Source organism: Hypanus sabinus, chromosome X1 (genome assembly GCF_030144855.1).
Source record: "Hypanus sabinus isolate sHypSab1 chromosome X1, sHypSab1.hap1, whole genome shotgun sequence".
In the NCBI taxonomy this organism is placed as follows: domain Eukaryota; kingdom Metazoa; phylum Chordata; class Chondrichthyes; order Myliobatiformes; family Dasyatidae; genus Hypanus; species Hypanus sabinus.
In genome coordinates, this window is record NC_082738.1 from 12059689 (window position 1) to 12330228 (window position 270540).

The 270540-nt window shown below is 42.4% G+C and overlaps 4 protein-coding genes across 14 annotated transcripts; 3 read left to right on the forward strand and 1 right to left on the reverse strand.

The window, feature by feature from the left end:
• The first annotated feature begins 404 nt into the window (after positions 1-404).
• LOC132384582 (parathyroid hormone/parathyroid hormone-related peptide receptor-like) lies at positions 405-61694 on the forward strand. Of its 5 annotated transcripts, none has more exons than XM_059955787.1 (14): positions 405-418; positions 754-1029; positions 23702-23807; positions 30473-30583; positions 35315-35436; positions 36536-36630; positions 40512-40692; positions 41222-41375; positions 41805-41865; positions 49985-50051; positions 50544-50638; positions 50941-51082; positions 58522-58563; positions 61288-61694. In XM_059955787.1, exons 2-14 carry the CDS (start codon positions 967-969, stop codon positions 61645-61647), a joined length of 1599 nt encoding a protein of 532 aa, XP_059811770.1. In that variant the 5' UTR covers positions 405-418; positions 754-966; the 3' UTR covers positions 61648-61694. The 5 variants fall into 5 exon arrangements, with proteins under 5 accessions (XP_059811770.1, XP_059811768.1, XP_059811773.1 ...); XM_059955785.1 differs by lacking the exon at positions 405-418 and adding an exon at positions 549-632 and having other exon boundaries at positions 751-1029; XM_059955788.1 differs by lacking the exon at positions 405-418 and adding an exon at positions 557-592 and having other exon boundaries at positions 751-1029.
• A 12324-nt stretch (positions 61695-74018) lies between these two features.
• ddx42 (DEAD (Asp-Glu-Ala-Asp) box helicase 42) lies at positions 74019-145323 on the reverse strand. The gene is made up of 19 exons (XM_059955784.1): positions 145170-145323; positions 143395-143622; positions 129970-130129; positions 126271-126332; positions 123492-123528; positions 117285-117431; positions 115323-115427; positions 105627-105746; positions 99380-99556; positions 97982-98110; positions 97254-97353; positions 96531-96578; positions 93027-93124; positions 88754-89030; positions 79034-79135; positions 78032-78156; positions 76546-76656; positions 75734-75832; positions 74019-75328 (listed from the first exon to the last, which is right to left on the reverse strand). The coding sequence occupies exons 2-19, from the start codon at positions 143613-143615 to the stop codon at positions 74567-74569; spliced, it is 2880 nt and encodes a 959-aa protein (XP_059811767.1). The 5' UTR covers positions 143616-143622; positions 145170-145323; the 3' UTR covers positions 74019-74566.
• On the forward strand, positions 144844-195238 carry strada (STE20 related adaptor alpha). Of its 6 annotated transcripts, none has more exons than XM_059955791.1 (13): positions 144844-144932; positions 154393-154448; positions 156046-156103; positions 161764-161792; positions 167855-167957; positions 170065-170186; positions 174547-174655; positions 176671-176794; positions 177942-178113; positions 180248-180352; positions 190596-190837; positions 193997-194039; positions 194587-195238. In XM_059955791.1, the coding sequence occupies exons 2-13, from the start codon at positions 154437-154439 to the stop codon at positions 194737-194739; spliced, it is 1272 nt and encodes a 423-aa protein (XP_059811774.1). In that variant the 5' UTR covers positions 144844-144932; positions 154393-154436; the 3' UTR covers positions 194740-195238. The 6 variants fall into 6 exon arrangements, with proteins under 6 accessions (XP_059811774.1, XP_059811777.1, XP_059811775.1 ...); XM_059955792.1 differs by lacking the exon at positions 144844-144932 and adding an exon at positions 145797-145889; XM_059955796.1 differs by lacking the exons at positions 144844-144932; positions 161764-161792 and adding exons at positions 145849-145889; positions 169711-169795.
• Positions 195239-215753: 20515 nt separating this feature from the next.
• On the forward strand, positions 215754-229197 carry LOC132384448 (myosin light chain 4-like). 2 transcript variants are annotated; one of them, XM_059955603.1, is made up of 7 exons: positions 215754-215842; positions 221467-221494; positions 222404-222553; positions 222941-223114; positions 226707-226784; positions 227682-227724; positions 228975-229197. In XM_059955603.1, the coding sequence occupies exons 1-6, from the start codon at positions 215825-215827 to the stop codon at positions 227708-227710; spliced, it is 477 nt and encodes a 158-aa protein (XP_059811586.1). In that variant the 5' UTR covers positions 215754-215824; the 3' UTR covers positions 227711-227724; positions 228975-229197. The 2 variants fall into 2 exon arrangements, with proteins under 2 accessions (XP_059811586.1, XP_059811585.1); XM_059955602.1 differs by lacking the exon at positions 215754-215842 and adding an exon at positions 217846-218014.
• Positions 229198-270540: the final 41343 nt, after the last annotated feature.

Consider the following 270540-nt stretch of genomic DNA (forward strand, 5'->3'; position numbering starts at 1 on the left):
ACTCTAGTGATTCAGGTTATATTGGTGGGTTCAAGAACCAAATAGTTGAATGACAGTAGTGGCGAGAGATGCGCCCGTAATGTATTGGACAGTCTATTACTCTATAATTTCTTATTGTACATTCCCATGGATTGGAGCTGCCGTACCGCATCTTGATGCAAGCAGGACACTTAGAATTGCACATCTGTAGAAGTTTGTTAGAATGTCAGCTGACAAGCCGAACCTCCTGAGAAAGAAATGTCACTGATATGCTTTCTTTGTGATCGCATCTCCGAATTATCTCTGAACGGCGCCGGCTCACACCCAGACTTTCTGCTCGCGTGTCAGCCACACGGAGTGTGTGAGCTATCCGTTCAATCAGCTTCAGCCCGAGCCGGGACATTGTCCCAGAATCTCAGCACCGCCAGCATCCCAGTCAGTGGGTACTCGCGGGCGAGGGGATAAAAAAGGAGGCTGAGAGGAAGAAGAGGGGAGGGAGGGAGTGGGGACGGCGTGGGAGGAGTGGGGATGGAGGGAGGGAAGGGGAGGAGGGATTGGAGTGGGTGGGAGGGAGGTAGGATCGGGGAAGGGGAAAGGAGGAGAGGAAGCAGAGGTATGGGGAGCAGTCAATGTGCTGTAAATCCGGTGCGGAGGTGGGAACAATGACCCTGGAATATGTCATACATTTACTTTCGTTTAAATGTTTCGTTTGACTGTTAGTTTTACTTTATTCATTTGATGTAATTTGTTTGACATTCTCTTATTTCGCAGCAGTTTCCATTAACCCGCTGACACGAGCGCTTTCAATGGTCTCCGCTGTGTCCCGTTTACTTTGTCCGGGGCGGTCAGTGGGGAGTTCACACGCCGCCGCTGTCAACTGCGTCTCACTCTGAAGAAGTGACTCATCACCTCCGGGGGACCGGGCGCGTCCGGCGCAGGTGGAAGGGGTCCCAGTGAAGACAGGCTCCGATCGGTGGAATTGCGGAGATGGCCGTCCGCTGCCTTGGGCTCCTGCTGTGCTGTGTCCTGCTCGGCTCTGCCCGTACCCTGGTGAGTAGCGAACCCAACCACTGATGTTACCGGCAGATCAACACTTCAGCATCCTCCCTGCCAGCGGTTGGGCAGAGGTGGGAATAGGGTATCTGTGCCAGACGGGGCAGGTTGTGCCTCCAAGGACAGTGATGGTGACAGGTGCTTAGCAGGATAGCTTCCCAGTCAGCCCTCTTGGGCTTCGTTTTATCGGAGAGGCGCTCAGATTTTGGTTTTATGGCTCCCGGTTGTGTGAATCGCCTTAGATGTGGTGAACATCTGGATTGGGAAGAGTCAGGACGGTGTCTGTAACTGACGCCATATATCGGTGTTTGAGAAAAGATTAGTAACTGGTCCTCTTGGAAATTACTCTTAAAATCGAAAGGATCCTTAGCACCAAATGTCAAAGTTAGCAAACAGTAAGAAGAATTAATCAACATAACCTAATCTTCCAAGGTGGTTGGAAGACCTAAAGTCAACAAAGTTCTGAAATCACAGAAGGATGGAAGGAGTCCGTTCAGCCCATCAAATCTGGACTGTCTCTGTGATGTGCATTCCGGTTGGTCTCAATACTTCACACTACTATACCCTCATCTCTGTAAACAGGGAGAACAACCTCGACATCTCCAGAGCATTCGCACAACTAAAGAGTCTCATCTCTGGGATCCACTGCACTCTTCCCCGAAGTCCACTGTGGAGAACAGGACACAGTCCTCCTGCTGTGACCATTCTATAAACTTCACAGTGGTGTCCTTGCTCCTCTCACTTTATTTTAAAAGACTGCAGACTTTTGAATCATCCATCCATATTCCAGGGGCCAGTTTTAATATCTTTTCACAAACAATTCAATCTGACAGTCCAACCATTCCTGCATTAACCCTACAACCAGAAGCAAGAGTGGGAATACCACCATGGTAGTTAGATAAATAGTTTAAATAAATTAAATTGAATTGCAGGGGCCCTGGCAGATATATTTAAAGTGCTAGTATCTACGGGTGAGGTGCTGGAGGATTGGAGGATAGCTCATGTTGTTCTGTTGTTTAAAAAAGGCTCTAAAACTAATCCAGGAAATTATAGACCGGTAAGTTTGACATCGGTAGTAGGTAAATTATTGGAAGGAGTACAAAGAGATAGGATCTACAAGTATTTAGATAGACAGGGTCTTGTTTGGGAGAGTCAACACAGCTTTGTGCGTGGTAGGTCATGTTTAACAAATCTATTAGAGTTTTTCGAGGAGGTTACCAGGAAACTGGATGAAGGGAAGGCAGTGGATGTTGTCTACATGGACTTCAGTAAGACTTTTGACAAGGTCCCGCATGGGAGGTTAGTTAGGAAGATTCAGTCGCTAGGTTTACATGGTGAGGTAGTAAATTGGATTAGACATTGGCTCAATGGGAGAAGTCAGAGAGTGGAAGTGGAGGATTGCTTCTCTGAGTGGAGGCCTGTGACTAGTGGTGTGCCACAGGGATCAGTGCTGGGTCCGTTGTTATTTGTCATCTATATCAATGATCTGGATGATAATGTGGTAAATTGGATCAGCAAATCTGCTGATGATACAAAGATTGGAGGTGTAGTGGACAGTGAGGAAGGTTTTCAAAGCTTGCAGAGGGATTTGGACTAGTTGGAGGAATGGGCTGAAAAATGGCAGATGGAGTTTAATGCGGACAAGTGTGAGGTATTGCACTTCGGAAGGTCAAACCAAGGTAGAACGTATAAGGTAAATGGTAGGACATTGAGGAGTGCAGTAGAACAGAGGGATCTGGGAATACAGATACATAATTCCCTAAAAGTGGCATCACAAGTAGATAGGGTCGTAAAGAGAGCTTTTGGTACATTGGCCTTTATAAATCAAAGTATTGAGTGTAAGAGTTGGATTATAATGGTGAGGTTGTATAAGACATTTGGTGAGACCAAATTTGGAGTATTGTGTGCAGTTTTGGTCACCTAATTACAGGAAGGATATTAATAAGGTTGAAAGAGTGCAGAGAAGGTTTACAAGGATGTTGCCGGGACTTGAGAAACTGAGTTACAGAGAAAGGTTGAATAGGTTAGGACTTTATTCCCTGGAGCGTAGAAGAATGAGGGAGATTTAATAGAGGTATATTAAATTATGATGGGTATAGATAGAGTGATGCAAGCAGGCTTTTTCCACTGAGACTAGGGGAGAAAAAACCAGAGGACATGGGTTAAGGGTGAAGGGGGAAAAGTTTAAAGGGAATATTGGGGGGGGAGTGGTGGGAGTGTGGAATGAGCTGCCAGATGAAGTGGTAAATGTGGGCTCACTTTTAACATTTAAGAAAAACTTGGACAGGTACATGGATGAGAGGTGTATGGAGGGATATGGGCCAGGTGCAGGTCAGTGGGACAAGGCAGGAAAATGGATTGGCACAGCCAAAAAGGGCCAAAAGGCCTGTTTCTGTGCTGTAATGTTCTATGGTTCTAAATAAAATATGGGAATTCATTGTTAAAAAGATCGATCACCAAGGTACTACCAGATTGTTGTAAAAACCCATTTTGTTCACACGCCCTATTGGAAGGAAATGTGCCATCCTTGCCAGTTCTGCTCAATACCAGAGTCCAGACACACCAATGCTCTCCTTGGTTTTGGGAATCAGGACTGGTCAATCAACCCTGCCTTGCCAGTGACATTCCAAATCCATGAGGGCAATGAGCACGAATGTCTGTTTATTGATTTTAAATAGCTTGAATTGTAAATACATAACAAACCCTTTCCTCATTATGCAGTTGAACATATCAAACATTTATTAACTAGATCGTAGAAGTATAATGGTAATTCTAATTATGGTGGACCATTTAATTTGAATTTTAATTTAGACTTCTGTAACCTACTTTATCTCACATTTGGTGCCTGTGTGATTGTCCTATTCTATTTGTTTAATTAACTGTATTTCAAGAAGTTAGTTTCTGTGTGGAACAGTCAAAGCTTTGAACAATAAGTTTCATCAGCAGCCATGCAGTACCACAAAGAGTGATTTCACCACTGCAGGTACAAGATGACTATAATGGTTGAGACACTGTATCTTGATCTTCAATTCTATGCACCACTAATTAATTGGTCCTGGTTCTACTTTATACCCTGGCTCACATTTTCTCATTCAATTTATTCATTCCTTTATCACACTATTGTATTCAGGAGTCATGCAAAAACTTTACCATCTAATAAATATTAGATCAGGTTCTGCATTACCCTTGTAAAATCATTTGTAAAAGATTGGATGTTTAGTTACCTTCAACAGAACTATGTCCTCTGCCTAGCTTCAAGCTGCACTGGCTTGTTGGTGTGAGAGGGCTCTTCACTGATCTTCAACTTGTATTAGGAAATTCTTTTATTGGAACAACACTCCATCCACCAGAAGAAGCGGGATATCCCAGTGGCACACGCATTTTAATTCCACTTCCCATTCCGATATGTCAATCCATGGCCTCCTCTACTGTTATGATGAGGCCACATTTCGGTTGGAAGAACAACACCTCATATTCCATCTGGGTAGCCTCCAACCTGATGGCATGAACAACGATTTCTCAACCTTCCATTAATGCACCCCTTCACCAATTCCCAGCCCCTTTCCCCTTTCTCACCTTAACTCCTTGCCTGCCCACCACCTCCTTCTGGTGCTTCTCCCCCCCCCCCCCCCCACATTTCTTTCTTCCATGGACTTCTGTCCTTTTCTATTACAAGGGGTGATTGACAAGTTCATGGCCTAAGGTAGAAGGAGTCAATTTTAGAAAACCAAGCACATTTATTTTTCAACATAGTCTCCTCCTACATTTACACACTTAGTCCAGCGGTCATGGAGCATATTGATCTTGGACCTCCAGAAAGTGTCCACAGCATGGGTGATTGATAAGTTCGTGGCCTAAGGTAGAAGGAGATAGTTATACAGCTCTTGTTACAAGCACATCCAGTTCAACTCTTTGAGTGATTATGCAGAAAGTTTGAAGTTAATAAATCATCTCCTTCTACCTTAGGCCACAAACTTATCACCCCTGATGATTGATTAAACATTTTCATAGAGTCAACATATCCTTCAACTTCTTTTACCAGGGAAAAAGACCTTGGCAATTGTGGGGAAGACTTACAGTCCATTGAAAAGCTTGAGCATATAGACATTAAGAAAGAGGAGGTGCTGGGGCTTTCGGAAAGCATCGAGTTGGATAAGTTTCCAGGACCAGACAAAATGTACTCCAGGCTACTGTGGGAAGTGAGGGAGGAGATTGCTGAGCCTCTGGCAATGATCTTTGTATCATCAATAGGGACAGGAGAAGTACTGGAGGGTTGCAAATGTTGTTCCCTTGTTCAAGAAAGGGAGTAGAGATAACCCAGGAAATTATAGACCAGTGAGTCTGACTTCAATGGTGAACAAGTTGTGGAGAAGATCCTGAAAGTCAGGATTTATGAACATTTGGAGAGACATAATCTGATTAAGGATAGTCAGCATGACTTTGTCAAGGGCAGGTCATGCCTTACGACCCTGATTGAATTTTCTGAGGATGTAACAAAACACATTGATGAAGGTAGAGCAGTGGATGTGGTGTATATGGATTTCAGTAAGGCATTTGATAAGGTACCCCTTGCAAAGCTCCTTCAGAAAGTAAGGAGGCATGGGATCCAAGGAGACTTTGCTTCATGAATCCAGAATTAGTTTGCTCACAGAAGGCAAAGGGTAGTTGTAGCTGGTTTGTATTCTGCATGGAGATTGGTGACCAGCGGTGTGCCTCAGGGATCTGTTCTGTGACCCCTCCTCTTTGTGATTTTTATAAATGACCTAGTTGAAGAAGAAGGCTGGTCTAGTAAGTTTGCTGATGATGCAAAAGTTGGGGGTGCTATGGATAGTTTGGAGGGTTGTCAGAGGTTACAGTGGGACATTGATAGGATGCAGAACTGGGCTGAGAAGTGGCAGATGGAGTTCAACCCAGATAAGTGTGAGGTGGTTCACTTTGGTAAGTCAAATATGATGGCAGTATATAGTATTGATGGTAAGACTCTTGGCAGTGTGGAGGATCAGAGGGATCTTGGGGTCCGAGTCCATAGGACATTCAAAGCTACTACACAGGTTGAGAGTGTTGTTAAGAAGATGCATGGTGTGTTGACATTTATCAACCATGGGATTGAGTTCAAGAGCTGTGAGGTAATGTTACAGCTATACAAGACCTTGGTCAGACCCCACTTGGAGTACTGTGTTCAGTTCTGGTCACCTTAGTACAGGAAGGATGTGGAAGTCATAGAAAGGGTGCAGAGGAGATTTACAAAGATGTTGCCTGGATTGGGGAGCATCCCTTATGGTAATAGGTTGAGTGAACTTGGCCTTTTCTCTTTGGAGCGGTGGAGGATGAGAGGTGACCTGATAGAGGTGTAGAAGATGATGAGGGCCATTGATTGTGTGGATAGCCAGAGGTGTCTTCCCCAGGGCTGAAATGGCTAACACAAGGGGGCATAATTTTAAGGTGCTCAGAAATAGGTACTGAGGAGATGTCAGGGGTAAGTTTTTCCACACAGAGAGTGGTGGGTGCTTGGATTGCACTGTCAGTGCCGGTGGTGGAAGCAGATACAATAGGGTCTTTTAAGAGCCTCTTAGATAGGTACATGGAGCTTTAAAATAGGTTACGTGCTGGGGGAATTCTAGGTAGCCTCTAGAGCAGGTTACATGGTTGGCACAACATTGTGGGCTGAAGGGCCTGTAATGTGCTGTAATTTTCTCTGTTCTATGTTCTTTCTGTATTATCTACTTAAACTGCTTTGCAATCAATGTTCTCAAACACTACTTATGGCAACAAGCTCTACGTTCTTAGCTCCCTTGGAGAAAAGATATTTCTGCATAATTCTGTACTCAGATAATAAGGGGACTGTCTTCAATCCTAATTTTGGTCTCTCTAATTTTGGAGATATTTTCTTCAAGTTAGCTGACCAAAAACTTCCTTGATTTTAGTAACCTCAATTAGATCATGTCCCTGCTTTCTCCTTTCCAAAGAAAAATATCTATGCTAATCACTAGTTCCAGATATATCCACCTTCTCAATCGAAGTATCATTTTTTGATTTTGTACACATACCCCAGTGTTTCTATATTCTTATGTTATGAGTTCAAAACCCTAAGTCATCTAAAGTTCAGCATGTTTAAACCTAACTTTTCTGCTTTTTAACTCAGACTTGCTAACCTGAACCCAGTGCTAACTTTCATGGCAGAGTTAACCTGTGTCATTACTGGACATCATACAGTTGTAGAATGGGCCAGCACAGAGGCAGCTGTCCTCTCCCAAGTTACCCTCTCCAAACCTCTCCCTCAAATATTTCATGATTTAAATATTGTTTCTTTTTATGGTACTGAAACACATCTCATAGCTAGTCAATTACTCAAGGTCTTCCACATTCAAAAGGGAAAGTCTTCAAGCCACACATTTACGTCGAGTCACGCGTGCATCAGATTACATGCTTGCATCTCTTGGCCACTGAATGTACAATGATACCAGATGTCTCCGGAGTTCTCCTCAGCATTACATACTGTATTTCACGTTCCTTTCCTCAACCAGCACCTAAACAACTCTAACAATACTGAATATTCGTATAACAAAGATTGAAACACTTGTAACATTCAAACATGCTAAAGTTTAGGGAAAAGAATGTACATGTTGACAAGCCCCAGCAAATTTCAAAAACTGCAGTCATGCAAAACAATCACAACCAGAAGTCATGGTACATATAGGTACCAACAACATAGGTAGGAAAAGCATGGGGGTCCTGAAGAGAGATAAGGAGAGCTAGGTAGGAAACTGAAAAGCACGACCTCCAAGGTATTAATTTCTGGATTGGTGCCTGTGCCATGCACCAGTGAGGGTAGGAATAGGATGATTTGGCAGATGAATGCCTGCTGAGGAACTGGTGCAGGGGGCAAGGCTTCAGATTTCAAGATCACTGGGATCTCTTCTGGGGAAGTTATGACCTGTACAAAAAGGAATTTTCAGGATTAAATTCATTTTGCCATTACCCTGGCCAATTTTCTGGTTGATCAATGTCACAATGTAGTCTTAAACAATCCTCCTCTCTGTCAACAATACCGCAATTTTTTTTAATGCCTCCTGAAAATTTACTAAGCATGCTTCCTACATTCACATCAGAACCAGTAATACACAGTATATAAAACAAGGTGGAGGACACAGGTAGCAACCCTCTGCGATCACCCTCTGTCTCCCATTACCAGCTGGGACCTTGTCAAAGGTCCATGTAGACCACCTGCACTACATTTTCTCTGTATCTGTTACACTTTATTCTGCATTCTGTTATTGTTCTACTTTGTGCTGCCACAATGGACTGTGTAATGAATTGATCTGTATATGTAATGGGTAATCACTTTCAAGGGCCCAAGAAGCTTATAGCTAACCTCAGCTCTCTAGCACAGCAGCATGGCCTTTCCAAAGGGTCAGATTTGCCTGCGACAAAGTTAAACTTCTAACAAATATTCCTTGCTCAGGATTCTGTTCTAAACAAGAACCAGTCTTCAATTCTTAGTGAAAATTACAAACATCCTGTCTGAAGTTAAAAGGACAGCTTTGCAAACAAAAAGCACTGTCAGCACAGGCTGCTGGCCCATAATGGGTGGTTCAAGAGATTTGGTTTACAAAGTGAAGTGACCACGAGGCATTCTGGTGTGCATAAGCTAAATGGAAGACAATGGAGTTATGTTAATTGCTCTACACCAAATCAGGTAACTACAGCTAAGTTATTTGCATCATTGTGATAGAGATCAAGGAAGGTTCCAGGCCAGATTTATTTTGTCATTTAGCACATCAAATATAACCACAGGTATGATCAATCAATAGTTGGGATATTTGTGTACAGGGAGAGTTAGCCCACACAGTATTAAGTTTGGGTGTCTGGGATCTCTGTCCCCAGAAGCTTTTTCACATCTGTGTGAATTACTTTGTCACAGCAAAGGTTATCTGAGAAACATTTTGTGTTAATAATGTCAACTAGTAGCAAAACAGTATAAATACTAGAAACATGTGGATTGTCAGGAATGAGAAGGAGAATGATAGAAAGAAGAACTAGAATTCATTCCTCATCCTTCTGGTTTTGTGACAAACAACTTGTTCATCTGCAATTTGTTGGTATATTCTTCTAGTTCATAAGAATTGTCCCTGTGTTTAGAAATCCTTTGTAGTTTATAAATCTTTTGCAATTTGAAAATATTTTATGAATTAGAAATCCTCTGAGTGTTAAATGTGTTAAGCACTATTTGTCTAAATTTAAACATGTGTCATTAAAAGTAAAATAAACTGTGTTTAAACTACTTTGTCAGCTGGACATACCTCCTCCTTAGTGGGGTGGGGGGGGTCACCACTCGAATAGTGGGTATTGGAAGTTAGACCTCACCACAAAGACTAGACAGGGATGTAAACTACTCTTTGAAGAGTAGGTTGCCACAATATAACATGTTTATACAGTATACAGATACCTATATCAGATATGGTTTAAAATGTCCTTTCGAGTTTAGGACAACACACACAAAATGCTGGAAGAACTCAGCAGGTCAGGCAGCTTCTATAGAAATGAATAAACAGTTGAAATCTCAGGCCAAAACCCTCATCAGGACTGGGAAGGAAGGGGGAAGATACCAAAATAAGGTGGTGGGGAAGCACCAGGGGGATGTAAAAGGCAGGTGAGAAGAGTTAAGAGGCCAGAGTGGGGAATTGAAGAAGAGGGAAAGGGGAGGGAGAGAACTATTGGAAATCGGCGAATTCGATGTTCATGCCATCAGGTTGGAGGCTACCTAGTCAGAATATGAGCTCTTGCTCCTCTAGCCTGAGGTTGGCCTCATCATGGCAAAAGAGGCAGTCATGGACCGACACATCTGAACAGGAATGGGAATTGGAATTAAAATGTTTGGCCACAGGGAAATCCCACTTTTTGCAGATGGAGCAGAGGCGCTCGAAAAAACGGTCCCCAATCTACATTGTATCTCACCAATGTAGAGAAGGCTGTATCAGGAGTACCGAACACAATAGACGTCCCCAACAGATTCACAGATGAGGTGTTGCCTCACCTGGAAGGACTGTTTGGGGCCCTGAATGGAGGTGAGGGAGGAGGTGAAAGGACAGCTGTAGTACTTTGGTCACTTGATGGGATAAGTGCTGGGAGGGAGAGTAGTGTGGAGGGATGAATGAACAAGGGAATCATGGAAGGAGTGATCCCTATGGAAAACAGGGAGTTGGGGGGTGGTAAAGATTGAGTTTAGTACTTTGCAAACAGTGAACTCAAAATTATCACATATGAACAGGATTCAAGTATAGCTTTTTTCTGTACCTTGTGACAATAATAAACCAATTTGAACTCACCATGCTACCCTCATCAATATATTAAGTTACCTCTTCAAAAAACTTCATTAAATTATTCAGATTTGATCTCCCACCTACAACCCCCAATTAAGCCCGGACTTTCTAAGTGTAGATACTGTATGTACATCATTTTTTCTAATAATTTCCCTTAATAACCTCAGTTATCTCTGTTCTCTTCTAGAATAAAACAGTCATTTGGCATCTTACCTCTACATAGTGAAAATTTAACTATCTCCTTACAGCCCAGCGGCCTCCTCCTTTGCTCTCCCGAAGCAGCCTGGAATACCTCTCACCAGGCCCTAGGGATTTATCTACCCCTATGCTCACTAATACATCCAATGCATCCTTTTTTAAATTTAATGTCCTCTTGGATTTCACTGTCCCAATTGCAATCTCCCAACTTTGCTCTCTTCTTTCTGGGCATTTGCAAATGAGAAGTTCCTCTCGAGCCCTGAAGTGCTGCCCACAATTTCAGTGCTTCAGCCTTACATATACTTTTGCATAATTAAACAACAGTGTGGAGGTGGTCAGAGTGCTCTTTCTCAATTGATGACTCTGCCTCCCTCAACTACAATCCCACTTTTTCCATATGTATTAGTCTTGCACCATGCCCTAATATCAGCTCAGTACATTGGTTTGAGGACCCCAGTTGATGGAGAGACTCTGATTCCTACCACCTGTTTTGAGAAGAACTACTTCTCGGTCTTAAGTCCGAATTATGTTAATCTCATTTTGTGCTCGTTTTTCTTGAATTCTCCGCCCAGGAAAAGTGACCCTCATGACCCTCTCCTATGGAGAGATACAGCATGGTGAAGGCTCTTCAAACCTCCAAGTCTGTGGTGACCATCAATCACCTAACTACACCAATTCTACATTAATCCTCTTATCAACTTCCAATTCTTTTCTGTTCTATGTTCTAATTTCTCCCCAGATTCTATCCCTCACCAGCACAGAAGGGGCAGTTAATCCACTGACCCATGCATCTTTGGAATGTGGAGAAAATCCACACAGTCACAGGGAGAACATGCAAACTCCATGTTGGCAGCACTGGAGGTCAGGATTGGGCCATATAGCTGTGAGGCAGTGGCCCTAGCAGCTGCACTCTGCCATCCATAAATCTCTCTATGCTGAAACATTTTGTCACATCACCTCTCAATTTTCCAAATTCACCTGTACAAACCAAGTTACTACATCCTTTGGCAACACGAGTGAATCTGCAGATGCTGGAAATAAATAAAAAACACAAAATGCTGGCAGAACTCAGCAGGCCAGCATTTTGTGTTTTTTATTTACTACATCCTTTATTTTGTTGCTCTTTAGCCCTGCAGTTGTACAGGTGACTCTCCACAGTGGTATATTAGACCAAAGCTCCACACGTCCTTTCCTAAGTGTAAAGTACACTGAACAATCTGCTGATACTTTAGTCACACTGAATATTTAATAAAAGTGTCATCCACCAGATGTTAGTCTCTTCAAACCCCTCTTTAGTTTATGTAGCTGCCTTGATGCTTTTGCTTGTTACGTGTTACTGATTGTTACTCATCGTTCAGCTTGTCAGTTTAATATGAAGAAATGTTACAGGCTTGTGTAAGCTACATACAACGCATGGGAGACTGATTATACACAGAGTGCACTAGCCATAAATGTGCCACTTGTCAAATGAGTCAGACTGCTACTGGAGAAACAGGAACAGCCATGTATTTCTTTATAGTTATCTCAGCAGTACCTTAATACTGGAACTCATGTGCACTTGAATCAGTCTGAGTCCTTGGGTGAGTTAATATCACTGTCACCTTAATCTCACCAACTGCACTGCCAAATCCTGATAGTCATCAGATAGAACAAAGTAAAGAAGCTCTTTGGCTCATGATATCTGTGCTGACTGTGATGCTAAATTAACCAAACCTATCTGCCTACACATGATCCATATCCCTACATTCCTCACTTGCTCAAGTAACTGTCAAAAAACCTTTTTAATTGGATCTGCCTCCACCATTTCCCCTGGCAGCTCATTATATGCACTTACCACTCTCCATGTATCAAAACTTACCCAACACATCCCCCTCTTCCCATGCTCTCCGGTATTTGACATTTCCATCCTGGGAAAAAGACTTTGATTATCAACTCCATCTCTATCTCTCACAATTTTATAAACCTCTATTAAATCTCCCCCCCCCCCCTCCAGCTTAAGACTCTCAGGGTAAACTACCCATGTTTGTCAACCTCTCCTTATAGCTAAGGCAGCATCCTGGTGAAACTCTTCTGCATCCTCTTCAAAGCCTCCACCATCCTTCCTGTAATGAACTGACCCGAACTGAACGCAATATTCTAAAGAGGGCTAATCAAACATGATTTTGTGACTAATTCTCAATACCTGAACAATGAAGGCAAGCATGCTGTACACCTCTTTACCATGCTATCCATTTATGTTGCTACTTTCATGGAACTGTGGGCTTGCACCCCAAAATCCCTCAGTGCTTTTAAGAGCCCTGTTACGTACTGTATACTTTCCACTTATATTTGACCTCTCAAAGTTCATCACTTCACACTGGCTTGAATTAAACTCCATTTGTTATTCCTCCACCCATCTCTGCAACTGATTTATATCCTGCTGAACCTTTTGAGGACCTTCTTCACTGTCCACAACTCTACCAATTTTAGGTGTTGTTAAGAAACTTACTAATAAGCTCCTTTACATTTTTATCGAAGTCAGATACATAAAAAGCACTGATCCCTGCAGAACATCACTGGTCACTCTTTCAGCACTAGCCTCTGTCTTCTATGGCCAAGCCAATTTTGAATCCAATCCACTAAAATCCCATGCATCTTTATTATTTAGACTAGCCTACCACAAGGAACTTGTGAAATGCCTTGCTAAAGTCCACATAGAAAACATCCACTGTCAAAGTCTCATAAACTAACTTCATCACCTCAAGTTTGTAAGACATGACCTTCCCCACACAAAGGCATGCTGACTATCCTGAATAGGAACATGCTTTTCCAAATGTGAGTAGATCCTATCACTAAGAGTCCTCCCCAGTCTATTATTTACTGGATTATCCCAAATGTCTTCTTGAACAACAAAACAACAATGTCTACATGCTAACCTTCTGGGACCTCATGTGCAGCTAGAGAGAATACAAAGATTTTTGTCATTGTCTATTTACAATTGTCTCACTGTGAGCATAGGAATACATTCCTGTATTCCACTCTGTTGTTTTGCTTTTGGATGGCTGTATAACACGACAGAGCCACAAGAGATTCTGCAATCCTGCTGATGCTGCAAATCTGGACCAACACACAAAAAGCTTGAGGAACTCAAAAGGTCAGGCAGCATCTATGGAGGGAAAAGAGAATAATGTGAGAAGCTAAAAGTTTAACCTTTTTCCCTCTTCCACCTATCACCTCCCAGATTCTCATATTATTCTTTCCTCCACCACCACCCTCATGCCTTCACCCCTCATCTGGATTCACCTATCACCTGCCAGCATGTGAGCCCCCCTCCCACTTCCTCTACCCTTTTATTCTGGCTTCTGCCCCCTTCCTTTCTGGGGCTGATGCACAGTCTTAGCTCAAAACAGCGACCGTTAATTTTCCTCCATAGATGCTACCTGACCTGCTGTGTTCCTCCAGTGTTTTGTGTGTGCTGAGGCAATATATTACAAGTCCATTCTTGTGCAAGTGATCAAAGTGATCGTACTGTTGCTAAACTGTACTGGTGATTAGGGTTTGCCAGTTGATTCAAGAACCAGATGGTTGAATGATAGCTGTTCCTTAACCTGATGGTGTGGGACTTCAGTCTCCTGTACAGAAAATTGAAAAATAAAATGTGCCATTGAGAGGGAGGGAAAGAGGGAGAAGGAGAGGGGGGAGCGGGGAGAGAGAGAGAGATTTAGGGACAGAGAGGGGGAGAGACAGACTGACTAAGGGATTTAAAGCAGGATTTCCAGAGTTTACATTGACAGGTGGAGGCAGTGCAGGTTAGCAAGTGTGGGTCTGATAGAGAATTGTGACCCAGAGGAAATTAGAAAATTAGTGACCATGGTACAGTGAGGAAGGAATAGAGAGAAATACTAGTGACAGATGATTAAAAAAAAACACAAAATTGTTGCAGCAGCTGCCATCTGAACGGACAGTGTCAGAGTGGTGATCTTGAGTCTTTAGCTCTTTGAAGCTTCACTCAGAGATAGCAAAGAAAAAACTCAACCTCAGCTAGGACAGTAGAGATGCCAGGCAGGATAATGAAATGGTCTTCTCGCAGGATGTAGGAAGGCAAAGAAACCTCCAGTGCCCCTGACCGCTACAACTATGGGAAGTGCATCCAGCTGCAGCTTCTAACAATCTGTGTTAAGGTGTTGGAGGTGAAACTGGATGAACTCTGGATCATCAAGAGGCTGAGGGGGTAACAGACAGGATATAGAGAGAGGTAGTTACACCCAAGGTGCAGGACACAGGAAACTCGGTGACAGTCAGGAAGGGGAAAGGGATTAAACAACCAGTGCAGAGTACCCCTGTGGCCATCCCCCTCAACAACAGATATATCACTTTGGATACTGTCGGAGGGTGGGGGGAGGAGATGACTAACAGAGGAAAGGCACAGTGGTCAGGTCTCTGGCACTGAGTCTTCCTCTGTAACTCAGAAGGAAAGGGGGAAGAAGAGGCAAGTTGTAGTGATAGGGGATTTGTTAGAGGAATAAATAGGAGGCTCTGTGGGCAAGAATGAGATTCCCAGATACTATGTTGCCTCCTGGGTGCCAGGGTCCAGTCTTCAGCATTCTTAGGTGCAAGGGTGAACAGCCTGAAGTCGTGGTCCGCGTAGCTACCAATGACATGGGTAGGATGAGTGATGAGGCTCTGCGTAGGGAGTTCAGGGAGTTAGGTGCTAAGTTAAAGAGTAGGACTCCAGGGTTGTGATCTCAGGATTGCTAACTGTGTCACGTGCTAGACAGGCTAGAACTAGGAAGGTTATACAGTTTAATACGCGGCTAAGGAGTTGGTGTAGGAGGGAGGGCATAAAATTTTTGGATCATTGGGCTCTCTTCCAGGGATACCTTCTGTACAGAAGGGATGGTTTCCACCTGAACTAGAAGGGGACTAATATCCTAGCAGGAAGGTTTGTTAGAGTTGCGTAGTGGTGTTTAAACTGGAGTTGCAGGGGATTGGGAACCAGAGTGCCAGAACAGTTAGTGGAGAGGTTGTGGAGGCAGATGTTGGTAAGAACTCTGACAAAGTTAGGGATCAAAAGGTTGTGACAAACTCAAAAAGGGTGAATACAGGATTGAAGATGTTGTATCTGAATGCACGTAGTTAACGGAATAAGGTAAATGAACTTGAAGCACAGTTACAGATTGGGATGTATGAGGTTGTAGGCATCACTGAATCATGGCTGAAAGATTATAGCTGGGAGCTCAATGTCCAAGAATACACATTGTATCGAAAGGCAGAGGGGGCGGCGTTGCTCTGTTGGTAAAAAATGAAATCAAATCATTAGAAAGAGGATCATAGGATCAGAAGTTGTTAAATCATTGTGGATAGAGCTAAGGAACTGCAAGGGTAAAAAGACCCTGATGTGAGTTGTATACAGACACCCTCCCCAAAACAGTATTAAGGATGTGGGTCTACAAATTACTATGGGAGATAGAAAGTGCATGCCAAAAGGGCAACGTTACAATATTCATGAGGGACTTCAATATACAGATCGATTGGGAAAAACAAGTTGGTGCTGGATTCCAGGAGGAGGATTTTCTAGACTGCCTATGAGATGGCTTTTTTAGAGCAGCTCATGGTTGAGCCCACTAAGGGATCAACTATTCTGGATTGGATGTTGTGCAATGAGCCAGAATTGATTAGAGAGTTTAAGATAAAAGAACCCTTAGGAGAAAGTGATCATAATATGACCGAATTCACCCTGAAATTTGAGAAGGAGAAGCTGAAGTCAGATATATCAATATTCCAGTGGAATAAAGGGAATTACAGAGGCATGAGAGAGGAGTTGGCCAGAATTGACTGGAAAAGAACACTGGCAGGGATGATGGTGGAGCAGCAATGGCTGGAATTTCTGGAAGCAATCCAGAAGGCACAGAATATATACATCCCAAAGAGGAAGAAGTATTCTAAAGGAAAGATGACACAACCATGGCTAACAAAAGAAGTCAAAGCTTTGGCCAACATAAAAGTCAAAGAGAGGACATATAACAGACCAAAGATTATTGCAAAGTTAGAGGATTGGGAAGTTTTAGAAACTAACTGGTTGATGTTGTGTACTTGCGTTTGCAGAAGGCCTTTAACAAGGTGCCACACATGAGGCTGCTTATCAAGTTATGAGCCCATGGTATTACAGGAAAGATTCTAGCATGGATAAAGCAGTGGCGGATTGGCAGGAAGCAAAGAGTAGGAATAAAGGGAGCCTTTTCTGGTTGGCTGCCGGTGCCTCGTGGTGTTCCACGGGGTCTGTGTTGGGACCATCCTTTTTACGTTTTATTTCAATGATGTGGATGATGGAATTGATGGCTTTGTTGCAAAGGCTGCAGATGATATGAAGAGGGGCAGGTAGGTTTGAGGAAGTAGAGAGGCTACAGAAGGACTTAGATTAGGAAAATGGACAAAGAAATGGCAGATGGAATACAATGTTGGGAAGTATATGGTTATACACTTTGGTAGAAGAAATGAAAGGGTTGACTATTTTCTAAATGGAGAGAAAATACAAAAACAGGGGCACAAAGGGACATAGGAGTCCTTGTGTAGGATTCCCTAGAGGCTAATTTGCAGGTTGAGTCTGTGGTGCGGAAGGCAAATGCAACATTAGCAATCATTTCAAGAGGACTAGAATATAAAAGCAAGGATTAATGTTGAGATTTTATAAAGCACAGATGAGGCCTCACTTGGAGTATTGTGAGCACGTTTGGGCCACTTACCTTAGAAAGGATGTGCTGAAACTGGAGAGGGTTCAATGGAGGTTCACAAAAATTATTTCAGGATTGACTGGCTCTGGGCTTGTATTCACTAGAACTCAGAAGAACGAGGGGGACTTCATTGAAACCTATTGAATGGTGGAAGGCCTTGATAGAGTGGACGTGGAGAGGATGTTTCCCATGGTGAAAGAGTCTAAAACCAGAGGACACAGCTTTAGAATAGAAGGGTGTCCTTTTAGAACAGAGGTGAGGACAAATGTCTTTAGACAGAGAGTGGTCAATCTGTGGGAATTCTTTGCCACAGGCAGCTGTGGAGGCCAAGTCTTCATGTATATTTAAGGTAGAGGTTGATATATTCTTGATTGAACAGGGTATGAAGGGATACGGGGAAGAAAGGAGCCTGGCAGAACAGACTCAATGGGCCAAATGCCCTAATTGTGCTCCTATATCATATGATCTTATGGTTTAATACTGCAAACTAACATTATAAATGTTGGCAACACTCAGTAGATGAGGCAGTATCTGTGCAGAGAGAAACCAAGTTAATGATTCAGGTTGTTGAATCTTTCACTAGTGGTGAGGTAAAACTGGGTTTGTACCACTCAAGTGGAATGTCTGATACCCAGCTCCCACTATGAAATTGCTTCAGAATGTTTCTGTTCTGTTTGAGATCTGTTGTGTGTTTTCAATATCCCAATGGCTATTGGACCAAGCAGGCAGATCTCCTTCTCGTCACGTATTTGGGTCCTTTGTGTAGCTGATGAGTTTTGGACCCTAAACTGGACCTCCCTTATATTACAGCCCTGCCAGGGTTCTGCTAGTAGGTGCACTTCTGCCTGAATTAAATGTGTTACAGCTCCAGCCCAGAGACAGATGCAAGAATTCACTCCATATTACTATTCCAGTAACACCACAACTATGCTGTGTCATGTGCTACAGATATCCCTCAGGATTAAATAGGTGTGCATTGATCACAGTAAGGTGTTATGTACAAAAGCTGTGACAGGCAGTTAAATCAGTGGGCAGACAACACTGCCTGTGTTCAGATCTATTCATTCCCACTCCTCAGTCCTTATTGATGGGCAGCCTTCTGAGTTTAACTAGACTGTGAAATATCTGCCTGCATAGTTCACAGCTAAGTTTTGTTTGGTGAGGAACTGTTACATGACTGAAAGTGACTGGTGCAGATTGAAGTGTGGGGCAGAGTCATAGTGTTTGCTGACCCAGTCATTGTCCGACATGTGCTGTGTGCCTCGGCTCCTTTGTTTGTCTGTGGGTTTCTCTCACTCGTGTTACTTCTAGAATTATCACTGCAGCAAATGTGGGAAATCCTGAAGGAAGGTTGAGTCACAGCGTGAAATTTTAACCTGTCTTGGATTTCAGACGGGAATGTTGATAAAATAATTATAAAAAGCAAATAGGATTAATTGTTGAGAGCATCGGTGATGCTGAAGCCGGAGAATAAACTGATTCAACAGTCTCCTCTCTCCTGTTTGTGAGCCTCTTTTTTTTAATCTGCAGAATGCGTGAGATGGGTAGTTGTAGATCAGTGTCTGCGATCATGGTCTGAGAGATACTGTGTGCATGTATGTATGCACATACTGGAGTGTGAGCATGCACAAGTGTGAGTGTGCACTTGTATATGAGTGTGATTATGTGACCATGAGTGTTTGTGAATGATTACCAGAATGACTAGGAGATCCAGGAACTTCTTGGTTGGAAACTCCACTCTGAATAAAGGGAAGGGAAACTGCTTTACAGGTTATTGAAGATTGAGGTCCAATAAGAAGCCAATAATGTAAAGAACAGGCTTTGGGTAGAAAAGGTTCAGGAGGTACAGCAGCTCACTGATAGCCATAGCACATGCAGATTCTCCAGCACAGTCAAGACCATCTCCAGATCAAACATCCAAGCCCCCTTGTCTATGAGAACACAAAACGGGGATGAACTTATAGAGGAGAGGGAAGTAGTTAGTGACTGCTGAAAGGAAGATCGCCACCAAGATCCCACCCTTGAGACTTTCCAGTCAAGTTTCTGTGGTGAACTACATATATCTGTCTGGACACTCTCCTGTGGCTCCTCCCACAGACCCCGGTATAAAGGCGATTGAGGCCTGAGCCCGGCCTCTCAGTCTCCGGGATGTAGTATGGTGGTCAACTACTGCTTGTTCTTTCTTCCAGTCAATAAAAGCTGATATCTCAACTTCACGTCTCAGAGAGAGTTATTGATGGTGCATCTGTTTCGACAACTCCACAAGCCAAAAATGAGCTAAGAAAGCCACAGGTTGACTGAAAGGCAAGGGTTCTGGGGCAGATTGTATTGCTGCTGATATCCAAAACTTTCTGAAGGGAAATTTCAGATATTAATTCACAGCCTCACCTCCCACACCTGGGAAGAGGTACTCGGAGACAGCATAATCATGACCAGCCTCAAGAAAGGAGACATCTGACTGTGGTGACTACAGAGGGGCTTCTCTGCTGTCTTCCCCAAGGAAGATCATTGCAAGAGCTTTCCTTCGGTGTCTCCATCAGAGGGTGAAGTGTAGGGGATCACAGTGTGGACTGTGTCCTTCTGAAGGCATAGTAGGCATGATTCTCTCTTAATGAGGTATGGTCATCAGACACCAGTACCACACAGAATTGACGGTGCAGTGGCGAAGGGATGGAAGTCAAGGCCAAGAAATGCAGGGAGCAGCACTGACCTCTGTGATTAGACTTCCTTGACATCGCCAAAGCCTTTACCTCAGATTTGGTTGCTGCAGAAATTCATTTCCATTCCTTGTGAAGATGACATGTAGGAAATTACCTTAACCAATCTCAGTGCAGAAGGCATCAAGTGGAGCTGTGTAACACACACAAAATGCTGATCAGTCCTGATGAAGTGTCTCGACCCAAAATGTTGACTCTACTCTTTTCCACAGATGCTGCCTGGCCTGCTGAGATCCTCCAGCATTTTGAATTTCTCCAGCACGTTCCTTGGATTTCCAGCATCTGCAGATTTTCTCTTGTGAGGGTGTGTCATTGTACCAACACTTTCCTCATTGTTTCTACAGTGCTGCACTTTACCTACACACTTCCCACAGGATTCGAAGTCATCTTCAGGTTAAACAGAAATTCCTCTTCAGAATTAGGTCACCAACTTCTGTGCCGTCACAAACTGCATTTTGCAGATAATGCTCATGAATAGACAGATTTAGAGGCCAAGCTCCAAATCATTGCTGGTTCCTTTACTGACTAAATATCTAGACAGTTAAACATCACACAATAAGCATCTACCATTCGTTAAGATAATGGCCGATCTTCTACCTTATTGCCTAGGCTGTGTAACGATAAGATGTATAACGCTACCGAGATGCATCCTAGGATGTGCTGGGACACATTATCAGTGTGAGGCCCCATGTGCCACCTAGGAACTAAGGATTCAGACGACGACATCATCAATGATGTAACCTGGTGACATCAGGTTTTTTGGGTCTTTCAACATCAGACACCTTCACCTAGGCAACCCAGCCATGGCTGATCAGGCCCTGGCTTGTGTCCCAGCAATATAGGTCCATTCATCACACCTTTGGATCCGTAGCCATCTGGAGGCTTGCTCAACAGCCTCTTTAATAATTCTGATGGTTCATTTCTTTGCAGCCCCTGGAATTCCAAGGAGAGAGTAGGTTCTTTCACAGTGAACAGCCTGCAAAACCTCTGCACCCCGTAGAAGCTAAGATAATGCCTATGTTAAAACGAAAGCTTCCACCAGAAACTTTGGAAGGTGCAGTGAGTGTAGGCTTGAAGTTAAAAGGAAAAAGGGAGAGCTAAGAAGGGAATGAAAAAAAATACTGACAGGAAAAATCAAAGCCAATCCAAAGATGGTTGATAACTGATTAGAGAGCAAGGGGATAAACAAAGGAGGGAGTGTGACCCATGATGGACCTGAGCAGGGATGTGGGTCAGGTTCAAAATGAATATTATAATTTCTCACCACAAAAGTGTGTTACAGTTGAGGTGGATGAGTGTGAAATAAGGCAAAGAGGAAGAATTACAGGGTTCATCATCTTTGAAAGTGGACAGACAAGGGAAGGAGCTTTACTGGACTTTATTTTGGGTGATGTAAATGATCAAGCAGAGGGAGTATCAATAGTGGAGCATATTGGATACAGTGACTGTAACTCCATATATTTTAAAGCTCTTATGGAAAATGGTAAGGATGAACCAGTTAGAAAGTTCTGAAATTGTGGTAAGAACCTGGCAGAGGTAGACTGGGAGCACCTACTTGCAGGCAAGTACACATCTGCCCAGCAGCAAGCAAAGGAGAAATAGCAGGAGATCAAGGCCAAAATACTCCCGTACAGGGGAAAAACCAGGGGTAACACGTACAAGGAATACTGAACGTCAAGAGATGAATAAAGAAATGAAAGGAAACATATGACAGGTATCCGGAAGTAAAAACAAAGGAGGCATGTCAAGAGTATAAGAAGCATAGGGAGATACTTAAAAAGAAATTAAGAAGGCAAAGAGGGGTGACATGGTTAATGTAAATTCAAAGGGGTTTTATAAGGGATAACAGACAATTGTGCATGGAGCCAGAAGGTTAAGGTAAGGTCCTAAATGAAATCTGTGGTATTCACAAAGGAAATAGACTTGTAATTGGAGAACTCAGTGAAAGTGAAGGTGACGGTCAAATGCGGGTCTCATAAATAAATGGATACTTGATGCCTTAGTGGGCTTAAAGGTGGATAACTTCCCAGGACCAGAGGGGATTTACCTCAGGCTACTACAGAAGGCAAGGAAAAGATTGTTGAGGTTCCAGCTGAGATTTTTAAACCTTGACTGACCACAACTGCAAGAAAGGTAACAGGAAGAAGCCTGGAAACTCGACCTCTGAGGGTATGGAAACAACTCTGAGGGAGAGGGAAGCCAAGGACTAATCAGTGACAGCTAAAGTGGCTTTGACAAGGACAGATCCTGTCTGACAAATCTGATGAGCAAAAAAATATATCATGAAGGCAGGAAAATAGATGTGATGTAAAGCCTTTGACAAGGTTCTATAGGTTAGGAGTGAAGGGATGCAAAGCAAATTGATAAACTGGATCCAAAATGGCTTGGAAATAGAAGACATGATAATGGTAGAGGTCTTTTTGTGTGATGGGATCCCTGTGGTTAGTGACGTCCCACAGGATTAGTGCTGGGACCCTTGTTGTTTGTGAATGACTTAGACATGGATATGGGAGGCATATTCCATAAGTTTGCAGATGACACAATAATTGGAAGTGTTATTGAAGTATGAAGGCTACAGAAAGATATCCATGTATCGGTGAAATGCACTGGAAGTGGCAGATGGGCTTTAGTGTGAGTTGGTACATTCGGAAGCACTGATGAACCTAGGACACATATCACTTTACAATCATCTTCAAAATGCTGTGAGACACAACATGCAGGAAACGTTTGGGCGAAAGTCAGCACTCTACTGATGTGTGAAAACTTTAGGGGATTACAAACCAAACAGTGTGCCTGTGAAACTGTTAGCTTATGAAGCAGGTATTCAACATGACAATTCTGTACCATGGCATTGCCATATAAACACACACTCAGAGAAATCATTATGGTCCACATATGTACATTCTAAACATTATCTTAATTTTAATGTTAATGGTAAATGATATTGTTGACAAATAAATAAATAACGAATGCCTTTAGGAACAGGGCAGTGAGAGGTAAGTGGGCAAAGAGCTTCTGATGTCTAGGCACCTACTGTCAATTGGTCCAACGCGGTATTATGTTCCCTCTCTCTGTGAAGTTATTGTGCTGATTCCATCCGTGTAGGTTACCTGGCCTGGTACAGGCAGAATTGGTCAGTGTGACTACAAGGGTCCTTCACTGTTATGTTCAGTGCTGTCTTTCCCTTGTGGTTTAAGCAATAGACAAAAGGGAAAGAGAGTAAATGGTATGATCAGGGACACAGACGAAGTGTAAGATCAGGAGAAAACATTGCGACCATGATCAGACAGTTTTCTCCAAACCCTATCTTAGTAAATGGACTTATCTCATTGGGCCACTTTCTTGCCAATCTCCAGTGGAGAACAGGGAAAGGGATGCTAAGCTCAGGGCAGTCAAATGGTGTAAAGGTGGGCTGGTGTCAGAAGGCGTGATCTTGTGGTGGGATTAAAGATACAAGACTGGGATGGAGTCACAATGAGAAATTATACAGGTTACGAAAATGCTTGGGAAAATAGGTATATGGCAGTGATTGGACTAAGGAGAGAGAAGCAAAGGACTTAGAGATCAAGGACAAGGGTCAGTGCAAGGACAGGGGAGTGTGGAGTAATTACCATCAATAGGTCAAGGGGGTCATGGATTTGCAGAGACACCTTGGGTGCCAGGTCAATGGAACTGTGCATACCTTACTTGGTTCAAAGTGCCAGCTCATACTTATTATTGACAGGTGGATCCTGATGATGTCATCACGAAGGAGGAGCAGATCTATCTGTTGTTTGAAGCAAAGGAGGATTGTGAAAAAAATCTGAGAGCAAGAGCGGCACAGACAGAAGGTAATGTTCCACTGGCTTCAAATGTGGAAAATCAGCCACTATCAACAAATGCAGAATTAGATTAAACCAATACATTGCGGATCTAACTAGAAAACAGGATCCATCATGATAGAATTCTTCATCATGGCAGTAATGGGGTTTTAAATCTAAACAAATTAAACTTTGAAGGTATGAGGAATTTGTTGATTGTGGTAGATTGGGGAGATTCACAGAAAGGTGCTTTGGTGGGTGGATAAAAGCCAGAAAAGTAACTAATGCAAGAATGGAGCAAAACCCAATGAAGCAAGTGACCCATCCGTGGCTAATAACAGAAGGGCAGGCGTAGAAAGGTGCCAGACGGTCCACCAACAGCCTTGATTCGATCCTAACCTCCAGACCTGTATGTTTGGAGTTAGCACATTAAAAAGGGATTGTTGTAGGATTGGTGTAAATGGGCATTGGATGACCAGTAGACTCAGTGGTCCGGTTTCTGTGGCCCTTCAGCCCATCATGTCCATGCTGACCATTTAGTGTCCGTCTACACTAATCCTGTTTAAAAGCTCTTGATCAGTAACCTTCTATATCCTAGAGATCCAAGTGCTTGTGCAGATCCTCCTTAGATGTAATGAGCGTCTCTGCCTCCACCACACCTCAGACAGTGTGTTCCAGACTGCAAATGATGAGAGGCTCAATAACGCGGAGGGTTTCCCAGGCTTGGGGAGTCTGGAACCAGAGAGGAAAGGCAGGTAAGATTATGTGAGAGTAATGGCACTTGGAATAGTTCACGGATAGGAAAGGGTTAAAGCAAGGGATATGAGCCAAATTCAGGCAAATGGGACGAGCTAGCAAAGCAGCTTGGTCAGCCAGTTTCCGTGCTGTGTAACTTTATGACTCTATGGCTAACTTCTCAGAAATACACAGATAGCAGAGGACAAATAAAATGTGGAGTTAAAGGAAGTTTATATTAGTGAAAAAAAATACACAGGAGAAATGAAAGGGACTGTAAATGTCCAGTACCTGGAAATCTGCTCCCAAGGGATTAAAAGCATTGGTGTAGTTGTGGTGCTTTTCAAAGGTCTGGAGGATATGCAAGGTGTAGAGTGGTGCATATATGTCCAGACTACACAATAAAAAGAGAAAAAACACTGCTAACAAACTGATTGGTCCAACATCAGCAGAGGGAAAATGCTGTGTACAGAAGATTATGGTACAGGTCACTTTGAAAACATATCAGTAAGTTTGTACAAAGTTCCAAGTGCCCCCGTCATGTTTTGTCACCATGTAACCTTATCCTTCAATCTCTCTGAATCATGGAGAACAACATGTGTATAAATGTCTCTCTCCAGCAGTCTTCATCATGACTCCAGTACCACTATTTTTTAATGTTTCTTAACTGTACGTATGATTTTTTTTTTCTGTTCTATCTCTGAGCAGCAGTGAACCATCTGATTAGCCTATCAGAGTTCTCTTTGGGAACTAGTTGACTTGATCAGCATTTCTGATCTGGCTATTGTTCATGATTGCACTTAATAAAAAAAATTGTGGGGAAATTGCATTTAACAAGTTCACTGGAGTTTTTTGAAGATGTAACCAATAGAAAAGATAAGGCAACCAATGGACATGTTTTGCTTGGATTTCACAAGGCCAATAAAGTTCCATATAGGAGGTTAAGTGAGCAAAGTACAAGCACATGGGATTAGGGGTAATATACTAGTCTAGACTGAAAGTGGTTCATTGATGAAAACAGTGTAAATAAGTCTATTTCAGGTTGGCAGGCAGTACTATAGCAACTTGTGCTTGGACGCCACCTACTGGTAATATACAGTATGTCAATAACTTGGATGAGGGAAACACACATTTCTCAGCCTGCTGATGACATGAAACAAAAGTGGGATTGTAAACAGTTAGGAGCAGGCAAAGAATCTCCAAAGTAGTTAGGCAAGTTGAGTGGGTGGGCAGACACATGGCAGATGCAGTATTACATGGATAAATGTAAAGTTATTCAGTTTGGTCGGAACCACAGAAAGGCAGGGTATTGTGGAACTGATGATAGAGTGTTGAACTGATGATAGGTTTTTGATATACAGAGACCTAGGTCTCCATAGACACCAGTTGCTGAAAGCAAATATGTGGGTGTAGACAGTAGGCAGGGCAAATGATATGTTGTCCCTCATTGCAAGAGGACTGGACTGCAGGAGCAATTGGCACAAGTCACACAGGGCTTTAGGGACAGCACTCCTGTGGGTATTTCTGTTTTCCTTACGGAGCAAGGGTGTGCTCACCAGATTGATTCCTGAGATGGCAGGAATTATTGTACAAGGAAACACTGCTTGGCTGAGGGCTGGAGATTTCAGTTAAGAGTACAAAATCCCGACAGGGTTTGATGGTCTGGATATGGGGAGGTTCTATCCCCTGGCTGAGAGGTAGAGAGTCAGGGAGCATAGTCTCTGGATATGGGGTAAGACTGAGGTAAGCAAAAGTTCTTCACCCAGAGGTTGGAGAAGATGGAATTTTCTATCACAGAGAGCTGTGGAGGCGAGTCAGTGGATATCGGTGCGACTAGAGAGCTAGATTTCTAAACACAAAGAGCTGAAATTTTACATTGAGATGGAAGATCAGTAGATTGCAGAGCTGGTTCAAAAGACTAAATAGTGGTTCACAGTAAATAACAGGGCCCTGGGAGTGTTGTATAACAGAGAAACCTGGGAGTTCAGGTACATGGCTTCCCAAAAGTACCATCACAGGTAACAGGGTGATGAAGAAGGCTTATAGTACACTTGCCTATATGGGAAAGGGCATTGAGTATAGCAGTTGGGATGTTATGTTACAGCTGTACAAAAAGTTGGTGAGAGTGCATCTGGAATACTGTGCATACAGGTTTCCCCCGCTATCCAAAGGTAGAGCGTTCCTATGAAACCATTTGTAAGCTGAAATGGCGTAAAGCGAAGAAGCAATTACCATTAATTTATATGGGAAAAATTTTGAGCGTTCCCAGACCCAAAAAATAACCTACCAAATCGTACCAAATAACACATAAAACCTAAAATAACACTAACATATAGTAAAAGCAGGAATGATATGATAAATACACAGCCTATATAAAGTAGAAATAATGTATGTACAGTGTAGTTTCACTTACCAGAATTGAGAAGACAGTGAGCACACAGGAAGGTTCATGCATTTTTCTATCATACAGTTCTTTGTAAGCACTCAAACCATCCTGCAAACCTGCTCTAAAGCTATGTGCCCTTTCAAAATTAAAGTCATACTTTTCTGCAGTCATTGCAGCACTGAGATGCTGCAATCAGATGCTGAGTGTAACTCCCGGGGAAGGAACTTGGCGACACCACTCTCGCTGCTCAGGGTGCGCGCTGCCTCTATAACAGCTCGCTGCAAAACAAATGCTGAACGCTATTTTCACTTTTCGCCACTCGCTGCTCAGGGTGCACGCTGCCTCTATAACAGCTCACTGCAAAACAAATGCTGAACACTATTTTCACTTTTCGCCACTCGCTGCTCAGGGTGCGCGCTGCCTCTATAACAGCTTGCTGCAAAACAAACGCTGAATGCTATTTTCGTTTTTCGCCTTTTTTCCTAAAAGCGAAAATCCTCTGCGGATTTATTTCAGTTAGCGAAAACAGGTACTAATGTAGGTCTTTTGTGAAAGCGAAGTGGCGTAAAGTGAACTTTCGTAAAGTGGGGGATACCTGTAATTCTGATCAGAACGTGATTAAGGTAGAGAGGGTACAGAAAAGATTCACAAGGGTGTTGCTAGCAATAGAGATCTTGAGTTACAAAGTGAAGCTGGATAGGTCAGGACTGGACCAAAGGAGGTTGAGGGGTGCCCTTATAAAGATATATAAAATCATCACGAGTATAGATAAGGTGGACGGTCACTGATCACAGTAGTCTTCTCAGGGTAGAGGAGTATAAAACTATAGGGCATGGGTTTAAGGTGAGAGGGGCAAGATTTAAAAAGGATCTGGGACAACTTTTCACAAGCTGGATGGTGAGTATGTGAAATAAGCTACCAGAGAAAGTGGTAGAAGCAGGTACAATTACATGTAAAGGACATTTAGACATTTCGTGGATGGGAAAGGCTTAGAGCAATATGGGCCAATCACAGGGAAATGGGATTAGCTCGGGAAAGCACCTTGGTCAGGATGAATGAGTTGTTTCAGTGCTGAATAACTATTTTTTTAAAAAAAAGGATTCAAAAGATAATCAGGTAAGATGAACATGAAAAAAAAACATTGAATACAACCTTGCACAAACAATAGCAAAGATTCAGGATCATTATACTGTAATGGGGATAATGGATGGGCAATAATTGTCAGTAATTACTGGAAAAATTAAATCCAGACCATCACAAAAATCTAGAACCAGTGATTATTGAAAATAGTTGAAGCTTTGGCGAGTGTGTAGATGAAGAGCAGAGTAACAATGGTGCATGAAGATATAGGGACAGAAGGTGGGGAGAGTTAGGACAGACAGTGTCAGTGAATCAAGGAGGTTATGAGTGGAAAGCTGACTGAAATTGAGAGATGCTTAGTGGGAACAGGATGAGTAAATTCAGGTGATTAGTGTATGTTGTATTTATGAATTAGGGAGATAATTAGCAGAGAAAGTGCATGTGTATTGTTGATGTGGTTAACGGCAGGTGTGTCCGTCACCATGTGTGATAGTTTGTATAGTGTACAGTGAGTTGTGGAGATGGTTGGTGGTGAAAGTCCTGCTGATTTGCTTAGTAGTCTCTGAGTGTTTCCTAAAGTCTTCATACCTGGAGCTCGTCAGTGCAGGGGTATAGGAGAGAATTTGGGTGTTGTGAATTCTGAAGATTATCAGTGGTGGGATTCTCCACGGACAGGAGAGATGGTTAGTGGAGAAATGTTCAGTGCATATAATCCTGGGAACATACACCATAAGACCATAAGATATAGGAGCAGAAGTAGGTCATTTGGCCCATCGAGTCTGCTCTGCCATTCAATCATGGGTGATCCAATTCTTCCAGTCATCCCCACTCCCCTGCCTTCTCCCCATACCCTTTGATACCCTGGCTAATCAAGAACCCATCTATCTCTGCCTTAAATACACCCAATGACTTGGCCTCCACAGCCACTTGTGGAACAAATTCCGCAGATTTATCACCCTCTGACTAAAGTAATTTCTCTGCATCGCTGTTCTAAATGGGCATTCTTCAATCCTGAAGTCGTGTCTTCTTGTCCTGGACTCCCCTACCATGGAAAATAACTTTGCCAATCTAATCTGTTCAGGCATTGCATCAGGTCCAGGAAATTTATCCACTCTCAGTCCATTAAGTTTCCTGAGCACCTTCTCAGTTGTAATTTTCACTGCACTAACTTCACTTCTCTGATGCTCTTGAATGTCCAGTATACTGCAGATGACTTCCACTGTGAAGACTGATGCAAAATATGTATTCAGTTCCTCTGCTATCTCTGCATCTCTCATTACAGTATCTCCAGCATCATTTTCTATTGGTCCTATATCTACCCTCAACTCTCTTTTACCCTTTATATACTTTAAAAAGCTTTTTGTATCTTCTTTGATATTTGTTGGCAGCTTCCTTTCATAATTCATCTTTTCCTTCCTAAAGACCTTCTTAGTTTCCTTCTGCAAGTTTTTAACAGCTTCCCAATCCTTTATCTTCCCACTAGCTTTGGCTTCCATGTATGCCCTCTCTTTTGCTTTTACTTTGGCTCTGACTTCACTTGTTAGCCACAGTAGTGTCCTTTTTCCATTCGAAAATTTCTTCTTATTTGGAACATATCTGTCTTGCACTTCCCTCATTTTTCACAGAGATTCCAGCCATTGCTGCTCTGCTGTCCTTCCTGCTTGTGTCCCTTTCCAGTCAGCCTTGGCCAGTTCCCCTCTCATGCCATTGTAATTTCCTTTATTCCACTGAAATTCCGACACATTGGAATTTAGTTTTTCCTTCTCAAATTTCAATTGTGATCACTGTTTCCTAAGGGTTCCTTAACCTTAAGCTCTCTTATCACCTACGGATCATTGCACAACACCCAATCCAGCACAGCCGATCCCCTAGTGGACTCAACAACAAGCTGTTCTTAGACATTCTACAAATTCTCTCAGGTAATCCACTCCAGACCCAGCACATCTTCCCTTAGACATGGGGCCGAAAATTGTTCACAAAATTGCTCCTTGAGTTTGCTAAATGTCAGGGAGTTGTGGTCATCATCTCACCGAGAGGTCTTCACTTGACCACACTTCACTTGACCTAAGGCTAGATCCAGTGTAGCCTCTCCTCCAGCAAACTTATCCACATACTGTGTCAGGAACCCTTCCGAGACTCACCTAACTGATACTTCTGCACTAAGGAAGTGCCAAGCAATATTAGGGAATTTGAAGATGCCCGTGACGACAACCCTGGTATTTTTGTAACTTGCTAAATATCTGTCTACTCATCCACTCCTCTATGCCTATGTTGTAGCTGGGGAAGGGCGGTGGGAACGAAAGAATACTCCCCAACAGAGTGATTGCTCCCTTCCTGTTTCTGACTCCCAGCCACACTGACTCATATCAGTGAGCACGGAGGTACAGAGGAGGTGAAGCTCCTCGGTACCTCTCACTCAATCCGCTCTGTCCTGTGGTTGCCTTTTGCTGGATTGTGCACATCTCTGATTGCTCTCTCCTTGGTGTCTCTGCAGGTGCTGTCTGCCAGCCTGAGTGGGATGGCATTGTGTGTTGGCCCTCTGCCCAGGCCAACCACAGTGTCTCTGTCTCCTGCCCCCACTACATCCATGACTTTAACCACAAAGGTAACCACTCCTGCTTGCACTCTGACGGAGACATTGCTCACACTGGGTGCACTGGCACTGTATTCAATACCCACAGTGGTCTCACACCTCGTATACACCAGCCATCCTCAGATGGTGCTGTTCCTGACAGCACACTCAGTGCTAATTTTCCTTGTGCTCACACCACACCCATGCTCGGACTGAACCTGCTCACAATACACTCACACTTGCTCTGATCGCACACGATGTCACTCACACCATGCTTGCTGTACTCATGCCAATGCCCTCACAGGCTCTGCTTATAGAAAAATAGAAAACCTACAGCACAATACAGGCTCTTCAGCCCACAATGCTGTGCTGAACATGTACTTACCTGAGAGATTACCTAGGGTTACCCATAGCCCTCTATTTTTCTGAGCTCCATGTACCTATCCAGAAGTCTCTCAAAAGACCCTATCGTATCCACCTCCACCACTGTCACCAGTAGCCCATTCCACACACTCACCACTCACTGTGTAAAAAACTTACCCCCCCCCCCCAACATCTCCTCTGTGCCTCCTTCCAAGTACCTTAAAACTGCCCTCTCATGCTAGCCATTTCAGCCCTGGGAAAACGCCTCTGACTATCCACACGATCAATGCCTCTTATCATCTTGTACACCTCTATCAGGTCATCTCTCGTCCTCCATCACTCCAAGGAGAAAAGGCTGAGTTCACTCAACCTATTCTCATAAGGCATGCTCCCCAATCCAGGCAACATCCATGTAAATCTCCTCTGCACCCTATCTATAGTTTTCACATCCTTCCTGTAGTGAGGCGACCAGAACTGAGCACAGTACTGAAGTGGGATCTGACCAGGGTCCGCTATAGCTGTAACATCACCTCTCGGCTTTGAACTCAATCCCATGTTTGATGAAGACCAATGCACAGTATGCTTTCTTAACCACACAGTCAACCTGCGTAGCTGCTTTGAGTGTCCTGTGGACTCGGACCTCAAGATCCCTCTGATCCTCCACACTGCCAAGTGTCTTTCCATTAATACTATATTCTAACATCATATTTGACCTACCAAAATGAACCAATTCACACTTATCTGGGTTGAACTCCATCTGCCACTTCTCAGACCAGTTCTGCATCCTATCAATGCCTTACTGTAACCTCTGACAACCCTCCACACTATCCATAACACCCCCAACCTTTGTGTCGACAGCAAATTTACTAACCCATCCCTCCACTTCCTCATCCAGGTCATTTATAAAAATCACAAAGAGTAGGGGTCCCAGAACAGATCCCTGAGACACACCATTGGTCACTGACCTCCATGCAGAATATGACCTGTCTACAACCACTCTTTGCCTTCTGTGGGCAAGCCAGTTCTGGATCCATAAAGCAATGTCTCCTTGGATCCCATGTCTCCTTACTTTCTCAATAAGCCTTGCATGGGGTACCTTATCAAATGCCTTGCTGAAATCCATATACACTATGTCCATTGCTCTACCTTCATCAATGTGTTTAGTCACATCCTCAAAAAATTCAATCAGGGTCATAAGGAAAGACCTGCTGTTGACAAAGCCATGCTGACTAATCCTAATCATATTTTGCCTATCCAAACTTCATAAATCCTGCCTCTCAGGATCTTATCCATCAACTTAACAATTATAGACTCACTGGTCTGTAATTCCTGGGCTATTTCTACTCCCTTTCTCAAATAAGGGAACAACATCTGCAACCCTCCAATCCTCTGGAACCTCTCCCATCCCCATTGATGATGCAAAGATCATCGCCAGAGGCTCAGCAATCTCCTCCCACACCTCTCACCGTAGCCTGGGGTACACCTCATCTAGTCCCAGTGACTTGTCCAGCTTTCCGAAAGCTCCAGCACATCCTCTTTCTTAATGTCTATATGCTCAAGCTTTTCACTCTGCTATAAATCATCCCTATAATCACCAAGGTCCTTTTCCATAGTGAATACTGAAGCAAAATATTCATTAAGTACCTCTGCTATCTCCGGTTCAATACACACTTTCCCACTGTCACACTTGATTGGTCCTATTCTCTCATGTCTTATCCTCTTGCTCTTCACATACTTGTAGAATGCCTTGGGTTTTCCTTAATCCTGTTCACCAACCCCTTTTCATGACCCCTTCTGGATCTCCTAATTTCGTTCTTAAACTCCTTCCTGCTAGCCTTATAATGTTCTAGATCTCTATCATTACCTAGTTTTTTGACCCTTTCATAAGTTTTTCTTTTCTTCTTGAATAGATTTTCAACAACCTGCACCCTACCATCCTTTCCGTCCCATTGGAACGTACCTATGCAGAACCCCATGCAAATATCCCCAGAACATTTGCCACATTTCTGCCGTACATTTCTCTGAGAACATCTGTTCCCAATTTATGCTTCCAAGTTCCTGCCTGATAGCTTCATATTTCCCCTTACTCCAATTAAACACCTTCCTAACTTGTCTGTTCCTATCCCTCTCCAATGCTATGGTAAAGGAGATCGAACTGTGATCACTATCTTCAAAATGCTCCCCCACTGAGAGACCCAACACCTGACCAAGTTCATTTCCCAATACCAGATCAAGTACAGCCTCTCCTCTTGTAGGCTTATCTACATATTGTGTTAGGAAATCTTCCTGAACACACCTAACAAACTCCACGCCATCTAAACTCTTTGCTCTAGGGAGATGCCAATCAATATTTGGGAAATTAAAACCTCCCACCATGTCAAGCCTGTTATTATTATACCTTTCCAGAATCTGTCTCCCTAGCTGTTCCTTGATGTCCCTGTTACTATTGGGTACTCGAGAAAAACACCCAGTAGAGTTATTGACCCCCTTCCTGTTTCTAACTTCCACCCACAGAGACTCCGTAGACAATCCCTCCATGACTTCCTCCTTTTCTGCAGCTGTGACACTATCTCTGATCAGCAATGCCACGCCCCCACCTCTTTTGCCTCCCTCCCTGTCCTTTCTGAAATATCTAAAGCCTGGCACTCGAAGTAGCCATTCCTGCCCCTCAGCCATCTCTGTAATGGCCACAACATTATAGCTCCAAGTACTGATCCACACTCTAAACTCATCTGCTTTGTTCATGATACTCCTTGCATTGAAATAGACACATCTCAAACCTTCGGTCTGAGTGTGTCCCTTCTCCATCACCTGCCTATCTTCCCTTTCATACTGTCTCCAAGTTTTCTCTATTTGTGAGCCAACCACCCACCCTTCCTCAGTCTCTTCAGTTTAGTTCCCACCCCCAGCAATTCTATTTTAAACTCTCCCCAATAGCCTTAGCAAACCTCCCCACCAGGATATTGGTCCCCCTTGGATTCAAGTGCAACCCGTCCTTTTTGTACAGGTCATACCTGCCCCAAAAGAGGTCCCAATGATCCAGAAATCTGAATTCCTGCCCCCTGCTCCAATCCCTCAGCCACGCATTTATCCTCCGCCTCACTCTATTCCTGTATTCCTATACTCATTGTCACGTGGCACAGGCAATAATCCTAAAATTACTACCTTTGCGGTCGTGCTTCTCAACTTCCTTCCTAACTCCCTGTAATCTGCTTTCAGTATCTCCTCCCTTTTCCTACTTATGTCGTTGGTGCCAATATGTACCACGACCTCTGGCTGTTCTCCTTCCCACTTCAGGATATCGTGGACGCGATCAGAAACATCCCGGACCCTGGCACCTAGGAGGCAAACTACCATCTGAGTTTCTTTCCTGTGTCCACAGAAATGCCTGTCTGATCCCTGTGGTGAACTATGTGCCTGTCGGGACACGCCCCTGCTGACTGCTCCTGTGGCTCCTCCCACAGGCCCCTGTATAAAGGCGATCTGCGGCCTGACGCTCGGCCTCAGTCTCCAAGACATTGTATGATAGACACTCACTCCTGGTTCCTTCTTCCAGTCAATAAAAGCCGATATCTCGCCTTACGTCTCAGTGTGAGTTATTGATGGTGCATCAATCCCCTAACTATAGAGTCCCCTATCACTGCTGCCATCCTCTTCCTTTCCCTACCCCTCTGAGCCATAGGGCCAGACTCAGTGCTAGAGATGCGGCCCCTGTTGCTTCCCCCAGGTAGGCCGGCCCCCCTAACAGTACTCAAGCAGGAGTACTTATTGTTGAGGGGAACATCCACAGAGGTACTTTCTAGTATCTCTTAGTATCTTTCCTTACCTCTTAGTATCTTCTAAGAGAAAAGATCCTCTTAGTATCTTTCCTTTCAGTTAGTCCTGACGAAGGGTCTCGGCCCGAAACGTTGACAGTGCTTCTCCCTATAGACGCTGCCAGGCCTGCTGCATTCCACCAGCATTTTGTTTGTGTTGTTCAAATTTCCAGCATCTGCAGATTTCCTCATGTTTGAGGTACTTTCTAGTATCCGATTCTTGCCCTTCCCTCTCCTGACTGTTATCCACTTATCTGTGTCCCAAGGCCCTGGTGTGACTACTTGTCTATAGCTCCTCTCTATTACTTTCCCTGTCACACTCACACGGAGCTCACAAGTCACACATCTTGGCTCACTCTCAGATGGTTCTCACTCTGTACCTTCTAATCACACTCCTACTCACTCCATACACTGTGTACTTTGTGTTAACTTTCTTTTCACCATCCGCAGACTTTGTGTTAACTCTCTTCTCACGCTCTGTACACTGTGGCCACTCTTTACAGTCCGTATTCACTCTATATCTGTGCTGACTTAGTTACTACCTCGATGATCCTGTCCAATAACTGTCTCATTACCCCTTTGACAGGGCATGCCTATCGCAGGTGCAGTGCTCACGGTGACTGGGAGCTGGTTTCCAGCAGGAACAGAACATGGGCAAACTACACTGAATGCATCCAGCTCCAGAGGGCAGACTTGTGGCACCAAAAGGTAGACAACTCCTCACCAACCGATCAAGGGTCAGATGAACCTAGAGTTAAAGTTTAAAGTTCAAAGTAAATTTGTTATCAAAGTACATATATGTCACCATATACAACCCTGAGATTTATTTTCTTGCGGGCACACTCAATAAATCCATAATAAAATAATAACCATAATATTGAAAGACCACACAAACTTGGGTGTTCAACCAGTGTGCAAAAGACGACAAACTGTGCAAATATAAAAACAAATAAATAATAATAAATAAATAAGCAATAAGTATTGAGAACATTGTATGAAGAGTCCTTGAAAGTGAGTCAATTGGTTGTGGCAACAGTTCAGTGATGGGGCAAGTGAAGTTGAGTGACGTTATCCCCTCTGGTTCAAGAGCCTGATGGTTGAGGAGAATAACTGTTCCTGAACCTGGTGGTGTGAATCCTAAAGCTCTTGCACCTTTTTCCTGATGGCAGCAGCAAGAAGAGAGCCTGGCCTGAATGGTGGGGGTCCTTGATGATGGATGCTGCTTTCCTGCGACAGCACTCCATGTAGATGTGCTCAATGGTGGGGAGGGCTTTACCATTAATGGACTGGACTGTATCCACTACATTTTGTAGGATTTTCTGTTCAAGGGCATTGGTGTTTCCACACCAGGCTGTGATTCAGCCAGGCAATATACTCTCCACCGCACATTTATAAAAGTTTATCAAAATTTTAAGATGTCATGCCAAATCTTTGCAAACTCCCAAGGAAGTAGAGGTACTGCCGTGCTTCCTTTGTAATTGCACTTACGTGCTGGGTCTAGTAGAGGTCCTCTGAAGTATTAACACCAAATAATTTAAAGTTGCTGACTCTCTCCACCTCTGATCCTTCAATGAGGACTCCCTCCTATATACTAATTTGTCAACACCTTTGATCAGGTTAATCTAAACTAACACAGCAGTTACAGTCAGAACCAGACCTTTGGATTACCTTCCACTCCAAGGATGGGCCTGGCTGTCATTGGGTTGGGGGTAGGAATGGTGATCTCTACCCTAGCAAAAGGAGAGTGCTGAGGGGGAAAGTACTGTGGCCACAGTGGTGACTGCTTGTTTCTTTGTGACTTCTGCAGGAAGTGTTTGACCGTCTGCACCTGATGTATACAGTGGGTTATTCTATTTCTCTGGCCTCCCTGCTGGGCGCTGTTGCCATACTCAGCTATTTCAAGTAAGCACCTTTCGATAGGACCCTGACCTTTTAACCGCCTGACAAAGTCAATGTGTCGTGAGGGTGTGATTACAACAGAAAAGTGTCATCATTGTACCTATTCCTCAGCTGATAAATGACACTGAACCTTGGGCGCTTGGGAAAAGGGGTGAGCTCACTATTGGCTGAGAACCCATACACTGGCTGAGGCTTTTCACTCCCACCTCCCATTCTGGGACCCACCCAATCCCACACTTCTCCTCATCTCTGACCACTTGTCACTTCTGTACCTCCTCACCTCTGACCTTTCATCACCTCAGACTTCCTCACCTAGGGACACCTCCCTTTAACTCTGCCCCTCCTCCACCACTCAGACCACTTTCTGTTCATCTTAGACCCATCCCCTCCTCAGTGTCCTAGTCATACAGAAGCACAGCAAATGCTGTACTGGCCATTTGGCCCACCTAATCTATGTTGACCTTTTTGCCCATCTATAGTAATCCATTTGCCTGATTTAGGCCCATATTCTTATTTTGCTTGCCTATATAAGTGTCTGTTTAAATGTCTCTTAAATATAGTGATTGCATCTGACTCCACCACTTCCTCTAGATATCACAACTTTCCATGTCAGATCCCCTTTAATATTCTTTCTTCTCCTTCCTTAAACATTTGACCTCTTGTTTTTGATACCTCTGACACAGGAAAAGCTTTTTTTTTACTGTCTACCCAATCTTTGCCTCTCATAATGTACTATACTTCTATCATTGTCACTCCTTGGCCTCCCTCCCTCTAGAAAACAGCTTATCCACTCTGTCCCAATAACTTAAGTCCATTAACTAGCAGCATCCTGATGAATCCCCTCTTCATCTTCTCCAGTGTGATTACATCCTACCTATAGTGTGGCATCTGAATTGCGTAATGTGGCCAGAGTGTCATGAGTAGCAACATGATATCTTGATGCTTACATTCTGTGCCCCAGCCTATGAATGTAATTAAGCCATGTGCCTTCATCGCCACCCTAGAAACCTGCGTTGCCACTTTAGAACAATTATGGACTTGAACCCCCAAGTCCCTCTGTTCACGAGCCCTTTGTGCCCTCAAATTTACTATACATGTCCCACCCCTACATGACTTTCCAAAATGCATCAATGGACATTCATCAGAATTAAATTCCATCTGTCATTCTCTGCCCAACTTTCCCCCTGGTCTATATCCTGCTGTAGACATTGACAACCTTCCTCTCTATCCACAACACCACAAATTTTCATGTCATCTGAAAACTCACTAATTATGTCTCTTACATTCACTTCCAAGTAATCACAAACACGGTCCCAGCATTAATCCCGGTAGTACACCACAGACCTCCACCACCGTTCTCTGCCTCCAATCACCAAGGCAACCTTGGATCCAATTAACTGGCTCACCATGTCCCTAAACCTTTGGACCAGCTTACGATGCAGGACCTTGTCAAATATCTTACGAACATCCATGAGACAATATCCACCTCCCGGCTTTCATCAGTCTTTTGAGTTGCCTCGTTAAACAACACAAATCTGTGAAATCGGGCTTTTCCCTTACAAAGCAATGCTGACTATCCTTGACTATTCCCTGCCTTTCCAAACCTTATCCCTTAGAATTCCACCCAATAATTTCCCTGCCACTGAGTCTTAAATAATTGATTATCCTCCAGTCTTCTGTTAACTCACTGATGGCTAACAAAAACGCAGAAATCTCTGACAGGACCCAGCAATCTCCTCCCTTGCTTCCTATATTACCTTGTCTGACCCTGGAGATTTATAATATCTTTGTAATATGAAGTGTTCCAGATTATCCACATCCTTTCCCTGAACTATTTTCTGTGCCCCTCACTTTGGTGAAATACAGTCAAGAAATATTCACCAGTCCTAGAGAGACGGAGCATGAAAGCAGGTCCTTTGCTCCACATCAGTCCATTTACACCAATCCTGTATCAATCCCATTTTTCATTCTCCTCTACTCCTACCACTCACTCAGACACTTGGAAGAATATACTGTGCCCAATTAACCTTTGGGATGTGGGAGGAAGCCCATACAGTCACAGGAGAATGTGCAAATTCCGAATAAACAGCACCCAAAGTCAGGATTGAGACGCAGTCTCGGGTGCTGTAAGGAGCAGCTGAATTAGCCCACATCCCCTAGCTCCACCCTTTGGTCATCAATTCTTTCCCCAGCTATCCTCTTGCACCTTACTCTTACCTGAAGGATATTTCATGGCCCTTCTTTGCCCTCCTAACTCACTGGTTTTCTCCTACATACCCCTTACGCTTCAAGATAGTCACCTGATTCCAGTTGCCTTTGCCTGCGACGTGCTTCCTTTTCTTGCTGGATTGTTCCCCAGTCTTGCCATTTTTCCAGGATTGAAGAAGAATCTTATGGAATGTCAACTCCATAGATGCTGTCTGACCCACTGAGCTCCTCCAGCATTTTGTGTGTTTTTCTCCTTTATTAATCCTAACTTTCACCCATATCTCTTCACTGGACAATCTCTCTAGGATATCCTTTCTCAGTACCGCTACGATGCTCTCTCTAATCGGTAATGCGTCTCCCTCTCCAGTTTTGCATCCCTCTCTGTCATGTCCGAAACTTCTACACCCTGGAAAATGAAGCCAACAATCCTCTCCTTCCCTCAATCATTTCTCTGTGATTTTAATAACAAATGCTGAACTGTGCTTTCCCATCTCATTTACCTATGAGGCTGCTTGCATTAAAATAAATACAGTTGAGCCCACCAATCCTCCCACACCTCTGTCTGCTCTGCACACTGGACTCGACATATCCCTTGCACTTTTCTATCCTCCTGCTGCTGTGTTACCCACCAGTTTATTGAACCCCTTACAGCTTATGAGCAACCTCCCCTTGTACAGACCCTAACTACACCAGAAGTGATCCCAATGATTCAAGTGTCTAAAGCCCTCAGTCCTCTGCCAACTCTTCAGCCACACGTCCATCTGTCCAATCCTCCTATTATTATCCTCTTGAGTACATGGCACAACGAGTAATCCGGGACTATTACTCGAGCGGTCCTGCTTTAATCTTCTGTCTAACTCCCGAAGCACACTCTGCAGGTTCCATGTTGCGAATACCAGTATGTACGACTGCTGCTGGCTGGTCTCTGTCCTCTTTCAGACATATCTTAGACAACATCCCTGATCCTAGGAAGGCAACAGACCAATCTGGAGTCTTGCTCTCAGCCATAGGAGTGGCTGCCTGTTTCTGTCACTAATGAATCCACACTAGTTGACCTCTCCACCCCTTCTGTACGTAACTCAGAGAGATCAACCCCTGCTACCCACCCCCCACCCTCAGTATCTGATATGGTGTACCTGTTTGAGACCTGCACCTAATGCCCTTCTTGGAGCTCCTTTCCTTCTGTACCCATGGCACGACCAACTCACCAAGTCTACTGTCTACCACATTCTCCGCTTTCCAAGTACTCCATACTCCAACAGCTCCATGCAGTCTGACGGAAGCTGCAGCTGGACACACATCCTACAGGTGTGGTCACCATGAACACTGGATACGTCCCTGATCTCCCACGTCCTGTAGCACTGCGCTACCCTCAACATCATTTCTCCCCAGTCCCTTACCCACTGTCCCTCCTCACCAAGCCCACATTTTGACTCAAGACAGCTGCTCCCAGCTGACCTGCCTGCTCTGTATACTTCCTGTACACTGGTGCTGTGCTCCTCCTGCTGTCTTTGGACCTTACTCGGAGGATCCCTCTCCTCGCCACCCCCATGACGTTTCGCTGCATAAGGGAGCTGGCTTCCAACAGAGGGGATAGTGGAATGGAGCCAGCAGAATGGGGAATGTTTCTGGGGTGCTGCCCGTTTGATGCTGTGGTCTCTCCCCTCTCACCACAGACGGCTGCACTGCACCAGGAACTACATCCACATGCACCTTTTCACTTCCTTCATGTGCCGGGCCATCAGCATCTTTGTCAAGGACGCTGTGGTCTATTCGGACTCGGAGCTGGACGGGCTGGAGGTCCGCACGGAAGATTTAGTGGGTGATGTGACACTACTCCCCAGCAACAAGCAGTTTGTAAGTACACACGCACCTCGTGCTGGGTATCAGAAGGACAGCCTTTAGGCTGGTCAGTGCTTTGCACTCATGGCCAAGACATTGTACCTGAGGCGTAACCCAAGGGTTGATAGTAGGCCTCTGCTGAGGACCAGTTAACACGAGGGAGCCAGTTCTGACCAACAGCAGGGAGGTCACGTCTGTCTCGACCTGGCCAAGGCAAGATCCCGTCACAGAGCTTTTCTCTGGAGACACGAGCCGAGGGTGGGCAGCCGGCCAGAAATGGGCAGAGCCCAGGTCCGGAATTGCTGTAGGAAGCTACTTCCACAGCTGCCTGTCCAGGAGGGAGGGAGAGGTAGCCAGCGAACTCCGTATCAACTTCCCGCAACAATACTTCTGGTTTGAGGAGAGAGCAGGTTTCTGGGCTCCCATTTTGGGACTCGATAGGAAATGCTCCGGTGGCTGGTTATGGGTCAGTGGCTACTGAGATGTTAGGACAGTGTGGTAACCATTGCTTTTGTTGCCTGGTAACTGAGCTGTATGTTTGCAGGTTGGCTGTAAGGTGGCAGTGATCTCATTTCTGTATTTCCTTGCTACCAATCACTACTGGATTCTGGTGGAGGGCCTTTACCTGCACAGTCTGATCTTCATGGCTTTCTTATCGGACAAGAAGTATCTCTGGGCACTGACTCTGATTGGCTGGGGTAAGGCTGCTGATCACTGCATAATCATTATTTGCTGCCCACTGATTGCCCCATCTCCAGCACGTGAGTTTGACATTCCCACTCACAGGGTCCTGGGGTACTCCTCTTAGGCAACGAAAACATACAAGAGACTGTAACCACTGCAGGCACAAGCATGTGGTCTGCTCCCTTTAGAAGTGAACGGAGAGCCCATGGGAGGACAGAGCGTGGGGAAATCCCAAAGAGCAGTACAGAGTCTAGGGTGGGGGAATCATCTACTGTATCTCATGAAGGCTGGAAGTTGGCCCTGTTAGTCTCATTGCCAGTTGGAGAGTTGGGATCTTCGTGTTGAGTTTGGGGGATGCTGATGGGGTGAGGGTTATGGAAGGTGAGGAAACGTGAACACAGTAAGGCTTGCAATGACGACCGTGCTTCTGTCCTCTTCTGTAGGAGTCCCTGCGGTGGTGGTGGCTGCATGGGGAAGCACCAGAGCGTTGCTGGCAGATACACAGTACGTACATCCTTGGGCACAACAGTGGCAGAACTGGCCGAGCTATCAGAAGGTGCTGGGTGGGACCCGACATCACCCAGTGGGTGGGGAAATGGGGTGACCTTTGGGTGGAATCCAAGTAACCTATGGGTGGGGAATGGAACAACCCATAGTGGGACTTGTTATACACTGGGTGGAAAATGAGGTAATGTGTGGGTGGGATGTAGATAAGATTCCAGGAACTGCAGGAGAGGGGGGCTGCTGATATTAAGCAGCCTGCAACCTGTAATGTCAAAGTTCTGGTCATCAATAACCCACCGATACTCAGTTTGGGCTTGGCCAGGACCTCTAAAGGAAGTGAGTGGGCAAAGATGAAGAATGTGGGAAATGTCACAGGAAAGAAGTATATTATGTAAATAGTGAGGGACTGCAGAGTTCTGAGATGCAGGGAGACCTACACCCTAGTGGCTGGAGGAACACACCAGGTCAGGCAGCATCACCCACTAACCGATTCTCAACAGATTGATCGTTGTTCCCGATTTCAGCATCTGCAGTCTCTTGTATGTCCACTCTGGTATCACCAACGCCAGCATGCAAGAAGTTATTGTTTAATGCTAGGGGAATTTTATACATAATGGGAGGTTTTAAAGGGTGTTGGTGAAGCCACACCTGGGGTACTGCGAACAAAACTGGCTTCCTTAAAAATGATAATACTGTACATCACCAGCAATTGAGAAGTTCACTGGACCAATGCCTGGGGTGGGATAGGGAAAGATTGGACAAGTTTAGCTCATCTATGACCAGGGTTTTAAAGAATGAATGAAGTTATGATTGGAACCTATGAGATCTCGAGGAGTCTGATCTGGCTGGATGTGGGAAGGATAGCTTTTTTCATGAGAGAACATGGAACTGAGGACACTATTTGAGATTAGATGAGGAAATATCTTTTCTCTCAAAGGAACTCTCCTGCTCAAAAGGCAGTAGATGTGGGGTCTTTGAATGCTTTAAGAGAGATGGATTATTGACAAGTAAGGGGGTAAATTGTTACTGGGGTTGGAGGGGTGGATGAGTGAGTTATTGTCCTATTCCCTTAAATTGTATGCTTGTTTATAAGTCGCCCTGGTAAACTTGACATCACTGGGAAGACACTCCAACGGTGAAAGGAAGACAGTGTGGTTGCTGGTCAGTATTATAGAGGTGGGTTCTTCAACAAAGTCTCCATGGCCCAACCATTTTCAGCAGCTTCATCAATGACCTTATTGTCATCATGTGGGCAGAAGTGTGGATTTTCCCTGATGATTGTTTCATATTTGATTTTCTTCACAGCCCCATATCCCATTCCTGCATGCAGCTAGACCCAGACAGTTCAGGGATGAGCTGATACATGACAAGTAATGACTTTCTCCAGTAAGTGTGAGTCTGACATTCAAATCAAATTCCCCAGCATTACCATTGATTAGAAACTTAGCTGGACCAGCACATAATCACCATGACTACAAAAATAGGACAGAGGTCAGGTGTCCTCTGGTGGGTCACTCACCTCCTGATACCTTAAGGCCTTTCCACCATCTACAAGGCAGAGGTCAGGTGAGTAATCTCCACTTGCACCCCAAGAACTCTTAAGAAGGTCATGTTACACAGGGCATAACTGTCTGCATGACTGACAATTCAGTCACTGCCTCAAGATATTAATTTCCTGCACCATCAGCACAGAGTATACCACCTTCAAAGCTCTACCCACCCACTCCTCAAGGTCATTTAAAAGCAGCTCTACCAGCAAGAAGACAAAGGTCACCAGGATTATGGGACATTCTCCTTTCATGGCTTATACCAACCTAGGATATATCCTGACATTTCTTCAGTGCCACTGGGTCAAAATCCTGGAAGTGGAAGATTAACAGCATAGTTAAATTTACTTTATCAGAATCAGACTTATTATCATCAGCATGTGACATAATATTTGTTAACTTACCAGCAGCAGTTCAAAGCAATACATAATCTAGCAGAGAGAAAAAAATAACAATAAATAACATAAAATAATAATAAATAAACAAGTAAATCAATTATGTATATTGAATAAAAAATTTTAAAGTGCATAAACAGAAATATTGTATATTTTTTTAAAAAGCGAGGTAGTGTCCAAAGATTCAAAGTCCATTTAGGAATCAGATGACAGAGGGAAAGAAGCTGTTCCTGAATCGCTGAATGTGTGCCTTCAGGCTTCTCTACCTCCTTCCTGATGGTAACAGTGAGAAAAGGGCATGCCCTTAATAATGGACGCTGCCTTTCTGAGACACCACTCCCTAAAGAAGTCCTGGGTACTTTGTAGGCTAGTAACCAAGATGGAGTTGACTAGATTTACAACCTTCTGCAGATTCTTTCTGCCCCCATACCAGACAGTGATGCAGCCTGTCAGAATGCTCTCCACGGTACATCTATAGAAGTTTTTGAATGTATTTGTTGACATGCCAAATCTCTTCAAACTCCTAATAAAGTACAGCCACTGTCTTGTCTTCTTTACAACTATATTGATATGTTGGGACCTGGTTAGATCCTCAGAGATCTTGACACCCAGGAACTTGAAACTGCTCACTCTCTCCACTTTTGATCCCTCTATGAGGATTGGTATGTGTTCCTTCATCTTACCCTTCCTGAAGTCCACATTCAGCTTTCCACCACCTCTCTAAAAAATTAATGATGGGCATTAAATGCTGACCCCTGACAGCAGTGCCTCACTCTCAATTAAATAATACAACTAGCTCCTTACTCACCTTTCATATTCTGTTTTTTTTTTTGTGGAAGAAAGCCTCTTGGCCCAGGAAATAAAATTTAATGAAACAGAAAGCATTAGTTTACAGGTACAAGTCACTATCTATAATCTGGCAGAATACAAAACCTCAACCAGGAAGGTGAAGTAAAGAGTATTAGAAAGGTGAGCAGGATACCTAAAACAAAACTCAAAAAACTTCTATAAAAATGAAACAATTCAAGGATAGCTGCACAACTTCTGGACCAAAAAGAAACTGGTAGAGACAGAAGTTATGTCACAAGTAACAAATGTTTACTTTGCATCCACATGAATACAAATGAGAATAATGTTCTGGTGGAGCAGATTCAGAACAGAAGAACACCAAAGAGGAGGTGGATTAAAAGTAGGATCTAGAGATACTGGTGTCACTCCGCTGGTGCAGTGTGATATACCCTGGTAAGTGAAGGAAGCTGGCTGGAGATACCAGAAGTTCTGACCCCACCCTCCCATTCAACCTTGGGGATGGAAGAGGGCTAGAGGAAAAGAAACACATAAGTGAATGAATGTAATAATTCAGGCAAATCTGGTTACTGCCAGCAATGGAAACATGACTAGAGATCATGGCCAAGGAGAAAGTACATGCTTGCTCAGAGACATATATGGTAATATGCAAAAGCCAGCTGGATTTCTTGTAAAGATGCCCAACGTACTAGTATGTAATTCAGAAGCAGGAATAAGGCCAGTCAGTCCCTTGAGCCTACTTCATTCAATATGATCATGGTTGATCTGTTTGTAACTATACTTATATTCTCACCTCCTTACTTAACAAATACACTCTGCCTTTAAAATACTCAAACATTTATACAAAGTCTTGAGTTGATACAAGTAGCATTTTCAATGTAAAGGTGAATTTCCTAAAGGTGATTCAGCAAGTAGAAGCAGATGGTGGTAAGGGATATTGTGAAGTGGATAACTGAAAGGCTCAGAGGCTCCTCGGAGAGAGGTGGTGATCAGATGTTTTCCTGATTGGAGGGGTTGTTGGTGGGCATTGCTTTTTCTTGTTACCTAAATGGCCAGGGCTCTGGTACAAGAAACATGGCCAGCAGTGGGTCAAATGACCATCCTGCTAGCTCAACTAATTAATTATGGCTGAATTTTAACATCAGCCCATTTATAAAAAATCACCAACAAATCATGCCTTCAGAAGAAATACCTTATACTATGGTTGAGAAGACATTCTTCAATCCACTCTGAAGGAGGATAAGTCAGCTCTGAGGGAAATGGAATAGAATGTCCTATAGAATGGATGACAGGTTTAGAGGGATATGGGAAAAACATAGGAAAACAGGACTAGCTCAAACCATGGTGTTACGTACCCCGTAACTGGGTGTCAGACCAGCAGAGAAAGAAGAATCCGTTGGAGTCTGGTGATACTATATTTAAAGGTGTTTATTAATAAAAGTAAGCAAAACCATATCAATAATGCAAATATACATATAACACAAAGTAGCAGTAATAAACCTAAAAGTGTAGGAATAATAATAATAATAAGCAATAATAAAGAAGCTCTATCGATGTCTAGGGGTAAATAAATTGTCATAGAATATAAAGTTCAGTTCAGTTCGTGAGTGCTGAGGTAGTTATGCTTGTTGAGGGGAGGGAGAGGGAGAGAGGGAGAGAGGGAGAGAGGGAGAGAGGGAGAGAGGGGGGAGGGGGAGGGGGAGGGGGAGGGGGAGGGGGAGGGGGAGGGGGAGGGGGAGGGGAGAGAGAGGGAGAGAGAGAGAGAGAGAGAGAGAGAGAGAGAGAGAGAGAGAGAGAGAGAGAGAGAGAGAGAGAGAGAGAGAGAGAGAGAGAGAGAGAGAGAGAGAGAGAGAGAGAGAGAGAGAGAGAGATATATATATATATATATATATATATAACAGCTACAGCAGCCAAACCTTCCTTTGCTTTCTTAATCCGTCGTATCGTTGTGGTCATTCAGTTATGACCTCTCCGTCCTTCTGCTAGACTGTTCTTCTGTGGTGGACTCGTCACTCTGCCATGAGTAGACACACACACACACACACAAGTCCCCACCGGCCCTGCTGTAACACTGTGAGCTTTACTGACTGATCTCCTGGTTCGGTCTTCGAACCCCCCACCTTTCTTGTGGGTTCTAATACTCAATCAGTGTCCACTGGCATGTCTGGAGGGTGTCTCTCCAGACCTGTCTTTTTATCCCTACTCACGGGGATCAGTCAGCTATCCATCAATTCTGAATGACTGTGTCCATCAAATCAGGCCACTCCTTCAGTCCACTGAGGAATGTTAATGAGCAAACTATTGTCCTTGCAGCGAAACAGTAAATAATTCAAAAAGGAGTCACAATACAGTTATTCAGCAAACTCCATCTCTCTCTTATCTGTCGCAGATGTTCTTGCCTGTTTTTCATCTCTCTTTCTCATGGTCAGCATAGCAACAGTAATAGTTTGTGGGGGGGGGGGATGGTTAACTCTTTACCCCATTGTCCATCAGGTCTGTTTCATCACTCATAACAATGGTTAACATGAACAAAATGAGTTGAAGGGTTTTTTTTACATGTTTTATTAATTTAGAGATACAGTGCAGAACAGGTCCTTCTGACCCAACTAGCTGAGCTGCACTACCCCAGCAACCCCAGGCTAGGGGAGAAAAAAACCAGAGGACATGGGTTAAGGGTGAAAGGGGGAAAAGTTTAAAGGGAACATTAGGGGGGGCTTCTTCACACAGAGAGTGGTGGGAGTGTGGAATGAGCTGCCAGATGAAGTGGTGAATGCGGGCTCACTTTTAACGTTTAAGAAAAACTTGGACAGGTAAATGGATAAGAGGTGTATGGAGGGATATGGGCCAGGTGCAGGTCAGTGGGACTAGGCAGAAAAATGGTTCGGCACAGCCAAGAAGGGCCAAAAGGCCTGTTTCTGTGCTGTAACGTTCTATGGTTCTAACCCACCTATTTAATACTAGCCTAATCACAGGACAATTTACAATGGCCAATTAACCTATTAACCAATATGTCTTTGGACTGTGGGAGGAAACTGGAGCAGCTAGAGGAAACCCAAGCGATTCATGGGGAGAAACGTACAGATAGTGACAGAATTGAAATGTGAACTCTGGAATGTCCTGAGATGTAACATAATGTTGACAACATAAGGAGAGAGGAGAACAGAAATGCCAAAGAATAAATTGAATGGCCTGTTGTTATGTTAAAGAAAAACTATCTGCACATTTTATCACGTTATCTACCATATTCCACCCCCCCCCCCCCCACAACCATCATCTACAAGGACGTGTCTATGTGTACATCTTCCATTCACTTAGTTTTCTATCTCACACTGTTTAGGTGTGCTGACCTTCCACCTGCTGTCTGTTGTATTATCCTCTTCATTGTGAAGTCGATAAACGCCCTCACCTTCCAGTTGTACTTTGTTATATTCCTGTCACTGCTCACCACCTCCCAGATCAAGTCACATATCAAAATTAGAGAGTATGATAGATCCAAAGCTGATTCTTGGGAAATATCTCCTCATATAGAAGAGATCCAACCAACACCAGCTTCCAGTCACTAAATGAACCTGACATCCGTAGGACTACTTCCTCCTTCATTTCATATTCATCCCACTTCTGAAACCTCCCTTGTGATATTTTGTTCAAAGTTCCCCAAATGTTCATGTATAAAGCATGCACCACATTTACCTGATCAACCTTTTGCATTGCACTATTAAAGAATTCTGCTGTTGTTCACAATTTGTCTTTCACATTTTCATGCTAGCTCTCTGTGACAGCAACATACATACACACTGCTGAAGGAACTCAGTTGGTCAGGCAGCATCAATGGAAATGAATAAACACTCAACATTTCGGACCGAGACACTTCTTCAAGACTGGAAAGGAAGGGGAGAAGATGCCAGAATAAAAAGGTGGGGGGAAGATAAGGAGATAAGCCAGAAGGTGATAGATGAAGCCTGGTGGGTGGGAAAGGTAAAAGCTGGAGAGTGGTTTCCAAGTAAAAATATACTTTTCACAGTAATGCAGTTGGTGGAACCACTGCCGCACAACTTCAGAGATCCAGGTACAATCCTGACCTCTGTTGCTATCTGTGTGGAGTTTGCACCTTCTCCCTGTGACCATGTTGGGTTTCCTCCTGGTGCTCAAGTTTCCAAAGTCATGCAGATTGGGAGGTTAATCAGCCACTGCAAATTGTCTCTGGTGTGAGGGTGGGTGGTAGAACCTACAGAGAGTTGATGGGAATATGGAAGTATTACATGGGATTACAGGATCTTTGATGGTCAGCACAGACTTAGTGGCCCGAAGGGACTGTGTCATTTATTTTATTCAGCACAGTAACTGCAAATGAACTCATGCCACCCAATTGCACCCATGTGACTAATTAACCCACTAACTTGTACATCTTTCAAATGTAGGAGGAAACCAGAGCACCCAGAGGAAACCTGCACAGTCATGGGGAGAATATGCAAACTCCTTGCAGATAGCAGCAGGAATTGAACCTGGGTCACTGACACAGTAATATCATTATGATAAGCGCTATGCTAACATACTGACCCAAATGTCTCTGAGTCTAAAATATTGACTTCTATAAACATCATACTGGCCTGAACAGTAATGTAGTTGTTAGTGTAATGCTTTACAGCAGCCAGCTGTAAGATTTGGGTTCGATTTTTGCCACAATCAATAAGGCGTTTGTACATTCTCACTGTGACCGTGTGGGTTTCTTCCAGCTGATCTGGTTTCCTCCCACTTCCAAAGAATTCTGGTTAGAATTAGACAGGCTACGTGGTGGCAGAAGTGTGGCAACACTTGCAGGCTGCCCAGCACAACGTACGCTGATTTCATTTGATGCAAAACAACACATTTGACTGTACATTTCAATGTAAATGTGACAAATAAAGCTAATCTTTCTCTCACTAATGCTCGTTCATGCTCCTGTTCTTGTGTATCAGCATAACATTAGAAACCTTCCCGTGCTCCTGTACCATTCTACATCTAATCAGATCTGAAATGATTTGTAGAATGTGGGCTTCTGTCATTGTGGGTACTTTGGTCACATCCCAATCCATAATTAATACCAGTTTTAAAAAATGACCTGGCTTTTCTCTCCTCACTGCTTGTAGGATCTAGCATTGCCAGCTTTCTTATGTGGATGTAATTGTACTGTACAAGAGCAAGTGGAATCATAGAACTCACCATAGATGCTGCCTGACCAGTTGAGTTCCTCCAGCTCCTGTGTGTATCCCAGGGTAGATTATTTGTGCCCAGTTGCTGATACTAATCGTGCCACTGGGAGTCTCAGTCTTGCTGCACTCTGGAACACCTGTAATACATCAACACATTCTCCCTTTCTCTTCTCCCCATCAGGTGCTGGGACCTCAGTGCTGGAAACGTGAAGTGGATTTACCAAGTTCCCATTCTTGCTGCTGTTGTGGTAAGTGAGGGGTGTCATCACTGGGCTGGGGTGGGCAGCTCTGGGGAGCAAGAGTCACACCAGGTTAACCAGCAGGAACAGGGCATCACTGTGCAGTGAGGGTGGGGAGCTCAGCAGAATCTTCCACTGGATAGAAAGTTACTCAGACCCCTGCTTTATTGTGGCTTTCAGCACCTATCTCACACTCCGACTCAAAGTGATAACCTTTGCCGGGATAAGAATCTACTGCAGGGATTCTCAACCTGGGGTCCACGGACCCCTCTGTTAATGGTAGAGGTCCATGGCATATAAAGGTTGGGAACCGCTGATCTACAGGAGTGACTGTCTACTAGAGTAGAACACTACAAGAACTGACTCCTGTTGGGATAGGGATCCACTGGTGCTGACCCTGATGGGTCAGGGTCCCCTGATTCTGGGATTTTTGCCAATGCAAACTCCAGGACCAGAAAATTAAACTTGTATATTTACAATATTTGATGTTGTATTTTTTAGGTAAATTTCTTTCTCTTTATCAACATTGTCCGTGTTTTGGCATCAAAACTGTGGGAGACAAATACAGGAAAGCTGAACCCTCGGCAACAGTACAGGTGAGCCACAGTCAGAGTCAGACAGCACAGAGACCACTACCTCCATGTTGACAAATGACCATTATCAACAAAAGCCACAACTGGTCACTGGGACCATCATCCCACCACTGACAAAGGACAGTGACCACAATTTATGACTGACCACTGGACCGTGAGCTGAGATCACTGACTGAAATCTTGAACCTTGATCATTGACCAAGACTATCAAGTGATCTTTGACCAAGGAGTAATGTGAACTCTGCAGTCTGCATTCTGTGACCCTGGATCATTCTGACAGTGATTTTGTTTTGTGTTCCTTATAGAAAACTGTTGAAGTCCACACTTGTCCTTATGCCTCTTTTTGGTGTCCATTATGTGGTTTTTATGGCCATACCATACACTGATGTCTCCGGGATCCTCTGGCAGATCCAGATGCATTATGAGATGCTCTTCAATTCCTCTCAGGTATGGCTGGCACCTCCAGATCTGGAAACAGGGCTTTGACCCTTAGTCTCAGGCCTCTTGAGTCATGCACACACACATGCCAAAAACACACAATCACACACACTCATAAACAGACACACACATCAACACAACACACGTACTCAGATTGACACACTCATTTATATGTATTTGTACACACTCATTCATACTCATATACTTATGCAAAATCTCAGTCACACACTCAAGCATTCCCTCACATACATACACACACTCACATATTGATTTATACGTGGATAATTAAATAGGGATTAAGGTAATGTGGATGATATTTGATAAGATCCCATATGGAAGATTAATCCAAAATACGAGACCCCATATGGTCAGACAAGTTACTGAATTGAATCTAAAATTGGTTTGGTGTTAAGAGGCAGGGGGTGATGTGAGGGATGTTTTAGTGATTGAAAGTCTCTGACCAGTGGTGTACCACAGAGATTGTTGCTGGGGCCTTTGCTTTTTGTCTGGAAGTGAATGGAGGAGGTACAAATAGTGAGATGATGAAGGCAAAGAGGATACATGTCTTTATTGCTGGGGTTTAAAGTATAAGAGCAGGGAGATTTCGGTTACAACTTTATAAAACATTAGTTTGGCACAGCTGGAGTATTCTGTGCAATTCTAATCACCGCCTTATAATAATAATCTGCTGGCCTGAGGAACCAGATTAACTTCAAAGTAACTTTATTATCAAACTACGTATACATGTGTCACTGTGAGATTAATTTTCTTGCAGGCATTCACAGTAGAACAAAGAAATACAACCAAATCACTGAAAAACTACACACAATGACATACTGTGAAGTATAAACAGCAGTGCAGTGCAATGGCTGCAAAATAGAGGCATTCATTAATAGAAACACTAAACTTAGTAATGAAATGAGGACACTGAAATGGCAGAAGAGATCAAGAGACAAAAGTGAACCCATAAGAGCAGAAATAGCCCACTTGATAGAGTATAAAACGGATAACCAAGCAAGAAAATTAAGAGAAAAGCTAAGGAAATACCAAGAAGATAGTATTACAGCATATAATATAGTATTATATAGTATATAGGCAGAATATAGTATTAATGGTAAGACTCTTGGCAGTGTAGAGGATCAGAGGGATCTTGGGGTCCGAGTCCATAGGACGCTCAAAGCAGCTGTGTAGGTTGACTCTTTGGTTAAGAAGTCATATGGTGCATTGGCCTTCATCAACCGTGAGACTGAGTTTAAGAGCCGAGAGGTAATGTTGTAGTTATATAGGACCCTGGTCAGACCCTACTTGGAATACTGTGCTCAGTTCTGGTCTCCTCACTACAGGAAGGATGTGGAAACCATAGAAAGGGTGTAGAAGAGATTTACAAGGATGTTGCCTGGATTGGGGAGCATGCCTTATGAGAATAGGTTGAGTGAACTCGACCTTTTCTCCTTGGAGTGACGGAGGATGAGAGGTGACCTGATAGAGGCGTATAAGATGATGAGAGGCATTGATCGTGTGGATAGTCAGAGGCTTTTTCCCAGGGCTGAAGTGGTTGCCACAAGAGGACACAGGTTTAAGGTGCTGGGGAGTAAGTACAGAGGAGATGTCAGGGGTAAGTTTTTTTTTAACACGGAGAGTGGAGAGTGCGCGGAATGGGCTGCCGGCAACGGTGGTGGATGTGGATACAATAGAGTCTTTTAAGAGACTTTTGGATAGGTACATGGAGCTTAGAAAAATAGAGGGCAACGGGTAACCCTAGTAATTTCTAAGGTAGGGACATTTTCGGCACAACTTTGTGGGCCAAAGGGCCTGTATTGTGCTGTAGGTTTTCTATGTTTCTAAGATACAAGGTCCACACAAGATATGATCAACCTAACAAAAGCACTGTCAAATTTATAGATACACTAAAGCAAAAGCTTGGTGCGTACAAAGCCATACTAAATAGGTACACCAAAGAAAACAGAATTATCAGTTCAAGAACAATGAAAATGGTTTCTACAGAACATTGAAACTAAATATGACTGACCAAAATTTCACCAACCCCAGCACAGAATTACCAGCAAACAGAGAAAAAGAACTCTTGGTCTAATATCTGTCAAACATGGTGACACTCAATGAAGAAGCAAGGGAGGAAAAAGAATGTACTCACACAATTAAAAACATGCAAATACCTCAAGTTACAATGGATATGCTAAAAATGGTTATAAAAATGTATTTACCTTTATCCTTACCTATTAATACATAGCAACAATTTTCTTAAAAATCCTGAAAAAGTGCCCTAATTTTTGAGAGAATGTAAAACATATCTTTCAGATATCACAAATGACCCATCAAAATATCAACATATAAAATTTTATATATAAAATTGTAACATCATGCATCTCGCAACTAATCACCACTTACTTAGATAACCACAATATACTTACAGAAGAGCAAAAAGATTTTGTAAATGTATGAAAGGATGTAAAGAACAACTGATAATAGATTCGGTAATTCTAAATCAAGCTTGGCAGTAAAGTAGAAATCTTTCATGTTCAATTCTGTCCCACACTCATGGTTAATAGAAGCTCTTAATATCTATAAACTCCACCCAATACTTGTGAAATTCCAACAATATCTGATGAAGCATTGGCATACTATAATCACCCTATTAACAACCAAAAAACAACCACCACCATTATCAAAATAAACCGAGCATTTTCCAGGGCGATTCCCTAATCCCACAATGGTTTTGTCTAGCTTTAAACACACTCTCTATCCTGATTTCATTCCCCATTTTCATCTGATTCAGCAAGTTAGAGAGCGGGTATAAGTATCTGGGATACCAATAAGCAAAGAAAATAGTTCATAGTGCGATTAAGGGAAATCTTCTGACAGAATTTATGTGATAAAGGGAACTCTTTTGACAGAATTTACTTCAAGGCTTAAGAAAATCTACCAAAAAGAGCTCAACAGTGAAAATATAAAAAAGTTAATAAACACTTTCACTATATCCATATTAATATATTCTTTTGGTATAATATCTTGGTACTAAGCTGATCTGGAAAATTTATGAAGAAAAATAACAACTGAAATGACAAATTTTAGAAAAGACCATGTACACTCAAATGTACTTAGATTAACACTACCTAAGACAGAAGGAGGAAGAGGAATAACAGACAAAAAAATTACACAACAGTCAGATAAAACTTAAGGATATATTTTCATCAAAAACACGAGAAAGTCTACAGATGCTGGAAATCCAAAGCAACACATACAACATGCTGGAGGAACTCAGCAAGTCAGACAGCATCTATGGAAGTGGATAAATGCTTGATGTTTTAGGCCGAGACCCTTCTTCAGGACTGGAAAGGAAGGGGGATGAGGGGTAGGGGGTAGGAGGATAGCTAGAAGGTGATAGGTGAAGCCAGGTTTGTTAGAAAAATAAACAGCTGATAAAGGAATCTGATAGGAGTGGAGAGTGGACCATCAGAGAAAGGGAGAAGGGGAGGGGTAATGGGGGAGGTGATAGGCAAATGGGAAGAGGAAAGAGGCCAGAGCAGAGAAGAGGGAAGGGTTTTTTTTTATATGTGAAGGAGAAATCGATATTCATGTCATCAGGTTGGAGGCTATCCTGACAGAATATAAGGCATTGCTCCTCCACCCTGAGGTTGGCCTGAACTTGGCACAAGAGGAGGCCATGGACCAAAACATTGGAACAGGAACAGGAATCAGAATTAAATTGTTTGGCTACTGGGAAGTTCTACTTTTGGCAGATGGAGCAGAGGTGTTCAACAAAGCAGTCCCCCAATTTACAATGGGTCTCACTCATGTAAGGAGGGCACATCAGGAGCACCAGACACAATAGATAGCTCCAGCAGATTCACAGATAAAGTGTTGCTTCACCTGGAAGGACTGTGTGGGGCCCTGAAGGGAGGTGAGGGAGGAGATAAATGGGCAGGTGTAATTTCATCAATGAAACCAGGATTCAGCACTCCATGCAAGGAGATGCAATTCTGATAAGATGTACACACCACTAAACTTAAATGAAAGCTCAACCCAGAAAAATTAAGAAATCATCACTACAGAAGAAAAAGTTAAACAATGAAGAGTGTGAACCTCGATGGAAGATATCCCCACAATCTGAGCCGGCTAGATGTTGTCACAGAAGCGTCAAACACCTGGCTCAGAGTTGGAGACCTCTTCCCAGAAACACAGGGGATCATTGTGGCAATACAGGACCAGGTGGTTAACATAAAAATGATCAAAAATACATAATAAATGTATTCAAGATGATATTCAAGATGATAAATTCAAGATGATAAATGCAGAAAATACCAAGGGAAACCATAAACAATCCAACACTTTACAGGATCCTGTAGTAGTTCAATTCAATCTGATTTACTTACACAGACACAATCAAGAGGCAAACATCATTCACCAAAACCTTGCTTTAAAATACAGACTCATAATAGACACCCAACCTTGCTATAAATACAATCCTGATACTGTTTTAGAGTCAGAGTCGCACAAATTATGTTACAGTTCACCCATTATTACAGATAGGACAATCCATAATAACCATCCGGATATTACAGCATAAGCAAGAAAGAACAACTTATTCAATAGGTATAGCGCACAACATACAGAAATCAATTTAAGTGAAAAACACCAGAACTATGCTGAATCAAAAGAAGAAATTGAAAGATTATGGAACATGAACAGGGTATACATTGCCCCTATAGTAATATCTGCAACTGATATCATCCCAAACACTACACAATAGCATTAAACAATTAGGGCTACAGAGCAATATTTATGAAAATCTCCAGAAAACCACAATATTAAACACAGCTAGAATAGTCTGAAAGTTCCTAGCAATTGAGAAATGAGTGTGCTTGGCTATGCCTGTACTTCAGGTTTTACCAGCATGAGATAAGAAAAAATAAAAATAACAATAATAAAAATAAAATAATAAAAAATAATGGTTGCAGCTATATAGGACCCTGGTCAGACACCACTTGAAGGATGTGGAAACCATAGAAAGGATGCAGAGGAGATTTACAAGGTTATTGCCTGGATTGGGGAGCATGCCTTATGAGAATAGGTTGAGTGAACTCGACCTTCTCTCCTTGGAGCGAAGGAGGATGAGAGGTGACCTGATAGAGGTGTATAAGATGATGAGAGGCATTGATCGTGTGGATAGTCAGAGGCTTTTTCCCAGGGCTGAAATGGCTGCCACAAGAGGGCACAGGTTTAAGGTGCTTGGAAGTAGGTACAGAGGAGATGTCAGGGGTAAGTTTTTTTATGCATAGAGTGATGAGTGCGTGGAATGGGCTGCTGGCAACGGTGTTAGAAGTGGATACAATAGGGTCTTTTAAGAGACTTTTGGATAGGTACATGGAGCTTAAAAAAATAGAGGGCTATGGGTAACTAGTAATTTCTAAGGTAGGGACGTGTTCTGCTCAACTTTGTGGGCCAAAGGGCCTGTATTGTGCTGTAGGTTTTCTATGTTTTCTATAACAACTTATTTATAGAATTATAAATTATAGGAAGGATGAGACTGAAATGGTGAGAGCCCAGAGAAAATGTTGCATGTGATTCAACTTTTTGTTTACAAGGAAAGACTGGATATGCTGTGTTTGTTTTCCTTACAGCAAACCATGTTTATAGGGAACCTGATAGAGATAAAAAGTTATAAGTGGAATGGACAGGTTTAGAAGTAGAAAAACTTTCTCCATCACAGATGTATCTAAAACCAGCTGATATAGTTTAAGGTAAGGGGTATAAAGTTTAGAGAGGATCCAAGGAAGAAATTTATCAGTAGAGGGTTGTTGGAATTTGGATGTGCTGCCTGAAGGGGTGATGGAGGCAGAGGCTCTCATATGTAGCGTGTAAATGGTAATTAGATGAACACTTGAACCACCGAAGTAGAAGAGGCTACAGACGAAGTGGCTGGTACATGGGATTACCACAGATTATCAGCATGGAAGTGATGGACCAAAAGGCCTGTTTCTGTCATCTATAACTCTGTGATTCTATGGTTTCAGATGTGGGATTCTTGTTTGGGAAGCCATGATATGGCACTGCAGACAGAATCACGAGCATTTCTAGTATTTATTAATATACTGTAGTCGGTACCAGCTCATCCAAACTCAACTTTAAATGCAGAGGTGATCCCTCTGATTTGTTGGGAAGGCCATTGATTGGATGTCTCCAACAGTTCTGTGAGTTGGCTGGGTGAGCTCAGCAGCATGAATTTCTAGTTGTAGGTGGGCTCTTAGGACAGAGTGTCAGTCAGTGTCACAGGGTGCTGCTAAATCAAAGTGCAGCCTTCTGGTGTCACCAGTGATCTGTAGAGACAGAAAGGCCTGGCAGAGAGGAAACAGGTCTTGTTAACTCAGTCCAACATCCCCTCCTTCCAAGTGGCGACTAATTTACTCTCCTTTTTGATGGCAAACTGAGTCGTGCTGACATCAGCTATTTCTACTCACAATCATTATGGTATTGAAGGCTCAGGTCTCTGAGGAACTGGGAACTGTTGAGACTCTGTTCCTCTTCCATGGACAAGAACACAGTGCCAAGGTCAGAACTGTTGCCATCACCAAATTGGCCCAGCTCCACAAGAGACTGGAGGAGGCCTTTCACTACCAGATATTCCTTGGACAGTGTGGGCGTTGGCTAACCCTTGGATGAATGAGTTTCCATAATACTTCATGTAGATGCTGCCACATGGTAGGTTACATGGCCATCACAACTACGTGGGGTATAGAGGCTCATTATTGCCTCAGTTATCGCCTTCCCTTGGACATCCCAGATATAAAGCATGCCTGGGCAACATGTCTGCTTTACCCAGTCCTTATTCCTTCTCCACCTGCCACACTGGAGGATTTCCTCAGCAGTGGCAGTGATGTTTGGAGTTGAGGGTGATCCTGACCACAGGCCCACAGATGGGTCTGAGCTGATATGGGAGTGTCAAACTGAAACCACAAACCTCCTGCTGATAGTCCCGATGAAGACACACAATAGTTAATCCTACAATGTCTTCCATACCAGCATCTGGATCATGTACCATAATTGAACAATGGAATCGTGCCATCAGCCAGGATCCCAAATTCCTTTATCAATCTTGCTGTCCTACTGGTACCAGACAGTACAGGCATCAAAGTGTTGAGGCAGTGGTGTAGAAATGGGAGAGTATTCTACAAATCTGCAATATCATTTCTCAACCCCCGGAAGCTCATAGTATCAGGTCAAACATGAAGAGGGAACCCTGCTTCTGATTGCCACCTGCCATTCTCCTTCAACAGTGGCCTAGGCCCAATCAGCTTCATCAATAACCTTCCACTGCTAGAAGATGATGTTTACAGGCTTCAGTTCCCTAATGGGAAGTACACTTGTTGCGTGGCTTTTTGCTCTTGTATTTCTATGATTAAACTAATTTGATTTTTTTTACCCCCAAACAGGGCTTTTTTGTTGCATTTATCTACTGCTTCTGCAATGGTGAGGTAAGTTTTACGAGGCCAGAAGTAAGGAGAAACTTTACTTCAGAAACAGAAAAACATCATGCTCTAAAAAACCCAGACCTGAAAAAGTTTTATTTTTCCTTTCAAGTGCCCTCACAACACCACTCTCCTGATTTTTCTACTTCTCTCTAGCTCTGAAACCCTTTACTTTGCAATCTCTCATCATCTGAATTTAATCTTTGCTTCAGCTGTCTGCAACTTACCAGCTGCTATTCCCTCCTTGAATATTTCTGCCACTCCATGCCTCCCTCTTCCTCCTTGTATGAGATTTCTAATCATCTGAAGATGCTTTCTGACCCATTGAGTTCCTCCAGCAGATTAATTTTTGCTCCAAGTTCCAGCAACTACAGTCTCTTGTCTCCTGATCATCTGTTATGTTCCTCTGAGAAAGTGTTAAAATTTTGTCTGAATTTCTCTCTAGATATCCCCGAGATATTTTAACCATGTAAAACATGCTCTATAGCCACTGGCTGTGACATGAAAACACTTTTCACAGTAAACATTTCATTGTAGAGATGATGCCGACTGCTAAACAAATTATTTTTGTTGATTTTTATTGAAAATATTCAGTTTTTCCTTACATTTTTGTTCATTGAGCTAAGATTCAACTTTCTTCTTCTATATAACTTTCTTGGTGATCCTTTGCTGATTTTAAAAACCTAATTAATCTTTAGGCTTAATGTACATGTTGGCGATGCCATATCCCTAGTTACCCTTAAATATAAACCCAGACTCTAGAACAACATCATGACTATAATTTACTGAATTATCCTTGTTGCTCTTCATAAACAGGAGAACAACATTGGCTACTCTCCAGTCTTTTGCTACCTTGCCCATGGCAAAAGAGGATACCAAGATCTCTGTCAAGACCCCACCAATTTCCCTCTTTGCTTCCCTCAGTATCCTGGGCTTTGTACAAGTTATTTTCTGTTTTTATATTCATCAAGGGTGTCTCTCTAAGCAGCAATATAACTCCCCCACACCTGATTAAAACTTAGGTCACAATGATATCATAAACACAATTACCCACAGCATCAAAAGCCCAGTCAACTAATCATGGCACCATAAATATGACCATTCCTTCACAATGATGTAATCAAAGCTTCAAAATTGTGTGGAGTGACAGAGCATCATAATCACAATGTGCTCTTCACTATGCTACGCATCTTCATTTCAATCACCTCTTCCTGTTGACTTTAAGAACTCAAGTTATGACACAATTCTATTCAGCACTTAACAATTATATGACACTAATCACCCTATCAGAATGCATTTTACCTCAAACTCCACTTTACAATGACATCATAGCACCGATCAGCACCTTAGAGACACCATAGATCCAGTAACCCCTTCACAATAACGTCATCCTCCAATCAGTTCCTCAATGACACTGTAGCACCAGCTTCCCATCGTGGTTACATCATTACTAAAATCACCCCTTCACAATTATATCAGAATCCCAGTTTCTGACCACCTCTGCAGATGATATCAGAACCTCACTCAACCCCTACCAGTGACATCATGATCTCAATCTCCCATGACAAAGACATCATTATTCCAATCCACCTTTTAAAATATCATAACCTCAGTCCCCTCTCACAATGGTCTATGATGCCATTGTGAGAGGCTGATCTAAGGTATTCCAATGACATAACATACTGTTTCCCCTTTGTAGTGTCACCACCATCACTTTTCACAGAAACCCTGTAAACTTCTTCACAATGTCAACATCACCCAAATGAGCTGTTTATACCGTAACAGGGTCCACATGTCTCTCTCTCAAAGTAGCATTATTCCATTCCACCTTTTCTATTTCCTTCATACTGTAAGTATGATACCTCTTCCAAACTGATATCATGACCACTCCAGAATCTCTTCACGTTAATCCCTCTCACTGCGTCCCAATGTTATCAGAATCAGGTTTATTATTATTGATATATGTCATGACAGTTGTTATTTAGCAGTAGCAATAGAGTGCAATACATAACAATTGCTTTAAATTACAAAAGTGTAAAAGATGAATAATGATCCCCCTAGTCTCTTGATGCACCATCAATAACTCACACTGAGACGTAAGGCGAGATATCAGCTTTTATTGACTGGAAGAAGGAACCAGGAGTGAGTGTCCATCATACTATGACCTGGAGACTGAGGCCGATCGTCAGGCCTCAGATCGCCTTTATACAGGGGCCTGTGGGAGGAGCCACAGGAGCAGTCAGCAGGGGGCGTGTCCAGGCAGGCACATAGTTCACCACATCTCTTCAACAAAATGACCTGCCTGCTCTTCACAATGGCATCAGATCCCAGTCAGCACCTCCTAATGAGTTCATAACCCACCTCTTTCTCAGTGACACCTTAACACATCTCCTCTTCACAATGACTTCATTAGGCAAATCATTCTTTCAAAATGACATCATAACAACCAGCACTCCTTCACAGTGACAAAGCCCATTTTGCTCCTTCAGAATTACGTCAAAAATCCCAGTCAACCCTTTGCATCATATCACAGCCCCTATTATCCCATTGTAATGACATCATCACTCAAGTCTCCTCTTCAACGACATCAACCCATCACAATCTGCACTGGCTCTAATGCCCAGAAACATAACCATTCTTTCCCAACAGATGCTGTCTATCTAACCTGCTGAATATTTCCAGCATTTGCAATCCTCACTCTCTCAGATTTTTATTCTATGCTCTCTGCAGGTTCAGGCAGAAATAAAGAAGTCCTGGTTGAGGCGGAACATACGCCTGAATTTTCAGCAACAGGCACGGGCAGGCAGTAGCTGCCCTTATGGAGCTGTGACCTCTCATGCCACCAACAGCATTAGCAGCACCATCGCCACACGAGGCTTGTCCACAACACACAGCAATGCCCGGCCCTGTACACTGCCTCTGCATTCCATCATCAAGCTGCCTGGCAACACTCCAAACACACCCCCCTCAGACAAATGCCTGGCTAGCACAGAGAGACATGCAGAGGGCATGGAGAGACATGTAGAGGGCACGGAGCAGGAGCAGCATCTCCAGCCTTCTTTCCATCATCAATGGGAAACAGTGATGTGAACAAGCTGAAGTGCTTTATCCCTGTAACCTTCAATCTGCTGAATAAAAGAAACAGTATACAGAACAACTAAAAGTTGGTGTCGACTCATTTATTACCAGGCAGGAGAGACTGAACTTGAGAGACAAGTCCCAAGGCCAGGCATTCACAACCTGGGATCCACAGATCCCTCAGTTAATGGTAGAGGTCCATGGCATAAAAATAGTTGGGAACCCCTGCCCTAAGGCAACAGAGTCTGTGGCCTGCAGTAGTTTGAGCATCTCCCATGTTAGACATTTTATAATAGGCCGATAGCATCTAGAGAAGGGCAGACCAAGTAACACAACACAATGCATGCCAGGTACACTTATCAACAGATGGATTAAGGGGAAGGTCAATGTTAGGAAGTTTGAAAAGAAGGACTGGTTGGTGAACAGAGAGACAGGTGGGATGAATGTGTTTATTTCAATGTTACAGGTCCAGCAGATTAACTTAGAGTCCAGATGAGTACATGGAACTATGAGATTTAGTTTTGTGGGAGGGATAGGACTGGCAGCTCAACATTCCAGGGTTTTGATGTCTTAACAAGATAGGGTGGTAAAAGCGATGGAGGAGCTGCACTGTAATCAGGGAGAATGTTACAACTGCATTCAGTGGGGACACACTGAAGGGCTCATCTACTGAGTCAATATGGGTCGAAACAAAAAATAAGAAAGATACAATCAGTCTGATGGGATTATACTATTGACCTCCCAATAGTCTTTGGGAGAGAGAGGAACAGAAATATAGGCAAATTATGGAACAATATTAAAGCAATAGAATTATCATAATGGATGGTTTTAACTTCCCATTATTGACTGGGACATCCTTAATGCATGAGGCTTAAATATCTTTGTAGAATTACTTTGGTAAATCCAAGAGTTTTAAAGTTAGGATTAGAGTTTCTTGAAACAATACATGGGTAATCCAACTTGAATGGGGACTATACTGGACTTTATTTTGAAAGATGAGCCCAGCCAGCAGATTGACCTTTCATTGGGAAAGCTTTTGAGAACAGTGATAACAACTCTAAGCTTTAAGATAGATATGAATAAGTTTGGAGCTTGTAGGAAAGAACTAAATTGTGGGCAGGCATATTACAACATTATTGCACAGGAGCTGGGGGAGTTAATTGGGAGCAGCTATTGTTAGGCAAGTCCACATTTGATACGTGGGAGTTGTTTAAAGACTGGCTGACCATAGTTCACGACCAGTAAGTTTTGGAAAGAAAGAAGGACATGGATGGCAAGATAAGGAAACTTTGTATGGCAAGAGAGGTTATGAACTTAGTCAAAAAGAAAAAGGAAGCAGGTGTAAGGTTTAGAAATCTAACTTTAGCTTTCAGGCAGCACGATAGCATAGTGATGAGCATAATGCTATTACAGTGCCAGTGACCTGGATTCAATTCCTACTGCTATCTGTAAGGAGATTGCAAATTTTCCTCATGACCGCATAGGTTTCTTCTGGGTGCTCCGGTTTCCTCCCACATTCCAAAGATGTACGGGTTAAGTAGGTTAAATGGTCACATGGGTGTAACTGGGACAGATTTGTTCTGCAGGAAAGGGCTGTTACCGTGCTGAATCTCTAAATAAAAAATATAAAATTTAGACAAGGTCCTTAAGGAATATAAAGATAGCAGGATAGAACTCAAGCATGGAACTAGGGGAGTCAAAAACGGACTATGACATTTCCTTAACAAGTAGAATTAAATAAGGAGACAGAGGTTAGTGAGAACAGTGTGGAACACGCTAATGTGCTAGGGCACTTTGAGATCAAAGAGGTGGTGCTGGGTCTTTTGAAGAGCATCGAGGGTGGATAAAGCCTCAAGGCTGATGAGATATATCCTAGGTTACCGAAAGAGGCTGGAGTCTTGACCAAGTTCTTTGTATCCTGGTTAGCAACAGATGAGGACCTGGAGGACTGGAGAGTAGCCAATGTTGTTCCTTTATTCAAGAAGGAAAATAGGGATAATCTAGGAAATTATAGGCCAGTGAGCCTCATGTCAGTGGTAGGGGCCCTATTGGAGAGGATTTTTAGGGATAGGATTTACATGGATTCAGAAAGATATGGTCTGATTAGGGGCAGTCAGTATGGCTTTGTATGGGCAGGTTATGTCTTACAGACAATTGAGTTTTTTTGAAGTGGTGATGAAAGTGATTAACGAGGGTAGAACAATGGATGTTGTCTACATGGATTATAGTAAGGCATTTAACAAGATCCCTCATGGTAGCTCATTCAGAAGATTAAAATGCATGGGAATCACAGGACAGTGGGTAGTGATATATGGGAGTTATTCTGGCTGGAGGACTGTGACCAGTGGTGTTCTGTAGGGATCAGTGCTGGGATCTCTGTTGTTTGTGAGATATGTAAATAACTTGGAAGAAAATGTAGAATGGTGCATTAGTAGATTTGCAGATGGCACCAAGATTGGAGGAATTGTGGATAGTGTAGAAAGTTGTCTAAGGATACAGCAGGATATAGATAGGTTACAGATATAGGTAGACAAACGGCAGACACAGTTAAATCCAGCAAACTGAGGTATTGCACTTGGAAAATCAAATTTAAAGGGGAAGCATACAGCTAATGGCAGGACTCCTAACAGCATTGACGTACAGAGAGATCTTTGGGTCCAAATCCATAACTCCCTGAAAGTGGCCATACAAGTAAATAGGGTGGTAAGGAAGATGTATGTCATGTTTGCTTTCATTGATCAAGGCATTGAGTATAAGTCAGGAAGTCATGTTGCAACTGTATAAAACCATGATTAGGCCACATTTGAAGCATAGTATAGTTCTGGCTTCTGCATTACAGAAAAGTTGACTGATACTAAATACCCTAACCAATGAATGCTTTGGAGAGGCTGCAGAAAAGATGTATCAGGATGCAGCCTAGATTATAGGGTATGATTCATAAGGAGAGGTAGGACAAACCTGGGTTTCTCTTTGAAACATTGGAGGCTGAGGGGGGACCTGACAGATGATTATAAAATTATGAGGCACAGATATGGTAGACAATCTTTTTTCCCAAGCAGTCAACCTGAATTTAAGTCAAGGGAGTAAAGTTTAAAGAGGTGTGTTAGTCCAGTTGAGTTTCTGGTTAGTGGTCATCCTCAGGTAGATAATGGTGGGCACAATGCCATTGGTGGTCAAGATTCAGAAGTTAGACTTCCCCTCCCCCTTGTTGGAGATGGTTATTGCTTGGCACTTTTGTAGGATGAATATTATTAACATTTATCAGCCCCTGTTGAGGTCTTGCTACCTGCAGTTATAAGTTACTTCATTTGCTGAGAAGTTAGAAATGGAATTGAACACTATACAATCATCAGTGAACAGCCCAGACTCTAACCTTAGATGGAAGGAAGGCCACTGATGAAGCAGTAGAAGATGGCTAGGCCCAGGATACTGCCCAAGGAACTCCTGCAGTAATGACCTGGAGCTGGAGTAATTTATCTCCAACAACCACACCCATCTTCCTTTGTGTGAGGTCTGTCTCCAACCACTGGAATGTTTTTTACCATGACACAATTGGACTCTTTTGATTTTGTGTTTTAGCACATGGGGCGGGGTGTTGATGTTTTTCTTTGAATGGATTTCACGGTTTTCTTTGTTTTGTGGCTGTCTGTGGAAAGACAAATCTCAGAGTTGAATACTGCATACCTATTTTAATAATAAATACTTTGAATCTTTGGATACACCCCTCTACTAGTGGAGCTAGTCAGTGAGGGGATTACTTGAAAACACCACTCTACTAGTGGAACTTGTCAATGAGGTATCATTTGAACATACTCCTCTATTAGTGGAACGAGTTAGTGAGGGGATTATCTGAAAAAATAAATTCTCTATTAGTGGAACTAGTCAGTGAGTGGATCACCTGAATACAGTCCTTTACTAGCAGGGGATGTAAGGGGACAAAGCTGAGCACTGATCTTATGGCAGTGAAAGGGGAAGTTTGGAGAGGATAGAGGAAACACAGCACTAGGTAAAACTGGGGAAAGGAAAGGGATTGGAGGAAAGAAAACGGAATGAAAGACTGGGGATGGAAATTGGAATTCAGAAGCTGTTGCATTTGCATCTGAGACATCTAAAGGGAAGGCCAAAGATGATTTTCTGGTGCACTGAAGGCAGCAGAGGACGAAGTGGAACTGTGAACCATGGCAGCTTTGAGGCAGAGTGAGTTTTGTTGCAGAGAGAGATCTACCACATGGCATCAAGCATGGATCTCAAGATGTGATGACATAATAGATGGAGAAACACTGGATAGCTTGAACATAACCGTGATCCTGGATGTATCAGAATGATGAAGTGAGGAATCCACATGGACTGAATTGATAACGAAAAATGATGTTGTAACAACTATCTCACACTCAATGTCAGTAAGACCAAGGACCTGATTGTGCACTTAAAGAAGAGAAAGTCTGGAGAACACACATCAGTCTTTATTAAGGTGTCAACAGTGGAAAAGGTAAGCATCTTCAATTTCTTGGGCGTTAATATTTCTGAGTATCTATCCTGGCCACAGGATACAAGCATGATGAAGGTATGCCAGTGGCTCCGCTTCATTAGGAGCTTGAGGAGATATGGTATGTCACAAAAAACTCTTACAAATTTCCATAGATGTGGAGAGAATTCTGACTGGTATCACAACCTGGTATGAATCCTCCAATGCATAGGATTACAAGATGCTGTAGAGGTTGGTAGATCTTCAGTGCCTCAAGCAGTCTGCATCCGTCACTAATGACCCTCACCATCCGGACATGCCCTCTTCTCATTACTAACATCAAGAAGGGTACAGAAGCCTGAAGACCCACACGCAATGATTTAGAAACAGTACTTCCCCTCTACTATTAGATTTCTGAATGACCTGTGAACAATATTTCATTTTTCCTTTTTTTTTGCACCATTTATTTTTTTATGTCTTTGCATTGTACTACTGTGATAAAAACAAAAGAAAATCATGTCATATGTCAGTGATAATAGATCTGATTCTAAAATCTTCTGAGATGTGGCATTGGAGGGAGGATTTGGTCAACACCATATTGAAGACAACAAGGGAAACAGGAAAAACAGAGGGTGAGCAAGGTTTAACAAAAACAGAAGATCTGCTGGAGCATGGAGCCAACTTCACATTTGGTATTCATGGAAGACAAGTGACAATGAATTAAGCAATGAGTGAAAATTATAAACTGTAGGAAATCTGAAAACAGAAAATGGTGGAAACATACAGCAGATTGGGCAGTACCAAGAGAAAAAGAAACAAAGTTTATGCTTCAGTTCAAAAACCCTTTGTCAGACGAAAGAAATGAAATTAAAGTTGCAAAGAGGGTGAAGAGTTCCTGCAGCCTTACAGTCCTGATCTTTTCAGTGGTGGAAAGGTTTCCTGGACCCTCGAGTGTGACTCATCAGCTGACCAGAACCTGTGCAAGCTCACTTTCACCCTACAGGTAGTCTTGGTGATTTCATCAAGGTGTGCTTATCTATAAGCAGTACTGAGCACCTAAAAGAATATTAATCCCTCCCAAAGCAGGTAAGTCTGTTCCTGGGACTTGGTGAACAGGCTCTGAATGAACCCACACTCACTATGTGCCTTCTTGTGAGCCACAATCAAATCTCCACTGCTGTGCTTTCTTTCTCACTAAGATGAGGGAATGTTACCAACATGGTGTTACTTAACACAATGTGCTGGTGCACCATGGATTATTATCAGTTTAGGGACAGTTTTACTGCACTGCACCCCAGAATGCACTTTGCCAGGGCAGGCTTCAACCTGCCTTGCATTTAATGTAGGATACCACACTGACCTCAGACTAATCTGAACCCAAGGTAGACTACTGGCCCTTTCCATCTCAGGCTGAAGTACTTGAAAATCTGACTGAACAGGATCAGAATTACACAAGAGTAGATTTCCACATCAAGCAGAGAAAGAGCACGATCACAATATTACAATGAGTATAACTGATTTAAAATCAACAATTGCATTTTCCACCAAATTTATATTAAACTCTTCCCCCTCAGACTACGGGAAAAATTCTAATTCAGAATTCGAGTGTTAAATGTTCAAGGGCATAAACTATCTGAAAGGATTTTCAAGCTTTAAGCTGCTGTGCTGTCAGAGCCTGAGCCACATTGAAGTGAATAATCACAATAAAGCTGTATACTTTGACATTTTCCATAACAGATCTCCAGCTCTGTTCCCATTAATGCAAGAAGTCCATAGTGCCTGTGGCAAATTGACCTTGATTACAATCTCAGTTGACGCACCAGAGGCAATTTGCTGTGTTTCAGCCTTACATTCTGGTTTTGATCTGCAATTATGCTTGGTATTAAAAATGATAAGCAGACTAGAAGGGGAAAAAAACATTATCAAAATAGTCCATACACATGAAAGACATGATGGCTGAGTGAGCAATTTGCTATGTAAACAAACATCTTCCTTTCTCCATTTTATTTACAGCACTTTTCTTCCAAAAGTTGAAACAAACCAAAAAATGCACCAAGAACCCCCAACACCAAACACCAGAGGTGTGGGTATAGACTGATGTTTTCCTTATGCCTCACCGTGGAGCTCAGTGGTAATGCAGGGTGACTGTGCGGGTGTACGCATATACTTAGTCAGCTGGTTGTTCTCAGGGAATTTCAAAAGGCCCAAAAGCATCATTTGATGCCTTACATAGCCACATATCATGCTTTAAATCATGATTCAAGTTATTAGAGAATGCTTTTGAGGATCTAACCATTCTGCCACTACCTGATCCCTGACCACTCCTAACCGACTAGTACCTGACCTTTGACCAACTCCAGTATCTGATCCCTGACCAATCACAGCCCTCCAGTGAATGATCCTTGACCAACTCTGTCCCTCCAGTAACCAACCTGATCTAACTCAACACATTACATCGCAAAACCTCAGTGTAGAAAATTACTGATCTTGAAATTTTACAACAGAATAATCTTGAAACAACAGCCAACACCCATTAATCATAAGAACATAAAATGTAGAAGCAGGAATCAGTCACACAACCCATGTAAGCTGTTCCACTATTAAATTAGAACATTGCTGATTTTATCATTGGCCTAGGGGCACTTTCCTTCCTATTCCTCATTGCCTTGTTGTTCTAGAGATTTATTTACCTGGACTTAGAATATATTTTGTGACTCTGCCTCCACAGCTATATGGGATAGAGAAAAACAAAGTTTCACAACCCTCAAAAGTAATCACTTGTCATTGAACTCTCCACAAAGCAATCTCCAGGCTAGGGAGAGCTGTACAGCTAAATACACTGAGGGAGATTCAGCAACTTCCATCACATCTAATAGGAAGTGATGAGTGACCTAGGGACCAGTTGCCTCTCAACCTTCAGTGTAAGTACACAAGAAAGACGTGATGGCTCCAAGTGAGCAATTTTCTATGTAAACAAACATTTTCTTTTCTCCATTTTATTTACCGCACTTTTCTTCCAAAAGTTGAAACAAACCCAGAACTGTATCAAGATCCCCCCAATACCAAACACCAGAGGTGTGGTTGGCTCTCAACCATCTGTACGTTTGTTTCAACTTATGTGATGCCCATCCCAAACAATGATCCATACTTACTACAGCAGCCATGAGCCCCACACGTCAGTGGTGAGTGATTGCATGGCTCACCCAACATCATACTGAGGCCAAGGATTTAACCCAAATACTATGCACCCAGGTTCCCAGCAGTGTCAATAACATGTTCCTTTATAGTGGTATAAAGTTCTCTTTAAGCATTGATTCCATTAGTGCTCTTTTCTGAGAACACATCCTGAGCATTATGTGAGATTCCAGTGTTCAGCACAATGTAACATGATATCTTTCTGGTAGAAAAAGCAAAGAACAGCAGGTTGGAATAAACCGCACAGTTCCAAATGGTGTGCAAGGACAGAGAGTGACTTCTGTTGTTATATGCATATGTTTTCTGCTATTGCTAGGCATGTTGAGAGTGTGGTTAATAAAGTACGTGACACAGACTCTAACAGTGAAGAGGTTACTACACACAGTTCTGGCTATCGTACTTTGGGGAAGATTGTGAAGGTGCAGGGGAGACTGACATGGATCCCGTTTAAGGGATTTCAGCTGCAAGGTTAGAATGAAGGAGCAAAGAAGGTAGACAGAAGATCAGATAGAGACACACAGGATTATATAAACAGACAGATGTTGTTCCCATAGTGAAACCAGGAGACACAGATCTAACCTGATGGGCATGTCAACCCACAGGTCTGTGAGGAATTTTTTTTATGCAGAGTAGTCTGGAACTCACTGTCTCCAAGGGTGGTGGAAGCAGTCAATTAGATCTTTCCAAAACAAATGGGTAACTGCTTGTAGGGAAATGATCTGCAGGGCTTTGTGGATGGAATGGGGACTACAATTCTGGATACGCAGCTAGCATAACCCTGAATGGCCTCCTCCCATGCAATAGCAATTCTGATTCCATGACTTCATGAACACAGGAATAAGATTAAGAGGTCACTTAACCCTTCATATATCTTCAATATTTCAAAGGTACCTTTAATGTCAGAGAAATGTATACAATATACATCCTGAAATACTTTTTCTTCTTAAGTATTTCTTCACATACTTTAATCCCATTTTAGGAATCAATGGTATAATTCTGTAACAGATAAAGGAAAAGGATCAAAGGAGCTTAAGCATCAATTCTTGGGATCATTAATTATATCCAGTGCTCCTGATACAGATTCCTCAATATCAGCGAGACCTGACGCAGACTGGGGAACTGCTTTTTCAAGCACCATCACCCTGTATGCTGCAAAAGGCATGATCTCCAGTGGCCATTCATTTCTATTCGACTTAACATTCTCATACTGATATGTAAACACAAAGCACACTGCAGATGCTGTGGTCAAATCAACATATACAACAAGCTGGAGGAACTCAGCAGGTCGGGCAGCATCCGCTGAAACAAGCAGTCAACGTTTCGGGCCGACCTGCTGAGTTCCTCTAGCTTGTTGTACATGTTGATCTCATACTGATATGTCTGTCCATGGCTTCTTCTACTGCCACAATGAGGCCATACTCAGATTGGAGGAGCAACACCTCACTTTCCATCTAGGTACCCTTCAACTTGATGTGGTGAACTTCGAGTTCTCTAACTTCTGGTGATTTCAACTACTGTTGACCCCAATTGCAACTTCCAGTTACCCCATCACCCACCATTTTTGGGGAGGATTCTAGATTTCTAATGTCCATTGTGTGAAGAACTGCTTTTTAATTTTATTCTTAAAATACTAATTTTAAGAATTCTTTTTAGTTGACTTTGTAACTGACTACATAATAAGAGCATAGAATATAATAGAAAGAGTAAGTTAGAGGGCTCTTCAAACCTGCTCCACCAGTCAGCAAGATCATGGCTGATCTTCTATCTCAATGTCATTTTCTCTACCATCCCTTAATATTCGGATATTTATCAATCTCCATTTTGAACAACCTCACTGACTGAGCTTTCTAAGCTTCAGAATTCCAAACATTCTCCATTCTGAGAAATTCCTTCATATCTCCTTCCTTTATCCACCCTTTCAAACCCTGTAAAGATCTTGTAGATTTCAATGCCACCTCTCATTTTTCTACCACCTGAGTATATAGGCCCAGTCTTCTCCATTTCTCCTCACACAGAAAACTGCCATCCCTATGAAGCATGTCCAGTGAATCATTGCTAAACTCTCTCCATGGCAAGTATACTTGTTCCCGAGTACACAATGTTTCAGATGCTATCTCACTAAGGCCCTATATAGTTGCAGTCAGACATCTTCTGTAGTCAAATTCTCTTGGAATAAAGATTAATGCACTATTTTCTTCCCCCCCCCCCCCCCAAAGCTGCTTACTTCTCATTTATATTTGCTTATAGTGATTTTGTACTTTGTATATCTACTTCCTTTTGAACATTAGCACTTTTCAATCTCTCATAATGCAAAAAATGCTTTTCTAAATAATATAACAAAGTGGATAATTTTGTGTCTTTACATATATTACTCTAGCCATGTACCTACCCAGTTACTCAATTTGTCCACATCCACACTGAAGCTTCTTCATATCCTCCTGCATATTCATCGCGTTGCGTGGAAAAATTCCAGAAGGCTGTGATAGAAAAGGTAAGCAGCTTCATGTCCCTGAGGGTCAACGACTTGGAGGATTTTTCTCGAGCCCAACACATTGATACAATCATGAAGAAGGCACACCAGTGGCTCTACTTCATTACAAGTTTGAAGAGATTTGGGATGTAGAGTCCTGCTTGTCTTCCTATAGGACTTGATCATATGTCTCAATTGCTCTACTTGCTGACCTACTGCTCTTGCTCCCATCCCATCATTTTAGTTTAAACCTTCCAAGTAACACATGACAACCTCCTATGACGATATTGGAGCCCCTTCAGTTCAGCAGTAACAGCTTTTCTTGTACAAATCCTAACTGACCTGGAAAGGAGGCCAATAATCCATGTATCTGAAAGTCTCTTCCGTGCACCAGCTCTTTAGCCATGCATTCAACTGTATTTTATTTTTATTTCTTGCCTCAGTAGTATGTGGCACAGGAAGTAATAAAACTACAACCTTAAAAGTTCTACTTCGAGCTTTCTACCTAACTCCCTAAATTCCCTTTGAACAACCTCATCCCTCTTCCTGCCTATACTGTTCATATCAACATGGATCATCACTTCTGGCTGCTCATCCTCTTAAAACTGTGTTTTAAGACCATCTTCTATTATGTCTATAACAAAGAAAAAAAAATTGGTTTAACATGATAGGGATTTTTTTTTTCTTCCTGTTGGCTATCTAATTTCTCACACTATTCACTACCAGATAGAAATCACAGTTTGGATTAATGATTAGTTATGGGGTTACAGCTTAGTTAATAGCATGCTTATTTCACACAAAAATTGTGCTATATACAATTTGTATAATTCATTCGTTCATACTAGACTTAGCAGTAAGGCATACTTTTATAGGTATGATACTGTATCAAACCCTTCTACTTTTACTCAACTGGCTTGGTTCCCTGGCTTAATAGTAATGCTGGATTGAGGGTGGCCGTGAGGTTGCAGACTGTTACAATTCTACTTCTGATACTCCTCTTTGATGCACAGGTTTGAACTATCGGGCCAGTTCTGAATCTTTCCTAGTTAGAACCCAACACAACAGAGTATGCGCTGAATGTGAAGTTCAGACTTTGTCCCTAAAAGCTCTGTAGAGCAATCAACACTTCTATACAGACACTCTGCAACCAAGACCATAGAGAACACTGATCAGTAAGTTTGCAGAGACAAACAACGGTGGTGATATTCACAATGATGAGAGTAATCATGACAACAGAACAAGATTGGTCTGATTGCAACAGAGCAGAACAATGGTAGTTCGAATTTAATCCTGGTAAGTGTGAGGTGATGTATTTTGGGTGTTTAATAAAAGGGCATGTACTATGAACTGTGGGGCCTGGGAATATTGAGGCACAAAATGATCTTGGTGCACAGGTAGATAAAGTTGTGAAGATAAACATGGTGCTTGCTTTCATTAGCAGACCATAGAATACAAGAACATGGATGACTTGGTACAATTTTATAAAATATTGGTTATCTTACAGCAAGAGTCACAACACTATAGGAAGGATGTGATTGTACTGGAGAAAGTGCAGAAAAAATTCATCAGGATGCTGCCTGAGATGAAATGCTTTAGTACAACAGTCTGAGATGTTTTCCTTGGAGTAGTAGTGGTTGAAGGGAGATCTGATAGAAGAGTACAAAATTATGAGAGGCACAGCCAGGGTACATAATTTTAAAAATGGTAGTTGAAAATTTCCCATCGGATAGAGATATCTAAGACCAGGCAGCATACATGTCAGCTGAGATAAGATTTAGAAGGAAAATTCACAAGCCCCTACAAAATGTGAAACACTATTTTAATGTTGAAAATATGAAATAAATGTAGTAGCCATGTCTTAACAGACTAGGAAGCAACAGCGATGAGAGTATTTCAGGTTGGCAAGCTCTCCAAGTGAATCACATGTCCTGATCCAAGTTTCTGTAGCAAGAAAATGACCAATATTTGAAGAGCAAGAATGGAATGAAACAACTCATGGGCCCCAATTTAGTTTCTGCAAGCCGCATAATCTGTTAATTGCTATGCAATGCTCCTGGGTACCACATTGTTGTATTAAAAGTGAAGTTCAAATGTAACCTCAGACCAAACCCTACCACGTTTCCACACATTGATTAGCATACTTCGACTTGGCTGAGTAAAAAAAGGCAACACATCAGCAAACCTGCAGTGTGCTGCAACACACACACACACACACACACATTCATGTGTGAATCAGTTCAAATCAATTAAATATTTCATGTTTAAAAGTGTCTTTATTTGAATATAAAAGGAGCCAACTTTTCAAACACAAGTGAGGAATTTGATGATGAAGCTCAAACCAGAGTGAAGACAGCTGGCTGCTGATCTCAGCTTTTAGAAACGGCCAAGGAATGTTTCCTTTTCATGATTTACTCCTGTCAAAACAGCAACCTCAACCCAAATGCAGTTGGGTATCACAACACAAATCAGCAAAAAGAAAATAAGTCAGAGGTTACAATTTCAGATATCTTTGAGATGACTTTACTGTTTCACAAAGAGTGCAGAGCAAAAGGCAAAAACAAATATACTGAAAGTATCTGACAACCTGAAAAATTCCAGCTAACTGAATCTTACAGAGTTTCCCATTTCAAATACCAGCACTAATGTACAAGATGCACTACTCTAAATGAAATTCCATTCAGTAATGTCCCTTTTTGTTTCAATGGTTATGCAGATAAAACTATACACCAAGATTCTAACAGGGCTTTGATGTGTAAGCATGTTTGTCTGCAGGAGAATATGGGGCAGACAACCTCTGGAATTTAATTGTCCCACCGGCTCCTCTTCTTTCTGGGGGGTGGCTCTGGCACAGCAAAGCCATCATTCTCAGTAGAAGTGGTCCGACTGCTGCTTCTACTGTCTCCATTCCTGCTCTCGCTGCTATTCCCACTCCCACCACCATTCCCAGTTTCATCAGCACGTCCAGTCTCCCCACTGCTCCGGATTAGGCCACTGTTTCTGGCCTCACCATGCCAGTTGTCACTGCGACCCTCTGCATGCCTATTGCTGTGCCGACTATCACTTCGCCGATCGCCATGTCGGTCACTGCGGTCAACGTATCTCTCGCCACTACGCTCACTGTGCCTGTCACTACTCCGTTCACCATGCCTGCCGTCACTACCCCGATCACTGTACTTACTGACAGAATGACGACTACTAGATTCGCTGTGGCGACTGCTGCTGTCACCATGGCGACCAAAACTGTCCCCGTGGCGACCCAAACTATCACTATGACGACCAAAGCTATCCCCATGCCGACCACTAACTTCAGAACGACTAGGGCTATTATCAATTGGGCGATTGATTTTGACCTCGGCCGATCGATTGTTGTTGTCTTTGTTCCGCCCAGTAGCTCCACTGTTGCTGTTGAGGACTGAGGGTTGGTTGGTGACCTGATTGCCCACAGGACATGTAGGGATGATGCTGAGACTCCCAGCACTTGTCCAGTTGCTAGTACCAGCAGCAGAGCCTGTGATCTTTGGAGCACTTCCAGTAGCTGCAACAAAGTGTGACTTGTATTGTGACTGGTGGAATAAAACAAACACAGTGTTAGTGCTCAGTGGTTCACATTTCTAAGCATCAGCCTGTAGGTACTGTAGGTACTGAACGTATAACAACAATTTTGGGTGCTGTTTCACATGACTAAATGTTAATTACAATGAATAATATCAGTATATTGGAAGGATGTTGTGGTTTTTGCACTGAAGGACAGCATTATTTAGATGGCCTTGGAACAATTCAATACATGGTTGATACTCTGTTATTTCAAGGAAGCTGCCAAACTGATTCAAATTGCTGCTGCTTGATCACATTCATAACAATACCTCAATTGTAATTTTTGTAGCTTTGGGAGAAGCTAAACTGAGAACAAGTTGAGAGGCAGCTAAACCCATTAACCCAAAACTAGAGTTTCATCAAAGGAGCTGTACCTGGAATGCTGCTTTCATGGCTGACATTCGATCCCCCATTGCACCAGTGGATGGCTTATATGCTTCATAATTAGACAGCACATTGTTCGTTGATCTGTCCTGGGAGAGACAACCCACCACCAATTTCATTATTATGCCTCAGGCAAAAGATTAACAATCAGCACAAAGGCAATATCTGCAGACGAAAGTCATGCAACAGAAGTTCACAAGATTCAGCAGTGCCATTACCCCTTATACCAATTGGATATCATTGTAGGTCAGAAGGTTCTTTGGTCCACTGTGCCAGCTTAATAAGATCTTTTACCTCTTTATCACTTTTCTGTATTTACTCCATCCCCCTTAATATCCATATTTATCAATTCCTTTTTTTTTAAAAACAAAACCAATTAACGCTGCTTAACAGGATGGTCATTGCTGCTGTTCAACTTGATTACATCCTACAGCAGATCTTCTCACAATAACTGGATTCCAGATTTATGAAGAAGGCTGGATTCACCAAAACACTGACCTTCAATGTGATAATGATTCAACAGTGGATCACCCCTAACAAGATTCAACAGCAACATATCCATTGCAATTTAAAATGTTTTATTTTATATAGTGTGACTATCAAAGCTTCTCTAATGTGAATGGAGTAGTTCATTTTTATCAGAATACAAAGGTAATGTCATTTTCAAGACAAGTTATTTTTCAGATTTGTACACTGCAGAGAAGAATGAACAGACCTACAAAGCAAATGATTTACTGGGGTACACCACTTTCAATTGGAAATATTTACTGATGTTGATCATCCCAAACCGCCATTTACTCACTGAATTATCCGAGCCAAGTCCTGGACGCTCTCTGTAGCCTAATCCTCCTCCTCCAATATTCATTCTTTTCCCTTTCCCAGCTTTATAACGGGACTTTCGGAACCATGGGTTCTGACAAAAGAAGTTAGTCAACACATAGTTAAATTTTCATAGTAAGAATAGTATTAAACTAGAGTTAATATGCGGTTTACAGGGATTTCTACCACAGGATACTACAGAGCAGTTTGAATATGCTGCTGCTTTCATCCCCGGTTACATGGAATCTGAAATCAGTAATAAAACTGAAAATACTGAAATATACAGCAAGCCCATCAAAATCAGAAAAGTTTTTTTTTTAATTTACTCCTTTTTCCCCGAATCCTGGTTTCACTGGCTACCACTTAACACAAATCCCTAACTGCTTTATGAGTATTTAGTTTGCATCAGTGGGATGTGTTGTTACCTATAGGTCAGTACGAGGAAGGACAGCAGATTTCCTCTGCTGAAGGGCATTGTGGGTTCAAAAGAGCTTTTAGAGAGTTTGGTGCAGGTCACTTGTTACCTTCACTGCACAAGGTAAAATGGTTTGGTAAGTTGAATTAACACACATAGCAACAGTCAGTAGCATCTGCAAGTAAACATTAATGATTTGTTCAATTTACTTAGCTTTCATTGACTTTTATTCTGATGCTCAGATGATAACTTTTGAAGGATTGGTACTTTTGCACTTGGCAAACTGTTTAAAATTTAGACTTTGTGATTTCTATCTTCAGGAAATTAACCTAAAAGGTTTATAGTGAGGACAAAGGATCAATTATCAGTCCCCTGTAACCTAGCTGAAGCTACTAATGAAGTTAAACAATTCAGCGAAGAAAGTTTCAGCTAGAGTGCCCACTAAAGGTTAATGCCATGCAATTTTTGCTGGAAAGTAAATGTTTAGACCTTTTAGGAGAAAAAAAAATGGTCAATTGACATTCAGTGTTTAAAATCTTAAATAAAGATTGTCTTTTGGGTAAGGTTGTAGATGTTCAGCTAACAGTATAACATGACAAGACTGAGCCCCTTCAGGATAGAGGTAAGGAGAGAACAGCTAACAAACATTCAAAGATTGAAACACAGAGATGAAAATCAGATCCGATTACAATGTTTTATTTATTGGATGCATCAAGAGGTACAAAACATTGTAAGCAGTGTACAGGACAACCATGATAGGAGTCTGCAAGTTCCTTGTCCAAAGATTACTAAGATAATAAAAAGAACAAAAATGTTTTGTTTTCTAACAGACCAGGGAAATTGCGTGGTTTGTATATTGAATGATATTTAAAACAGATGAAATGAGACTTGCAAGACCTAATCTAAGGTAATCGCACATGGGCATTGAATGGAACAGGATGATGGGTTACACAGCCTTTGAATTTTGTTATGAGAAATCTTGAAAGTTGAGTTAATCAAGCATAAACATCTATAATTGCTTTCAGATGTAGTCAAGTTTGCCTCTCATATATACCTGCATTGCCAGGTCCAACAGTTCTTTGGAAACATACTGATTGGCTCCTTCCAAATTGCGAACAAGATCTCCAGCAAAATTGCTGTCTTTATTGGTCATTAATGTATATGCCATTCCTTTCTCTCCTGGAAAGGGAAAATCAGAACAAACCATGAAAAAGCTAACAATGCTGATAAAGGGGCAAGGAATCTTAGGAAGGATATGTAGCTTTGCCCAGATATGTAAATTAGAGGTTCTTAGGACTTCCAAAGTCATTTTCAGTTAATCATGTACAATAAAATTAAACAAATAAAGTATTCCATCTGTGCAAAAACCCATAGAAACAGTAAGCCACAAGTTAATATATTTTTATTGCAGAATAAATAGCCAGAAATAACATGAATAGGACTTAAAAAGAGCCTTTGTAATCTTTAACTTGGCTTAGAACCATTAGCCTTGACTCAATATTTTTTTTAGCACTCCTTATCTACCTACTTATCACCTTAGATGACATGGTAAGGTTTTGAATGGAACATTCAATGCTATACTTTACATTTATCTCATTGCTATCTACTACGGTTGTCATCCACGTTCAGCAGTAGTATTCTCTCTCTATACAGAGGTATGAGAGTTTTTAAGTCTCATACCCAAGGGTTCAGCAGAAAATTTAGACAACTCTAACTAGAATGCGCAGAAACTATTCCATAACTCAAGAGCAGTTTAAGTAGGATCATGTTTCAGCCAGTTTATTAATCAAATTTGCAAAACTAATTAGATGCCATATTAAAAGAAAAGGAGCAAATCAAAACCTGCAGAAATCAGAGCAATGATATCAAACTGATAGAGATTATTGCTAATTAGCAGACAAAGCAGAATGACAAAATCGTATTGTTAAAAGGGAGTATATACAAAAATGTAATGAATTAAGTTAACCATTGACTGTTCCTTTATAATATGCATAAGTATTACCATGTGGAGCTTTTGCTAGATATTTTGTAGGTCAGCGAAATTAACACCCCTTACCTGCTCGGCCAGTTCGTCCAATTCTGTGAGTGTGTGTATCAATATCACGAGCCACATCGTAGTTAATCACGGTCTTAATGGATGGAATATCCAAACCACGAGCTGTAATAAAATCAACAAAGCTATTATTGCAAAGTCCACTTCTCAGTGGCCACTTTATTAGGTACACCTGCTTGTTAATGCAAATATCTAATCAGCCAATCATGTGGCAGCAGCTCATTGCATAAAAGCATACTGACATGGTCAAGAGGTTCAGCTGTTGTTCAGACCAAACATCAAAATGGGGAAGAAATGTGATCCAAGTGACTTTTCCTATGGAATGACTGCTGGTGCCAGATGGGGTGGCTTGAAACTGCTGAGCTCCTGGGATTTTCATGCACAACAGTCTCTTGAGTTTACAGAGAACGGTGCAATAAACAAATCCAGTGAGCAGCAGTTCTGTGGGTGAAAATGCCATGTTAACGTGAGAGGTCAGAGGAGAATAGCCAGACTGGTTCAAGCTGACAGGAAGGCAACAATAATAACAGTGATGTGCAAAAGAGCACCTCTGAATGCACATTGAACCTTGAAGTGGATGGGCTACAGCACCAGAAATCCATCAATAGACACTCAATGGCCACTTTATTAGGTACAGGAGGATAACTAATAAAGTGGCCACTGAGTGTATATGAACAATTGAAGATGAAACTTACATTTTAACCGACACTATGCTTGTGCACTGGACAATTTAAAGATCTTCGCCTTCTTTTAAAAAGAGGTGGCACATCTCAATACAGCAGTTATGACTCTGATCACCAAATTGCCAAATCAGCTCAATTTCATGGCCTGCCAATTTTTCTTCTCAATTTCTGAAGGCATTAATTCATTCTAGGATTAAGTTTTGCAAGCAATTGACTCTCAGTTCACTGCAAAGTTTCTGCAGTTATCTCTCTACTTAACCTTACTGTCACCTTCACTTTTGATGCTCTAGTTCCTAGAATCAGCCCTAGATCAGCTAGCAATACTGCTAACCAAACATGGACAATTGCTATACCTCCTCCCACATCACCATTCAGGAACTTAAACAACCCTTCTAGGTGAGGTAACACTTAACCTGTGAGTTTGCCAGGGTCACCCTCAACATTGGTGAGACCCAACACAGACTAAGGAACCACTTTGTTGAGCATCTTCACTCTGTACACTGCAAAAAGCAGGATCGCCCGGTGGCTACCCATTTGAATTTAACTTCCCATTCCCATTCTAACATGCCTGTCCATGTCCCCCTCTACTGCCACTATGAGGCCAAAATCAGGTTGGAGGAGCAACACCTCATATTATGTCTAGGTAGTCTCCAACCTGATGGCATGGACATTAATTTCCCTAACTTCCAGTAATTACTACCCACTCCCCCTTATTTGTTTTTCCAATCTGCATTATTTTCCCCCTCTCACATATTTTCCCAATTATCTCCCTCTCATTACCCCTCAATTTCCTGCCTATTTACATTCTCATTTAAATTCTTCTTAAATATTAATGCCATATCCTGATCCACCACCTGTCCTGCGAATCTCTTAAAAATCACTCCCCACTAGTATGAGGCACTTCCACCTTGAGGAAAAAGACTTGACTATTTACCCTATGTGTATGGGCCTTTCAGGATTTTAAATATTTCTATCAGTTCGCCACTCATCCCCACAGAGAAAATAGTCCAAATTTGTCCAACCGTTACTTATCGCCAATATTCTCTTATCCAGGCAACGTCTTATTGACAAACACAATAAAATCTGCAGATGCTAGAAATCCAAAGCAACACACACAAAATGCTAGAAGGACTCAGCAGGTCAGGAAGCATCTATAGAAAAGAGTATACAATTAACGTTTTGGGCCGAGACCCTTCTTCAGGGCTCCTGTTGAACCACTTCAGCCTTCCTGCCTGTTCTCTGAAGCCTTCACATCCATTCTAATAGCGTAATGAACAACACAGAATACTCCTAATGCAGCCTAACCAAATTCTTATACAGCTACAACATGACTTTTATACTCAATACCCTCAGTAATGAAGGCAAGCATACCACATACCTTTTTTACCACCCTTTCTACATGTGTTGCCACTTTCAAGAAGCTATGGACTTGCACCCCAAGGTCCATTTGTACATCAACGCTCTTAAGAGTCCTGCCATTTACTGTCTACTTTCCTCTTATAGTTGATCTCCAAAGGCAACACCTCACAATCATCCAGATTAAACTCCATCTACCCTTTCTCTGCCCATAATTCCAACTGATCTATATCCTGCTGTATCCATTGACAACCTTCACTTCCATAACTCCACCAATATTTGTGTCATCTGCAAACGTTCTAATCAATCTACCTACATTTTCATCCATATCATATATATCACAAACCACAGAAATCCAGCACTACTCCTTGTAGAACAGGGCTGCTCATAGACCTCCAGCTGGAGAAGTACACTTCCACCACTACCCACTGTCTTCCTTGACCCAGCCAATTTTGAATATAATCTACTAAATTACCGTAAATATTTCTTAATGTCTTGGAACATTCTATCACGAGTGAACTTGCTAAATACTTTATTAGAGTCCACGTATATAACATTAACTGTTCTATTCTTAATTATCTTCAGCATCTTAAAAATATCAAGTTGTAAGATACCTTTTTACAGTTTGTACAGTTGAAAGCCCTAGACAGAGGAGATGTGGAAAGGATGTTTCCCATGGTGGGAGAGTCCAGGACAAGAGGGCACAGCCCCTGGATAGAAGGGTGCCCTTTCAAAACAGAGATGTGGAGAAATTTCTTTAGCCAAAGGGTGGTGAATTTGTGGAATTTTGTTGCCACATCCAGCTGTAGAGGCCAGGTCGTTGGGTGTATTTAAGACAGAGATTGATAGGACAAGGCATCAAAGGTTATGGGGAGAATACCAGGAACTGGAGCTGGAGTTGAGGAGAAGACAGAAAAAAGGATCAGTCATGATTGAATGGTGGAGCAGACTCGATGGGCTAGATGGCCTAATTCTGTTCCTATGTCTTATGGTCAGATACTCTGCACAAACCCATGCTGACCATATGTATATAAGCATATGTTAGTTTATACTTTTCCAGAGGTGACTGAATCCTATCCCCAAGACATGAAAAAATTTGCAGATGCTGGAAATCCAAAGCAACACACATAAAATGCTGGAGGGACATATCCAGCCAGGAAACATCTATGGAAAAGAGTATACAGTCCACGTTTCAGACCAAGACCCATCATTAGGATACTAGCCCTAAGAATCTTTTCAATAATTTCCCCACCACTAATATAAGGCTTACTACCTACCTATGATTTCCTGGTCTGTGTCTATTGCCCTTCTTAAATAAAGGAACAACTATGGCTATTCTCCATTCCTCTGGGTTCTTGATGTTGGCTATAGAAGATACAAAGCTTTGTCAAGGCACCAGCAACATTGGTTTTCTGCATTATTACTATCAACAAGCTAGGAAAATTATCACTGACAAGAACTTAACTGGACCAGCAAGATAAAATGTTGTGGCTACAAGAACAGGTCAAAGGTTGGGCATCCTGCAGCAAATTACTTGCCTCCTGACACTGCAAAAGCTTTTCTACCAAACACAGGGCACAGCCAGAAACATGATAAAATACCCTCCGCATGCCTGGAGCATACAGCCCTATCAATATATAACCATATAACAATTACAGCACAGAAATAGGCCATCTTGGCCCTTCTAGTCCATGCCGAACGCTTACTCTCACCTAGTCCCACTGGCCCGCATTCAGCCCATAACCCTCCATTCCTTTCCTGTCCATATACCTATCCAATTTTACATTAAATGACAATACCGAACCTGCCTCTACCACTTCTACTGGAAGCTCGTTCCACACAGCTACCACTCTCTGAGTAAAGAAATTCCCCCTCGTGTTACCCTTATAACTCTCAACCCATGTCCTCTTGTCTGAAACTCCCCTACTCTCAACGGAAAAGGCCTATCCATGTCAACTCTATCTATCCCCCTCATTATTTTAAATACTTCTATCAAGTCCCCCCTGAACCTTCTACGCTCCAAAGAATAAAGACCTAACTTGTTCAACCTTTCATCTTCTCTGTACTCTCTCTATTTTGTTGACATCTTTCCTATAATTCGGTGACCAGAACTGTACACAATACTCCAAATTCGGCCTTACCAATGCCTTGTATAATTTTAACATTACATCCCAACTCCTATACTCAATGCTCTGATTTATAAAGGCCAGCATACCGAAAGCTTTCTTCACCACCCTATCCACATGAGATTCCACCTTCAGGGAACTATGCACCATTATTCCTAGATCACTCTGTTCTACTGCATTCTTCAAAGCCCTACCATTTACCATGTATGTCCCATTTGGATTATTCCTACCAAAATGTTGCACCTCACACTTATCAGCATTAAACTCCATCTGCCATCGTTCAGCCCACTCTTCTAACTGGCCTAAATCTTTCTGCAAGCTTTGAAAACCTACTTCTTTATCCATAACGCCACCTACCTTAGTATCATCTGCATACTTACTAATCCTATTTACCACCCCATCATCCAGATCATTAATATATATGACAAACAACACTGGATCCAGTACAGATCCCTGAGGCACACCACTAGTCACCAGCCTCCAACATGACAAACAGTTATCCACTACTCTCAGGCATCTCCCATCCAGCCACTGTTGAATTCATTTTACTACTTCAATATTAATACCTAACGATTGAACCTTCCTAACTAACCTTCCGTGTGGAACCTTGTCAAAGGCCTTACTGAAGTCCATAAAGACTACATCCACTACTTTACCCTCGTCAACTTTCCTCGTAACCTCTTCAAAAAATTCAATAAGATTTGTCAAACATGACCTTCCATGCACAGATCCATGTTGACTGTTCCTAATCAGACCCTGTCTATCCAGATAATTATATATACCATCTCTAAGAATACTTTCCATTAAATTACCCACCACTGACATCAAACTGACAGGCCTATAATTGCTAGGTTTACTCTTGGAACCCTTTTTAAACAATGGAACCACATGAGCAAAAAGCCAATCCTCTGACACCATCCCCGTTTCTAATGACATTTGAAATATTTCTGTCAGGGCCCTTGCTATTTCTACACTAACTTCTCTCAAGGTCCTAGGGAATATCCTGTCAGGACCCGGAGACTTATCCACTTTTATATTCTTTAAAACTGTCAGTACTTCCGCTTCTTTAATCATCATAGTTTCCATAACTTCCCTACTTGTTTCCCTTACTTTACACAATTCAATATCCTTCTCCTTAGTGAATACCAAAGAAAAGAAATTGTTCAAAATCTCCCCCATCTCTTTCGGCTCCACACATAGCTGTCCACTCTGATTCTCTAAGGGACCAATTTTATCCCTCACTATCCTTTTGCTATAACTGTAGAACCCCTTCGGATTTATTTTCACCTTACTTGCCAAAGCAACCTCGTATCTTCTTTTAGCTTTTCTAATTTCTTCCTTAAGATTCTTTTTACATTCTTTATATTCCTCGAGCACCTCATTTACTCCATGCTGCCTATATTTATTGTAGATATCTCTCTTTTTCCTAACCAAGTTTCCAATATCCCTTGAAAACCACAGCCCTCTCAAACTTTTAACCTTTCCTTTCAACCCAACAGGAACATAAAGATTCTGTACCCTCAAAATTTCACCTTTAAAACTCCATTTCTCTGTTACATCCTTCCCATAAACAAATTGTCCCAATCCACTCCTTTTAAATCCTTTCGCATCTCCTCAAAGTTAACCTGGGTCCAGTCCTATCCTTCTCCATAATTATATTGAAACGAATGGCATTGTGATCACTGGACCCTAAGTGCTCCCCAACACATACCTCCGTCACCTGACCTATTTCATTCCCTAACAGAAGATCCAACACTGCCCCTTCTCTAGTTGGTACCTCTATGTATTGCTGCAAAAAACTACCCTGCACATATTTTACAAACTGCAAACCATCCATCCCTTTTACAGTATGGGCTTCCCAGTCTATGTGTGGAAAATTAAAATCTCCCACAATCACAGCCCTGTGCTTACTACAAATATCTGCTATCTCCTTGCAAATTTGCTCCTCCAATTCTCACTCCCCATTAGGTGGTCTATAATACACCCCTATAAGTGTTACTACACCTTTCCTATTCCTCAATTCCATCCAAATAGCCTTCCAAGACGAGCCCTCTAATCTATCCTGCCAGAGCACCGCTGTAATATTTTCTCTGACAAGCAACGCAACACCTCCTCCTCTTGTCCCTTCGATTCTCACACCTGAAGCAACGAAATCCAGGAATATTTAGTTGCCAATTACACCCCTCCTGCAACCATGTTTCACTAATAGCTACAACTTCATATTTCTAGATATTAATCCATGCTCTAAGCTCATCCACCTTTCTTACAATGCTCCTAGTATTAAAATAAATGCATTTAAGAAATTCTCCACCTCTTCCTCTCTGTTTATCTCTAAAAGTACAAAGAACTTTACTGTCTTCTTTTTCTTCCTTCTCCCATACATCTGTTTCTACACTCTGGTTCCCCTCCCCCCTCGTATCTAGTTTAAACCCACTGGAGCCTCTCTAGCAAACCTACCTGCAAGAATATTTGTCCCCCTCCAGTTCAGATGTAAACCATCCCACCGGAACAGGTCCCACCTTCCCTGGAAAACTGCCCAATTATCTATAAATCTGAAGCCCTCCCTCCTGCACCATGTTTTCAACCACATGTTGATCTGCACTATCGTACTATTTCTAAACCCACCTGCACGTGGCACTTGTAGCAATCCTGAGATTGCTATCCTGGAGGTCCTGTCCTTTAACTTGGCACCTAGCTCCCTAAACTCACCTTTCAGGACCTCCTCACTCTTCCTACCCACGTCATTGGTCCCTACATGGACCATGACATCTGGCTGCTCACCCTCCCTCTTGAGAATACAGAGAACTCAATCCGAGATATTGTGGACCCTGGCACCAGGGAGGCAACAGACCATCTGGGATTCTCGATTTCTTTCCACAGAAACTCCTATCTGTCCCCCTAACTATTGAATCCCCTATCACTATTGCTCTCCTCTTTTCCCTCCTTCCCTTCTGAGCTGAGGGTCCAGTCTCGGTGCCAGAGACGCAACCACTACAACTTGTCCCTGGTAGGTCGTCCCCACCAACAGTATCCAAAACGGTATACTTACTGTTGATGGGAATGGCCACAGGGGTGCTCTGCTCTTCCTGTCTATTCCCCTTCCCTCTCCTGACAGTCACCCAACTACCTGTCTCCTGACTCCTAGGAGGTGACTATCTCCCTGAAAACTCCTGTCTATTTCTGCCTCTGCCTCCCAAATGATCACCAGTTCATCCAGCTCCAGTTCCCTAACACGGTTTATCAGGAGCTGCAGCTGGATGCACCTTTTGCAGGTGTAGTCATCAGGGACAGCTGTGCTCACCCTGACTTCTCACACACTGCAAACGGAGCACTCAACTGCCCTAACTGCTGCTTATATTACCTACTCCTAAGTTAACTAGATTAATTAAAGGAGCTTACCCGGCCTTACCTCACCTGGAGTGAAGCTCGTACTCAGCCTCTGCTCGCTGTTTAAATTCCCCCGCTGATCTCAGAGGCCGACTTTCACGCGCTTGCACAGTCATGCCCCGTTCAACCTCGCCTCTGCCTGTCCTCGCCGAAGCCTGATTGAGCCAAAGCCGTCCCACTGGCCGCTGTATATGGCAGTCTTTTTTTTAAACCTTTGACGTGCTATGTCACGTGCCTGCGCAGTCTAGCCTCTTTGCCCCGATCAGTTAAAACAAAAGCTTCTTTCCGAGCTTCTTTTACCTCTTCCTTCTCCGCCTCTTGTTGCAATTTAAATAACCGTTGAAAATTCCCTCTCCCTTTTAAACCTTTGGCGCGCTACATCACACGTCTGTGCAGTCTAGCCTCTTTGCCCCGAAGTTAAAAAAACCAGCTTCTCTCCGAGCTTCTTTTACCTCTTCCTTCTCCGCCTCTTGCTTCGATTTAAATATCATGCAAGAAAATTAGCTCAGTTGATTGACATCCCATTCATAACCCTACACATTCGCTCCTTCCAGAATTCTATGGCTGCCATTGTTTTCTTAGGTTACTCTGATTGCACCTCCTAAACCTGCAACAGCACCATGGTTCCTTTTCTTGTCTTAGCTCACCCTCTAGGTATCGTATCATTCTGGACGCTTGAGATTTGGCAGTTACACCTTTTTTTCTAAATCTCTTTCTTGAACATCTCCAACTGCCTGACTGATTTACCTTCAAGTAGCTATTTCCAGTTCACTTATTCCTACATTACTTCAGTCCAGTAAAACTGTGTTTTCCCAATTATTGTCATTTCCAAAAACGACACCAATTCAAACTGAATTATGATATTACATACTTCCTCTCCTACTGACACAGTCCTTCCATCTCCCCAGCTTCAATGGTTGGACTTGCTACATAATGACTAAAAATACTCCTAAAGGCAACTGACTAAGCCTGTATACCCTCTATAATTCTAACACTGGCTGCATATTACACTATAATGAATTCCTCAACATTATTGTTTGAACTATTTTACAGTTGTCAGAAATTTACTTATAAATTTGCTCTATTCCTCTCAGACTCTTTGGTGGTTCATTGTACACTTCAAAGAGATTACCCTGCTTTTTGTTCTTCAGAAAAATCATTTTCCATCCTTCTGCCATCTGCCCTTCCCACAGCAGCATTTATCTTTACCCAATATTGTTATTCCCATTCCTCTTTTATCCCCAAGTCTAACTCACCCAAAGTTCCTGTAACTGAGACCCTAACCCACCAAATTTGCCCTGCTTTCATCTACATTCGGTAATAGCTAACACCGTAATTTTACAAGACATCAGTGTCTTCAGCTCACCTGCCTCATTCACTAAACCCGTCTCACATTAAACAGAACCAGATTCCTCAATTTTCCAAACCTCACTTATCTATTTCCAATCTCTCCAGTTCTCCATGAAGACATCATTCCTCTTCCTTGTCTACCCAGAGAGTGAAACTACTGACTGTCTGGTTCTTACAGTTAGCCATCTCCTGACTGTTGTACCTCCATCTGCAATGATCCTGATGTCAAAGTATCTGAGCTTCCAAGATATGATAGTGAAGTAGTGTTCAGATCAGTCACTGTTGGTATTATTCATGAGGGTGCTAACATTCCATATCCCAAATTTTGTACCGTGGACTGGAAGTTGCCTTTGCAAGATTTAGTTTAACATGAACAACCACTGCACACCAGCTAACAGAGTAAGGTCTTGATCTAGTAGTGAAGGGGCCAAAGACCACTAGAGACTAGGCTGCTACATGGTAATAATACTCACTTCTATATGTGGGAAAAGCATAGGTGCCACCTGCATATGCACTCACATGCCAACACATATGTACATGTGCACTTAAGCACAGGAACCCTTGCCCACTGCCTCCCTCTCTTCTCATCTGCCCTCATGCTCATGCTCCAGACTCCAGCTTCAAAGCCCAGCCACACACCAGGCCATGGTGCTGTCACTGGCCATATTTCCCATTTCAGCTCAAGCACAACTGCAGCTACACACCTAACCACTTCCTCTACCCAAGCCCCAAATTTCTAGTGCTTCAATATGCATCTTAGTCCTTCATTTCCTAAAATCTGTGGAATGGCTGTTCCTACATGGGAATGAAGAGATGCTCACCTGCGACATCTGTAGCCACTAGAATAGGAATCGACTTTTTTTTGAAGTCAGAGATTACTTTGTTTCGTTCACTCTGATCCATATCTCCATGCAACAGTCCAACAGAATAACCCTCCTGGTTTAAATTAGCAGCAAGCTCATCACTATTAGCCTTCTTGGTCACAAAGATGAGCACACTGCCTCTGGATGTCAGCTCCACAAGTCGTCTTGTGAGCCAAACCCACTTATCAGGACCAGATGCAAGAATCTCCACGATCTGAGTTACATCCTCGTTTGCCTAAAACAAAATAAATGTTAATGAGGATTAATGCTGATACAAAGGGCATACTATCCAACACTGCTGAGAATGGAGGGTCAGCACTTCCAGAGCTGAAATATCAATGATCCCAGAGATGGTAAAACACTAGTTCACAGAAAGAGCAGAATAGGAATGTGGTAGAGATGTTTTTTGGAACTGATAAGATTAAGAATATTTAGTTAAATAAAATTATGAGAAGCATGACAAGAAGGGAGAAGAAAGACGTTTCTTGGTAACTCGGGGCATAGATTATGTAATGAATTAGAGGAGACAGTAAAGAACAACATTTTTATCCAGGAGTTGTACAGCACAGAAATATTTTTTTTAAATGTTCCCCAACTGAAATTTGGTACACTGCACTTATGTCATGTCCAATAACCAGATTCAGCAAGGTCTACTTCTCACTGGACCCAAAACATACTGTCCTAGAAAATTAGTGTGGACAAAAATTGTGCATCCTTCTTTGCCCTGAAAACTATTGCTATACTAACTTACAGGGGAATAATTAAAGATCCCCTATTATAATCACCATCTTTGTTCATATAATTTTGGCAAGTTCCCTGCACATTTACACCTCCAAATCTCTCCCATTACAAGCTGAGAAAATACTCTTAATTCAAGGTCATGATGGTCATGATTGCATTGGAGAAGATGCCAAGGAAATTCATCTGGAGATGGAGCAATTCAGTTGGATAGGCTGGATTTGTTTTGCTTGAAGTGATGGAGGCTGAAAAGAGTTTTGATAGAGGTATACAAACTTATGAAGGAAGAAATAGTAGAAAACTTCAAGTTTTCAAAAAGAGGTGTCTAAAACTAGAGGGCAAAGGTTTAGGATAAGGGAAATTGAAGGTGGTTGCAGTCTGGAATGCACTGACTGATGAAGGCAGCTACTATTCACTATATTTTCATACCATCTAGACAAGCACTTGAATCACAAAGGCATAGAAGTGCTGGCAAATGGATACATACTTGGTCAAAGATGTGATGGATGAAGTACCTGGTTCTGTGCTGTGTGACTCTGACTCTCAGCAAATCCCCAGGTCCAGATGGTCTGCACCCTAGGGTACTAAAGGAGGTGGCCCTGGAAATTGCGGATGCATTGGTAATCATTTTCCAATGTTCCTTAGATTCAGGATCAGTTCCTGAGGATTGGAGAATGGCTAATGTTATCCCACTTTTTAAAAAAGGAGGGAGAGAGAAAACAGAGAACTATCAACCTGTCAGCCTGACATCGGTGGTGGGAAAGATGCTAGAGTCCATTATTAAGGATGAAATAGTGGCATATTTAGATAGCAGCAATAGGATTGGGCCGAGCCAGCATGGATTTACCAAGGGCAAATCATGCTCGACTACCAGGTAATCTATTGGAGTTTTTCGAGGATGTAACCAGGAAGTTAGACGGGGTAGATCCAGTGGATGTAGTGTACCTCGATTTACAGAAGGCATTTGATAAGGTCCCACATAGAAGATTGGTGGGTAAAATCAAAGCTCATGGCATTGGGGGGAAGATATTGACATGGATAGAAAACTGGTTGGCAGATAGAAAGCAAAGGGTAGCGGTGAATGGGTGTTTCTCGGAACGGCAGGTGGTGACTAGTGGGGTGCCACAGGGCTCGGTATTGGGACCACAGCTGTTTACCATTTACGTTAACGATTTGGATGAAGGCATAAAAAATAACATCAGCAAATTTGCTGATGATACTAAGCTGGGTGGCAGTGTGACATGTGATGAGGATGTCAGGAGAATTCAGGGTGACTTGGATAGGCTGGGTGAGTGGGCAGATACTTGGCAGATGGCGTTTAATGTGAATAAGTGTGAGGTTATCCACTTTGGGAGTAAGAACAGGAAGGCAGATTATTATCTGAATGGTGTAGAGTTGGGTAAGGGAGAAATACAAAGAGATCCCGGAGTCCTTGTTCATCAGTCACTGAAGGTGAATGAGCAAGTGCAGCAGGCAGTGAAGAAGGCTAATGAAATGTTGGCCTTTATTACAAAGGGAATTGAGTACAAGAGCAAGGAAATCCTCTTGCATTTGTACAGAGCCCTGGTGAGACCACACCTGAAGTATTGTGTACAGTTTTGGTCTCCAGGGTTAAGGAAGGACATCCTGGCTGTAGAGGAAGTGCAGCATAGATTCACGAGGTTAATTCCTGGTGTGTCTGGACTGTCTTACGCAGAGAGGTTGGAGAGACTGGGCTTGTACACGCTGGAATTAAGGAGATTTGAGAGGGGATCTGATTGAAACATATAAGATTATTAAGGGATTCGACAAGATAGAGGCAGGAAATATGTTCCAGATGCTGGGAGAGTACCAGAGGGCATGGTTTGAGAATAAGGGGTAGGTCATTTAGGACACAGTTAAGGAAGAACTTCTTCTCCCAAAGAGTTGTGGGGGTCTGGAATGCACTGCCTCGGAAGGTAGTGGAGGCCAATTCTCTGGATGCTTTCAAGGAGGAGCTAGATAGGTATCTTATGGATAGGGGAATCAAGGGATATGGGGACAAGGCAGGAACCGGGTATTGATAGTAATTGATCAGCCATGATCTCAAAATGGCGGTGCAGGCTCGAAGGGCCGAATGGTCTACTTCTGCACCTATTGTCTATTGTCAATGCTCCATGTCTTTCATCTTTCTTTCCTTTTGCTTTAGCTTTGCAAAGTTCATTCAACTTTCCCCTCCCACTTTCTTTTCTTCCTAACCTTTTCTGTTATCACCATTAAGTCATTTTTCCGCACAGCCATCCATGCCAATAGCTCACCAACCTCCAGATTCACATACATGGAAAACCAAATGTAATTGTTTATCAATTCCCACTTTCACTGATCCTATTAAAATCCTAAGAGCTACTAATATAATGTGAAGTGTCCTTCTGATTTACTTTTGTTTATCTTGCTTTTTAAATTTGATCCTACCATCACATCCCACCCCATTGCTAAATAAGTTTAAATCCTCTCCAGCAGCACCAGCAAACTCTTCCATATATTCCAGACACTGGTTCAGTTCCTGCTGAGGTGTAACTCATCTGGCTTGGAGAAATCCCAGGTCTCCTTGAATATAGAATTTTCCCAAAAGCACATTTCTCCAAGCCATGAATTAATCTGCTTTATCTAAATATTCCTGAAATCCTGAGATTCCTACTTTTAAGGTCCTGGTTATTTAATATACTTACAAACTCCCTAAACTCTGCCTGCAGAACATTATTCCTTTTTCTACCTCTGTCATTGGGACCAATATGCACACAACCTCTGGCTGTTTAGACAGTCCATTCAAGAAGTTCTGCAGTCATTGTTAACCAGTCACATACATATATGTCACAGAATCATTTGACATGTCAATCACTATTACTGTTGCATTTTCCTTCCCTCCTAACCCAAAGCCCAACTTGTTCTAAGATCTCCCACATATGCACACTAATATAGTTCAAATAGCATTTGGAAACATCTCTCTAAAATAAGGTGCTGAATATTGGGATTGGGTTACTCTAAAAAAAAATCATATTCCAGAATCTTATCATGCAGGTCACAAGAGAAGTGGGCATCCACAGCAACTATGCAAAGGAAACACTATAACTTAAAGCTTTTGGTACTAGGCTTAACTCAGCACAACAGCCAGAACTTGATAATAATATGCACCGAGAAAGTATGCAATGAAAAATTCTGTAAAATGTAGGTTTATATGACATCTGATGAAAATACTTGATATTAGCACTGAAGATAGTATGAATACCAACACCACTTGCAGGTTAAGTACAGGGATTATGCTTTGTGGTTTATCATAGCCTTCTATAGAGTAGTTACCCTCTGCCCTGTGGGTTCTTTGTGACAGCCCAGATAACTGTAGAAATCAGCTGGTGGAAGTTCCCAAGCTGTCAACTCATACTGAACATTATTTTAAATTTCTTGTGATTACTGCTGGGAATGACTCATATTTTATGGCCATTAATTGCTAAAATGAGAAATTCTTCAGTCATATTACCTCTCCGATGTCTCCTTGTACAACTCGGATAGGGTCAGAGAGGATGTCTCGGGCCAGTCTCTCTATCTTCTTCCGGAAAGTAGCACTGAATAGCAAAGCTGGAATAGAGATTCCACATGTAAGGTAATTCCTCAATAATTCCTCCAGCACCCAGGGCATGCCCTTTTCTCACTGTTACCATCAGGTAGGAGGCACAGAAGCCTGGAGGCACACACTCAGCAATTCAGAGACAACTTCTTCCCCTCTGCCATCCCATTCCTAAATGGACATTGAACCCTTGGACACTACCTCATTTTTCTTTATACAGAATTTCTGGTTTTTGCACGTTTTTTTAATCTATTCAATATACATATATAATTGATTTACTTATTTTTTTCTGTCTCTCTCTCTGATAGATTATGTATTGCATTGAACTGCTGTTGCTAAGTTAACAAATGTCACTTCACATGCCGGTGATAATAAACCTGATTCTGATAATCAGACTTTAGAGCCTGATGGGCATAAACACAGAAATTGTTGGAAACACTCAGGTAACACCTGTGGATAAAGAAATAGAATAAATGTTTTAAGTCCAAGATCTTTTGTCAGAACTTGCAAAGAGTGAAAACACGTTAGGTTGCAACAGCAGGGAAAGTAGGGGAAAAACTGGTCAACAAAAAAAGGATCATCTCTAGATAGGGTGAGACCAAATGAATAAATGTGACTGTTAGAAATGCAAAGTAAATGTCGATTAGGCTTCCTTGTCTGTATTGTGTTGGTTATAGCAGGGCTGAAGGATATGCACAACTGTACCATTCAAGAAAGAAAAACAGCCAAAATCACAGACAGTAGGCAGAAATGGACTGCTCTGATACAGATAGAAAAAAAACAGTAAGTCAGCTGAAGTTGAAGACTGCAAAGTGCCCAGGTGGAAGATGAAATTTCTTCCTTAAGCATGCACTGGACCTCAATGTAACTTTGCAGGAGGCCGCAGACAAAAAGGTTAGAATGGGAATGTGATGGAAAATTAAAACAGCAAGCAAATAGAAACTTTGGACCACTTTTGTAGATGCATTTGGTTTCTTCAATGTAGAGGAAAATACATTGCGCAAACCAAATGGAGTGCACTAGATTAGAGGAAGTATAAAATTATGAAAGCATATATAGGATACTTGGATCAACCTTTTTCCCAGAATGGAAATGTCAAATACTAAAGTGCATTGGTTTAAGGTGAAAGGGCAGATGTTTATAGAATTGTGAGGCAAATATTATCATACAGAAAGTGGCAAGTGCCTGAAACACACTACCAGGTGGAAACAAGTACAGCAACATTTAAGAAGCATTTAGATACACATGAGTAGACAGGAAATATAGGATTTGGACCTTGTGCAGACAGACAGAATTACTTTATATTGGCATCATAATTGGTGCAGACATTGTGGACCAAAGGGACTTTTCGTACAACATGCTGTTCTATGCTCTAAGTGCTCCACCTGGAAGGAGTGTTTAGGACCCTGGATGGCGGGAAAAAGGAGTCAACCCTATAGGATTTGCTGAGTTGAATAGAAATTAGAAACTCTGTTTGCCAAGAACACAAATTTCAACCATAAATTGCAAAAGCGAATTCAGGACATGCAGAGAAATGAAGGACAATCACACCCAGGGTATGCCCTCTTCTCATTACTACCATTAAGGTGGTGGTACAGGAGCCTGAAGACACACACTCAATAATTTAATAATAATTTTCTTCCACTATGCCATCAGATTCTTGAACACTCCATGAACACTATCTCAAACTACTTTGCTCTATTTATTTTTATATGTTCATATTAAAACTTAACAGTAATTTTTTTAATGTATTGCACTATACTGCTGCTGCAAAACAACAGATTTCATTATATCTATCAGTGATAAGAAAAACCCAATCCTGATTCCTAGCAAAATGTCCAAAAAGAGAACTGAAGGCAAATAGTGAAGACAATTAATCAGATCGACAAAGCTATAAGATATCTGTATTTCACATATGTATTTCTCTTTTCAACAGCGTTTTCTAAATCGTCTTCAAATCTCTTCAAGTTTCATGTTATGGTAAAATTATCTTCTGATATTAAGCAACACCCCCTGCTTGATATCTCTTAACAAATAAAGCTCAGTCGTAACTATCCAGATACTGCAGTTTCCTAATACAACATCTCCAAAAGTGCTTCACAATATTAATATTCACACCTCCCCCAAAGTTTTGTGGTAAAGACCATAATCAACAGATCATCCCAATAAGATTGGACTTTGTTTTCAAACCAGTGTGATTTTGAAAGATCTATAGGACTTGTAGTGTCTTGGAGGATGGCAGAGTGAGTTACGTGGCACCAGGTAAAAATCTGTACTCCTTGGTTTTTATCTCACTGTACACTGTATATCTTCTTGTTTCACTACTCTTAAGTGATACTTTTACTGACTGCAGTGACAAAATTATCAGAAGGCCTATCCCCAGAAAACGATATGATATAAAGTCGATTATATGAATAATTAAATTGATCAAAACAGAGTCAATAACATGTTTTACTTTCTTCAGTTTTCCTGGAACATTGTTTGGCACCATTGATTATCAGAACAATGTACTTGGTTATGATCCAGTGCAGTGATACCTTAGTTTGCTGCATCTAGGCTCTAGGTCCATCATATATGATGATTCAAAATCTATCCTTTTATCACCTTCACTCCTCCACCCTTCACTGTGCATTCAGTAGGCTGACATGTACTGCAGCCACACTTGTAACATCCATCAACAAAAAGGAAGTGAACAAAGATGTTGTGGGAAGAACAACACTTATAAATCAAACACTATCCATCGTCTGGAAAATATTCCAATCCTTCATCAGGGTAGGTTTGCATACTGTAAGCCCCAATTAAAACTAATTTGGGAGCACTACTATGAAGACTTGGATTAAGGAGATCTCCTGCCTCTGAAGATCACTACATTAGCAGGACAATTATGGCTGTTGGTCCTTATTTATGTAGCGATACAGCAGAGTAGGCACTTCGAACCACAGCAACCCCTGACAAATCCGATTAACCCTAATCTAATCATGGAACAATTTACAATGAGTAATTAGTCTACTCAGTATGTCTTTGAACCGTAGGAGGAAACCGGAGCACCCAGGATAATCCCATGCATTCCACGAGAAGAACGTACAGAGACTCCTTACAGATTGTGCCAGAATAAAACTCCTAACTCCAGAATGCCCCTAGCTATAAAAGTGTCATGCTAACTGCTGCTACCGTGGCACTCAATTTGTGTGAACAGCAAATACTTCAAATGAATATTTTTCCTGAGGAGTAAATTTCAAGCCCCTGCAGCATTTTACACAGTTTTAATGCAGTACACATTACCTAGAGGAGCTGAAGCTACTTCATGACCACAGATATATAGTTACACATCTCTTATGATAATAATTGTTATGAATGTCAAACTTTATTTGAATTCACACTGGTTACAAAACTAGAAATAGAACACAGAATACTTACTCTGTCTGTCTGGACGGACATGATTTGCTATTGATCGGACCTGATACTCTGAAAAAGTTGAAGAAACATCAAACTTTAGATCATAACCTTCACCCATCAGTGCGTAGCCAAGTTATGTATCTGTGCATATGTGATTACGCTGAATATCCAAACATAACCGGCAAAAGCAAAAATACACAAAAATAAACAAAATTTGAATAGCATGTACACATTGAGATAAAGCACATGCACATATCTGTCATCGGTGGTGAAGTTGAAAAATCAAGATTGCAAAAGTCAAAGAGCAATACAACAACTGCCTACCTCTATCCAGGTATTTGGATGTTTCTTTCCTGTCCTAAGAACCCTGAATTATATAAAAAATATATGTTTTCAAATCCCCAAGGCTACAATCCTACCAATTCTAGTAATTGTCTCCAGCTGTCCTGAGACATCCATGCTCTTCCAGCTTTGGATCGAAATCAATGGTACATTTAATTGCTCTATCACCCAGTCTTTTCTTCATCTATCAAGACCACAAAGCTCCTATACACATTCTTCAACCTCTCTAAATTCCTTAATTCTCTCTTTGACCAATATTGGAGTAAAACATAGTGTGATGATATTCCTGTCAAGTGCTTTGGTATGCTTTGCTATTTTAGTGATATATGACTAGGATATTTACAACAAGTAATCAAAATACAAAAAAGTTTGACATTTTTATACATGGTGGAGATCTCTTACCAAATCCCATGTCAAACATCCTGTCTGCTTCATCAAATACTAAATAGGTCACTCTCTGTAGGTTAGTGGCTTTCTTCTTCACATGATCTATCAACCTCCCCTAGGAGAGGGAATGTAACAGTGAGCAACCTGAACAAGCTGTTTAGTTATTTACACAGCATAATTCACAACGCTAAAGGACATTTCATAATAAAAATAAGATGTACAAATGCAATCATTTTGCTGTAATTCCTCTAGGAATATTAATATAGATCAGATTTCAAACTGCATAATACAGCAAAATTTAAAGATATTCAATAATTATTAATAAAAATGCCTCATTCCACATTCAACAAGAAAGAGCATACAACCACTAGTGTATAGAAATTAACAGTCAAAAGAACTCTCAATGCCCACCAGCATCATTAGAGTGGCTGCTCAAGCAGTGTCAGCAAATCTCAGGAAAATATGATTTGAAAGTCGAATCCTTCTTTAAAAAAATTCCTTTTAAAATAAAGATATTTTCCTTTGAGTACAATTTCTCAATTTAACAGTGCTCAAATTACAACAACTGCACTTAAAAAGTACTTTACAGATTATAAGCCCCTATGAGATATCTACTACAGAAATACAGGTTATTTCTACTGCACTCTTTAAGTGATTTTTTTTTCATAGTGGCAGCAATTCAAATATTTACCTCCTTGGCTACTCTAAATAGGATAGTGCTTAAATGCATTTTATATACTCACTGGTGTACACACGACGATTTCTGCACCTTCTTGAAGAGCTTTTGCCTGTTCCCACATACTGCCTCCACCATACACAGCCACTGACCTCAGGTTGTAGGCTTTTCCAAACTTCCGACATTCAGAATGAATCTGCATATGACAGGAAGTAAACTAATTTAGCGCCAGCACACATAGGAAAACCTTCAGTATATCACATCATAAAAGCAGCAACAAGGCTATGTTGAGGAACTATTTTAGGGACTGAGTGTAACTGTATCTGCTACACATCTATTACCAACTAGCTTGAAATCAGACCTTCTATTGACAGCATATAAATATGTAATTGGATTAACCCACAAGTACATTTGAATCAATTGAACCCACAAATTTAATCAATGCCTAAAAAACATGACTAGTGGTTTCAAACCAGATACTTTCTTCGTCACTGTAATCATGGAACAATTTACCATAAAGTATGTGACATCCTTGAAGCAAGTGTGTGTACATGTGCCCCATAAGTCTGTATTCAAGTTAAAGTTTAATTGTTATTCAACCATACATGAATACAGCCAAACAAAACAGCATTACTCTAGGGCCAAGGTGCAAAACACAATGCCAACAGTCATTCACAGCACAAGCACATACAAGATAGCAAGCTCATATAAGATATCAAGCATGTATATACTGTATCCTAAGGTATCACGAAGCGATTAGAGAATCACATCCACAGCAAGTTGGTGCACCTCATTGAAGACACAGATTTAAGACAAAGATAAGCACAGATACAGCTTTATCTCCAGCATCTGCAGTACTTTGCTTATGAGTACATCTACACAGTTTGAAGCTCTGTAGTAGTGAAAGGAATATATAGGGAAAAGGATATAGGGTAACTTGTGGGATTGGGGCTACCCTCACACAAAAGAAAAATGCATGTGACAAGTTCAGCTATTACTTGTTGCATATTCTACATAAATAAGTACTCAACTTCTTAACATTCAGAATGGCAAGTCTATAAGTAAATGAAAAATTTATATACAAATTAGATATTAAAAATAAAACAGAAAATTCAACAAACAAAATCATCAACCACATCCGAGGAGAAAAATGAATTACTATTTCAGACTGGGTTTTTTTAAAATCAAAAGCAATTAAACACAAATGATTTTTGATTTGCTTCCACTTATCAGCACAGAACTTCTTTTAAAATAAACTGACCTTTTTCCTTTTCAGGAATTCCATTAATTATTCTTACATGTGATGAAATTCATTTTAAAATTGTCAAAGGCTTAACCCTAAAGATTGAAGATGTAATTTATCAATCAAAAGATTTAACTTCAAGGACTGATACTACAGAACTCATCACATTGACCAGTAAAACATAGATCTCATCTGCTTTCTAGATACTTATCATTACTGTACCTGTTGACAGAGTTCCCTGGTTGGGCAGACGATCACACCAATAGGTCCATCCCCTAGTTCCAGCTCCTTCTGATCCATGATATGAATCAACATCGGCCAGATAAAGGCTGCAGTTTTACCACTACCAGTTTTGGCAATTCCAATCATGTCTCTCCCACTCAGTGCAATAGGAACACCCTGTATCCAAACAAACATATAATTGTGACATTGTGACATTATTTCCTTTAACCACAATTTTTCTTTACAGGAACCTAAGAGGCTAGCACAGGTGATTGTGGTGGACCCATTTCATTTGGCAGAGATGTTTCCACATGAGGACACAGATTTAAGTACAAGGATTTGAGGGGATCCGAGGAAATCTTTTCATTTAAAAAAAGCAGTGAAAATCCAGAATTCATCGTCTGAAAATGTGATGGAGAAAGAACCACTGATCATGATTAAAGAGTAGCTGAAAGAAGCATCTGAGGAGCTACAATTTACAATGCTACAAACTAAGTGCTGGGAAATGGAATAATCCACAAAAAGCCTCCTCTATATTGTAATTTTCCATAATTCTATGAACATTCTGAATCGTTACTTCATGGCCAATCTGAACATTGGCCAGCAAGGACCCCAAGTCATTATCGCATGCTCCATTGTATCCGCCCATCTACACTGCAGCATTGTTATGGTCTTGGGCTGAAGGGCAGCAAAACATTAAGGAGTATCATTCTCAGATGACCCTTGCACTGGAACTTCAAGCATTCCAACTTAACATTTATCAGCATTATATTATTATAGAAGACAAATCTGGTGGCAATCACTAAGTAGGAAGTTAATGAGCAAACTATTCAAATGAAAATAGGCACATAGAACTGTACATATCAGTGCATTTTCTGAGGAAATGTTAGATGCAGTCACAACAGATTGTCCAAGACCACCACAGACTCCTTAGTCAAAACGTTTTGAGGACTTGGAGAAACATGGACCCTGCTCGGAATAATATTGAGGGCTGTGAAACCAAGGTTAATGAAGGAAGATACTGATCAACCTACCACACTGATTGACCACCAGGCTCAAGGGGTCAACAGTGTACTTCCATTCTTATTACACCTGCTCCAAAATTATACTTTCAAAAATCAACATTGTTGGTCAAGCCAGCAATAGCTCAGTTGTAGTGCACAAAAAGAGGCTTCTTTGTAACTTTCTGTAACACAATTAGAGGACCTCAAATTTCAATCAAACCACATGCAACATAAGAAACAACTTTTACTGCTATTTCCTTTTTTTTTGCAAATATCTGATATCGCTGAGTTTAGAAGTGCTAAAGCCAATTGTTCTATAGTTTAAAAAATATTCTGTTGAATGTTGTTTTCAGTTGTTAGACAGGTCTGAAGCTACTGTGGTTGATGCTATTGCGGCTACCATTCATGTAAATCCAGAGGCTTCCCTGTGTTACCTTCACTTTGTTGCAATCTGATCTATTCATTCAATGCTGGTGAATCAGCTACAATGATTGCCCACTTCTACAGTTTTCATCAGTTCTATGAGATACTGGCAGGGAGCAGGAGAAGCAGGGAGGGAGGGGGCAGACACTATGGACATGGGAGAGTGGAGCAAGAGCAAAGGAGGAAGAAGTAGGAGTGGCAAGGATGCAGAACAGATTTTATAGAACACATAGGTGAGAATGGCCCATTGATCAACTACAGATGAGATAACGGTTCCATGGATTTGGACCCAAAGATCCTTCTGTTCTGCCACACTTTTAAGTTCGACCTTCCAAAGTGAATCACTTCACACTTTTCTGGGTGGAACTCCATCTACCACTTCGCAGCTCAGTTCTGCAACAATTTCCTGTTGCAATCTATGACAATCTTCCACACTATCCACAACTCCACCAACCTTTGTGTCGTCTGCAAATTTATTAATCCACCCTTCCGCTTCCGCTTCCTCATTCCACATCATTTTATAAAAATCACAGAGCAGGGAGTCCCAGAACAGATCCCTGCAGAACAGCACTGGTCACTGACTTCCAGACAGAATACACTCCACTCTCTGCCTTCTGTGGGAAAATCAATTCTGAATTCACACAGCCAAGTTTTCCTGGATCCCATGTCTCCTGACCTTCTGAAAGAGCCTACCATAGGGAACCTTTTCGAATACCTTCATCAATTTGTTTTGTCACTTCCTCAAAGAAGTTGAAGTTAATCAGTCTTCTGAGGCACAACCTACCGCAAATGGAGAGCAATTTGGGAATGGTGGGAGTAAAGCCAGCTGTGATCCACACTGAACAAACATTATGAGGAACCAGAAGGAAGTGCAAATGTTATTAGAGCTTAGGTTATTGAAGCTAAAATAATTAAAAGGCAGGATGTCCAAGACACATACAATTTGGTATAGATACACACAGATCAGGCAAATCAGCATGAAGCATTCTCACTACTAACTCGACCAAAGGTATAGACACAAATATCATGTTATACTCTTGATATTTGTGGTGATTTATAAGTTGAAATAAGACTTTCATATGGCACTATATCCTCCTAACCAAATCCAAGACCAATCAGCAAATCCAGTTGGGGAAACATTCAGCTTCAGCGTCCAAGATACATGAATAAATGGCTATGGAGACAGTAGACATATCGTTTGCCATCTTCCAAAATTCCAGACTCTAAAATGATCCCCACTGAAGGCAGGAAATGTGACTCCGTTACTTAGGGAAGGAGGGACAGTAAACTGCAGACCAGTCAGTCAGACAACAAAAATAAGAAAACAGCAGGAGCTTATTAAATAAGTGGCAATAGAACGTTTAGATGATGAACACAGTATTATGCAGTTAATATGGGTATATGTTAATTAGAAAGTTCAGTGAATATTCACCAGATTGAATCCTGGAATACTGAGTTTGTCCTATGAGAAGTTATACAGACTGACTCCGTATACTCAAGTTGTGAATCAGAGTCAGAATCAGGTTTATTATCACTGCCGTGTGATGTGAAATTTGTTAAATTAGCAGCAGCAGTACAATGCAATACATAATCTAGCAGAGAAAAAAATAATAATAATCAAACAAGAAAATCAATTACAGTATTTACATATATTGAATAGATTTTAAAAGTGCAAAAACAGAAATACTGTATATTTAAAAAAAAGTGAGGTAGCGTCCAGATTCAGTGTCCATTTAGGAATCAGATGGCAGAGGAGAAGAAGCTGTTCCTGAATTGCTGAGTGTGTGCCTTCGGCTTCTGTATCTCCTACCTGATGGTAACAGTGAGAAAAGGGCATGCCCTGGTGCTGGATATCCTTAATGATGGACACTGCCTTCCTGAGACACTGTTCCCTGAAGATGTCCTGTGTACTTTGTAGGCTATTGCCCAAGATGGGGCTGACTAAATTTACAACCTTCGGCAGCTGCTTTCAGTCCTGTGCAGTAGCCCCTTCATACCAGACACCGATGCAGCTTGGCAGAATGCTCTACACGATATAACTATTGAAGATTTTGAGTGTATTTGTTGATATGCCAAATCTCTTCAAACTCCTAATGAAGCATAGCTGCTATCTTGCCTTCTTTATAACTATATCGATATGTTGCGACCAAGTTAGATCCTCAGAGATCTTGACACACAGGAACTTGAAACTTCTCACTCTCTCCACTTCTGATCCCTCTATGAGGACTGGTATGTGTTCCTTCGTCTTACTCATGATGAGTGCCAAGTCTTTGCTGCGGCACCACTCCACTAGTTGGCATATCTCACTCCTGTACACCCTCTCGTCACCACCAGAGATTCTACCAACAATGGTTGTATTGTCAGCAAATTTATAGATGGGATTTGAGCTATGCCTAGCCACACAACCATGTGTATATAGACAGCAGAGCAGTGGGCTAAGCACACGCCTCTGAAGTGTGCCAGTGTTGATCGTCAGCAAGGAAAATATGTTATCACCAATCCGCACAGATTGTGGTCTTCTGGTTAGGAAGTCGAGGATCCAATTGCAGAGAGAGGTACAGAGGCCCAGGTTCAGCAACTTCTCAATCAGGATTGTGGGAATGATGGCATTAAATGCTGAGCTATAGTCAATGAACAGCATCCTGACATAGGGGTTTGTGCTGTCCAGGTGGTCTAAAGCCGTGTGAAGAGTCAACAAGATTGCACCTGCCATTGACCTATAGGCAAATTGAGATGGGTCCGGGCCCTTGCTGAGGCAGGAATTCAGTCTAGTCATGACCAACCTCTCAAAGCACTTCATCACTGTCAATGGGAGTACTATCGGGCAATAGTCATTAAGGCAGCCCTTCTTAGGCACTGGTATAATTGTTGCCTTTTAGAAGCAAGTGAGAACTTCCGCCTATAGCAGCGAGAGGTTGAAAATGTCCTTGAATACTCCCGCAATTTGGTCAGCACAGGTTTTCAGAGCCATACCAGGTACTCCATCGGGACTTTCTGCCTTGCAAGGGTTCACTTTCTTTAAAGACAGCCTAATATCAGCCTAATATGTCTTAATGAAGACAGAGATCGCAAGGTCATCGGGTGCAGCTGTAGTTGTGTTCTCCCTTTAAATACATGCACAGAAGGCATTGAGTTCATCTGGTAGTGAAGCATCACTGCCATTCATGCTATTGGGTTTCGCTTCGTAGAAAGTAATGTCTTGCAGACCCTGCCAGAATTGCCAAGCATCTGATGTCGCCTCCAACCTTGTTCGAAATTTGTCTCTTCGCCCTTGAAATAGCCCTATGCAAAGCATACATGGTTTTCTGGTATAGTCCTGGGTCACCAGACTTGAATGCCACAGATCTAGCCTTCAGCAGATGACATTTATCTCCTGGTTCATCCACAGCTTTTAGTTTAGGAATGTACAGTAAGTCTTTGTGGGCACACACTCATCTACACAGGTTTTAATGAAGTCAGTAACAACTGCAGCATACTTATCTAGGTTCAAAGATGAATCCCTGTACACAGTCCAATCCACTGATTCAAAGTAGACCTGTAGGCGCTCCTGTGCTTCCCTTGTCCATACCTTCTTGGTCCTCACTGCTGGTGCTGCAGTCTTCAGTCTCTGCCTGTACTCAGGGAGTAGAAGTACAGCCAGGTGATCAGTCTTCCCAAAGTGAGGGCATTGAATAGCACAGTAGGCATTCTTGATGGTGGTGTAGCAATGACCCAGTGTGTTGTTTCCTCTGGTATTGCAAGTGATCTGTTGATGGTAGTTGCTTAGTAAATTTTTCAGACTGGCCTGGTTAAAATCTCCCAAAACAATGGTGAGGGCGTTAGGGTGAGCTGTTGCTCAGATCTAAAGCCTGCTTGACATTGGCCTGAGGTGGAATGTAAACTGCTACCAAAATGACCCCGGAGAACTCCCGCGGTAGGTAAAAAGTACAGCACTTTACTGCTAGATATTCCGGGTCTGGTGAGCAGAATTGGGACAGTACTGATAGATTTGTGCACCAAGAAGAGTTGATCATGAAGCATACTTCTCCACCTCTGCTTCTGAGACTCTATAGATCTATGCTGACAGTGTATAGTAAACCTGTCGATCTGAATCACTGCATCCGGTACGGAAGGGGTTAACCAGGAATCCGTGAAACAGAGGACACACTCGGTCCTAATGTTCCTCTGATTCAGCACCCTAACTGAGATCATGAGAGTTCTCCAGCAAGATAGTTGGTATAGGGAGTTTAAAATGACACAGACCTCATTGCAATATGAAAATTCTTATGAGGCTTCACAGGAGAATGTGGTCTGGATGTTTTCCTCGACTTGGGTGTTTGGAACCAGAGGCCGGCTGCAATCTAAGGAGTCAGCCATTGAAGACAGAGATGAAGATAAATTTCTTTACCTAGGTGATGAATCTTTGGAATTCCCTACCGAAGAGGATTGTGAAGGCAATGTCATTAAGCATATTTACAAAGATTGTTGATATATTTGTAGATATTAAGGGAATCAGGGCTTATGACATTTGAGCAATAAAGTGTCCTGAGGTTAAAAAGTCAGCCAAAATATTACTGAATGGTGTAGCAGGCACAAGGTGCTGAATAGCCTAATTCTACTTGCATTTATCTTGTCTAATTTCCTCAAAGCTCATTCAGTTATCACATAATCTGCTATTTCATTAATTTACTTGATGTTTCACTTCATTGTTATATTACAATGTTTTAAAGCTGACTAATTTATTGACAAAATGAAAGTGAAAATAAGAATATTATATTGCATTTGTAACACCAGTAGCACTGTAAAGAAGGATGACACAAGTGAGAGAGCCAGTCTCTTACCTGACACTGTATAGGTGTAGGCTGTGTGTACTCTGACTTTCGGATCTGGTGCATCAGCTGCTCATCAAAGCCAAAATGGGCGAAGCTGCTACAAGGTTTGGGAGGGTCAGCACCAGAAACCTACGGAGGAAGACAGCCAATTCTGTTAAATACTCTTAAAATTAAATTCTGCTCTTAAGAAATTCAGATAGAATTTCCCCAGAATCTTGTCATTTCTCAATTTTACACAACTTCTGAAAACAGCACCTCCAATGCAAAGAACTGCAGCAAAAGAAATAAGGTATAATTATGCAACACAAAGGTACATGCAGTTACCAACTTTTTAATCAACAACAAAAATAAAGTTTGAGAAGGTTTAAACTTGTATTGCAGATACACCACAGTGTCAAAACAGCATATACCCAGCTAGTAGTTGCTCTCAATTTCCACAAATATGCTTCATGTGATGTTACATCATATTAGGTTATCGTCAAAAACTACTTGCATGAACTTGGCATTGACTCAGTATGGTGGCGTCAGGTGATAGTAAAAAAAAAACAAGCAGCTCTGGTAGGTTCAATCCCAACCTCAGGTGTTAAGAGTATGGAGCTTCCACATTCTTCCTGTGACTATGAGTTTCCCCAGGTATACCCTGGTTTCTTTTCAAACATGTGCAGTTGACAAGGACAATGTAAATTGTCTCAAGTGCATTGGTGAGTGGTAGAATCTGAGTGGGATTGATAGAAATATGGGGAGAATATGTTACAGGGAAAATTAGTGCAAGGAGGTCACTCTGTGACTTGATGGGATGAACTATTCAAAGAATGGGGTTTCCCTCCCTCTACTATTGATGCTGCCCTCATTCACATCTCCCTCCATTTCCCAAACATCCGCGCTCACTCCATCTTCCTGCCGCATTAAAAGTGATGAGTTCCTCTTGTCTTTATTTACCACTCCATGAGCCTCTGCATCCAACACATCATCAACTTCTACCACCTCCAAAGAGATCCTACCACTAACAATATCTTAACCTCCCCCACCTCTCTCTGCTTGCCACAGTGATCGCTTCCTCTGTGATTTCTTTGTCCATTTGTCCCTTCCCACTAATCTCCTCCTGGTACTTATCCTTGCAACAGCCTGAGTGCCACACCTGCCCATTCACCTCCATTCAGGGCCCCAAACAGTTCTTCCAGGTGAGACAACAGTTCACCTGTGAATCTGCATCGGTCATCTATTGTGTCTGGTGCTCCCGATGCAGTCTCCTCTACGTTGGTGAGACCCGTCGTAAATTGGAAGACCGCTTCATCGAGCACCTCCACTCCAGCTGCTAAAAGCAGAACTTCCTGGCGGCCAAGCATTTTAATTCCAATTCCCATTCTGACAATCAGTCGGTCTATAGCCTCTACTTTTGCCAAGACATGGCCTCCCAGGGTGGAGGAGGAACACCTTGTATTCCGCCTGGGTAGCCTCAAATCTGATGGCATGAATATTAATTTCTCCTTCCAGTTAAAAAAAATTTCCCTCCCCTCCCCTCTTCTTCTATTCCCCACTCTGGCCTCTTACCTCTTCTCACCCCCCCCGGGTCCCCTCCTCCTTCCCTTTCTCCCATGGTCCACTCTCCTCTCCTATCAGATTCCTTCCTCTTCAGCCCTTTATCTTTCCAAGCCACCGCCTATCAATTACTAGCAATTCTCCTTTCTCTCTCTCTACCTTATTTTTCTGGCATCTTCCCTCTTCCTTTTCAGTACTGAAGAAAGGTCTCTGGTCAAAACATCAACCGGCTAATCATTTCCATAAGTGCTGCCTGACCCACTGAGTTCCTCCAGCATTGTGTGTGTGTTGCTCTGAAATGGTCTCTTTCTATGTCAGAAGAAATACAGTATAGTCAAGAACAACAGAGTAAATTGTTAATTGCATTTGAAACAGAGAAAAAATAAACTCGACACTTGCATTATAATTTGAACAATCAGGTTAAACCAGGAGAGTAATCCCATTAGTTTGAGGGAACAACAAATAATCTGCTGGAGGAACTCAGCATCTGGTATAGGATCTTGACTGGAAATGTCAACAATTCCTTCCCTCCCACTGATGCTGTTCAATACGCTACTTCCCCCCAGCATTGTTTGTTGATCTAGATTCCAGCACCTGTAGTCACGTAGCCCCATTAATTCCATTCTCTCTTTCTTTACTTCCCTGTATTCTATTAACTTATTCTTTCATGCAATTCCCCTTTGATCCTTCTTGCCATTAACCTACACTTAAGACTAATTTGTGGTAGCCATTTAACATGTTTTCAGAAAGGAGGAGAAAAAGCCCCCAAGGAAACCCACTCAATCTAGGTAATGTGTAAACTCCACTCAGACAGCACTCAGGTTACTATTGAACCCAGGTCCATGGTCTAGCAAGGCAGCAGCACTAACTGAAGTGCCAACCTGCTGCCTGCAGGGAGAGTTCCATATTGTACTCCACAGCTCGCTCTTTTGTTTCCTGTCATTGAGTGGAATCATGCCAACTGTGACAGGTGTTCAGCTGCTTGCTGTACTATACAGATCACTGCAGGTCCAGGTTATGCTGAGTGACAAAAGCTGATACATCTGTCTTGCCATTCCATCAGTGGTCTCCATACAGATTTCAAAAGCAGAGCCTGACAACGTTGAACAACACTGGGAACTCCCCAGCATTATTCTGGGGAAATTGGTCTCTGATCCAAAACAAAACAAACCCAGGATCTGAAGAATAACAGAGAAAAGATATTCATTTTATTTTTATGTTTTTAATTTTCTTATTGCTTCAATTTTTAAAATTATTTTAAAAACAATCTTGATTGACTTTTTAAAACCAGAAAATGCTGGAAAAAGTCGTAAGATGAAACAATATTTATGGGAGAGAAATGGATCTCTCATTAGAATGATAAAAAGTTAAAGAAAATCAAACTTGTCTGAAGTTGCAAGAAAGGAATGCAGAGTATGAAAGTGTTGACTATGGTAGGGTGGAGAGTAGGAGGGACTGAATGACAGAAATGGCAGTAGTGCTGGCCAAGGGAGGGGGTGAGGGCTTGTTAATTACAGCTGATCTGTCTGGAGTTATGATCAGCAGATGAAAAAAAAAGACCACCGGGAAAATATAAAACACTGGAGATGAGGAAATTGGAAATGAAAGAGAATTCTGGAAGCACTCAGCCGATGAGGCGGTGGAGAAACAAACCAGAATAAAAAGGTGGGGTAGAGGGGAAGGAGGATAGCTAGAAGATAATAGGTGAAGCCAAGTGGGTTGGAAAGATAAAGGGCTGGAGAAGAAGGAATCTTATAGAAGAGGAGAGTGGACCATGGGAGAAAGAGGAGGAGGGGAGCCAGGGGGAGGTGATAGGCAGGTGAGAAGAGGCAAGAGGCCAGAGTGGGGAGGGAGGGGAAGGGAAAACCAGAATTATCATTAGAGGCTGATGAGTTTAATTTAGAATTGCACAGCTTTGACTGCAAACTGGAAAGGCCAGTTCTCTAAAATTGCCAGATTTCATTGTTAGGCCCAGCAGATAATGAATGCACCTCATTCAAAAGGTGAGAATTTGCTCTTTAAACTGGCTTTCACTGGAACTATACAAGAGGCAAAGGAGAAGCAACACACAGCAAGAGTGGAATTGGAGAATTAAATGTTTCACTAAACTGCTGAGTGCTTCTGGTATTTTCTGTTATATATTCAGACTTTAGGTAAATGCATTTTTGCTTTGGCAATTGGAGAAATAAAATGACAGTCAACTGAAGCTCAATATCATTCCTGCCAGTTTAGAGAAAATGTGTTCAGTTTCTTCAGTGTAAAGGAACAACACTGAAGCTGTGATTGCGGTATCTGTTTGTGTCATACCACACTGCCTCTGGCAGCAACAGTTCATGATGTGACCCTGAAAAACTTTGACCACCATGTACCTTTCAGTGACAGCAGGTTAAATTCACCATGGCACCTTCAGGGCATCAGCACATCCTTTGGTCAACTGACGATCAAGACCTCAGTCCTTTTTTTTTATTTTTTTATGCATTTCTACAATTACAATGACAAAAGTCCAACTACAAAATAAAGATTAATACAGTGTAAGATAAACATACAATGATAATAGTTCAAAATAATGATGAAAAAGCACCCAAATTAAAGTCATGTAACGTTAGTAACCTCCCCCCGCCCCCGACACACAGAGAAAAAAAAATCCAGACCAACCACTGCAAGATGTAGGAAATATTAATTGGAGCATTCAAACCCCTAAAACTGTAAATGAAAGTAAGAACAAAAGATAATAATGCCTACTACCAAAGAAAGAAAAAAAATGCTGAAAGTAAGGGACTAAAAAAAAACTTAATCTAAAGAGGAGTTATGAAAATATTCAAGAAAAAGTCCCCACACCGTAATGAAACTTTATGCCTGAATTGAGAAGTGAGTAGTGAATTTTTTCAAGATCTAAACAGGACATAATATCATTAAGCCATTGAGCATGAGTGGGTGGGGCAACATCTCTCCACCTAAGGAGAATTAAACGTCTAGCCAAAAGAGAAGCAAAAGATAATGTTCGACGTTTAGTCGGACTCAAATGTATATCTGTCTCACCCAAGGTACCAAAAGGAGCAATCAAAGGATTAGGTTCTAAGTGGCAATTAAGAATATGGGATAAGGTTAGGAAAACTTCTCTCCAAAATTTCTCTAGACTAGGACAGGCCCAGTACATATGAATAAGAGAAGCCTCGCCACTCTTACACTTATCACAAACAGGACTAATGTTAGGGTAAAATCGGGACAATTTAGATTTGGACATGTGAGCCCTATGTACAATCTTAAACTGTAAAAGACAGTGGCGAGCACAAAGAGAGGTTGAATTAACTGACTTGAGAATCGCATCAGATAAAGAAACATTTAAGTCCTGCTCCTAAGCCATTCTAATTTTATCAAAGGGGCACTAATTTATCACGAACAAAAGATATTAAGCCTTTACCCAGTGGATTAATAGAAAGGAACAGGTCCACAACGTTTTTCTCAGGCATCACAGGAAAGATGGGTAATAAAGGATTAATGAAATGTCTAATTTGAAGGTACCTAAAGAAATAGGCATTAGGTAGATTGAACTTAACAGAAAGTTGTTGAAAAGTTGCAAAACGATTATCAATGAAAAGATCTTCAAAATGCCTAATGCCTTTTCTATACCAATCACGAAATGTTGAATCATGCATAGAGGGTAAAAAAAAAGATGATTGTGCAAGATAGGACTAGAAAGGGAGAAACCATAAAGACCATTAAATTTTCTAAACTGAGCCCATATTCTCAGAGTATGTCTAATAAGAGGATTGACGATTAGTCTAGGCAAGCGACTAGGGGGTGCAGATCCAAGAAGTACAGAAATAGAGAGATCCTTAGTTGAGTTCAACTCCATTGCCACCCAGTTAGGACAATCAGGCTGGCTATGAAAAAAGGACCAGAAAGTAAGACAGCGAATATTAGCTGCCCAGTAGTATAGACGGAAGTTAGGTAAAGCCATGCCATCTTCTTTTCTAGATTTTTGGAGGTAAGCTTTATTAAGTCTAGAATGCTTACCATTAAAGACAAAGTAACTGGAGCATGATCCGAGATCAATATACTCTGATAATCACAAGAGTGAACAAATGAAATAAGTTGATTATCAATTAAAAAATAATCAATTCTAGTAAAAGTATGATGGACATGTGAAAAAAAGAAATAATCTCTCTCAGTAGGATGAAAAAAACGCCACACATCGGAGATACCATAGTTAGCAAGAAAAGAATTAATAGCTAAAGCAGATTTAGTAGGCAATCTAGGAACAGAGGATGATCGATCCAAAGCTGGATCTAACCAACAGTTAAAGTCACTGCCTAGTATAAGAGAATATAGATTCAGATCAGGTAATGAGGGAAAAAAAAGTTCAAAAAAGTTCACATCATCCAAATTGGGAGCATACAAATTAGATAATACTACCTTAGTGTTATATAATTTGCATGAAATAACAATAAAACAGCCATTTGTATCAGATATCTTACTGTGGAGCTCAAAAGGAACATTTGGATTGATAAGGATAGAAACCCCCCTGGCTTTGGCCAGGAAGGAGGAATGGAAATGCTGACCCACCCACCTTGACATAAGACAAGAATTATCAAAACTACGAATATGAGTTTCTTGCAGGAAGGCAATGTCAGCTTTGAGTTGCTTAAGGTGGGAGAAGACCTTCCTTCTTTTAACAGGATGATTCAATCCCTTTACATTCCAGCTTATAAACTTCAATGGACTAACCATTATCAATTGTTAAAACATAAAAGGTAGTAGGCATAAATAGAGTCAAACATTCAAATAACAGTTTTGGAGCAAAAATATATCCTGAATAACAAGGAAAAGCAAAAAAAAGCATTAAATAGTGTTGGCACTGGAGAACCCACCTCACCTTCAAATCCCAAAACTAGATGGCTACCAAAAAAAGCAACTAGCTCCACAAGAAAAAAGACACCCCAAAAACTGACTTCCAGTTTCATAACATTAACATAAGCTCCGTTTAAATAATATAGCAAAAACTAGCTAACTTATGCACTGCAAATCAAGATTATAGATTAAAAAAAACAATACCATCAAAAAAAATATAAAGCTTAATACAGAATAATTGAGAAATAACCTACCCGTGAGAAACTATGAAAAAAAAGTAAATTTGAAAAGAAAACAAAGGGAAAAAAAACAAAAAAGTACTTATCAGCTGTTTAAAAAAAGCAAATCTGATGCAGTAGACTGGCAGGGAGACCTTCAATAAAACTCTAAGCCTCCCAAACCAACTGAAACCATTGTGGTTCTCAGTAGTTAAAGTTATTCGAAAGTGAAATAAACTACGCAAGTAAAATCTGAGAAAACAAGAAGGCTTTTTTTAAAAGTAAGTACTTATCGGCCATTTTAGAAAGTCACACTGGGTCCGAAGAAAAACCAACTAAAACCATTTGTGGTTCTCAGTAGTTAAAGATATTCAAAAGTGGACTAGATTACGCAGATAAAATCTGAGTCCGCAAGAAGGCTTTTTTAAAATAAAAAGTACTTATCGGCCATTCCAGAAAGTCAAACCGAGTCCGAAGTCGTCAAAATGGCTGGGAGACCTTCAGTAAACTTCTGAGCCTCCTTGACCGACTTGAACCATTTGTAGTCCCCAGTAATAAGAGTAATTCGGAGATCAGTGGGATTACGGAGGGAAGGTTTGAGTCCACAGTTAAAAAACTCTTTCATAACATCTTTGCACTCGGCACGCATCTTCAAAACCTGAGGGGCATAGTCTTCAACGGTATGAATGGTGTTACTTCAGTAATCCAAATTACCTCTCCGGCGTGCCTCCATGACTAGAAGGTTTTTCACCTGATATTGATGAAAACAAAGAATTATTGGACGTGGCCTCGAACCCAGGACAACTCGAGGAATAAATATCCTGTGGGTTCTTTCTAACTCAGATGGAGTTGGAAGAATTTCTTTTCCGAAAATCTTACAAAGTAAAGAGAAAAACTCAACAGGAGATCCTCTCTCGATGGCCTCTAGCAAACCAAGAATTCGTAGATTGTAACGTCTGCTCTGATTTTCAAGATCCGTCATTTTGAAAGTAAGTTTGCTGTTTTGCTCTGTCAAATTGGAACAGACAGCTTCCAGCTGCTGAACGTGGCGTTTTAAATCTTTGTAAGTTAAGTCGATGCGAGATAAACTTTCGGCATGTTCATCCACTCTAGCGTTAATCTGATCCAATTTTGACTCCAACAGACTGATAGAAGACCTAAATTCAGACTTGATATCAGATAGAATGCCTTGTCGATTCTGTTCCAGGACAGAGAGAATCTCAGCAGACAGAGATGTGGAGATTTCTTTTTTTTCCCCAGATTTAGGAAGCTTTGTAGCCATTGTGAGATAAACGTATTTGCAGGCAGATGAGAAAGACAAAAAAATTAACAAACTGAGATTAAAAAAGGGAGATACATAGTGCGAAGGTAAGAAATGTAACAGAGTGAAAGTTTTAAGCGACTAAACAATCACCATCTTACCGGAAGTCCCAAGACCTCAGTCCTAGCACAGAATTAAAGGTCTATGGGGCAGCGATGATCCCTGCCCTCTTATATGTATCTGTCTACAACAGGCAATCAATGCACTTTAAAAATACCTTCAAAGCTGTCTCCGAAAAATCCTTCAAATTCACTGCAATGATAAGTAAACCATCATCAGTGCCCTCTTCCAGGTCAATAACCCCAGCACTAAAGCCCTAGTTTCTCAGCTGGTTATGTCAGGCAGGTAATATAGTTCGTATATTTAACACCACACTTCCAAAACACTGTATTCTGAACTCTGCATGAGAGATAGAAGACTCAAGTATGTGCTCAAAGCTTCCCTGAAGCAGCACAAACTCAGCGACTCCTGGCAATCTCTGGTGTATGATCATCAGATCAAGAGAATTCAGGATGGTATTGAAAACCTCAAAGCCATCCATAAGAAGTACACAATGGCCTGTGTGAATGGTCCGGGAAATTGCCTTGCAGAGACAAACCATTTACAACTTTGATACAGTGCTTGATACTGGGCTAAGTTTCCATTTGATTACCTGCTCCATCACTAAAACTGCCTTTGCCTATATCCATAAAATTGTCCAGCTCTGCCCCTACTTCAAATTACCATGTTTAAATTTGTTATTGCTAGGCTACTGCAATTCTCTCCTGCTCAACCTACCATCCACTATAATAATTCATCAAAAATACTCCATAGGCTTGTTCTCTTTTGTTTGTGTTTGCCAATCTACAAAGCATTGCCTTTATTTTGAGATCCCTGTCTTGTTTTCAAGTCCCTCGATGATTCCTCTTTACTCCTCTCCCCAAAACCAAACTATTTTCTGCAAACACTTTACACTCTTACAAACATCTTAAATTTCATTATTTAATTCTTTTTTTTTGTAATTAATGTAGTTTATTTAAGAGAGCATCAGCTTGTAGTTGCTTTGGCCTTAAGTTCTAATCCTCATTAAAACCCAAGACTGATCAAACTGTTGGCTACCTTTTTTAATATGTTTCTGTGGCCTGATTTCAGAATTTGATCAATAATACTGCTTATTTCCTAGGGAGTTATATAAATTTAATTACTTACTCTTTTAAAAAAAAATTTATTTGTTGCACCATTGTCACAAAGTGCACTCTGCCATCAAATTTAGAAACACCTGAGGTCTGGAATTCACAAGAAAAAATAACCCAAATGTAGCTGACCTCAAACTGCATGGCACAGGCATGAGTTGTCAGGAAATACATTTGTAAGTTGTTGCACTAACATTGTTCATGTGACAGACACAAAAAGAAAGCATCATTGAAAGAAACTAAGAATGGATTTTATTACATTCACAGTGGAAGGTGTTCCAATGCAAGATGAAATTATATCAAACTATAACAACATATTCCAAACAAAAAGAACATGCCTTGTTCTTCATTATACAAAATCACGGCGAGTTTTTGTATGCTTCACAAATACAAGTGGCAAGTTCTGATCAACACACAGATAGGAATTAAAAACTTTCATTTTGTCATGGAAATATATCCTTCAAAAAATGTAACCATTCAGATAAGAATAAACTTGACAGAGCTGGCGTTGAAATGGCATTTTTAAAATAAAATTTCTTACTACTGAATTCCATAATTCCCGACATACAAAAAAAAACGTTAGTAGATGAAAGGCCAGACTTACTCTTAAATTCAGCTTCTGCCGGAGTTCTGCTAGGGGTATGAGTGAAAGCTTTGCCAAGTCTTCATGTTCAATGTAGAAATTCTTTTCAAATGGCTGATACTCGATCTAAAAGGAATCACAAGTTATTGACTTTTCTGGCTTGTTTTAACTAGTTACAGAATGGTAAATGAGCAACATCTGAGAAATATTCTAATACAATACTTCCTTCAGTCCTCTTAAAGTGATGTAACTCTGCAACAACATTCAACAATTTTACATTGTGACTCAATTTCAAAACATTATGGAAAAGCAAAAGAGCTGAGCATACTGGGACCTCACCTAACTGATGAGGACACAAAGGTCTCTGTTGTATCCCCAGCAATCACCACTCTTAACTCTCTCAATTATCTGGAATGGAGTCCATCAGACCCTGGGGATCTCTCCATCTTAAATGTTCTTCAAGAGCCCCAATACTACTACTTCCTTGAAATCAACCTGCCCTAGAATCATCAACACACCTACCCCTGATCTCATTATCTTCCATGTCTTTCTCCTTGGTGAATACCAATGTGGTACCTCACCCACATCCTCTGGTTCCAGGCATAAAATCCACCCCCCTTTATCTTTGAATGGTCCTATCTTCTCCTCAGTCACCCTTGCTTATAATATACACTCAGTGGCCACTTTATTGAGTACACCTGTACACCTGCTCATTTAATGCAAATATCTAATCAGCCAATCATGTAACTTAATGCATAAAAGCCACACAGACATGGTCAAGAGATTCAGTTGCTGTTCAGACCAAGCACCAGAATGGGAAAGAAATGAGATCGAAGTCACCATGGAGTAATCGTTGGTGCCAGATGGAGTAGTTTGAATATCTCAATAACTGATTTCCTGGGATTTTCAGAGACAATAGTCTCTACAGTTTACATAAAATGGTGCAAAATAAAAATCCAGTAATCAGCAGTTCTGTGTGTGAAAATGCCTTGTTAATGAGAGGTCGGAGGAGAATGGCCAGACTGGTTCAAGCTGATTGGAAGGCAACAGTAATTTAAGGAACCATGAATTACAACAGTGGTGTGCAGAAGAGCATCTCTGAGCACACATGTCGAACATTGAAGAGGATGGGCTGCAGCAGCAGAAGACCACGAACATACACTGGGTTTATGCCTTTGAATTCTATTTGTCAAGGTCACTCCATGGCCCCATTTAGTCCTCTGGATTTTCTGCTTAAAATTCCATCCTGCTTGCTTTATATTTCCTCAAAGGCCCTGTACCATTTCAACTTTCTAAAACTTACATAAGCTTCATTTTTGCTTTCTCACTAAACTTGCAATATCTATCATCATCCATGGTTACAAAGTTCCTGAACCATACTATCTTTGTCTTTCTTCTTGATAGAAACAAATTGATTCTGAATTCAGCTATTAGATGACTCCCACATGTCGAGTGCGGATTTGCCCATTAACAGCTACTCCCAATTTACTCTCCCCAGCTCTTGCCTAATACTGTTGTAATTCGCCTTTCCCCAATTTAGTTGAACTGATCATAATTTAACTTACTGAATGCTCTACAAAATTTGGGCAGAATGTGTGGGCAAAAGAGGTCAAAGTGGTGAAGAATTTTGTTTTAAAGAAATAATCAAACTTATCACATCAACAGCTGACAGAAAGTTAATACAAATACTCCACTGTGTAAGCTCCAGGAACACTGGTGAAAACCTCAAACAGTTGCAAAACAGTAAATGACATTCCCCAGGCAGTCACCTGTTTTGAAAATACCTAACCCTTCCACAAGAAAATTTCCTAATTACTGTAAAAAAAAAGGATGTTTTTTTAAAAAATGATAAAAACAAGAGAATGAAACTACTCCATTAAACAGAGTATAATCAAAAGGACGGCACAAATAGCAGACACACAATAAATTTATCTTGATGACCAATTGCTATATGGCTTAGAGTTTCTTTGGATTTCCACTTACCTCAGTGTGGTCAATTGGAGGCAATGGATCAATCACTTTCTTCTGTGGAGGTATGGGATTGCCATCACTATCATAGTCAATTTCCTCCTCCTCCTCTTGAATTACACCAGCATTAGGATTTTCAGCCATGTACCGAAAATAGGCTTCCTGCACATAAATGTAATTCACAAGTCAAACTGGAGAGGGAATGCAGCACTAATCATTACACTGAGCTTATCACATACCTAAACCAATTCTTTGGAAAAAACATGGAATTTCAAACAGTATTCACTAAATGGATCATATCCAACATATAATAGCTAGGAATTGGATAAAAAGAATTTAAAATGTTGCAAGTTTTGTGCGCCACGGTTACCGAGACATTGAATTGCGCAGAGGGTGAGAAGAGTTTAAAAGAAGCGAGCAGGGGCAGTCAGCACATTTTTGCGCACCAGTTCCAAGGAAACATTGGATTGCATAGAGGGAGATAGTTTGAAAGTAGCAAGCAGGGGCAGTCAGCACATTTTGCGCGTTACAGTTCCTGAGGAGACATTCAGTTGCAGAGAGGGAGAAAGCGTTAAAAAGTGGGGGAGGGGAGAGAGAAAGGGCAGTCTGCATATTTTGCGCACCATAGTTCCTGAGGAGACATTGAATTGCGCATAATTAAGACACTTGGCAAGGTCCAATGATAAGAAATTAGTTTTAATTGGAGTAAGCATTGTGTGACTAGGCCAGTGTTAGAGTGGGGAGTCAAGGCTTTGGCTCATTGAGACTTTGGCGAGGGGAGGGTTTGTTTGTTATTTATTCTTTCTGTCTTATTGCACATTTAGCGCAGCAGAGATGCCAGGCAGGATAGTGGAATATTCCTTTTGTGGGATGTGGAAAGGCAGGGGGACCTCCAGTGTCCCTGACAACTACACTTACAAGTAGTGTACCCATCTGCATATTCTAACAGACAGTGTTAAGGAGTTGAAGCTGGAACTGGATGAACACCAGTCAATACAGGGATTAGTTACACACAAGGTGCAGGACACAGGTAACTGAGTGACCATCAAGAAGGAGAAAGGGATTAAACAGCCAGTGCAGAGTACCCCTGTGACCATTCCTCTCAACAACACTTTGGATACTGTTTTAGGGGAATTGACCTAGCAGAGGAAAGCCACAGCAACCAGGTTTTAGGCACTAAGTCTGGCTCTGTGGCTCAGAAGGGAAGTGGGGAGACCAGGCAAACTGTAGTGATAGGGGATCCAATGGCTATGGGAATAGAAAGGAAGTTCTGTGGGCGAGAATGAGATTCCTGGATGGTATGTTGCCTCCTGGGTGCCAAGTCAGGGATATCTCAGACTGCATCCACAGAAATCATGTGGAAGTGTCATGGTCCATGTAGGTACCAATGACACAGGTAGGAGGGGTGACAAGGTCCTGCAAAGTAAGTTCAGAGAGCTAGGTTCTAAGTTAAAGGACAGGACCTTCAGGGTTGTGGTCTCAGGAGTGCTATCCGTGCCACGTGCTAGTGAGGTCAGAAATAGGAAGATCATACAATTTAACGCACGAGGAGATGGCGCAGGAGGGAGGCCTTTAGATTTTTGGATCATTGGGCTCTCTTCCAGGGAAGGTGGTTCCTGTACAGAAGGGACGGTTCACACCAGAACAGGAGGGGACACGAATATCCTAGAGGGCGAGTTTGCTAGTGCTGTATAGTAGGGAGTTTAAAACTAGAGTTGCAGGGGGATGGGAACCAGAGCACATGAACAGATAGTAGAAAGGCTGTGGGGAAAGATGTTATTAAGGCTACATGCAAAGTCAGGAATCGAAAGGTTGAGCATGGTGGGACTAATGTTCTGAGCTGCGTATATTTCAATGCAAAGAGTATTGTAGGAAAGGCGGATGAGCTTAGGGCATGGATCATCAAGGGTCAAAATTGGTCCTCTGGAAGATCAGAATGGTAATCTATGTGTGGGGCCCAAAGAGATGGGGGAGATTTTAAATGGGTATTTTGCATCAGTATTTACTCAGGAGGTGGACACAGAGTCTCTCAAAGTGAAGCAAATTAGAGTGGATAAGCTCCCAGGGATGACAAGTTGTTCCCTCAGACCCTGTGGAGGCAAATTCAGAAAATGTAGGGGTCCTGGCACAGATACTTCAAGCATCCTTAGCCAGAGGTGCAGTGTCAGGCAATTGGGAGGATAGCTAATGTTGTTCCACTGTTTAAGAAAGGCTCAAAGATTAAGCCAGGAAATTATAAGCTGGTGAGTCTGCTATCAGTAGTGGGTAAATTATTAGAAGGTATTCTAAGGAACTGGATCTATAAATATTTGGATACATAGGGACTGATCAGGGACAGTCAACATGGCTTTGTGTATGGTAAGTTGTATCTAATTATAGAATTTTTCAAGGAAGTTACCAGGAAAGCTGATGAAAGCAAGGCAATAGACATTGTCTACATGGACTTTAGCAAGACCTTTGACAAGGTCCTGCATGGGAACTTTGGTCAAGAAGATTTAGTCACTTGGCATTCAAGATGAGGTCATAATTTGGATTATGACATTGGCTTCCTGGAAGAAGCCAGAGTGTGGTACCAGGTGGTTACCTCTCAGAACGGAGGCCAGTGGTTAGTGGTGTTTGTCATCTATATCAACAATTTGGATGCTAATGTGGTTAACTGGATCAGCAAGTTTGTAGATGACACCAAGATTGGGGATGTAGTGGACAGTGAGAAAAATGATCAAAGCTTGCAGTGGGATTTGGAAAAATAGGCTGAAAAATGGCAGATGGAATTTCATGCAGACAAGTGCGAGGTCTTGCACTTCGGTAGGACCTACACGGTGAGCAGAAGGGCACTAAGGATTGCGGTAGAACAGAGGGATCTGGGAATAGAGATCCATAATTTCTTTAAAGTGGTATCAGAGGTACATAGGACCATAAAGAAAGCTTTTAGCATACTGACTGGCTTGTATAAATCAATGCATTGAGTGCAGGAACAGGATGTTATGTTGAAGTTGTATAAGATATTGATGAGACCTAACTTGGAGTATTGTGGCAGTTTTGGTCATCTACCCACAGGAAAGATGTAAACAAGTCTGAAAGAATACAGAGAAAATTTACAAGGATACTGCCAGGACTTGAGGAAAGTCTGAATAGGTTGGGACTTTATTCCCTGGAATGTAGAAGATTGTGGGGAGATTTGATAGAAGTATACAAAATTATGTAGGGTATAGATAGGGTAAATGCAAGCAGACTTTTCCACTGAGGTTGAATGAGACTGCACCTTGAGGTTATGGGTTAAGGTTGAAAGGTAAAATGTTTCAGGAGAGTATAAAGGGGATCTTCTTCACTCAGAGGGTGGCGAGAGTGTGAAACAAGCTGCCAGCACATGGTGGATGCAGGCTCAATTTTAACATTTAAGGAAACTTTGGATAGGTACGTTAATTGGAGGGGTATGGAGGGCTATGGTATGGGTGCAGGTCGATGGGTGTTGGTATGGATTAAGTGGGCCAAAGGACCTGTTTCTGTGCTGTAGTGTTCTACTCTATGAAAGGGACCTGTACTGAAAGTAATCTGAATACACTGTGGTCATGAACTGCGACTTTCTAAATGTACTTCACAAACAGACAAAGCCAGCATGTTTTTTGTGATTTTATTTCTTTCTTTTTGCCATTCATGTGCATCCTGCATTTTCCACCTTTTCCCCACTAATTCATTTTCATCTACAAAATTCACTTCTCTCTCTTCAAAGACATTTTTCACTAGATTTTATTACTCCTTATAAATCAGTAAATTGATGCATGTACATAGCAACATGGGAGTAAAAAGCACTTGTTCAGGTTATGGAGATTCAGTGTCAGTGCATCATTTCCTTGTGGTCATGCTGTCCTAGTGACAGAATCATTAACTTCCAGCTTTGGAATGCTGACATCAGAAAAACAGCTGTAAGCACAAAATTTACTATAAATCAGTTACTGTGAATAGCATAAAATTTTATTTAAAAAATCTTGTAAATATGCACAGAGCTTAGTATTGCCCTGGCAGCACTTCTGTCAACAGACATCCATCAGTATTTTGGATCCACTTAATATTGGTAACAATGAAAAGGATATTTTTTTTCTCATTAAGTTTATAATAAAAATACATTGATTTTCATTTCTATCCATAACTTCATTTTATAATTATGTCACTTGGCTGTTGGGGAATTCACAATTATGGAACTACATTTTTTATTAATTTAAGTCCCTACAAGTATGCCTATTTCAGGGAACACCTGATTAATACCAGAATTTTCAAAAAAAAATTTCTTTAACCATTAATTTCTATAGTTCTCTAATTTCCTCCCTTTGCCACAATCATCACTCATCCGTAACTTTCCTAAAAGTAGTGCTATGTCTTCTCTCCATCAGATTCCTTTCTTCACCCTTGTCCATCTTTTGTTTTGCTTTGCCCTACCCATCTTTCTCTTAAACTCTTCTATATTGCTCACCACCAGTACAATATCTACCTTCCCTCAGTTCTTTCTGCTTCATCTTTCACACTAGCCTCTCCTAATCTTCTCATTCCCAAATAATTGTACTCTTCCATCATTTCTTTCCAACTGGCAACCGAGTTGGAATTGCTAACTAACTCCTTCCCAGTCATCTCCCCCCCCCCCCCCCACCAGTCTGAACCAACCTCTCTCTCTTCCACTTCTACTCATTCAAGCAATTAGTGTCATCTAAGCCCCTTTTCTCTTTAATAAGTGTTCAGATATTATTTTCACAACTTGGTTTTCTCCAATTAGCCTTAGCTCACCCTTTCATCCAGCTCCTTCTGTTCATCTACGCTTTACTTGCCTATTTCTCATCTTCCTGCCTCCTCTCCCAAATAGTTTTCTTCATTTTTAACATTTACATTATGCTATGTTCATATCTTCCTATTTGTTTTTATAATCAATGCATGGTATTTTTTTGAATACATGGTAGGGTAGAGAACGCATTGACTTATTCTTCAAAGAGATACAACACCAGCCAGTCAAACTGATGTCTTAAATAATACGCAGCATGTATCAACTATACCTTTAACTAAATAGACAATTACACAAATGACCAAGGCCACTTCAGAACTGTGAGATAGCCTATTGACTCATAACCTTGAGAAGCAGCAGTGGGGGAAATGCAAATTGCATTAGTAGAGCCCTCCAAAATATAAGGGATGTCGTTTAGGTTAGCTCATCAAGTCTTTACTCTGAAAACACTCAATGTGGTAAAGAACAAAGTTTTTGTGAATTCCCAATTAAAAGTAACAAAACATTTTCAGACATCTTAAATATAAAGGATTTTTCCTTCCACTGCAGCCTAGAGTTAGTACCAAGTCAGCAATACAGTTCTAAGTTATTATGTGTAGCATTTTACAAGGCAAGAATTATTGTCAATGATGACTGGTAGCATGGTCAAAATATCTCACAGAGGAAAATGGTGCATTGATAACTGTAAATGTCGGGAACTGGAACAAACATGAAGAATAGGCTAATTCAGCTGTAATTAATAATTTTGTGCAAACTTAGCAGCTCAATTCTAGCCTGAGCCCCATCTCAATAGACGTTCTGACTGCAAGGCCTGCAAAAATCAACCAGACATCTATTTCTCCTTCCAGTCTTTTTTTTTCTCTATTCCTCTTCTATTCCCCACTCTGGCCACTGACATCTTCTTCTTACCTGCTTATCACCTCCCATGGTGCCCCTTCTTCCCTTTCTCCAATGGTCAACTTCTGTTAGATTCCTCCTTCTCCAGCCCTTTACTTTTCCCACCCATCTGTCTTCAACTATCACCTTCTACCTAGTCCTCCTCCCCCAACCCCCACCTTTTTGTTCTGATGTCTACCCCCCTCCTTTCCAGTCCTGAAGAAGGGTCTCAGCACAAAACGTCGCCTATTTATTCATTTCCATAGATGCTGCCTGATCTGCTGAGTTCCTCCAGTATTTTGTGTATGTTGCTCTAGATTTCCAGCTTCTGCAGAATCTCTTGTGTTTACGATCCAGACAACAGCTGTGCAGCAGGATCGACTTAAATTATGTTGGTGCAAACAACAGAAATACCTCACAAGATGACTAAATAGAATAAGGCAGGTGTCCTCATAATTTTGTGGCTGCATATCAAGAATTGATCCAAACTAAAGACTACAGTGGATACACAACAATTTAAAATATTGGCTTAATATATTCTTTTTCATATATGCAAGAAAGACAGTACAAGAACTCACATGGTCATCTTCCTCTTCAATGTCATCCCTTATACCCCTGCAAAAACAAAGGGAAAAACCAACTCCCTACAAGTGTTCAACAGACCCAGTGTGAATGCAGCAAAGCATGAAATGATCACAGTGTGAATATATCGAGAAGTTCCTACTTTCTTGAAAATCATTATAATCATTTTGTTCTTGTTCTAAAAAGAGCAAAATATAAAACTGACTTTTGTGTTCAGAAAATTTCCAATAACATGGTCATTTCCAAAAGGCACCTTTAGGAATAAGATGACTTTACATAAAATGTATCCTAGAAGATAATTCCAGCAGGTATATATATTTCTTTTGTTCAATACAATGCCATGCCATATAACTAATGTAAAATATTCTTAAATAGCATCAACTACTGCAAAGGTTAGGTACAGATGTAAGTGATAGTATTGGATTCCATTATCACTTCCAAATTAAAATCAATCCATTTATGAGATATTCCTGAAGCTAACTGTTTTCTTTTAATTGCAGATATTGGCAGCAGTGATCTTACTTCTTTCAAAGTGATTGCATTCAAGCTGGTATATTTTCTACCTCGGTATTTAATTTACATGTCAACATTTTCTATCATTTTTCTGAATAGGTAATGCTCTGAACTGCCCTTGCCACATTATTAAACCAGCATTAATACAAAAGCTTGAGGGAATGTTAGATATGATTTATAGATAATGCTTTGTTGAAGTCTTGGACCACAAACATCTTTCAATATGTCTCTGTTTTCTGACTTCAACCAAACAGTAAGAATCTGACTCACAGATTTATAGCAAGGCCTATGCTGTTATTTCATGGATCTCCACTCAGTATAGAACAACACAGTATGTTGCATTGTTTAAATTTAAATAAAGAACACAAAACAAATTACAGTAATGATATAGAAATGGGCTATTTTTATACATTGATCAGAAAATCAACACTTTTTATGTTGAACATCAACACAGCTTGGAGAGAAACACCCATCTGTACCATAGCAATACCTCCACTTGGGAAACCCAAGTAACAGGAAGCCTCAGAATATACAGTGGATTCCGGTTAATTGGGACACATCAGAATCAGTACATTTTGCCCCAATTAGCCAAAGTTTCATGGAAATAGTTTAAAAAAGACAAACTACATTTAACTGAATAACAAATTATGCATTTAAATGAAATACAGAACAAATTAGAACACTACCAAAACTACTACAGTACTATGAAATTTGGTATTAGATCCTAATAGTTTGCGTCGGAGGAATTCATCCAGTGTACGCTGCTATGTTCTTTTGATTGACTGTAAATGAACAAAATCAGCACAGGTACCTAATGCAGATAATAGACTGCCTTCATTGCCTTCCTGCATGAAGTAGTGTCAAACACCACTGCTTTTTAATTTGGCGTCAAATGAGTAGCAAAACACAAGCACACGCAACTGATGCTATTTTAAATCTGCTCACTTTAAGCAGTGTAGTGTCTAACATCCACTGAAGTACAAGTGGCTAACACTAGTTAAAAACTGTTGCATCCTCCAAATCTTCAGTTTCTTTGTAGCATTCAAGATAATTGTCAATTCCTTCAATTTCTTTGTAGTTCCTAACTTGTTGAAGTAGTGAAATCATTTCATTTTCACTCCCGGGCGTTTCTAGCATTGTCAAACCTGAATACTTGAAACCACAATGAGCAAAACAATTCCGAATTGTCTTACTGTTAATTTCTTTCCAACTGTCAGTCCCAAGAATTACTGCCTTTTTAACAAAAATATACGCAACTGACACTATTTAAAAACTGTTTGCTCTAAGCACGGTGTAGTGTATAACAGTCGTACAAGTTCACACAACTGACACTAGTCAGAAACTCTTTGGCAATAGCCTCCTGTCCCAACTTAGTGGCATAATGTCCAAAATAAACAAAGGGAATCCCAGCTGTTTTTGATTAGCTTTTGTTCTTTAAGAGTTATCCCAAATAAGTGACTGTCTGATTAACCAATGGACCAATTAACCAGAATCCACTGTAGCCAGAGAAGCTTTAAGCTTTTAAGTGGGCCCTCAGATACTTTCCTTTCATCCCATGACCAATACCTACAAATATTCCAGTGAAATTAACAATTTTTAGAAAAAGGTGTTCATTTGAAGTGGGAGATTTTACATTTTACGTGTGAAGCTTAAAAATTGACACTTCGTACAGTTCTACATCTTGTTAACACATTATGAAGGACTAAAAGATTGAAGTTCCACAGTTACTCACTGCAAATCATCACTTCTGGCCACTTCAAAACTTTGTTGCTTCAAATAATATGAACAATATTTTCAATGATTCACCAGCTAAATCATTACCTATGTCTCTTATATTTTGCCCTGTAGTTTGCTTTACTTTGATATTTTGGTGAGAGATTTGTTATTTTAAGTTTTTTTTTCAAAATTCCAAGGGCTGTATTGGTGGCACATTATCTACTCAAATAGAACATGAAAGGCTATTTGGTTCAGCAGGTTTATGGTGGTTTTTAACATTTCCTATCAGTCCCGATCACCCACTTTTGTAGGGCAGAGTTAGAACTTTGTCTTTAGTAGTATTTATAAAATATTTTGTTTCTTTTCTGATCTCAATTGCTTGGCTATTTTCTGTGATCACAAATTGGGCTGGGAAAAAAATGCTTTACTTTTTCCAGTAAAATAATCAAGGTAAGTTGATTAGTGGATAAGTGAATTGTAAAACTCAATTACAATGTAATTACAAATGAGCTAATGCAAATATTAAGACTTAAAATAGGTTCTTACTTGGCATTTTTCTTCTCACATTCCTTTTCATCAAGTCTTTTTATATCTTTTGCTGCTTGGTCCTTGAAGAAAAAAACAGGCAATTTAATGGAAATGCTGGATTTGGGTCGAGATTGTATTTTTCCTTATTGTTTTAACTTTCTCTACCCTTGCTTGAGGCCCTCCATTGGCCGAAGTTGACAATTGATGTTGCCTCCTAGCTGTCTACATTGTCACCTTCAGTTGATGCACCAGCCAGAGCAGTAGGATACCAAGAAAAAAGCTGTTACCTATGTAGCAGGCTCCCCCTCTCCACACAGCTGATGAATGCAAAGGAAAGGGAGACTGATACAGTCTGGTACCAGCAGTGTCACAGGAGTTGCCAGTCAGCATTAAACTCAATGTAGGACTGTCTTAGGGACTCCAGCTCTGGATTTTTACTCAGGGTTTTACTCCTGAAGTCTTCTCCATGAGTGGGTGTAGCTGCAAGGCAGTGAAGGTTTGAATTCAGAGTTCTTCTTCTCCTAGATGAGCTGCCAACCACAGTTGACAAGCCCCATCTGCCTGAATGCTTATGTCACCCGTATGTTTGAAATAAATTTTAGTAACTTGTTTCTAAACTTCTGCGGTTTCATTGCAAAGCTAAAGTGTGACTCAGTCAGTACCTGTTCACAGGTTTTTTTTCTAAATTCATTCAGACTACTTTATAGTATAAAAGGAGTGCACATGGTCACATACCTTTGTTACTTTCTGACCACCCTGTCTGACCTTCATCAATGTCACATCCTCAAAAAATTCAATCAGGCTCGTAAGGCATGATCTGCCTTTGACAAAGCCATGCTGACTATCCTTAATCATGTTATGCCTCTCCAAATGTTCATAAATCCTGCCTCTCAGGACCTTCTCCATCAACTTACCAACCACTTTAGTAAGACTAACTGGTCTATAATTTCCTGGGCTATCTCTGCTTTCTTGAGTAAGGGAACAACATCTGCAATCATCCAATACTCTGGAACCTCTCCTGTCCCCATTGACGATGCGAAGACCATCGCCAGAGGCTCAGCAATCTCCTCCGTCGCCTCTCACAGTAACCTGGGGCATATGTGGCCTGGTCCCAGTGACTTATCCAACTTGATGCTTTCCAAAAGCTCCAGCACATCCTCTTTCTCAATGCCTATATGCTCCAGGTTTTCAGTCCACTGAAAGTCACCCCTACAATCAGCAAGGTCCTTTTCCGTAGTGAGTACTGAAGCAAAGTATTTATTAAGTAATTCCGCTATCTCCTCCGGTTCCATACACACTTTTCCACTGTCGCACTTGATTGGTCCTATTCTCTCACGTCTTATCCTCTTGCTCTTCATATACTTGTAGAATGCCCTGGGGTTTTCCTTAATCCTGCCCGCCAAAGCCTTCTCATGGCCCCTTCTGGTTCTCTTAATTTCATTCTTAAGCTCCTTCCTGCTAGACTTATAAACTTCTAGATCTCTATCACTACGTAGTTTTTTGAACCTTTCGTAAGCTTTTCTTTCCTTCTTGACTAGATTTTTAACAGCCTTTGTACACCATGGTTCATGTACCCTACCATCCTTTCCCTCTCTCATTAGAACATACCTATGCAGAACCCCACGCAAACATCCCCTGAACATTTGCTACATTTCTGCCATACATTTTCCTGAGAACATCTACTCCCAATTTATGCTTCCTGCCTGATAGCTTCATATTTCCCCTTACTCCAATCAAACACTTTCCTAACTTGTCTGTTTCTATCCCTCTCCAGTGCTATGGTAAAGGAGATAGAATTATAATCACTATCTCCAAAATGCTCTCCCACTGAGAGACCTGACACCTGACCAGGTTCATTTCCCAATACCAAATCAAGTACAGCCTCTCCTCTTGTAGGCTTACCTACATATTGTGTCAGGAAACCTTCCTGAACACACCTAACAAACTCCACCTCATTTAAACCCCTTGCTCTGGGGAGATGCCAATCAATATTGGGGAAATTAAAATCTCCCACCATGACAATCTTGTTATTATTACACCTTTCCAGAATCTGTTCCCCCATCTGCTCCTTGATGTCCCTGTAGCTGTTGGGTGGTTTACAAAAAACACTCAATAGAGTTATTGACCCCTTCCTGTTTCCACCCACAGAAACTCAGTAGACAATCCCTCTATGACTTCCTCCTTTACTGCAGCCGTAACACCATCTCTGATCAGCAGTGCCACGCCCCCACCTCTTTTGCCTCCCTCCCTGTCCTTTCTGAAACATCTAAAGCCTGGCACTTTTAAGTAGCCATTCCTGCCCCTGAGCCATCCAAGTCTCTGTAACGGCCACAACATCATAGCTCCAAGTACTGATCCACGTTTTGTTCATTTGCTTTGTTCATGATACTGTTAAAATCATGTTAATATTAATGACAATAACAATGTTAAAATCATTTCAGCAAACACAGAGGGGTGAACAGACCTTGATACAACCTAGAAAAGTTGCAGAAGAGTTTGGATTTGCTTTGAGTTGCTAGAATCATAAGTGCTTCAGCACAGAAGGCCATTTGACAAATGGAATCCATGTCAATTCATGGTGGATTCAACCTGCATGTCCCATTCACCCTGATCTTTTTCAAATGCCCCTGTAAATTACTCTGTCCAGTACATATTGATTGCTTTTTGTAAGATACTGATTGTTTGTTTCCACCACTCCTACAAAGTGGATCGTCCAGTAGCCATAAGTGCTATACTGCATCATCGTACATTCCAAGGTTAAGAAATACATGAATGAATAGCATTTCCAACATTCACAGCTGTCTAGGTGTCACCCACAATGAAAGATTATCTCCTGGGAACGACTGAGAAATCCAGAAACAAACCTCCATCAGAAGTGGCAAAATATGAGTAGCCATGGAGGGGAAGGCAGCATACAACATGCTTATATTCAGAAGACGAGGCAATGAGTACAAGAGATGTGATGTTATGTTGCAGCTATACAAGACTTTGGTGCAGGGGATCCCGACCTTTATTTTATGTCTTGGACCAATACTATTAAGCAAGGGGTCCGGGAACCCCAGGTTGGGAACCCCTGTAATTGGTGAGATCACACCTGGAATATTGTGTGTTGTTCTGGTTGCTATAATATAGGAAGGCAGTGATGAAACTTGAGAGGATGCTGAAAAGGTTCACAAAGATTTTGCCAGGACTGGAGAGCTTGAATTATAATATAGGAATGGATAGGCTGGGATTGTTACACACAAGTCCAAAACTAGGTGAATAGGTTTAAGAAGAGAGGAAAGACTTAAAAGTGATCTGAAGATCAAATTTATCACAGAGGGAGGATGGTAGGTATGTGTCAGAGGATATAATAGAGACAGACACAATTGCATTGAAAAGACACGTGGACAGCTCTTCTAGCTATACCACTGCACCATCTTGGGCTCATTCAGCTTCACCTTCATGAAACAATGAAATTGGACAGCCTGAAGCTGAATATTAACTCATAATCTTTATTATCTCTCTCATTTAAGGGACTTGAGAAATGCTTCTGGTCTGAGATTGAGGTTAATGTACATTCTGAAATGCAGTGGGCAGAACTGCACTTGCAGTCTGCTTCCACTGCACAACCAATGGGCATTGATGATAATTCTCGAAGTGTTCAAATATGTGTTTCAAGTATCAATTACCACAATAAAATTAAAGCAAACAATTTAACTTAGAATTTCAAATCACCTCCACTTCAGCCATATATGCATCCAGAGGGTCCTCCTCGCTGTCATCAGAGTCCTCAGCTTTACTTGAGAACTGTTGTCTGGTTGGAGAATTTTCTGCAGGTATGTATGGCAAATCAACATTGGCTGAACTGTCTTCTTCATCATCATCTTCAAAATACCTAGAAGTCCAGATACAAGTAACAATGAAAATAGAGAAAGAACCTGATAAAAGTTTCCATTTGTTTAAATCACAAAGAGAAAAACATACTTATTACATTAGATTTGAAGTAAAGTCCTATACAAACATGGGATTTTGTAAATATGCTTCTGAATAACTCACAACTGAGCATGGTCATGAAGGTGGTGATGGAGATCAATATAGTTAGCGCACAGGTGGAGCTGTGAATTGGTGTGGTTGCAGGGAGTGTAGTCAGGTATGTACAAATAGAAATGTAGGTCTGGAGCTGAAGTCAGGGAATGGTGTGGTTAGATTTGTCACCTAGGTAGGGGAATAATGTGAATAGTTCTGTGGCTGTAGCCACGGAATAGTGTAGTAAGTGAGCAAAACTGGAAACTGGTATAGACAGATCTACAAGAGGAACTGGGAAATGCTATGATTATATGAGTGAGCAAAACCAAGGACTGGTGTAATCAGATGGACAGAATTGGGGGCCAGTATTGTTAGGTGTAAGGGTAGAACCTGGGACCAGTGCAAATGGAGATGTGGGGCCTAGTATGATTCAGTCAGGAATGGGTGTGGCGAGATATGTGCATGGGACAGGGACCTGTGCAAACAGAAATGGAGGTAGAACCAGTGAGTGAGAGGTTCAGGGATACAGGTGGAACCAAAGATTGATATGGTTAGGAATACAAATGGAATTGGGAGTTGGGATCTGGGAACATAGGTTTGCAGGCAGTCAGGGACTGGGAATGCAACTGGGTACTATATGTGGCCAAAGCTAGAGTCTAGGACAGGTGTGGTATGTCACCATCAGCAGAGTTTTCTAGGTGTGAAACTGGAACCAAGCACCAGGAATGGGGCATGGCTGAAGAACAAGTAAGTGAGAATCCAGGAGAGAGGCAGTAGGCAGCAGTGCAGTGCCTAAGCCTACATGTGTGCATGTGACTGGAAAATATACTAGTCTCCCGTTGGCAATCAATAGACAATAGACAGTAGGTGCAGGAGTAGGCCATTCGGCCCTTCTAGCCAGCACCGCCATTCACTGTGATCATGGCTGATCATACACAATCAGTACCCCGTTCCTGCCCTCTCCCCATATCCCTTGACCCCACTATCTAGAAGAGCTCTATCTAACTCTCTCTTGAATGCATCCAGAGACTTGGCCTCAACTGCCTTCTGGGGCAGAACATTGCACATATCCACCACTGTCTGGGTGAAAAAGTTTTTCTGCATCTCTGTTCTAAATGGCCTACCCCTTATTCTTAAACTGTGGCCTCTAGTTCTGGACTCACCCATCAGTGGGAACATGCTTCCTGCCTCCAGCGTGTCCAATCCCTTAATAATCTTATATGTTTCAATCAGATCCCCTCTCATCCTTCTAAATTCCAGTGTATACAAGCCCAGTCGCTCCAATCTTTCAACATATGACAGTCCCGCCATTCCGGGAATTAACCTTGTGAACCTACTCCAGTCCATGGAGTAGGACGCGTGTGCGCTGCTCCTAACTTTGATAACCTACTTCACACTGCTAGATCTGTTTAAAGTTTTACAATTTAATTACGATGGCAGGGATTAAAAAAAAGCTGGAAAAAACGTTGCTGAAACCGACCCAACAGAGCAATCAGCGGAAGTCCTTACTTCAGAAAGAATGCTCTCTTTAATGGAAGATATGAAATTGAAGACTGATAGCTTGGTGAAGGCTGAGAAAAGTTTGAAAAAATTATTTCCGTCGTCCAGGATTCTTGCGGCAATTTGGAAATCCAATTCAAGGCGCTCAAGATACTAACAGAATCAAAAGAGAACAGGAGGCAATGCATCAAGTTATTAAAGAACAAGAATTAAAGATATATCGGCTATGGAAAAGAAAATTAATGAGGCTACTTCGGAAATATCGAGAATTAAGAACGGTTGATCTGGAAAGTAGAAGCTGCAGGATGAATTTACACATACTGGGTTTGCCTGAAAATACGGAATTCGGTGAGCCATTAAAATATTTTACAGATATGTTATATTCACTTTTTAGTGAGATACTTGAAGCCCCTCCGATAATAGATAGAGCCCATCGCTCTCTCCGCCCAAAGCCTTCACCTGAGATGAAACTTCGCCATGTGATACTAACCCTGCATTATTTTACAACTAAAGAAGTGATTCTCTCTGAGATGCAAAGAAGCGAGGGAAGCTAATCTTTAATGGGGCAGCCATTGAGGATTTCACTCCAGAGGTTTATGCTGAAAGAGTTAAATATCGGGAAATGATGGCTGAACTTTATAGAATAATTGTCGTCCTTCTTTGTGCTTCCCGGCCCACCTGAGAATCTCTCCACCTAATGGTTGCCCCAAATGGATCGACTCTCCAGAAGAGGGTTGGAGATTCATAAAGGAGTTCAAAGCCATCTCACAAGCAATTTGAATGATTAATCCTCAGCTGGGAGTCATTGAAATGGGAAAACTTCAATACTTAATATACTTTTGGATTTAATATACACATATTTACTTACTTTTTTTTATTGACCTCTAAGTGGCTAGCACTAGTCATAACACATTAATTGGTTGGATTTACTCTTTTTTGAATATATGACTAACTTATTTTAAATGAATTTAAGACAGCCGATGTTAGGTTCTAATCTTTGTTAGACATTATATCAAAATATTTGAAATTGTTTACTTCTTCATTTTTCTTTTGTTTTGTCTTTAGCTAGTGGTGTCAATACATAATGTCTGAGAAGATCCTGCCAATCAGAGACAGGGGATAGGGAATAGTAGTTTAGCATGCTGTCTGCCTAATGGACGGTTTTCGGGCTTTGGGGGGAGGGGTGGAGTTATTAGATTCGGTGTTTTCCAACTGGGCAATCCTGAGAGGCTTTTCTGTCAATCATGTTGTATTTCTTTTATCTTTGATCAAGTTCATGCTTTGTTTTACCTGGTAGATTTGGTTTGTGCTTAGGCCATAACTTACTTTACAAATTCTTATATTAAAATTTAAATATGGATGTCAATAAAATTAATATCTTGGCATTTGAACGGTATGAACCAACCCATTAAGCGGAAAAAGATTTTTAAGAAATTAAAAACACCACTTCAGGCTGATAATATTTTTGCGCAGGAGACCCATCGTTCTTAGGGAAGATGAAAATTTGTTTTTTTTTAAATTTTGTAGCGGTTATCAATTTCATTCTTTATCAGCAACTAAAATTAGAGGGGTATCTATTAAATCTAAAATCCCTTTCATACATTTTAATACTGTTACTGATTCAATTGGAAGATATTTAATTGTTACTGGTCTGTTATGTGATCAAAAGGTGGCTCTAGTGTGTGTTTATGCACCTAATATAGATAGTCCTGAATTTTTTTAAGAAACTATTTTCTGCATTGCCAAATTTAAATGAATACAAGTTGATTATGGGCAGTGACTTCAATTGTTGCTTAAATCCTTCGATTGATAGTTCAGCAACCAATCTGTTGCTTCCTAATAAGGCTGCAATTTGTATTAACCTTTTTTTAATTTGAATCCGGTTTGGTTGATATCTGGAGATTAATACATCCTAAAGATAGGGATTTTTCTTTCATTTCGCATGTATATCATAAATACTCAAGAATTGATTATTGTTTGCTGGACACGCAATTGGTGCCTTTTGTTGCCAATTGCACATATGATGTCATCACGTTGTCGGACCACGCACCCATGAAATTAACATTTAGGTTTCCTGATAACATTTTAAATTCTTCTCAGTAGAGATTTAATACTACATTATTACAGGACTTAGCTTTTCTAAGTTTTATTAAAGAACAAATTTCTTTATTTTTTGAATTAAATACAACCAAGGGAATGTCAAATTTGGTTATTTGGGATACTGTAGCGGTGTGCTACATGCAGCGCTAAAATTACGACACGGAGTCGGTAACTGCAGTCGAAGGAAAAAACTTTATTCGAAATCCTCAGCCTCACTTTTAAGCCTCCCTCAACCTGCCCCCCCCCCCCCCCGTGGCACAGAGGCTCCAAAGCTCTGTGCTCGCAAACCCCCGTAGGCTATCTAATTGTGAGCTGGTTCGGATGTGCCAGGAAATGGGTCGCCACATAACCCCCCCCCCCCAGAACCGGCGATACACCCCCCAATGTCCACAGTCTGGGCCGGAACCTGCTTGGGAGGTTGGCCTCTGCGCCGAGGTGCCGGAAACTCGGCCGGTTGCGCCAGGTCCACATGGGCCGGTTTGAGGCGGTCCACCGTGAAAACCTCCTCTTTCCCCCCAACGTCCAGCACAAACGTGGACCCGTTGTTCCGGAGCACCATAAACGGCCCCTCGTATGGCCGCTGCAGCGGTGGCCGATGCCCGCCCCTTCGTACAAACACAAACTTACAGTTCTGCAGGTCTTTGGGTACGCAGGTCGGGTTCCGCCCGTGCTGTGAAGTGGGTATGGGGGCCAGGTTACCGAGCTTCTCGCGTAGTCTGCCCAGGACTGCTGCGGGGTCTTCCTCTTGCCCCTGTGGGGCTGGTAGGAACTCCCCGGGGACGACCAGGGGCGCGCCGTATACCAGCTCGGCCGACGAGGCGTGCAGGTCGTCCTTGGGCGCTGTGCGGATGCCGAGTAGGACCCAGGGAAGCTCATCCGCCCAGTTGGCTCCTCGCAGGCGGGCCATGAGGGCCGACTTCAGGTGACGGTGGAAACGCTCCACTAGCCTGTTCGACTGTGGGTGGTAGGCAGTTGTGTGGTGCAACTGAGTCCCCAAAAGGCTGCCCATAGCTGACCACAGGCTGGAGGTGAACTGGGTGCCTCTGTCGGAGGTAATGTGGGCCGTTACACCAAAGCGAGATATCCAGGTGGTGATCAGGGCTCGGGCGCAAGATTCGGAGGTGGTGTCGGTGAGCAGTACCGCCTCTGGCCATCTTGTGAACCGGTCCACGATAGTCAGGAGGTGCCGCGCTCCGCGCGACACTGGCAGGGGGCCCACAATATCCACAAGAATGTGGGCGAAACGCCGGTGGGCGGGATGGAACTGCTGCGGTGGGGCTTTGGTGTGCCGCTGCATCTTGGCCGTCTGGCAGTGCATGCACGTTTTGGCCCATTCACTGACCTGTTTGCGGAGTCCGTGCCAAACGAACCTGCTGGAAACCATCCGGACAGTTGTCCGGATGGAGGGATGTGCCAAGTTATGAATGGAGTCGAAAACACGGCGCCGCCAGGCTGTCGGGACGACGGAACAGGGCTGGCCGGTGGCAACGTCACAGAGTAGGGTCCTCTCACCCGGGCCTACGGGGAGGTCCTGGAGCTGCAAACCGGAGACTGCGGTTCTGTAACTCGGAATCTCCTCATCCGCCTGCTGCGCCTCTGCCAGTGCCTCAAAGTCTACCCCTTGGGAAAGGGCATGAACGGTAGGGCAAGAGAGCGCATCCGCCACGACATTGTCCTTACCCGAGACGTGCCGGACATCCGTCGTGTATTCAGAGATGTAGGACAGGTGGCGTTGCTGGTGGGACGACCAGGGGTCGGACGCTTTCGTAAACGCAAAGGTAAGCGGTTTGTGGTCCGTGAACGCGGTGAAGGGCCAACCTTCTAGGAAGTACCTGAAATGCCGGATTGCCAGGTAGAGCGCCAACAGTTCCCGGTCGAAAGCACTGTACTTGAGCTCGGGTGGCCGCAGGTGTTTGCTGAAAAACGCCAGGGGTTGCCAGCGACCTTCGATGAGTTGCTCCAGCACCCCACCGACTGCCGTGTTAGATGCGGTAGGGGCGTCCATTCTGGGATGTACTAGCATTGCGGCGTTCGCCAAAGCTTCCTTCGTTTGAACGAAAGCGGTGGCGGACTCCTCGTCCCAGGTAATGTCCTTGCTCGGACCCGACATCAGGGCGAACAGGGGGCGCATGATCCGGGCAGCTGAAGGGAGGAAGCGGCGGTAGAAATTGACCATACCTACGAATTCCTGAAGGCCTTTGATCGTGGTGGGTCGGGGGAAGTGGCGGACCGCATCTACCTTAGCGGGCAGAGGGGTTGCCCCGTCTTTAGTAATCCTGTGGCCCAGGAAGTCAATGGTATCGAGTCCGAACTGGCATTTGGCGGGGTTGATTGTAAGACCGTACTCACTCAGTCGGGCGCAGAGTTGACGGAGGTGGGACAGATGCTCCTGACGACTGCTGCTGGCTATGAGGATGTCGTCCAAATAGATGAACGCGAAGTCCAGGTCCTGTCCCACCACGTCCATTAACCGCTGGAACGTCTGTGCGGCATTCTTCAGGCCGAACGGCATGCAGAGGAACTCGAAAAGGCCAAACGGGGTGATGAGAGCCGTTTTGGGGACGTCGTCAGGATGCATCGGGATTTGATGGTACCCTCGAACGAGGTCTACCTTGGAGAAGATCCGTGCACCGTGCAGGTTTGCTGCAAAGTCCTGAATGTGTGGCACAGGGTAGCGGTCCGGTGTGGTAGCCTCGTTCAGCCTGCGGTAGTCGCCGAATGGTCTCCAGCCTCCCGTCGCTTTGGGCACCATGTGCTGGGGGGAGGCCCATGGGCTGTCGGACCGCCGGATGATCCCCAATTCCTCCATCCTCTGGAACTCCTCCTTCGCCAGTCGGAACTTGTCCGGGGGAAGCCACCGAGCGCGGGCGTGGAGGGGTGGTCCCTGGGTCGGGGTGTGGAGCTGTACGCCATGTCGGGGCATGGCCGCTGTGAACTGCGGTGCCAGAACCAATGGGAAATCCGCCAGGACCCTGGTGAAGTCGTTGTCGGACAGCGTGATGGAGCCGAGGTGAGGGGCTGGCAACTGGGCTGCACCCAGGGAGAACGTCTGAAAGGTCTCGGCGTGTACCAGTCTCTTCCTGGGCAGGTCGACCAGTTGGCTGTGAGCCCGCAAAAAATCCGCACCCAGAAGCGGTTGGGCTATGGCGGCCAGTGTAAAGCCCCACGTGAACTGGCTGGAGCCGAACTGTAGCTGCACCTGACGGGTGCCATAGGTCCATACTGTGCTGCCGTTCACGGCCCTCAGGGGGGGACCCGGTGCCCTGCTGCGGGTGTCGTAACTCGTCGGAGGTAAAACGCTGATCTCGGCACCAGTATCGACCAAAAACCGGCATCCCGACCTTCTATCCCACACATACAGGAGGCTATCCCGATGGCCAGCCGCCGTAGCCATCAGCGACGGCTGGCCCTGGCGTTTCCCGGGAACTTGCAGGGCGGGCGACAACGGCGGGCTTCTGCGCCCCACCACTGGTGGTAGAAGCACCAGTGTTCCTTGGGCCGGGGGTTGGCGGGCTCTGCGGCCGGGCTTGGACTGGTTTGCTGCTGGGAGATCTGTGTGATGGATGCCCCGCTCACCTTTTTGGCGTTCCACAGCAAGTCCGCCCGGGCTGCCACCTTCCGGGGGTCACTGAAATCCGCGTCGGACAGCAGCAGGTGTATGTCCTCGGGCAGCTGCTCCAGGAATGCCTGCTCAAACATGAGGCAGGGTGTGTGTCCGTCGGCTAGAGACAACATCTCATTCATTAAAGCCGATGGAGGTCTGTCGCCCAAGCCATCTAGGTACAGTAAACGGGCAGCCCGCTCGCACCGTGACAGTCCGAAAGTCCTGAGGAGCAGGGCTTTGAATTCCGTGTACTTGCCGTCTGCCGGGGGCGACTGTACGAACTCCATGACCTGGGCCGCTGTGTCCTGGTCGAGGGAGCTCACCACGTAGTAGTAGCGGGTGTCTTCTGAGGTGATCTGGCGAACGTGGAATTGGGCTTCGGCTTGCTGGAACCATAGGTTCGGTCGCTGTGTCCAGAAACACGGCAGTTTCAACGAAACCGCATGAACAGAGGCGGCGTCAGACATTTCTGGTCCAAAAATCGTTTGGACCGTCGGGGTCACCAATTGTAGCGGTGTGCTACACGCAGCGCTAAAATTACGACACGGAGTCGGTAACTGCAGTCGAAGGAAAAACTTTATTCGAAATCCTCAGCCTCACTTTTAAGCCTCCCTCAACCTGCCCCCCGTGGCGCAGAGGCTCCAAAGCTCTGTGCTCGCAAACCCCGTAGGCTATCTAATTGTGAGCCGGTTCGGATGTGCCAGGAAATAGGTCGCCACAATACGATGAAATCTTTTCTCGGGGACAGATAATTTCATATTCAGTAGGTTTAAGAAGGAAAACCAAAGCTAAACCTTTAGTGATTACTAACAGGATTAAATAAATAGACAAAGTTTATTCAGTAACACCTAATGAAGATCTTTATAAGGAAAGGGTGGAACTTCAAATACAGTACGATTTGCTTTTGACCTATCCCATTGAGCAGCAACTTCTCAAATCTAAAAGTCAATTTTACATACATGGGGATAAGTCAGGCAAATTGTTGGCTGGTCAATTAAAAGCAAATATGGCTCGAAGACACATTATGAAAATACAAAGAGCTGATAGAATTGAAACGTCAAATGGTCAGGAAATTAATAAGGTATTCCTGGATTTCTACTCTGACCTTTATAAATCTGACTTTTCAGACAATACTATTTCTATGCAAAAGCTGAACATACCTAAAATTTCTACTCAAGATATGAATACATTGATGCACCTATTAAACAAGAGGAAATAACAAGGACTATATCCTCTCTTCAATCAGGTAAGGCTCCGGGACCAAATGGATATACAGTGGAATTTTTTAAGACTTTCACTGAGATACTTACACCTCATATATGTCAAGTTTTCACTGATTCTATATCCACTGGGACTCTCTCGAAAACTTTTTATGAGGCATTAATTTCACTAATTCCTAAAAAAGGAAAAGATTTATCTGAATGTGCCTCTTATAGACAAATTTCTTTACTGAATGTGGATTCTAAAATTCTTTCTAAAATTTTGGCTAATAAGATCGAGAATATTTTACCTAAAGTTACCTGTAATGGTCAAACTGAATTTATTAAGAATAGATATTCATACTTTAATATTCAGAGACTATTGAACATTATTTATTCCTCTCCATCCAAAGAACCTGAATATGTCGTTTCTCTTGACGCAGAGAAAGCTTTTGATAGAGTGGAGTGGTTTTATTTATTTGTAACTTTAGAAAGATTTAATTTTGGTCCGGGTTTCATTTCCTGGATCTATCAAGCTCCTATGGCTGCAGTTATAACTAACAATCAAAAATCTCCCTATTTTAGACTATACAGAGGTACCCGGCAGGGCTGTCCTCTTAGTCCTTTGTTATTTAACTTGGCTCTCGAACCTCTTGTTATTGCTCTTCGGAATTCCCATAGTATTCAGGGTATTAAGAGAAGGGATAAAATGCATTAGGTTTCATTGTATCTAGATGATTTGTTAGTCTATATTTTGGATCCTAAGAAACCTATTCCTTCTATGTTATCCATATTCTCCGAATTTAGTAGTTTTTCTGGATATAAGTTAAATTTATACAAAAGTGTGTTATTTCCTATTAATAATCATTTGGATCAGTATGAACAATTACCTTTTAGTATTGCTAAAAATCAATTTACTTATCTTGGTATTAAAGTTACCAAGAATTTTACAGATCTGTATAAATATAACTTTCTCCCATTAATTGATTATACCCAACACTTTCTAAATAGACTCCTATGACGCTATCATTAATTGGTCAAATTAATGCTATTAAAATGATAGTTCTACCGAAATTCTTATATATACTTCGAACAGTTCCTTCATTTGTTCCTAAACAGTTTTTTGACACAGACTCTAAAATTTTATCCCATATTTGGAACAATAAAAATCCTAGATTGAGTAAACTTTTATTGCAGAAATTAAAAAAGGACGGTGGTATGGCTTTGCCAAATCTTAGACTGTACTACTGGGCAATTAATATTCGATACTACCTGTTGGATTCATTATTCAGACATATATGACTGTCCTTTATGGGTGGAATTGGAGAAAAACTCGGTGAAGGGGTATTCCTTGGCCTCTTTACTGGGAGCTCCTCTTCCTTTTCTGCTCTCTAAGTTTGGTAGACAAGACCGTAATCCTATTATTAAACATACATTAAGAATTTGGTTTCAGTTTCGTAGATATTTTGAATTAAATAATTTTGTCCTTTCTAGTAAAATATATCGTAACTGTATTTTTAAACCATCAATTTTAGATCAGGCTTTTTTAATTTGGAAGACCAAAGGTATAATAACTTTTTCAGATTTGTTTATAGGGGATTGTTTAATGTCTTTTACTCAGCTAGTGGATAAACTTAATCAATCTAATGTACACTTTTTTAGATATTTACAAATTGGGAATCTTTTTTACGTACTTTGCTTCTAAATTATCCCCCTGCCTATCCATCTAATATAATAGATATCTTCTTCCAGCTTAAACCACTCCAAAAAGGATCAATAGCTACAATTTATAAATGGTTATTAAATTTACAAATGATATCTAACAATAAAATTAAAGCTGTCTGGGAATTGGAATTTCAAAAGTTACTTTCAGATAATCAATGGAGTAAAATTTTTCATCTGGTAAATACTTCATCTATTTGTGCCCATCATTCCTTGATACAGTTCAGGGTAGTGCATCAGGCACATATGTCAAAGGATAAATTAGCCCGTATTTTTCCCAATATTAATCCTATTTGTAATCGACGTAATACTCAGGTGGCCACTTTAACTCATATGTTTTAGTCTTGCATAAAATTGGAGAATTTTTGGAAAGATGTTTTTAAAACTTTACCTAAAGTGCTGGATCTGGATTTACAACCAAACTTATTTACAGCTATTTTTGGGATTATTCCATCAGAAGCAGGATATATTCCTGCTTCCGCTCAGCAGATGATAGCCTTTTCAACCTTATTGGCTAGGAAAGCCATTTTACTTAAATGGAAGGACCCTAACCCTCCTAACACCTTTTGTTGCCTTTCCTCTATCATGTCCTGTTCAAGTCTAGGGAAAATAAGAAGTCGGACATTGGATACATCCTTTAAATTTGAAGAAATCTTGCGACCTTTTATTCAATATTTTCATATGATGTGATTTGTGTACTGATTATCTTCCAGCTATTTTTTCAGAACCTTGGGTTTGATCAGAGGGTCTCTCTTCTCTTGGTTTTTCTCTCAGGATGGTCTGCCCAGTCCTTTTTTTTACTGTTTAGAATAGTGGGTTTTTTTTCCTCTTCTCTTTTATATAAAAACTTCTAATAGTCCTTCCTTTCTTTATAAATTGATAAGAGAACTATACATTCTATATCAAATTTATACTTTGTAGATCAACACTGTGTGATTCTGATATTGTTTATTTTACCTTCTGTATGTACTGCTATTGACATGTATACCAGAGATATTCTCATCTTGTTTGTATACACACTTTTTTTTAAATCAATAAAAAGATTGAAAAAAGAAAGAAAGGAAAATATACATATACTGGAAAGCATTTACACTTGTTCTCATTAATATGTGAGCAATAATACTCCTGCAACAGAGCCTAGTCTCCAGTGGGCATAGGCACTGTCGTAAGTGGGTCAAGAGCTCAATCTGTGAAGCCCATATGATAGCTGGCATCGGAAACTTGCTCCACAATATGAAGTTCAGGACCTCGGACTTCAGGAAACTAATAGAGGGTTGCAACAGCGATAGACCTGAACAAGGTTCCAAGATCACAGCTGAAAAACTAACATGGCTTTACACTGATGCTGCCACCCTAAGCTAGATATAATGGACATGAGATAAACAGTTTAAAGAAAAATGTGGCTACACTTTCTTCTGGAGGGGCAAACTGGAACAGGAAGAGTCTACACAAACAGTTTTGTCTACAGGAAGGAGCTAGTCTGTACTGCTGCCACAAAACAACAAATTTCACAGCATACGTCGGTGATAATAAACCTGATTCTAGTCAGGTATCACTGTGATTCACTCTGCAGAATTAGTGAACACCTAATGACCCTTTGGGCTCAGTCTAACATAGAAACAATATATTATTACACTCTAGTATAATTATCACTAATATACATTTGAGTACTGAATTGAGACCAAGACCTTTCATCTTAAGAAGACTCTTATCTGTATTCCAAAGAGAGACTGGTTTTCCTGGGTGACTTGAAGACCGGGGTAAGAAGGAGCACAACCCTCTGGGAAAGGCTAACTTAGACGACAAGCATAAAACATCATGGTAACAATCCTTGTCAAGCACTGGTAGATATCATCTTGTGTATGTGGAGCTTTATGAGTTCTATATATCCATTTCCTTTTCCAATTGAATACCTCAAACTATTGATATACATCTTGTCACTACAATTGTGGATTTTTGCAGGGAGTCTTGATGAAGGGTCTCAGCCTGAAACATAAGACTGTTTATTCCTCTCCATAGATACGGCTTGATCTGCTGAGTTCCTCCAGCATATTGTGTGTATTACTCTGGATTTCCAGCATCTGTACAATCTCGTGTTTATATTTTGCTTTCCTGTTGTTTCTTCATTGCACTAATAGATTCAATTTCATTTCACTCCATGAGGCATTCCTTGCTATTCCTTTCATATTCCCACTGATTATCCTCTTTGCAATTTTCCACATTGAAAACATTTTCACATTTTCAGTATCAGTTCATATTCTATCAAAATCTGTCTGGAACTGAGTTTTTTTCTGTCTGGGATTCCTTATTTATTTTATTGAGATACAGCGCAGAATAGGCCCTTCAAGCCGAGCTGCACAACAACCACCCCCCCCCCCCCCGCGCCCGATTCAATCCCAGTCTAATCACAAAATAAATAACAATGAGCAATTAACCTACCAACTGGTACATCTTTGGACTGTGGGGGGGAGGCGGGAGAGGCTGGTGACCGGAGCACTCAGTGGAAACCCACATGGTCACGGGGAGAACGTACAAACTCCTTACAGACAGCTGTGGTTATGGAACCCAGGTCACTGGTACTGCAAAGCATTGTGCTAACCTCTATGCTATTGTGCTGCCCATTGTCTTATTTTGAATCAAAGTAAAACAAAGGTTGAATTCCTAATATACTGGAACTACTACATTTGAATATTTCATACAGCTGACATCTGGTTTGCAATGATATATAAATGCAGGGGATCAGTTTGCATTACAATTACCTTCAAGTATAGATATTACTTGTTGTCTTGCAAGGATAGATGAGGTTTAAACAAAAACACATTACACGAGACACAACATTTAACAGAAAATTTAAAGATGGAAATTTAAGTAATTTTCAATTATTTGTGTTTAAATTACATTTTCAAACAAGTCAGAAGTTCTCTTGCTTCTACAAGTGATGAGGTTATTTCTTTTACATTTTTCCCTCTAAATTGCGTTCACAATCTGCAAATAGCTTTGAATACTCACGCATTTTCTTCATCAAAGTTTGGCCGCTTCGATCCCACTTTATAGAAGCAAGGTGTCTGAGCTGGTTGGGTTTTCCCATAGCCACTTGATGGGCCCAGTGAACCGAATACAGAGTGTGCTGCCTTTGGTAGTTTTGGTTCTTCCTTCTTCCCTGGTGTAATAGCAAAACCACCAAAACCAAAGCCCCTCTTTGCACCACCACCTCCTTTATTCCAATTCATTGTTTAGCTGCAGAAACATAAAATAAGAATTTCTGGAACTCTGTAAAACCTTCAACCCAAAGATTTATCTAACAATGACAGATTAAAAAAAAGATCTTTCAGTATATTCAAACTCATCTCTCACAATTTCAGAGAATTAGAAAATCAACTATACTATCCAAGTAAGAAAATCTCAAAGAGACTACACAACAACTGCTCACCAGACTGTAAATCTGTTAAGAAAAAATACTCAATGCAGTCACTGGGATATCCGACAACTAACAGAGGCACATGGTAATACAGGGAGATTGCCATAATCAAGGGTGCCAGCAGTAAACTAAAAGTGCTTCAGCATTTTACTTTATTGAGCCATGTGACATTTTAATAGTACTTGCAGGAGAAAAACATTACATTAAAGCTCCTGACCAAGCAACAGTATTGAGTCATGTTCATGACTCTCATGGTTTAGTTCTACTGCAAACAAGAGTAGTTTCTACAAGTGATCTTGTGGGTTGGTATTTCTCCTCTTGCATTTTTTTGATGAACACCATGGAAATATGACTACATTTAAATGAGGGACCAAGATGGGCATTCAAGCCATTTGGTTTCACCATAGATCCAACAATGTCAAACATTGTCTCTTTAGTGTTGATATGTTATTTGCTGTAGAACCTACAAAATCAATTTTCTTTCCTACATTATGCTGTCTGTTAGAGTAGTGATACTTCAGAGTAACATGTCAGAGTCTGACAATCTTGTTATCTCATACCTTGAGAGTGACTAGCGTTTTATACTCCATTTAATTTCTTGCAGATTTCACTGGAGACATTTTCTTTATTGACAATATGTGCATTTTGTCTTTTTGGGAACAAAGAGGAAATCAGGATAGAGGGACAATCATGACGGTGGAGTTGAAACCAAGATCTCAGTGAATTGGCTTGAGGGCAGGATGACCTACTCCTCCATGCGATGCAAATATTGATTGGATTTATGATGTTTGTGCAATATTTCATGGATCGTTTCTTTATGAGCTTTCATACAACGTCGGGGTCCAATACTGGAAGGAAAACGATTCAAGATAGGTGCTGATTGATGTCGCAATTAGCAACATTTCTGCATTATTTTGCTTGCATTTTGTGGGATTGATATTTACTTCATCGTTTGAACTAGACCGTTAGCAAGAAATTGGGCCTTAGCTATTGCCGATAAATCGAGATAGTAACCAAAACAAAAAAAAACTCGTTAAGACGGAGAGGCGTGGCAACAGGCAGAGTGGGCGCGCATTCGGCGGGAGAAGTGTCGTGGGGAAGGGGCACAGGAGGAAGAGCAATCGGCGTGGTGAGAGATGGCTAGTGGGGGAGGTAATGGGCGAGGTGGGGCGTGGGAGACAGAGGGACGCACCGAGCGGGACGGAGTAAAGGAAGGGCCTCTCCGCGTTGTGTCGCTAAATAAATAAGGCGACTGGTGGGGGTGGGGAAAGATAAGCAGAATAAGCACCACTTTAGGCCTTGTAAAACAGTAGGCCCGAGAGCCCTAGCCAGTAGTAAGCTAGATCGCCGGAATCGTGCACCTTACCCAAGTGTCGGCCTGAATTACTATGGGAGTATCAGGTGGTGGCACCGTGTCCGTCCGTCTCTCCGTCAAGCCTACTCCCTTTCCCCCCCCGACCCGCACACCAGGCAACCAAGCCGTCGGTCAGCGTCCGCCGCGCATGCGCATTGCCCATTGGCGGCCGACAACTGAGGGTGAGCTGCCTGCTGTTCCACACAAATCCGTCGCCATCGATCCGACTTCGCCTAACCAACCCTCCCCCCCCCCGCACACACCCACCTCAGTGGGCCGCCAACTTTAAAAACTTCGATAATACTGCATGTCGCGATTACATTGCGTGATGTCACTGGGTCAAAGGGTAACGACATGATCAATTACCCCCCCCACCCCCACCCCCATGGTGTCTTTGCGCAATGACATTAGTCTGTGGTGAAGCAACAGCCGCAGTTTTGCTGTAAACTGATGGTCGCTTGTTAATGCGGGGAAATGAAAAACAGAAATATAATAAAAACTCCGATTGTATTTGGCGACGTCACCAGCAAGTATCCCCAGCCGCGGCTCAAACTGTAGGATGAATATGATTGATTACTGAATAGCCCAATCACAGTCAGGGATTGCCCTGTCCTTTCTTGATTAGGACGTCAATCGGTAGGAATGCACCAGTAAGATTGAGCTGAGGAGACGGGACATCCGGCGGATGTCTCCGCCCATATAAGAGCGCTGGCCCAGATAGAGTGGAGTAAGGTGAGTGAGGATCCGCTGAATGGGGGGGCTGTCTGTGAAAAACAGTAGGAACTCGTCTTGTATGTAGCCGGAGTTGCTTTATAACTGGTTATGTGAGATCGTATGCTGCAGCAAATCCGTAGTCAGTGTGCTGACGAGCACCCGTAGCATCCGGATAGTTCGGCCTCCGGGCGCGGAGCTGCTGCCTGTTTGCTAGAGAGATGGTTCTCTGTATGCACAGTGTGGGAGTCACTTCTCATGGCCAGAGATGGTGTTGGGTTAAAATCCAGCCCAATCCTGGTTAATTGACTCCGGTGCAGTACTGCGGGGGAACTGCATAGCCGGAAGTGCGAAAACCAGGCCTTGTTTAGATCGTCAGATGGGTGGTGGTGCAGGGCATTACTCTTACAAGATCAGGCGACGACTCCGTGATTTTCGTCCTTTAGCGTTATTACATAAGTATTCCGGTTATTAACTTTCACATTATGATTTCGTGGAAATTTTGTGTGCAGGTCGCCGAACAAAATTTCTTGTTGGCTTCGGCTTTTGGATGCTTAGATCTTAACAAAAGAGACAACTTGAGCTGTACACTCCTATTTGTAACAAAGTGATTGACGTGTTTTACAGGTTGTGGTCAAATCAGTGTTGCCCATGAAAAGATAATGCTATGTTGGGGGGTGGGGATTATTTGAGAGGAAATACTTTTTCATGCAGGCATTGGTTGGAATCTGTTATGCAGTACCTGAGGGAATGGCAGGTACAATTCACATAAGCCTCTGGTTTTCTCCATCACTGTTAAGAGAAGTGTTTCCTGCTACATCTCCCATCTATGCTGCTTATAATCCTGTATATTTCAGTGGAGCTTTTTTTTAAGAATAATAACCCTGGATTTTTTTGCTATCTCAAAAAGTTCATACAATGTGTGCAGTCTTGGCAGAAAAATGTATTTTCTCTACGGGGTTGCCATTCCAGAAGGAAGGGTAACCATTACCTTTGTTACTTGAGCTGGCTACCTTCTGCCCATCAGTCATAGACATAGAAAGAAACAACTCGGAAACATTTGTGATGTATCTGGATGGAAAGCTCTCAACCATCTTCACGTCAGTAACATTGTGGGAAATTTTGTGTACTCTGATCTCCTCTCCCACTTCCTGAAGTCAATGAAGTTTTTCCTGTTTTGCTGAAGTTGAGGGAAAGATGGTTGTCTTAGCACTCTTTCCTATACTCCATCTCCTTATTTGATGATCTAGCACATCATGGTGATCACATCTGCAGATTTGTTGGTGGAGTTGGTGCAGAATCTGGCCGCACAGTCATTGGAAGTAATGTAGGGGACTGAGAGCATACCCTAGTTGGACACTAGTTCTGAGGATAATCATGGCAGAAGTTTTGCTGCTTATTCACATGATTTAAATTTAGCTTTGGTGATGATGGAAGCGGACTGGGATGCATGATCCACTTGGTGTTTGTGAGTGATAATACTTGTATTTACTTGGTCAATGTAGATCACTCGGTCAGAGCTGGGAGAGTTTATAATGGAGGAATTATGACAGCAATTAAACTAATACTGGGGTGTTTCTTCACAGAAGATGAAATGTATTATTCTGGAAATGCTAGGGAGCGAAGGGTTTTTTTTAAACAGAAACATTAAACAAATTTGTATGAATAATATTGGAGAAATTAGTAAAACCAAAAGCTGATTAATTCCCTGAGCCAAGAATTTTGAAACAAAATAGAAAATGCCAAAAAATGCCCAGCAGTCAGGCAACACCTGTGTACCAAACATCAAATTTGGTCTTTCAGGTCAATGATCCCACTTTGGAACTGAGACTCGTATGTACTGAGTCTCACTTTTGTAAATGGGAATGTTCTTGAAACTGCCTTTTCCCTTTAGATTGAACATTGACATTGTTTGTGATCTTCATTTTGGTGGTTGGGATAGTTATTGTCTTGTGGTCAGCTCTGTGTTAAACATTAGCTTTTGTGGTTCATGAACCCCATTCTGGTGTGGCTGTCTCCAGTATAGTTGGGGATTCCTAATGGAACACTGTCTTAGGTGCATTGCATTATTTATTCAAGTGAGTTTGTGTGGGGAGTGGACCGGGGTGAAGACATTAACATCAGATATAGCATCTGGTTTGCCTGGTACTTCGAATGGTTGATGTGGAGCCTGCATGTGACGACCTCCCTCCACTGGGTCTCCTCCTTGGTTATCCAAACAGTTTTCCCATCCTACACTCATACATGGGGGGGGGAGCTGCAACCAGAAGCAGACTTTGATGTTTTGTCACTCCTCAAATGTTTCTACTGGAAACTGCACTACAGGAATATTAACAGTGGGCAATTAAGCTACAGCAGGAACTCCCAGAAGTCCAGGTGATTACAGTGAGAATGTGCAAACTGCACAAGGCTTGGAGCTATCAGGCAGCAGCACTAACTGCTACACTTCCATGCCCTGAATTGAAGGAAGTCTTCATCCTGAAATGACCCTGTCAGTAAGCAAACATGGGTTTCAAAGATAAGGATGTTTACAACTCAGTTTTATCAATGGTGATCAACTGGATCCAAGAAGTTCAAACTAAATTTATTATCAAAGTACATATATGCCACCATATACAACCCTGCGATTCATTTTCTTGTTGGAAAATCAATAAATCCAATAACCATAATATAATCAATGAAAGGCCACACCAACTGGATGGAGAACCAGAGTGCAGAAGACAACAAACTGCAAATACAAAATAATATCGTGGTCATGAGACGAAAAGTCCATAGGTTGACGGGGTAATTCAGTGATGGGGTGAGTGAAGTTATTCACTTGGTTCAAAAGCCTGAGTGTTGAGGGGTAATAAGTGTTCCTGAACCTGGTGGTGTGACTTCTGAGGCTCCTGTACCACCTTCCTGATGGCAGCAGTGAGAAGAGAGCATGATCTGAGTGGTGGGAGTCCTGATGCTGCTTTCCTGCGGCAATGTTTCATGTGTAATTGTGCTCAATGGTGGGGAGGTTTTTGGTGTTTATATATCAGGCTGTGATGCAACCAGTTAATATATTCTCCACTACACACCTGTGAAAGTTTGTCAAAGGTTTAGATGTTGTGCTGAATCTTCACAAACTACTAAGGAAGTAGAAGAGCTGCTGTGCTTTCTTCATAATTGCACTTGCATGCTGGTGATGTTAAACACGACCGGAATACAGCGATAATTGAAACGGGTTCCTTATGTGCAGTCTATTCTGCAATTTAGTTTTCGTGGCTCTCAGCACTTAGCTGCTGTCCCGCTTGCTCACTTTTTTCCACTCAAAAAACTCAACAAGTTTGTCTTTAAGTGCAGGGTGCTTGTACTCAGGGCCAGAGGTCCCTGTGCTGGGGCTGTGGCGGTCGCAGTCTGGAGAGAGCGACCAACCGAGCGAGGAGTACGACAGGGCGCGTGCCCGCCTTGTAGGATCTATCAGAAGTTTGCTTTCAGTAGATCACAGCGAGGTAGCTGCTGTGCTACCTACAAAACCCTGAGCCCGCATTAGGTCGCCTGCGAATATTTTAGCACCGGGTTCCTCAAAGACATTCCGTGTGCTAAACAGGTTTAGAGGTGGCGCCCATCTGTCCACGCTCCAGGCCAGTAGCAACGGCATTTCCCAGTCGCTGATTACCCAAGGCCAACCAGTGATCACTGTGTTTAGGCGACTGATGACCTCGCGTGGGTTCAAGTTCAACAGTGGGCATGACAGGGAATGAGGAAAGTTGCAGCTGATTCGTATCGTTTCCTCCCGATCCGGTGTTTGGGGACCACTGAATTACACTGCGTCGTGTGGGGGAGCTATAGGCATGCACACTGGGCAGAAAGAACAGAACGAAAACCCCACGACCCGGAAGCAATCTCTCAACAGTATGTGTGTATTTTTTTTTCGGGATCTACTAGGAAAACCTCAAAGATCGACCAGTCGATCGCGATCAACAGGTTGACGACCACTACAGTAGGGATAGTGGTACCAGGCTGATGTGCAGTATTAGATTTACACCACATGCGCTGCTTAGTGTTGAGGCCACAAAGTTCCACTTCAGTCTCATCCGACCACAAGACCTTCTTCAACATCTTCTAAGTGGTACTTTGGAAGTCTTTATGGGCAAGGATATGTTTTTTTTTAGCCACTCTTCCATAAAAACCCTTTTGATGCAAGGCCTTAGAGATTGTGTAGCCATGAGCTTCATCTCCAGTTGCAGCCACGGACTTCTGCAGCTCACTCAGAGTAGCCTCTCTTACAATTGCCATTCTTTTCCAGTGACTAAGTTTAGAGGCGCGGCCTGACCTAGGCAGCATAACTGTAGTTTCATATTTTTTCCACTTTTTCACAACAGACTGCACTGAGTTCCGAGGTATGTTCAGTGCCTTTCTGATGGTCTCGTACCCTTCCCCAGATTAGTGTTTCTCTAATATCATTTCCCTGACTTGCCTTGAATTCTTTTTTTGTCTTCATTTTGGTTTGGTTTGTTGAAAATCTACCATAATGTTGGATCTTACAGAGAAAGAGGTATTTATCTGTTTGAATTCATTGAAAACTGGTAATCTTCCAATTTTCTACAGTACATCAACAAATTGGGTGAGTTTGTAAGGTGATAATGTATATTGCACCTGAGGAAAGTTAGCATACAAATTATGAAGGGGATGAATACTTCTTCAGCCTCACAATTTTGGTTTTTAATTTTTAGTAAATTGCTGACAGGTGTTGGGATTTTTCTTCTGATTTGACATGATGCACAATTATGTATGATTAGCTCAAAAAATCCTACTTCAATGTCTTTTAAATTTAGAAAATAAGACAATAAAATGTGAAAACAGTTATGGGGGCTGAATACTCTTTCAAGACACTGCCTCTCATCATTCTGTGCATCTATCAGGTTCCCCCATTCCCATTAACTTCCTCTTGCCCAAGGAAAAGCTCTATCCCAGGCAACATCCTGGTGAATCCCATCTTCATCCTTTCCATTACAATCATGTCCTTCCCATAGTGTGATCCCCGGAACTATGCCTAATACTCCAGCTGTAGCCTAACTAATGATTTATAGCCTCCATACTATTGTATGCCTTGGCCAGTGAAGACGAGAGTCCCATATAGCTTCGTCACTACCTTGTCCCCCTGTGATACATCCTTGTTCCATCCTTGTTACACCCTCAAGGATCATTGGTCTTGTAAGCCAAAGTCACTACGTTCTTCAAAATTGCTTAGGGCCCTACCCTGTACTGATTGTGTATTTTATATTTTATTAATCCTCTCAAGGTGTATCAGGATTAAATTCCACCTACCATTTCATGACCCATCTTGCCAATTGATTGATATCATCGATAGCCTATAATTATTCTCCTCGTCATTAACTGCATCAATTTTTTGTCACATGCAAATTTTCTTGTATCCTACATTTATGTCCAAATCATTAATGTATATCTGGAATCACAAGGAGCCCAGACGAATTTCTAATCACACAAATAACCCTCCATCCTACTTCCTGTTACCAACCCAATTTTGGATCCAATTTGCCTAAATTCCTTGGATCTTACAGACTCTATCTTTTTGGACCAGTCTCCCATGCTTGTTAAACACCATGCTGAAAACCACATCAATGGCACTTGGGTACGTTTATTACTGTGAATTCTAAGCAATCTATACTTAAGTATGCGACCTTCCATACCTGACCCTTAATCCTAATCCAATGATATTTATGCAGCCTCTGATACCTGATTTGTAGCTCTCAGTTTATGCAGCACACCCAGCAGGATTAACACTGAAATTGTATGAAGTTTTCAAGCACTATAGTTGTAGTTCCTGTTCAATTGGAAGAGATTTCAGAACTGGTCCAGAATGTGCTGCAGACATTTAACATTGTGAAAAGCCCTTAAAATGCACAATGAAAACCTGGTTAGATTGGAAGGTCACTGGCATCCATGCTTTCGAATATGACTTTTTTTTTATTGCAAATAACACAACAAGAGAATTATGTGTGTGTACATGCCTCAAATAGCTTGTCATTGCAAGCATAATTTGTTACACTTTCATCAAGTTCATGTCGCTGTTACATCTGAGTGGAAAAATAACTGAATTTTCAGTGGTTGCAATTTGTCACGGAAACAGTTATCAACATATTCACAATTTTTCCTTGTCAAATTGTGACCACTGAAAATTCTAGATATTGTAACATTCTGGAAAAGATAGTACTGGAGTCAGAGCCACGAGCATGGAAACGGGGCCTTCCTGGTCATAACATGTACCGGGTACTACAATAATGAATTTCTAGCCACTAATCTTTTCCTTCATTTTGGTTTTCTCATGCCTCCAGCTCATCAATTACCCTGCTGAATTTTCTCATATGAGGCAAATCCAATTTTATTTAGATCATCTTCCAGTTCTGTCCCATCTGATCCTTCCTGAAGCATACAATATTTTCTGTTTGTTTTCTCTGCTTGTTATTTGTGCATTTTCCCAATTATTTTATGCTGGTATCCATAATCCTTGCTGAGGCAGCATTATTCTGTATTTACCTATTTACATTTGCAAGAAAAAGTTTGTGAACCCTTTGCAATTACCTGGTTTTCTGCATTAATTACTCAAAATGTGGTCTGATCCTCATCTAAGTCACAATTAATAGACAGACACAATCAACCTAAACTAATAACCCACAACAATTGTAATTTTCATGTCTTTATTGAACACATTGTTCAATCATTCACAGTCCAGGCTTTATGTGCACCCTTGTATTTAATGACTGATAGAACCTTCTTTAGAGCAATAACCTCCAAATAATTTCTGTAGCTGCTGATCAGACTTGCACAACGGCGAAGAGGAATCTTAGACCACTCCTCCATACAAAACTGTTTCAGTTCATCACTATTTCTGGGGTACCTTCATGAACAGTCCTCATCAGGTCATGCCATGGCAACTCAATTAAGTTAAGATATGGACCCTGATTTGGCCATTCCAAAACACAATGTTCTTTTTAAACCATTCTGTTGTTGGTTTACTTTTGTTTTGGATCATTGTCTTGTTGCATCATCCAACTTCTATTAAGCTTCAGGTGACAGTCTACTCACCTGACATTCTCCTGTAAAATATCTTGATACAATTATTGAGGGAACAGAGAATTCAAAATTGTAAGCTGTCCAGGCCCTGAGGCAGCAAAGCAGCCCCAAACCATGATGCTGCTTCCACCAGGCTTCACAGTTGGGATGAGGTTTTGGTGTTGGTGTAAAGCACCCATTTTCCTCCAGAGGAAAAACAGCTCTTCTGCCAAAAATGTCAACTTCTGTCTCATCTGTAAACAGAACACTGACCCAGAAGCATTGTCGAGCATCCAGGTGGTCTTTATCAAACTTGAGACATGCAGCAGGTTTTTTTTGGAGAGCAATGGTTTCCTCCATGGTGTTTTTCCATGAGCACCATTCTTGTTCAATGTTTTTTCTTATAGCGGACACATGAACAGAGACTTTAGCAAGTTCTAGAGATTTCTGCAAGCCTTTTGCTGTTATCCTAGGGTTCTTTTTCACCTTCAGCATTGTACATTGTGCTCTTGGTGTGATCTTTGCAGGACACCCACTGCTAGGGAGAGTAGCAACAGTACTGAGTTTCCTCCATTTGTAGAGAATTTCTCTTTCTGTGGACTGATGAACACTCAGATCTTTAGAAATGCTTTTGTGGCCTTTTCCAGCTTTGTGTATCTCTATAATTCTTCTTTAAAGGTCTTCTGAAAGTTGTTTTGATTTAGGCATTGTGCAGATAAACAGATCTTTCTTGAGAAGAGCATGCTCTGTCAGGAATCTGACTGTGTGTCTTTTTTATAGGGCAGGGCACCTCTACAATCCATAGCTCTAATCTCATCTCATTAACTCTAAATAGCTTTTATAGAAGGCATTACCCCAGAGGTTCACATACTATTTTGAACCTAGGCAATGATTGTTTAAATAGTGTACTCAGCATTGACAAGAAATACAATTTTTTTTGTGTAATTAGTTTAGGCAGATTGTGTTTGTCTATTATTGTGACTTAGATGAAGATCAGATCCGTTTTATGAGTAAATTCAGAAAACCAGGTAATTGCAAAGGGTTCGCAATCTTCTTCTTGCAACTGTATGTACTTATTCAGAAGGGTTGGCAACAAAGATAGCTTGTGCTTAGGTTGGGTAGAATAATTCTATTTCCATGTCCTGAGAAACAAGAAATTGATATCATTTGTAAAATCTACCAGATGTTTACCACCTGTAATGCATTGGTCTCTCACTGAGAGCATAATTGCAAAGCAGTCTACCAGCTTGTTGGCACATCGTGTGAGATAGTGTGATGAATGTCTGTTTTTGAGTGAATGGCAGTGTGCTATTGTGGAAATTGGGAAGCGCAATATGTTCCTGATCTTTTAGTTTTAAACAGGAAATAGAAAGAGAGCAATGTAATCTGCTGTTGATGTCTGACCAGTAAATTATTTTGCATGGTGTAATTATGCGTTTTCTTCCTGAAGTATTTATAATGATGTTCTGTTTTATATTAGAGCTCCTAATGGAAGTGTCTGTTTAGTGACAATCCAGCTTTTCCATGTCATTTTTGGTAAGTGCAGTTTCATTTCAGTTCATGCATTTATCTCATTCCTTATTTGTTTCAATACCCAACCATCACCTAACATTGAATCGACAGCACAGAAATGGATTCTCATTCATGCTGACTGATGCCTGTCTATGCTGTTCAATTTGTCTACATTATTCCCATAATTTTTTATGCCTTTACTATCAAAGAACCTGTCCAAAGCGATTTTTAACTATTATAATTGTGTATGCTCCACCATCTACTGTAAGTATATTTGTAGTTATAATAGGAAAATGAAATGTATGCAACCTTTGGATGTCTTCTCAGTAGGACCAATAATAACTGGGAGCAAGGTGTCAACTGAATCAGAATTGGGTTTATTGTCACTGGCAGGTGTCATGAAATTTGTTAACTTAGCAGCAGCATTACATTATAATATAGAAGTAAATAAATCTATTACAGTAAATCCTTGCTGAGGCAGAAGTTCATTCTGGCCATGACCAACCTCTCAAAGCATTTCATCACCACAGATGTGAGAGCTACTGGTTGATAATCATTGCAGCAGCTCACACAACTCTTCTTAGGCACTGGTGTAATTGTTGCCTTTTTAAAGCAGGTGAAAGCTTCCAACCAAGGTTGAAAATATCCTTGAATACTCCCACCAGTTGGTTGGGACAAGTTTTCAGAACCTTACCTACAGACCTTGCTCCCTTGCAGCAAGGTCACTCTCCATAAAGTCAGCCTAACATCAGCTTCTGAGACAGAGATCACGGCATCACTGGGTGCAGCAGGGATCCTTTTAGTTGTAGTGGTAGTTCCCTTTTCAAAGTGGGCATAGAACCTAGAGTAATAAATTTAATGGAATCATAATTTTTGTAAGCTAAACCAGTGTAGAGATTTAAGGTGACTAAAAGCTGACAATGCTCGTAGACTGACTATTTTTGAGGAATGTTCTGGCAGTGTTTCAAAGTTTCAGAGAGAGAGAGAGAGAGAGTGAGAGCATTCCACACAATCAAAAGAGTTCTGCATAGTTCTACACAAAGCCATACCTGGGGTTTCTGTCTGAAACATTGACTGTTTTCCATAGATGCTGCCTGGCCTGCTGAGTTTCTTCAGCAATTTCTGTGTGTTGCTTGGATTTCCAGTGGCTGTAGATTTTTTTCTTGTTTTTGTGTCACTTAATGTATATTTTTAATGACAACAAGAAAAGAAAAATAATCCCAAATTCCTCTCAGTCCATGTTCATTACTTTGACACAAAGTCCTCCAAATACTTAAGCTCAATGAATTGTCCTTCATGATAAGATACCTATTCCTTGAATTTGTGGCACTCTCCTTCATTGTGGAGTATGGTATTTGTTGAGTCATTGCCTTTGCCTTTTCTGGTGAGGAGGGTGGTGTCAATCTTCATTGACCTTCTGATCCACATTGCAGGCACATTTTCAGCATCCTCATGGTAGTAGTATGCCTGTTGGTCATTACGTTCTACTTGCTCATCAGTTTCTGATTTTGTTGTTTGTGTCTTAAGAGCAGGGAAAGCCTTGCAAAAGACTACAGAGCATATGGCAAAATGTTAATGGGTTTTTTTTAACACTTTCACTTTTTTGGAATTGCTGGCCTAGCGGTGGGTGTCTGAAAAGCTGAGTGTCGAGAGCCTGCAGGACGTGGGACTGTTTGGTGGTAAGTTACTGCATCATTGCTGTCAGTCACAAATTAACATTTCAGAAAACTGAGGTAGGTGTTGGTGGATGGGTTGGTTGAATCATATCTAAGATTTCAGTAGTATTTTACTTGACTGCTTCTCTCTATCTTATCACTTTCTTCATATCTGTGTTCTTGATGTCATTGAGCCATGATAAGCCTTTGCTATTGGCTGATTGGAGGTGATGGTTCTGATGCCCCCTTAACTGGCATTCTGAATGCATTTATTTTTCCACTTAAGAGGCTGGTTTCCTCGCTAATGTCTGGTGAATACATGTAGCTAAAATAGTCAATAAGATAATGCAGCATAACCATCATCATCCAAAGGAAATTAAAGGGACCAACGATGTTCTTATCCCAAGGGTGGCTCAAGGCATCAACACAGAATAATAGCATGCATATTCTAACCTCATTGTGTGTGGACGGAAAATCCTTGTGGATTGCTATTTTTACCTTATTTTATGTACAATTACCATTCCATTCCATGTACACACTGTTGATTTGGACCTTATTCTGTTAGGGTTAAAGATTTGGATGCAAATCTTTATGATTGGAAGTTTACGGTTCTCAACATCTGAAAGCTTCCAGCGTTTTCCTTTTCGGCCTCAGATGTTAAATGTTTATTTTATTATTAAGCTAGCTGGCATACTTGGTATTCTTTGTGTTCTGTCGGCAATCACAGTGCTTGTATTTATTTCCACGCAGTTGGGTTTTGTAACACTTCTTGTAAATGAAATAAAATCTTACTTCAATATATAATTATTCTGTGAATAATATAATTAGGGGGTTAAAATGATGTTATTTAACTAAAGTTATCACTAAAAACATACACAGTGAAAATATGCATACAAAATTACATTTAATATGGTTTTCTTTAGCAGGTATGTTCAGTACCTATACACAATGTGTAAATTTACTTAATTTCACTGTTAAAAGTTCTCCAGAATGTACTATATTTCATTACTTGGAATCCGAGAAAAAATGTATAGATTATTTTTATCTCCAGGTCTGAAGCAACCAACATGTAGCAGACAGTGGGGAAAAGTTTTGAGTTCTGACACCAAGGCTAATGGCATTTGGTGGTTGTCTTCGCATCATTAATGTTTATAGCAAAATAAGTTGAACAGAGATTTGAAGTTACTTGAATTGAAAAGGTAGATCATATGGAATAATTGGCTTCCAAGGAATGAAGACATTTTCCCCATCAACATTACCAGTTATTATACTGGTGAATCGCAATTCCTGATTAACATGATTGGAGCTGCTTCTTTTTAGTTCCAAGATTACGTGATAGTACATTAGGTGTCAATAGAGTTTAAAAAATTTCAACAAGAAAATGTACCACTTCACTGTATGTCACTCTGTCAGTAGATTTATATTGCAAAAGTTGTCCAAGAAGCTTGGAAAGAAAGTATTTTTCATGGCCTGCCTTGCATCATTTTCTTGATGCTATATAGCTCCTTCGTGCAAACATTGGCCATTCATAGTATTGTGCAACATTTGGGAAAACAGCTTGCATCAGATCAGAATGAAGTAATGTAGCAGTTTGCATAAATCTTTCATCAAAATTCTTCCTGCTGACTCTTTGTGTTTAAATTCCACATTTCCTAATTTGAGTCAATTCATCTGCTTTAGAACCTCATGGGAGCATTAGATGAAAAATCTCCAGCTAGCATTGAAGTGACACCTTCCAGTTATTATTGTGTCTAAGATCTTGCAGCATTGAATCCAATACTTAAGTGACAACTTTGTGCATTCATCACAGACAGAAAGTTTAAAATCTTTTCTTTTGCCGTTCTCTGAACAATGTTATCTATTGGAATCCCCACATTTCTAAGGAGAGTTTAAAAGATAAACACACACTTTTCAATGGGGAATATTAAAATTAGGCCCTCTTTGGGAACCCTTCACAGCCCAATGGAGTTTTTTGAAAAATCTAGTGCACATCGTTATCTAACTTGCATGCAAAATTCCCGATTTCTAAGCTGTTTCATTACTGACATTCTATTTTATCAACACAGCTTTGTATATGCTGACACTATCTCAGAGTTGTGAATATTGTTGTAATGATCTACTGACAATTTTTTCACAATTCATAGAGCTGTTTTTGCATCAACATTGGTTGCAAGAGGGCAACTAAAAAGAATGGTAGGATGAGCCTTGGATTGCCCTGGTGGGCTGAATGGCCTCAGTTACTAACTTGTTGGAGCTGCACTGATGGTGGCACATATTCCATCATTCTGATCTATGCCTTGAATGATGGAAAAACAATGACGTCGGTAGGGTACTTGCAGCAGGATACGCAGCCTCACTGAGGATATCAGAGTCATTGGTGTTCTTATACAAGAAATAAGGTTGTCATGCAGGTTTAGCAAGCAGTTGAAAAGGCAAAAGAAATGTTTGCCTTTATTTAAAGTAGGATGTGGTATAATGTACCGTAGATTCCGGACTACAGAGCGCACCTGATTAAAAGCCGCACGCTCTAATTTTAGAAAGAAAATCAATTTTGTACTTGTACAGGCCGCACCGGATTTTAAGCCGCAGGTGTCCCACGTTGTAATATGAGATATTTACACAGAAAGATATTACACGTGAGGATTTTTTAACTTTTAATTAAATCCGTATGGTAACATAAACAAATACATATCGCAAATGCTTTTTTTTTCGAACAGTGCCTGTAACACAGCTACTTTTAAATATACATACGTATCGGTAACACACAAATTACGTTGCGTATACTTTTTTACTGAACAGTGCACGAACAACATTCCAATATCTCCTAACGACTGGTAAAAAAAAATATATATATATACTGCAGCCTACCAGGAAAAGTTATTGATTGCCTTCTTCATCTTCCTCCTGCGCACTAAAACCATCAAAGTCCTCTTCTTCAGTGTCCGAATTGAATAAAACCTCAAGATCTCGTCACTCACTTCAGTCTCTTCGTTGTCGCTCTCACTTGAGCGCACGCGGTCCTCTTCATCACGCAGCAGTCCAGCCTTTCAAAACGCACTGGTGATGGTGGATGTTGTGACACGGCTCCACGCATTTAGGATTCACTGGTAGACTTGAGTTAAAGATGCTCTTTGCATGCGTCCTGTTTTGGTAAAGGATTTCTCGCCGCTCGTCATCCAAGCCTCCCACTCAACGCGCAGTGCCACTTTAAATGCCCGGTTCACGCTGATGTCCAGTGGCTGCAAATACTTTGTGGTGCCCCCAGGAATCACAGCTGGAATTGAGTTTGTACTCTTGATGGCAGCTTTCACTGAACTTTCATTGTCAGCCGCTTAAAAATCACCATCGGTGGAAGCTTTAGTTCGGATGCTGTGCAGCTCAGAACACAAGTAAAATGCGTTCTCTCATGGCCACTTGTTTTCAGTGTGATGGACGAGTCACCTTTTTTATTAACAGTCCGAGTGAGAGGCAGGTCAAACGTCAAAGGTACTTCATCCATATTTATGATATCATCTGGCCTGATGGAATTCTCCGCTATCTTTGTTTGAGTGAATGTGCGGAAGTTAGCAAGCTTTTCCTCGTGGTGTCGGGAGGGAGCTGCTGACACAGAGTTGTGCGTACCCTGACGGACAGGCCTTTTCGTCTCATAAATCTAAAACACCATGATGGCCCACCTCTAAAATCTTCGATTTTCATTTTGGTAGCGATTGCTTTAGCCTTCAGTCTGATCTGCATGGTGGAAACACCGCGGCCGCCTGCTCTCTGTGTGTTAACCCAGTCTTCAAGAAAGTTTTCAAGTTTGGGCCATCTGCTAGGATTACCTCTGAAAGCTTTTGTCGTCTTTTTGCATTGACTCAGTTCTTCACGCTGGCGTTTCCACCGTCTCACCATCGATTCATTTATGCCAAGATTACGTGCAGCAGCTCAATTTCCTTCTTCAACCGCCAGATTGATCGCCTTTAACTTAAAAGCTGCATCATATGCTTTTCTTCGAGTGTTTTCCATGTTGATGAGGGTGAGTACAAATGACTGATTTACAATAATTTAATTGTGAAAGTGCGCTTGATTTATTGTACAATTTCATTGGACCTCTGTGAACTACTCATCAATTTTATTGCTCTACTGTTACAAGGCAAAATGTTTTTGGCGGCATGAAAAAAAAACCTGCATTAGCCGCACCGTAGTATAGGCCGCAGTGTTCAAAGCGTGGGGAAAAAAGTAGCGGCTTATAGTCCGGAATTTACGGTAAGTCTTGCCCCAGTGTTTTGGTGAGGCCGCACCTACAGCACTGATTACAGTTTTAAATTCTTTATGTAAGGAAATGTGTATTTGCCATAGAAAGATATATTTTCCAAAGTGCAGAGAAATTTCAGTGGGTTGATTTGAGAGTTAAAGAACTGACTGAGTAAAGGTTGAGAGGAATAGCTTGTGAAAATGTGAAATGATCTCACTGAAGTGTAATATTTTAGGGTGATTGGGTGAATATCATGATGGTTCTAGATTCTGATGGCATTCTCCAATCGGGGGCAAAGTCTTTACTGACCAGTATGAACTATAAGCTAACAAACTTCCACAGCTATCTTGACTGCATGTCCTCTCGCCCTCCCCCTTCCTATAGGAATTCCTTTCTTTTCTCGCAGTTTCCCCAGCTAAGATATCTGTTCTGATGATGAGAGTTTACACGTGAGTGTGTCTGAAATGTCTTCCTCTTTCATTGACTGGATTTTCTGCAATCATGGTTTACAGGGCTCTCCACCAACAAGAGCAAGGCTAACGTTTCCCCTCTCTCACCTTCCAACACGCTACCCTCTACACAGTGATAGTTTCCACCACCTTCATTAAGATTTCACCACTAGCCATATCTTCCCGTACTTTGTACTTTCAGCATTATAAAGGGAAGTTCTAAGGCCTATACCTTCTATTTCATAATTTTGAGTGTTCCTGGAAGCAAGCCACATAATTTGTTACCTTCACCAGAGGGTTTTGATACCTGGTTAAACAGACTGATGGATGAAGTTGGGTGATTATCACCAGGTGTTCTCTTGGCTATCTTTGTCTCTTGAATAATTCATTTATAATCCATAGCTTTCAGCTTCTTTGCACTGGCTACAACAATTATCTCTGTCTCTGTGATCCTTGTTCTGGGCTTTCCCCTCTTGCTTTTGTTTCTCTTTCATGAATGCTCATTGTAAAGCAATTCTTGCTTGCAATCTAAAAGTGATACAAGTTTTTCTCTTCCCACATGTAACGTGATTTACTTTTGATGCACACTGCAGTTCTGTGGGCAATCCCTTTTATTGTTTTATCCAAATTACATTTGTACTTTATGTGGGGGGGGGGAGCATCGTGATTTTTTTTATTACAATGTGAATCTACTCTGTACCTCAATTTGTGACCAATGCTGTAAATTGAATTAAGTTACAATTATTCTGTGGTGATGATCATGCAATGTTTCATTTCTCATCCAGAATGTATTTAAGTGACAATAATATTTTAAGTCTTCTGACACCTAAATCTCATTCTTCAAATGCCATCATTGTTGCATTAAAAGCAGTTTTATTCCTCTGAAAAATCTATAATTCTTGTATCTTGTGGCCATGACTTGGACTGATGTCAGCTGTGGTTAGGCTTGCCAGTTATTTTGCCCCAGTGTTAAAAATCAACTTTTAGTTTCTTTGCTTCAGAGCGGCCTCGAGCGGACTATCACAGGAAGGTGAGTACTCATCGTGAGAAGGCTGATTGCATGTGAACCTTTGTGCAGTGTGGTATTTGACTCTGACTTCAGGAACCTGTTAAGTTTGTCCTGCTGCATGTCAGATATTTGCTGTAAAACATTTTACTTTGCTCACAGCAATTTCCTTTTTTGTTTCTGCATGGGGCAACTTTGTTACATTCAGCACAAAATATTAATGCACAATGAAAAAAGTGTAAATGAAGTGAATTAGACGGATGATAGCTAGAAAAGGGGCATTCAGCCCAGTCCATCACCCTTGCATTCCTTTTCAACTTGCACTATCCAGATGTCTTTGCATTTATCTAACTTGCTCTCAAATGTTAATTACCTCTGGCAGCTTGTGTGATGTAAGTTTTGAATACTCACCACACCAGCTGAAGAAATATTTTCCTGAGTTCCTCTCTGGATTTGTTAGTGGCTGATTGATTGTCTTGTACTTGCAACCCCAGTTGTGGTCTCCTTGAGAGACCACGTCTTTAGACTTGTGCATTTGAGTTGCTACAGTTGTTTTTCTATAGAGAGGATTTTTTTTTAAACTACCAGTTGTTAGGCTTTTTCTAATGTGTATTTCTCAGTTCTAGCTATCATCCATGTAATTCACTTTACACTTTTTCCATTGTGCATTAAGATTGTTGCTATATGTTGTCTCTAGGCAGTTCATAATCGCAGTTCTAATTCCTCAATGCAAATACAAGACAGTTTAGTTGTAAGGTACCACATTTATAACGGGGGGGGGGGAGGAGATCATAGTGACTTAACTAAACAGCTAAAACTAAAAAAATTATCTCTGGTCTCACTCTCTCATTCTGTTGTATGTATGAAATGTCTCATGAGTCGTGGCTGATCATTCTCAGTGTTAGATTCCTTTACAAAGCTAACCTTCAGAATCCTACTTCTGGCTGTGTTTCTAAGTCCTGCATAGTAGCTACATTTTGTACACATCTTTGCAGATGTTGGCAATCTGAAATAGAAAGAAAACACGAGAAACGTTTAAAAGCTCAGACAACAGCATCTATGTAGAGAGGAACAGTTAACATTTGAAGTTGGAGTCCCTTTGTCAGAACTGGAAAAGCAAGAAAATATTTGTTTTAAGTTGCAAGAGGTTTGGATAAGACAAAAGGAATAGTCCATCAGAGAGTAAGATCAGGTTTGCCGTAGTTATGGAAGGGAAGAGGTGAAAGGACAGCTATTGCAAGGGGAAGTGTTGTCTCAAAAGTGGTGCATTTTCTTTCCTGACGGCAGACATTAGCAACTGCGACCTGGTAACTGGCATGAATAACAATGTCTCAGCCTGCAACTTTTTCAGAAATGCCTGAGCAACACTCAGCACCCTGAAGACAGGCCAGAGAAAGTGCAGCCACCTGATCCAAAAGTGGAATATGAGGAGCAGGAACAATTCACACTGCCTCACCTAAAGCTATTGAATAGCTTTCTAAATTTGATTTTGAAATATGACTGTTCCCCAATCATTTATATATTCAGAAATCTACTGATTGTAACAAAAATATTTAAAAATTTGTTCCTTGTTCTTATATGATTTAGCAGCCAGAGATATCTGCAAGCAAGTGATGCACTGTATGCATGTTAAGGTTATAAGAAATTACTTTATTAGAATTTATTAAAATAAAGAAAGAAGAATGGTTCATGAAATAGCAAATGAGACCAAATAATACTTATGAACCGATCACTAAGCCACGCCACACAATATACTACTGGAAAAAAATGCAATGGTCTGACAGCTGTTCCAGTCTCTCTTTCCCTCTTGATGTCCTTGCCTCTTATCTCCAGCTCTTAGCACTAGTTGCAACCCAGTCCAAGTGCAAATTCCCACTTGGACCAAAGAAATTGTCCCTTTTTATCTTTAAAGACTCCTTATTTTAATACTTTTCCAGACATGCATGTTTTTCACCTTATCTACTCAAGGCTGTAGACTGGTACTCACACTAAGTTCTTCCCTTGTACTTTCTCAAAACATTCCACAGCCGACACTAATGCCATTTTGTCTTACAAACCTGCATTTGTTGTGCTACACATTTTAGCACTTACCAAGGGGAAATCAAATTTAATTCTTTACACAGACAAAAGCTGTCTTTCATACCAAAACATTAGAAGTTAACCTCAATCTCTTAAGAGCACACTGTAAATGTTTTTATTGCGAATTAGAATTATTTTAAAATCATTCTTGTATTTATTGCCTTGCAGTAGTTCCCATAGTAGCTTATACTATGACTCTTCATGAGGCTGACGTGGAAATGAGCACCACTTACTGATTTAGAAAACGATTAATTGTTTTTTGCTTGAATTTTTAATCCGTGAGTGAAGGCAGGAGAGGACGTGCTCTAAAAGTGACTGATATCTTGAATAAATCCTTATTATTTCACTTTAATCACTCTGGGCCTGTTCATTGTACACCACTTGTGCTGGTGAGTCTTCTGTTCCTGTGCTGCTTGATATCATTAATCTGTTCCAAGCCCTTGCTGTGATTAGTTGCCTGGCTTTTCTGTAGAGTGAATTGATTGGTAATATCACTGACTTCATAGTAGACTCCTTTGAATCCTTGTGCATGGATGCGGTTTGCTTGTTTTCTTGCTTCAGCTTCTTTATAGTGGTGGAAATTTGTTACTTACCTGTGACAAAATATACTCTTAAGTTTCTGAGTTACAGATATCTACAGTGCTGCAGAATGGTAGGCTAAGAGAGGAAGTGATATTTCAGAGGAGCAGCAGTCTCACACCTGTGCTTGCTTACCTAGTTGCTGGGCTTAACAGATCATCTGTCTGTCAGTGCAAAAGAGGATGAAATGACATTTATATGTTTGGGGAGGGGTAACATAATGAAAGGATTAGATAGAGTAGGTAGATACTGCTTTGTCAAACTGATTTAATTCTTTTTCATTTGGGGGATGATCTTTTGATGTAATGATTCAGACTACCTTACTGCTTGCTAATAATGAACCATCTGAAAGCACAGCTTTCACCAAAATACGAAGTATGTGGAATGCACCTAGGGGTGGGAAAATCAATAGGTCTATCAGAAATGGACTTTAAGGGGCTTCAGAGGGTAAATATCAACAGATAGGTGACTTTTTTATAAATAGCAGGGAGTAAGTTGATGTACTGTAAGTTGGAGAACATAGGAAAGTGGAACCACTTGACTTCTATCCCTTCTGTACTATTAAATTAGATCATGGCTGATCTTTTACACCCTCCCCACCCCCACACCAGTTTCCTGCATTGATCCCAAATACCTTCATATCCAAAAAAATATTGAGATTAGATATGAGCCTATTGAGTGTAGCTTGAATGCAAATCCACTGACTGGAACTTTCGTAGAAGTTGAGAGGAGATTTTGAGGAAGCAGGCTGGTGTGTCAAATGTGATGTGTCAAACGTAACTACCACATTTAAAAATGATTACATCGGACAGTATAGCACATGAACAGGCCTTTCGGCGCACAATGTTGTGCTGAAACAATTAAATTAGTAATCAAATGGCCAACTAAACTAGTCCCTTCTGCCTGCATGATGTCCATATCCTTCCATTTCCCCCACATTCATGTGCCTGTCTAAACATCTAAAAGTCACTAATGTATCTGCCTCTACCACCACCACCCCAGGCAGCACATTCCAGGCACCCACCGCTCTCTTTTCTTAAAAAATAAATAAATAAAACTGCCCTCACAGCTCCTTTGAAGTTACCCCCCCCCCCACACCTTAAATGTGTATTTCAACCATTTCAACCCTGGGAAAAACATGCTGTCTATTTACCTCAAAACAATGGACACCAAATTTTTTCAGAAGTGTTGCTTCCTCAGAATGTTTTTTGTTTTGGATGGACCACTTGAAGCGGAACAAAAGTACAATTTTAGACTACTTGTATTATGTAAGAATTTGGAGAAACAAGAAATTGACTTTTGTTGAATATAATGCATTTAATTGCATAATGGTGCTGATACTTTGCAATAGTTTGACTAAGCTAAAACTATTTTGTTGATGATTTTCATTTGTTCTCAGTGTCTGTGGCTTCTCGCATCAGTGTTCAACAATAATCAGCCAGCATTGATGGATTCCAGTTGCCCTGATACTGTTTCTCCATGACCACAATGTTCCGGTGAAACCTTTCACCATGCCCGACTCTGACAGTGCCAAGATTTGCAGGGAAAAAGTCTAAATGGGAATACAGAAAATGAATCTTTAGTGACATGTTTCACTTCATGGTTTTGTGTGCTTGAAGCATGTTGTCGACCAGCTGCACATAGTTTGGTGCTCTGTAGTTGCCGAGAAACCTTTCAACAACGTCCTTAAATGCCTTTCATGCAATTTTCGCTGGGCCGAGAGAAAGTCCTGACGAAGGGTCTCGGCCTGAAACGTTGACAATGCTTCTTCCTATAGATGCTGACTGGCCTGCTGCGTTCTGCCAGCATTTTGTGTGTGTTGCTTGTATTTCCAGCATCTGCAGATTTCCTTGTGTTTGCTGTTAACCTGTGTAGCCACTTTCAAGGAGCTATGAACTTTAGACCCCAAGATCTCTCTGTTCAACACTGTTAACAGATGATGATGGTTCTTTGCCAGTCATCTACGCTATCCACAACATCTTTGCATCATCTGCAAACTTACCCACATATCTACGTTTTCATCCAAGTCACTTATAGCAGAGGTCCTAGTATAGACCTCTGCAGAACACCAGTAATCATAGACCTTCAGCTAGGATAAGTCTCTTCAACCATGACCCTTTATTGGCAAGCCATTTCTGGACCCAAATGGCCAACTCACCATCGGCATCATAATCATCTGGTTGAACCTGCCGTGTAGGACCTTGTCAAACACCTTACTAAAATCCATGTAGGCAACATCTACAGTTCTACCTTCATCACCTTGTGAAAAAAACACAAAGTTAGTAAGATACAACCTGCCATGCTGGTTCTCCCTATGCTCATAAATCCTATCTTTAAGAATTCTCTCCAGTAACTTCCCTACCATTGATGTGAGACTCACTGGTCTATAGTTTGCAAGATTATCCCGGGTTCCCTTCTTGAATAATGGAACATTAGCTATTCGCCTGTCCTCTGGGACCTTGCCTATGGCTAGAGAGGATACGAAGATAATTGGTCAAGAGCACAGCAACCTCTTCTGAACAGCAGTATTGAAACTGAAATATGTAGATATTGAAGTTCAAGGAGAAGGTGAGTTTTAGAGATTAGCAAAAGAGAATGGAGGAATTGGAGGCAATGGGATGTTGCCTGAATTTTGTGTTTAGTTTTGGTGATGAGAAGGATATAGGTTAGGGAGGTTAGTTTATGCTAAGGCCTAAGATTTTCCAAATGGTAACTCTGTACAAGTAGATGAACTAGTAAATGAGCAGTAAAGAGAGTAGGAAAAGATAGCTTATGATGTGGAAATTTATATGTCTAGAGGAATTTTATTTAAAATAAATTGATCCTTGATCTGGGGTCTCTATCCATTAATTTTCTGTTATAATCAGTAAACAGTTGCACAGGATAAATGCAACCCTTGTGAACTTTGGAATATTGCACACCTAATGAAATAATTATGCGGGGCTTTAGAACTGTGGACATCTAGGCAGCTTTACTATTTATCACTGGGATCTAATTAAAAGCTTGACTGAATTTAAAACAAAATCTACTTGTACCATTAAACATTGATTTTAAAAGGTGATCTGGAGAACTTGAGGAATGTAAGCATTATAAGATGCAAAAAACTTGTAGCTTTCATGGAAATTAAACTATCAATAACCATCCATTTCTTCTTTCTCCAAAGTTATCTAATTGTACCATCTGTCTTCCATGTCTTTGTTCAGTAAAGCATTGAAAATGTTGCCTTTGTGGCTCACTGTCCAGAGACGGGTTCTTTCATTGTTCTTTCTCAACTCCATCCATTAACATTTAGAATCATTCAGTGTTACAGCACAGTTTTGTCTTGGATTGCTAAAGTTAATGAGCAATTTGAAGAGAGCAATTTGCAATCAGATTGGAATTCACCTGTCATGGGCATTACTGATGCTTTAATTCTTTTCTCCCTTTAGACAGATGAACACTCATCGGAAAATATTGCACTTCCCCAGAACTGGGACACCATGAGCACCTTCCCAGCAGACAGTAGTTCTTATGAGCTGCTGACTGCAATAGGTAATTTGTATGTGTGTGTGTGTGTGTGTGTGTGTGTGTGAGGGAGAGAGAGGAATTAGCAGATATACTTCAAATTATTTGAAAACATTAATTCAAGAATTATAACATCCACTGGGTTTTATCTTTCGATTCAACTCATTGAAATGAATGCTTGTTAACAGCATACAGGTGCTCCATTTGAGATTTTTAAGTCAAAGTCTACAAGTTCTGAAAACTCATGCTTGTACTGCTCCAGTAAATAGGCTCAGTGCATCACTGCCAGATAATGGAACAGAGTCGACAATAATCAGCTATCATGAACCTTTCAACATCATGAGGATTAATAAAGTCAAACAAATGTCCAAAAATAGTTATCTGTGCAGAGAGGAAGTGAGTTGGTCATTGTCACCAGAATCTCCCTTTTATTTATTGATATTTATTATTCATCTCTAAGCAACCCGAGAATGAGATGAGGGAAAAAAAATCAAACCAATTATTTCTCTGTTACATGAGATTATTCTCGTAAACTCTCCCACATAGGAATTTGACATTCTTTTGCTATAAATAGTGCCTAATTTATTTAATTTAGAGATTCAGCACAGTTACAGGCCCTTCCAGGGTAATGATCCAGTACCACCTAATTATAGAAATCATCCTACTAACTGGTATAATTTTGTTATGTGTGAGGAAACTGGAACATGCGGAGGAAATCCACTTGGTCATGTGAAGAGCATACAAACTCCTTACAGTGGCAGAAGTGAACCAGGCCGCTGGTGCTGTAATAGTGTATGCTAACCACTACGCTACCATACCTCTTAATATTTCTGGATTTTATTTTTGCATGTTTTTCTTTTTGGATTTATTTGCAAAATGGTTAAAATTTCATTATTTAAAAGCGAGTCGAGAGACTTATTAATTTTCAGTCTCTACATGCAATGGATTGAGAACTTTCCCAAACAATGTCACTGTACACACTATTGTTTTGTGTACAAAGTTTTACAGTGATGATATTACTTCCATTTTCCTTGCCATATAACAAATAATGTACTTGCATCTGGATTGGCATGCATCTCAGAGCTTTCATGATGTAACTGCTATTTTTATAATTTTTTGTATCAGCAGTTACAAAAAATATATTTTGCAAGTAATTTTAAAATTTTGACAATACTTTACAAAAATTATGATAGATACATGCTGTAAAACTGGTGGCAGAGTTTTCATGACAGATTTTATTTTGGATAACAGTTCATCAGGTGATTCATCTGCTTGGTTCATCTTTTTCTCAGTTTACACCATTTCCCCAACAAGTAAGTCCAGCTGACCTGACCTCCCGGTGGTAAAAGCATAAATTTCAACTGAAATCCCTTTCAATAAAATCAACAATATATTGAAAATAGTTACAGGAAAGTGTGGAGGACCAACTAGATATGTTTAACTGTTCAGTCTGGAGTCTGTGAAGTTCCTGTGAATTAAGATCTCTGGATTAAATGTTTAGTTGGAGAAATCTGCAAAAGACCTGAATCTCTGGATCATCGGCACTTGATCACAACTAAACTAAAAACATTAAAATAAAAAGTTTTTCATCAATTGCTGCTAGTAGAACAGCTTTTAGTAAAATCCCTTTCATTCATTAAAACGTTTATTGTTATTCTTGAGGGGCAGTGTCCTACAGTGAAGTATTGTGAGGGGGATTGACTTATAGCATTTATGATAGAAAGATTTCAGCAAAAGCAATTGGGTGAATGTTCAGTTAATTTATTTTCTATTTTTGAAGGAGAAGTCTTAACCCAGGCACCATGAAAAAGAATTCTGACTCAAAATGTTGTCATGCAAATACTCACATCTGCTGGTACCTGCAGGTAGACCACAGTTTGATTATTGCTAATTTCCTTGTAACTGCAATAGAGAGAAAGCATTTAAGTTCTGGGTAAGCCTTGGTTGTTGAGAAGATGATGAACTAACCCAAGGTTAGTTCATCAAACTAACCAAAATGCCCATCAGTGGAACATCTGCCAAAGGATTATGTGCAAACACAGCAAAGCATGAAGTTGAATTTAGTGGATTTTGTTGTGAAACGCATTCCTGCTTTAGTATGGAGTTTAAGATAAATGTTGTCTCTCTTGTCCAGGTAAAGGGTTTAATGACATTATGACTGTAACCTTGGGGAGGTATAAACGAACTGGCCAGCAGGTGGCTGTTCGGAGAATTAACTTGGACAACTGCACCAATGAGATGCTTGCTTTATTACAGGTATGGTCTAGTTAATAAATTATGGAAACTTAGATTCTGGAAGTATGACATGCTCCCCCATCTTGCTTCACCATTCCCCATTCCCATTTCCCTCTCTCATCTTGTCTCCTTACCTGTCCATCACCTCCCTCTGGTGTTCCTCCTCCTTTTCTTTCTTCCATGGTCTTCTGTCCTCTCCTATCAGATTCCCCCTTCAGCAGCCCTGTATCTCTTCCACCAATCAACTTCCCAGCTCTTTGCTTCACCCCTTCCAGTTTCACCTATCACCTTGTATTTCTTCCTTCCCTCCCCCACCTTGTTACTCTGACTCCTCATATTTTTTTTCTCCAGTCCCGATAAAGGGTCTTGGCCTGAAACGTCTAGCAGTTAAGTGTCTATTTTATCTGCCAAGGGAGTTTTCTGCCATCATCCTGGTAGTACTGCACATTCCACCTCAGGGCAGGCACTAACGGCAATGTAAGCGGTTTCATTTCATTGTGTGAGATTTCAACCAGGCCAGCTTGAAGTCTCTGAACAACTATCACAACTATCAATTATTACCTGAGGAACCAGAAGAGCCAACACACTTAACCATTGTTATGCCACCATCAAGAACGTTTATCCCACCATCCTATGCCCACACTTTGGAAAGTCCAATCATTTTTCTTTACCGCTACTCGCAGCATATAGGCAGCACCAATGGGAAGGACCAAGAAGGCATGGTCAAGGGAGGAGGAAGAGCAGTCCAGAGTCGCTGGACTGGACTATATTCAGGGATTCATTTTTGGATCTGAATGAATACCCCACAGCTGTCACTGACTTCATCAAGGCCTGTGTGGATGAGTGTGTGCTTTTGAGAATATACTGGACATATCCAAACCAAAAGTTGTGGATGAAGCAGGAGATTCATTGTCTACTGAAGGCTAGATCTATGGAATTCAGGACCAGTGATTTAGAAATGTACAAGAAGTCCAAGTATGACCTGCGGAAGGCTATGTTAAAGGTGGAAAATAATTCTGATTGAGGTTAGAGACAGAATTGGATGCATGCCAACTCAGGCAGAGTTTGCAGGCCATTGCCTTCTACAAGGTGAAACCCAATATCATGAACGGTTGTGATGCTTCATTCTCAAATGAGCTCAATGCATTTTATGCATGTTTTGAAAAGAAGAATAAAACTACATCTGTGTGAATCCCTGCAGCATCTGGCAACCCTGTCTCGGAGGCCGACAGAATATCTTTCAAGGAGGTGAACCCTTGCAAGGTGACAGACCCTGATTGTGTACCTGGTGGGGTTCCAAAAACCTGTACTAACCAATTGGTGGGAGTGTTCAAGGACATCTTCAATCTCTCACTGCTGCAGTGGGGGGTTCCTACCTGCTTCAGAAGGGTGACAATCATACCAGTGCCCAAGAAGAGCGGGACGAGCTCCCTCAGTGACTTGGATTCTGGCATTCTAGACTGGTGATGCAGACCGTACAAGGAATTCAGGTACAACCTTCAGAAGGCATCATGAGAGCAAAAAGGTAACTCTGTGCAGTTAGACACAATCGGATGTGTGACAGCTGTGGTGAGGTTTGCAGGCCATTACTTCCTATAAGGTGAAATCTCACCACCTCCCAACACCCCCTCTGAAGCAGCTCAATACCATTTAGACATGTGTTGGAAGAGAGAATAAAACCACACCTGTGTGAATCCCTGCAACATCCAGTGACTCTGTGATCTCTGTCTTGGAGGCCGACAGAACATCCTTCAAGAGGATGAACCCTCGCAAGGCGCCAGACCCTGATGGTGTACCTGTTGGGGCTCTGAAAACCTGTACTAACCAATTGGTGGGAGTGTTCAAGGACATCTTCAATCTCTCACTGCTGCAGTGGGGGGGGTTCCTGACTGCTTTCAAAAGGGTGACAATCATACCAGTGCCCAAGAAGAGCGGGACGAGCTGCCTCAACAATTATCGCCCAGTTGCACTCATATCCACAGTGATGAAGCGCTTTGAGAGGTTGACTGTGGCCAGAATCAACTCCTCCCTAAGGAGGGACCTGGACCTGCTGCAATTTGCCACAATAGGTCTACAGCAGATGCAATCTCATTGGTTCTTCACTTGGTCTTGGATCACCTGGACAATAGCAATACCTACGTCAGGCTGCTGTTTATTGATTACAGCTCAGCATTCAACACAATCATACCTCAGTTCTAATCAACAAGCTCCAAAACCAAGGCCTCTGTACCTCACTCTGCAACTGGATCCTTGACGTCCTCACTGGGAGACCACAGTCTGTGTGGATCAGAAGTAACATCTTGCTGATAAGGAAACACCAAGGGTGCATGCTTAGCCCACTGGTCTACTCGCTACACCCACAAATATGTGGCTAGGCACAGCTCAAAAGGCAACTATAAATTTGCCAACAGCACAGCTGTTGTTCACAGAATTTTAGATGGGGGATGTTCAGGAGATCAGCTGGTCAAGTGGTGTTGCAGCAACAACCTTGCACTCAAGGTCAGTAAAACCAAGGAATTGATTGTGGACTTCAGGAAGGGGAAATCAAGGGATCAGAAGTAGAAAGGGTGAGCAGTTTCAAGTTCTGGGGTGTCAATATCACTCACAGATTTCTAGAGATATACCGTGGATAGCATTCTAACCGGTTGCATCACTGTCTGGCACAGTATCAGAAAAAGCTGTGGAAAGTTGTAAATTCAGCCAGCTCCATCATGGGCACGAGCATCCCTAGCATCCAGGACACCTTCAAAAGGAGATGCCTTTTAGAGAGCATTTGAGAGCATCCTGACTAACTGCATCACTGCCTGGTATGAGAACTTTACCTCCCTTAATCGCAGGACTCTGCAGAGAGTGGTGCAGACAGCCCAGTGCATCTGTAGTTGTGAACTTCCCATATTTCAGGTCATTTAGAAAGACAGGTGTGTAAAAAGGGCCTGAAGGATCACTGGAGACCCATGTCACCCCAATCACAATCTATTCCAACTGCTACCGCTACCATCCGGGAGGCAGTACCGCAGCATAAAAGTCAGGACCAACAGGCTCTGGAACAGCTTCTTCCACCAGGCCATCAGACTGATGAACTCAAGCTGACTTGAGTGCACTCTATATTATGTTGACTGTTCTGTTTATTATAAATTACTATGATTGCTCATTGCACATTTAGACTGAAACATAACATAGATTTTTACTCATGTATGTGAACGATGTAAGAGATAAAGTCACTTCAATTCAATTCAAAAAAGGTGGCATTCATCATTAAGGACCCCCATCACCCAGGGCATGCCTTGTTCTCATTGCTACCATCAGGGAGGAGGTACATGAGCCTGAAGGCACACACTAACCTGATTCATCCATGATTCTTTTCTGAGTTTGGAAGGCTTATACAGTATTTCCTGAAATGCGCATTATAGAATAACCCATGGAATTACAGATAGCAGTTCACAGCTACAGTATTTTATATTTGCACCATTTGTCTTCTTTTCCACAGTGGTTGTTTTTGTAGTTTGTAAATTCTATTGTACTTTTTCTGTGCAAATGTCTGCAATAAGACGTATCTCAAGATGTATACTCAGTGGCCACTTTATTAGGTATACCTGCTTGTTAATGTAAATATTTAATCAGCCAATCGTGTGGCAGCAACTCAGTGCATTAAAGCATACAAACTTGGTCAAGAGATTCAGTTGTTCAGACCAAACATTAGAATGGTGGAAGAAATTTAATCTAAGTGACTCTGACTGTTGGTGCTAAGCGGGATGGTTTGCATATCTCAGAAACTGCTAATCTCCTAGGATTTTCAAACACAACAGTCTCTGGAGTTTTCAGAGAATGGTGCGAAAAACAAAAAAAACAGTCAGCGGCAGTTCTGATGGTGAAAGTGCTTTGATAATGAGAGGTAAGAAGAGGATCATCAGACTGGTTCAAGCTGAGAGGAAGGCGACGGTAACTCAGATAACCACGTGTTATGGCAGTGGTGTACACAAATATCTGAATGCACAACACAACAAACCTTGAAGTGAATGGGCTACAGCAACAGAAGACCACACCAGGTTCCACTCCTGTACCCAATAAAGTGGCTAAAGCAAGTGTATATTTACGTTGATAATTTACTTTGATCTTTGAACTTACTTTGAACGTGATCTAGGGCTCTTAATCATAATTCTATCCATGTTTCATATTGATAAAGTGCCTTAATTTGTGTTCGAAAACACCGGTGTCAGTAACGATTTTTGAAAGATGATGGAATAGTGTGTTAGATAAACATGCAAATAAAGTGGATAAAGATATATGGTAGTACTCAGTTTACCAGGTACTTTTGTCTCTGTTAACTCATTAGCTGCTAAAACATTGTCTGGGTGGCCTAAATGTGCTTTCATTTCACTAGGGTGAGCTCCACATATCAAAGTTATTTCATCACCCCAATATATTGCCATATAAAGCCACATTGATAGCCAACAATGAAGTGTGGATAGTAACACCATTCATGGCCTATGGTAAGTTTGGCACATCTGCCCTGTAAATCATAGTAGTTTTGAAGTTGTGTTTACATTTTCACATGCTGAATCCTTTCCCCTCACTTATGATAATTATGTAATGTTGGTGTGCTGCTGCATTCTTGGAGCTTTATCTGATTCTGAGATGAGTTTGTCACTCAACTGCTCAGAACATAGAATAGTATAGTACAACAGGCCCTTTGACCTACAATATTGTGTTGAACTAATTAAACTAGTGATTAAATGCCTAACTAAACTAATCTCTTCTGATTATACAATGTCCATATCCCTCCATTTTCTGTCTGATAGAAGTGTTTAAGAGACTCTTAGATGTTGTCTGTCTAAGAGTCTCTTAAAAGTTTCTATCGTATTTGTCTCAACCTGACAGGGTGTTCCAGGCATCCTATTTAAATTGCCCTGCATATCTGCTTTGAACTTTCCCCCTCTCACCTTAAATGCATGCCCTCTAATGTGGGACATTTCAACTGGGGTGGGGGGGGGAGAGACACCAGCTGCCTACACTATCATAATCTTATAAACTTCTATCAGGTCTCCCCTCAGCCTCCATCACTCCAGAGAAAACAACCAAACTTTGTCTAATCTCTCCTCATAGTAGATGCCCTCTAATTGAGGCAACATCCTGGCAAACCTCTTCTTCACTCACCACAAAGCCTCCACATCCTTCCTATATAGGGGGTGACTAGAAATAAATGCAATACTCCACTTGTAGCTAAACTGGCATTTTATAAGACTGCAGCATAACTTCTCAATGCTTGAATTCAATGCCTTGACTAATAAAGGCAAGCATGTAAACACCTTCTTTATCATACTATTAATCTGTGCTGCTGCTTTCAGGGAATTTTGGATATGGACGCTAAGATCCCTATGTTTACCAACACTGTTGAGGGGTCTTGCCATGAACAATGTACTGCAAATGATCTATATCCTGCTGTATCATTTGGCAATCTGCTGTCCTCAATACCATCAATCTTTGTCACAACCTTATTAGCTTATGCACATTTTCATCCAAATCATTTATATACATCATATATACAGAAAAGGTCCTAGTGCAGATTTCTGTGGAACACTATGAGTCAAAGACCTCGACCCAGCAATAAGTCCCATTGACCACTACCCTCTATCTTCTATGGACAAGCCAATTCTGAATCCAAGCAGTTGAGTTACTATGGATCCCATGCATCTTAATCTTCTGGGTGAGCCTCCCACGTCAAATGCCTTACTAAAATCCATGCAGACAACATCCACAATGTTACCTTCAACAATCACCTTCATCGCATCCTCAAAACTCAGGTTAGTAGGTACGACTTGCCTTGCACACAAATATGCAGACTGTCCATTATTGGGCCATGTTTTTCCAAATGCTCATAAATACTATCCCTAAGAATCCTCTGCAAGAGCTTCCCTATCACTGACATGAGACTCACTGTCTATAAGTTGTTTACTCCTCTGCCTTTACCTGATTCTAGCACGTATCCTGCCCCATCACCTTGTCTTCTGTCTCCTTTTATCCTGAGGTAATCAAAACTCAGCCATCCATGGCCTAACTTGCAAGTTTCATTCACTCAACAGCGGTGCTTGTTGGCCTACATTTACTCCGGATTTACCATTCTATTTTCAAATTCTTTTCTGGGGCAACCTTCAGGTGAATCCTGCTGAGGTTTGTTCTTGTCTACTAAATATCTTTTCGTCGCCACCGACTATTGAGTCTTAAGTCATCAATGTCTCCCTTCCTACCTCTCTGATTTCCCTTTTTGGTAAAACTTCCTCTTCAAACTTTCCATCGTTTGTCTTGATATGTCTTTGTAACTCAATTTCAAATTTTGGTTGATAACACTTGGTGCCCCTGTATAAACTCCAGTTTCAGACTAGTTTTCAAACTGATTTTCATACCGCTTATGTATGGATTTTTAAAATTATTTTATATTAAAATAGTGCCGTTAGGATTAATTCTATTTTAAATAGCTTTTAATCATCTTGTGTGTTCTAATTGCTAGGTTCTGCTAAAGATCTGATGAACACACATTTTACGGATGGTCTGAATGAGCCCACAATTGCTTACATTCTGCAAGGGGTGCTAAAAGCTTTGGTTTATATTCATAGAATGGGATATGTACACAGGTAATGTATTCTGTGACTCAGGCTGCAGGCAAAATGAGTTGACTGAATCTTAATTTATAAAATGTGTTTATATGAATCATCATTTAAACAAACTACAGTGAATTCATTCTAGGTGAAACTGGTAGTTAATATTGCAAAGAATGAAATGGAATGAAACTTTGTTTCAAGTTGATTGGTCCCATACCTTTAACAAATTGTCCTTAAATTTCCTGATAAAAATAGCCTTTTTTTAAATAGTCTTGCTACATGTGTATATTTCCACATTCCCGACAACAGCCCAGTCCATTTGTGTCCCTCTGCACAACCGGAGTTCTCAAAGATTTTATACCTTACTAAAATTCAAACAAACCAGTTTCTCATGAACATTTAATTATTTTATTCACTTGAAGTGAATAAAGTCTTGAGTCTAAATCTACATATCCTTCCACTTCATCTAGTTTCCCTTATTCAGTTTTCAAACTGAGCTGGCATCCTTTCCTCTAGAGTGTCAAGTGGGCTGTACCCCTCTAACATTGGTGGTAAAACTGAGCATTCCCCACCCCACCCCCAAATACCTTGGTAAAGCTATCTGTTCTAACACCCACCCAAACTTAGATAAAGTTGCCACTTTCAGGGAGCTATGGTCTTGCACTCCAAGATCCCTATGTGTACATTGATATTCCTTAAAGTCTTACCATTTATTGTTTCTTTTCCTCTTGCATTTGACCTCCCAAAATGAACTACCTCACTTTTGTCCAGATTAAGCTCCATCTGCCATTTTTCTACCCATACTTTCATCTGGTCTATATGCTGCCATATCATTTGACAACCTTCCTCACTATTCATAATTTCACTATTTTTCATGTCCTGTACAAATTTACTAATCTGGCCACTTCATTTTCATCCAGATTACTTAGTTAAAAGCAAGAAGACCCTGCACTGAGATCCCTCAATCACTACCCGTTACTTAAACAACTCATTTTCCTCACCTTGTCACTGGCCTTTTTACAGTTATCCTAAATCTGACAACTTTAGTGTTTCCTGCTTTTTAACTATAACAAGTTGCACACCTTTTAATCATCTCTGCTGTAAGAACAAGCTTCTTCAACCTCTCTAGTTTCTCTGGAATAACTGTGGTAAAGTAACCAACTTATTTTGTTCTTTTCAGGAGTGTTCAAGCAAGTCACATTCTAATATCATCAGAGGGGCAGGTTTATTTGTCAGGACTTCGCAGTATTTTCAGTATGATCAGCCATGGGCAGCGGCTGCGTGTGATCCATGACTTCCCAAAATACAGTGTTAAAATATTACCATGGCTGAGCCCTGAGTTGCTGCAACAGGTAAGTCCACACCAATATCCAAATTAAAAGCAGGAGTAATCCTTACTTACCTAATAAGATAATATCTCTGAGTGTAGTCTCAACTCTGCATTCCTGTCTATCTGTCATAACCTTTCACACGCTGGCTTAGCAAAAATCTATGCACCTCTGTCTTTGAAATATATAATTAAAGAGTCTCCTTCCACTCCCTTCTGAGGAAAAGAGTTGCAAAGTCTTTCACAAAACACTGGAGGAACTCAGCAGGTCAGGCAACATCTATGGAGGGAAATGAACAGTCAACTGTTAAGAAATGGGGCAGAAGGGTGGGAGGAGGAGGAAGGAGCACAAGCTCGCGGATGATGGGTGAATCTGGGTGAGGAGGGCATTAGAAAGGTGGGGGATGGGAGTTGATGGGTGGAAGATACCTCTTCATGTTAAACAGATAATCCTTTATTTTTAAACAGTGACTTCTAGTTTAGAGCCTTGCTTAAGGAAATATCCTTTCCACACCCAACCTGTCACAATCTCTTGGGATTTTGTATATTTTAATTAAGTAACTGCACCGAGTGGATGCGAGTCCAGCTTGCACAAATTTTTCCCATTAGACAACTTGCTGTTCCAATCTAGTGGTCTTTCTATGAACTGCTTCCACCACCTTAACATCCCTCCTTTAATAGTACTTTACTCCAGATGATCTCCCCATGAACTATATAACAGAAGCACAACCACCCTGCTTTCAGTTTCAATTCTCATTGCAATAAATGATAACATTGTTTGCTAATTACTTGCTGCGCCTACATAGAACATAGAAAACCTGTAACAATACAGGCCCTTTGGCCCACAAAGCTGTGCCGAACACGTCCTTACCTGAGAAATTACCTAGGGTTACCCATAGCCCTCTATTTTTCTAAGCTCCATGTACCTATCCAGGAGTCTCTTAAAAGACCCTATTGTATCCGCCTCCACCATCGCCAGCAGCCCATTCCACACACTCACCACTCTGAGTAAAAAGCTTAGCCCGTGACATCTCCTCGGTACCTACTTCCAAGCACCTTAAACCTGTGCCCTCTCGTGCTAGCCATATGTACTAGCCTTTGGTGCATCATTCATTAGGACACCTGGATCGCTCTGCACTTCAGAGCTGTGAAATCTTTCACTATTTAGATGATATGATGTTTTCATTATATTTCATTTTCCAGATCTTTCCTCATTTACTTAATCCAGCTATTTTATAATTTCTTTGTGTTCTCATCACACTTGCTTTTGTCTATTTTTGTGGCATCAGTAAGTATAACTGTGCTGCCTTATGACTCAAGCAGGTTATCTGTAAGAATTGTAACATATTATGGCACAACACAGTTCCTGTGACGCAACTAGAGAAATACATACTTAATGCCTACTCTGTATTTCCTGCTAGTCGTTTCATCTTCCATTCTATCTAATATATTACCTCTTACACCATCCCCATAAGGGCAATAAATGCTCGCCTTGCCAAAATCCCGATTCCCACTGCTTGAGACATAAGACAACAGGATAGGCAAGCAAAACCTGGATTGAAGAGGTTAAGTGTGAGAGAGCGAGAAAGAAGTTCAGAACTTGGGGAACAGATGGTTAACTGTCTGTCTATTAATGGCAGAACAATCAAAATGTAGAAAGCACAGGAGGCCAAAACTGGAACTGAACACAGATATTAGAGGGTTGCAGAAATGAAAGTTAGAAACATGGGAAAAGATGAGTACGATGTGAGTTTAGCAATAAAGGTGTTACCCACTGTTGAATAACCCGACCAACTACTGTCCTTGGCCAAAACTCTTAAGAAAGAATGTTTATTCATGTTTCAAGGCACAGTTAGATTAGATTACTGTTAGAAATATGTGGGTGCTTTTGGCTGCAAAATGAGTGGTGAGAAATTGATAAGCTCTCAAATCCTCATTCTTGTGTGAAGTTGCTCTTTCTTTAATGTCGCTGTTTGCTTATTAGAAGTCTGAACTTAAACCTCTCAGTTGAAAAAGCCAATGCTGCTGTCTGACTCTGGGTTAGCCATATGGTAAGTGATGGTCAACCATTTGGGAAAAGGGGTGTAGTTCTTTAATAATATTATCTGCACATAATAACTAAAATTCTGTTACAATTCTGTTTTCCTTTCTCCCTACAGAATCTGCAGGGTTATGATGCCAAATCTGATATTTACAGTTTGGGGATCACTGCGTGTGAGCTGGCTAATGGACATGTTCCCTTCAAAGATATGCCTGCAACTCAGGTACGGGTGTTATGCATCACCTGTCAAGACATGAAGTGTCCCACCGGCCTTGCATGTCTTGACTCTGGTTGTCCGGTAATTATTGTAAAACCTGAATAGGTGGAAGAAAGCTAAAAATGAATTGATAAGCATTAAAACTTTTAATTTAATTCAGTCTAAGAATACTGATTGCCTTTCCTTTTAATTTTATATTCCTAAACATGACATTTTCTAACCATGGTTATGCTATTTGTCAAGCAGATAGATATGTTAAGACCCGTTACAGGGGCTGATTGGATTAAGAAGCAATTTCCAGAACAAAAAAATAGCAACAGTTAAATTTCCAAGCAAAGCACTGAGAGATGAAGTAAACTCTAATTATAGTTTCAACTGTAAATGTAAAACCTAATAATAGTGAGACTAGACAAGGAAGGACTAATATGAAGGATTGGTTGAAGTATGATATATGTTGATGAGTATGAGAAGTGGATTTATATAAAAGATGTGACATTTGAGGGCTATGATGCAGTCATTTCTGCGGAATGGAAATGGAGGTAAGAAGACAGAACCCTCAGGAAACTCAAATATAGCTGGGCGATATATAATTACATTGAACATTGAAAGATAAGTTTAGTACAGACAAATGTTGTGTTACAAAAAGGACGTATCTCTGGAACTTTAGTGGATTCTCCTTATTGTCCAGCAGGTGGGGCAGTAATCTGCAAAGTCAGAAGGATGGTGAAGTATTCAGAGAGATCCCTGGAATACAAGTCAGGGCAGATTATGAACACTGTTGTGGGCAGTTAGGCAGTGCAACAGCACATAATTCTATCCAAGAAGAGATGCCAGAGAGCTTCAGGTGAAAGAGGGAATGCAGACTGATCCCAGTCTGAGCACTGCATGAGAATGCAAGAGAAAAGGAGATATTTGAAAAGTCATCTTGTACAACAATATAAAAAAGGATGCAAAATAGATTAATCTAGATGACCAGAACAAAGGGGAAATAAGTTTAAACTAGTAGAAGGAAAAGTTGTGATTTATTAGTAAGCTCATATTTGTATGAAGACTGACATAGTTGGAACATTGTTGAATAGAGGCTGAAACATAATAATTAGAACCATAATTTTCCCTCATTAAAGGTTACACCAAGGGGTGTTAACAAATTTTATCTGGATGAATAATCTGGTCTATTTAATGGTCTAACTCACCTGTAATTATCTTCTGATGCTTCATATATAACAATTAGGTAGTTAATACCATCAGGATAAATCTTTCACATTTTCAAAGGTTTCAAAGGTACGTTTAATGTCAGGGAAGTGTATACAATATATATTCTGAAATGCTTTTTCTTTGCAGCCATCCACGAAAACAGAGAAGAGCCCCAAAGAATGAATGACAGTTAAATGTTAGAAACCCAAAGTCCCCCCCCCCCCCCCCACGCGTTAGCGGCAGCAAGCAACTATCCCCTCCCTCCCCCTCCACCTGCAAAAAAAGCATTGGCACCTGCCACTGAGCACTCAAGCATGAGCAAAGCAACTGCAAAGACTACGTTGTTAACCCAGCATTCAACATACCACAGGCTGTTCCTCTCCCTCCCTCCCCCTCATCAGGGAGAAGGAGAAGTCTCCATTTCACAGTGAGAGGGGAGACGTAACAAACAACTCGCTGGTTTGCAATGTTAAAAGTCCATTGTGTTGCTTTTTTCAAGCTCTGTGCCCAAAGATCTCAGGTCTCTGAGTACACAGCCAAAGATGTTCCAGCTCCCACGGGATACCGACCTTCGATCCGCCCGTCTCCAAAGCCCCCAGATCCTAGGCCTCCAAAGGGGAGCCGAACTCTTAGGCCGCGCCCTTGGCATGTCGGATAACGGCCAGTCATGGCACCCCGAGAGCAGGTTCCATTCCCGCAAAGAACCAAAGTCAGCGTGTAACTCCAGGTCAGGGTCTTCAAAAGAATCCTGAAAGGGGAAAGTAGAGATATTAAAGATGAAAATAGAGCTGTTTCCAAAGATGCAAGCAAAGGAGTCAAAAGATGCAAGCCGTCATCACTTTGAGTGAGCGAGTAAAGTGAGCTGGAAACAGAGAGGGCTTAAGGGAGAGTGAATGGATTATATAAAACTGGCAGATAGACCTATTTCCCATTGTAGAAAGGCTAATAATGAGTGTGCATTGATTTAAGAAAATTTAGTGAAAGCTTTCATGTGGAGTTGGGGAAGCATTTTTCTCCCTTTTCTTACTGCCCACCCCTAACTGTACCCCTGCCATCAAATATATGCAGTAACCTTCTCATCAGACAAGTTTTGCACTAAGCCATATACATTTGGTGACTCATTTCAAAGTTAAATTGGAGAGCTCTTGCCCTCCTGGCTCTGTATGTTATGAGTGTTTTTATCCAAATAACTATTTCTGTGCAGTGTACTGTGTAACTGAAAGGACAGGAGAAACTGTGTGGCTGCAAAGCAATAATGGAGACACAGGCACAATGGTTCTGAAGAATGTCTGCATAGGAAAAGAACAGAATAGGAAGGTAGTAGAGGACTCTCAGGAGAACAGCTTTCATCTGCAGGCTACAAACATGATACCAGAAGGTGAGATTAGCCTGAGGACCTATTTTTTGATGAGCATAGGCATCATGGGCCAAATGACCTCAGTCTTTATGCTAAGTTTTTTTTGATGATTGCTATGATTATGTGAATTCAGGAGAAGCATCTACAGAATCACAGAATGGTTGCAGCATGGAAGATTGCTCAGCCTGTTGAGACTTTACCAGCTCCATACACATACAGATCTATCCTGTTCAACTGCCCCATCCTCACTCCATAACCCTGCACATTCTTTTCTTTCAGAGGGCCAGATGGTCTGCATCCCAGAGTGCTCAAGGAAGTAGCCCAAGAAATAGTGGATGCATTAGTGATAATTTTTCAAAACTCCTTAGATTCTGGATTAGTTCCTGAGGATTGGAGGGTGGCTAATGTAACCCCACTTTTTAAAAAAGGAGAGAGAAACCGGGGAATTATAGACAAGTTAGTCTGACATCGGTGGTGGGGAAAATGCTAGAGTCGGTTATCAAAGATGTGATAACGGCACATTTGGAAAGAGGTGAAATCATTGGACAAAGTCAGCATGGATTTGTGAAAGGAAAATAATGTCTGACGAATCTTATAGAATTTTTTGAAGATGTAACTAGTAGAGTGGATAGAGGAGAGCCAGTGGATGTGGTATATTTGGATTTTCAAAAGGTTTTTGACAAGGTCCCACACAGGAGATTAGTGTGCAAACTTAAAGCACGCAGTATTGGGGGTATGGTATTGATGTGGATAGAGAATTGGTTGGCAGACAGGAAGCAAAGAGTGGGAGTAAACGGGACCTTTTCAGAATGGCAGGCAGTGACTAGTGGGGTATCGCAAGGCTCAGTGCTGGGACCCCAGTTGTTTACAATATATATTAATGATTTAGACGAGGGAATTAAATGCAGCATCTCCCAAGTTTGCAGATGACACGAAGCTGGGCTGTGAGGAGGATGCTGAGAAGATGCAGGGTGACTTGGATAGGTTAGGTGAGTGGGCAAGTTCATGGCAGATGCAATTTAATGTGGATAAATGTGAGGTTATCCACTTTGGTTGCAAGAACAGGAAAACAGATTATTATCTGAACGGTGGCCGATTAGGAAAAGGGGAGGTGCAACGAGACCTGGGTGTCATTGTACACCACTCATTGAAGGTGGGCATGTAAGTACAGCAGGGGGTGAAAAAGTACTCATAGCAAAAGGATTTGAGTACAGGAGCAGGGAGGTTCTACTGCAGTTGTACAAGGACTTGGTGAGACCGCACCTAGAATATTGTGTGCAGTTTTGGTCCCCTAATCTGAGGAAAGACATTCTTGCCATTGAGGGAGTACAGAGAAGGTTCACCAGATTGAATCCTGGGATGGCAGGACTTTCATATGAAGAAAGACTGGATCGACTGGGCTTATACTCACTGGAATTTAGAAGATTGAGGGGGGATCTTATTGAAACGTATAAAATTCTAAAGGGATTGGACAGGCTAGATGCAGGAAGATTGTTTCCGATGTTGGGGAAGTCCAGAAGTCCAGAACGAGGGGTCACAGGTTAAGGATAAAGGGGAAGCCTTTTAGGACCAAGATGAGGAAAAACTTCTTCACACAGAGAGTGGTGAATCTGTGGAATTCTCTGCCACAGGAAACAGTTGAGGCCGGTTCATTGGCTATATTTAAGAGGGAGTTAGATATGGCCCTTGTGGCTAAAGGGATTGGGGGTATGGAGAGAAAGCAGGTACAGGGTTCTGAGTTGGATGATCAGCCATGATCATACTGAATGGCTGTGCAGGCTCAAAGGGCCAAATGGCCTACTCCTGCACCTATTTTCTATGTTTCTATACTTATCCAGCTCTCTTTTGAAAACTACAGCTGAGTCTGCATCCCTCTGGCAGTGCCTTTCAAATCCTAATCACTTATTGCATCTATTTTTCTCCTTGTACTTTTGTTTTTGCAGATTATATTCACTCAGCTTCCTTTGTCTTTGAACTCAACTTCCAACAATTTTTCTCGTCTGCCCTGCATAGCTTTAAGTACATCAGTCAGATCCATTCACGATCTCCTCTGTTCCATAAAGAACAGCATGTAGACCCCTAACTAAAATAGAAATATAGAAAACCTACAGCATGATACAGGCCCTTTGGCCCACAATGTTGTGCCGAATGTGTACTTACCTTAGAAATTACCTAGAGTTACCTATAGCCCTCTATTTTTCTGAGCTCTGTATCTGTCCAGGAGCCTCTTAAAAGATCCTCCACCACCATTAACTGGCAGTATCTGCCACCACCACCATCACCGGCAGCCCATTCCACGCACTCACCGCTCTCTGGGTAAAAAAAAAAGAAGAAACAACTTGCCCCTGACATTTCCTCTGTACCTACTTCCAAGCACCTTAAAACGGTGCCCTCTCATGTTAGCCATTTCAGCCCTGGGAAAAAGCCTCTGACTCTCCACACAATCAAAGTCTCTCACCATCATTTCCACCTCTATCAGGTCACCTCTCATCCTCCGTCGCTCCAAGGAGAAAAGGCCGAGTTCACTCAACTTGTTTTCATAAGGCATGCTCCCCAATCCAGGCAACATCCTTGTAAATCTCCTCTGCACCCTTTCTATGGATTCCACATCCTTCCTGTAGTGAGGCGACCAGAACTGAGCACAGTACTCCAAGTGGGGTCTGAACAGTATGGTTGCAACATTACCTCTTGGCTCCTAAACTCAATCCCACGATTGATGAAGGCCAGTGCACCATATGCCTTCTTAACCACAGAGTCAACCTGCACAGCAGCTTTGAGTGTCCTATGGACTCGGACCCCAAGATCCCTCTGATCCTCCACACTGCCAAGAGTCTTGCCATTAATACTATATTCTGCTATCATATTTGACCTACCAAAATGAACTACCTCACACTTATCTGGGTTGAACTCCATCTGCCACTTCTCAGCCCAGTTTTGTAACCTATCACTGTCCCGCTGTAACCTCTGACAGCCCTCCACATCCCATCCCTCCACTTCCTCATCCAGGTCATTTATAAAAATCAAAAAGAGTAGGGGTCCCAGAACAGATCCCTGAGGCACACCACTAGTTACCCACTTCCATGCCGAATACGAACCATCTACAACCAGTCTTTGCCTTCTGTGGGCAAGCCAATTCTGGATCCACAAAGCAAAGTTCCCTTGGATCCCATGCCTCCTTACTTAATAAGCCTTGCATGGGGTACCTTGAGAAAATCCCTTGCTGATATCCATTTACACTACATCTACTACTCTACCTTCATCAATGTGTTTAGTCACATCCTCAAAAAATTCAATCAGGCTTGTAAGGCACGACTTGCCCTTGACAAAGCCATGCTGACTATTCCTAATCATATTATACCTCTCCAAATGTTCATAAATCCTGCCTCTCAGGATCTTCTCCATCAACTTACCAACCACTGAAGTAAGAAGTCCCCAATCCTTGGAATCATTCCTCAAAGGACAGTGAAAAGATAGAATTCATTATCAGGGGAGTGTTAAGATAAATTGTAAAGAGGTATTTAAGGGGAATTAGGTGTTTGAAGGAGAAAAAAATAAAGGTCATGCTGACATATAAGAACATGTAGGAAGAGGCTAGAGTGCAGCAATAATGCTGCCATAGTCTGGTTTGGGTTTATTGCAATCTGAAACTCTCTGCCTCAAACAAAACTCTTGGCATTTTTTTTAATGTATCCATGAGCACTTCTAGAATAATAATCTGGAAAAATAGCTCCTTTTGCCATGCCTGAATACAATGAGCCAAATAGCCTTTTCCTTTACATTTGATTCTATATTCAAATTATTCTAGCAAGATGTTCCGAACATCGAAATAGAATTGGAATATCCAAATGATATAAATATGAACCAGTTAATTTTATATGGCACTGTATTAGGGATAGGACATCGAACAGCACATGAACAGGTTCTTTGGTCCACCACGTCCACATCAACCATGATGTTAATCTGCCTGCACAAGTTCACATCCCTCTCATTCCTACCTCTTCATGTATCGGCCTAAATCTGTTTAAATGTTGCTATCATTTCTTCCATTGGCGTGTAGCTACTATCATTTGTATTATATAAAAGAACAAACCTTTGCCTCTTAAATCTCCTTAAAACCATCATTCTCTTACTTTAAGCATGCCTTTATTATTTAATAACCATACTGGGAAAAGACTGACTGTCTACCCTATCTACAGTACTGTATAAAAGTCTTGGGCACACATATATAGCTCGGACAGCTAAGACTTTTTACACAGTACTATGTTTGTCAATATGGAGCAGAGAGCGAGTTTGATGGTGGGAGCAAAGGATGTTGGTAATGTTGAGAGTGGAGTATGAGGGAGAGGTTTGGGACATGTGACAGAGAAGGTGTGCCAGGGACGAGGGTATTGCAGCTGCAGATACAGCAGACGCACCCAGCCCTGAGACACCAGACAAAGTCACTTGATTCCAAACAATTAGTTTATTGATCTTTACAGAATTTATCTCCAGTGCTTCCACTCCCTCCCCTCTCCCTTTCCCTTTTCCCAACCATTTTTTCCCGTCTCTCCCCTTCCCACTCTCAGTCCACAATAGAAAGCCATATCAGAATCAGCTTTATCATCACTCGCATATGTCACGGCAAACAGGTTTTAAAAAGCGTCATTCGCAAGCGCTTGAATGTTACAATGAAGATTTGGAGGATGCAATCATTAAAAGCATTGTATGAAGCCAGTCCATTATCTTCACTAGGTATCTGGTGATTTTGTTCAGTCAGTCAAAAGAATGTGGCAGCATACACAGCAGGTGAGTACTTCTGTGGATGAAGTCTGGTTTAAGATGACACTGGTGAACCTCAACAGCTTCTGTCTGGTGGCTAATGAAACAAGGAAAACATTGTTAATCACACTTCTGGCAAGCAATCATCGCAAGTAATAGTCTGTAACTTCCGTTTGGACTTGAAGGCTATTTGATGTGGCAGGACTGGGTCAGCAGCCTGTGGCTGAGACCCGAGGTTTGATCGATTTAAGTGCCATGCCAAATCTGAAAGGTCAGTTACAAGTCAAATCGAGGCACGGAGTCCAGGCTCCAGAGCATATTGAGGTGACTGAACCTGATGTTTGGAAGGAGACTTGAGCACAGGGCCGAATCGTAAAGGTTGGTTTCAGGCCAAATCGAGGCAGCTGGGTCCATGTACCAGAGCACAATGAGGCAATTGAACCCGACCTTCGGATGGAGAAGACAAATGCCGTGCTGGATCAGGAAGGTTGGCTAAAGGCCAAACTGTATCACGAGGTCCTGGCCCCAGAGCATATCCAGGCAATTTAACCTGATGTTTGGACGACGATTTAAGAACCAGGCCAAATTGAAAAAGTCAAGATATCAGGGCCTGAGGCGAGGGACAAGCCATTTCAGATTGCTGCTCCACAACATTTACTCGGCTTTGTGTTGAACTATGGGACTTTCTTTGCCGACTTCAGTTCAGAATGCTATTTGCTTGCAGTTATTGTTTGAATGATGTGTTCTTTTCTCTGCACATTGGGTTTTCAACAGTTTTACGGGTTCTTTTACTTTTTTATGGGCGTGATGTGTTTTTATTTCTCTCTGCACGTCGAGGCAACTGAACCTGAACTGAAATGACTGTTTTATATGGGTTCTTTTGGGTTTTGTGGCTGCCTGTTAGAAGACAAATCTCAAGGTTGTATAATGTATACATATTTTGATAATAAATGGACTTTGATCTATTAGGTACTGCAGTGCTGTTGCAGTATTGTTAGTATTCTAATTTGTTCTGTATATCACTTAAATACTTAATTTGTTACTCAATTAAATGGTAGTTTGTCTATATATTTTTAACTAATTCCATGAAACTTCAGTTAATTGGGGCAGCTGCTTAATGGAACATAAATGTATTGGTCCGTATGTGTCCCAATTAACCAGAATCCACTATGCTTCTATCTGGTCTTTCTTCAATCTTAAGATAACGCCAATAAATGGCAATGTGAATTGTCAAATATTCCCGTTTAGGACTACTGCAACTGATATCCACAGTCCCAGCCATGGGTACTTGGATAAGTAACATCATTGTAACCCATTTTAAAAATGTATCGATATTCAAAATTTGGCGGTTCCCAGACTGCAGACTTGGGTTTAAGAAAACAGAAGCGGGGAAAGCAAATTGGGTCTACAGGTACGACTGAAATTCAGAGACCTTAGCCTCCCACTCACAACTATCTTGTCAAATATACAGTCTCTATAAAATTAAATTGAAGATCTCAGATTAACATTGCTGTACCAGAGGGACATGCACACTTTAAAAGTGAGAATAAAGCTATGCCTGTGCAAATCCCTGCAGCATCTGGTGACCTTGTGATCTCTGTCTCAGAGGCCAATGTCAAAACATCTTTCATGAAAGTGAACCTTTGCAAAGTGTCAGGCCTTGATGGTGTAACTGGAGGGGCTCTGAAAAGCTGTGCCAACCAACTGGCGAGAGTATTCTAGGACATCTTCATTCTCTCACTGCTGCAGTCAGAGGTCCCACCTGCTGCAAAAGGGTGACAATAATACCAGTGCCCAAGAAGAGCAGGGTGATCTGCCTCAACGACTATCACCCAGTGGCACTCACATCTACTATGATGAAATGCTTTGAAAGATTGGTTATGGCTAGAATCATCAGATTTTTGAATGGACATGAACCCATGAACACTCCTTCATTTTTTTTCCTCTCTTTTTCCACTAATTTAATTTTTTTAATATACTTATTGTAACATGGTTTTTTATTATTACATCTTGCAATGTACTGCTACTACAAAACAACAAATTTCACAACATCTGCCAGTGATATTATTTGATTTTGATTCCTATGCTCCAGCAATACCAGTCCAAGTTTGTCCAACCTTTCCTTTGCATCTTATACTCTCCAATCTAGGCAACATCCTGGTGAACCTCTCACACAACTTTTCCAAAGCCTTACATCCTTCCTGTAACGCAGTGAATATATCTGCACACAATGATCCAAATGCGTCCTCAGCTTCAACATGACTTACCAGCTTTTATACTCAGTGCCCCAACTAATGAAGACAAGCTTTCCATGTACCTTCTTTACTACCCTACCTACTTGTGTTGCTACTTTAAGGGAGCTATAGATCCTCTGTACATCAATGAGTCCTTCCATTTACTGTATACTTTCCTCCTGCCTTTGACCTTCCAAAATACAGCCCCTTGCACTGCGGGGAATAATGTGGTCATGAAGGTGGGGGTGGGGGGAGAAAATGAAAACTAGTATATATAAGCAATCTCCCATTCCTGTGGTCAATATATTCTCCAGTGCTGACCTTTACTCATTTTCAAACGTAGACACACTTTCAAATTCAAACTTGCCTTCAAGGACTCTTTACAACTCATATTCTCAGTATTTTTTTACTTGCACAATTTGTTATCTTTTGCACATTGGTTGTCAAGTCTTTGTTTAGGTATAGTTTTTTGTAAATTCCATTGTAATATTTTTCCTGTAAATCCCTGCAAGAAAATGAATCTCGAGTAAGTAGACAGACAGACATACTTTATTGATCCCAAGGGAAATTGGGTATATGGTAACGTATAATACTTTGATAATAAATTTACTTAGAACTTTTTGATTGTGGGTGTAAAGTGACAACTCTTTTTCATGGGATTTAGATGACAAAAACTGTTCTAATTCACTTTGATCTATTCTTTAAGATGCTGCTGGAGAAACTGAATGGTACAGTGCCCTGCCTACTGGACACTACAACAATCCCTGAGGAGGAGCTCATGATGACAAACTCCCAATCGGCAGTGGATTCAGGCATCGTTGAGAGCTCTGCCACTTGTGGCATGCGAACAACGAACGGTGAACCAGTGCAGCATCCATACAACAGGACTTTCTCCAGGCTTTTCCACAATTTTGTGGAGTTGTGCTTACAACGGGAGCCTGAGCAGAGGTATGTTCTTTATGAAAATGGGTTGCTGTTGGTTAGTGCAGGGTTGGATGTTGTTCACTAAATGAGCCAATATATGAAAAGCATCCTGTGCTGCTAATCTCATGGCATGAAAATTATTCACGGGAATGGAATAAGACTATTTAGTTCTCAAGGCTTTGAAAATGTTGATAATTGCTAAACACCTTTGATTAACAATCATCTTGCAATCACAAATAAAAGCAAAAATAAAATGTTGAAAATAGTCATCAGATCAGGGTACATCTGTGATGAGAAAGCAGTTAACATTTCAGGTTAATGATCTTAGAATAGGAAAAATGGCAGGAAAGGGTGGAAAGAGCAAAGGAAAATGGAGAATGAGAGAGAGAGAGAATGAGCGAGGCTGGAAAAGACTTGCCGATTTGCCTGCTCTCATTGAAAGAGTTATGGATGAGTTGAATACTGGAAATGTGAGATTCAGAACTCAGTAGTTACTGGAAATACGAAATTCAAAAGAACTCTAGAAATACCCAGCAAACTAAATAGAATCCTGTGATGCAAAAGAAACCAGGAGAGGAAATTTCTGTCATCAGTCTAAACTGAATTTGAACACAACTGAGAAGCCATTTGTTTCAACCCTGTATATTGTGAGTGTGCCTAAGACTTCTACACAGTACGGTAGTAATTTTATGTATTGCAATGTACTACTGTCACTAAAAAAGCAAAATTCATAACCTTAAATGAGTGGTGATTCTGATATAGGTCTCTATTGTGGACTGAGAGTCGGAAGGGGACATGGAGAAGGGAATACTGGTTGGGAAAGGAGAAGAAAGGGATTGGGAAGCACCAGAAAGACATTGTGTAAAGATCAATAGACCAATTGTTTGGATTCAAAGGACCTTGCCTGGTGTCTTAGAACTGGGTGTGTTTGCACCCACACTGTCCCCTGCCCCTGGCACTCCTCTGCCACCTGTCCTACACCCCTCCTGTGGTGCTCCACCCTCAACATTCCCGATCATTGTTTGCTCCTGCCAGACTTTAAAACTCGCTCTCCAGTCCACCTCAACAAATACAGTACTGCGCAAAAGTCTAGGCACCCTAGCACAATACAGTAATTCCCATGCAAAGATCGTAATAGTTTTATGTCGGTGGGACTGGTGTAACAGAGTGACAAGATGCCAACCTTGCTATGATGTGCAGCCAGATTGTCCTAGCCTGCTGGGTTTGTTAAATTGACTAGTTTGACTAGTCTCAACTGATAGACTGAGGCAATAACCTACACTGCCCCTGCCTTGTCACAGTTTGAAATGTATCATTGTCAGCTGGCCAATCCCCAGTATATGAGCCGCAATACTTCCCTGCAATCACTCTCCATTAACAAGACCAATATTGTTCCGGGTTGACTTTGTTATTTGCCATTCCTCCTCCTCTCTTACCCCCTCCCCACCAAGCTTGAGGCAGCTTAAGCAGCTTCATTATTGAGATGCAGAGAAAGGATTTTAAGTATCAAGTAGATTGTAAAAGAACTGTTTTCTACATCAGAATATTAAGGCAGTAATGAAGTAACTTAAGTCCTGATGAAAGGTCTCACCTGAAACATAAACTGTTTATTACCCTCCGTAGGCCCTGCCTGGCTTGCTGAGTTCCTCCAACATTTTGTGTGTATTGCAATGTGGTAACAGTCTATTTTAGAAGTGGTGCAATGGGAGAGGGAAACTTTAAGGAACAGTGATTATAATATAAAAATTTTATACAAGGATTAAAAGTGATTTGACTAAATCTTAAAGCAAACTACAGAAGTATGAGTTGGCTTATGTAGATTGGAGAACTAGATGACAATAACTACAAACGCAAGTGATTGCTGGCTGTCAAAGAATAGATCCCCTCTAAATCTCTTGCCCCTTACCCTAAACCTATGTCCTCTTGTTCACCTCTAAGGGTAAGGTTTCCTGCAATCAATCTTGTCTCTCTTCTGTGTATCCTTATAAACCTCAATCATGTTTTCCTCTACTTCCAGGGAAAACAAACCTAGCCTACCCAACCACTCAATACTGAAACACTCCACCCAGGTAACATAGTGGGGAATCTCCTATGCATCCTCTCCAGCACTATTACATTTTTCTCATACTGTGGTGACCAGAACTGTATGCAGTATTCCAGCTGAGTCTCCATGGTATCTACCTCTGCTGTAACCTTCAAGGATTTTTGGACTTGCACACCAAGGTCCTTCTGTTCCTCAGTACTTTCCAGGGAGGGAATGGGTACACTGGTTGTCACCTTCCAAAATTCCACAGATTCAAAAATGTTTCTTACAGATGGGAGGTGGCAAATACAGTATAACTGAAACTATTTATGAAAAGAAGAGAAAATGCAAAGGAATAGATGTGTTAGCCTTACATCAGAAATAGGAAAACATTGGTTTTATTAAGGAATTGGTTATAGGGCATTTGGAAAAAAATAATATGATGCATCAGAGCCTTCATGAAAGGGAAATCTGTTGGAATATTTCTTGGCTGTGTTGAGCAGAATAGTTAAGAACCAGCTGTGGTGATGTATTTGGACATCCCTGTGGTCTTTGATAGCGTGGCACACAAGGTAGAATACACGCTAGATAATAGGGATAATATGTGGCATGGATTGAAGAATGGTTATCAGATGGATGAGATTCCTCATAAAACGGGTGAGGACTAAAGTGGTAATGTTTGGGAGGCTGTGACTAGTGGGTGTGACACGGATCAGTGCTAAGGCCACCCGTTGCTCACAACTTGTATCAGTGATTTAGATGAGGGCACACTCGCAATATATTAAAGTTTGCTGATTATTCCAAACTGATTGGCACTCTGGACTATGAGGGGAAAGCAGCAACACTTCAGAAGAAAGTATCTACACCTGTCCAGGGACCAGGGAGTAGTAAATCAGCAAGTTGACTATGTGAGGGGACATGATGAATGCAGGAAAGGCAAAAATCAGCAACGATTTTACTGAATGACAGAGCAGACTTACTGCTGCTGCTTGTTATGTTGTGCACATTTTGACCTGATGTGATTATTACTCATCACATTTATCAACTGTATTGTTGTGGGGCCATTTTATCAATGTAACTGTGTAGCTCTTCCATTGTAATACTGCTACAACTGATGCTGTTTGCTTCAATCCTCTGACACTTCTCTTTATTCTTCTTAGACCCTCTGCCAGTGCATTACTAAATCATTCATTTGTCAAGCAGGTATGTATATGGCCTCAAGGTTATTAGTAAAAGAAACTGTCTTCCTCAATTATTCCTATCCCAACGCTCACTCTCCCTCCACAGACCTAGGGTTCTAATTAATTAGTGCTTATTTGGGGCTCAGCCGTAATAATGGGGATTCTGATGGCCTACTGTCAGTGTATCTTCTTGGGATGTAAAATGGGAGGCTGGAGGAGGGAAGGTGATGAAGGGGTTGTTGGAGAGATGATGTTGGGACATGCTTACAAATTGTTCTCTTATTTTAATGGATAATTAGACAGATACCGTTTTCTGGGTTAATGGGATCTCCAGCTACCTGTGTTTATTTTTAACACACTGAGAAGTAAATCTAGCTTCTGTGACTCTGTCAAAACAACAGCAGTTTCTGAATTTAAACCTCTGTAAATAAGGGATTTCAGTGTGAAGGAGGGAGGGTTTGCTGAAGTAGTTTCATCAGGTTATCTGCCATCCATGATGTCTAATTATTAAACTCCACCCATTTGCTGGAACTGTGGCAGACCACTGACTCCATTCTCTATTCTTCAAGCTGAAGCTCCGAGTGGTGGAGGTGCTTCCTGATCTGCTCCGACCAGTCACTCCTATGACGGACCTGGAAGGCGCTCACTCACACGAGTTGCAAGGGATGACAGGGCTCGTGTCCAGCCTGGAACAACTGGAGGTGGAAGACTGGGACTTCTGAAAGTGGACCCATTGCTGAAACTGGGTCTGTTGATGCCAGTGGTCTTTATTTGTATTTTTTATGTAAAATGGCAGTTTCGCTGATTTACAGGCATTAGCTGGAATCCAGCGGTGTGTAGCACTGATAAAAGATGAATAATAACAACGGTGTGCATCAAACCAGCTCAGGTGGATAAGGGACCACCACCTGCACTGAGTTACTTGAATACTTGAGATTTCAGATCAAACCATTGCCGTTCTATTACTGTACCAGCTGCACCTTTCCTCTGGTTTCCATGAATTTAGAGACACAGTTCTCAAACCCACCATAAAGACAGAATTATGCTCACTTGAAAACATACATTGATGTGGAATCCATTGCAGATAGAAATACTGTCCTTCATCTCTCCTATCACTCTGAGAGCGTGAAAAGTTTGCTGTTTTGTTACCTTACATGAAATCCCTTTGTACCTGAATTGGTATTTATTCAGAGGAATCAATATTAAAGTCTCATTTGGTTACTTCTTTGTGCAATCTTTGTGTACTACACCATGTATACAGCTTCTATAACTTAAGCAATTGAACATTGGCCAGTGAGATGCTACCATTAAGGTCAGCTAAGACTCACTGGCTACTGAGGTTGGATCCCAACAGTTAGTTTTCAAAGGGTTAGAATCTGTTCAAGGAACATCCTCACTCAACAGATTACATCACCTAATACAGCATTTCAGAACCATCAAGCAAGGGCAGTTAAATGGGCACAAAAGTATGAGTGATTACTGACTGTGACCATTGCTAAAACTTCAGTTTAGTCTATGATCTTATAACCATAGTCTGATCTCCTATATCTGAGAAGAGAATAATGTTCTGGAGACCTTGGAGATGTTGTAATTGTGACCATTTTCAATTCTGATAAGCACAGAGGGGTCATCACAGAGAAGGTCATTGCCCAGGTCCTCCTCAACTGCTTCCTCCTAGTGATCAAAGAGCTGCTCCCTGAATCAGTGTGATTTCCATCCATTCCAGAGACATGGTGGGCATGGTCTTTGCCATGTGACAACTCCAGGAAGCTGCAGGGAACAATGTCAGCCACTAGACGTGGTCTTGGCCTAACCAAAGTATCCGGCTCTAAGAACAACAACTGTGCAGAAGCAGCTGTGTAAAGCACAATTTAAACTGCACTTGAAGTAATGTGTATAGTTCTCACTGCTACATGAATGGTGTGGTAGCATAAGCAAGTACAGAGTGATTCACTAGAATGGGCTTTAACTACACAGACTGAATAGGCCAGGTTTTTTCTCATGAAGACGTAAATTAAGGGGTGATCAGGTGTGGGTTTCTGAGATTGAGGGGCATAGATGGGATCAATAGACTTTTCCCATGGCCTCGACCTAAAGGGCAAGAGGTTCAATGTGAGAAGGCAGAGATTCAAAGGAAGCATAGGAAACAATACAGACCCTGTGGCCAACAATGCTGTGCCGAACATGTACTTACTTTAGAAATTACCCAGGGTTACCATAGCCCTCGATTTCTCTTTTTTTTTAAATGGGTCACACCAGACAGTCAGCCATTCTTGTCTGGCATGTGCTGTCAGGATTGGTCTCCTTTCAGATTAACCGGGTCACGGTATGAATGTTCCTGACTCAACCCTTGTTTTTTACAAGGCCGAGTGGCTAGCTCTGCACTCAACACGGCACTGATGGAAAGCATGCTGGGGGTGGCTCGACTTGGATTCAAACTCGGGAGCCTTCGCTCCGGAGTCCAGTGCTGATGCAATTGCACCACCAGCCGGCCAGGAGTCTCTTCAAAGACCCTATCATATCCGCCTCCACCACCATCACTGCCAGCCCATTCCACGCACGCACCACTCTGCATTTTTAAAAAAACTTACCCCTGACCTCTATGCACCTACTCCCAGGCACCTTAAACTTGTGTCCTCTTGTGGCAGCCATTTCAGCCCTAGGAAAAAGCCTCTGACTATACACACAATCAATGCCTCTCATCATCTTATACACCTCTATAAGGTCACCTCTCATCCTCTGTTGCTCCAAGGAGAAAAGGCCGCGTTCACTCAGCCTGTTTTCATAAGGCATGCTCCCCGATCCAGGCAACATCCTTGTAAATCTCTGCACCCTTTCTATGGCTTCCACATCCTTCCTGTAGTGAGGTGACCAGAACAGAGCACAGTACTCCCAAGTGGGGTCTCACCAGGGTCCTATATAGCTGTAACATTACCTCTCAGTTCTTGAACTCAGTACCACGATTGAAGGCCAGTGCATCGTATGCTTTCTTAACCACAGAGTCCACCTACTCAGCAGCTTTAAGTGTCCTATGGACATGGACCCCAAGATCCCTCTGATCCTCCACACTGCCAAGTGTCTTACCATTAATGCTATATTCTGCCATCATATTTGACCTTCCAAAATGAACTACCTCACACTTAACTGGGTTGAACTCCATCTGCCATTTCTCAGTCCAGTTTTGCATCCTATCAATGTCCCGCTGACAGCCCTCCACACTACCCACAACATCTCCAACCTTTGTGTCATCAGCAAATTTACTAACCCAGCCCTCCACTTCCTCATCCAGGTCATTTATAAAAATCACCAAGAGAAGGGGTCCCAGAATAGATCCCTGAGGCACACCACTGATCACCAACCTCCATGCAGAATATGACCCACCTACAACCACTTCATTGTCTTCTGTGTGTAAGCCAATTCTGGATACACAAAGCAGGGTCCCCTTGGATCCCATGTCTCCTTACTTTCTCAATAAGCCTTGCATGGGGTACCTTATCAAATATCTTGCTGAACTTCATATTCACCAAATTTACTGCTCTACCTTTATCAATGTGTTTAGTCACATCCTCAAAAAATTAAATCAGGCTCGTAAGGCATGATCTGCCTTTGACAAAGCCATGCTGACTATCCTTAATCATATTATGTCTCTTCAAATGTTCATAAATCCTGCCTCTCAGGATCTTCTCCATCAACTTACCAACCACTGAAGTAAGACTCACTGATCTATAATTTCCTGGGCTACCTCTACTCCCTTCCTTGAATAAGGAACAACATCCACAACCCTCTAATCCTCCCGAACCTCTCCCCTCCCCACTGGTGATGCAAAGATCATTGCCAGAGGCTCAGCAATCTCCTCCCTCGCCTCCCACAGTAACCTGAGGTATATCTCATCTGGTCCTGGTGACTGATCCAATTTGATGTTTTCCAAAAGCTCCAGCATATCCTCGTTCTTAATATCTACATGCTCAAGCTTTCCAATCCGCTGTAAGTCATTCCTACAATCGCCATGGTCCTTTTCCACACTGAATACTGAAGCAAAGTATTCATTAAGTACGACCGCTATCTCCTCTGGTTCCATACACACTTTTCCAGTCACACATGATTGGTCTTGTTCTCTCACGTCTTATCATTTTGCTCTTCATACACTTGTAGAATGCCTTGGGGTTTTCCTTAACCCTGTCACCAAGGCCTTCTCATGGCCCCTTCTGGCTCTCCTAATTTCATTCTTAAGCTCCTTTCTGCTAGCCTTATAATCTTCTAGATCTCTGTCATTACCTAGTTTTTGAACCTTTCATAAGCTTTTCTTTTCTTGACTAGATTTACAACAGCCTTTGTACACCACGGTTCCTGTACCCTACCATAACTTTCCTGTCTCATTGGAACGTACCTATGCAGAACTCCACACAAATATCCCCTGAGCATTTGCCACATTTCTTCTGTACATTTCCCCGAGAACATCTGTTCCTTATTTATGCTTTTAAGTTCCTGTCTGATAGCTTCATATTTCCCCTTACTCCAATCAAACACTTTCCTAACTTGTCTGTTCCTATCCCTCTCCAATGCTATGGTAAAGGAGATAGAACTGTGATCACTATCTCCAAAATGCTCTTCCACTGAGAGATCTGACACCTGACCAGGTTCATTTCCCAATACCTGATCAAGTACAGCCTCTCCTCTTGTAGGCTTATCTACATATTGTGTCAGGAAACCTTCCTGAACACACTTAACTAACTCCACCCCATCTAAACCCCTTGCTCTAGGGAGATGCCAATCAATATTTGGGAAATTAAAATCCCCCACCACAACAACCCTGTTGTTATTGCATCTTTCCAGAATCTGTCTCCCTATCTACTCCTTGATGTCCCTGTTACTGTTGGGTGGTCTATAAAGAACACACAGTCAAGTTATTGACCCCTTCCTGTTCCTAACTTCCACCCACAGAGACTCCGTAGACAATCCCTCCATGACTTCCTCCTTTTCTACAGCAGTGACACTATCTCTGATCAACAGTGCCAAGCCCCCACTTCTTTTGCCCCCTCCCTGTCCTTTCTGAAACATCTAAAGCCTGGCCCTTGAAGTAGCCATTCCTGTCCCTGAGCCATCCAAGTCTCTGTAATGGAAACAACATTATAGCTCCAAGTACTGATCCACATTCTGAGCTCATTCGCTTTGTTCATGATACTCCTTGCATTAAAATAGACACATCTCAAACCATCAGTCTGAGCGCATCTCTTCTCTATCACCTGCCTATCCTCCTTCTCACACTGTCTACAAGCTTTCTCTATTTGTGAACCAACAGTCCCTTTCTCTGTTTCTTCAGTTCAGTTCCCACCCCCCCCCCCAGCATTTCTAGTTTAAACTCTCCCCAATAGCCTTAGCAAACCTCCCCACCATGATATTGGTCCCCCTCAGATTCAAGTGCAACCCATCCTTTTTGTACAGGTTATGCCTGCCCCAAAAGAGGTCCCAATGATCCAGAAATCTGAACCTGCATTTATCCTCCACCTCACTCTATTCCTATACTCACTGTCATGTGGCACAGGCAGTAATCCTGAGATTACTACCTTTGTGGTCCTGCTTCTCAGCTTCTTTCCTAACCCCCTGTAGTCTGTTTTCAGTATCTCCTCCCTTTTCTTGCCTATGTCGTTGGTACCAATAAGCACCATGACCTCAGGCTGTTCTCCCTCCCACTTTAAGATATTGTGGACACAATCAGAAACATCCCAGACCCTGGCACCTGGGAGGCAAACTACCATCCGTATTTCTTTCCTGTGTCCACAGAATCGTCTGTCTGATCCCCTAACTATAGAGTCCCCTATTACTGCTGCCATCCTCTTCCTTTCCCTACCCTTCTGAGCCACAGGGCGCAGTCAATGGTGCTTACCCCAGGTAGGCTGTCTCCCCCAACAGTACTCAAACAAGAGTACTTATTATTAAGGGGACAGCCACAGGGGTACTCTCTAGTATATGACCCTTGCCTTTTCCTCTCCTGACTGATACCCACTTATCTGTCCCTTGAGACCCCAGAGTGATAACTTGCCTATAGCTCCTCACTCTCCCTGAACAGACGAAGGTTATTGAGTTGCAGCTCCAGTTCCCTAACGCGTTCCCTAAGGGGCTGCAACATGAAGCACCTGGTGCAGATGTGGCTGTCCAGGAGGCTGGGAGATTTAAGAATCAAATGTTTGACATGAGGGTTGTCAGTGTGTGGAATGATCTGCCTGAGGAAGTGGTAGAGGCAGAAACAATTACCGCATTTCAAAGACATTCTGAAAAGCGCATGGATATTGGCCTCATCATCATTATGTGCCATGTTATATGATGTGGGCGATTATGGTTTTCCATCTGTCTTTAATGCCTGTGGGGAAGACCCCCTTCACACTGTTATTCTTATTCTTCACTCTATCCGTGACCATGATTGTTCTTGGTAACTTTTTCCAAAGAAGTGGTTTACCATTGCCTCTTTCTGGGCAGTGTCTTTACAAGACGAGTGACCCCAGCCATTATCAATACTCTTCAATGGTCACATAACCAGGACTTGTCATATGAACCAGCTGCTCATACGACCATTCACCACCTGCTCCCATGGTTTCGTGTGACCCTGATCAGAAGGCTAAACAGCCAAGTGGATTACATTAAAGGAAAAAGACTAGTGAAAGCAAACCCTTTCAGACAAACACTGATGCATTTTTATAATGAGTAAATCTATCATCAGGGAACATGTCTGATTGATGTTCAAGGGTGTAGTGGGAATGTGGAACTGAAGGAACTAAGCATTAGAGATTAGATTAAAGAATTTGAGTCTGAAGGCTGATAAATCCCAATGGCACAGTGATGAACATCCCAGTGTTTGAAAGGGTGACTTTAGGGGTAATGGATGTTTTCATGATCAGTCAAAGCTCTGCACATTCTGGAACTGTACCTGTGGATTGGAGGGTAGCAAATGTGACCCCCAGTATTTAAGAAAGGAGGAAGGGAGGAAACGTGAACTGACCTGTTCGTCAGATGTTACTGGTAGGGAAAATGCTGGAACAGAAGGGTCTTATTGCGCAAGTCCAAACATCCCTGAAGGTGGCAGCACAGGTACATAAGATGGTGGTGAAGAGATATTTGCTTTCATTAGCTGCAGCAGGGAGGTCCTGGTACAACTTTATAGAACATGTTTGGCCACAAATGAAATACTGTGTACAGTTCTATAGGAAGGATATGATTGCACTGAGGAGGGTGCAAAGGAGATTCACCAGGATGTTTCCTGCGATTTAACCTTTCAGCTATAAGGAGAGATTGGATAAACTGGGCTTGTTTTTCTTGGCAGAAGTTGAAGGGGAACCTCAGGGGAAATACATCCAGTGATAAATGGTACTGGACAATTCAGGAGGAGGTTTCAAGATTATCTCCATCCTTAATTATAGCATGACTAGACTCCTTAGTGTTACTGACAAAGGTTCAGCCAGAGATACTAAATTGCTGATCCCCCTTGACTGCCTGTGAAGATCTCCATCACAGAAACCAACCTTTGGCCCAGGCATGGGCAAACTACGGCCCGCGGGCCATATGCGGCCCGTTAAACTTTTTAATCCGGCCCACAGAACTTGATGAAATTATATTAATAAACCTTGTTAACGTTTTTCCCCCGCAATTCTGGCGTTTTCCCAATAGATGACGCACTCTATAGACATTTGTGGCGACCCATTTCCTGGCACATCCGAACCGGCTCACAAATAGCCAGCGTTCCGGCTAAGGGAGATAGCCTGCGGGGATTTGCAAGCACAGAGCTTTGGAGCCTCTGCGCCACGGGGGGGGGGGGGGGGCAGGTTGAGGGAGGCTTAAAGTGAGGCTGGGGATTTCGAATAAAGTTTTTTCCTTCGACTGCAGTTACTGACTCCGTGTGGTAATTTTAGCGCTGCATGTAGCACACCGCTACACATTGACCTTTGTTGAGGTGCAGCGTATTACTCCACATTTGCGCTTTACTCTTTGTTCGGCTCGACCTATTTGTGTGAACAGGTGTTCATGAACATCAACAAAGCCAGCCACAGATCCAAGTTAACTGACCAACACCTCAGATCCATCCTGAGAATCGCCACAACAAAACTAAATCCAGACTTTGATGTGCTGGCTAAAAAGGGAGACCAACAACACTGTTCCCACTGAAATTAAATATAAGTTTCTTCGTTGTGTTATGTAAAAAATGCATTTGAAAATATTTTTTTCAATAACCCTTACATGTTACATGTCATTTCTGTTAAGTGATGGACATGAGTAGTGCGCAGGTGCACGTATGTTCTCAAAATAAAAAATGCGCTCCAGATCAAATAACGCGCTCCGCATACCGGCTGGTCATCGTTGAGTTTTGGCACAGGGGACAATTGAATAAGAAGGAGCAGGACAAGTAGACCTGCATCTCCTACCGTTTTTGAAATAAAGACAGTCAGGAGGAAAGTGATGATGATAATATCTTGAAGGGTAACAGAATTTTCAGTGCTTTAAAATAATAACTGTTACTATTTAAAAAGCTGTATTTTATTCATTTAATTTTCAGTGTTTTAAAAGTCATTTCAATAAATAGCTAAATACCATGGGACTTCAAAGACAGATATTTTGTTGTAATGCATTTGTTCATTTTCAATTGAAATTAAAGCACATGTTTTCTACATATCCCATGATATTTTATTTTCTCTTATGAGGTGTATTACCAAAACACTCCGTCCATCTGCTCCTGGTCCAGCCCCCCTGTCAAATTTTAGAACCCTTTGTGGCCTTCAAGTCAAAAAGTTTGCCCACCCCTGCTTTGGCCCATATGGTACCACAAAGTGGCTGAGAGCACTGGATACAGCAAGACAGCATTCCAGCTATACTAATAAAGATCTGCAGGGCAAAACCAGTTGCACCTTTTGTCAAGATGTTGCAAAATAGTTTCAATACTGGCATCTATCCAACAATTTGCAAAACTGCCTAACTAGACAAAAAGGGACAGATCCAATCCGTGAGTTGTGACAGGACATAAGGAGGTCACAAAGGTAATTAGGTTTAGTGAGTAAGCATCAATCCAGCTGCTGAAAGTTAATGTTAAACTGTCCATTTTGGCAGGAAACACAAGAATTTCTAAATTTCCATATTTTCTAAATGGAAAATTAGAACTGTAGAACTCTGATGCAGAGGGATCTGGGTGTCCTAGTATGTGATTTGCAAGTGTCTAGTGTGCGGGAACAGCAACTAATTAGGAAAGCCACAGACAATAGATAGATAAGACAAAAGGAGTAGGCTGGAGAATTTAACTGTCAGGCAACTGGAAGTTCAGGGTCACCTCCAAACAAAGGTGTTCCATAAAACCATTACCCAGTCTGTACCTCATTATGCATGGACCTAAATAGTTCTTTCAGATGAATCAACAGCTCCCACTCTGAACAATCTGCAGCCTCGTGCATTGGTAATTAGGCCCACTAGTAAGCTTAAGGAACAGTATCTCATCTTTCTCTCTGGGCACTTTACAGCCTTCCATACTCCATATCAAATTCAACAATTTAAGGTTCTCATTTTTTCTGTTTCTGTCAGAGCTGACTAATTCCCCTCTCGTTTAGCCATCTGTAATATTAACTGTCTACACTAATGTTCCTTGTTCTGTTGAACATTTCCTTCATATCTGACCTGCTTGTCATGGCACTTACATATTCCCACATTTTTGCATTCTCTGAGTTCCCTTATTAACATAAACTTCATGGCTCCATCAACAGATTATCATCATGGCAAACCTGAACTCACCGTATCAATAATCTCTCCCTCACCCTCACTTTCCATGGATATTTTTTGATCTGCTGAGTGTTTCAAGGGTTTTCTGTTTTGTTTGCAGATGTCCAGCATTTACTAAACCAATATCTCCAAATGAGCGGGTCATCTTAATTGGAGTGTTTGGATATGGTAGGCTTGTATCTGCTGAAGTTTCGATGAGTGAGGGGGGAGTTGATTGCCATGTATCAGATCCTGAGATACCTTGACAAGGTTGTAGAGATGATAGTTTCTCTAGTGAGAAAATCTAGAAACATAGTTTTTGTTTAAAAAAAAAGGGCCACCCAGTTAAGACAAATGAGGTGTTTTCCCCTAAGCCTTTGGAATTTGCTTCCTCAAAGAATACAGAAAGCAGAGTATTTGACTGTTTCAATGAAGGGATATGTGGATTCTTGATTAGCCAGGAGTTAAAAGATCACTGCAAGTAGATAATTATCCAATCAGCCATAAACTTATTAAATTGCAGCAAAGATGAGGACACAAGTGTCCTCCTGTGATGCTTAATCTTACAATCTCACCAATACACAATTTGGTTTTGCCAAGACCACAGAAGTCCTAACCCTATCTCAACCTTGGTCCAAACATAGTGAAAGAGTTGGAGTCTAATGATGAGGTAACAGCAACAGAAAGAAGCTGGGTATCCTCCTGATAATCCAAATTAACAAACCATAAATCATTTGATCCAGCAGATGGAGCTACAGCAACTAGTCAAACAAATATCATAACCTCGTCTATAACCAGACTTTTCAAAGGATGCCGGCCATATCTAATAAATGCTGTCATAAAACATCCACCTCCCCCAACACTGCTCTCTGGGGCGTGGATACATGGTGGACTATTTTTAACAGGATATCAAGGCATGGGGGGGGGGGCACCAACAATGTCACTGCAAAATCCTCCAACTTCACTGTAAGAATAAGTGATTTTGTTACTCTTAGTTAATACCCCCTTCAATGATATCTTCAGGATGTTCCTGAGAGCCTCGACCCTATGAATCGAGAGCAGACAGAGGCCACGCACATGATGGTAGGAGCACACTACCTCACAAAATGCCCACCTACCCCTCCAGCAGACAACCTCCTGCCCCCTCTGCAGGTCCCACGTTTGCCTCAACAGCCACCTCTGAATAGCTTGGGGAGGGGGGGGGGGTGAGGCACTATGTAACAGGTACAGGCACAGACACACAACCAAGTGTCACTGCCCCACAGCTGCAGCAGCCTTCACTTAGGTCGGACCTCAGTGCTGTCAGCAGGCAGTTGCCCACATGGGTTTCCCTCAGGGTGCTCCAGTATATTGCCTCTTGTGGGGCTGTGTGGGAGACTCCAGAAGATCTGATGGAAATGTGGGGACTGTAAATATATGCTTGAAGGTCAGCACAAACTTCAAATGACTCTTTCAATGCTGTAAGACTCTTATGACTCCAAGAAATTCCGGCTTCACCTGCTGAGTTCATCATTTTGAAACGTGATTTTGAGAAAGGAAATGCTGACAAATACTTGGCAAGTCAAGCAGCATCTGTGGAAAATGAAGCATTGAGTCAAAGACCCTTCAGCAGATGCCTGCCTGTCTTTGCTCATTTTGCTGATAGATAACGTAGGTGAGGAAGTTCGTACAAAGGGCCTTTGATCTGCAACACAAGCACATTAATGTTGTTCATTGTGCAAGGCCAGCACTTATTAGCCAATCTTAACTCCTCTTGAGGTGTTGGTGAGCTGCCTTCTGGTGTAACTGCTGTGACAGGGTTGTTGAAGAGGGTGCTCCACTGAAGACAGAGGATTGATGAAATACTTCCAGGTCAGGGTGGTATGCAGCTTGAGGGGACCCAGCACATAGTGATATTCCCATGCACTTGTTGCCCTTGTCCATACCGATGGGAGACACTGTCAGAGTAGCTTGGGTGAGTGACTGTGGTGCATATTGTAAATGGTACATGCTACAGCCACTGTGCACTGCTGATGAAGGGAGAAAGGTTTAGGGTAGTTAGTGGGATGCCAGTCAAGTTGCCTGCTTTGTACTGTGTGATGTGTGGATTTCCTGAGTGTTGATGGAACTACACTCATTCTGGTGAGTGAAGAATATTCCATCACACTACTGGTCTGTTCCTACTTTACTTGGGGTTTCAAGAGGGAAGCTACTCCATATACCAGCCTCTGACCTGCTCTTATAAACCATTGTATTTATGTGGTTCATCAACTCATATTTGGCTAATGGTTGTCCCCAGGAAGTTGATGGGATTTGGCAATTGAGTACCAAGGGTAGCTCAATAGACCCCCTTGTTAGAGATTATCATTTCCTGGCACTTTTGTACTATGAATGTTATTAGTCACTTCTCAGCCCAGGCCAGGGTGTGTCCAGGTCTTGCACACAGAGACAAGAACTACTTCATTTGCCAAAGACTTGCGACCATTGTATAATCATCAGTGAACATCTCCACTTTGGTCTTTATGATGGAAGGTCATTGATAAAGCAGCTGAAGATGATTGGTGTAGGACCCTGGCTGAAGGACAGCTGCAGTGAGAGGCTGGGACTGGAGTAATTGACTTCTGACAACCACAACTAACTTTTTTTTGTTGTCAAGTTGCTTCTTGAATGCTTACTATCTGGTATGACAACAAATGGTTAAACATACATTTCATATAACAGAAATAACAACAAATTTTGTAGAAATTGCCCCACATCTTTTACCAAATGGATAATTATTGCTCAGTGATCAGCATCCTGAAGCCATAATCTTCCTGATCTGTTTGTACATCCAGAATTTGTTGGAACGTTAGAAAGTTTTTGACAAGAACAGACTATTTGGCCCAGCAAAGCTTGCCAAATTCCTGTTCACATAGTGTGTTGAAATAATTATTGAGTTTAGATTTGAAAGTCTCTAAGGTATTACTCTCAACTACACAACTAGGTAGTTCATTTCATGTGTCCACAACTCTCTGTGTAAAGAAACACTTCCTGATGTTGGTCTGAAATCTCCTTTTAACCAGTCTCCACCTGTGGCCCCGTGTCCCTGTTGATTTGAAGCAGCAGCTGGCATCCACTTTACTTACACCCTTAGTGATTTCAAACACTTCTATCATACCTTCTCTCATTCTACATCTGCTTAGGCTAAAGAGATTTAATTCTTTCAACCTTTCTTCATAGCTCATACCCTGAAGACCTGGAATGAGTCGAGTCACCCTCCTCTGGACTCTCTCCAGTGCCTTCACATCCCTCACACAATATGGAGACAAAAATTGTACATAGTACTCAGAGAATGGCCTCACAAGTGCATTATACAGCTTAAGGAGAACATCTCTAGACTTGAACTCCACTGAGCGCATTATATAGCACAACATTCTATTAGCCTTCCTACTCGCTTCTGTGCATTGTCTATTTGTTGATAGTGATGAGTCTACTAGGATGCCTATATCCTTCTCATACAGTGCACTTTCTAACTCAATACCCCCACTGCATATTTATATCTAATATTTCTACTTCCTCTATGTAATACTTTACATTTATTGACACCAAATTCCATCTGCCTGCATCTGGATTTTGTTTAGATCTAACTATTGATTCTGCTACCCGAACGTTATCAGATTCAGATTCAGTTTATTATCATTTAAAAACCACAAATGCAATGCAGTTAAAAAATGAGACAATATCGCACTACCATCTCCTGTCTCCTAATCTTGTGTCATCAGCAAACTTTACTAATTAATTTGTTATGTACTTATCCAAATCATTAATGTAAATTAAAAACAGCAGTGCCACTAAAACTGATCTCTACAGAATCCCCCACTTTTAACGTCTTCTAGGTGTGAAAATGATCCTCTCGCCATAACTCGGTTTTCTGTTCTTCAGCCAATTCTGCATCCTTTCACACACCTCACCCTGAGTCCCTATTTCCTGAAATTTGATTATTCAGCTCTCGTTGGGTACCTTGTCTCTTCACAGAACTCCAGCATATTAGTAAAACATGATTTTCCATTTCTGAAACCATGCTGGCTTTCTGATAACATGCCTGTTCTCATCAGTTGCTTTCAATCTCATTCTTTATTATTGTTTCCATTATCTTTCCTACAATACACATTAAGCTTACTGGTCTTTAGTTGCCAAGGTCAGTGCAGTCACCCTTCATACCGACTGGGACAATGTTAGACAATTCCAGTTCTTAAGGGTTTCACCAGCGGAGAGGAGCAGGTTTTCTCTGTCTGTGGGCATGCATTACTACCTGGCTATGCCTTCTCACCACTCCCAGACAGACATGAACTAATATAATGTGGTGAAGGGCCTCATTACATTAATTGGAGGATAATCATCAGGTCCATTGAGGTAGCTGTTAACCCCTTCACACTATCAGTCACCAACCCTACTTCATCACATCACATTCATTGTCTCCCTACCTACCACAAAGATTGTTAATACTCAAATAGATCAAAATGTTCAAAATGATCTTCAGGTGCTGGATGAGTCAACCCCGTAGCTGGTTGCCATGGTGGTGAGCTCAAATGTCTCTGTTACATTTGCTTCAGTGTTACTATAAATTGTGGATTCTCAAGAAGCCAAAGTCTTCCAGTTACAGAGCAGCAAAATTGACTTTCTTCTTGTTGGCTCTGTTAAAGAGGGTGACTGATGAAAATGCAGGCTCTTGGTGTGATGTATCCCAGATACACTCACTTATCACTGAGCAAGATTTGTCCTCCTAACCTCTACCACTATCTCTGGCCATGTCTGGTGCACTGACCAACTGAGCACCTATCACGCTCAACAGCATGGTGCTGCTCAAAGACCAACTCAGTTATATTAGCCAGCCCCTCTTCACCTTGGCTTATCTGAGAGACACTACTTTAATTGGGGAGCACTGGGAGGGAAAGAAATCCCTGAGTAACCTCATGGTTTCCGCTGGCTGCAGTTTTACATGTTGAGTCCTGGAGGCTGCCATGCTTTCCATCCCACAATTATATGGAGAAAATCCTGGTGAGGTTGTCATCAGCTCCAACATTCCCCAGTCTTCCCCAAAATGACACTGCTGGAGTTTTTACACATTAGATCAGACATTCCCTGACAATTCTTTGACAACATCATCGTCATTTCTCACATAATCACTCTTGACATTTCTTCCTGTGTCTGTTTGTATTTGTACTTTTCTGTATCTTCTCTCGCTATTACCTGGCATGTTCCTCAGGCATTCCTCAGGTCCTTATTCTGAGGGGTAACATTTATTGCTGGAACAGTCATGAGTGAAAAAAAAATTGTTTTCTAAATTGGCCTTGAGGACTTCCAACAATCCCTTGTGATCTTCCATGATCAGACTCAGGCTATGTCTTATGTTTTGCATGTGAATCTCAGCCTGTTCCTGGCATTGCCTGTAGGATAAGTGAAAAAATGTCATGGCAACCAGTTACATATCTTGCTAGGTTACATCTGCTCTCTCAGTAAATGGTTCTTGCTGGAAAGCAGAAGAATAATTCTCTGTGCTCTGAGGGAAAAGCCTCCACGATGCTGAGCAGGTAATAAAAGGAGAAACAGCAACACTAAGTGAAGGCATGATGGTGATATTAACAGCCTCCTTCCTCTTCTACCCACACAGCTTATATCAGTGGGAAACCTGCTCCTGCTTCACCTCTCCAGCAGCACAATGAGTGGTTTAATCCAAGTGACCCTTTTGCCAGCAGCCTCTCTATAAACACGCATCGCCTCCTGTTCAAGGATGCAGTGACCAGATGGATGTGAGGGGCCCTCTGTGAACTGAGGAGGGCTGCTTAAAAGCAGCCCTCCAGCTGAATGCTCCGATTGCCACTTGGTCCTGTCTGTAAATATTTTGGACCAGCAATTCTAGCATGTCTGTAGGAGTGATGTTGGAACTTGGAGACAGAGAATGAAGGTGTTGGTGGGTGGATTAGGAATGCTTATGTGGTTTGTGAGATGGAGTATGCAGGTGCCTTTTCAGAGAAAATAGGTGCAGGAAGAGGGTGTTGCAGGACGAAGAAGGAGCTGAGTGTGGGGTCAGGGAGGGTGAGAGATATCTTGCACCGGCTCTTCGCTGCAGCTCTCCAATTACAGTTTGCAGACCTGGGAGTACACATCCCTGTCACAACTTATCCAATTTCCTCAGATGCACATAGTTACCTGTGATTTAATCATTGTTATTTTTGACTTTTTTTCTCGACAATATTTGTATGGGTTTTTTAAATAAAGAGAACATGGTATAAAGGGGAATCGTGCAGTGCATAACAAATATATCAAATGTACAATTCACATTTATGAAAGAGATGCACCCATAGTACGAACATTATCACCCCACCCCTCCCAGTCCCCAGCTCCAAGCTATCAATGCATTGGCAAAAAGGGTTAAACAGAACCTTTGTCTCCACAGAGCTGCATTGGTATAGAGAAGGTGTGTTTTTCTAATACATAGGCGGTTGTATGATAATAAATCTGAGTCCGAAGAGTTTTACCGGAAAATGCTGGAGGTGAGGGATTTACGTATTGAGGAAAGGGAGAAAGAATGGATCTTTAGTCTGGCTGGGAATTTTGAAAATATTCAAGAAGGGGTCCCTACACCTTTTGGAACTTTATTTCTGAGTTGAGGAATGAGTAGTGGATCTTCTCAAGGTGTAGACTGGACATGATGTCCCTGAGCCACTGAGAATGGGTGGGCGGGGCAGCGTCCCTCCACCAGCGTGCCTGGCCAACAGAGAGGCAAAAGACAGTGTGCAATATTTAGTCGGACTTAAGTGCATGTCCCCCTCTCCAGAGGTATATTTTTGATATTTTAAAATAATTTTCAAATGCTTTAATTGATTTTGATTACTTTTGAATTAATCTATATGTCCCCATCATTCAGGCACATGTAGATTCATATCCCTGCACAGTCTTTATGCCTTACCTAATATGTACTTTTCCACTCTCTTTGATTCATCAGCAAACATCAAGCTTTTGCCATTCTCTGCAAGGGAGTAGAAGCTCTTGCAACATTTTTGTTTTCTTGCTAGCTTACTCTCATGGTCTGTTTACTCTTTGATAATTTTAAACATTCTTTAATTTCTTAAATACCCCCAATAGTTTGCACAACCCCTATTTCACACTTCCTTTCAATCTCATACTGTCACCACATTTCGTTAGACTCAAGTCCTTCCCAACAGATTTCTTTGTCTACAAAGCAAGATGAGGATTATGAAATATTTCTCATTGCTGGTGATCTTCCTTTATGTTAGTCAGCCTTGGCCAAGTCATCCCTCATAACCTATACAGTGACCTTGCTCTGAGACTGGATTGGGAGTTAAGTTTCTGTCTCAAACTGAATATGCAATTCTCCCACACAAATTGCCTCAGAGGATCACAGCACCATGAGATTGCTATGAATGTTGTCCCAATATATAGAACTAGACCATAAATAGCCTTTTTCTCATTACTCCCACAACGTCATTCACCAATAAACTTCCTCACCTTATTCCACTAACTCATCCTCAAGGCCTCCTTGGGCCTACTTGCAGATTACTGCCAGCCATGATATTTGCATCATCTGTACTTCAATCTTCCATTTGGTCTTGGCTGAACCACTTCCAACAGGTAGGGAGCTCAACAACAGGTTTTACTGCCACTTTCTAGCCATTGCCCAAAATAATTCACCTTCTGAGCCAAGGTGTCTTCTCACTCCTACCCTTATACCACCCTGGTTAATCAGATTACCTTTCATCTCCTTCCCCTATTCTGTTTTCTCAGAACACCAGTGATCTGGAATATTCATTCCCTTCTTTACAACCACTTCTCAGTTTTCTCTATTAGCCAATAACATTTTTCCTGCTCTGCAATGAATTCCTACTGTACTGCTCCCTCCATACACTTTGCCCCATCCTGTCACACACTACATCTCATAGGTGTGGGAACAGAACGACTCTGGGTCAGAGTACACAAGGCATTGAAAGTGGAAAGGTAGGAGTAGAAAGCAGTTCTTGCTCCACCTGCCCAGGTTTACATTCTGGGCTTTATCATTAGATACAGATTTTAAAACAGGGCAGTCGTACCAAACATTTATAAAATGACTAGAGTATCATGTTCATTCCTGGTTCCTCATTATGGAAACAATGTGAAGGTGTTTGAGATGTTGGGACTATTTTCTTAATAGAAGAGTAGGTAGAGTGGAGATTTAAAACAAGTATTGAACCTGATGAGGGGTATAAAGAGAGGAGAATGGAGGCTGTTCCTGTTGGTGGAAGAGGTCATGGACTTGAGATGACAGGTAAAAAGGATAAGGGAATTCAAAGTGACACAGAAAAAGATTTTAACTGAGTGTGTGAATATACCATAGAACAATGTTGTGCAGACCAATATAAACTTACTCCATGATCAATCTAACCCTTCCTTCCTACACAGTTCATAACCCTCTTCCTATCTACAAGACACTAGAATATTTTAAACTCTGCCATGGACGGTCCCAAGCACGGCTGCAAAAGGAGGAAGGTTGTCCAGGGGCTAGTAGCCCAAGCCCATACAAAACTAGTGCTATAGGATGCTCCAAAGACCTAACCCTGGGACAGGAAGGATACACCTAGAAAACTGGCTACACCTAGAAAAACTTTAAATAATGGCCCAGGACAGAGGGTTTTGGTGATCTGCTGTCTGCAGCCAATACCCCAGTAGGGGTGAGGGGCTTAAGATGAAGAATATTTTAGTTTCCTTCGGATACCTGTAATCCGGTGTTTAGTTTTGCCCTAATTTATGCTCTGCCCTTTTGTTCATATTCAGGAGTTTCAACAAATTGTGTCCCACCTGTCAGTATCGTAGCAGCATATCCAGAACTGTAGCTGAGATATCTCAACTTTAAAGGTGGGGTTCTTCAATTACAATTTGCTAGTCTCTGATTGTCCATAAGATACAGGAGCAGAAGTCGGCCATTTGGCCCATTGAGTTTGCTCCGCCATTCCATCATGGGCTGATCCAATTCTTCCAGTCATCCTCACTCCCCTGCCTTTTCCCCATACCCTTTGATGCCCTGGCTAATCAAGAACTTATCTATCTCTGCCTTAAATGTACCCAATGACTTGGCCTCCACAGCCGCTCGTGGCAACAAATTCCACAGATTTATCACCCTCTGACTAATGTAGTTGCTCCACATCTCTGTTCTAAACAGAGGTCCTTCAATCCTGAAGTCGTGCCCTCTTATCCTGGCCTCCCCTACCATGGGAAATAACTTTGCCATATCTGTTCAGGCCTTTGAACATTTGGAATGTTTCTATGAGATCCCCCCTCATTCTCCTGAACTCCAGGGAATACAGCCCAAGAGCTGTCAGACGTTCCTCATACGGTAACCCTTTCATTCCTGGAATCATTCTTGTGAATCTTCTCTGAACCATCTCCAATGTCAGTATATCCTTTCTAAAATAAGGAGCCCAAAACTGCACACAATATTCCAAGTGTGGTTTCACCAGTGCCTTATAGAGCCTCAACATCACATCCCTGTTCATACATTCTATACCTCTAGAAATGAATGCCAACATTGCTTTCAACTTCTTCACCACCGTCTCAACCTGGAGGTTAACCTTTAGGATATCCTGCACAAGGACTCCCAAATCACTTTGCATCTCTGCATTTTGAATTCTCTCCTCATCTAAATAATGGTCCTCATCTAAATAATAATTTATTTCTTCCATCAAAGTGCATGACCATAGACTTTCTAACATTGTATTTCATTTGCCACTTCTTTGTCCATGCCCCTAAACTATCCAAGTCTCCATTTCCTCAACGCTACCCACTCCTCCACACACCTTTGTATCATCGGCAAATTTAGCCACAAATCCATTAATACCAAAGTCCAAATCATTGGCATACATCATAAAAAGCAGCAGTCCCAACACTGACCCCTGTGGAACTCCACTGGTAACCGACAGCCAGACAGAATAGGATCCCTTTATTCCCACTCTCAGTGTTCTGCTGATCAACCAATGCTCCACCCATGGTAGTAACTCCCCTGTAATTCCATGGGCTCTTATCTTATCCAAGCAGCCTCATGTGTAGCACCTTGTCGAAGGCCTTCTGAAAATCCAAGTACACCACATCTACTGCATCTCCTTTGTCTACCCTGCTTGTTATTTCCTCAAAAAATTGCAGTAGGTTTGTCAGGCAGGATTTTCCTTTCAGGAAACCATGCTGGCTCTAGCCTATCTTGTCATGTGCCTCCAGGTACTCTGTAATCTCATCCTTAACAATCGATTCCAACAACTTCCCAAGCACTGATGTCAGGCTAACAGGTCTATAGTTTCCTTTCTGCTGCCTCCTACCCTTCTTAAATAGCAGAGTAACATTTGCAATTTTCCAGTCATCCAGTACAATGCCAGAATCTATCGACTCTTGAAAGATCATTGTTAATGCCTCATCAATCTCTCCAGCTACTTCCTTCAGAACCCAAGGGTGCATTCCATCAGGTCCGGGAGATTTATCCACCCTCAGACCATTAAGCTTCCTGAGCACCTTCTCAGTTGTAATTTTCACTGCACAAACTTCACTTCCCTGACACTCTTGAATGTCCGGTATACTGCAGATGTCTTCTACTGTGAAGACTGATGCAAAATACACATTCAGTTCCTCTGGCATCTCTGCATCTCTCATTACAACATCTCTGGCGTCAGTTTGGATTGGCCCTATATCTACCCTTGACTCTCTTTTGCCCTTTATATACTTAAAAATGTTTTTAGTATCTTCTTTGATATTAGTCGCCAGCTTCCTCTCATAATTCATCTTTTCCTTCTGAATGACCTTAGTTTCCTTCTGCAAGTTTTTAAAAAGCTTCACAATACTCTATCTTCCCACTAGCTCTGCCTTCCATGTATGCCCTCTCTTTTGCCTTTACTTTGGCTCTGACTTCACTTGTCAGCCACGGTAGTGTCCTTCTTCCCTTTGAAAATTTCTTCTTATTTGGAATATATCTGTCTTGTGATTCCCTCATTTTTTGCAGAAAACTCCAGCCATTGCTGCTCTGCTGTCTTTCCTGCAAATGTCTCTTTCCAGTCAACTGTGGCCAGTTTCCCTCTCATGCCATTGTAATTTCCTTTATTCCACTGAAATACGGACACATTGGATTTTATTTTTTCCCTCTCAATGTGAACTCAGTCATATTGTGATCACTTTTCCTTAAGGGTTCCTTAACCTTAAGTTCTCTTATCACCTCTGGATCATTGCACAACACCCAATCCAGCACAGCCAAACCTCTATTGGGCTCAACAACAAACTGTTCTAATAAGCCATCCCTTAGGCATTCTACAAATTCTGTCTCTTGAGATCCATTGAGATCCTGGTTTTCCCAATCAACTTTCATGTTAAAATCCCCAACAATGATAATGATATTGCCTTTCTGACATGCCTTTTCTATCTCCATTGTCACCAGGCTCTTGTAAACAAGGGTCAGCGGGGACAGAGTTTCATGGGGATCAGTAGACTGGTGTCAATGGGGATATGAGAATGCATCAGTGGAAACATGGGTTAGTTGGAATTCGGATTGGTTTATTACTGTTACACGTACTAAGATGCAGTGAAAACAAATTCCCAGAAATTTGAGAATATCAAGGGGCAGAAAGTGAGTGTAGTTGTTATTACAAAGGAGAAGATGCTTGGGAAACTAAAAGGTTACTGGGACCAGATGGACTACAACCCAGTTTTCTGAAAGAGGTGGCTGAAGAGATTGTGGAGGCACTAGTAATGATCTTTCAAGAATTACTAGATTCTGGCATGGTGCCAGAAGACTGGAAAATTACAAGTGTCACTCCACTCTTTAAGAAAGGAGGGAGGCAGAAGAAAGGAAATTACAGGCCAGTTAGCCTGACCTCAGTAGTTGGGAAAATGTTGGAGTGGATTGTTAAGAAGGAGGTTTTGGGATACTTGGGGGCACATGATAAAATAGGCCAAAGTCAATATGATTTTCTTAAAGGGAAATCTTGCCTGACAGATTTGTTGGAATTCATTGAGGAAATGGCAAGCAGGATAGACGAAGGAAATCAGTGGATGCTGCTTACTTGGATTTCAGCAGGCCTTTGACAAGGTGACATGATGCTGCTAAACAAGGTAAGAGGCTACAGGAAAGACTCTACCTTCTGGACAGAAGATTGGTTCGCTGGCAGAAGGCAAAGGGTGGGAATAAAGGAGACCTCTTCTAATTAACTGCTGGTGACTAGTGTTGTTCTGTAGGCATTGGTGTTGGGACCACTACTTTTCATGTAATATGTCATAGGCCAAATCAAAGGTGGTGACGAATCAGTGTATAGGAGGGAGATTGAAAATCTGGCTGAGTGGTGCCACAACAACAACCTTTCACTCAATGTCAGCAAGACCAAGGAGATGATTATTCCCCTTCAGGTGGAGGAAACTGGAGGTCCATGAGCCAGTCCTCAGAAGATCACAGGTGGAGTGGGTCAGCAACTTTAAATTCTTTGGTGTTAATATTTCAGTAGACCTGTCCTGGGCCCAGCACACAAGTGCAATTATGAAGAAAGCATGGCAGTGCCAATACTTCCTTTCAAGTTTTCAAAGATTTGGCATCAGGGACCCCCACCACCTAGAACATGTTCTCTTCTCACTGCTGCTATCAGGGAGAAGGTACAGGAGCCTCAGAACTCACACCATCAGGTTCAGGAACAGTTATTATCCCTCAAACATCAGGCTCCTGAACCAGAAGGGATAACTTCACTCACCCTCACTTGCCCCATCATTGAAATGTTTCCACAACCTATGGACTGACTTTCAAGGACTCTTCATCTCATGGTCTCAATACTTATTGCTTATTTATTCATTATCATGACTATGGATTTATTGAGTATGTCCACAAGAAAATGAATCTCAGGGTTGCGTATGGTGACATATGTGTACTTTGATAATAAGTTTACTTTGAACTTTAATCTGGATGACAGCATTGATAGTTCTGAGGCCAAATTTGCAGATGATACAAGCATGGTTGGAGGGGCAAATAGTGTTGAGGAAACAGGGAGTTTGCATAAGGACTTAGACATATTAGGATAATGGGCAAAGAAGTAGCAGTGTAGAGAAGTGTAGGTCAGTCATGCACTTTGGTAGAAGGACTAAACAGGGAACAAATTCAGAAATTGAATTGGGGAGAAAATTCAGAAATTGGAGGTGCAAAGGAACTTTGGAGTTCTAGTACAGGATTTCCTAAGGATTAACTTATAGGATGAGACTGTAGTAAGGAAGGCAAATGCAATGTTAGGATTCATTTCCAGAGGGCTAGAATATAAAAGCAAGCATGTAATGCTGAGGTCTTATAAGGAACTGGTCAGACCACATTTGGAGTTTTGGGCCCCTTATCTAAGTATTTGCTGAAGATTAGAAGAATGAGGGTGGATTTAATTGAAACCTACTGAATAGTGAAAACCCTAGACAGATGTACAGAGGATGTTTCCTATAGTGGGGAAGTCTAGGACCAGAGGGCAAAGCATGAGAGTAGAAAGATGTCCATTCAGAACACAGATGAGGAATTTCTTTAGCCAGAGGATGGTGAATCTGGAATTCATTACCACAGACGGTTACGGAGGCCAAATCATTATTTAAAGCGGGGGTTGATAGGTTCTTTATAAATAAAGTGTCAAAGGTTACGGGGTGAATTGGGTTGAGAGGGGGAAATCAGCCATGATGGAAGAGCGGAACGGACTAGATGGGCCGAACGGCGCAATTTCGCTTCTATATCTTAAAAGCTCGTCTTACAGTAGGCGACGGGGTAAGTGGGGACTTAGATCAGAGGGATCAGAAGACTCTATGGGACGGAGAACAGGTGCATGGACCCGGGAGCTGAATTTCGAGTTCGGTCCTGCGGCTATGTGCAGCTCGGGGTCCGGGCTGTGCACCGAGCTCCGTTCTGCCCAGTTCTCCAAGACCGAGCGTGGGTCAAAGCACAACGGGCGGTGCACGTGACGGGTTCCGGTCCCCTCGTAGCCCCCGCCGCTCTCGGATCTCACACATCTCGCGCCACCGCCCCGCACCCGTCAGCACCGCCCTTGTCCCGGGGGAGGGCAGCGCTTCCATCTATAGGCAGCCGCTGCCCCGCGCCCGGATATAAGGCGGGCCGGGCGGATCCGTTACCGCAGCTCCTGCAGAATCTGCTCCCGCTCCGCAATGGCCCCCAAAAAAGAAGTCAAGAAGGAAGCCGCAAAACCTGCCGCACCCGCACCGCCTCCCGCAGAAGCCGAACCACCTAAGGAGCCAGCCTTCGATCCCAAGAGTGTCCGGGTGAGTGGGGCTCGGGGTCCGTGCAGTCGATGTCGCCGTCACCGCACCCGTACCGGCCGCGGTGTCTGCTGCGCTGTTGTCTCAATTGTTGTCGAAGTTGCTGTAATAGCCGACCCGAGCGGGACGGTTCCCGCTCCCCCCAGCCCATCGTCGCCTCCCACCCGGTCCCAGCTCCATTCTCCAGCTGTCACCCAGTGACAACGGTGCGGGAAGCGGCCGCTGAAGGATTCGCTACGGCCAGTGCGGGCGTTTCCCGGCCCTAGTGTCCAAACAATGAAAGCTGGTGCTCAATCGCCAGGACCGAACCGCCATCACCTTGCCGTCCACGGTCCGCTCCCCGGGCTAAAGTCACCAAGGCTGACGGAGACCCTTCCCCGTATCCTTTCCCACTCTCCATGACCTTCACCTCTCCCTGTATCCTCACTCCCTTCCCCTTCCCCGCCCCACTAACCGCGCTGCCGGTACTTGGTGAAACCGGGAGCAGCGCTGCAGCCGTTAGGCAGGAACGGTCTGGGGCCGAGGGGAAACGGGAGGTGACCAACCCACAATCAGGTGGAGGCCTGTGGAGTCGCTATCATGGGGCTGATCGTCTGTCTCACTGCCCCATTTCCCACAGCCCTGTGAACCTTCACCTTGAAGATACTTTTCCAGCTCTCTTTGAACCCACAGGGGAATCTTCCCCACCGCCGGCAGTGACTCCTGACTCAACCACTCCTCGGGTTACTCTTGTTTCTTTTGCCACTCGCCTTCATTTCATCTCCCCTGTTTCTTGCCATTCACCACCCGGAGCAATTTCTCTCTGTCTATTCCACCTCGACCCGCATGGTTTTAAACACCTCTATCAGGATCTCCTTACAGCCTCTCGGTTCCAATGAGAAGAGCCCCAACTTCTGCTCTCTATCCACAGAAGTAATGCCCGTGCTCTCCGGGGTAATTTTGGCAAATCCACGAGACGCAGGAACAGAATCAGGCTATTCGGTCCATTGAGGCTGCTCCAGTATTCAATGGTGGTTGATATTTTTTTTCCTCCAATCCTATTCTCTCTCCCTTCTGCCCATAACCCATTCTCACCCACTCTAGAGTCTTCACGTCTTCCCAGAACAGGATGCACCCTTTCCCACTCTCCATGACCTTCACCTCTCCCTGTATCCTCACTCCCTTCCCCTTCCCCGCCCCACTAACCGCGCTGCCGGTACTTGGTGAAACCGGGAGCAGCGCTGCAGCCGTTAGGCAGGAACGGTCTGGAACCCCTCCACAATTGTTCATAGAGACATCTATTCTGTCACTACAAAAGCGCACGCACCCTGTACAGCCACTCCACTATCAGCACAAGATAGAATGTGGAGGGACACACCATCTCCAAGTCTCAGTTTCATCCTCTGACCTTTAACATGATTACCTTTGCTGAACGTCCGCAATCAAGAGGTGTAACGGTTAACGTTCACCATCGGTCAGAAACTAGAGCACGCCTTAGAGGGAATGACTTCCCTTGTATTTCCCCAAAGCCGCTCCACTACCTTCAAGCACAAATGTGATGGAATAAAATAGGACTCGGGAATGAGGATTAAGCAACCTCCTGAGCCAGCACCTACCCACCACCTCAGTATTCCCTCCCTCCGACCGCAGGACATTGTGCGTACTGTGAACCACCTGCCAAAGGCACTGCAGTAATCTGCTTGTACCCACGTGACTCGGACATTTCTGGGAGCTGTCAGTTCACGAGCAGTGCTGAAAGAAAAGTGATTTCCATCCAAGATTAGATTCAGATGTCTAATGTGCTCTGTCTGCTTTGTCTATCTGAAGATATTTTATTTCAAAGCAACACGCAGATTGTGAACCCGTAAGAATTGCAAAGTGGCACTGGGAGGGGGAGCTGAAAAGGGAACAGACCAGAGCACCTTCCTGCTTTGGTTCAGGGCGAGCTCAGTATTATTTGATTTCATTATCCTTCAGGCTTCTGATTTACGCGAAACCTAATGGAGCAGTACAGGTTAGATACAAAGCAAAACTTCCTTACATTTTCCTGTATCATGATGCCAGAATCACAGAATTATACAGCATGAAACAGGCCCTGCAGCTCAACTGATTCATGCTAACTAAGGTGCCCATTTAAGCTAGTCCAATATGCCTGCATTTGGTCCGTATCCACCTAAACCTTCCTATCATGTTATAGATTTATGGGAATACTGACCATAAGTCATTATGTTTCAGATAGGAATAAAGATAAAATTGGAACTTGCAAGAGGTGCTAAATCAGGGGATACAACAAGATAATTCAGGAGCTAAGGGGCATTGATTGGGAGTAGCCAGTGTTGGACAAGTCACATCTGATATGTGAGAGCTTTTTTCGAAGACCATTTAAAGAGTTCAGGATTGAGATATTCCAGTAAGGAGGAGGGTGGTAAGGTAAGGGACACGGATGAGCTGAGGTCCTAAATTTAGTCAGGAAGGGAAAGGAAGCATACGTAGAATCTAGGAAGCTAAAAACAGACTGGTCCCTTGTGGAATATAATGATAGCAGGTAAGTGCTCAAGCAGGCAATTAGGAAGGTCAAAAGAGACCATGAAATGTCATTGGTGTGTTAGGTCAAGAAGTATCCAATATAGCATGTCTATAATTGATATAGATCAGTTTACAGATGTAGCCAGAGAAGTGGCAGATGGAGTTTAATCCAGGCAAGTATGAGGTGTTGCACTTTGGGAGATCAAACGAAAGGAGAAAACATACAGTTAATGGTAGGCCCTTTAATAGCATTGAAGTACAGAGGGATCTAGAGTCAGAGTCCATAGTTCACTGCAAGTGGCTACACAAATGGATAAGGTGGTCAAGAAGGTGCATGACATACTTGCCTTCACTGGGAGGGTGCTGAGTATGAGAGTAAAGAAGTTATGCTGCAGCTATATAAAACTTCAGTGAGACTACACTTGGAGATCTATGTGCAGTTCTGATTGCCCCATTATAGGAAGGATGTGAAGATTGGAGCCTGCTGCATGGGCATATTATACTACCCTGGCTTATGTATCATATAGGCAGCTGGAACACAACATCCCTGGTCAACCCTGACCAATGGAAGGCATGAAGATTGTGGAAAAGGTGCGGAGGAAGTTTACTGGGACGCTGCCTGAATTAAAGGGGGTATGTGCTATAAGGAAAGGTTGGAGAGTGCCAGAGGCTAAGGGGTGACCTGAAAAAGGTTGCTCTTTTAATTATGAGAGGCATAAATAGGGTAGACAGTCATAATCTACTCCCCAGGGTAGAAATGTCAAACACCAGATAACATGCTTTTAAGGTTAGAAGGGTAAAGTTTAAAGGTGACATGAGCGGCAAATTCTGATGATGGAGAGGTACTTGCTGTAGAGTTCCATCCCTGGTCTCATATCCTTCAGCAGAAACGCACCACTCCTTCACTTCCAGCTCTTCAGTAACATTGGCCTTTCTTTGATCTGTTCCAGATTGAATTCAGCAATGACCAGATTGAAGGTGAGTTGTTGTCTTTTGTGTGTAATATTATTCCCTCCTCAAGTTTTTCATGATGGCTGATTAAACAAGTGCATGGGGAAAGGCAGAGAGAACTTCCCCTGACCTTGAATGCAGTCTTAGCCTTGACCCCTCCCACCCCAATCCTGACTCCAATCCCCATCTTGGTCAGTGGCTCCCACCTTAACACTGGATGTTGACCTTGACCCCATTCCTGGTGCTGTTCCTGACGATGACATCCCAGACCTGATCACTGATTCAAACCCCAGGCTCTGACATTGAACTAACCTCTGGGGATTTTCCCCAACCCCTGATATTGCCCTCATGGACTGCCCGTGCTCCCATGTAGACATTGCCTGATTTCCCTTATTTGCTGTGGGTTTGATGTGCTATTTCTTGTTAGTACAGATTCAGTGTTGGAGATACCTGTTTCTCTGCCCCTATCAGATTCCTTCTTCTCCAGCCCTTTACCTTTCCTACCCACCTGGCTTCACCTATCACCTTCCAGTTATCTTCCCTCCCCTCCCCCCCACTTTTCATTCTGCTGTCTTTCCCTTCCTTTCCAGTCCTGATGGAGGGTCTTGGCCTGAAATGTCAACTGATTATTCATTTCCATAGATGCTGCCTGACCTGACCTGCTGAGTTCCTCCAGCATTGTGTGTGTGTGTGTGTGTGGATTTCCAGTAGAATTTCTCATGTTTATCATGTGACTGCTTTACCTGCATGTTTGTGTATTTCTATCTAGACTATATGGGCATCATTTGATCTAGTTCACTGTCCCCTGTCCATGGAACAGTACCTAAACCCAGCCTTATCCTGTTCTTGTACTTGTCCCTGTACCCAGCTTTGTTACATGTGGTTTGACATTTCTCACCACCACAGTTACAATCTATTCCTCGTCTCCACCTTCAGAATTCAAGGAAGCTTTCGCCCTTTTCGACAGGACCCCATCCTGTGAGATGAAGATCACCTATGCTCAGTGCGGTGATGTCATGCGAGCTCTCGGGCAGAACCCCACCAATGCTGAGGTCATGAAGGTCCTGGGCAAACCCAAACCAGAAGGTCAGTGCTGCCACATTTCCCCCAACCCTTCAATCCACCTTTTATTGATACTAGGTGTGCAGTGATGGCCACCACCTCCAGCACCAGTGACGGGATGTGGTGAGGGTTGTAACTATGGAGATAATATGCAAACATATGTCCAAACAAAGACAGACACACATGTAACCACACACCTATGATCACAGATGTGGAAAAGCAATAATGTGTGCAAAACTACTGGAGAATATGACTGTACATGTACATGAATGTGTGAACACAGGTACAGGACAACCACACCAATCAATACAAGAACCTCACCATCGGCCCCTCCACAGTTCCGTCCTTTCCCTAACAGCACAGACCCCCTGCTCCAGCAGTCTGCCTGACTCTCTATCTTCTTCCTGACAGAGATGAACCAGATGATGTTGGACTTTGAGACTTTTCTCCCAATGCTGCAACACATCTCAAGAAGCAAGGACCAGGGCACCTTGGAGGATTTTATAGAAGGCTTGAAAGTCTTTGATAAGGAAGGAAACGGCACAGTGATGGGGGCCGAGCTTCGTCATGTGTTGGCGACTCTGGGTAAGTGTTCATTCGGAGGTAAGGGTAGACCTAAGCTGGTCTACAGGTAGACTCTGGTCCCTACAGGTAGCTGTTGAGTGAATAACACTCATTAGCCTTTTCCAGCTTGCTCGCCCCTTTCACCAGGGTCAGCCACTTTCAGCAAACCGCACACAGCCGCTGTCTGTAATGACCTTCCTTCTGTTGTTAAGCCAGAAGTGGAGATATTTGCTGATGATTGCATATTGCAGCTCCTCTGGATGGAAAGCAGTCTATGCCTGCGTACATCAAGATTTGAAAGACTTTCAGGCATGAGCTGATAAATTACAGTTGAAATTTAGACTGTTGTTAGCAGCAGAGATTACTGATCCTGAACCCAGTGAATCTGATACCTTCTCGCTGCAAGTCTCAAAGCCTTGATTAGTTTCCAGCCAGTGAGCTGATTTTTTTTTTATATTCTTCATTAATGGATACATTTCACATGGTGCCAATTCACTGACCCCAAGGGAGGTGCTGGGATTGATCAACTGGAACTACTGCAGTCCTTCAGGTGAGGATCTTCCCACAGTGCTGTTGGAGAAGGACTTTCAGCATTTAGGTCCAGCAATACTGACAGAACATTGATAGATTTTGAAGTTAGGATGGTGCGAGCCTCAGAGGGAGAAATGTAGCTTACTGTATCACTGCATCAAAAAGGTCTCCTGGACACATCAACAATTCCACCTTCTCCAAGCCTTTAATACTCTGGTAATCCAAGTTAATATTTGGAAAATTGATATCCCCTGGTACTTTAATTGTTGGAGCTGCACTCATCCAGACAAGTGGAATGTCTGCTGTTATACTTTTGCCTTGTAGATAGAGTACAGCACATCAGCAGACTCTTTGGTCCATCACGTCCATGCTAACCTTTTCTCCCCATCTACATCAACCATATTGCTTGCATTAGGTCTGTATCCTTCTATGCCTTGCCTATTCAAGTGTCTGTCAAAATGTCTGAAATGTAGTGATTGTGTCTGATTCCACCACCACCTCTGACAGTGCATTTCCAGATATCAACCACAGTCTGTGTAAAAATAAATCTTAGTTCCCTTTTAAAACCCCTTCCTCTCACTTTAAAACTAAGTCTTGTTGATACACTTACCATGAGGATAAAAGATTCTGACAATCTACCCTAGTTGTGCCTGTTATAATTTTATAGATCTCCATCGGGCCCCTCCTCTGTCTGCTCTGATCCAGGGGAAACAATCCCAACCTATCTAATCTCTCCCCATAACTGAAGTCCTCCATCCAAGGCAATATCCTGATGGATCTCTTCTGCACTCTCTCCAATGCAACCACATTTTTCCTATGGTATGCTGACTAGAACTAGATGCAATACTCAGTATAGTGTAACCAAACTTTTTTAAAATTGCAATAGAATGTCACAACTCTTACATTGTACACTCTGGCCAATGAAGGCAAGCATCCCATTCTTCACTACCCTATCTAAAATGAGTTGCCACTTTCAGGGAACTATGGACCTGAACCAAGGTCCTTCACTGTTCACCAACTCCTTAATGCTCTACCATTTACTGTATGCGCCCTACACCTAAATGCATCACTTTGTACTTGCCAAGATTAAGTTCCATCTGCCAAATGATCTCATCTCATCTATGCCCTCCTGTTGCATTGGGCATCCTTCTAAATTGGACATAGGACATCCAGCTTCTGACCTGCTCTTCTAACCACACTGTTTATGTTTCTGAGTAATGTTGAACCCCCACCCCCGGCTCTTCAATGCAGTAGCCGTAATAATAGTGCCATTAAATATGAAGAAGAGGTATTGGAGATGGCAAGTGCTTGACACTGATGCGCCACAGTTGTTTCTTGTCACTTGCGAGTTCATGCCTGAGAGTCCTGAAAATCTTGCTGTCTGTGGGCACAAATTGCTCATTAGTTGAGGAGTTGCAAATAGAATTGAACATTGTACAATAGTCAGTAAAATGCCCACTTCTGACCTTGAGGCAGAAAAAAGGTCATTGATGAAATACCTGAAGATGTTTGGGATCAGGACACTGCTCTCAGCAGCTCCTGGAGTGGAAAGATTGGTTTCTTGTAACTGCAGGCATCTGCACGTATTCTGAATGTGCCTGTGGATTGGAGGATAGGAAATGTGACTCCTCTGTTTATTAATGAAGAGAGTGAGAAATGGGGAAGCAGTGAGCCAGCTAACCGAAATCCCTAATGCAGGGTGTAACAAACAGACCTCATTGAAAAGGGTCGGATTGAGTAGAGTCAGCATAGATTAATGAAATCAAAGTCCTGTTTGGCTAATCTTTGAAGGTAAACTTGGACAAATAGATGAAGATAACCAGTGATGAGGTAAGTCTGCATTTTTGGAAGGCTTTAGATGAGATCCCGCACAGTTTGCTCAACAAGGTTGCAACCTTGAACTGGGAGCTGCACATTGAAAGCAGTGGGGTTACGTGGTATCTTTAAGTTTGGTGGCCATGACTAGTGGGAACAAGCTAATCTGTGATCCGTATTAGCTTTTCTGGTGCTAAATAGATGGGATTTTGAGGAGAACAGGAGATGTGAAGAGACGGCAGGGGAAATGGACAAGCAATGAGTGGGGTAGAACAGAGCAGGTGGAATATAGAATATGAGCTATTGCACATTGGTGCACAGATAAGGAGATAAAGAATGTGTGTTAAATTGCTAGAGCTTAAGAAATATTGATATTCAATAGGACCTGGGAGTGCTTGACTGAAGGCCAACATGCAGGGTCGCAGAAACTCAAGAAGGCCTTTAATGTGAGTGGTGGAATAATGATGTCTCACTACAAATATATAGGGCCTAGGCCACATGGTACCAGGAGTAACATGGGAAATTTGAGTGCTTTACCTCAGAAGGAACTTCATGCCATAGAAGTAATGCAGCAGAGCTTCATCAGACCAGCTCCAGCTTCCAGGATGGAGAGTTGCCATCTGAGCAGAGACTGAGTAGACCAGGCCCCGGTTCTCCAGAGCGCAGGAAAATGAGAAGAGAACTCACTGCAATTCACAAAATTCTAACAAGGCTCAACCGGCTTGGTCCAGGGAGTGAGCTTCCCCTGGAATTGTCCTCTGGGTGTAGGCAAGATGTTTTCTCTGACTGAGGGTCTAGAACCAGTGGCCACAGTTTAAATACAAAGCAGAAGTCAGTCAGGAATGTTTGGAGTTCTCTACCCCAGAGTACTGTGAAGGTTCAGTCATTGACTTGATTCAGAAGAAATGTGGATGGATTTCTGGACAAAAAGGCAATTGAAGAAGGTGGGGATACTGCAGGGAAATGGCACTCTGGTGGGATCAACATGATGAAGTAGGCGCAAAGGACTGAATGGCCAACTCCTGCCTCAATGTCTTCTGTTCTTCCCTGTCCTGTTATGAATCGAATTGTTAGAGAATGTTCCCACTGAGAGCATGTTTCAAGCTTTGTTGCTCAGTTCAATGCTTCTTGATGTCAAGCACAGTATTCTCACTCTGCCTTTGACTGTTGTGGAATAGGTAAATGATTTTAAATGTGAAGTCTATCCCGTAGCTGAAGATGGCCAGTAGAGAGGAACTATGCAACTAATGAGCACCTTGGTCTACAGGAGAGAAGATGTCAGAGAGTGAGGTGGAGCAGTTGATGGCCGGACAGGAGGATTCCAACGGGTGCATCAACTATGAGGGTAAATCTAACCCCCACTTCACTAACTCCTCACTCTCTCCTCTCACTACCACTCCCCCTCACCCTCCTCCCCATCTCCTTCACACTCCTCCCTCGCACCTGTCTATTACGCTTCTCCCCTCACTCCTCCTTCCCCCTCACGTTCCCCTTCATTTCCTCCCCTCTCACCTCATCCTCTTTCCCTCACTCTGTGAGTTGCCATTCTGAACCACACAGGCTACTGTGAGTAATGGGCCCACTGACTCATCTGTGGTGCTAATTGTAAACCAATAAACCCGCTGTGTTGCTTGGGGCTTTGTGTTGGTGTCATGCTCGCACAGGGAGACCATGTGCGGACAGGCCGACAGTCAGTGTGGTAATTACAGAAGCAGTGGGGAGGGCAGGAGCAGCCAGCCTCATACCCTGGCTGGTAGCTCTTTCCTATCAATACTTTTGCATTTCTATCATATTGTCCAATAAACAGACAGGAGTGTTGAGCTGTGGAGATGATGGACTGTTCAGAATACCTAATCATTGGCACAAAGCCCTGAGCTGTCTCCCAGGCCAGATTCAAATATTCCTAGCTGAATTGCTTCAAACCCTTGGTGGCATAGCGGTTAGCGCAACACTATTAAAGCTTGGGGCATTGGAGTTCAGAGTTCAATTCCGATGCTATCTGCAAGGAGTCTGTACATCCTCCCCATGGAATGTGTGGATTTCTTCTGGGTGCTCCAGTTTCCTCCCACATTTCAGAGACCTATTGATTAGTAGGTTAATTGGTCATTGTAAATTATCCCGTGATTAGGGTAGGGATAGTGGGCAGCATGGTTCAAAAGGCCAGAAAGGCCTATTCTGCGTTGTATCTCTAAATAACTGAATAAACTGAACTGTGGGTAATAATTATTGCTTTAATTTGCAGCTTTTGCAAAGCACATCTTATCAGGATGAAATACTTCCAGCTGGTGAGTTAAACAATTAACAATTGGGAGTGTGTGATGGGATGGTGCAGAGGGAGCTTTATTCAGTGTCTGACCGACAGAGTGTGTGATGGGACAGTGTAGAGGGTGTTTCATTCTATGTTTGACCTGATTTTTAGAAAATAGGAGCATTACAGAAAGTTTACTTCTCCCACATTACCAGAGCTGAACTAGACCTGACAAGTCCTAGAGTTCTTACCCACTACATCAGGGGACAGTTCTGCCCCATTTATAACCCCAACTGATGAAGCTGCTGCCTCTTCTTAAGTAGTCGCTTTTGATGTATCCTTGACAAGCCACTACCCAGTCCTGTGAACAGTGCACTTGGCCAGGCCCAGGAGCACACTGACACAATGGTCAAGTTCATTCCCCTCCGCACCGGGTGTCCAGGGATCAGGAAAGTGGGGCTGAAGTGCAGCTGGAAGTCAAAGACTAGGTCTTCATAGAGGGCTACAGCCTCTCACAGTCAGTATGTATGTGGAACATGGGCTCCTCTGGACTGTGGAAATGGCAGGTGTCTGGGAGTTGTGAACCAACTTACAAAGCTGTTGCACAGACTGCTCTTTCATACTGTACACTCTCCACCCCAGGACCTCTGTCTAGGTGTTCCAATATTTGATAGGTTTCAATAACTTCCCCTCTCATTCTTCTAAACTCCAGTGAGTACAGCCCAGAGCCATCAAATGCTCCTTGTGTGGTCCCTGCAACCAGAGATGCTGCCTCAAACCACCAAAAAAGGAGATACAGTATTTTGGTTGTTCAAAAGTTACCCCTCCCTGAACCTTACCATTTCATGGGACAGTGTCCCTTGTATCATACTGTAACACATTATGTCATTCAGTCCAATTACTTACTCCGGCAGTAAATAAAAGGCAAATATTGTTGAAGTTTACAAAACACTTTTTCCTAGTTGCCTGTTGGTCAGGTGAGTCAGGGTGTTGCATCTGAACCACAGGTGGAACATCTGTCATTGACCTCCCAAATGTTTGTGAGGGACCTGCTGATTCTTGTGACCAGAATGAAGAATTTGTAGAAAGACTGAATTGATTGGAACTTTTTGAGCAGTGAGAAAGAAGCACTGATTGGTTGGGTGAACAGCTGGTTCCAGCTCTGATTGGTTGGGTGAATGGCTGGTTCTGGGTTCGTACATTTCCTGTAAGAGTTCTGTCTGAATGTCCTGTACAGGTGGATGTTTGAGCATGCTGACTCCCCTTCTCTCTCTCTTTTGCTTGCAGTGAGTTCACAGTGCAACTACTGGTGAAGGAGTAGAAGATGCGAATCAGTCAATGTCTCAACAATGTCATTAACAACTGCTGCTGTGGCCACCTTGATGTTACCCAGCAAGTGAACACCTTCACATATCATTGGGCAGGACTGCTTTCAGAACTGAAACCTATCTGCTCTCACTGTGTGCACTGTGTTGTGTCTCAGGACAAGCTCCACCAATCTCAGACCATCTCCAACTGTCCATCAACTTGTATCTTAATTTATGAGTTTATACCACAAATTAAAATCAACACAAAACATTTCTTTTTTTTGTTCTCTGTTTGATCCTTTTCGGGAAGGGAGTCTATAAAAGATGACCAAAGGCAACAGCTGTCGGCAGGCACAGATTAGACACATCGGGTTATAGGCCTCACCTACAGCTGTACTTCAGTGTGTTTGGTTAGAGCTATGCTCTGTTGTAACCATGGAAAGTTGCTCATGATATATTTTAGCCTCATGGCATTCTATTGAAAAATCACAACACAGTGGGTCCATTTGCCCCATTATGTCTGTTTCCTAGCCTAACTCCTCCTGCCGGCACAGGGGCCACAGACCTGCAGGCCTTGGCTTCTTGAGGGTACACCCAAGCATGGGTTAAATGTGAAAGTTTCTGTGATGTCCAGACTTTGTCTAACCTTGGGATGAAAATAAATGTCTTTATCTCCTCTCTGGCCCTTCCAGCTTTAAATCTGCACTGCCAATACTTGATCCCTCTGTTCCTTGGTCCTGATTAATTTTAGGTGTCTTGATTAATTCTCCCATCACCCTCCTGCTCCTAAACAGTTTGCCCTATTCTTCCTCTAATCGTTCAAGTGCTCCAGGTGCAATGCCACTGATGTACTGGCATTGGAGTGTGGTTGAGTGAATAGCAAACAAACACACCATTATCAACAAGAGTCACCCAAAAACATAAATAATATCTATTTACCCCTCTCCTCCCCCTCTGTTCCCTCTTCTCCCCCTCCCATTCCCTGTACCCTCACCAGTCCATGTCTCCTTCCCAGACTTCTTACTACCCTACAGGTGTTGTGTACTCACAAACTTACCAGTCACCCACGTTCCCAGTGTCCACCTCCCCACCTTGCACACTGTCTGTATTCCAGCATTATCTTTGCCCATACCTCAGCCACTCCCACTGTCCATTCTCCACCTCTGTTCAGTGTCCATTTCTAGCAATTCTTCAAAGTTCACGGCAAATTTATTATCAAAGTACTTATCTGTCACCATATACAACCTGAGGTTTATTTTCTCACAGGCATACTCAATATGTCCACAACAGAATAATAAGCATAATAGAATCAATAAAAGACTGCACCAATTTGAGCATTCAACCAGTGTGCAATTACAAACTGTGCAAATACAAAAATAAATAAATAAGCAATAAATATCAAGAACATGAGATGAAGAGTCCTTGAAAATGAGTCCATAGGTTATGGGAACATTTCAATGATGGGACGAGTGAAGTTATCCCTTTTAGTTCAACAGGCTGATAGTTGAAGAGTGGTTGAATGCTGAGCTGTAGTCAATGAAGAACATCCTGATGTTGCACCTTTTGCTGTCCAGATGTTCCAGGATTCTGTGAAGAGCCAATGAGAGAGCATCTGCTGTGAACCTGTTGCTCCGGTAGGCAAATTGGTCTGGATCCAAGTCACTTTTCGGGCAGGAGTTGATATGTTTCATCACCAACCTTTCAAAACACTTTATCAATGTGGATGTAAGTGCTATGGGTTGATAGTCATTGAGGCAGGTACCATGTTCTTCTTCGGTACCAGGTTAATTGAAGCCTGCTTGAAGATGGTGGACTGTCCATCCACCATCCTCAATTTCTATCCTTCATCCATTTTCCAGGCATTTTTGTCCATACTTTGGCAATGCCTATTGAACAAACACTGCCCTTGTCCACTGACTTTTACACAGACAAACCCACAATCCAGACCTTACCCCATTGTCCATGCAGCAGGCACAGCCGCACTCCGTGGCCAAGTTCTGTACACCATTCAGAAAGGCATAGATTACTTGAGACATTTGTTCAAGAAGGTCAGGTCTGACCAACTCAGTTAAATCTTTTGAGAAGACAACAAGAATGGCCAATAAGGGTGGTGCATTTGATATAATCTAAGTGGATTTTAACAAGGCTTCCCACAAGATTTCATACATGGTAGATAAGTCACCTGACCAGATGGATTACACCCCAGGGTTCTGAAAGAGATTGTGGAGGCATTAGTGGTAATCATTCAAGAATCACGAGATTGGTTCCAGAAGAGTGGAAAATTGCAAATGTCACTCCACCCTTTAATAAGTGAGGGAGACAAAAGACAGGAAATTATAGGCCACACAAGTGAATCTGCAGTTGCTGGAAATAAATAAAAACACACAATGCTGGCAGAACTCAGCAGGCCAGACAGCATCTATGGGAGGAGGTAGTGTCGACGTTTCGAGCCGAAACCCTTCATCAGGAGTGAAGTAACATGGGATGGTCGAGGGGGGGATAAGAAGTGAGGGGAGGGATGAAGTAGAGAACTGGGAAGTGATAAGCTGAAGGGAAATGGGCTAGAGGGAAGGTGGAGAATTATGGGAAATAAAAGGGAAAGAAAGGTAGGGCTGGGGGGAGATTATAGTGAGGGGGGAAAAAGAGAGAGAAAGAGAACCAGACTAAAATAATAGATAGGGATGGGGGTAAGGGTGGGGTATTAACGGAGGTCAGTGAGTTGAATGTTCATGCCGGCAGGAAGGAGGCTACCTAGGCGGGAGATAAGGTATTGCTCCATCGACCTGCGTGTGGCCTCATCTTGACGGTAGAGGAGGCCATGGACAGACATGTCAGAGTGGGAGTGGATCACTCCCTACACAACTCCCTTGTCCATTCATCCCCCCCATCCCTCCCCGCCGACCTCCCTCCAGGCACTTATCCCTGCAAACAGAAGAAGTGCTACACCTGCCCTCAAACTTCTTCCCTCACCACCATCCTAGGCCCCAGACAGTCCTTTCAGGTGAGGCACCACTTCACCTGCGAGTCAGCTGGGGTGATATACTGTATCCGGTGCTCCTGATGTGGCCATTTATACATTGGGGAGACCCGCCGCAGACTGGGAGACCGTTTCGCCGAACACCGGCGCTCAGTCCTCCAGCAGTGGCGGGATCTCCCTGTGGCCACACACTTCAATTCCACAGACCACTCCCACCTTGCTATTTTAAATGTATATCGATGTGAGATTTCAACGTAGGATGAGTGATAGAGAAGTTGTAGGTGTTTTCAGAGGGTGAGGTGGAAAACATTCAACTGCAGGAAGGCACTAGTGATCTGCTCAGCTGGGCAGAGCAGTGTGAGCGGAGAGAGTGAGGGGATTCATTTAGAAAGGAGCTACAAGTCAAGGGAATGCACAATAAAGGGAAGGATATTGAGTGGTAGGGAGTGGTGGGAGGGAGTGGCCTGCTCACTATGGCCACCACCCACTCCTCTCATCAATAAAGCAGGCCTCAGGACCCCCTGCTCTCTGCCACCTCCTTCTCACCTCACTACAGAACCCAGTAGGTACCTTCACAGACCTTTCCCCTCAGCCTCTGCTGACCACAAGAAAATGGGTGTCTCAAGCCTGCCCCACCACTCAGTAAGATCCTAGTTGGTTTGCCCCAGGCCTCATCTCCTCCTCTGCAACAACTCAAACATTTATCTACTTCCTCATTAAACACCTCCAGGAATCTAAAGGAACTCAAACTGCCTCCCCGCACCTCACCTACAGGAGCTTTTCCACTCATCCAGGTACTCCTGACCACTGTTTGCTCTCGAGCTCATCCACCTCTGACCATCCTCTGTCAGCCCCCGACACTACTTCACTTTACGGTTTCCCTCTTTCTTGTGACTCCACTGCTCCCTCGAGCAGCAACAGACCAAACTCACTGCAGTGGTTATTGCTTCCTTTGTGTTGCTTTTCCATTAGCAAATCAGCAGCTGGGGCTTTCAAAAGAACATCTCTCAGTGAGGCAGAAGTGGCTGCTTCAACTACGTATATAAAAGTCATAACACCCTTATATTGCATACACCATTCCCTTTGTCACCAAGAGTGCCTAACCTGTCATCTTACGGAAAACATCTGTTCCTTGGTCCCAGCAGACCAGTGATACTGGTCTGCCTTGTGTATGAATTACATCCCAACCTTAGCCTTCGGGGTCCTGCCTTGTTCTGCTCCATTCACCTCTCAATCCTGCACTCACTGAACTACACGGCTCCTGTGAACTTGTTTCCCCTTAATTGGGAATACTTTCCTCATCTTTCTGCACCCATTCTCTGTAAGCCCTGCACCTGTAAACCCTTCTAGACCTCTAAACCCACAAGCACCAACTTTTGGCCAACCCCTTTAAGTGGTGCACCTCCAGTAGTCAGTGCCTCCATCACCCAAACTCCGAACTCCAACATTCTCAGTATAAATATTCCCTAGTTTTCGCCTCTCCTGGGAGACTCCTTAAAACCTTTCTGCTAGATCAAGATAAAACTCAAAACTGGTGGAGGTACTCAGCAGGTCAGGCTGTGATCAGAGAAATGTACAGGAGGAGTATTTCTGGTTGAAATCATTTGATCAGAACTTGATTCTTTATTGAACTCTTAACCCAGGTTCCATGTCCCATGTCCCATATCTCAGGTCTCAAGTCTCAGGTCCCAATCCCAGACCTCTGGTCCTACATCCCAGGTCCCAGGTCCTATGTTCCAGGTCTCAGGATCTAGGTGCTGGGCTCCATGACCCACATCCATGTCTCGGATCTTTGTTGCCAGGTCTCACATCCCAGGAGACCACCTGATTTGGAATCACCTGCCACGTTCTTTATCCTCAAGGTTGTGCTCACGGTCAAATAAAACTCCACCCCACCCCCACCAGTCTAACCAATTTTTATAGGAACACCATCAAGTCTCCCCACCAGCTGCATCACTGTCTGGCATGAGAAATGTAAGGCATCTGACTGCAAGACCCTACAACGGATTTGGAGGACTGCTAAGAGAATCATCTCTTCCACCCATTAGAGATACTTATCTGAAGCACTGTGTATGCAGGGCCCTTAGCATTGTAAATGATTCCTCCCATCTGTACAGAATCTCTTTGACCGATTTAATCAGGCAGGAGGGCAAGGGCTGTTAGGATGGGAAACAGCTTCTTCCCCCAGGCTGCAAAACTATTGAACTCTCTATCACCACCCAGGTGTCATCATGAAAGAAGCACAAGTGTACCTTATTATTTGTTAATCTATTTGTGATAATATTACTTTATGTTTATTCACTCTGCTGGGATTATACTACAGATATCACTCCTTCCCCCAATAGCCATTAGGATACTGAGGAACATATATGCAAGCAGATTAAGAAAAGGCGCAAAAACATCAGGGTTATTGTAGTGGGTGACTTCAACTTCCACAGTACAGACTGGGACATCCTTAGTGCAAGAGCTTCAGATTGGGCAGAAGTTGTTAGGTGCATCCAAGATGGTTTCTTAAATCAGTGCATAGATAGTCCACTCAAGGAGGAGCCATACTGGACTGGATCTGATGTGGAGGAATGAGCCTGGCCAGGTGACTGACCATTCAGTGGGAGAACAGTGACCACAACTCCTTAAGTTTAAAGAGAGCTATAGATAAATATAAGCATGGTTCTTGCGGGAGAGTATTAATTTGAAGCAGGAAAATTATGTGAGTATTAGGCAGGAACTAGGAGAGTTCATGTGGGAACCACCATTTCTGGGCAAGTCCACATTCAACATGTGGACAAAGTTTAAAGACTAACTGCCGCACAGTGTACAGGACAGATATGTCCAGAAAGAATAATGGACAAGGATGGCAAGGTCGGGGAACATTGGATGTTGAGAGAGGTGGTATATTTAGTCAAGAAGAGAAAGCCAGATGCAAGGTATAGGAAGCTAAAATCAAACCAAGCCCTTGAGGATTATAAAGAAGCTAGAAAAGAACTCAATATGGAAACAAGAACAACCAAGAGGGATCATGAAATGTCCTTGGGAAGTAGGATAAAAGAGAATCCCAAGGCATTCGATACATACATCAAGAGCACGAGGATAACTAGGGAGAATGTGAGCCCACTCAACAGAAAGGGTGAGGGTGTGGAAACATTAGTTTGGAAGTGGAGGACGTAGGTGAGGTTCTAAATGAGTACTTTACATCAGTATTTACCAAGAAGGACATGAAGCATAGTGAGACCAGTGTGGATTGTGCTAAAATGCAAGAGCACTTGAGATAAAGAAAGAGATGTTACAACAGAGACTCAAGAGACTGTAGGTGCTAGAATCTGGAGCAACACACAAGCAGCTGTTAGTGGAAGAGAGTTGTCAATGTTTCAATCAGGACAGAATCTGGAGAGGTGAGAAGAAGAGTAGTGAGAACAGATTCCAAGGCCATTGGTGAGCTGAGGTGGGGTGTAAGATAACTGGCAGGTAGGGGATATGAGCACGAGAGAAGTCTGGGAGACTGTGGCAGGTGAATGACAGATGGAGGCAGACAAAGAGAGAGGAGAGAAAGGAAAAGCATTTGGATGCAACAAGGTAGGGGAGGGGATCGTCAAGATGGCAGATAGTTGTGGAGGGAGATCAGCAGGAACACAAACCATTGGATTTGGATCAGTAAAGGAGCTGAGAATGGGGCCCACTGGGGCAGCCGGACCCAGGTGAGTGGGGTGAGGTCAACCTGTGTGTGAAGTGGGAGGATGGAACACAAAGAAAGAGGGGACAAATAAGGAGGAAGGGAGACTGTGGATCTGTAGGAAAGGGGACAAGAATGGGAGGATTGGAGCGATCAGAAAGGGGTGGGGGGGAGAAGATAAGGACAGGAGGGAAAAAAAGTTGGTGTTGGGCTTCATCCTGGCACTAGAGAAGGCCAAGGATGGAGCGGTCGAAGGGTGATGGGGACAGCCACTGCAGACGGAGCATGGGTGCTCAGTCCTCAGCTTGGTCTCCTCGACGTAGAAGAGGCCACGTCAGGAGCACTGAGTGCAGTGACAAGGTTGGAGCAGGTGCAGGTGAATCTCTGCCTCACCTTGGATGCTTGGCTGGTGGGGAAGGCGAAGGTGTTACACCTACTGTGAGGGCAGGGGAAATGCCAGGAGCCAGAGAGGGGTGGGTGGGGAGATAATGAGCAGGCCAAGGAGTCAAACCCAGAGGAGATCAAAGTTCTTATTGACAGTGTTTTGCTAGCTGTTAAAATGAATAACTATCTCTGTTTGGAGGGAGGGAGGTAGTGTGAGAGCAGAAGACCAAGAAACAGAGGAGATGTGAGATCAGACTCCACCAACCACTCCAGTAGGGAAGCCAGACTTCCGAGAAAGGAATCTTCTGGAACAGGAAGCCTTGTCTGGAGAGTAAACACACTGAAGACAGAGAAACTGGGGGAAAGGAACGGCACCCTTACAGGAGAAAGGGTGGGAAGAGGTGCAGTTATGTAGCTGTGTGAGTCACTGGGTTTATAGAAAATATCAGTGGGTAGTTTGTCTCCTGAGATGGAGACAGAGAGATCTAGTAAAGGGAGAAATGTGTTTGAAATGATTCATGTGAATTTGAAAACAAGGTGGACGGTGGATGGGAAAGTGATAAAATTCATGCAGATACAGGAAGCAGCGTCAGTACAACAGAGAATGAATTGGGGAGTGGATCTGGGGAAGGTTTGGAACAGGGACTGCATCACATAGCCAACAAAGAGGCAAGCACAGCTGGGGTCCATAGGAGGGTCCCTTAAAGAACATTAAAGTGGATGTCCCCAGGGGATATACTACTTTGAGAGGTTGGTGATGAAACATATCAAGTCCAGCCTGAGCAGCAACTTGGATGCACTCCAATTTATCTACCGGAGCAACAGGTCCAGGTGCCATCTGATTGGATTTTCACTCAACTCAGGAACATCTGGACAGCAAACACGTATACATCAGGGTGCTCTTTATCAACCATAGCTCGACATTCAATACTATCATCCCCTCAAAACTAATCAATAAGCTTCAAGAGCTTGTGCAGTTGGATTCTTGATTTCCTCACTTGCAAAAGCCAGTCAGTTTGAATTAACAACATCTCCTCCATGATCTCCATCAGCAGAGGTACACCACAAGGTTGTGTGCCTTGTGCAAGTGCAGATAATAAATAAACAGCAATAAATAACAATTATGAAATAGTAAGATAAAAGAGTCCTTAAATGAGTGTAGTTATCCCCTTTTGTTCCAGAGCCTGATGGTTGAGGGGTAGTAACTGTTCCTGAACCTGGTGGTGTGAGTCCTGAGGCACTTGTACCTTCAACCTGATGGGAGCAGTGAGAAGAGAGCCTGGCCTGGGTGGGGAGGATCCTTGATGATGGATGCTGCTTTTCTACAACAGTGATTCATGTAGATGTGCTCAATGGTAGGGAGGGTTTTACCCGTGATGTACTGGGCCACTACTACCTTTTTGTAGGATTTTCTGCTCAAAGGCATTGGTGTTCCCACACCAGGCTGTAATGCAGCCAGTCAGCACTTTCCACCACACATCCATAGAAGTTGGTCAAGGTTTTTGATGACATGTCAAATCACCACGGACTCCTGAGGAAGTAGAGGTATTGTCGTGCTTTCTTGGCAATAATATTTACATGATGGGTCCAGGACAGGTCCTCTGAGATTGTGACACCCAGGAATTTAAAACTACCGACCCTCTCCACCTCTGATCCTCCGATGAATACTGGCCCATGGACCTCAGGTTCCCCTCTCCTGAAGTCTATTATCAGTTCTTTGGTGCTATTCACATTGAGTGAGAGGTTGTTGCTAAAACACCACTCAGCCAAGTTTTCAATCTCCCTCCAGTATGCTGATTCATCACCGCCTTTGATACAGCCCACAACAGTGGTGTCATCAGCTGTACTTAGCCACACAGTCATAGGTGTAAAGCGAGTAGAGCAGAGGGCTAAGCACACATCCCTGTGGTGCTCCTGTGCTGATGGAGATTGTGGAGGAGATGTTTTTGCCGATCCAAACTGACTGGGGTTGGTCTACAAGTGAGGAAATCCAGGATCCAATTGCACGAGGGTCTAGCAGAAAACTGCATCTAATTTTAAATCAAATAAAGCTGACACATTGAACTGCCAAATTAGGAGCATTTTCCAGATTTCATTTCACTTCCTTTGGGGACCAGTCTGTGATATCTCCTGCCTAACATTTGACACACCAGCATTTAGCTAATTAAAACTGCTCCCCTGACACACCCTCCAACTTCACTGACATTATTTCTGTCTACAAGTAGTTACCAAAAAAAGACAGTCCTTCAGGTTGACTAGAGGCCTCAGAACCAGAATAGACCAGGAAGGGATGACTGGGTGGATATCCTGCTCTGTGACTAGTGTGGAGAGAATGGGGAGGGCTGGAGCTCGTGAAGGATAGGGGAGGTGTAATGGGAGGAGTCAGTGTGTTGGGGAGGCGTATGTCTCAGACAGGAACAGGATCTCACCTGAACTATGTCCCACCACCCCCCTCCTGTGCTCTCAGATTCTGTTCCCACGACTGTCAGCCTGGAACAGGTGCTGTTCTCCTGCCTCTCTGGACGAGTTAAAGCTGTTTTGGTTGATCCGATTTCCAGACCTCTGAGGCCAAGCACTACTGAATATCGTCAGCTTCAGGCATGGCCAGAATCAGTCGACATTCCACAAACACCCTAGGGTGCAGACAGCAGAACACCTCCATTTAAGTCAACGAGTCTCTGACTTAAGACCCGAAGCAGTTCACCGTTTATGGGTCTGACTTCTCGTGCAATCACTCCTTAAAATATATCCCTGGTCAAAGGGAGGGGGTAGTGCTGCAGAGAGGAGGGGGTGAAGGTGGTTCAAAGGTGAAAGAGGGAACACTGAGAGGCTCCTGTTCAGTCTCGTTTGCTCCTTCCCACTAACACACAGCATTTTGTAGCGTGGTAAACCATGTCACATGGGAGAGCAGCCTACCCAAATTCCAGGCCCCAGTTCAAAATTAACCCCATTCTTAAAGACAGAGCCAAATCACCAACTGATTCAAACTCAACATGACTTCTGAATGGAGGACCCAACAGAGACCTCGGAACGGGAGACAATGGGGAAACAGAACTCTGCTACTTGGGTTAAAGTTCACCCAGCCCCTCACTGGGATAACAGGACTTCCAGCCATGGTCCACACAAGCAGTGGATACAGCCAGATGCCTGACCATACCAGGAGTGGGTACAGCCAGATCACTGACCACTCCAGGGGTCAGTATAGTCAGTCCACTACCCAAACCAGGAATGGCTACAGACAGACCACTGACTACATCAGGAGTGCATACAATCCACACAGCTGGAAAGCATCAAGTTGGATAAGTCACCAGGACCTGACGGGATGTACCCCAGACTACTGTGGGAAGTGAGGGAGGAGATTGTTGAGCCTCTGGCAATGATCTTTGCATCATCAATAGGGACGGGAGAGGTTCCAGAGGATTGGAGGGTTGCAGATGTTGTTTCCTTATTCAAGAAAGAGAGTAGAGATAGCCCAATAAATTATAGACCAGAGAGTCTTACCTCAGTGGTTGGTAAGTTGATGGAGATAGGCAGGAATTATGAACATTTGGAGAGGCATAATATGATTAGGAATAGTCAGCATGGCTTTGTCAAGGGCAAGTCGTGCCTTAAGAGCCTGATTTAATTTTTTGAGGATGTGACTAAACACATTGATGAAGGTAGAGCCGTGGATGTAGTGTACTTGGATTTCAACAAAGCATTTGGTAAGGTACCCCATGCAAGGCTTATTGAGAAAGTAAAGAGGCATGGGATCCAAGGGGACATTGCTTTGTGGATCCAGAACTGGCTTGCCCACTGAAGGCAAAGAGTGGTTGTAGACAGGTCATATTCTGGATGGATGTCGGTCACCAGTGGAGTGCCTTGGGGATCTGTTCTGGGACCCTTACTCTTCGTGATTTTTATAAATGACCTGGATAAGGAAGTGGAGGGATGGGTTAGCAAGTTTGCTGATGACACAAAGGTTGGGGGTGTTGTGGATAGTGTGGAGGGCTGTCAGAGGTTACAGCGGGACATTGATAGGATGCAAAACTGAGCTGAGAAGTGGCAGATGGAGTTCAACCCAGTTAAGTGTGAGGTGGTTCATTTTGGTAGGTCAAATATGATGGCAGAATATAGTATTAATGATAAGACTCTTGGCAGTGTGGAGGATCAGAAGGATCTTGGGGTCTGAGTCCATAGGACACTCAAAGCAGCTGCGCAGGTTGATTTTGTGGTTAAGAAGGCGTACAGTGTATTGGCTTACATCAATCGTGGAATTGAATTTAGGAGCTGAGAGGTAATGTTACAGCTATATAGGACCCTGGTCAGACCCCATTTGGAGTACTGTGCTCAGTTCTGGTTGCAGAAACAATGGGGTCTTTTGAGAGACTCCTGGATAGCTACATGGAGCTTAGAAAAATAGAGGGCTATAGGTAAGTTTAGGTAATTTCTAAGGTAAGGACATGTTCGGCACAGCGTTGTGGGCCAAAGGGCCTGTATTGTGCTGTAGCTTTTCTATGTTTCTTTGTTTCTATGAGTTCACTTTGAAATTTGAGGAGAAACTAAATTCAATGTGTTGGTATTTCAATGGAATAAAGGAAATTACAATGGCATGAGAGGGGAACTGGCCAAGGCTGACTGGAAAGGGACACTAGCAGGAAGGACGGCAGAGCAGCAATGGCTGGAATTTCTGCAAAAAAATGAGGGAAGCGCAAGACAGATATATTCCAAATAAGAAGAAAATTTCAAAGGGAAGAAGGATACTACCATGGCTGACAAGTGAAGTCGGAGCCAAAGTAAAAGAAGAAGAGAGGGCATACAAGGAAACCAGAGCTAGTGGAAAGATGGAGGATTGGGAATCTTTTAAAAACTTGCAGAAGGAAACTAAGAAGGTCTTTAGGAAGGAAAAGATGAATTGTGAAATAGCTGATGATTAATGTCAAAGAAGATACTAAAAGCTTCTTTAAGTATATAAAGGGTAAAAGAGAGTCAAGGGTCGATATAGGACCAATAGAAAATTACACTGAGGATGTTGTAATGAGAGACGCAGAGATGGCAGAGGAACTGAATGTGTATTTTGCATCAGTCTTCACAGTAGAAGACATCTGCAGTATACTGGACATTCAAGAGTGTCAGGGAAGTGAAGTTTGTGCAGTGAAAATTACAACTGAGAAGGTGCTCAGGAAGCTTAATGGTCTGAAGGGTGGATAAATCTCCCGGACCTGATGGAATTGTTATGGTCCGGTCCGGAGACAGTATTCTGGGTCTTGATCCGGTCTGCGGACTCCGGACTCCGGGTTTTGTAGCCATCCCTTCTTTCACACTTAAGCCCAAATCTTGGCTTAAGGAGGTGCACCTGATGCCTATCAGCTGGCAGGTGTATATAAGGGGCTCTGGGACTGAGTCTGGTTGGTTGCTGTCTATCTTGTTTGTGTGGGTTGCCCTATTTATCGTGTTCTGACCTGTTCATTATGCTTGCCCTGCTTGTGCTGTTTGCCTGGTTTTGTTCTGTTTGCCCTGGCTTGGAGTACCCACTGTTAATCAACTGGTTCTATGAGTCAGTCTTGGAGTCACCCTGGACTGAGCTCCCTTCCGATGCCTTGCCTTTGTTGGGTAAGCAGGCTGGACTCTGCCCTTTCCTACCCCTTGCTTCTGATGGGTTGTGCCCTGCAACCTGCCCAGGTGCCTGTGTTCCTGCCGGGGAGGCTGGGCCCTGCCCAGGAGTTATGTGGCCTGCCCAGGGGGCTCTTGTCCTAGCATTCCTTGTCCCATAGACCCATCCTCTAGCCTAGCCAACATCTGGCCTTGCCATGAACCCCAGGATCACCTTGAATGCCATGTCCCTCATGCATGGCATAGTCTCCCCACCTTGTTCTATCCTTTAGTTGTTCCTGTCCTGCCCCTGGTACTTCAGTGCCTGTGTCCTACATTTAGGTCTAGCCTCGTGTCCCCTTGTGACAGGAATGCACCCTGGGGTTCTGAAGGAAGTAGCTGGAGAGATTGTGGAGGCATTAACGATGATCTTGCAAGAATTGATAGATTCTGGCATTGTACTGGATGACTGGAAAATTGCAAATGTTACTCCACTATTTAAGAAGGGTGGGAGGCAGCAGAAAGGAAACTATAGACCGGTTAGCCTGACATTGTGGTTGGGTAGTTGTTGGAATCGATTGTTAGGGATGAGATTACAGAGTACCTGGAGGCACATGACAAGATAAGCCAAAGCCAGCATGGTTTCCTGAAAGGAAAATCCTGCCTGACTAACCTACTGCAATCTTTTTGAGGAAATTTCAAGCAGGATAGACAAAGGAGATGCAGTAGATGTGGTGTACTTAGGTTTTCAGAAGGCCTTTGACAAGGTGCCACACATGAGGCTGCTCAGCAAGATAAGATCCTATGGAATTACAGGGGAGTTACTAGCATGGGTGGAGCATTGGCTGATCGGCAGAAAACAGAGAGTGGGAATAAAGGGATCCTATTCTGGCTGGCTGTCGGTTACCAGTGGAGTTCCACAGGGGTCAGTGTTGGGACCGCTGCTTTTTACAATGTATGTCAATGATTTGGACTTTGGTATTAATGGATTTGTGGCTAAATTTGCTGATGATACAAAGGTGTGTGGAGGAGTGGGTAGCGTTGAGGAAACAGAGACTTGGATAGTTTAGGGGCATGGACAAAGAAGTGGCAAATGAAATACAATGTTAGAAAGTCTATGGTCATGCACTTTGATGGAAGAAATAAATTATTATTCAGATGAGGAGAGAATTCAAAATGCAGAGATGCAAAGGGATTTGGGAGCCCTTGTGCAGGATATCCTAGAGGTTAACCTCCAGGTTGAGTCGGTGGTGAAGAAGCTGAAAGCAATGTTGACATTCATTTCTAGAGGTATAGAATGTATGAACAGGGATGTGATCTTGAGGCTCTATAAGGCACTCGTGAGACCACACTTGGAGTATTGTGTGCAGTTTTGGGCTCCTTATTTTAGAAAGGATATACTGACATTAGAGATGGTTCAGAGACAATTCACAAGAATGATTCCAGGAATGAAAGGGTTACTGTATGAGGAACATCTGGCAGCTCTTGGGCTGTATTCCCTGGAGTTCAGGAGAATGAGGGGGGATCTCATAGAAACATTCCAAATATTGAAAGCCCTGAACAGAGTAGGTATGGCAAAGTTATTTCCCATGGTAGGGGAGTCTAGGACAAGAGGGCACAACTTCAGGATTGAAAGACATCCATTTAGAACTGAGATGCAGAGAAATTACTTTAGTCAGAGGGTGGTAAATCTGTGGAATTTGTTGCCACGAGCAGCTGTGGAGGTCAAGTCATTGTGTGCATTTAAGGCAGAGATAGATAGGTTCTTGATTAGCCAGGGCATCAAGGGGTATGGGGAGAAGGCAGGGGAGTGGGGATGACTGGAAGAATTGGATCAGCCCATGATTGACTGGCAGAGCAGACTCGATGGGCTGAATGTCCTACTTCTGCTCCTATATCTTATGGTCTTATGTCCTGGGTGTTGGGGTCCTTAAAAACGGATGCCACTTTTTTGTGTTATTGCCTTTTGAAGACTTGCTGGATGCTAGGCAGGCAAGTGCCCATTATGGAACTGACTGAGTTCACAACTTTTTGCAGCTTGCTTCTATCTCCAAACCAGAAGATGATGCAGCCAGATAGAATGTTTTCCACACTGTAGATTGCACTGACCATACTGGCAGTGGGTACGTCAGAGTTCCAGTGTTGTCTGACTTTTTTGTTGAGATCACTTTGCTACTTGAACCCAGCAACAGGACTGAGTGTCAGGCTCACTGACAGTGTGTAGACCAGGAATACAGGCACCACAGTGAACAGACTTCTGATCTTTAAGGTGATGATATTCTGGGGAAATGATTGTCACCTGAGACACATTGGAAATGTTACTACACATGATTACCTCATCTAGTTTGGTGGTGTTACTGAAGGACAGTGTGAATGCGATGCTTTAATCCACACTGCCACCTTGTGTGGACAACATGCTCTGTCCCATAGCTGCTCTCCCTCTCACACAGGTTTTAAGCCATGGGCATGAAGGGATACGGGGAGAAGGCAGGAGATTGTGGCTGAGAGGAAAATTGGACCAGCCATGAGTGAATGGTGGAGCAGACTCGATGGGCCAAATGGCCTAATTCTGCTCCTATATTTTATTCCCCATCATTAATCAAAGGTCCAAGGACCTCAGCTTGGGAACCCCCAGTCTAACAAGTTGTTTTCACAATGTTTGCGTTTCGCACAGTGCAGTCCGCTCCTCTTGCTTTTCTGTGCAACTGTAACACCACATTCTGCTTGCTGTGGGGGGATTTTTGGTTCTATATCAATGTATTAAAGTATGGAACGATCCGGATGGCATGCAAACAAAAGCTTTTCACTATATCTTGGTACTTGAGACAAATATAAACCAATTACCAATTTTATTTTCAGAGCTAAAGCATCCATCTGCTGTGTGACAAGTTAGTGTTACATCTGTGGTGAGACCGCACCTGGAGTATGTGTGCAGTTCTGGTCACCATACTATTGGAAGAATGTGACTAAGTTAGATAGAGTGCAGAAAAGATTCAAAGTTCAAAGCAAATTTATTATCAAAGTATGCATATATTACCATATACAACCCCAAGATCCATTTTCTTGCAGGCATTCACAGAAGAACAGAGGTAAAGACACAGTAGTGTAAAGTATAAAGATTCATGAGGATGTTACCAAGACTGGAGGGTTTTACTTGTAAGGAAAAATAGTATAGGCTGGGACTGTTTTTGTTGGGGTATAGGAAGCTGAGGAGCTATGAGGGCACTGGAGAGCAACTTCTTCGAGCTCATCTGTAGAAACTGCTTAATTTCTACCTTCAGTGTCTCTTTTTTTTCCTTTTCAAGGTGGATGGGGTTCTGTCAGTGCCCTTTACCTGCAGTTGCATTCAAACTGTGGGTCTTTATTGCAATGGTTCCAGCTCCCGGAGCTCACCGACTGGCCATTTTTCAATATTCCAAGGGTGTGGCTAAGAAGACGAGCATGCCTTTGGGATTACGAGGCTTTGCGGTCCTCAGGACGGACTGATTCTATGCCAGTGTTGCTGACTGAAGCGTGGCGGGAGAGAACGAGACAGTGGATCATCTGTCAAGGTCTTGACCTCCTTGACTTCCCCTTTCTGAAGTCCACAATCAATTCCTTGGTCTTACTGACATTGAGTGCAAGGTTGTTGTTGCGACACCACTCTTTCACCTCCTTGAAAGATTCAATCAAGTTAGTAAGGTGCAAAGCCATGGTAACTGTCCCTAATTGGGCCATTATTTTCCAAATGTTCATAAATCCTGTCCTTAAGAATCCTTTCCAATAGCTTCTCCACCATTGTTATGTTTCTGTCTGAACAAGTTAACAAGCTTGGTTTGTTATTATAAGAGGACACTATGAGATTGTAAAAAGCTAGTGTGTGTGTTAAGTGCCACCGTGTGTGCAAGAGAATACTGTATGTAAGGGGGTCACAATAGGGATATAATTCCACTATTTATATGAAAGTCCAGTATTTATATAGTGTATGAGGCCACTCTTGGAATGTAAGAAGTCCGTCCATCCATCCGTGCATCCCCAGGACACCCCACATACGAACAAAGTCACATAACATTCAGAAGTCTAATGTACAGTCATGTATTCATTCATACGTTCATTCCTACCAACAGCAGGACTCGTTTACTTTCTTGTTCTACTTTTAGTAACTGTTCTGGTTGAGTGGCACCACAACAACAACAACATGCACTCAATGTCAGCAAGACCAAGATGTTGATTATTGACTTCAGGAGAGGGAAACCAGAGGTCCCTAGGGCAGTCTTCATTGGTGGATCAGAGGTGGAGAGGTTGGCAACTTTAAATTCCTCGGTGTTATAATTTCTGAGGACCTGTCCTGGGCCCAGCGCACAAGTGCAATTACAAAGAAAGCACGGCAGCACCTCTACTTCCTTAGGATTTGTGAAGATTTGGCATAACCTCTAAGACTTTGACGAACTTCTACAGATGTGTGGTAGAAAGTATACTGACTGGCTACATCACAGCCTGGTATGGAAAAACCAATGCCCTTGAACAGAAAATCCTACAAAATGTAGTGGATATGGCCCAGTCCATCACGGGTAAAGCTCTCCCCACCACTGAGCACATTTACATGAAGCACGGTCGCAGAAAAGTAGCATCCATCATTGAAGATGACCACCACCCAGGACATGCTCTCTTCTCACTGCTGGCATCAGGAAGAAGGTACAGGAGCCTCAGGACCCACACCACCAGGTTCAGGAACATTTATTCCCCCTCAACCATCAGGTTCTTGAATCAAAGGGGATAACTTCACTCATCCCATCACTGAACTGTTCCCATATCTTAAGCACCCACTTTCAAGGACTGTTCATTCAATGTTCTTGATATTTGTTTACTTATTTATTATTGTTGTACTTTTATTTTTTTCTCAGCTCAAGCTGGTAAAACCTGAGATACGGGTACTGTATAGCCAAGCACACTCATTTCTCATTTGCTAGGAACTTTCAAACTATTCTAGTGGTGTTTAGTATTTTGGCTTTCTGAAGATTTACATAGATATTACTGTGTAGCCATGATTGTGTAATGCTATTGTGTAGTGACTTTGGGATGATACCAGTTGTAGATATTACTGTTGAGACAATGTATACCCTCTTCATGTTCCATAATCTTTCAATTTCCTCTTTTAATTCAGCAGATTTCTGGTGTTTTTCGTTTATTGATTTCTGTAAGTTATGCGTGTTTGGATTGGCTATGTCTATTAAGTAAGTTGCTCTTGCTTGTTTATCCTGCAATATTATATCCGGACTGTTAACATGGATTGTCCTACTTGTAATAACTGATTGGTCATAACGTAATTTGTGGGACTCTGACTCTAAAACTGGATCAGGCTTGCATTTATACCAAGGTATGGTGTCTATTATGAGTTTGTATTTTAAAGCAAGATTTTGGCGAATGACGTTGGGTCTGTGGAAGAAATCAGATTGAGTCCTGACGAAGGATCTCAGCCTGAAACATTGACAGTTCGTTTCCACGGATGCTGCCCAACCTGCTGAGTTCCTCAAGCATGTTCTATGTGTTGCTTTGACCCCAGCATCTGCTGTGTACTTTGTGATCAGATTGAGTTAAACTGCTGCAGGGTCCTGTAGTGTGTTGGATTATTTATGGTTTCTCTTGGCATTTTCTGCATTGATCATCTTGAATTTGCTGGTCTTTTGTTATGTATTTTTGACCATTTTTTGTATTAACTACCTGGAACCTCTGTTTCTGGGAAAAGGTCTCCAACTCCGAGCCAGACACACAACACTTCCTTGTCGACATCCAGCTTGCTCAGATCGTGGGGATGTCTTCCATAGAGGGTTATGCTCTTCCATTGATTAACTTTTCCTTCAATAGAATCAGGTTTATTATCACCAGCATATGACGTGAAACTTGTTAACTTAGCAGCAGCAGTTCAATGCAATACATAATCTAGCAGAGAAAAAAATAATAATAAATAAACAAGTAAATCAATTATGTATATTGATTAGATTTTTTAAGTGCAAAACAGAAATACTGCATATATTAAAAAAAGTGAGGTAGTGTCCAAAGTTTCAATGTCCATTTAGGAATCGGATGGCAGAGGGGAAGAAGTGGTTCCTGAATTGCTGAGTGTGTGCCTTCAGGCTTCTGTGCCTCCTACCTGATGGTAACAGTGAGAAAAGGGCATGTCCTGGGTGCTGGAGGCCCTTAATAATGGACGCTGCCTTTCTGAGACACCACTCCTTGAAGACGTCCTGGGTACTTTGTAGGCTAGTACCCAAGATGGAGCCGACTAAATTTACAACCCTCTGCAAGTCCTGTGCAGTAGCCCCTGCCCCTCATACCAGACAGTGATGCAGCCTGTCAGAATGCTATCCACAGTACAACTATAGAAGTTTTTGAGTTTATTTGTTGACATACCAAATCTCTTCAACCTCCTAATGAAGTATAGTCGCTGTCTTGCTTTCTTTATAACTGCATCAATATGTTGGGACCAGGTTAGATCCTCAGAGATCTTGACACCCAGGAACTTGAAACTGCTCACTCTCTCCACTTCTGATCCCTCTTTGAGGATTGGTATGTGTTCCTTTGTCTTACCCTTCCTGAAGTCCACAATCAGCTCTTTCATCTTACTGATGTTGAGTGCCAGTTTGTTGCTGCAGCACCACTCCACTAGTTGGCATATCTCACTCCTGTACGCCCTCTCATCACCACCTGAGATTCTACCAACAATGGATGTATCATCAGCAAATTTATAGATGGTATTTGAGCTATGCCAAGCCACACAGTCATGGGTATATAGACAGCAGAGCAGTGGGCTAAGCTCACGCCCCTTAAGTGTGCCAGTGTTGATCATCAGCAAGGAGAATATGTTATCACCAATCCGCACAGATTGTGGTCTTCCGGTTAGGAAGTCGAGGATCCAATTGCAGTTGGAGGTACAAAGGCCCAGGTTCAGCAACTGCTCAGTCAGGATTTTGGGAATGATGGTATTAAATGCTGAGCTGCAGTCAATGAACATCATCCTGACATAGGTGTTTGTGTTGTCCAGGTGGTCTAAAGCCGTGTGGAGAGCCATTGAGATTGTGTCTGGCATTGACCTATTGTGGTGATAGGCAAATTGCAATGGGGAGTTCAGTCTAGTCATGACCAACCTCTCAAAGCATTTCATCACTGTCAATGTGAGTGCTACCGGGCGATAGTCATTAAGGCAGCTCACATTATTCTTCTTATGCATTGGTATAATCGTTGCCTTTTTGAAGCAAGTGAGAACTTCCACCTGTAGTAGTGAGAGGTTGAAAATGTCCTTGAATACTCCCGCTAGTTGGTCGGCACAGGTTTTCAGAGCCTTACCAGGTACTCCATCGGGACCTTCCCCCTTCTGAGGGTTCACTCTCTTTAAAGACAGGCTAACATCAGCCTCTGAGATGGAGATCACAGGGTATCAGGTGCAGCAGGGATCTTATCAGCTGTACTTGTGTTCTCCCTTTCAAAGCGGGCACAGAAGGCATTGGGTTCATCTGCTAGTGAAGCATCGCTGCCATTCATGCTATTGGGTTATACATTGTAGGAAGTAATTTCTTGCGAACCCTGCCAGAGTTGCCGCACATCCAACATCACCTCCAACCTCATTCAAAATTGTCTTTTCACTCTTGAAATTGCCCTCTGCAAATCAAACCTGTCTTTCTGGTACAGGCCTGGGTCACCAGACTTGAATGCCACAGATCTGGCCTTCAGCAGACCACATACCTCCTGGTTCATCCACGGCGTTTGGTTTGGGAATGTGCAGCAAGTTTTCGGAGGCACACACTCATCCACACAGGTTTTAATGAAGTCAGTAACAACTGCAGCATACTCATCCAGGTTCGAAGATGAATCCCTGTACACAGTCCAGTCCACCAATTCAAAGTAGACCTGTAGGCTCTCCTGTGCTTCCCTTGTCCAAACACACGCGGTCCTAATGTCCCTCTGATCTAGCACCCTAACTGAGATCATCGATTTTATTCACCAGAGACTACAAGTTCGCCAACAAGATAGTCAGTATAGGTATAAGGAGTTTGAAATCCCGTTTCCTTAAACGCACTTGTGACCCCGAACTACACCTGCGTTTCTTCCGAGGTGTCCTCCGTGGGCGCTTCCGTCGGTTTTAAGCAGCGATAGTTCGATTAAACGCACTAAGACATCTTTGTTGACTGTACTGACCTTGGAAGCAGTTGTGCCTTTTAGCTGTAACAGGCTGAAACGGGAATACTTAATCGCATCCATTGAGAGTACTGCTGCTACCTGAGTCGCACGTAGGTGCCCTGGAAGGATAGTGATAATGTCTTCATTTTACTGTGCAGTGTTTTCATTTAAGTTTCATGGTGTCCACTTATCAGAATTGCATATGCTTGAATAGTGCTGAATCCTGTTTTCATTAATGAAAATATATCCTTAGAAGTTTTATCTGACTGTCGTGTAAATTTTTTATGTCTGTTATTCCTCTTCCTTCTCCTGTCCTAGGTAGTATTAATTTAAATGTGTTTGACTGTGCATAGTGTTTTCTAATCTTTCTTCATAAATTTTCCAGATCAGTTTCAGACCAAGATATTATGCCAAAAGAATACATTAATGCAAGTATAGCAAAAATGTTTATTATCTTTGTTATATTTTTACTATTGAGCTCTATCTGCAGATTTTCTTCAGCCTTGGTGCAAATTCTGTCGAAAGATTTCCCTTTATCGCACTATGATCTATTTTCTTTGCTGGTTGATAGCCCAGATACTTACTATTTTGTCTTTCTTACTGCACCACTGCGCCACCCTGTGGGTCTTTAAATGCACTGCGCTGCCTGACACTTCAACAGCCTTCGATATACGGTCTCGGATATTCAACAACTTCTGTTAATACCAATGTCCTTGCGTTCATGTCCATAGGCTGTAAAATACACACAAAGTACTCTATACAGTAACCATGCTTCTATACTGTTGTAATGAATAGCATCATAAGAACAGAAGAATGATTAGAAAGAACAAAGTTCAAAATAAATTTATTATCTAATTACATGTCACCATATACAACCCTGAAATTCATTTTTCTTGTAGGCATACTCAATAAATCTAATAATCTTAATAAAATCAATGAAAGACCACACCAACAGGGTGGACAACCAGTGTGCAAAAGACAACAAACTCTGCACATACAAAATCAAAGCAAAAAAAATAATAACAAATTTGGACAAGATAGGTGCAGAACACTAAACTGAAAGAAAGGTGCAATAGAGCTTATAGAATACAAAATAGAGCGGCAGGATACAATACAACTGATGGATGAATATTCTGTCGGCTCAGACCTGTCTGTGGAGACCTCACTGGACAGGAGCTCGTGGTATGGATTACAGCGTGAGAGTGCATCAGTACGTTCCCAGTGCTGGAAGTATTGGGCCGTGTGGGATTCCAGGCTGAGCAGACACCGTCACCCAGGATTAGCCAAGACACTGCCTTCACCAAGATCAACTAGTTCCATATTGCACTCGCAGTTAACTCCCCACTTAACAATGGTTCACATGGAAGTTACAGTCATACTCCAATCTACCCAGGTGAAAATTCATTGCCCTTCAGGCCACCATAGAGAAGATGATGCTTGGAGTCCAGCACGAAAACAGAAACTTCAGCCCAACTGTTCCATGCCGACCAGGATGCCCCATCTAAGCTAGTCCCTACATTTGACCCATATGCCTCTAAACCTGCCCTATCCATGTACTTGTGTAAATATCCTTTAAACACCATAACTGTAGCCACCTCTGGAAGCTTGTTCCATATACCCATCACTCTCTGGAAAAACTTGCCCTCAGGTTCCCTTTAAATCTACCCAAGCACCCAACAAACCTGAAGCTATGCCTCCAGTTTTAGACTCCGCAATCACCATCCACTTCTTTCATGCACCTTGTGATTTTATAAGCCTCTGTAAGGTCACCCCTCAGTCTCCTTCACTCCAGGGAAAACAGTCTCTCCTGACACAAGCCCTCCAGCTCCTGCAACACCCCAACTCAACCTTAAAGGCAATATATGTATTGCTGAGGAAGTGTTGAGAAGGGCAATTATTTGGAGTTGAAAGTAACTGCAGACAGAGCAACCAGAAGTTACTGCTCGATCCAAAGCAGAGCTGGCATCACCTCAGTGACCACTCAGAAACAGAGGCTCAGTGGTGACACAGAATGAGCAGGGAGTATAAGGACATCCTCAGCAGTGAGCACTGTCCCTGCTTGTGATTGGGACTTCTGCAAGTTGCTCCCTGTTATTTAAAACAAGCCCATCTGTTACATTGGAGATATGTGCAGTGTCCTCCATGGTGAAGACTAATGCAAAAAAATTGATTTAATAATTCTGCATGTCTCTGTTCCCTTCTATTAATTCACCAGCCTCATTCTCTGTCATGGTCCGGTCCGTGGACTCCGGACTCCGGGTCTTCTGGCTGTCCCTTGTTTCAGTTGGGCTTAATCACAGGCACCTGATTCTCATATTGGGGCTGGAATATAAATGGCCCTGGGTTCAAGTGTGGTTGCTGGTTTGTCTTGTTGGTATCCTGTCCTGTGGGGGTAAGTCAGACTGTTCTTGCTGTTACCCTACGGTGGGATCTGTCCCTTCCTGTCCTTGCCTCCACTGGGTAAGTCAGGCTGTCTTTGCCGTTACCCTGAGGCTGGACTGTTCCCTTCCTTCCCTCTGAAGCCTTGCTGGCTACCCTTGCCTGTACCAGACAGACAGACATACTTTATCAATCCCGAGGGAAATTGGGTTTTGTTACAGCCACAGCAACCAAGAGTAGTGAAGAAATATAGCAATATAAAACCATAAATAATTAAATAATAATAATGTTAATCATGCCAAGTGGAAATAAGTCCAGGACCACCCTATTGGCTCAGGGTGTCTGACACTCCGAGGGAGGAGTTGTCAAGTTTGATGGCCACAGGCAGGAATGACTTCCTATGACGCTCAGTGTTACATCTCGGTGGAATGAGTCTCTGGCTGAATGTACTCCTGTGCCTAACCAGTACATTATGGAGTGGATGGGAGACATTGTCCAAGATGGCATGCAACTTGGACAGCATCCTCTTTTCAGACACCACCGTCAGAGAGTCCAGTTCCACCCCCACAACATGACTGGCCTTACGAATGAGTTTGTTGATTCTGTTGGTGTCTGCTACCCTCAGCCTGCTGCCCCAGCACACAACATCAAACATGATAGCACTGGCCACCACAGACTCGTAGAACATCCTCAGCATCGTCTGGCAGATGTTAAAGGATCACCGTCAAGTTCAGCCACAGGAGTGAGACCGGAGCCTTGCCACGCCAACAGAAGGAACTATCTATTGTTCAGCTTGGTACTGTCTCTTTGTGACCCTGTGTTTAGTGTCCATGTACGAGTCCCGGCCCTATGTCCTGTCCCCAAGGAGGGGTCCTGTCTCTGTGTAAAGCCCTGGCCCTACATCCTGTTCCCAAGAAGAGGTCCTGGCTCTGTGTTCTGTGTTCCTGTGCTCAAGTCCAAGGCTCCGAGGAGGTTCCAGTCCATGACCAAGTCCGAATCGTAGCCTAGGCCCTGAGTCCTGGTCTCAATCAGGGCTAGAGTCTGTGTCCAGCTATGCCTCTCCCCACTTCTGCTTTGCTCTCCCTCGGCCTAGGCTCTGCGTTCCTGCTCTCCCTCAATCAAAACCAAGTCTGAGCTTCAAGTCCTCGTCCTGCCCTGGAGCCCCGCGTCCTACCCCAATGTCCAGTCCTGACCTGGATCCAGAGTCCGAGCCCGAGTCAAGACCCAGGTTCTGGGTCCCTGTCCAGTCTCTGGCTCGGAGTCCTTGTCCAGGTCCCACTTTCCTACTCTAGTCCTAGCCCATGCCATCTCTTAGTCTTGTCCAGGGCCTGTGTCTTGTCCAGCGTTGTTTCTTCCCCACTTCCTTTGCTTTCTTGATACACCTAGTCCTCTCCCAAGTACTTCAGTGTCTGTGTCTTGCATTTGGGTCTGTTCCCAATGCCCACCCTATGACATTCACTGCAGGTCCCACACCTACCTTAATCACCTTCTTCCTATCTATACATCCATAAATTCTCATCCTGTTTGTATTGATACATCATTTCTCTAAAAATCATTCTTTTCCCTTCTTATGAACTTGTCAATCTTTTGTTGCTGGATCCAGTCCTCTGCTCAACCACCAGCCCCTGCCATTTTGTTTACTCTGCTTTTCAATTTACCATTATCCCTGGCCTCCCTTATTAACCAGAGATAGTGCCTCTTTCTCATGGAACCCCTTTCTAATTAGGATAAACTCCTGCTCAGTATTGTGAACAGCTATTTGAGTACCTAAGCAACACAAAATGCGGGAGGAACTCAGCTGGTCAGGCAGCATCTATGGAAAGGAATAAACAGTTGAAGTTTCAGGCCAAGACCAATAATTGCCACTACAGTAGTATTCATCTTCTGACCTGTCTCCTTCGTCTATCAGGTGGTAAAGAATGATGTTTATCAGGTGCTAGACAACAGATGATAGGAAAAGCTATATGGGCAGTAGTCTGCAGTGATTACAGGTAGAAGAGAACCACATCCACATCTGCCTGTCTAAATGCTACTACTGTAGCCATTTCTTCCTCCTGTCCTGGCAGGATTTTAAGGGGATGTTACCTGGGTGAGAGAGGAGAAGTTATACAGACAGTAAGGAGAGACCTGATAGAAGTTTATAAAATTTTAGGTGGGATAAAAGCAGTAGATAGTCAGTCTCTTCCTGGGATGGATATGTCAAAAACTAGAGGTGATGGTGGAGTTTAAGAGGTTTATTACGCAGAGCACTAGGCAACTAGAACATATTGTCACGGTCCAGGCCGTCCCTCCCGTTTATTCCTCATGTTCTCCTAATTCCCTTTCCCCCGTGTTTCTCTTGCTCGCGTGTGTGTTGGCACGGTGGGCGTGTCATTCCTTTGGTTCTCCCGGGCTTCCTGATTGCGGCGCACCTGAACCTCATCGAACCTGCAGCATAAATACCCCAGCTTTCCATCCACTCACTGCCAGATCGTTGCTTCAGCCAGTGTGGCAGTTCACATTCCAGGCCACTTAGAATTGTGTATTCTAAGTTTTGTTTCCGCGCTGTTGTTTGCCTGTGTTAACTGTGTCTCTCTGTGTTAACAGGAGCATTGCATGCCGCCTGCCTTCCTGTTCATCCTCCTGCCTGCCGTTCTCCTCCAGCCACACTCACATCCTTGTCGGCATCCCTGCTCTGCCTCGTCCCGCCACCCACCTACGCTCTCCGCTGGCTCAGTGGTTAAATGCCACAGCGACCCGGGTTCGACCCTGGTCAAGCCTCGCTCACTCCTCTGCTTTCCTCAGCCTAATCCTCACTCCCCTGCCTTCCCTGCAACCATTAATAAACACTCTTCAGATTACTCTACCTCTGTGTTGGTGTCCTGCGTTTGGGTTCACCCATTCTCCACAACACATACTGCCAAGGGAGGTGATGGAAGCAGATATGTTAGCAACATTTAGGTGGTATTTAGACATACATGTGAACAATGGGATATAAACCATGAGTAGAAAAACGTGTTTGAAAATACTTCATAAGATCATACGACCTAAGAGCAGAATTAGGCCATTTGGCCCATCGACTGCTCTGCCATCCCATCATGGCTAATTTATTATCCCTCTCAACCCCATTCTCCTGCCTTCTCCCCATAACCTTTTGTGCACTGGGAAGTTCATGAGAATGATCCCAGGAATGAAAGGATTAACATATGGGGAGTATATCCTTGCTTTTGTATTTTATTCCTCTCAAAATGAATATTAACATTGCATTTGCATTCCTTACCACCAACTCAGCTTGCAAATTAACCTTTAAGAAAACCTTCACCTCTGAATTTTGAATTTTCTCGCCAGTTACAAAATAGTCTACGCCTTTATTCTTTCTGCCAAAGTGCATAACTGTACAATTCCATACACTATACTCCATTTGTAATTTCTTTGCCCATTCTCCTAATCCATCTGAGTCCTTCTGTAGCCTCTCTGCTTCCTCAGCACTACCTGACCTTCCACCTATCTTTGTATCATCCACAAACATGACCACAAAGCCATCAATTCCTTCATTCAAATCATTGACATACATCATGAAAAGACGTGGTCCCAACATCAACCCATGCAGCACATCACTAGTCACTGCTAGCCAAGCAGAAAAAGCCCCCTTTATTCGCACTCTTTGCCTCCTGCTAGTCAGCCAATCTTCTATCCAGTCTCCTACCTCTCTCGTAATACCACAGGCTCCTATTTTATTTAGCAGCCTCATGTGCGGCACCTTGTCAAAGGCCTAATGAAAATCCGAATGAACAACATCCACTGACTCTACTTTGTCTATCTTGCTTCTTATTCCCACAAAGAATTCCAACAGATTTGTAAGGCAAGATCTTTCCTTTAGAAAACCATGCTGACTGCAGCCTATTTTATCATGTGCCTCCAAGTACCCTGAAACTCCATCTTTAATAATAGACTCCAAAATCTTTCCGACCACTGAGGTCAGATTAACTGGCCTATAATTTCCTTTCTTCTGCCTCTCTCCCCTTTTAAAGAGTGGAGTGACATATGCAATTTCCCAGTCCTCAGGAACCATTCCAGAAACTAGTGATTCTTGAAAGGTCATTATTAATGCCTCCACAATCTCCTCAGCCGCCTCTTTCAGAACCCTGGGGTGTACACTGTCTGGTCCAGGTGACTCATCCACCTTCAGATCTTCCAGTTTCCCAAGCACCTTCTCCATAGCAATAGAAATGACACTGACTTCTGCCCCTGACACTCTCGCATTTCTGGCATTCTGCTAGTGCCTTCCACAGTGAAGACTGATGCAAAATACTTCTTAAGTTCCTCCACCATTTCTTTGTCCCCAATACTACTTCTCCAGCATCATCTTCCAGTGGTCCAATATCCACTCTTGTCTCTCTTTTACTCTTTATATATGAAAAACATTTTGTATCTTCTTTTATATTATTGGCTAATTTACCTTCATATTTCATCTTTTCTCTCTGTTTTTTTAGTTGCCTTCTGTTGGTTTTTAAAAACTTTCCAATCTGCTATCTTCCCAATAATTGTTGCTATATTATCTGCCTTCACGTTTGCTTTTATGCTGTCTTTGACTTCCCTTGTCTGCCACAGTTGCATCATCTTCCATTTAGAATACTACTTTTAAGAGCCTCCTGGGCAGGTACATGGAGCTTAGAAAAATAGAGGACTATGGGTAACCCAAGGTAATTTCTAAAGTAAGTACATGTTCGACACAACATTGTGGGCTGAAGGGCCTGTATCGTGCTGAAGTTTTTCTGTGTTTCTATGTTCCTTCACCTTTGGAATGTATCCTTACTGTGCCTTCCAAATCTCCCGCCACAAACACCACCCATTGCTGTTCTGCCATCATCCCTGTGAGAGTGCCCTTCTAATTAATTTTGGCCATTTCCTCTCTCATGCCTCTGTAATTCACTGTAATACTGATACATCTGACTTTAACTTCTCCTTCTCAAACTGCAAGGTGAATTCTGTCATATCATGATTGCTGCCTTATCAAGATTCAAGATTCAAAAACTTTATTGTCATTCTAACCGTACATCAGCTCTGCAGGGCAGAATGAGACAGCATTTCCCAGGAGCAGTGCAATCATAACATAACAAACGCAACACTAAATAATAAACATAACAATAAATAGTAAAACACAACAGCCACATGTCAGTCCTTTATCTTAAGCTCTCTAATCAAATCTGGCTCATTGCACAACACTCAATCCAGAATTGCTGTTTCCCAAGTGGGTTCAACCAAAAGCTGATCTAAAAGGCCATCCTGAACGCATTCTACAAATTCCCTCTCTTGGGATCCAACACCAACCTGATTCCACCAATCTACTTGCATATTGAAATCACCCGTGTCTATCGCAACATTGCCCTTTTTACATGCCTGGCTACTGTTTGGAGGCCTATATGTACTGTAACTCCCACCAGGGTCTGTAAGGAACCCTTACAGTTTCCTAACTCTACCCACAAGGAAGGATTCTACATCCCCCAATGCTATGTCACCTGCTTCTAAAGATTTGATTTCATTTTTAACCAACAGACCAACCTGCCTGTCCCTCCGATACAATTGGATGCTAAGCTCTCAACTATGATCTTCTTTCAGCTATGTCTCAGCGATGCCCACAATGTCATACCTGCCAATGTCTAACTGTGCTGCAAGATCATCAACCTTATTCCATATACTGTGTGCATTCTAATATAACATCTTCAGTCCTATATACATCACCCTTTTTACACTGCAAGTCATCTCACTGACTGCAATTTTGTCCTATTATCTGCCTGTCCTCCCTCACAGTGTCATTATACACTGTATCATTCTTCTTTCTTTATTAATATTTTTATTGATTTAAAAAGAGCATATATACAAACAAGAAGAGAATTATCTCGAATATATTTATCAATAACAGTACAAACAGAAAGTGAAATAGTCATCAAAATCATACGTAGTGTTAAACTAATATGTAGTATATAATAAAAAAGAAGATAGCTAATTCTCCTCTTATCAATTTATGGAGAGAAAAAAAACTAAATTTTTAAATGAAACCCCCCCCCCCCACTATACTGTACAAGAAAAGGAAAAAAAAAGGGACTGGGCAGTCCATTCTGAGGATACGGCCAAAAAAAAAGAAAGACTTTCTGATCAAATCTAAAACTTAGAAAAAAATAATCGGAAGAGTAATAAATCAAATCAAATGAAAATATTGAATAAAAGGTCGCCAGATTTGCTCAAATATAAAGGATGTATCAAATGTCTGACTTCTTATTTTCTCTAAACATAAACAGGACATGATGGAGGAAAGCCAATAAAAGACAGTGGGTGGATTAGAATCCTTCCACTTCAGTAAAACGGCTCTCCTTGCCAATAGAGTTGAAATGGCTATCATACGTTGGGCGGAAACAGGAATATTTCCTTCTTCCAATGGGATAATCCTAAACATTGCCGTAAGTAAATTAGGTTGTAGGTCCAGATCCAAGACTTTTGATAATGTTTTAAAAACATCTCTCCAAAAATTGTCTAGCTTTATGCAAGACCAAAACATATGAGTTAAAGTGGCCACCTCAATATTACATCTGTCACAAATAGGATTGATGTTGGAAAAAATACCTGCCAGTTCATCCTTTGACATTTGTGCCCGATGCACTACCTTGAACTGTATCAAGGAATGGCAGGCGCAAATAGATGAGTTATTAGCAAAATGAAAAATTTTACTCCATTGATTATCTGTAAATGACTCTTGAAATTCCAATTCCCAAGCACGTTTAATTTTATTGTTGGATATCATTCGTAAATTCAATAACTGTTTATAAATTATAGCTATCAACCCTTTTTGAATAGGTTTAAGCTGAAAGAGCATCTGTCATATTAGGTGGATAAGCAGAAGGGTAATTTGGCAGCAAACCACATAAAAAATAAATAATTTGTAAATACCTAAAAAAAAGTGTACATTAGATAAAGCATATTTATCCACTAACTGAGAAAAAGACATTAAACACTCCCCTAAAAACAAATCTGAAAAAGTTGTTATTCCCTTGGTTTTCAAAATTAAAAAGGCCTTATCCAAAATTGATGGTTTAAAAAAATAATTGAAATGGATATTACTAGAAAGAACAAAATTATTTAACTCAAAAAATCTACGAAACTGAAACCAAATTCTTAAAGTATGTTTAATAATGGGATTAAGGTCTTGTCTACCAATCTTAGAAAACATAAAGGGAAGAGGAGCTCCCAGTAAAGAGGCCAAAGAGAACCCCTTCACCGAGTTTTCCTCCAAATCCAACCATGAAGGACGTTGATGTATGTCTGAGTAATGAATCCAAAAAGTAATGCATCGAATATTAATTGCCCAATAATACATTCTAAAATTTGGCAAAGCCATACCACCATCCTCTTTTAATTTCTGCAATAAGGGTTTACTCAATCTAGGATTTTTATTATTCCAAATATAAGATAAGATTATAGAGTCTATTCTGTCAAAGGAAGGGACTGCCTGAAATGTGTATAAGAATTACACACCGTATCTACTTGTATACCAATAGCCCAATCCTCAGCCCTATCACTTCGGTTCCCACCTTCTGCCAAACTTGTTTAAACCCTCTCCCAAACAGCTCCAGCAAACCTGCCCACAAGGATACTGTTCCCCCACAGGTTCAGGTGCAACCCGCCCTTTTTGTACAGGTCGTACCTTCCCCAGAAGAGATCCCAATGATCCAGAAATCTGAAACCCTGCCACCTGCACCTATTCCTCAGCCATGCATTCTCCTGCCAAATCATCTTATTCTTACCCTCACTCACATATGGCACAGACAGCAATCCAGCGATTACTACACTGGAGGTCCTGCTTTTCAGCTTTCTGCCTGCCTCCCTATAATCCATCTTCAGGACTTCCTCCCTTTTCCTACCTATGTCGTTGGTACCAATATGTACCACGACTTCCAGCTGTACACCCTCCCCCTTTAGAATGTCATGAACTGATCAGAGACATCCCTGACCCTGGCAGCAACATACCACTAGAGTGTCTCTTTCACCAAGGTAAGTCCGCCAAACACTGAAGAGGTAGCAGAGAATTTGCTGAGAAGAATGGAGATGAATGGGGATATCCTAGTTCAACACAAGCAGCAGCAGTGAAGTTAGAACAGAATATCAGGACTAGCAGCCCAGTTACATGGGTAACAAATGTTACACTAGTATCTGTCTGTGGGTATTTTGTCAGAGGTTAATATTCAATGACAACATATTATAAAACTTACAAAGGTGTCACTGTGAGTCATTAAATCATACAACTCAGAAACAGGTATTTTGCCCCAACTGGTCTATGTCAACAAAGATTATTATATACACTATTCTCAGTTAGCCCATTTCCCTCCAAACCAGGGATTCCCACCCTGGGGTCCATCCAGCTCTCTTAATAACTACAGCCCTCTATTCCAGACAAATTACTTCTACACTCTCTGTACTGCCACCACATCTGCTTGTAGTGTGGAGACCAGAAATGGATACAATATTCTAAGCGCTGTCAAATCAATTTTTTATACAGCTGCAACATGACATGCTGACTCATACTTGGCCTCTGAACTCAAGTGTACCAAATGCCTTCTTCACGACTCTTGTCACCCACTTGGCTGCTGGGGAATGTATCAGGGAAACGGCGATCTGTAAGAAAGCTCACTATTACTTTCAGGACTGAATGCCCAGTAACTCTTCATGAACAGAGCTAGATGTAAAAAGGAATGGTCAGCCCAGTGAGTGACGTAACCTGGTCCCTGACCGTCTGGTTTCTGTGCCATCTATGTGGTCCTGTTCGTAAGAGCTGTGTGCTTCCGCTGTGAGCCAGCATGTTCAATGCTCCTGTGGCTCTACGTACACTACCCCCAACAGCATCTCCAGGACCAAGCAGACTGGCCTGGTGTCCTCAATGGCTGGCAGCAGGGCTCTGAATACACAGGCTCTGAGCTACGGGCAGTTTCAGACTCTCAGCAGCAAAATCTGCATATTCTATTCCTCTGCTGCTGCCTCGGGCTGTTATCCACTGGCTGCCTTAACATGACAGTTTTTACACAGCTCTGCTCCTGAAATCCAACCTGACAGCAGCTCTGGCCTGTTCCCTGTAATCAAACCCTGCCAAGAATAGATACTTATCTAATGCTTGGCACAGCTCTGCACTGACACATACCCTGCACTGCCAGCCCCTCGCCTGTCTGACTGTGCGGCCTTCTCCTGCTGAAAGCTCTTTCTCCACAAGGGTCCCTCTCCAAGCCTTATCTTGCAGAGTGAGTACTACCTGCCGTTTGCTCAGATCAGTTTGTTTTTAAAGCTGTACAGAAGTGGGCAGTGCAGTGGGCAGCACAAATAAAGCCATCTCCCTTAGAAGGCCAGATTCAGAGTGTGTCGCTACTCAGGCAGTGCCAAGTGTGCACCAGATGGGGGTCAATCTACCTCGTCCTTGCAGTAAACTGGGCACGAACCCGTCAGGTGAAGGGCAAGGCCCTGTGGGCTGACAGTGGGTGGGATCAGGACTCCACAACAAAGCAATGATAAGGTTATAAATACCATACTGGGGACTTCCCACCAGCCTCCCCCTGTGCTTATGTAAGTGTGATAGAAGGAATGCACCCAGCAACTGGAGGATGGCAGATGGACAAGGTATACATGGAAACCCAATTAGCTAATACAGTAAGAGGATGAGAAATACATACTTGTAGAACTGTGTCCCAGTGAGGGATGGTCCATGCAAATGGTGAGTGTATGTTTGTGTGTGAGAGTTTGTTCTTCTGTGATGTCTGTGGAACTGTCCCCCAGTGGGGAATGGTGCATGTGGAACCGTACCCCACTGGGAGACAGTATCTGTGAAACTTTACCCCTTGGGGGACAGTGTTTGTGGAACTTTACCCCACTGGGGGATAAAATCTGTGAAACTTTACCCCCTTGGGGGACACTGTTTGTGGAACTTTACCCCCTTGGGGGACACTGTTTGTGGAACTTTACCCCACTGGGGGATAAAATCTGTGAAACTTTACCCCCTTGGGGGACAATGTTTGTAGAACTTTACCCCATTGGGGGACAGGTATCTGTGGATCTGAACACTGGTTTGATTCAGTGACTGTAGAACTGCAGTGTGGTGATTGTATCTGTACTGCACTGTCAGTGGAATTTTATACAGTGTGAAGCATTTAATGGAACTTTAACTGTCAGGATACCGTCCCACAGTGAGGGTCGGTTTATGTAACAGTCTGTGTGTGTGAGGGACACACACATTTTATACACACACACACACACACACACGTGTGTTTATATATGTGTGTGTGTGTGTGTGTGTATATATAGGAGCGAGAGGAGTGTTGTGGGGGGGGGGGAGAGGATGAATGTATGAATAACCAGGAGATTGCAGGTCCAATTAATCACAATCATTAGGGGCTCTTGGATTGGAAAATCAATGACAAATCACAACTAGGGTAACAGCTCCATGGGTAGCTGAAGGTAGAAGTCCAAATGCAGGACCCAAAGAACAGATGGAGGGAGTGAGAGAGTGAGACCACAGGACATCCAGCAACCTGGTGATTACTTTTGACATGCACATAGCTGTCAGGACCAACAAACTGCCCAAACACCCCAAACCTCATCCCCACTGAGAACAAGAATAAAGATGACACAGCAGGAATAGAGAGGCAGTCACCATCCATTGGAAAAAAGATTCAAGATCTCCTCACCTGTAACTCCAGTATCACAACTTTAGAAAAAAGACTCCAGAGCAGATGGTATCTAGAAGAACCTTGAGGAATTCAAGTTTGCGAAGAGGAAAATATACCAGGGTACCTCAGGGATGACATAATTATGACCATCTTCAAGAAAGGAGACAAGCCAGACTGTGGTAACCACAGAATAGAAAAGAAGAAGATCAGAGCAGGAGTAGACCATTGACCCTTCAAGCCTGCCCCACCATTTAATATGGCCATGGACGATCTATGCTGGCTTCTTCTTCTCCGCCATTTCTCCATACCTCTCGACTTCTCAATCAAGTATTTATCCATCTCCACTTTAGCCACATATGATGAGCCAGCTTGGGCCAGAGAATTTCAGAGATTCAGAGATTCACCACCCTCTGCAAGAAGAAATCTCCATATATCACAGCTTTAAATGTCTGACTCCTATTTTGTAGTTATACTTCCTTGCTCAAGATTCTTCCACTAGTGAATACATCCCAACATCTACCCTGTCAAGCACTCTTAACATTTTATATGTTTGATTAAGCTCTCATTCTTCGCAACTTCAAGAAACTACAGATGCTAACTATTGGTAGGGCAACCCTCTTATCCTAGGAATTGACCTGGTCAATCTCCTTTGTACCTCCTCCAATGTTACTATTTTTTCTTAGCTAAAGGGACCAAAACTGTAAATATAATTCCAAATGAGGCCTCACCAATATCTTGTACAATTGCAACATAACCTCTGCATGTGAATATGAAGGGTACTTCTCCAGTGTCCTCTGTAAGGAGTTTGTATGTCCTCCCCATGGAATGTGTGTGTTTCTTCTGGGTGCTCCAGTTTCCTCCCACAGTCCAAAGATGTACCAGTGGGTTGGTTAACTGGTCATTGTAAATTGTCTCATGATTCGGCTAGAGTTGAAGGTGCCGTGGCTCAAATGGCCTGTTCTGCGCTGTATCACTAAATAAATAAATAAATAAATAGATAGATAAATAAATAAAATTTTCTCTGCACTTCACATACTTGCAATCTCTCTCCAGATCAATAATGATATGCTTTTTGATTCCTTTTCTCAACCTCCTGCTTCTCCATATTAAGCTCCATTCGCCAATCTGTTGCCCACTCAATCTATCTACCTACAGTATATTCCACTGCAGAATTACAGTGTTCTTATTATAACATGCCTTTCCACCTATCTTCATATCATCAGCAAATTTGGAAAACTTACCCGGTGTTCCTTCCTCCAGGTCATATGTGTAACTAGTGAACAATTGTGGCTCCGGAATTGACCCCTGTGGTACTCTTTTAGTTACATCCTTGCGTTCTGAAAGGGGCCAATTCATTCTAACTCTGTTTTCTATGAGACAGCCAATTTTCAATTCATGCTAACACACTTCCTCCAATAACATGGGCTTTTAATTTATGCACTAGCCTCTTATGTGTCACCTTACCAAATGCCTTTCAGAATTCTAAATGCACTACATCTCCAGGTTCCATTTATCAACGATCCTTGTTACATCCTCAAAAAATTCAAACAAATTTGTTAAATATGATATACCTTACATAAAACCATGTTGAGTAGGTTGAATTATATTCAGCTTTCCTGAATGATTATCCTGAATTTCATCTTTGATTATTAACTCTAGCATCTTGCCAGCATGGCAGTTAAACTAACTGGTCAGTCATTCTGTCTTGTCCCATTTTTTGAACAAGGTAGTCACAATGGCTATTTTCCAATCTTCTGGTATGCTCCTAGAGTTTAGTGAGTTATGAAATTTTCTATCTCTGCACCAATGTAGCATGCAATCCATCACATCCTGACAACTTGTCCTCCTATACCCTGAGCTTCTCCAATTCTTTATTGCTTGCAATTGTAATTTTCCTAAGTTCTATCACGTTGTTGAAATTAGCTTGCTTGATATCTTAGGGATATTATCTATGAAGAAAACTGATGTAAAAAGCAAATTGTCATTTTTTTTGTTTAATGTTATTAATTCACCAGCATTTTTCTCCACATTTACCTTCTTATATACACCCAAAGAACCCCTAACTAAATGTTTTTATACAACTCGTCTCTTAAAATTTATTTTCTCCCCAACAAGTTTTTTTGAGGGTTTTCTGCTGTTGGATCCTAAAAGCTTCCAGTCCTCTGCTCTACCTCCAGCCCATGCCATTTTGTACACCCTTGTTTTCAATGTAACTTTGCTCTTGAGGTCCTTTATTAACTACAGATTGTGTCTCTTTTTCATAGAATCTCTCTGTATGATTGGGATTAACTCTTGTTGACCATTACAGACCAGCTGTTTGAATACTTCCCATTGTCCCTTTACTGGTCCATCGACCCAGTCCACCTTAGACAACTCAGCCCACACACCGTTAGAATTGTCCTTATTTAGATTGAAGTCTCTGGTTATGGGCTGACAGTGTTCATAAGATATAGGAGCAGAAGTAGGCCATTCGGCTCATCGAGTCTGCTCTGCCATTCAATTATGGGCTGCTCCACTCCCCTGCTTTCTCCCCATACCCTTTGATGCCCTGGCTAATCAAGAACCTATTTTTCTCTGCCTTAAATGCACCCAATGACTTGGCCTCCACAGCTGCTTGTGGCAACAAATTCCACAGATTTACCACCCTCTGACTAAAGTAATTTCTCTGCATCTCTGTTCCAAATGGATGTCCTTCAATCCTGAAGTTGTGCCCTCTTGTCCTAGAATCCCCTACCATGGAAAATAACTTTGCCATATCTACTCTGTTCAGGGCTTTTAACATTTGGAATGTTTCTATGAGATCCCCCCTCATTCTCCTGAACTCCAGGGGAGTTCTCCAGCTGCCAGATGTTCCTCGTATGGTAACCCTTTCATTCCTGGAATCATTCTCATGAATCTTCTCTGAACCCTCTCCAATGTCAATATATCCTTTCTAAAAGAAGGTGCCCAAAACTGCACACAATACTCCAAGTGTGGTCTCACAAGTGCCTTATAGAGTCTCAACATCACATCCCTACTCTTATATTCTATACCTCTAGAAATGAATGCCAACATTGGATTTGCCTTCTTCACAACCAACTCAATCTAGAGGCTAACTTTTAGGGTATCCTGCACAAGGACTCCCAAGTCCCTTTGCATCTCTGCATTTTGAATTCTCTCCCCACCTAAATAACAGTCTGTCCATTTATTTCTTCCACAAAAGTGCATGACCATACACATTCCTACAGTGTATTTCATTTGCCACTTCTTTGCCCATTCCCCTAAACTATCTAAGTCTCTCTGCTTCCTCAACACTACCTGTTCCTCCACCTACCTTTGTATCAATGGAAAATGCAGCCACAAATCCATTAATCCCATAGTCCAAATCATTGACATACATTGTAAAAAGCAGCAGTCCCAACACTGACCCCTGTGGAACTCCACTGGTAATCGACAGCCAGCCAGAATAGGATCCCTTTATTCCCACTCTCTGTTTTCTGCCGATCAGCTAATGCTCCACCCATGCTAGTAACTCCCCTGTAATTCCATGGGCTCTTATCTTGCTGAGCAGCCTCATGTGTGGCACCTTGTCAAAGGCCTTCTGAAAATCCAAGTACACCACATCTACTGCATCTCCTTTGTCTACCCCACTTGTAATTTTCTCAAAAATTGCAGTAGGTTAGTCAGGCAGGATTTTCCTTTCAGGAAACCATGCTGTCTTTGATCTATATTGTCATGTGCCTCCAGGTACTCCATAATCTCATCCCTAACAATCAATCCCATCAACTTTCCAACCACTGATGTCAGGCTCACAGGTCTATAGTTTCCTTTCTGCTGCCTCCTACCCTTCTTAAATAGCAGAGTAACATTTGCAATTTTCCAGTCATCCGGGACAATGCCAGAATCTATCGACTCTTGAAAGATCATTCAATCCTGAAACTGCATTTGAAATTCTATCATATTGTATCTTTAACCACAAATTCGCTTATTAATCCATCTTTATTGCATAAAGCCAAATCTAAAACAGCCTATTCCCATATAAGTTCCATAAGTTCCTCTTTTAGGAAGTAATCCCTGACATTTTCCACAATTTTTTCTTCTAGCCTTATCAGTTTGGTTCAGTCAATTATAATGTTGATTAAAATCTCCCACGATAATTGCAGTTCCCTTCAAATGTGCCCTAGATATTTCCTCATTTATGGTTTGACCTATTGAAAAGTCCTAGAATACTGTATCTTGGTAATTCTCCTCCTCCCTGATGAGTCACAGTGTTTGGAACTCAGACTCCAGCTCATTTACCCTGACCCAACACTGACTGTCACCAAATGGAGTCCACCAAATCCCACATGTTGCATCCATAACCTATCACTTCCCATCCATCCATTGTAATTCAATAGAGTTATTTTATAGTTGAATGAGTGTATTAAAGGAGTATCCACCTTGCACCCACTAATGTGCCCCAATTTTAAATGCTTGGCTGATCAGTAGAGGTAGAAAGAAAACCAATCACTTACCTAGTTACCACTATCGACTACTCTTATTGTGGCACCTCACTTTCTGCAAGCAGTGTGGCTGGTCTCTGATGATATCCTCGCTCAGATTTCGGTCCCTTGTCTGCCACTGCTGCCAGGAGAGAGTCATTGCCAAAGCCTCCCTCATCCACCTTCTCCCAGTGGCTGGAAGAGCTGCTCCCTGTAACACAGTGTGGATTCCGCAGAGTAGACACAATTTTCAGCATGTGAAAACTCCAAGAAAAATGCAAATCTTCAGAACTAACGGGAAACTGCTTGTCCAGAGTCACCCAAACCTCAGTAATCAAAGTGCAGCATACAGAAAGCACTTGTCACTATGTTCAACCCTAAGATTCATTTTCTTGTGGGCATTTGCAGTGAATATAAAGAAACACAATAGAATCATTGAAAAAATGCACATAATAGAGACAGACAAACAACCAATTTTTCAGAAGACAAGAAGCTGCATAAATTCAAAAAGTAAGTGAATAAATAAGCAATGAATATTGAGAACATGAGTTGGAGAGTCCTTAAAAGTGAGTTCATAGATTGTGGAATCAGTTCAGTGGTGGGTGATTGAAGTTATCCCCTTTGGTTCAAGAGACTGTTGATTGAAGTGTAATAACTGTTCCTGAATCTGGTGGTGTGGGTCCTGTACCTCCTTCCTGATGGCAGCAGCAAGAAGAGAGTATGGCCTTTATGGCCAGGGTCCTTAATGATGGATGCGGTTTTCTTGCGACCGTGCTCCTGGTAAATGTGCTCAACGCTGGACTCAACATCCACAAGACGTAGGCCTTCTACAAGTCTTCCCTTGCTGCACCAGACTTCCCTCTGATAAGAAAGGTTCAGAGTGAGACCCTGATAAACACTGACCACTTCCCATATCTCAGGAGGCACCCTCCATCAAAGGCAGACATCAGTGATGAAATCTGTCACCGTCTTCAATTTGCCAGCATAGCCTTTGGTCAATTGAGGAAAAGTATGGCTGAAGATCAAGATCTCTGACCAGGCATAAATCTCGTGGTATAACAAACAGCAGCGATCTTTGCACCTCTTGTGCTTCTGAGTCCTAACCTACTTCCAGCAAAATACCACCAAAGCTGCCTTGCCAAACTCTCAAGCATAATTTCCAGGTCAACAATGAGGCCCTGGTTACACTTAGTCAACTTCATTCGGCAAGTTACATTGTGTTCTGAAACAGCCATTCCCATTGCCAACTCTGTCCTTAGAAAAGATCTTTGTTAACAGCACCTCAGTTGGGATGTGTGTGCAAAGGCAAGGAACAGACACTTCAGTAAGTTCATCAGCCACAGGTGAGGTACTGGATGACAACAAATGTTACTCTTTATTTAAGAAGAACAACAGGGTTAAGCCAGGAAACTACAGGCTGGTGAGTCTTACATCAGTGACATGGAAATTATTGGAGAAAGATCTCAAGCACAGGATTCACCTTCACTTGGAATGGCAGGGATAGTCAGCATTGCTTTGCTTTCCGTAATTCCCGCTACACAAACTAGATTTAATTTTTAGAGGAGTTAACTAAGCATATTTATGTTGTCTATATGGACTTTAAAAAGGCCTTTGACACGGTCCTGCGTGGTAGACTGCTGCAAAAGGCTGGAGATCATAGGACGCTGGGTAGATGGCGTATTAGATCCAACATTGGCATGGCAGTAGGAGGCAGAGCTGATGGTGGAGAGTTGATTTTCTGATGGGAGGTTTGTGATCAGAAGTGTGCCAAAGAATTAGTGCTGGGATCTTTGATGTGAATATGAAGGGAATGCAGATGACAAAACAATTGTTGGTGTCATAGGTTGTCTAGGACTACAGCATTATATTGGTTAGTTGGAAGGTTGGGCGGAACAGTATTAAATTAATAATCCTGACAAGTGATGCACTTTGGGAGGATAAGGCAGGGTAGGATCACAGTAAACAGTAGGGTCCAAGAGAGAGCATGAAGAGAGGTCCAATTCGATAGATCCATGAAAATGGCAGTACAGGTAGATGGTGAAGAACGTACACTTGTTAGTCAGAGCATAGAATATATGAGCTCAGATGTTATGTCACAACTTTATGAACTTCTAGTTAGGGCATACCTGAAGTTTTCTGTGTAGTTCTTTTCTGCATTGGGGAGGGTGCAGAGTTTCTCCAGATAGTTACCTGAGCATGACGGTTATGAAAGTCTGGACTGAAGCAGAGAAAGTTGAGGGACTGGAGAGAGGTGTACAGAATTATGAGGGAGAACAGATTATATTTTTCCCATGGTAGAAGTGTCTAAGACGTGAGTATAGGTTTAAGATGAGCAACTGGAAGTTTAGAGCGGATCTGAGAGATTTTCACATGGACGGTAGTTGGAGTAGGAATGGGTTGCCTGCTGAGGTGGTGATTAGGTAGATACAATGACAGCGTAGACATGGTGGGGCAAAGGTCTATTTTTGTTCTCTATTAATCCATGTCTTCATTGTGCGTATTTTAACAGTAACTCTATTTTTAATTCTTTGAAAGTTGGGTGTGTGTGTGTGTGTCCTAATTTATGTGGAACAGCATCCCTTATTCACAGTAGAAATTCCCTTTTTTACGGCCAGGGTTCTCCGAGCAATACACTGCTGGTCTGCGTCTCTATCCCACCCGGGTGATGCCCATAATCTTCCTCCACCCATTTCTGACAGATCTAGGTTGAGGGTTGCACACGGTGTGTTGTGGACAGCGCTGTCGATCAGCACTCACCAGTAACATCAGGAAGGAGAGCTGAAGCCCCGGGCTCTGTGGGTGTGAAAGGTCCCGGTATGAGGAGAGTGTCCGGGCGTGGGAGCGAACGGTGGGTTTCGTTACGGGGTAGTGGGTGGTCGTGGTCCCGGCCCCTCCCGCTCGGGGCTGCGCACGCGAGGGGCGTGTGCGCGGCGAGTCTGCGTCGCAGCCACGGAGCGGAGATCCGTCATCCGCAGTAAGATGAGGACCCCGGTATAGCGCCTCTTTCCTCCGTCCCTCAGCCGGTGGTGAGCGAGCAGCAGTGGCGGCGATGGAGACGGCGGACGGTCAACGGGCTGAAGCGGAGAACGCGGTCGGGGTAGTCGCACCCCTGGATGAACCGGTGGCGAAAGGTCAGTGTGGGGAAGGGCGCCGAATTTTCCAGTAAAGCAGCGGGTCTCCTCGGTGACTGCGGGTTTGCCGCATTTCTGCGGCCGCCGCTTCCCCATCGTGTGGGTGGAGTCGCTCGCTCATCGTGGCAGCTTCCATCGGCG

What these genes read in the sequence shown, in the direction of transcription:
- LOC132384582 (XM_059955787.1), top strand. Translation starts at nt 967, where the DNA reads ATGGCCGTCCGCTGCCTTGGGCTCCTGCTGTGCTGTGTCCTGCTCGGC. An exon ending in ACTGACTCTGATTGGCTGGG is followed by an intron (nt 41,376 to 41,804) that starts GTAAGGCTGCTG and finishes CCTCTTCTGTAG; the next exon opens with GAGTCCCTGCGGTGGTGGTG. An exon ending in GCGTTGCTGGCAGATACACA is followed by an intron (nt 41,866 to 49,984) that starts GTACGTACATCC and finishes TCTCCCCATCAG; the next exon opens with GTGCTGGGACCTCAGTGCTG.
- ddx42 (XM_059955784.1), bottom strand. Translation starts at nt 143,615, where the DNA reads ATGAATTGGAATAAAGGAGGTGGTGGTGCAAAGAGGGGCTTTGGTTTT. An exon ending in GGCAGAAGCTGAATTTAAGA is followed by an intron (nt 105,747 to 115,322) that starts GTAAGTCTGGCC and finishes CTTCCTCCGTAG; the next exon opens with GTTTCTGGTGCTGACCCTCC. An exon ending in TACAAGGAGACATCGGAGAG is followed by an intron (nt 89,031 to 93,026) that starts GTAATATGACTG and finishes ATTTTGTTTTAG; the next exon opens with GCAAACGAGGATGTAACTCA.
- strada (XM_059955791.1), top strand. An exon ending in GGACGTGGGACTGTTTGGTG is followed by an intron (nt 156,104 to 161,763) that starts GTAAGTTACTGC and finishes TCTTTGCTTCAG; the next exon opens with AGCGGCCTCGAGCGGACTAT. An exon ending in AGATGCTTGCTTTATTACAG is followed by an intron (nt 170,187 to 174,546) that starts GTATGGTCTAGT and finishes TCATTTCACTAG; the next exon opens with GGTGAGCTCCACATATCAAA.
- LOC132384448 (XM_059955602.1), top strand. Translation starts at nt 217,901, where the DNA reads ATGGCCCCCAAAAAAGAAGTCAAGAAGGAAGCCGCAAAACCTGCCGCA. An exon ending in CAGCAATGACCAGATTGAAG is followed by an intron (nt 221,495 to 222,403) that starts GTGAGTTGTTGT and finishes CTCCACCTTCAG; the next exon opens with AATTCAAGGAAGCTTTCGCC. An exon ending in TCATGTGTTGGCGACTCTGG is followed by an intron (nt 223,115 to 226,706) that starts GTAAGTGTTCAT and finishes CTTGGTCTACAG; the next exon opens with GAGAGAAGATGTCAGAGAGT.